We start from the raw sequence: 288,358 nt of genomic DNA on the forward strand, positions 1-288,358 counted from the left end.
AGTTGTGTGTGTGCGTTTATGGGATGGAGGGGTGGGTGGGATGCAGACCAAGCATCATGGCAGGGATGTGCTGTGGGACTGGGCTATGTACAGATGCATCCTGAGGATGCGGGACTGGGCCAGGTACAGGCACGCCTATCAGATACTTGTTTTACCCACTCTTTCTACCACACCCAAGACTTGTCCTACAAGTGACTGCATTTACTCCGCTCTTCTGCCACAACGGATACACCCACCCATCCACCGGCAACACGTGACGGGGGCGAATGGTGACCCCACTGCAGCTTCGCGGGCTCTGGCCAATCACAGCATGCCTTGTTGCTCGGTTTTCGGAAGTGACGGCGCTGTTATGGTGACGCTGCGGCCCAGATAGCGGGAGCGAGTTGTGGTTTCCTTTTCTTCCTGGGCTGGGAGAGCCGACGGCAACATGTCGGCCTCTGCCGTTTACGTGCTGGACCTGAAGGGAAAGGTAAGGGGAGAACCTGGGTAGGCGGGTAACGCATACGCGGGTTTCGTCCTCCTGACCACGGTGGAAGGGCTGGCGCCCTCCCCACTCCCGTCCTCACCCCATCATCACCTCTCATCCCCCTCCACCTCATCGCACCGCTGTCCTCATCCTACACCCACTTTCTCGTCGTCACCCCATCCCACCACCTAACCTATCCCCACCCAGGCACACCACAGTGTCCTCTAACCCCAGCCAGCCCAGCCACCTGTCTGTTTCCAACTCCTCAACCCTATCTCTTTTCACGACAATGTGAAATATGTATCTTTTAAAAGTGAAGATTGTGTTGTTGACAGTGTGAGAATAAAATCAAAGTTCAAAGTACATTTATTGTCGAAGCATATATACCCTGAGATTCGTTTTCTTGCGGTCAGTCACAGTAAATACACGAAACAAGAATTAATGAAAACCGCACCCAACAGGACGGACAGACCAACTAGTGTGCAATTAAAAAAAAAACAAATTGTGTAAATACAAAGATAAAAAAAATAATACTGTATATAAACGAACAATACGTATCAAGAATATGAGATGAAGAGAGTCTTTGAAAGTGAATTGGATTAGGTATCTGAGAGATGGACTGTGGATTAGATAGAATGTAGGGGTTCTGCAGGAGAATGTGAACAGAAGAGTAGGCGAGGTATTAATGCGGACAATCTTGGGAAAACTCCTTTGATTAGACTTGTGTGTAATCCTACTCTAAAAGTTTAACAGTGACCAACAAGTATGGCAGAGGAGCTGATGTTTTAAATACCAGGGTGAGGAGAAGAGAATACACGGGATCCTCCACCATGTACCCTTTCTTCACTGGAAAATCAGGATTTCTGCTCGTATTGTAGAACAGTACAGCCTTTAGCCCAATGACAAATTAAACTAATCCCATTATCCTTGCAGATGGTCTGTATCACTCCCATTCCCAGCCTATTCTTGTGTCTGCTGAAATGCCTTTAAAATCCTCTAATGTATCTCCTTCCACCACGAATCCCTGATGGCATTCCTCACAACTGTCACTCTGTATTTAAAATAAAAACCTGCCCTGCACGTTGTCTTTAAACTTTCCTCATCCCCATCTTAAAGTTGTGCCTTCTAGTATTTGACATTTCTACCTGATGTAACAATTCTACCTATGCCTCTGATAATTTTATTAATTTCTGTCAGATCTCCCCTTAGTCTTTAATGCTCCAGTGATAAGAATGAGTTTATCCAAACTCTCCTTATAGCACGTACCCTCTAAGCCACACAGCATTATGATACACTCTGGAACACCACTGGTCACAGACTTCCAGTCAGAATAACACCCCTCCACTATGCTTCCTCTTCTATGGACAAACCAATGTATGAATTCAAACTGTCATGTCACCGTGGATGTGTTATCTTAATCTTCTGATTCATAAGGAACCTTTTGCAAATGCTTCACTGAAGTCAGTGTATACAATATCCACTGCCCTTCTATTATCAATCATCCTCATTACCTCAGGAAAAAAACAATCACATTTTTAGGTACAACTTGTCCCATACAAATCCATACTGATTACCTCTCATAATTCCATGGGTTCCAAAACCCTAAATCTAACATTAAAAATACTCTCCAATAGATTTTTGGAGTGGGGTAGGATGAGCGGTGACCTGATAAAGTTGTATAAGATGATGCGAGACATGGGTCATGTAGACACCCAGAGGCTTTCCCCAGGCCTGAAATAACTATGAGGGGGTATAGTTTTAAGGTGCTTGGAAGTAGGTACAGAGGGGATGTCAGGGGTAAGTCTTTCAGAGAGTGATGCCTGCATTGCCGGTGACAGTGGTGGAGGCGGATACAATAAGGTCTTGTCTAGGCAGTTGGAGTAGGTTACGTGGTCAGCACAACATTGTGAGCTGAAGAGTCTGTAATGTGGTGTAAATGTCTATGTTCTGTGTATTCAGTTGCACTGATGTGAGACTGGATTATCCCTGTTGATTCTCTTAAATAAAGAAACAATGTTGGTTGATCTTCATTCCCCTGGGACTTCTGCTGTGACAAAAGAGGATAGAGAAGCCCCAGCAATCTCCTCCCTTGCCTCTTAGTAACCTGAGATAGATCTTGCTGAACCCTGGGGGCTTATCCACCTTAGTGTTCTTCAAAAGACCATTTACCACTACAGAAATCCCAGTCAATGTTGGGAAAGTTAAAGTTACCCACTGTGACAATGCTGTTACTTTTACGTCTTTCTGTAATCTCTTTACTTATCTTTTACTCCATCTCTGATGGCAGTTGGGACGCCAGTCAGAATGATTGTACCTTTCTTACTTTATTTTTGCCTTCTCCCCATATTGTCTCGGTGGATGAGCCCTCCAGTGTGTCCTCTCGACGGCAGCTGGCAATTGCTCTGATTAGAAATAGAGCTCCTTCACATCTGAAACTTCACAACCTTGGAGTGACAAACTGCTGGACCTGGTCCCCTCTATGGAAGTCATGGCCATAGGTGGTTGTGGAGGCCAGTCACTGGGTGTATTCAAGGCAGAGCTTGATAGATTCTTGGTTAATCAGGGCATGAAAGGTTATGGGGAGAAGGCAGGAGGTTGAGGCTGAGAGGGAAATGGACCAGCCATGATGAAATGACAGAACAGACTCGATGGGCCAGTTGGCCTAATTCTGCTCCTATATCTTATGTCTCTCAACCATGTCCCTGTATTGGCAACAAGATTATAGTTCCATACATTGATCTAGGCTACAAGTTTATCTGCCTTACCTGCAATATTTGCATTTAAAATAAACACACTACAGCCCAGTGGTCCCACCATGTACATTTTACTTGGCCTGCCTTGTCTTTCCTATGGTGTTTGCTTGGTTCAACCCCTATTTTCCCCTCAATACTTCCATCTGTTGACCTACTGCTCTGGTTCCCACTTCCCTGCCATGCTCTTTTAAACCTCTCTAAGTGGTGTTGGTGAGGTGAATACACTCCCTTCTCTTCTCTCTCCTGTGGCTGTTGGGATGGACTGAAGAAAGGTTTCCATCTTACTCCACCCAGGAAGTTCTCTGATGCATAGATTTAGAGTGTGTAGAGTGTTTTTCCTTTGTGGCTGGTGGGAAGACCTTGGAATTTATTGGTGCTATGCTGCACCATACAGACAGTGGGTATGCTTGAGTATGTTCCAGCCTGTAATCTGGTCTGTGTTAATAAACATTGGTATTTTTCAAGGAAGGACATTTTTGTTCGTTCTGTAATTCCTGTCTTATCCACGTGGTTGACTCTTAACTGCCTTCTTGGTTTGAGGGCAGTGGAAAGTGATGTCCACATCCTGTATGTGAATAAGTGAAGAAAGATCTGGTCACATACCACTAAATGTTCACTTCAGTCTGGTTGTATAAGTATTGTGTATGGAATATTGAACTCCCTGCTATCATCAGGAAGATTTGTTACTCCATGTCCATCTGAATGGGCAGACTGGACTTTGGCTCAACACATAATCGTATATTCAACAGTGCAGCTCAGTTTCTGAAACTATGCCACAAATGAATAGATGAGGGCCATTTAGCAACTGTAGCAGTTGTTTATAACCATACCCGGCACAAAGCTTGTAGTCTGTGAAGCAGTGGTGATTCCTGCCATCCTGTACTCTTTGGAGATGTTAACTACACACAGGAGGTATCTCAACCTACTGGATAGTCAACGGTTTTGTCTTTGCATAATTTTCCAAATCCATAGACAGGATAAGCGAAGCAATGTTAGTGTTCTGTCCCAGACTAACATTTCAAGCATTGATTTCTTAACTGCACTCAGTTAGCTCCAATAAGCCGGATGTTCTTTTGTATGTTGATACCAGACCTCTAAAACAGACAAGCTGTTCCGGGTGTTGTTATTACAGTAGATTACTAGGTGGACAGAAGAAACAATTTGAATATGATTTTCAAGCCAGTTTGATCAAATATAACATGCTGTCATGGCCACTCAAAACAGATATGGAGCATTAGCGATTTCATTGAGAATCTCTAATCTGTGTGTTAGGAGTATACAAAAAAAAACAAGTATTAACAGTGGAATGAGTGTATCATCTCTCAATTTATTGCTATGCCTGCCCTGTCAAGCACTTCCTGTTACGGAATCTGCGGATTCCACATTGGCCTAATCAGTTGACTCAAATAAAGAAGAGTCACTCTGTTTGCTGGCTTCAGTCAAATTCCACATCCTTCTATATCCATGTCTAAAGTTAATCAAATTCTAAGGTTCCAGTTCTCTCTTCAACAAATTTAGGGCGCTGCATATGCCAAATTTCTATTACTTTTTCAGAAAGAATTGCTCCTTGGCCTTGCTACTGAATGGCCTAGTTACAACTAAAAGGTGCTCCACATTTATTCTTGATTCCGTGCCAGAGAAAATGGTGTCTCTTCTTTCATCTTTAACCAATTGTTTAACCAACTTGTCACTCCAATTTGATCACCACTTGGTGTTGAGAACACAAATCGTGTAATTTAATTTAACCCTTCTTCCAGAATATCATTCCAGTGAATTTGTGCTGCACCATCCATTGCTAATATATATATTATGTAAAGCTTCAAGTTAAACTTTGGACTTGTGTTTCACAGTGTAGATCTTCAACCCACAAGCTTGACTGAGTTAGGCAGAATGCTGCTGTGGAGATTATTGGAGCAAGATATGGGAACATCTTTAAAAAAGGAGATATAGTTAATGTAGTTCCCTTTTGGAGTTGCTGAGGCGGAATTTATTAGTAGATTGTATATTACAAGGACTGGCCTTTGTGAATTCAGAAATTAAAAATGGAAATGCTTCACCAGGGTTCACCTCTGGCAAGATATTGCAAAACTCCCGATAAGCTAAGATGTTGTAGTATATGAACCCTGTGAGTTTAAAGGGAGTATGTAAAATGAACTCCGTTATATTTAGCGGAACATGAGAGACACAGGTCCAGGGAGTCCATTGCTGAACCATTGGGCTTTCCAAATAATTGGATTCTGGACAATGGGAATTAATGTTTTGGGTTTATGATTTTTCTTCAGAAGGTCCATTGTAGGTTCAAGTTTTTTAGCCTGTACTCAAATCTACAAATTTGATCATTTCAAATCTACAAATTTGATCATGGCACCCTTCCAGGCTTTAGCTTTAACTTCCAATTTCAAGTTAACTGGTATTAAATGCGATAAGTGTGTCTAATAGCTGATACAGAATTACTATTTGTGAATTACTTCAAGTATGCAGTGCATTTGAAACAAGTTCTGTGAGCTCCTTTCATTTTGCAATTTCAGTTTTGGTAGAAGAATCTTGTAATGTGTGTTGAAGTATTTGGAACAAATGGTTTTTGGAGAAACAGGTTTTAATGCTGTTTGGGAACTAAGTGGGTTCGATAGGCTAATGTGGGTTCAACTATATAGATTGAAAATTGTGGTTGATGCATTGTTAGATAAATGATGAGGGATTGCCAAGGAGTGAAGAGGAAAGCAACAACTCTGAGGCCTAAGGAGATACAGCCATGTGTTTTTTGAACTAGTTCAGGAAATCAACCACTGAGTGAAAAGAATAGACGAGAAGATGTTCAAAGATCTGGCAGGACAAAGAAGAATGATAGGCAACTCTTCAATTGGTTTGAAAGATCTCAGCAGCTACATAAACTATCACAGTACATGGAGTATAAGAACAAGTGTAAGTAGATATTAGTGCTACAAGCATAAATTGTACGGTTTGAGAAGGTTCCCAGGCACATTTGCAAGGTAATTGGTTTTGTACAAGCAGAAAATACCTAAGAGCTATTTCTCATTTCCCATTGGGGAGAAATTCCCTATCGTTTACCTTTATTTATATACCTAAGTTGGTATGTTGATGAGCAATGTTGCAGTATCCTGTTCACTAAGTGGAATTGTTTGAATTAAGAAGTTCTGGTGATGTCTCTTTGTAAAGTGCTCTACTACTGTTGTCAGTGGTATTTTAAGAGATTGGTATTAACAACATCTTTGATCTTATGTTCTTCTATTATTTCTAGTGCAACTTCAAATATTTCAAAATATATTGGTTACTACCATTTTGCTAGATCTTTGTGGGCAGTTGTTTTTGTTTCAAACCCCCGAGTGATGTCTTGCTTCACTGCTAATGGTAAAATTCTGGTCTCTGATTTGCTGTTGACATGGCTGCTTTTGAAGCGGTTATGATGGAAGTACAAGGTGCTACATAATAAAATACTTCAAAACTTTGTCAGAAAAATAATAAAATGAATCAGAACAAGAAGCATTCCATTATAGATTGTTGGTAATTTATTTTCTTGTCTTGATAAAAATAGTTGTCTAAACTTTATGCTGTAATTACTGAAACCATAATTCAAAGTTGTAGTTAGTTTTAATTATGTCATGTGCCTAAGCATCATGGTTTGACTATCAGGCCTGATTTCATCAGTGCAATTTTGAGCCATCATTTAAGTCAACTGTTAGCTCTTCAGGTTGTATATTTGAATAAAACACATGCTTTGGGAGTGGTGAAAATTGCTTTATAAAGACAACTTTTTTCATTAAATAGGAGAATTCGAAAGCAAAATACAGTTGGCCCTCCTTATCCGTGAGTTCCACATGCGCGAATTCAACCAACTGAGAAGCGAGAAAACCTGGAGGTGCTCTTTCAGCACTTGTTGTTCAAGCATGTACAGACTTTTTTTCTTGTCATTATTCCCTAAACAATGCAGTATAACAACTATTTTACATAGCATTTACATTGTATTAGGTATCATAAGTAATCTAGAGATGATTTAAAGTATATGGGAGGATGTGCGTAGGTTATTGTGGATCGGGATCGAAAAAAAATCTGAAATTCTCCAACTAAGTAAGTTGGAACAGGTACATCTGGTATTATTTAGTGTCAGTTAGTCAAACGTTTGTCTTAGTATATATTATATATTTTACTTTCTATACATATAAAACACTTAAGAACGTATGCTTCAGCGCCGGGCTCGGGAACAGAAGTTCCTGAGTTCGATTCAGTGACAGATCGCTCCCGAGCGAGCTCTCCATCCGTGCCTGATTGACGTGAAGGATCAAAAACTGAAAACCTCAAAACCCAATAATTAAACTACTGCGTTGCTTAGTAATAATTGTAGCTTTCATCGGGGCAGAGCCTTTCTCACTTTATCCTTTAAAATTGTTCCAATGGTTGACCGACTGTAGCCTAACGCTTTTTCAATGACCGATGGCGTTTCACCTCTTTCCGATCACTTTATTATTTCCACCTTATTTTCAATCGTGATCGTGATTATTTTCGTGAACAGAAACACTGCGGATTCAGAGCTCTGCCGCTGGGTCCTAATGTCGACTGCATTGAGACAGGTTGAATAAGGGACTTGAGCATCCACGTTTTTTGGTATCCGCGAGGGGTCCCGGAACCAATCCCTCACAAACAAGGAGGGCCAACTGTACTGTGGATGTTGAAAATCTACAATTAAAACTGAAAAATGTTCGTAATACGCACCAGGTCGGATAGCATCTGTGGAAAGACAAATAGAATAAATATTACTTCAGAGTAAAAAAAAGTTGACATCACAGGGTCTTTTTTGAGTTTTGTTTGAGACATTGGCCTGACATAATGGGGTAACATCTTCTGCTGAGACGGATCTGCTTAGCTGTGTGGTGGTCTCACGGCTTCTGCGCCTGCCGTTTGGATTTAGCATGGATCCAGTGAGTTAATGTGAACTTCTGCAGATATCCCAGCTGTTGGGCTGAGAAATTTTTTCTCTGAACTTGTGCCAGGTTCACTTGCTAGGTATAAACTGGTGGTATTATAATTCATTATCAACCAAGTAATGAATGATTTTTAAAAAGTTTGTTTTTCATGTGCATATCTTTTGAAAACTGTTAAAAATGAAAGTAAAGTTACATTTTAAATTTTACACATGGTTCTGAATGATAGAAAATATCTGTGACAAACAGTTATTTTAGAACAGTAGCTTGAAGCTGCACACCCAGAATTGTGGCCTCATCATTGTCTCTGCAGCTGGCCAGGTATTGTGACACTGGCCTTGCCCAGAGTTGGGAGCCAAGTTCTTGGTGGAAGTCAGCACTCTGATAGAAATAGTGTGCTCCAGGGCCTAAGTGGCCAGAGAGCTCTTCTCCTCCTGTCTTCACCAAGTTGCTGACTTTATCCAAGGTTTTTTTTATGTGTGTAAATGTATTCTCAAGATTTATTGTAGTTCCTCTTTTCTAAAAGTTGTGTGTAGATCAGAAGGAGATAGACATAGTATAGAGGGTGATAACTCTTGTTAGTTTCACTGTATGTTCAATCCCAGTTTGTATTGAATAGACAAAGAAAATGCTGTATTAGGTCACCCAGGACATGCTGTCTTCTCACTGCCATCAGAAAGAAGGTGCAGGAGCCTCAGGACTCTCACCACCAGGTTTCAGAACAGTTATTACCTCTCAACCATCAGGCTCTGAACCAAAAGGGATAACTTCACTCAACTTCACTTGCCCCATTGCTGAAGTGTTCCCACACCTATGGACTGACTTGCAAGGACTCTTCATTTCACGCTCTAGATATTTATTGCTTATTTATTTATTATTATTTCTTTCCCTTTTTATTTGCACATTTTGTTGCCTTTTGCGCATTGACTGAACACAAGTTTGTGTGGTCTTTCATTGATTCTGTTATGGATTTATTGAGTATGCCTGCAAGAAAATGAATCTCAGGGTTGTATATGGTGACAAAGATAATTTACTTTGAACTTTGAAGATACCTGTATGAAGTGAATTTGGGTTTGGCATCCAGTGTATTCTGGCTTCACAATACTGTCTTCATAAAATTTACTACATATTGGGAATTGCAGTCAAACCAAACAAATTTTGGCTATTGCAAGTGATATGCCCTGTGCTTCACCTCACATTGATCTTCCTTGGTTATGGGCTGAGTGGCTTCAGTCTCGTGTTACTGCTGGATGTCACTGAAATGAGTGTAAGACTTATTAAATAATCTTCCAAAAATGATGCTACTCAGGGCATTAATTCTGTTCTGTCTCTTTCAGTGTATAGTCCGTATAGCCTTTCTCCCCGTGCACGCACTTTATGCCTGTAATTTTTTTCTCTCCTTGAAATCTTTTTAAGATCTATCAACTATATACATCTTTCTGGTCACGCATTCCAAATCTTAACCATTGATATAAAAAAAACTACATAACATTATTTGTTTTATTTGTAATCAGCTTAAAATTATGCCTTCTTGATATCAACCATTTAACTTCTAAAAATGCTTCCTCATTTTGTCTCCTTGGCATTGCTAGATCTCCTCTTAGCCTCCTAACTCTTAAGTGCTACCATCTAGCTGGTCCAATCCATTCTTGATGACTTATTTGCATTGTAATTTCCAGTCACCATATTTAAAATGTATATGCATCACAGTGTATTTTTCCTCACACAAGGTAGCGCTACATTTAGCTCCTCATCCATTATTAAGCAAATTCTCAAAACCAGCCCTCCCTCCCTGCTAAAGTTTGGCTATGTTTGCTGTTTCCTTATGTAAGACTTCAGTTTGATTTTGAACAAAATGTCATTAATGTGTGGACTGACAGAACTGCTCTATGACTGATGCAACAGCATCTATCATGCACCTGTTCCTGACACACCTAGAAAACAAGACTCTACTGTCTGAATGCTGTTTCTGGCTCTCAGTTCAGCATTCAGTGCTATTGTCCCACAGACCTTGGCGAACAATCTCCTACTCCTTGTTTTAAATACACCACTGTTGGACTTCCTAACGAACAGACCTCAAATAGTCATGCTGCACAACCGTTCTTCTCTCCCCAACATCAGCAACATGGGTGCCTCCAGGGCTCTGTGCTGGACACACTGCTGTACACTGCTTACACATGACCAAATGGCCAAGCACCTGAGTAATCACATTGTCAAATTCACTGATGACATAACAGTGGTGGGCTCATCACCAAGAACGATGCGAAGGCCTACAGAGAGGAGGTGGAAGAGCTCGAGGCTTGTTGCCAGGCAAATAACCTCTTCCTTAACATCAACAAGACAACAGAGATGGCTGTTGACTTCAGGAGAACTTGCACCACTCACACCTCCCTTTACATTGGCAGCACAACAGTGGAAATGGTGGGAATGCACATCTCAAACAACCTCATGGTCTCAGAACACATCCTACACAGACAAGGAAGTTTACCAATGCCTCTGCTTTCTGACGAGGCTGAAGGGAGCTGAACTTTGCTCTTCCATTCTCACCTCATTCCACTGTAGAGAGCATCCTCACAAGCGACATCACTGCTTGGTACAGAAACTGCACTGTGGCAGACAGGAAGGCTCTACCACTGGTGGTTAAAACTGCCACCAGCCTACCTGGCATCAAGGACATATATACAGAAAGTACCAGAAAAGGGCCAATAACATCATGAAGGATCCCACACACCCTGCTCATGGACTATTTGTCCTACTCCCATCAGGGAGGAGGCTACATAGCATCCACACAAGGACTACCAGACTCAAAAACAGTTACTTTCCCCAAGAATTAAAGCTGGTTAACACCTCCACCAATACTTTATTTTTCCCCATCAGTCACCTTGTGTAAATCCTAGTGTCGCTTCGTGGATATGAACTTATGTATTTATGTTTGTGCTTTACTTATTATTATTGTGTTCTTTAGCTTTAGCGTTTTTTTGTGCTGCATTGGATTCAGAGTTACAATTACTTTGTTCTCCTTATACTTGCGTGCATAAAATAATCTTGAATCTTTGGATGGAATCGCATCTTAACATTTTCCTTGATCCACTTTTCTGTTCCAAATACAAGAAGCTTCTATTTAATCTTTGTTGGCAGTCATAAAGGTTTTGAAGCAAAGACTGTGGATGTTGAGACTTGTATCAAGTTGAACAAATGTAGAAGTGGGAAAATAACATCACTATGTAGAATCTTAATGTGACTTTGGGATGATCATAGTTGTAATGCAAAAAGTGTAACATAAACTGAAGATAACTGTGATACCATTGTCAAGAAATGTTACTACATGCTTGATTGGGAATTTTATTTGCTGTAGCCCCTGGTAATTTCAAAAGACTCTGTAAATCATTTGCTATTGAAGAAAACAACTTTTGACAAATGATAGCTTTTCCATCAAATGCACTGGGTATTTGATTCTGCAGTATCATCCTACACCACCTTATTGGTTAACAGAGTATTAGCTTGAGAAAAAAGTTCTGATGGTCCCCAATTGATCAAGTAAAAAGCATTTTGATGGAGTTCATTTTTTACAGACTTATCATTTTGCTGCTACATAAGAGGATTTGCTGCAGAGGGAGTCTGGTAATATGAGGGGTGATTGATAAGTTTGTGGTCTAAGGTAGAAGGAGATGAGTTATACAGCTCTCATTACATGTTAATAACTCATCGGGGTGATTGATAAGTTTGTGGCCTAAGGTAGGAGATAAGTTATTAACTTCAAACTTTCTGCATAATCACTCAAAGAGTTGAACTGCACGTGCATGTAACAAGAGCTGTATAACTCATCTCCTACTTTAGGCCACAGACTTATCAATCACCCATCTGTGGACACTTCCTGGAGGTCCAAGATCCCCGTATGCTCCACGACCGCTGGACTAGGTGTGTGAATGTAGGAGGGGACTATGTTGAAAAATAAATGTGCTAGGTTTTCTAAAATTGACTCCTTCTACCTTGGGCCACGAGCTTATCAATCAGCCCTCATGCATTTGTGGGAGTAGGGGCTAGAGGGATTTGGGAAGATAGTAGAAAGAGGTTATTTGAACTTGGCAGGCTTCTGTGTAGAGTAGGGCTAAATGACTGGCAAATGCAGATAAAATCATTTTATTATACAGTTGAATGTTTCTTTAGTTCTTGATCATAAGATGGTGGTGAGTTATGGACATGAAACTGTCTGGGGATGATACTCGCATGGTGAAGTGTGGTAGAGGGCTCTTGGATTTAGACTTGAAAATATTTAAGCATTCCATTACAACCGAGACAGGATAATGTGCAATTTAGGAATATGTAGGTGGAGGTATCCTCACGCAATATAGTCATACAATTGTTATAATAGAAGGTCATTTATTCCATCCAGAGGTTTGTAGGGCAGTCAAATCAGTCTGACTTCCATCCTTCCATTCCTGAACAGTTGAGTTTTATCAAGGTTCAAAGGTTCATTTGTTATCAGAGCATACAACTCTGAAATTCCTCTCCATGAAACCAAGAAACAAAAGAACAGCAGCACCATCATCAATCTCCAAATCCCCACTCCCCACACAAAAATACTAATAAAAACAGAACAGGCACATCGGCCCAAATCCCCCTACCCCACACAAAAAAGATGAGGAAGATTGGGTGAGAAACACAGAAAATTAAAAACCGCAAGACTGGGGGAGAAAAAGGTCTAGAGTCCAGTCCGTATCCAAAATACTGAAAATCTAGGTAACATTCTTCGGGTATAGCAGTAGCCTTTCCTGTCTCCGGCAGCAGAGCGATCCCACCAGTATCAAAAGGCAGTCTCCCCTCTCCAGCAGCAGAGCGATCCCACTAGCGATCAAAAGGCAGTCTCCCCTCTCCAGCAGCAGAGCGATCCCACTAGCGATCAAAAGGCAGTCTCCCCTCTCCAGCCACAGAGTGATTCCACAAGTGATCAAAAGACAGTCTCCCCTCTCCTGCAGCAGAGTGATCCCACCAGCAATCAAATTGCAGATAGCTGGTGCTCACCTTTATCAGTGGCCTGTGTTTCAATGTTTTATATGCTGTTATCAGCTCCCTTACAGGCAGTGATTTCCAAGTCACAGACATTATTTTCATTTTGCTGTGCTTTTGCCAGTCACACCAGTGGTTTCTATATATCACTTAACAAATTTCCTTTCAACCTGCTTTGCACTGAAGAAAACAACCTCAGCTTTTCCTGAATAATTTTGGTTTTTGTATTGAGAGATTTCACTTGCATTCTAGTAGAATGCTTCTTCACCATCTCTGGGGCCTTCACATTCTTCCTAAATTAGGGTGACATAATCCTGGTTGTGGCCTAATCAGTAATTCATTAAAAAAGTGAGGGGAAAAAACCAATCAGCCATGATTGAATGATGGAGCAGACTCGATGGGTCAAATGGCCTATTTCTTCTCATTTGTCTTCTAGTCTAATATCTTTTGATCTTCTAGGTGGAGAGGCTGTAGTTTGGGCGATACAAATCCTATACTGTTTTATCTCATTGGGCAAGATGATAAATTTGCACTTATGATTCTCTGGTATAGAATTATTTGTATTCTGAAAGTTCAAAGTAAATTTATTATCAAGTCACCATATACTATCTGCAGGCGTTTACAGGAAAATAAATAAATCCAATAGTATTTATAAAAACTATACTTAACAAAGACTAACAAATATATACTGTGCAATAGAGGACAAATCATGCAAGTAATAAGTAAACAAAAAAGTAAATAAATAATATTGAGTTGAATAGATATTTCAGTAATACATCAAACTTCTGTGCTAACAGTGATCCCAACTGGAGCAATTATTAGAGTGGGAGAGAAGGGAGGAGAGTGTATCCAATAAACTACCTGAAGACCCAGCAGGGTTTCCTGCAGCCAACATGGAAATGCCGAGATATGAATGATTAACCTCCCTGCTGAGGAGAGGGCACCCCATTTCCATCCCCACCCCCACCATCTCTCCCAGCTGCTGGTGCTTTGGCTTGTTGTGACTAGGGCCTATCACTGTGGTGAAGTAAGTAGTCATATCACTGTTTTCCAGAATATGTCACAATATTGCTAAATGTGTCTTATTTCTCAGGTCCTAATCTGTCGGAATTATCGAGGAGACGTGGAAATGTCAGAAATAGAACATTTCATGCCTATTCTGATGGAAAAAGAGGAAGAATGCTCTCTGACACCCATCTTGTCACATGGAGCAGTTCGATTCATGTGGATTAAACATAACAACCTATACCGTATCCTTAAAAGCAGTTTTGATCATTTGCCTTTGAAGATTTAAAATTAACTATACATAAAGGATGTTTTAGCATTTGTAGACTTTTCAAAACTGTTTCACCAATTCACTTTGGTGTTTTCAAAATGCTACCTATATCAAAAACTTACCTCAGATTGTGGGAGGCTAGGAGGTAGAATAGTCTTGGATAGGACAGAGCCTCCTGCTCTGAATGCTGCAATATGTAATTGCTGTGTTTGTGTTGTAGTTTGTATTCAGTCACAATCAGTGTAAAAGTGATACATCCAAACTTCTGGTACAGATATATGAACATATAATGCAGCTAAGCTTCAAACCTCAAATATAACAGTAGTTCAGTGGTTAAATCAATAATTAAATCACTGTTCCACAATATGATCCCATAAAAAAGAACGCTAGTTTAGTAAACACAGGGGATTCTGCAGATACTGGAAATCAAGAACAATACACAAAATGTTAGATTATTGCACAGGAAAAGACCATTCGGCCTCTCCCATTGCTTGCTCTGAAGGGTTAGTTTCACTACTTTCTCTTTTTCCAATAAGTCTGCAGTTTCTCCTTCAAGTAATTTATCAATTCCCTTTTCAAAGTTATAAAAATCTATATTCACCACAATTAGAAGTATAAAATAATTTCCCCTGTATCACTCCTGGTTCTGTGCCCTCCTCACTGCCTAACTCTTCAGCACTGGAATCGTTCTGCAGATTTGGATGTTTTTCTTGGTCATCTTTGCTTTAAGTATAAGGAGAACAACTGTAGTTTTAATTTGCCCCAGCAACTACATAATCTGTTTCTAGAACCATTCTAGTGAACTACATATCAACACTAAAGATCATGTAAAAATTGCTTAGGTATGTATAAAATGTAAGCATTATACTTCAGCTGGAGCCACACTGGTGTTTTATATGGGTTTATATGTTTCTCTGGATTTTAATCTCTGTGTCTTAATTTATAATATCCTGTATACATTGCTTGTTCGTCTGGCTTGATGATCAATGCCATTAATCAATAATCCATGACCAAATGCTACCTGGGCGTTTTTTCAATGGGGAATATGAAGTTTTGGATAAAAGAACAAAAAGTATTACTTAAATGGAGATAAATTGCATAAAACACACACAAAATGCTGGAGGAACACAGCAGGCCAGGCAGCATCTATAGGGAGAAGCACAGTTAACGTTTCAGGCCGAGACCCTTCGTCAGGACTAACTGAAAGGAAAGGTACTAAGAGATTTGAAAGTAGTGGGGGAGGGGAAAATGCAAAATGATAGGAGAAGGCCGGAGGGGGTAGGATGAAGCTAAGAGCTGGAAAGGTGATTGGTGAAAGTGATACAGAGCTGGAGAAGGGAAAGGATCATGGGATGGGAGGCCTCGGGAGAAAGGGGGCGGGGGAGCACCAGAGAGAGATGGAGAACAAGCAGAGTGATGGGCAGAGAGAGAGAGAAAAAAAACAAACAAATATTGTCAGGGATGGCGTAAGAAGGGGAGGAGGGGCATTAACGGAAGTTAGAGAAGTCAATGTTCATGCCATCAGGTTGGAGGCTACCCAGCTGGTATATAAGGTGGTGTTCCTCCAACCTGAGTGTGGCTTCATCTTGACAGTAGAAGAGGCCATGGATAGACATATCAGAATGGGAATGGGACATGGAATTAAAATGTGTGGCCACTGGGAGATCCTGCTTTCTCTGGCGGACCAAGTGTGGGTGTTCAGCAAAACGGTCTCCCAATCTGCATCGGGTCTCGCCAATATATAAAAGGCCACACCAGGAGCACCGGACGCAGTATACCACACCAGCCGACTCACAGGTGAAGTGTTGCTTCACCTGGAAGGACTGTCTGGGGCCCTGAATGGTGGTGATGGCGGAAGTGTAAGGGCAGGAGTAGCACTTGTTCCACTTGCAAGGATAAGTGCCAGGAGAGAGATTGGTGGGAAGGGATGGGGGGGGACGAGTGGACAAGGGAGTCACGTAGGGAGCGATCCCTTTGGAAAGCAGAAAGAGGTGGGGAGGGAAAGATGTGCTTGGTAGTGGGATCCCGTTGGAGGTGGTCGAGGTTACGGAGAACTATACATTGGACCTGGAGGCTGGTGGGGTGGTAGCTGAGGACAAGGGGAACCCTATCCCGAGTGGGTGGCAGGTGGATGGGGTGAGGGCAGATGTGCGGGAAATGGGAGAGATGCGTTTGAGAGCAGAGTTGATGGTGGAAGAAGGGAAGCCCCTTTGTTTAAAAAGGAAGACATCTCCTTCATCCTGGAATGAAAAGCCTCATCCTGAGAGCAGATGCGGCAGAGACAGAGGAATTGTGAGAAGGGGACAGCATTTTTGCAAGTGTAATGGATTCAGGCAACAATAAATAAATGAGTTAGGCAAGGGTTTTTACAACAAATAACAAGTTTATTAAACACTGAAAACAATCCCCCCCAAAAGTCAACAAATCACTAACGTAACCGGAAATCAGCTGCTGTGCGGGAGCTGAAACAGTTCTTAAAGCAATGAAGCTTACAGTTCTTAAAGCGATGTTGCAAAAACAGTTCTTTGGTGTAGTATTGCCAAAAGTTCAAAATGCTCACAGTCCATTCAAGGGAGAGACTTTTTAAGGCGATTTAAATTCTCTTTCACGTCGTGTTGCTTCGGTTCTCAAATCGAACTTTTTCCACGAAGAATTTACAAAACGAAACGGCTTAAAGGCACTGACCTTTCCTTTACCACACTGGCCTCAATCCTTTCTGCTATTTGGCAGGAATTAACATGAGAACAGTCAACGAATTCCTTCCGAATAAGAATCAAACAAGGTCGAACCTGTTTCACAGTCAAAATCGATTCTCCTCGATCTTTAACTCCCGAACTCCGATCTTCACTCTCCACTGATTCTCAGCTAGCAGTATTGTAAAGAAACTGCTGGCAATGACCGTTTAAATTTTAGGCATTAGATAAAACTTCATCTTTCAACTAAACTGCGTCATCACATTAAATCACACAGTGGCATGAAGTCAACATGGCAAATCCAGCCACGAACTGCCCCTCCTCAGGGAGAGGTCCTCCTTTTATACCCTGTTTAAAAAAAACCTGTCACATGACCTCTACTGGCGGGAAAATGATGTCACTCCACCATCACAAGACCATTACCTCAAGTCCAGTATAGTTTCAACCCCAGTCATGTGACAAGTACACCACTGTCACGTGTCACGGGTACGTAACACCTCCCTCCAAAAAAACATTTTTGGTCTGACAAGAACAAAAATTATTTACAAGAAAAACAAATATATAAATTTTATAACATACATAATATACAATACAGTATCATCATATAACATCTTACAATACAGTAGGAGTGTTACAATTGTAAAAAAATCCACTCCATAAAAAAATTACATTGTACATTCAACATAGAGATAGACAATCAGCAACCACATTATCTTTACCTTTAATATGAGTTATCATAATATTGTACTCTTGTAACATCAAACTCCAATTTAATAATCTTCTGTATTTGTTTTTCATCTTACTCAGAAAAACTAACGGATTATGATCAGTGTAAACATTTTGAGTTGTACCAAAACCTCAAAATATTCCTCATATATATATATATACCTCAAAATATTCCAAAGCTAAAACAAGAGGTAACAATTCCTTCTCTATTGTCGAATAGTTTCTTTGATGCTTATTAAATTTCTTAGAAAAGTAAGCTACTGGATGATCAACCTCAACACCCTCATTCCTTTGCATCAATACTGCTCCTGCAGCCTCATCACTAGCATCTACAGCTAATGAAAAAGGTTTTTCAAAGTCAGGTGCCTTAAGCATAGGTTGTTGACATATCATTGTTTTCAATTTTTCAAATGCTTCTTGACAAGGCACTGTCCACACGAACTTCACATTCTTCTGCAAAAGGTTAGTTAATGGACGAGCAACATTCGCAAAATTCTTACAAAATTTTCAATAATATCCTACCATTCCCAAGAATCTTCTGAGAGTTTTTTTCCCTGTTGGAGAGGGAATCTCTAAAATTGCCCGAACTTTTGCCTGAACAGGAGCTACCTTACCTTGACCCACAACATAACCAAAGTAAGTCACAGTGGCATGTCCAGATTCACTCATAGCTAAATTAATAGTTAAGTTAGCATTTGAAAGCCTTTCAAACAATTTCTCCACCGCAATAATGTGTGCTTCCCAAGTAACATTTCCTGTCACTAAATCATCAATATAAGCATCAGTATCTTTCAATCCCTGAATCACAGAGTTAATCATCCTCTGGAAAGTACCTGGGGCATTCTTCATCCCAAATGGAAGAACATTATATTCATATAGCCCAGATGGAGTTACAAATGCAGAAATCTCTTTACCTCTGTCCGTTAATGGAACACACCAATACCCTTTCAATAAATCAATCTTTGTAAGGAACTTTGCTTTTCCAACTTTATCTACACAATCATCTACTCTAGGAATTGGATATGCATCTGTTTTCGTTACAGCATTCACCTTCCTATAGTCCGTACAAAACCTAATGCTACCACCTGGTTTTGGCACCATAACACAGGGTGAACTCCAATTCGAGTTAGAATGTCTAATAATATTATCCTCTAACATATATTCAATTTCTTTCTCAGCAAGTTCACATTTTTCTATGTTCATCCTATATGGATGTTGTTTAATAGGTTTGGCATCTCCAACATCTACATCATGTGAAGCTATAGTAGTCCTTCTCGGAACATCTGGAAACAAATCCTTATATTTAAAAATTAATTCCTTCATCTGTTGTTTCTGCTCTAGCTGTAAATGTACTAATTTCTCATCAATATTTTCCAGAATGGTTGAATTTGGTAACCTGACAGAAACAATATTGGATTTAGAATGAAATTCAGATGAATCATCTATCATGTTCCTAGTTAAATCAAACTCATTCTCACTAACCACAACAGTCACAGTATCAGTTGGTTTCTCATAATATGGTTTTATCATATTTATATGGCAAAGTTGTTTTGACCTTCTACGATCTGGAGTTTTTACCACGTAATCCACATCATTGACTTTAGACACAATTTCATAAGGACCATGAATTCTAGCTTGTAAAGGATTTGTTTGCACTGGGAAAAGAACCAACACCTTATCTCCAGGCTTAAACATCCTCATCCTAGCTTCTTTATCATACCAAGTTTTCATTTTCTCCTGAGCCAATTTTAAATTTTCCTTGGCTAAGCTACAAGCTTAATGTAACCTGTCCTTAAATTTCAAAACATAGTCCAACAAATGAGTGTGTATTTCCTTACTAGTCCACTGTTCTTTTAATAAAGCTAAAGGTCCTCTAACTCTATGCCCAAACACAAGTTGAAATGGACTGAAACCTAAAGAGTCGTGTATCGATTCCCTTACTGCAAATAAAAGTAACTTTATACCCTCAGCCCAATCACTTTCATTTTCCACACAATATGTCCTAATCATATTCTTGAGGGTAGAAGGAAACCTCACCAAGGCACCTTGCGACTCTGGATGGTATGCAGACGAAGTGATTTGCTTAGCTCCCAATTTATAAACTATCTGTTGAAACAATCTAGACATAAAATTACTGCCTCGATCAGTTTGTATCTCCATAGGTAATCCAAAATAAGTAAAGAATTTTATAAGGGCCTTCGTCACAGTTTTAGCTTTTATTTTCCTAAGTGGTACTGCCTCTGGAAACCTAGACGAAGTGCACATGACAGTCAACAAGTACTGATAACCAGTTTTTGTCTTCGGTAATGGACCAACACAATCTACAATAACTTTAGAAAACGGTTCACCAAATGCTGGAATAGGTTGTAATGGAGCCACTGGTGTAACTTGATTTGGTTTACCCACAATTTGACAAGTATGGCACGTTTTACAAAACATCGCCGCATCTTTTCTTGGACCAGGCCAGTAAAAATGTTTTAAAATCTTGTCCACAGTTTTCCTTACCCCTTAATGTCCACCTAAAGGCACACTATGAGCTAAAGTCAAAATCTCATTTCGATAAACTTTAGGAACAACTACCTGGTAAACAACATTCCATTCCTCACTTGCAGGAATTGTAGGCGATTTCCACTTCCTCATCAACACTCCTTTTTCCAAGTAATATCCTACTGGCACCTTCTCAATTTCCCTATCTAGTAGAGCTTGTTCTCTTAATTTTATAATCTCAGGGTCTCTATTCTACTCTGCTATCATCTTCCGAGACAGAGATAAATCTTCATAGTCAGACTTACTCCAAGAATCTTGTTCAAACAACGAAGGTAAGAAAGTCTCTGACACATCCTCAAAACTCGAATCCTGAGTTGAACAGTCATGAGTAACAACCTCATTCTGCGCATCAATCTTTTTAGCCTTAGATCTAGTCACAACACAGGAAGAATCTGTGTTAGAATTCATCTCTGGTTCCTCTGACTCCATTGCCAAATGCACTTCAGGAAAAACTTGTCCACCTGCCAAGTCATTACCTAACAATAAAGAAATACCCTTCACAGGTAAGCTAGGTTGTAGTCCTACTTTAACAAATCCTGTAACTAACCCTGACTTTAAATTCACTTCATGTAAATGTACAGGCATAAAATCACTCCCAACACCTCTTATATAATTTACCTCACCAGTATCAGACTCTTCATTAATCTTCAACACACTGTCTAACATCAGTGATTGAGAAGCTCCAGTATCCCTAAGGATTTTTATTGGCACCAGAGTAGATCCTTCTTTCAAGGATACGAACCCTTCAGTTATAAAATGATCATATCCCTTTCTAACTTGGTCAGACTTTAACAAAACCTCATTTGTGTTTATCAAACCCTGTAACTTTACCGGTGCTTCAGTATGTTGCACACAAGCATCTGAAACTGCTTCCTTCTCTTTCTTTTTCAATCTGAAACAGTTAGCTATTACATAGCCAGGCTTCTTACAATAGTTACAAATAAGACCAAACTGTCTTTCCTTCACAGGTTTTCCTTCCTCCTTACCTTTCTCATTAACTTCTGATTTACCTTGAGTCTCCGTGTTATTTCTCCTCTCAAAAATTCTGCCCTGAGGAAATTTATTCATGGATTAAAACATACTCATCAACTAATCTAGCACAGTCCTGAAATTTATCAGTATCCCTCTCATTTAAGTAGGCCCTTACTTCAACAGGAATGCTTCTTTTAAATTCCTCCATTAAAATCAGCTCTTTCAATGTATCATAGTCTTAATTGACATCTTTAGAAGAAACCCATCTCTCAAAACACATAGCTTTATCATAGGCAAATTCCACTTAAGATTTTTCCACAGTCTTCAAACTTCTGAATCTTTCCCTGTACACTTCTGGGACTAATTCGTATGACTTTAAAATATGCATTTTCACAAAATCATAATCAAGTGCTTGCGCAGCAGTTAAAGCTGTGTAAACTTGTGCTTTGCCTTTAATTACACTCTGTAACAACACTGACCATTTATCTTTCGGCCACCCTGACACCTGAGCAATAGTTTCCAAATGTTGGAAATATCTTTCCACTTCTGTTTCACTAAATGGTGGGACTAATTTAATTTCTTGACTAGCAACAAACAGCTTTTTAGAAGCAGAAGACTGATTCCCAAACCTTAATTCCGTCATTGCATATTCAAATTACCTTTGTTTTTGTTCAGCCTCCAACCTACAACACTCCAACTTCATTTGTTCGATTTAAACTGCATCTGCAGATTACTTATAGGAAATGACTCTAAAATCGATTCATCAAAAACACTGGAATCCACATAGTGTGACGCGATTTTTCTCTGTATTACAGCCTTTGATGTTGTCTGCATAATACCTTTAAGTTGCAATCTGCAATCTATCTCAGACACCTCAGTTTTTTTCCCCTTCGCTAACAACTCCGCGCCTGGCGAAACCAGAAACTCATCAATATTCATTGTTGCGGAATACCACTCACAAGCCAATCAAACAAAAGAATCAAGTATTCCCCTTTTCCAAAACACCGATCCAAAAGTTAGCAAGCATTTAAACTCAAACGATCCAATCCCGGATGAACCCTCATATTTATGTTATGGATTCAGGCAACAATAAATATATGAGTGAGGCAGGGGTTTTTACAACAAATAACACGTTTATTAAACACTGAAAACAAACCCCCCAAAAGTAAACAAATCACTAACGTAACCGGAAATCAGCTGCTGTGCGGCAGCTGAAACAGTTCTTAAAGCGATGTTGCAAAAACAGTTCTTTGGTGTAGTATTGCCAAAAGTTCAAAATGCTCACAGTCCATTCAAGGGAGAGACTTTTTAAGGCGATTTAAATTCTCTTTCACGTCGTGTTGCTTCGGTTCTCAAATCGAACTTTTTCCACGAAGAATTTACAAAACGAAACGGCTTAAAGGCACTGACCTTTTTTTTTACCACACTGGCCTCAATCCTTTCTGCTATTTGGCAGGAATTAACATGAGAACAGTCAACGAATTCCTTCCGAATAAGAATCAAACGAGGTCGAACCTGTTTCACAGTCGAAATCGATTCTCCTCGATCTTTAACTCCCGAACTCCGATCTTCACTCTCCACTGATTCTCAGCTAGCAGTATTGTAAAGAAACTGCTGGCAATGACCGTTTAAACTTTAGGCATTAGATAAAACTTCATCTTTCAACTAAACTGCGTCATCACATTAAATCACACAGTGGCATGAAGTCAACATGGCAAATCCAGCCACGAACTGCCCCTCCTCACAGGGAGGGGTCCTCCTTTTATACCCTGTTTAAAAAAAAACACCTGTCACATGACCTCTACTTTCGGGAAAATGACGTCACTCCACCATCACAAGACCATTACCTCAAGTCCAGTATAGCTTCAACCCCAGTCTCGTGACAGGTACACCACTGTCACGTGTCACGGGTATGTAACACAAGAGACGGGAGGGAAGAGGAATAGTCCAGGTAGCTGTGAGAGTCTGTAGGCTTATAGCAGATATCAGTAGATAAGCCGAGTCCAGAGATGGAGACAGAAAGATCAAGAAAGGGGAGGGAGGTGTCAGAAATGGACCGGGTAAATTTGAGGGCAGAGTGAAAGTTGGAGGTAAAGTTAATGAAGTCAGCGAGCTCGGCATGCGTGCAGGAAGCAGCACCAATGCAGTCGTCGATGTAGCGAAAGAAAAGAGGGGAGCGGATACTCGTATAGATTTGCAACATGGACTGTTGCACAAAGCCAACAAAAAGGCAGGCATAACTGGGACCCATGCGGGTGCCCATGGCTACACCCTTGGTTTGGAGGAAGTGGGAGGAGCCAAAGGAGAAATTAGAGTAAGAACTAATTCGGCTAGACGGAGGAGAGTGGTGGTAGAGGGGATTTGGTTAGGTCTGGAATCCTAAAAGAAGCGGAGAGCTTTAAGACCATCCTGGTGGGGGATGGAGGTATATAAGAACTGGATGTCCATGGTGAAAATAAGGTGGTGGGGGTCAGGGAACTTAAAATCATTGAAAAAATTCAAAGGGTGAGAAGTGTCACGAACATAGGTGGGAAGAGATTGAACAAGGGGGGATAAAACATTGTCAAGGTATGCAGAAATGAGTTTGGGGGGCAGGAGCAAGCTGAGACGATAGGTCTACTTGGACATGTGGGTTTGTGGATCTTGGGTAGGAGGTAGAAACGGGAAGTGCGGGGTGTGGGAACTATGAGGTAGGTGGCAGTGGATGGGAGATCCCCAGAGCTGATAAGGTTGGTGATGGTATAGGAGACAATGGCCTGGTGCTCCTTAGTGGGGTCATGATCAAGGGGTAAATAAGAGGAGGTATGAGAGAGTTGTCGCTGTGCCTCAGCCAGGTAGAGGTCAGTATGCCAGACAACAACAGCTCCCCCCTTATCAGCAGGTTTTATAGTGAGGTTGGGATTGGTGCGGAGAGCAGAGCGTTCGGAAGGAGTGAGGTTGGAATTGGAACAGGGTGTGGTGAAGTCGAAACAGTTGATGTCCCATCGGCAATTAGCAATAAAGAGATCCAGAACAGGCAGAAGACCAGAGCGGGGTGTCCATGAAGAGGAGGAGGGTTGAAGACGGGAGAAGGGGTCATCGGTGAGGGTAGGAGAGTCCTTGTCAAAGAAGTAAGCTCGGAGACGGAGCCGGCGGAAGAAGAGTTCAGCGTCATGGCGTACGCGGAACTCGCTGAGGTGTGGGTGAAGGGGAACAAAGCTGAGGCCCTTACTGAGGACAGAGCGCTCTGCCTCAGAGAGTTGAAGGTCGGAGGAGATGATAAAGACCCGGCACGGATGAGAGATGTGATCAGAGGGGGGAGGGAAGCTGGTGGTGTCGGTGGAGAGGGGAAGGTTGGGGTGAGAGGAAGATGGAGCCTCTGAGGGCCCAGGAGCTGACAATGAGATCTGAGGGAGAGGGGATTGCAGAGTGGTGGTGGGGGAAGGGGAGACGGGAGTCACAATCGCAGCATGTGAAGACCCGGCCTGGAGTTCAAGGCTGGAGTCGCAGTCAGTGGTTGCGCAATCGCTTTGAGGTTGTCCATGGTTGTTGGAACACGTGGTGATGGCGCTAGAGTCCGGGTTTTCAATATGCCCTGGGTCGCTGGGGCAGCCGAGACCGACGGCTGGGGTGAATCCATGGTCGTTGGAACACGTGGTGATGGCGCTGGAGTCCGGGTTTTCAATACGCCCTGGGTCGCTGGGGCAGCCGAGATCGACGGCCAGGGCGAATCCATGGTCGTTGGAACCCGTGTTGATCGGCCCTTCAACTTTTCAATCATATTTTGACCCGGACCCGAAAGAGATAAAGAGCTGAAGAAAGGGAAATATAATAGGTGATAGAAGGCCATGAATGAAAGGAAAGGCAAAGGCGCACCAGAGGGAGGTTATGGGCAGGTTTTACCTATCAGCTACCACCTTCTCCAGTCCTTTACCTTTTTCACCAATCAATTTCCCAGCTCTTTGCTTCACCCCTCCTGCTCCCATTTTCACCTATCACCTACTACCTTGTACTTCCTCCTCCTGTCCCCTCACCTTATTGGTCTGACTTCTCATCTTTTTTTTCTAGTCCTAATGAAGAGTCTTGGTCTGAAACGATGACTATTTACTCTTTTCTATAGATGCTGCCTGGGCTGCTGAGTTCCTCCAAATGCTTGGATTTCCAGCATCTGCAGATTTTCAGACTAAATTTTGCAATCTCCTCATTTATCAGAGGTGAAATCAGAGGCAAGGGGTTAAAGAAGTTTCCGATAAATGAACTTGAAGGTTGAGTCAGTAGTAAGGAAGGCAAATGCAATCCACTTCCTAAGAAGATTCAGGCAAGCAAGGCCCCCCGCCACCACCCATCTTAACTGCGTTTTACAGGAGCACCATTGAGAGCATCCTGACATCCATCTGGTATGAGAGCATCAGACCGGAACTCCCTACAAAGGACTGTGAGAACAACTGAGAGGATCATAGAGGTCTCACGGAAATTTATCAGGAACACTGTGTACACAGGTCCTTAGCATTACTAAGGAGACCACGATGCATAAAAACGAGAACATTCAGGATGAGAAACAGTTTCTTTCCACAGGCCATGAGGCTTCTGAACTCCCTGCCACACTGTTTAATCTGTTCCATACCTATTTATTTAATATTAATGCACATTAGTTAGTAATTTATGTGTGATTCATGTGTGGATTTTATCCTTCCTTTAGTAAGTTAGCAAGTATGTGCACTTCTGTGCTTTACGCCCTGATTCAGAGAAATGTCGTCTCATTTTTATATGTCTTATGTGGTTGTATATGTTATATATAGCTAAATGGCAATAAACTTGACTTGATGTTAGCATGATGACAAGGTTCCACACGGTAGGCTTATTCAGTAAGTCAGAAGGCATGGAATCCAGGGAAGGTTGGCCAGGTGGATTCAGAATTGGCTTGGCTGCAGAAAGCAGAGGGTCGTGGTGGAGGGTTGTGACTTGGGTTGTCCCACAAGGATCAGTTCTGGGTCCTCTACTTCTCGTGATTTTTATTAACGATCTGGATGGGGGGGTAGAAGGGTGGGTTGGCAAGTTTGCAGATGACACAAAGGTTGGTGATGTTGTGGATACTGTTGAGGATTGTCGAAGATTGCAGAGAGACATTGATAGGATGCAGAATTGGGCTGAGAAGTGGCAGATGGAGTTCAACCTGGAGAAATGTGAGGTGGTACACTTTGGAAGGACGAACTCCAAGGCAGAGTGCAAAGTAGATGGCAGGATACTTGGGAGTGTGGAAGAGCAGAGGGATCTGGGGGTACATGTGCACAGATCCCTGAAAGTTGCCTCACAGGTAGATAGGGTAGTTAAGAAAGCTTATGGGGTGTTAGCTTTCATAAGTTGGGATAGAGTTTAAGAGTCGCGGGGTAATGATGCAGCTCTATAAAACTCTGGTTAGGCCGCACTTGAAGTACTGTGTCCAGTTCTGGTCGCTTCACTATAGGAAGGATACAGAGGAGATTTACCAGGATGCTGCCTGGTTTAGCATTATGATCAGAGATTAAGGGAGCTCGGGTTTTACTCTCTGGAGAAGAGGATATGATACCCCATGATAGAGGTATATAAGATATTAAGAGGAATAGATAGAGTGGACAGCCAGTGCCTCTTCCCCAGGGCACCACTGCTCAATACAAGAGGGCATGGCTTTAAGGTAAGGGGAGGAAAGTTCAAGGGCTATATTAGATGAAGGTTTTTTACTCAGAGAGTGGTTGTGCGTGGAATGCACTGCCTGAGTCAGTGGTGCAGGCAGATACACTAGTGAAATTTAAGAGACTACTAGACAGGAATATGGAGTAATTTAAGGTGGAGGATTATATGGGAGGCAAGGTTTAAGGGGTGGCACAGTGTTGTGGGCTGAATGGCCTGTATTCTGTATTATTCATTTTGAGAGGACTACAATATAAAAGCATGGATGTAATGTTGAGGCTTTATAAGGTATTGGTCAGACCACTCTTGGAGTATTGTGAGCAGCTTTGGGCCTCTTATCTAAGAAAGGATGTGCTGCCATTGGAAAGTGTCCAGGGAAGATTCATCAGAATGATCACTGGAATTGAAGGGCTAATGTATAAGGAGTGTTTAATGGCTCTGGGTCTACACTAGCTGGAGTTTAGAAGAATGAGGGGAATCTCATTAAAAGCAAGTGGTGCCTTTCAGAACCTGTCTGCAGAATGGGAGATCATGGAGTGAGTTGGAGACTGTCCTTGTGGACTTTGCACACCACCTTTAAAAAGCCAGTGGTGCCCTTTGGAACTTGTCTGCAGAGCAGGTGATTGCTTGGGTTATTAGTAACTTAGCAAGGGCCAATAAAAGGAAGCATTGTTTAAGCAGAGTAGCCATTGTGCAAGTGGGCAAATGTTAGAGTGGTCATGCTTTGGCTCACCGGTCCTTGGTGAGAATAGGCAGAGTTCAGAACATAAGCTTGAGTCAAAGGCAAAGCACTGAGTCTGAGTCTGTGACTCAGAAGGGAAGTGGGGAGAAGAAGTGAGCTGTAGTGATAAGGGATTTGTTAGTTAGAGGAACAGAAAGGAGGTTCTGTGGATGAGTATCAGATTCCCAGATGGTATGTTGCCTCCTGGGTGCCAGAGTCATTCAGAGTATTCAGCATTTTTAAGTGGGAGAGTGAACAGCCAGAGGTCATGGTCCATGTAGGTACCAATGACATAGGTAGGAAGCCTGACGAGGTTCTGCAAAGTGATTTCTGGGAATTAGGTGCTAAGCCAAAAGGCAGGATCTGTAGTATTGCTACTGTGCCACAGGCTGGTGAGTCCAGAAATAGGAACATAATACAGTTGAACACGTGGCTAAGGAGTTGGTGTAGGAAGGAGGGCATTATATTTTTGGATCATTGGGATCAGAGAAGGTGGGACCTGTACAGAAAGAGACCATTTGCACCTGAACTCGAAGGGTAGTAGTATCCTAGCAGGAATGTTTGCTAGTGCTACACAGTGGGGTTTAAACTAGGGTTGTAGGGAGATGGGAAGCAGAGTGCCAGAACAGTTAGTGGAGAGCTTGTGGAGACAGAAGTTGTTGAGACCTCAGATAAACCCAGGAACCAAAAGCTTGAGCATGGTGTGAATTTTTCAATGCAAGAAGTATTGTAGAAAAGGTAGAGGAGCTCAGGGCATGGATTAACACCTAGAACTATGATATTGTAGCCATTAGTGAGACTTGGTTGCAGGAGGGACAGGACAGCCAGCTCAATATTCCGGGATCTCATTGTTTTTGAACAGCGAGAGAGATTAAGGGAGGAAGGATGGTGTTACTAGTCAGGAAAAATATCATGGCATGTGAGGTGCTATGGGTGGAACTGAGAAATAAGAAAGGTATGACCACATTACTGCAGACCACCCAACAGTCCAAAGGATTTAGAGGAACATATTTGCAGAAAGATTGCAGACTGTTGCAGGAAACGTAAGGTTGTTATAGTAAGTGATTTTAACTTTTCACATAGTGGCTGGGATTCCCATACTGTAAAAGTATCTGGGACCTCTGCTATTTGTAATGTATATAAAGACTGGGATGAAAGTATAGATGGGTGGCTTAGTAAGGTTGAAGCTGATACAAAGATTGGTGAGTTGTGGATAGTGTAGATGACTGGCATAGAATACAGTGGGATATAGTTAAGTTACACATATGGATGGAGAAATGACAGGTGGAGACAATATGCTATTTTTGGGCAAGACCATTAACAGTTGTTGAGCAGACGAAACTTGGGATCCATGTTGGTAGTTACATGAAAGTGGGTACACAGGTTGATGGGGTAGTTCAGAAGGCATATGGCATGCTTGCATTTATTAGTTGAGGCAATGAGTTCTAAAGTCAGGACATTATGTTGCAGTTTTACAGAACTCTAGTTAGGCCACATCTGGAGTATTGCATACAGTTCTGGTCACCCCATTATAGGAAGGATGTCGAGGCTTTGGAGAGGGTGCAGAAGAGGTTTATCAGGAAGCTGCCTGGATTAGAAGGCATGTTTTATATCAAGAAGTTGGACAAACTTGTGTTCTGCCAACATTAAGTTAAACAGCATATCAAGCCGTATACACGGGATCAAAATGTTGGAAGCAGTATTGAAAAAATGGGTTAAGGGCCAAAATGTGTCAGATGGAGCTCAGCCTGAGAATGAGGTCATCCATCGTGGACACATAACACAATGCAAAGATTAGAGCATTTTCTAAGAGATGTTGAAATTTGTGGATGTGTACAGAGAGAGATTTTAGGCTAGGAGGAATAGTGTGGTGACAGACATAAGTTCAAGAGCAAGATATTTTAAGAGGATGGGAATTAAGAGTAAGAAATTACATTCTGTTTCATAATTATCCAGTAAGATTCTATGGGACCAACCAGAAGTGTATATTTTATGATCGCAAGACCCTGCTGGATATTGAGAACTTGGAGTGCTGCAGGTCTATGCAGTCGGAGGAATTACCTATTGGCTGAGGAGCCGGGCTTGGTGTGGATCATCAGAGAACAGTTGGTACACAAAAGCATTGTGTAGCTTAACAGCAGATGATTGTTTTAGTCACTAATCTTGTGATCGCAAGACCCTGTTGGATGTTGTTAATGTGGAATATTGCAAGTCTTATTCATTGATTTATTGGAGGATGGTAGGGGAGCTGCATGGCCTCAGTCATGGCAAAGACTGGATCTCAGGCTGCATTGTTGCCTGTTTGCAGCTGCCCAGGAGAGAGATGCCGGAGTCAGTGTGCTCCATCCGAGTGGTGGGGAGGTGGTGTGGTGGGCGTCCAAGCTGGAGTTGGTGTAATCATTTAGTGTTTGCTCAACAGATGACAATCCAGTTTGTGTTCAACTTCAGACTGCTATAATATTCATGGACCCAATGTCTTGAACTAAATATTTTTCATGTGACTGTATTTTAATGATATATGTGCTTGCTGTTTTGTATGTGCTATATATGTTTTGTGCTGTGTTTTGCACCTTGGCTCTGGAGTAACAACTTTTCCTTTGGCTGTACTCTTGGGTATTCACGTATGATTGAATGACAGTTAAACTTGAATTGACTATATTTCCATAAGAAGCATAGCGTTTAATTGTGGGCATCTCACAAAGCAGGCTTTTATGGGTTGTGAATTCAAACTTGCCAGCTTTCAAGGTTAAGAGAGTCAAACAATGACAAAGTTGTATTATCAGGGCTTGTGTTCTCTTTAATGTTCAATGTGGCATGCAGTTCATCTATATTCCAGTTGTGGCCACAGCAATGTTTCATGAATATTCATTATGAATTCCTTTCTTTTGTTATATTTGCCATTATGTATAAACCAGTGATCCCATATGCCACTTTTGATCCTTTTGTTAACCTGCCTTAATGCTTTTAAGAATCTATGCTCATGGAACCCACCCAGATCACACAGACCCTCCCACTCTTCTCACTGTAACAGCAGCAGAATTGAAAAGAACTCTGCAGAGAGTCGATCCCTGTAAGGTGGCTGGGCCAGACAACTTCCCAGGCTGTGTACTTGGGGAATGTGCATATCAACTCACTGATGTCTTTGTGAATATCTTCAACACCTCACTCGTCCAGGCTGCTGTCCCCACGCACTTCTGCTCGCCCACCATTATCCCTGTAACAAAGACTACACCTTCAGAACTAAATGACTGCCACTTGGTGGCACTGACACCAGTAATCTTGAAGTGTTATAAATGGCTGATAATGGCACGCATCAAAAACTCCATTCCTGCCACACTCAGATGGAGCACACTGACTCCAGCATCTCTCTCCTGGGCAGCCGTAAACAGGCAACAATGCAGCCCGAGATCCAGTCTTTGCCATGACTTGAGGCCGTGCAGCAACAGAATTGCTCTACGATAAATGCCATAGCGTCCTGTCATACACCTGGCCCTGGCACAATTACAAAACAAGGACACATATCAAAATGTTGTTTCTGGATTTCAGTTTGGCACTCAGTTCTATTGTACCACAGTCCCTGGTGAGCAAACTCCTACTCCTCGGTCTAAATATACCACTGTGCAACTGAGTGTTGGACTTCCTAATCGACAGATCTCAGAGAGTCAGGATGCATAACCACTCCTCCCTGGTCATCATCATCAAAGGGGTGCCCCCAGGGCTATGCGCTGAGTACACTGCTCACACATGAGTGCATGGCTAAACACCTGTCAGTGGTGGGGCTTATCACTAACAATACGGCAGCCTACAGAGAGGAGGTGGAAGAGCTCTTAGCCCTGGCACCAGGCAAATAACTGCTTCCTCAGTGTGAACAAGACAAATTCGATGGTTATTGATTGCAGGAGAACTTGGGCCCCTCTCATGCCTCTTTGCATCGGTGCAACAGAAGTGGAAACTGCAAGCACTTTCAAACTCCTAGGAGTGCCAATCTTGCACTATCTCTCATCATCCCAAACATATTTTACACAATCAAGAAACCTCACCAACATCTCTACCTTGTGAGAAAGTTGAAAAGAGCTAGACTATGTACATCAATACTCGTGTCCTAAAGATGTGCAGTAGAGCACATCCTGACATGCTGCATCACTGCATGGTATGGAAACTGCACTGCGGCAGACGGGAAGGCTTTACAATGGGTATTCTAAACTACCCAACACATCACTGATACTAGACTACCCACTATTAAGGACATATATACAAAAAGGTGCCAGAAAAAGGCCAGCAACATCACAAGGGTGCACAGACTGTTTGGCTCACTCCTGTCTGGGAGGAGGCTATGCCGCATCTTTGCCAGGACCACCAAACTCAAAAACAGTTACTTTCCCCAGGTAGTAATTCACCCGATCACAACCCGTACCACCACTACTTTATCATTTCCTGTTGGAGTCACTGTGTACAGCGATTTCCTTTGCCTGGCCTCACATTGTGGCCATGCAATCAGACTATGTATATAAGCTATCTTAGGTACTTGTATTTATTGTGGTTTTTTGTTATTATGTTCTTTATCGTGTCTTTTTTGTGCTGTATCCGATCCAGAGTAACAATTATTTTGCTCTCCTTTACATTTGTGTACTGAAAATGACATTAAACAATCTTGAATCTCAGTGCCCTTGAACTTCGTATCCATTGGCTTACATGGCCTCTTATTTTTCCCACAGAAAATTAATAATTTTCATTTTGAATTGATCTTGTCACCTGTTTACCTATTCCACTAGTGTGTCATCTTGAAGTTCATGATTGTCCTCAGTTCACTAAACCTTCATCTGAAAATTTTTATTTAGATAGCACAATGTTAAAATTATTAAAATACACTAAGAAAGCTATGGTCCCAGTAGTAACCCCTGGGGAAATGCATAGGAAACTTCCCTCCATTTATATCTATCATTTCCTGCTAGTTAAACAATTTTCTATTTGTGTCATTGGACTGAGTTCAATGACATTTGATGTTATGTCCTTGATGAAGACTGCGTGAACCATCCTCTGTTAATTGCATTTGAACTAAGTAGTCTGCTAGGTCATCTTGGAGGATAATTAACTAGCTTTTAAACTTGTAGGGGAACAGTAGACTAGATATTTCATTCCCATAAATACATTTGTGGGCCTGAGGAGGTTGTGTAGCAATCTTTCAGTTTCAAAATAGAGTCCTCAACTCCCCCCTCCCCCCCATCCTCATCCCCCAAAATTTATTCAATCAACTGTACATGAAATTGTTAGTTAACATGATGTGACTGAAGCTCTTGATTCTGAAATATTTGTTTAGACTTCTAGGTTAATGTAGCAGGGAACACCTACTGTTTCTTAGGAACAATAATTATATATGTCAACCCTTGTTACTTTCTGTAAGCTCATATTGATAACATCGATCAACACTCTTGTTTACCACATCATTGATGGATAGCTCCTTTAATGCAATGGAATGTCTTTTACCTGCTTTTCAGTTATTTGATTTCTTTATTAATTCTTCAAAGGTTGGGAGATACTTACCAGCAGCTATTGTATGCTCATTGATGCTAGTCAGTCTGTTTCACCATTGAGCAGCATCACAAACATAACGTGGTTCAAGTTTGTCATGGGTATCATATTTCATAATGCCAGTAAGTAGCACTGTCACTGAAGTCCAAACTTTTGGGGACTTAATTATTCACCAGACTTCAATATGACTATTAATTGTATTTCTGTTGTACTTTAGCTAATTTGGGTTCATTGCTAACCTAGCCCACCTACAGTGGCGCACTAATAAAAAATTAGAGCTGTCCGTTTTAACAGGTTGACCTTAATCTCTGTGCAGTTGTTGCAACCTCCAAGAAGAATGCATGTGTGTCGCTGGTGTTTGCTTTCCTCTATAAGGTAGTTCAGGTAAGAACATTGGGTTTCTTCTTTTCTCTTCTAGACTCCATTTCTGGGTTCAGTCATGTATTCTTTCTATCTTCCCCATCCCCCACCATCACCAGTTCAATACATCAACAGAGTTACTTCTGAGATTGACTAGCTCAGTGTAATTCAGTAACTTTCCACTCTCGCATCAGATCTACCTGAATTTGTGGGCCTTTTCTTTGTAGCTAAAGATTCTTGATTGTGAATGCACGTGGCATGTATGCAGATATTTGTCAGCACAATCAAGGATGGAATGCTAGAAAAGAAAATAATATATGCCATTATATATGCCATTTTTGAAGCCATGACATTCCAAAGAAGTGAATGAATCTCTTAAAAGTCTAGTCACTGCTGTTCAACAAGCTTTCACAGACTATAACGATTAGACGCCAGGAACAGCTTTACTCTTTGAAATGGTGCTGTGGGATTTCTTTTTTGTATCCACCTGATGGAGCAGATAATCTGCCTTGATGATCCACTAGACTACCAGTGTTTTAAGGGGTACTTGAACCCAAACCTCTAACACTAGCAGTGGACTGTCAACTGGAGCAGCCTAACTTGCTCCACTGTCAGACTCCACTCTCACCTCTTGGGTCTTCGGAGCCTCCATCTTCCTCCCATCCTACCTTCCATAAACACCCCAACCCTCCTCTCTCCTCTGGCACCACCAATTCTCTTCCCCGCTCTGATCCCAGCTCTCATCCTTGCCGTGTCTTCACCATTCCCTCTGTCTTCCCCTTTCTGTGACAGAACGTTCTCTTTTCAACAAGGGCTTTTCCTTTGTCGTCCTTCACCCCACCTCTGTGAATTTTGCATCTGTCACGTCATTGAGCTCTTCTTCTGTCGCCTCTGTTACCTACTTCTTTGGCAAGAATTTCACAACCCCCACTGATGACCCCCTTCTCCTGTCTTCAACCCTCCTCCTCCTCTTGGACAGCCCGATCTGGTTCTCTGCCTGCTCTGGATCTTTTTCATCTCGAATTGCCAACGAGACATCAACCTGGACTTCAGCACTCCTCCCTCTTCCTTGAACCTTACCCCCTCTGAATGCTCTGGCCTTCACTCTCTCCACACCAATCCCCATCAGACCTGCAGACAAAGGGAGTGCTGACCTTTACCATGCTGTCAGACACTTCCTCATGGCTACCACTTGATGAGGACCCCACTCTGTACCATTTGAAATCTCTCCAATGCAATCACTGACCACACCAACTCTAGAGAACTCCCATTCACTGCCACCAAGCTCCCACCACACACTACTCACTTCTACCTCCTACCCAAGATCCACAAACCTGACTTGAGGTAGGTTTATTGTCTTTGCCTGCTCCTGCCCTACTGAAGGTGTCCTCATACTTTGATTCCATTCTATCTCCTTTGGTTCATTCCCTTTCCATCTACATTTGCGATTCTTCTGTTCCCCTCAGTAACTTTCAGTTCCCTGGTCCTGACTGCCTCATTTTCACTATGGATATTGAGTCCCTATATACTTCTATTTCCCCATCAAGAAGGCCTCAAAGCTCTCTGCTTCTTTCTTATCAAAAGAACGAACCAATTCCCCTCCACCACTACTCTCCTCTGTCTGGCAAAACTGGTCCTCACTCTCTGTAATTTTTCCTTCACCTCGTCCATTTTTCTCCAGACTCAAAGTGTAGCTGTGGGCCCCAGCTCTGCCTGCCTTTTTGTTGGCTACATAGAACAGTCCATGTTCCAAACCTTCCCCAGTAATACTCCCCAACTGTTCCTCTGCTACATTGATGACTGCATTTGTGCTGCTTCATGCAACATGCTAAGCTCGAGAATTTCATCAACTTTGCTTCTAACTTCTACTCTACCCTTAAATTCACTTGGTTCATCTCTGACACCTCCCTTCCTTTTCTTGAACTCTCTGGGGGAAAAACTGTCGTCCAACATCTTTTATAAACTTATTGATTGCCGCATTTATTTTGACTACCTCTTCCCATCCTATCTCCCGTAAGATTGCTATTTCCTTTACTCAATTCTTTTGCCTCCACCGTATCTGTTCCCAGGGTACGACTTTCCTTTCCAGGACATCAGCGATGTCAAGCACCTCCTTCCATCCATCAGAAATTCCTTCTCCTTCATAGAATGGAGTTTTCCTCCCTCTATTATTGATGCTGCCCTTACCCCCATCTTCTTCATTTCCTGAACATCCAAGCTCACCCACTTCTTCACGGCGCCTTGACAGTGATAAGAGTTTCTCTTGATCTTGCCTACCGCCCTGTGAGCCTCCACATCTAACTCATCATCCTCTGCAACTTCCATCCCACAGCTAAATGTATCTTTACCTCCTGATGAGGCCTCCTGTACATTGGTGAGACCCGTTATAAATTAGGGGACTGCTTTGTCGAGATCCTCTCTCCAACTGCCAAAAGCGAAACTTCTCAGTGGCCTAACATTTTAATTCTGAATCCCATTCCTCTTCTGAAAAGTCCATGGCCTCGTGCCAAGATGAGGATACCTCAGGGTGGAGGAGCAACACGTTATATTCTGCTAGGTAGCCTCCAACCGGATTCCATGAATATCGATTTTTTTATTAAAAAAAAATTCCCTTCCACTTCCCTCCCTCTGTTCCCCATTCTGGCCTTTTTACCTCTTCTCACCTGCCTATCATTTTCCCCAAAGTGCCCACCTCCCTTTTCTCCTGTGGTCCACTCTCCTCTCCTATCAGATTCCTCCTTCACCAGCCCTTGAGATTTTCCACCCACCTGGCTTCACCTATCAGTTTCTAGCTAACCTCTTTCTCCTCCAACCACCCCCCCCCCACTTTTTATTCTGATGTCTTCCCCCTTTCTTTTCAGTGCTGATAAAGGGTCTCGCCCAAAACATTGACTGTTCATTAATTTCCATAGATACTGCCTGACCCATTGAGTTCCTCCAGCATTTTGAGTGTGTTGTTTTGGATTTCCAGCATCTGTAGACTGTTTTCAACTTGACTGCATCTACTTCCTTCTTCATTTAGAGTGGCCTGTGAAAAGTTAGAAACTTTAGCTTATGAAAATGCAACACATAAAATTCTTGAGGAACTCAGCACGGCAGGCGACATCTGTGTGTAGCTCTGAATTTCAAGCACCTGCAGAATCTTTTGTGTTTATGAAAATACTTTTAGATCCTCTCATTCTGCATGAAATTTGGTGGAGCTTTATCAATATCTTGGAGCTTGCATTTTGAGGGAAGGGCATTGTTAGTGATAATTCTGTTTTCTTTCCAGGTATTTTCTGAGTATTTTAAGGAGCTAGAAGAAGAAAGTATTCGTGATAACTTTGTTATAATCTATGAGCTGCTTGATGAGTTAATGGACTTTGGTTACCCACAAACGACTGACAGCAAGATCTTACAGGAGTAAGTAGGGGGTCCTGTAAGAAATCATGCTTGTGGGTAAATAATACTGGCCAATTATTTCTAATAATTTCAGTTAAAATATATTTGATTTTACTGTTGGTGATTTCTGTGTGACCAGATCATTAATAAGTTCCTATTTTATTCCTCCTTTTTTATCACAATCCTTTGTTTTCAAACTGAGAAATCCTTCTCAGTTTTTCAGTTTTGCTGAAATACAGAGCAGGAAGATGTCCAGCCTGACAAATTGGGAACATGTTCGCCATTCCCACAGAAAAGAGTCAAAAACAAACTGAGCCACTATCACCAATGGACATCTTTAAAAAAAAAATCAAGTTACTGTGGCGACCCATTTCCTGGCACATCCGAACCGGCTCACAATTAGATAGCCTACGGGGGTTTGCGAGCACAGAGCTTTGGAGCCTCTGCGCCACGGGGGGGGGGGGGGGGCAGGTTGAGGGAGGCTTAAAAGTGAGGCTGAAGATTTCGAATAAAGTTTTTCCCTCGACTGCAGTTACCGACTCCGTGTCGTAATTTTAGCGCTGCATGTAGCACTCAGCTACAATTGGTGACCCCGACGGTCCAAACGATTTTTGGACCAGAAATGACCGACGCCACCTCTGTTCATGCGGTTTCGTTGAAACTGCCGGGCTTCTGGACACAGTGACCGAACCTATGGTTCCAGCAAGCCGAAGCCCAATTCCACGTTCGCCAGATCACCTCAGAAGACACCCGCTACTACTACGTGGTGAGCTCCCTCGACCAGGACACAGCGGCCCAGGTCGCAGAGTTCGTACAGTCGCCCCTGGTAGACGGCAAGTACAGGGAATTCAAAGCCCTGCTCCTCAGGACTTTCGGACTCTCACGGCGCGAGCGGGCTGCCCGTTTACTGCACCTGGATGGCTTGGGAGACAGACCTCCATCGGCTTTAATGAATGAGATGTTGTCTCTGGCCGGAGGACACAAGCCCTCCCTCATGTTTGAGCAGGCATTCCTGGAGCAGCTGCCCGAGGACATACGCCTGCTGCTGTCCGACGCGGATTTCAGTGACCCCCGGAAGGTGGCAGCCCGGGCGGACTTGCTATAGAACGCCAAAAAGGTGAGCGGGGGTCCATCGCACGGATCTCCCAGCCATGCTCCCAGCAGCAAACCAGTCCAGGCCCGGCTGCAGAGCCCGCCAACCCCCGGCCCAATGAACACTGGTGCTTCTACCACCAGCGGTGAGACGCAGAAGCCTGCCATTGTCGCCCGCCCTGCAAGTTCCCGGGGGACGCCAGGGCCAGCCGCCACTGATGGCTATGGCAGCTGGCCATCAGGATAGCCTCCTGTATGTGTGGGATAGAAGGTCGGGACGCCGGTTTTTGGTCGATACTGGTGCCGAGATCAGCGTTTTACCTCCGACGAGTTACGACACCTGCAGCAGGGCACCGGGTCCCCCCCTGAGGGCCGTGAACGGCAGCACAGTAAGGACCTATGGCACCCGTCAGGTGCAGCTACAGTCCGGCTCCAGCCAGTTCACGTGGGACTTTACACTGGCCGCTGTAGCCCAACCGCTTCTGGGTGCGGATTTTTTGCGGGCTCACAGCCTACTGGTCGACCTGCCCAGGAAGAGGCTGGTCCACGCTGAGACCTTTCAGACGTTCTCCCTGGGTGCAGCCCAGTTGCCAGCACCTCACCTCGGCTCCATCACGCTGTCCGACAACGACTTCACCAGGGTCCTGGTGGATTTCCCATCGGTTCTGGCACCACATTTCACAGCAGCCATGCCCCGACACGGCGTACAGCACCGCATCTCGACCCAGGGACCACCCCTCCACGCCCGCGCTCGGCGGCTTCCCCCGGACAGGCTCCGACTGGCGAAGGAGGAGTTCCAGAGGATGGAGGAATTGGGGATCATCCGGCGGTCCGACAGCCCATGGGCCTCCCCCCTGCACATGGTGCCCAAAGCGACGGGAGGCTGGAGACCGTGCGGCGACTACCGCAGGCTGAACGAGGCTACCACACCAGACCGCTACCCTGTGCCGCACATTCAGGACTTTGCAGCAAACCTGCACGGTGCACGGATCTTCTCCAAGGTAGACCTCGTCCGAGGGTACCATCAAATCCCGATGCATCCTGATGACGTCCCCAAAACGGCTCTCATCACCCCGTTTGGCCTTTTTGAGTTCCTCCGCATGCCGTTCGGCCTGAAGAATGCCGCACAGACGTTCCAGCGGCTAATGGACGCGGTGGGATGGGACCTGGACCGCGTTCGTCTATTTGGACGACATCCTCATAGCCAGCAGCAGTCGTCAGGAGCATCTGTCCCACCTCCGTCAACTCTGCGCCCAACTGAGTGAGTACGGTCTTACAATCAACCCTGCCAAATGCCAGTTCGGACTCGATACCATTGACTTCCTGGGCCACAGGATTACTAAAGACGGAGCAACCCCTCTGCCCGCTAAGGTAGATGCGGTCTGCCACTTCCCCCGACCCACCACGATCAAAGGCTTTCAGGAATTCGTAGGTATGGTCAATTTCTACCGCCGCTTCCTCCCTTCAGCTGCCTGGATCATGCGCCCCCTGTTCGCCCTGATGTCGGGTCCGAGCAAGGACATTTCGTTCAAACGAAGGAAGCTTTGGCGAACGCCGCAATGCTAGTACATCCCAGAATGGACGCCCCTACCGCCCTCACAGTGGACGCATCAAACACGGCAGTCGGTGGGGTGCTGGAGCAACTCATCGCAGGTCGCTGGCAACCCCTGGCGTTTTTCAGCAAACACCTGCGGCCACCCGAGCTCAAGTACAGTGCTTTCGACCGGGAACTGTTGGCGCTCTACCTGGCAATCCGGCATTTCAGGTACTTCCTAGAAGGTCGGCACTTCACCGCGTTCACGGACCACAAACCGCTTACCTTTGCGTTTACGAAAGCGTCCGACCCCTGGTTGTCCCGCCAGCAGCGACATCTGTCCTACATCTCTGAATACACGACGGATGTCCGGCACGTCTCGGGTAAGGACAATGTCGTGGCTGATGCGCTCTCTCGCCCTACCGTTCATGCCCTTTCCCAGGGGGTAGACTTTGAGGCACTGGCAGAGGCACAGCAGGCAGATGAGGAGATTCCGAGTTACAGAACCGCAGTCTCCGGTTTGCAGCTCCAGGACCTCCCTGTGGCCCCGGGTGAGAGGACCCTACTCTGTGACGTCGCCACCGGCTAGCCCCGTCCCGTCGTCCCGACAGCCTGGCGGCGCCGTGTTTTCGACTCCATTCATAACTTGGCGCATCCCTCCATCCGGACGACTGTCCGGATGGTTTCCAGCAGGTTTGTTTGGCACGGACACCGCAAACAGGTCAGTGAATGGGCCAAAACGTGCATGCACTGCCAGACGGCCAAGGTGCAGCGGCACACCAAAGCCCCACCGCAGCAGTTCCATCCCAGCCACCAGCATTTCGACCACATTCATGTGGATATCGTGGGCCCCCTGCCAGTGTCGCGCGGTGCGCGGCACCTCCTGACTATTGTGGACCGGTTCACAAGATGGCCAGAGGCGGTCCCGCTTACCGACACCACCTCCAAATCTTGTGCCTGAGCCCTGATCACCACCTGGATATCTCGCTTTGGTGTACCGGCCCACATTACCTCTGACAGAGGCGCCCAGTTCACCTCCAGCCTGTGGTCAGCTATGGCCAGCCTTTTGGGGACTCAGCTGCACCACACAACTGCCTACCACCCACAGTCGAACGGGCTAGTGGAGCGTTTCCACCGTCACCTGAAGTCGGCCCTCATGGCCTGCCTGCGAGGAGCCGACTGGGCGTACGAGCTTCCCTGGGTCCTACTCGGCATCCGCACAGCGCCCAAGGACGACCTGCACGCCTCGTTGGCCGAGTTGGAATACGGCGCGCCCCTGGTCGTCCCCGGGGAGTTCCTACCAGCCCCAAGGGGGCAAGAGGAAGATCCCGCAGCAGTCCTGGGCAGACTACGTGAGAAGCTCGGTAACCTGGCCCCCATACCCACTTCACAGCACGGGCGGAACCCGACCTACAACCTGCAGAACTGTAAGTTTGTGTTTGTATGAAGGGGCGGGCATCGGCCACCGCTGCAGCAGTCATACGAGGGGCCGTTTATGATGCTCCGGAACAACGGGTCCACGTTCGTGCTGGACGTTGGGGGGAAAGAGGAGGTTTTCACGGTGGACCGCCTCAAACCGGCCCATGTGGACCTGGTGCAACCAGCCAAGTTTCCGGCACCTCGGCGCAGAGGCCGACCTCCCAAGCAGGTTCCGGCCCAGACTGTGGACATTGGGGGGTGTATCGCCGGTTCTGGGGGGGGGGTTTATGTGGCGACCCATTTCCTGGCACATCCGAACCGGCTCACAATTAGATAGCCTACGGGGGTTTGCGAGCAAAGAGCTTTGGAGCCTCTGCGCCACGGGGGGGCAGGTTGAGGGAGGCTTAAAAGTGAGGCTGAAGATTTCGAATAAAGTTTTTCCTTCGACTGCAGTTACCGACTCTGTGTCGTAATTTTAGCGCTGCATGTAGCACACCGCTACATTACCTGAATTTGTGGAATTCATTATTTTGTCCAGAAGGCTGCAGTCTGCCCAGATGGAAGATGAGGTGTTATTGCTCGAGCTTGCATTGGATCTCTTTGTAACAGTGTACGAGGTCACAGACTGATGGGTCAGAGGGGGGATGGGATGGGGAATTAAAGTGGCACAGAATGGGAAGCTTACAGTCACCCTGCAGACTGAACAAGTGTTCAGTAAAGGGATCACCTGATTTCTTCTGTGGAGGAGCCCATGCTACAATGACAAATGTGGTTCACTAGACTAGGAGTGCAAGTGAATTGCTGTTTCACTTGGAAAGACTGGGTCCCAGAATGGTGAGAAGGAAAGAGATAATAAATATTAAGTGTTGCATCACCCGTGATTACTAAGAAAGTGCCAAAACAATGGTGGGGGGTGGGGGTCGGTGGAAATGGAAGTGTAGTCCAGGGCATTTCAAAGAGAACAAATCCTCCTAAATGCTGAAAGGGGAGGAAAGAATAAGATACAAAAAGCTGAGAAGGATCAAGGATAGTTGAGATAACTGTGGAAGTCAGTAGGCTTGTAATGGATGTTAATAGCTGGCCTATCTTCTGAGATGAAGACTAATAAATTCAAAAAGAAGAGTTAGATTGACCATGTATGGGAAATTGCAGGGTGAAGATTGGTAACAGCCCAGTTAATGAAATGATTAAGTTTTGCAGGAATAGGAGGCAACCAAATGCAGTTATCAATGTACTGGAACAAAGACTACTCCACCTATCCCGCAGTAAGACAGTTGTAGCTTGGGCAGTGTGAAGGCCCATAGTGACACCTTTGATCTGGTGAAAGGGTATGGAATTGTTGTTCAAACCAAGAACAAGTTGAGGCAGAGTGTGTGATGGAGAGGAACCGGCAGAGCCTCTGTTCCAGGAAGAAGTGGAGGGTTTTCAGATGATCCTGATGTTGAATGAAGATGTTGGACCAGGGAATTGGTAATGGAAACAGTTGCTTGGTTTTTGTTTTCATGCTCTGCATTTTCATTACATTTCCTTCCACCCACTGACTAGATAAACTTGTTGATATATTATCCTCATGATCACCCAGTTTTTTACCCAGAGAGATCACTTCTTCCCACCGCTCCAGGACTCAACACACTTTTTTTCTCCTTCCCAGTTCAGACAAATGCCTTCAACCTGAAACTGTTCTTCTTCCCACGGGTGCAGTGTAACCTGTTGAGTATTTCCAGCATTTTCTGTTTTTATTTTAGGACTTGTCTTCATGACAGCAGAAACTGGAATGTGAGTGGTCCCTTTTTGTGCTGAATGACTGTGAAGTTTATTTGAAATTGTCTTCATCTTTTAACATTGGTTTAAAACGATGTATTTGAAAATAGATTAAAAAAATAGTAGATCAAGGTAATTTCCCAGCCCCAGCACGAAAGGTGTTGAATTCTCTCTTAAAGTGACTGATTTGAATAATGCAACAGCTCTCAGCTGAGGTTCAGCAGTTCAGTATGTTAATATGCCAAAGCCTGGATAAAATGGCTGAAGGCAGGTAAACCTGGTAAAGTTTTCCTTGGAATAAATATTCTTCTTAGAGGCTGAAAATGCAGGCAATAACTAGTGCAACAAGTTGCCTCAGTGTATAGATAAATAATTATAGTTTTAGATTGAAAAGCTTTCATTAGAGTTGGAAACAAAATGAGAGTAGTGTGGAAAGGATAAAGGAATGTGTTGGAAGGCAGGAGTAATTAAATGACAATAGGAATGAAGGGGGTCAGGTGATGGGGTGATAATAAGATAATAAACAAGATGGGTGCAGAGGATCAGAAAGTAGGAACAGACAAATCATCTAAGATTGTTGAACACTGAATTGAAAGTGAATTTGTTCCTCAGGCTTTCATTAGGCCTGGCTGCAACTAGTATAGGAGGTCAATTAGGGTGAAGCGGAAAGGAACACTGAAGTGTAGTTAATTGGAAGTGTAATCAATTGTCCAACATGGAGCTTAGAAAAATAGAGGACTATGCATAAGGGAAATTCTAGGTAGCTTCTAGATTAGGTTACATGGTCAGCATAACATAGTGGGCCAAAAAGGCTTGTAATGTGCTGTAGATTTCTGTGTTCTATGAAAATGTTGGTTTGGAGCCCTGGAGAATAAGACAGAGAATGTACAAAGGAAGATGTATCTAAAGGAGGTATGTTAGGCTGAAGAGCATTTTGCAGAGGAAGTGGTCTATTCAAATTCCAGAAGAGGGAATTTTCAAATGGGATAATTTAGTGGTGCATTCAGAGCTGTCAAAAATGATGAAGATGATTAATCGAATTTGGAAGCTGGTGGGGTATAAATTGGGATCATGGTGTTCTTTTATGGTCTGAGATGTAGGGCAAAGGGTGAGAACAGAAGTGGAGGAACTGATTTCTGCTTATTAGAATGAATAAGAATTTTTGGTTAAAGAAAATTGGAAGCTTTGCTGTGTAGGGTGCATTTCTCAAATGGATTTAATTGAGATGACACATTGGAATAATGGAAGAAATTCTTTAAAGAAATTGGGAGTTTAAGGACATTGTCAAAATAAGTACTTGGTGTCAGGTGGTGAATATTTAGAATACCAAGAACTGTGGATTTTGAGACATTAAATATATTCAAATCTCACATAGATTACAATCTTAGAATCTGATGGAAAATGATACTGAGCTCAAAAGTCAGATCATCTGTGAGATTTGAGGGGTTACATGGCCTCTACCTCATTTCATATGTTATAGATTAATCTTTGTTGTTGTAGTTCCTCAAGACAGCATCCTGAGCTAGGTCACTAACTGCTTCACCAGTGTTCAGTTCCATTTGAAACTCCTAAAATGTCCATATTTTGGTCAAACATGGAGTAGAAAGTAGCAAGGCAATGACCATCTTTAAGAGTTTAAGCACCACCTCTTGACGTTTGATGACATTACCATTATCAGGTATTCTGCAATCAGTATCTTGGAGTTTTCTATTTACCATTGACCAGCTAAAGAGGAAGTTAAGGTAATTAATATTAGTAAGAAGAATGTATCAAGGAAACAAAACTTTGCTAAATCCTCTCAGTTTGACAGCCAGGTTTCCAGAATACAAATAGAGGTGACCATCTATGGTGATTCAGATTCAGTTTATTGTCATTTGAAAACCACAAATGCAATGCAGTTAAAAAATGAGACAATGTTCCTCCAGAATGATATCAACAAAGCACATGACAAAACAGACTACACCAGAAAATCCACATAACGTTTGGCAATCCCCAGTCCAGAGTCCGGAGAGGCTGCTGCATATTAATATTGTGCTACCATCTTAGCACGTTCTCCAGAAAGGAGCTCCAAACCCACCAGACAAACAAGACCAAAAACTAAAGCTACAAGACCAAATAGTTAAAACAGTGCAAACAATATCATAATTTGATTTTTAAAAAAAACAGACCATGGGCACGGTAAAAATAGTCCAAAGATATTAAAAGACTATAAGTTCGAAAGAAGCCACCACACAGTTTCCACAAGTTCTCAGGGTCCCGATAGACTCATCATCCCACGCCGGCGGCAGAAGGGAATACCCCCGCAATGGGCTTCCACGGCGCTGCCCGACTCAGCCTCGCAGACACAGCACACAATGAAAGCTCCGTCGAACCCAGCCTCGCAGACACAGCACACAATGAAAGCTCCGTCGAACCCAGCCTCGCAGACACAGCACACAATGAAAGCGACCTGACTGCAGCGGACTCTTGATTCCGTCGAACCTCAGACCAACCCTCCGGCACAGCTTCTCCGAGCACCATCCTCTGCCAAGCGTATTAAGACACCTTGCCACCAGCCACCGGCAATGCAACCCTGAGGACTGGGGGTCTGTTCTTCTCAGCAGAGACCCGGACCTCACAGCAGCAGCAGCAACGAAGAAGGCCTTCCTGGAGATTTCCAGATGTTCCTCCGTGCAAATGTAACCCTTCTTCAGATAAGAAGAGAAGAAAGTATGTTAACCTGATGTTAGTTAGCCAAAAATGTTACGAGTTTATTAATGACAAGGAAATAAGTTATTAAAAACATATTATGCAAAGGAAGTGACAAATTTTGAAATCGTTACATGTTCAAAAAATATTTTATACAATCAGATTAAATGAGGGGGAATCAGTTTTAAAAATAAAGAGAAATTCCTATGAAAAATGGATTTAAAATCTTGTTGAAATGGGAGTGTTAAAATATTTTTTTCCTCCCTGGAGAGTCAGTAACTCCACCACATGGCCACATGATAAGCTGTTGGTCACTTAACACTGAGATTGAGGAAAAGTTTGCATGGAAGCTTGAGAATCTTTGGAAATTCTATATTGCAGTAAGGAGTGGATGCCCCAGAACTGAACTTGTTCAAGACTAATCAATAGATTTTTGCATGCTTGGGTCACAAACTTGTTTGTGGAGTAGTATTGAGCATAATTTTGAATGATGGGTACAAGCTGGAGGGTCCTGCTGTTTCTCATTTTCCTGGAGCTGATGGATGAGCTGTGCCAGAAAGTGTCATGTTTATTCTATGTCTGTAATAGGAAAATTGTAATTTGAAAACCTCAACATGTAGCCAACCTTTCTCTCTCATTTCCATTAATAACTTGGCAAGGAGGTTAAATGTGGAATGTCTTAAAGGACGAAAGCACCTTCCTGTTTTCACCACCCAGACTGCCAGTGAAACCAGATAACTTGGCTATCATTAACATTTTCAGCTTATTTTGTTCTCTCTGCTCTAATTATCTTTACTTCACCTGACTATTGCTGTTGTGCTTATTGTTAATATTACAATGGTGATTTTATTTGATGATTCGGCATCGTCTAAAACAAATGCTGCTCGCCAATAACAATAATTATGAATATGAATGAAATGCAGGAATTTCTTCTCTGCTATGTGGTGCTGCTATGGAAAAGTTGTTTGGCTGCAGTTCATATCTAACTTACTCAGTGCATTTTGCTGACCACCCACATAGTCAGAGAACTCTGAATTGTTTAAGTGACTCATTAGTAAAGGGGAATTTAACTTTCTACATTGTTACAAGCCTGTGTTACAGCTTGAGAGACAGAATGAATGTCCCACTTTCCTCCATATTGACTATAGTGACTCTGGGTATTGTTGCCAGCCAAACAATTGAGGCATATCTCTGAAGACCTTGGGAGGGTGTGGTGATTCACTATCTTAAATTGCAGTGATCCTTGTGAAGTTAATTCTCTGGTTTTGATAAATTGTGAATTCTGTGTTTTTTTAAATTGTGGATAATGTAATGCGGATGAGTGATAATGTATAACAAGATACATAATTTGAAAGAGACATATATGGTTGTCCATTGTATGTATTCCCCTTGTCCTCTTTTTAGAAGCTGTAAGTTAGATGTATAGGGGCTGTTGCAAGGAAGTAATGGAAAGTTACTGCAGTTCTTCCTGTGGTAATGCACGATGCAGCCATAGGGTGCTGGTTACAGTTGTTCAGTCACCAGGTGCAATTCTGTGCATGCAAACTAATGGACCAGGATGTAACCCATCGCACAAGTTTGAAGTTTGCTGGTGAGTTTTTAAATATCCTTGGATACAGCCCATCTTTGTAGTCTGGTTCCAAAACCCTTGTTGTGTTGCTTTAATGTTGCAGATCCAATTGCCATATCTGATCAGCTCCTAGATTTTCTCTTTTGCTTGTAAGATTTGTATGTGTTTTTTTTTTCAGGATCTGTAGTCTGAAATATAGCTTTTAAATTAAAGTGATTCAGCTACCGTGTGGTTGGTGCTGGTCATATGGGCAACTGCTTGGTCAGTGTTCATCAACAAAAGCTAGAAAGTAAAGAAAGAAATTATCAATATGGGAGGTGGGACAGCGGCAGCATGGATAAGAAATTGGGGGACAGAAGACAAGTTATGTTGTACAGGTTCTTTTCAGAGAAGATAGCCTGTGATGGTGCTCTGAGTGAGGAAAGTGTCCAAAGTGGTAAAGACACTGAAGAATAGAGAAATCTGGCTGTACATATGCATAATTCTTTGAGGATTTTAGGGGAAGTAGTGAAAGTGGTTTAAACCAAAAAATCATGCTTTTTATTATGCATGACATAAAGACTTGCATAGATATTCTGTCATTTCTGGACACACACTTTAGGAAAGATAACTTTGGAGGAAATACAGCTAATGTTTACTGGAATAATTATGATATTGTGGAGTAGGTGGAGAATTTAGAATTGCTCTCCTTGGATGAGAAAATTGAGGGGAGATATGCTGGGAATGTTCAAGGTAATACAGCCCGTAGAAAGATGTTGTGGTTGATGGGAGAGACCAGAACCAGTTTACAAAAATATAAAATTAATATGAGAAGTACAGGAAATGGGCTTCAGAATGCAACATTGCACAAGAGTGGTAAGCCTAATTTGATGATGTCTTTGTCAGGGAGTTGGATCATTAATTGAATCAGAACTGGATTCACTGTTACTGAGATTAGGCATAAAATTTTGTGGCAGCAATGCAGTGCAAGACATAACAAATTGTTAGTACAATGTAAAAATTTATAAATAGTACAAACGAGGAACAGAGAGGTAATGTTTCATGGACTGTTCAGTTGACAAAGGGGAAAAAGTTGTTCTTAAAATTCTGATTGCCCATCTTCAGGCTCCTGTATCTCTTCCTTGGTGGTAGTAACAAGAAGAAGCATGTCCTGAAAGGTGAGGTTCCTTAATGATGGATGCCACCTTCCAACAAACAAAAGTAAGATTGCAGGACAATAAGGAAAGGATAGAGCACAGGGACCAGCTGCATTGTTCTTGTACAGAACTAGCACAATCAATGGACTGAACTGTACTGTTCTGATTCCTTCTCCTTAATTTTCCATCCTCATAATTAATGCATGTTAAGTTTTGATACATGGGTTATTTACAGATTGCGTATTTGAATTTCTCGTGCTTAGTCTACTAGAGTTGGCCAGCTCCAACTTTTCTTTATTCCATTCTTAGGTACATCACTCAAGAAGGTCACAAACTAGACACAGGCGCTCCTCGCCCACCAGCAACGGTTACCAATGCAGTGTCTTGGAGATCAGAGGGGATTAAGTATCGCAAGAATGAAGTGTTTCTTGATGTTATTGAATCTGTCAACCTGTTGGTGAGTTAATTATAAGTAGACACCTGGTGCCTATTGACCATTTACATGTCGCTACTCTCACCTGTCTCACCTTTATTCTACCCAAAGTAATCTCATGAACAACATCAGTGAGTTTGTTGCCTTTAATAAATTACGTAATTTTTGTAGGAACAAAGTTGCAGGAAGCAGTGATGATGGTACAGTGGCTATGCTATTGGCCCATTAGTTAGATACCCACCTTCCAAAACCAGTGAGGCAGCTGGGAAATTAAAATTCAAAGCAATTAAGTGAATCTGGAAAGTAAAAGAAAATCTAGTTTTAGTGGAGATAACCATGAAACTATTGGATTGTGTGAAAACAAAACACCTGGTTTCACTAATGTGTTCCAGGGAAGTAAATCTCTGATTCATATCTGGTCTTGTTGATATGTCATTGCAGCCCCATTTGACTGGTTGACTTCTAAATGCTTCCTCAGTTCAGAGCCATTTCCAGCAGCATTCACATCCTGTAAACATTTTTTAAATAAAGCTTCTTTGCTCATGTTGAATATTTTCACCTGCCAGCCAGATGATTCAAAATTACTTCCTGCTTGATTGGGCCAATTATAGTTCTTTTGAATTGACTTTTTCCATTCATCCTCTCAGTTTACCACAAAGACAAAAGATAATAAAGCAAGAGTAGGCTACCAGCCCCCTCAGTCACATCCCATCATTCAGTATGGTTGTGGTCATTTATGTTGGCATTACTTCCCCATAGTCCTCAACACCTTGACTTTATCTCCACTAAAATGTATTTAATGATCTGATCTCCATACTCTCGTAGAAGGGGGGGGGGGGGGTTGGTGAGGGGTGGGAAGATTTGCTACTCAAAGAAATGTTAATGTACTTTTTAAAATTACCTTTAATTTGTAGCGTGTCTTCGTGTTCCTGCACTAGCGAAAACATCCCATCATTTACCCTGACAAGTCTTAATATTTTGTATGTTTGAATAAAGTCATCCCTCAGTTTTATAAACACCTAGGAATACAGGCTCAAAGAGTCTAGCTTCACTTGAAATGACAGTTCTCTCCCCCTAGCTTGGTGAATCTTCTTTGTACTGCCTCCTAAATCCTTTATTTAGGCAAGGAGACCAAAATTGTACAAGGTGAGGCCTCGCCAACTCACTGTTAAACTAACAAAACCTCTCCGTTCTTAAACTCCAACCCTCTTTGCACTAAAGACCATCATGTCATTTGCCAACTTCTTGTTAGACTTGTAATTCTTGTAATTCTTGTAATTCATGCACTGGAACACCTTGATCCCTCTGTATTCTCTCACTTGTGGTCTCTCTCCATTTAGATAATCACCTTCTGATTCCTCTTGCTGAGTGTGTGACCTCATCCTCATCTACATTACACATCGTTTGTCAGGTTTTTGCCCAGTCGCCCAATCTATCTTTTTGCAGAATCCTAATATCTTTATCATAATGTACCCTTAATGTGGATAGTGAACATCAGGCCAAATATCTATCCCTGGGGTATCCATTGGTTACAATCTTTCAACCTGATAAAGGACTTATTCCCAACTCTGTTTTCTATGTGACAGCCAGTTTCCAATTCATGCTAATTCACTTCTTTCAATACCTTGGACCCTTTCATGTAGTGCCATGTCAAATGCCTTTTTGAAACCTAATTAAATTACATCTACAGACTCCCCATGATTAACTTTCTCAGTCACATCTTCAAAGAATTCAAACCAATTTGTCAAACATGATTTACCTTTCATAAGACTGTTTGACTAGTTTAGTTTTATTCAGCTTTCATAAATGATTTCTTCCTCTTTGATTATTAACTAGTATCTTACAAATAGTTGATGTTAATTTACCTTTACTTCCCCACCCTTTGTCTTCTTCCCTTTTTGAACAAAGAAGTGACATGCAAGCTTCCGGTTTCATGCATGACTTAGTAAGTTTTGAAAAATTCAACCAGAGAGACTCCTCTCACTGCAACACACACAGAATACTAGAGAAGGTCAGCAAGCTAGGCACCTATGGAAAAGGGTAAACAGTGGACTTTTCAGGCCGAGACCCTTCATCAGGGCAGGGACTACTATCACTGTAACTGCTTCCTTTAAAACCCTTAGATCTAGCCTATTGGGTCCCAGTGATATTTCCATCTTCAGTTCCCTGAGTTTCTCTGATACTTCATATCTTGTGACTGAGATTTTCTTCAAGTCAAGTCAAGTTTATTGTCATTTCGACCATAGACTGCTGGTACAGTACACAGTAAAAATCAAACAATGTTCCTCCAGGACCCTGGTGCTACATGAAACAACACTAGACTATGTGAGACAGCACAAGGCTACACTGGACTACGTAAACAACATAAAAGCTGCACTAGACTACAGACCTGCACAGGACTACATAAAGTGCACAAAACAGTGCATGACAGTATAATAATTAAAAAACAAGACAATAGGCACAATATAATACAAAATTACAATATAACAATAAATGATGTAGATGTCAGTCTAGACTCTTGAGTATTGAGGAGTCTGATGACTTGGGGGAAGAAACTGTTGCACAGTCTGGTCGTGAGAGCCCAAATGCTTTGGTACCTTTTGCCAGATGGCAGGAGGGAGAAGAGTTTGTGTGAGGGGTGCGTGGGGTCCCTCATAATGCTGTTAGCTTTGCAGCTGCAGCGTGTGGTGTAAATGTCTGTAATAGCAGGAAGAGAGATGATCTTCTCAGCTGACCTCACAATCCGCTGCAGAGTCTTGCGATCTGAGATGGTGCAATTCCCGAACCAGGCAGTGATTAGCTGCTCAGGATGCTCTCGATACTTCCTCTGTAGAAGTATTTGATGTTAGTTGAAATTAACCCCATCTGTTACTTTGAAGACATTTGCAGTGCTGTCTATGGTGAAGACGGATGCAAAATTAATTTATTTGCCATTTCTTTGTTGCACATTATTGATTCACCAATTTCATTCTCAAGCAGTCCCATATCTACTTTAGCTGCTGCCTTCCTCTTTACATTCCCATTGAAATTCCTTCTGTTTGTTTTGGTATTGCACATAAGTTTTCTCTCAAAATCAATTTTCTCTCTTACGAATTTTTAGTCTTGATGGTTAGTCCTCTAGCCTACCATAAGCTCTTGCCACTTTCAATTTAACATTATCAAAACCTTCTTTGTTAACCACAGATTGTACTCCTTTCTAGTTGGGCAAAAATACCTGCTGAGTGTTTTGAGATGGCTATTTGATTAACTGCCATTGTTCATCTACTGACCTGTCTCTAGTTTTTTTTCCCAGTTCAGCTTGGACAACTCCAGTCTGGAATACTGAGCACCTAGTGTTGGTCACCCTTAAACCACATGTCTGTAATAGCTATTGGATTATATTCATATGTTCCTATCAGTGCTGACAGTTCACCTATCTAATTTCAGAAACCTTGCATCCCACAGATATGAAAGTGGTGGAAATGGGTGGAGGGGATGCATGTTGTTTTCCAAAATTCCGTATTCTCTAGAACAGTTTGTAAAGATTGGAAGGGAACAAATGTGATCTCAAGAGTTTAAGAAGGAAGAGTGGAGAGAAAAAGAAACGGAGAACTATAGACTCAGAGGGCCTGCAGGAGTCGAGAAGGTGCAAGAATCTATTGCAAAGAAATAGTTTGATGGGTTTTGGGTACTAAGGATGAGAAAGATTCAATGTCGGTTTATGAAAGGGAATTACATTTGGCAGAAATATTAGTGTCTTCATCTGCACAATGGATGAGGGGCTGGAGAACCAATGGATGTAGTGTAATTGGACTCAATAAACTATTAAGAAGCCTCAAGAGGTTTTTAAACAAAATGAGAACTGGCATAAGCTACTGTCTGCATTTTTGTTAACGGATAGAAAACAAGAATGGGAATAAATGAATCCTATTCAGTTTGCAATGTTATAACATGTGAAATGCTATTGGGACCAGTGCTGAAACTCCAGTTATTTCACAATCTACAGTATATTAATGGTTTTGATGAGAGGACAGTCTGCAGTATATCTAAATTAACTGAACTATAGGGACAGGTTGAATAAGTGAGGACTTTATTGCCTACAGCATGAGTAAAAATCTTCACATGATGTCTCTATCCAAACGTGCAATCATAATAATTTATAATAAATAGGACAGTCAATATAACATAGAAATACACTCAAATCAGTTTGATGCCTGGTGGAAGAATCTCTCCTGGAGCCCATTGGTCCTGGTTTTTATGCTGTGGTACCGTTTCCTGGATGGTAGCAGCTGGAATAGACAGTGGTTGGGATGACTCAGGGCCCCCAATGATCCTTCAGGTCCTTTTTTCACTCCTGTCTTTGTATATGTCCTGAATCATGGCAAGTTCACAACTACAGATGTGCTGGGCTGTCCACACCACTCTCTGCAGAACCCTGTGATTAAGGGAGCTACAGTTCCCATAGCGGGCAGTGATGCACCCAGTCAGGATGCTATCAATTGTGCCCCTGTAGAAAGTTATTAGGATTTGGGGGCCCATACTGAACTTCCTCAACCGTCTGAGGTGAAAGAGACGCTGTTGTACATTTTTCACCACAGAGCTGGTGTGTACATTTCTCGTGAGGTCCTTAGTGATGTGGATGCCGAGGAGCTTAAAGCTGTTTACTCTTTCAACCCCAGATCCACTGATGTCAATTGGGGTTAGCCCGTCTCCATTCCTCCTGTAATCCACAACCAGCTCCTTTGTTTTTGCAACTTTGAGGGAGAGGTTGTTTTCTTGACATCACTGTGTCAGAGAGATGACTTCTTCCCTGTAGGCCGCTTCGTAATTGTTTGAGATTAGGCCAATGAATGTAGTGTTGTCGGCGCATTTAGTTAGCAGATTAGAGTTATGGGTGGTGACACAGTCATGGGTATACAGGGAGTAAAGGAGGGACTTAGTACACAGCCCTGAGGTCATAAGTTTAGAGTGAAAGGTAAAACATTTAAGGGGAAACTTCTTCACTGAGAGGATGGTTCAAAGTAAATTTATTGTCAAAGTACGTATATGCCATCATATAACCCTGAGATTTATTTTCTTGTGGGCATACTCAATAAGACCAATAACCATAATAGAATCAATGGAAGACTGCACCAACTGGGCATACAACCGATGTGCAAAAGATAACAAACTGCAAATACCAAAAGAAAAAAAAAATAAATAAGAAATATCAAGAACATGAGATGAAGAGTCCTTGAAAGTGAGTCCGTAGGTTGAAGGAACACTTCAGTGATGGGGTAAATGAAGTTGAGTGAAGTTAACCCCTTTGGTTCAAGAGCCTGATGGTTCAGGGGTAGCTACCATTCCTGAACCAGGTGGTGTGAGTCCTGAGGGTCAAGCACAATCTTTATAATGGTAGCAGCTAAAAGAGAGCATGACCCGGGTGGTGAGAGTCCCTGAAGATGGATGCTGCTTTCCTACAACAAAAACAAGTGTGGAACAAGCTGCCAGTGAAAGTGATAGGATGGGTGATCAGTTGCAAAATTTCAGTTAAGTTTGGATAGGTACAGGGATGAAAGGGGGATGGAGAGATGTCATCCGGGTGCAGTTTGATGGGACTAGGCAGAAAAATAGTTCGGCACAGACTACATGTGCTGGGGTGCTCTATGACAGTAAAAGCTCCATGCAGTCAAATAAAGACAGTTAAAGTTTGATTTTTTTTTATTTAGAGATTTTACTAACTCTGGATTTGTTCTGTGATTTTCCTTTATTTTTCTTGATCATTTTGGGTGATTTTAACCAGGTCAGCTGGAAAAAGTCACTAAATAATTGTCATCAACAAATCACTTATAGTACCAGAGGAAACAACACACTGGACCACTTTTATACCATCATCATGAGTGCTTACCGTGTTACTCAACATCTACACTTCAGAAAGTCTGATCACCTGGCTGTACTTCTACTTCCTGGATATAGGAGGGACTGAGACTGCAGCACCAGTAGTGAGGATCAAGAAGGTATGGACAAGGGAAACACAGCAGTGTTTAGAGGACTGCTTTGAATTGGTGGACTGGACTGTATTCAGGGATTCATCTTCAAATGTGGGTCAAGATGCCACAGTTTTTGCTGACTTCATTAAATCCTGCATGGATGAGTTTGTGCCTATGAAAACTTGCAGTACGTTCCTAAACCAAAAGCTGTGAATGAACCAGGAGGTTCATCATCTGATGAGGGTTAGATCTGTGGCATTTAAGTCTAACAACCCAGGTCTGTATAAGAAATCCAGGTACGACTTACTGATGGCTATTTCAAGAGGGAAGAAACAATTCTAAGCAAGGTTGGGGCAACATTGGATACATGTTAACTTTGGTGGGATTTGCAAGCCATTACTTCCTACAAAGCAAAACCCAACCTCATGAATGGCAGTGATGCTTCATTACCAGACAAGCTCAATGTCTTTTATTCCTGCTTTGAAATTGAGATTATAACTACAGCTGTGAAGATCCTGCTTCACCCGATGACCCTGTGATCTCTGTCATGGAGGCTGTCTTTCAGGAGGGTGAATGGTCGCAAGCTGACAGCCCCTGATAAAACTCTGAAAATCTGTGCCAACTAACTGGTGGGTGTATTCAAAGACATTTTCAATCTCTCACTGCTGTGGTCGCAAGTTCCCATCTGCTTCAAAAGGGCAACAATTACACCAGTGCCCAAGAAGAGTAGTGTGAGCTGCCTTAAAGACTACCATCCAGTAGCACTCACATCTGTGGTGATGAAATGCTCACAAATAATGCTTTGTGAGGTTGGTCATGGCTGGAATCAACTCCTGCCTCAATAAGGACCTGGACCCATTACAATTTGAATATTGCCACAATAGGTCTTTGGCAGACACAATCTCAATGGTTCTCCATGTAGCCTTGGATCATTTGGAAATGCAAATACCTATGTCAGGATGCTGTCCTTCGGTCCTGATCAAAAAGCTACAGAACCAGGACCTCTGTACTTCTCTCTGCAATTGGATTCTCAACTTCCTAACTGGACCACAATCTGTGTGGATTGGTAATAATATCTCCTGCTTGCTGATGATCAACACTGGTGCACCTTAGGGATATGTGCTTACCCCACTGCTCTATTTTCTATACCCATGACCACGTGGCTAGCATAGCTTAAATGCCATCGATAAATTTGCTGATGATACAACCATTGTTGGCAAAATCTCAGATGGAGATGAGCGGGTGTACAGGAGCAAGATGTACTAACTAAGTGGTGTCTCAGCAACAACCTTGTACTCGACATCAGTAAGATCAAAGAGCTGATCGTGGACTTCAGAAAGGGTAAGTTGAGAGAACAGAAACCAATCCTCATGGAGGGATCAGAAGTGGAGAGATTGAACAATTTCAAGTTTCTGGGTGTCAATATCTCAGAAGATCTAACCTGGTCCCAACATATTGATACAGTTATAAAGAAAGCAAAGACAGTGGCTGTATTTCATTAGGAGTTTGAGGAGATCTTGTTGGTCACCTAAAATGCTCAAACTTACACAGATGTACTGTGGAGAACATTCTGACAGGCTGCACCACCATCTGGTATGGGGGGGGGGTGGTGATGTTGGGGGCTACTGCATAGGATCGAAAGAAGCTACAGAAATTTGTAAAATTAGCTCCATCATGGGTACTAGCCCCTGAAGTAGCCAAGATATCTTCAAGGAGCAGTGCCTCAGGAAGGTGATGTCCATTGTTAAGGATCTCCATCACCCAGTAATAATACTCTTCTCATTGTTACTGTCAGGAAGGGGGTACAGAAACCTGAAGACACACACTCATCAATTCGGGAACTGCTGCTTCCCTTCTGCCATCTGATTTCTAAATGGGCATTGAACCCATGAACACTACATCACATTTTTTTCCCCTATTTTTGCACTATTAATTTTAATTTTAACTATTTAATATATATATTTACTGTAATTCATATATTTATTACGTATTTCATTGTATTGCTGCTGTTAAGGTTAACAAATTTCTTGACGTGCTGGTGATAATAAACCCAATTCGGATTCTGATTCACATTTTCTGCCCCAGTCTGTCAAACTCTTGTCAATTTCTTCTTTACTTGTTATACATCTCATTCTTTGAGCCGAAGAGCTTTGTATGATGTATAAACTTAGTGAATGGAGCAGTAGAGGAAGACAATGTATTGTTTTTAGTTCATTCCTGTAGACGTTTCTAGTGAGTTAGTACAAAATGTACGTTAAACTCTCTCTCCTTGTTTGATCTTCCCATGTTTACTGTACGAAAATACATTCTGTAACAATCATTTACAAGCCTGGGTTATTTTCTTACTCATAATTTAATCATGTCATTCCAGAGAAGGCTATGCAAGCAATAAAATTATCATCCTGGAGAAATTAGTTGCAGTAATAATTAACCCTTAACTGAAAACATGGTGAATAAAAAAATTGCCATTTTCATTGTTGAAGCTTCTTAATATGATGAACTTTCTGAAGGTAGCCAAACATTTGAATATTTGAAAAAATGTAATCAATAAGTCACCGATGTTCTAAGAATTTTAGAATGTTATTGAATGCACTTTGTTTGAAGTGGAAAGCCACGAGAAACTGTTCTCTAGTCAAGATAATCTTCCTTTCTCCCAATCTAGGTAAGTGCTAATGGAAATGTATTACGTAGTGAAATTGTGGGCTCCATCAAAATGCGAGTGTTCCTGTCAGGAATGCCAGAGCTGAGACTCGGACTAAATGACAAAGTATTGTTTGAGAACACAGGCCGTGAGTATTCTTATTTTTTATGCAAATGTTAACTGTGTCGGAAGTCTGATCCTTTCATCGAATAAATGATAAATAATGCGTATTTGGAGTTTGGTGATTGAGTTTTGAGGTATCTTGTTTTGAATAACATATTTATGTAAAACAGAAACCACCAAACAAATTATAAAATTTAAAGTAATTGAATCTGAGTGGGTGAACTGTAGCTCTGGGGAAATGTAAAGGCATTTACATTTAGAGGCATTAATGAAGAAGAGCAATAACTTATCATTCTAATATTGATTAATATCTCTTAAAAAATATATACTCTTCTGTGCTAATTGGTAACTATATTACAACATTTTTACAAGAGTAACTGCATTGCAAAAATATTTCATCAGTAGTGAAAGGTTTGTGCCTTTCCAAGAGACTGTTCTCTTTGTGAAATAATTAAATGCATATATTTGTAATACAAGTACTTTTGACCTAAAACATTTAATCTTTGATGCTTTCACTGCATAGAAATAATGGAGATACAAAGAAACTTGAAAGTTGGTTCCATCTAACTAGGTTATTAAAGTGTCTTGAACAGAAAATAAACAAAATATGTTATGGTACGGCAACAATGAATATAGAATTGAGACAGGTTTTTTATAAACCAAGAAACATTTATTTAAACTCAGCTCAACAACAAATGAAAGGTAAACAAACAATTAACTTAACCTTAAGTTAACTGCTATATGGCAACTCGAACAGTTCTTAAAGTGATAAATGTGAACACAGTCTTAAAGCGATAAGTGTGAACACAGTTCTTAAAAGTGGTAAGTCCAAATGATTTACGCAGTCAGTTAGGAGAGACTTTCCTGAAGTAATGAATTCCTCGACGCCAAGACGTTGTTGCTAATCCCAGCCGAAATATGCCTTACCTGAAGGATTCATGACAAAGGAAATAAAAAAAGAACTGACCTTTTCCTTGACGAGTAACACTGCCCCAATCCTTTCTGCTCTTTTAGCAGGGATTATCTTGGATGCAGGTTACTAATTCCTTGAACGAAGATTCAATAAGGTCGACCCTGTATTACTGCCGACGACACCAATTTTACTCGGTCCGAGTCTCTCTACTTTGCTAAATTCTTCACTCTCCGATTGGACTAAAACTGGCAGCGTTGTGGCAAGACTGCCGGCAATAGCCTTTGAAACTTAAGATAGAAAAACTTTAAAACAAAACTGCATCATGAGACGAATACGCAGCATAACGGAGTAACTGATGAATTAAACAACAAACTAACCTGCGTCACAGCAAGGCATTTATACCATTTATACCTGTTGAAACATACGACCTCTCACTGGCGGGAAAATTACATAATGTGAGCTCACACTGGTGAGAAATTACATCACCCCACCATCACAAGACCATTACATCATGCTCACCAGATACTCAATTACATCATGGTCATAAAACAGTCATAAGATAACCCACGGTATACCCGAGATATTCACAAATGAAAAATAGAGTGTATGCCATTTTGAGAGATTTGAAATACAAAATGAAGTAAAGTTATGCTACAACTGTATAAAGTCCTATATGAGAACATATGGTGCACTTTACACAGTTTTGAACATCATGGCTTATAATAGATCTTTGGTCTTGGCAATGGTCAGTATGTACTTACCAGAATAATGCCTATACTCTGTTAAATTGCATGGAGAGCTTGTGTAAAACAGGGTTGAACTTCTGGGGACTCAGATTGTCATTATACCTTCATAAAACTTTCAAGACCATATGGAAGCAGAGAGATTTGGGTTTAGGAAATCAAAAATCTGGTCGTGGAGTCTAAGATATAAACAAAAGCAGTAGGAAAAGGTAATATGGTCCTAAAAACCTATTTGACTGTTCAGCAAAATTGTAGCTGATGCTGTGCCTTATAGACTTTACAAAAGATTGTGTAAGAATCACTACTCCAAAGGGCAGTGGATCTCTGGGACTCCTATCACAAACAGATGATTTTGGTCAATTATTAATTGAAGATGCAGAACAAATGTGGGTATATGACACTTGATCAGAGATAAGCCAGCATCTCTCTGGATGGCAAGCAAGGATTTATTTTGGCCAATTTCTTTTCTTAAGGAGGAACAAATTTAAAAAAAAAAGGTTGAGGGAGCCACAGAATGTCTGGGGGAGGAAAAAAAAGAAATGAATGCAGTGAGGTACATGAGCAGAGAAGAGTGAATGAAAGTCAGTGGATTGGAGTGCAGACGGTGAAGCAACAAATAACTGAGACTGTGGTAGAAACAGGCTATGTTTCATCTTAGGTGATAATTAGCTATGTATCTAGGCAAGTAATTTTTTACCCAACTTGAGATTATGTTGAGTTGAGATGCTGCCGTGGAACTGCATTCCATTTGGTGAAATTAATGGAATTTGCATTCAGTGTGCATCTACCATTGCATGACATTCTTTATTGCTGTTGGTAAATAATTAAAGTGAAGTTATATGTTGTAATATAGAAAGCTGATCTACACAGAGCAATGTTCCATATATATTACAGCAGAGAAGGTGACTATTTAACTTGTCGTTCTGAGTGGGCTCTTTGAAAGTATGGTCTAATTTAGTCCCATGCCTCATTTTTTTTTCCTTATAGCTGCACGTCTTCTTTAAATAATTGTCCACTTTTTTGAAAGTTCCAACAGAATCTGGTTTCATCACCCTATTTGGCAACAGGAAATTTTTCTGCCACTTATCATAAATCTTTTGTCTAAATCTAATACTTCTGTTGGGTCTTCCCTTCTCTTTCTGTACTATAGAAAGAACACTCCCAACTTGTTGACTCACCACTGTGGCTTTGTACGTTTTGATAAAGGACACTAATTTTCTGACAGCTGACTAGATTTGTAGAGGTTTAGAATTTATTCAATGCCATATTTACAGAACCACGTTGTACATTTTACGGTCTCTCAGAGTTAGCGAATATCTCTCACAAGTGTCAGTGTGCTCGCATCCATCTCAAATTGTTACTTTTTAGATTTTACTGCCTCTCCATTTGGATTTCTTAAAATGCATCTGTCTCCGATTATGAGTGATGATTTATATTAGTCAACTTCACAATCTGTCTTTCACTTGGAACAGTGTGCTTCTTTCATTATTACATGGCCACATTATGTATTGTTTTTTGAAGAGCTTTGAAATTGTGGTTATTTTACATGTCCGAGTCACTTGTATACAGCAAAAATAGCAGTAGTCCTAATTCCCACTGCTGGCTGTCTCTTGTTCTTCGGCCAATTACACACCCAAGCTATCACTTCCACTTTCTGAAAAATGACCAATAATATGTTTGTAATGCTGTTAAGGGGTAAACATTAGCAAGGGTACCGTAGAAAACTTCTGTTCTTGAGGCACTATATACATAAAAGTGCAGCCAGAGAATTATGCGAAGTTGGGTGGAATCGGCAAACTTTCTAGTTGTCATGGTCTTCAGTGCTGCTAGTGAAATGAGAACACTAACACATTTTAGAAGATTAACCAGAAGGTACTTTAAAAATCCAAATGTTATTTTTATTAAACCAATGAATTTCCAGATGTTATATTATCAGCAATGATTTGCTGCACATAAACCACCAACAATCTTGTTTGTGCCAGCTGTACTTGTGTTGTAATCTTGTAGTTAGGAACTGACTTGGCTGTGACAAACCTTTAGGAAAATATCTGTCATGTAATTTTACTGCATTAAAGCAGTTACGTATATTTCCCAAAGCCAAATCTGTAATCAAAACACAACTCTCTTAACTTGTTTTTTCTCTGCATGAATTTGTTTTTCAAAGAAGTGGCTGGGTTTGATGTTACCTATTATACTTATTTCATGAGAAATATGAAATATATGTCATTGTATTAATGAAAATATTTTTTAATACTGCTTATGCTGGAAATACTCAGCAGATCAGACTGCATGTAGTTTAGGCAGCCTATGTAGTATTAGCTCAGCTTATTTTTTTGCCATTCTCCTTTTTTCTAGGAGATTGGAGAATATACCTGCTGGGTTTGTTCTCTGCATTTCACAACTCCTACATTCTTTTGCCTCGTTTCTTTCATTTATATGCTCACCTGCTAGCTTCTCCCATTAACTTACTGAACAGTTAACCCTGTTTATTGCTAAGACTCCATGGTCACTGGTTTTACCCTATCAGAAATGCATCCTCTTCTGCCCTCCATGTAACTTCAAGCTTCTTCCACCTTTTTCAGTTCTGATGAAACATTAGCCCTGTTTATCTTCCCACAAATGTAAGCTGGCCTGCTGAGTATTTCCACCATTTTTTATTTTTGTGTTGCCTTTGTGTTGATTTTATGTTGCACATTTTGAGTACCTTAGTATAACACAAATAATCTAGTGATATCCAGCGTTCAAGTTAGTAATTCAAGAACAAACTTAGTAGACTTTGAGTTGTGGACTGATAAGTCAGAAACAATGGCAGAGAAAATTCATGTGCAAAGAAGTATAGTTTTCATTTTAACAAATAAAATTTATTTTGTGATATACATTGCTTCTGTTTCTTCAGTCAGGAAAAGGTCAGTGTTAGTTGACTTTTACACCTTCAACGTCTGCAGACCATTCAAAAGTGTTTCAGTCAAAACAATGTCTGTTTGAAGTACAGTCATCATTAGCTCCACTTTGGACATTTCTGCTGTGATGGATCTCTGCCTCATTTTGATAACCCTGTGGATTGATGGAAATTAACCCCTCCCCCATCCCACCTACCAGCCAGTGAAGATGAATCTTTTAGCCTTTGTGCCAGCAACAGTCCTTCAGTGCCCCAGATTGGGAACCCATGCTTAGTTGATTGAAACCCTAAGAAGAGCTAGGGTATCTATTCACTCCTGAAATGTGTGCAGAGTATTTGGAACAAACTTTATGAAGATGGTAGCCCACACAATTGCCATAAAAGATGGCTGGGTGTAACTTTTCAATTTTTTTAAAAAAATCCCTTCCTTCTGGGCAATTGTTACAACAACTCTTGTGATGTTTCTCAGCTGTGTCCTTTGTTGGGTTGTGGGATTGTAGGAGACCACTTCCCAACCTAAGAAATGGCAAAGTGGAGAAGTTTCACAAGGGGCTTGTTATCATTTGATGCATTTCAAATTATAGTCGGGGAATTCAATCAGACTTGTTTGAAGAAATATCTGCCAGATATAGCCTGCAACACCAGGGGGCCCAGCATTGCTATATTGCTATACTAAGCTAAGGACTGCCTACCGTTCCTTGCCCAGACTGCGTTTCGGGAAATCTAATCACTTGGCTGTCCTCTTACCTGCATACAGGCAGAAACTAAAGAGAAGGGCTCCAGAGAAAAGGACAACAAAATGGTGGTCGCAAAAGGTTGAAAAGCGGCTACAGGATGGCTTTCAATCAGCAGACTGGGCCGTGTTCAAGGGCTTATCAGAGGATCTGAATGAATACATAATGGTTGTCATGGACTTTATAAAAATAGTCCCAGTGTTACATACCCCTTGGGTATCTTGTGACTGTCACATGACCGTGATGTAATTGAGTTTCTGCTGAGCATGATGCAATGGTCTTGTGATGTAATTTTCCCACCAGTGAGAGGTCCTTTGATGGCCTGTTTCAACAGGTATAAAAGGAGAAAGCCTTGCTGTGTGGCAGGTCAGTTCGTGCTTCAATTCATCAGTGACTCCCTTATGCTGCGTTTTCGCCTCATGACGCAGTTTTGTTTTAAAGTGGAGTTTTACTTTCTGCCTTAAGTCTCGAAGGTTATTGCCGACAGAGTTCACCACAATGCTGCCAACTTTGATTCCTACCTTTGCAGTCCAGTCGGAGAGTGAAGAATTATTGAAGTGCGGAGACCCGAAGGATCAAGTAAAGTTGTTGTTGTCATCGGTAATACAGGATCGACCTTATTTAATCCTCATTCGGAAGAGATAGTAACCTGCACCGGAGATAGTCCCTGCTATAAGAGCAGAAAGGGCTGGGGCAGGGTAATTTGCCGAGGAAAGGTTAGTGCCTTTAAGCCGTTTTATTTCCTTCATTGTAAATCCTTCGTGCAAGGCATATTTCAGCTGGGATCAGCAGTAACGTCACGTCGTCAAGGAATTTGTTACTTCAGGAAAGTCTCTCCTAATTGACTGTGTACATCATTTGGACTTCTGCATTTACCACTTTTAAGAACTGTTCGAGTTGCTGAATAGCAGTTAACTTCTGGTTAAGTTAGTCATTTGTTTACTTTTGGTTTTTTATTGAGTAGTGTTTAATAAATGTTTTATTTATTTATAAAGAACCTGTCTCAATTCTATATTCATTGATGCCGTATCATAACACCAGATAAACTCAATGCCTTCTATGCTTGCTTTGACTGGAGGAACCTTCACAAGTGCCCACAGCCTGTGATTTGTTGCTGAGGCTGATGTGAGAGTATTCTTTAGGAAGGCAAACTCACAGAAAACATCTGGCCCCAATGGGCTACTTGGCCTGTGCTGCTAACTGTCTGGAGTGTTCACCAATATCTTTAACCTCTCGTTCGACAGTCTGATATAACCACCTGCTTCAAGCAGCTTCAGTTGAACCGATGAGGAAGAAAAACATGGTAATCTGCCTCAATGACTATTGTCAGATACACTGTGCTGAAATGCTTTGAGAGGTTGGTGATGAAGCACATCAACTCCTGCCTGAGAAGTGACTTAGATTTGCTTCAGTTTGTGTACCATCACAGCAGATGCCATTTCATTGGCTCTTCACTTAGCCCGTGAACATCTGCATAGCGAGGACGCTCTTCATTGACTACAACTTGGTATTTAATACTATCATCCCATCAAAATGAATCAGTAAGCTTCAAGACCTACACATTTCCTCACTTTCAGACACCAGTTAGTTCTGATTGACAACCACATCTCCTCCACAATCTCCATTAACACAGGTGCAACACAAGGCTGTGTGCTTAGCCTCTCCCTCTATTTACTTTATTCTTATCACTGTGAGCCTAAGCACAGCAACAATGTCATATTTAAATTTGCTGACGACACCACTGTCGTTGGATGAATCAAAGGTGGTGATGAACCACCATATAGGAGGGAGATTGAAAATCTGACTGAGTAGTCTCATAACTTCTCACTGAATGTCAGCAAGACCAAGGAGCTGATTATTGACTACAAGAGGAGGAAACCAGAGGTCCATGAGGCAGTCTTCATCAGGGGATCAGAGGTGGAGAGGTCAGCAACTTTAAATTCCCCGGTATTTTCATTTCAGAGCATCTGTTCTGGGCCCAGCATGTAAGTGCAATTACGAAGGAAGTACAGCAACTCCTCTACATCCTTAGAAGTTTGCAAGATTTGGAATGACATCTAACGCTTTGACAAACTCCTATAGATGTGAGGTGGAATGGTCGCATTATGGACTAGTATGGGAACACCAATGTCCATGAATGGAAAATCCTACAAGAATTAGTGGATACGGATGGTCCAGTCATTCCCCGCCACTGAGCACATCTACACAGTGCTGTGGCAGGAAAGCAGTGTCTATCATTAAGGGCCCCCACCACTCTCTTTTCACTGCTACAGGAGCCTTAGGGCTCACACAACCAGATTCAGGAATAGTTATTATCCCTCAACCATCACTCTTGTGAACCAAAGGGGATAACTTCACTCAACTTCAATTGCCCCATCACTGAGCTGTTCCCACAACTTATAAATTCATTTTCAAGAACTTTTCAACTTATATTCTGAATATTTATTACTTATTTATTTACTTTCTTTTGTATTTGTGCTGTTAGTTGTCTTTTGCACATTGGTTGTTTGCCCATTCTGTTGGATGTGGTCTTGCATTGATTCTGTTATGTTTCTTGGATTTACTGATTACAACTGCAACAAAACGAATTTCAGGGTGTATATGATGACGTATGTTTTTGGATAATAAATTTGCTTTGAACTTTGAATTTTGAACGAAGGAGTTGCATTATCACGTGCAGTGGCCAATCATAAGACCTCCCTACATACTGAGGGTTAATAACCATCTTGGCCAAAATTGCCGACCCAAAAGAAGGACTGAAAATAATGATTGGAATTCAAAGGCAGGCTCAGATTATTTATCCACTTTAAAAAGATAAAAGCAGAAGACAAATGAAGCAGAAACCTATGGAAAAAGTGATAGAGTTGCTTAATAGTTGCCCAGCAAACTATGAAATTCATTAGAGGAAGCTGTTTTCCCAGGATAACGGAGAAGCAGCGAGACCTTGCAAATAATCCATTATGAAATGATTGCCTGTTTAACAATATTTAAGAACTTGTAAAAATGTTGCATCCTTGTCATAATGAGCACATAAACTGAGAGTGTAATTACTATTTTATTAAGTTCACCTGGGATTCTCAAAGATTGAAAACTGACGGGCATACAGTATCTCTTACATAGGATGTCAAATTGGTAATCCCATAGAAAAGTGGAGATACCTATTGTTAGTTAACTATTGTTAAATAAAATTTGGCACCAAAATGACTCAATTTTGGTGTATTAATATATTACAAACCTGTAACAGAGGAGTTTGTATAACCATTTACTTCTGGCATGTAATACGATATTGTGGCAACCCATTTCCTGGCACATCCGAACCGACTCACAATTAGATAGCCTACGGGGGTTTGCGAGCACAGAGCTTTGGAGCCTCTGCGCCACGGGGGGCAGGTTGAGAGAGGCTTAAAAGTGAGGCTGAAGATTTCGAATAAAGTTTTTTCCTTCGACTGCAGTTACCGACTCCGTGTCGTAATTGTGGCGCTGCGTGTAGCACACCGCTACAATTGGTGACCCTGACAGTCCAAACGATTTTTGGACCAGAAATGACCGACGCCGCCTCTGTTCATGCGGTTTCGTTGAAACTGCCGGGTTTCTGGACACAGCGCCCGAACCTGTGGTTCCAGCAAGCCGAAGCCCAATTCCACATTCGCCAGATCACCTCAGAAGACACCCGCTACAACTACGTGGTGAGCTCCCTCGACCAGGACACAGCGGCCCAGGTCGCGGAGTTCGTATAGTCGCCCCCGGCAGACGGCAAGTACACGGAATTCAAAGCCCTGCTCCTCAGGACTTTCGGACTCTCATGGCGCGAGCGGGCTGCCCGTTTACTGCACCTGGACGGCTTGGGAGACAGACCTCCATCGGCTTTAATGAATGAGATGTTGTCTCTCGCCGACGGACACACACCCTGCCTCATGTTTGAGCAGGCATTCCTGGAGCAGCTGCCCGAGGACATACGCCTGCTGCTGTCCGACGCAGATTTCAGTGACCCCCGGAAGGTGGCAGCCCGGGCGGACTTGCTGTGGAACGCCAAAAAGGTGAGCGGGGCGTCCATCGCACAGATCTCCAAGCCACGCTCCCGGCAGCAAACCAGTCCAGGCCCGGCCGCAGAACCCGCCAACCCCCGGCCCAATAAACACTGGTGCTTCTACCCGCCGTTGTCGCCCGCCCTGCAAGTTCCCGGGAAACGCCAGGGCCAGCCGCCGCTGATGGCTACGGCGGCTGGCCATTGGGATAGCCTCCTGTATGTGTGGGATAGAAGGTCGGGACGCCGGTTTTTGGTCGATACTGGGGCTGAGATCAGCGTTTTACCTCCGACGAGTTACGACACCCGCAGCAGGTCACCGGGTCCCCCCCTGAGGGCCGTGAATGGCAGCACAGTAAGGACCTATGGCACCCGTCAGGTGCAGCTACAGTTCGGCTCCAGCCAGTTCACGTGGGACTTCACACTGGCCGCCGTAGCCCAACCGCTTCTGGGTGCGGATTTTTTGCGGGCTCACAGCCTACTGGTCGACCTGCCCAGGAAGAGACTGGTACACGCCGAGACCTTTCAGACGTTCTCCCTGGGTGCAGCCCAGTTGCCAGCCCCTCAACTCGGCTCCATCACGCTGTCCGACAACAACTTCACCAGGGTCCTGGCGGATTTCCCATCGGTTCTGGCACCGCAGTTCACAGCGGCCATGCCCAGGCGCGGGGTACAGCACCACATCCCGACCCAGGGACCACCCCTCCACGCCCGCACTCGGCGGCTTCCCCCGGACAAGCTGCGACTGGCGAAGGAGGAGTTCCAGAGGATGGAGGAATTGGGGATCATCCGGCGGTCCGACAGCCCATGGGCCTCCCACCTGCACATGGTGCCCAAAGCGACGGGGGGCTGGAGACCGTGCGGCGACTACCGCAGGCTGAACGAGGCTACCACACCGGACCGCTACCCTGTGCCGCACATTCAGGACTTTGCAGCAAACCTGCACGGCGCACGGATCTTCTCCAAGGTAGACCTCGTCCGAGGGTACCATCAAATCCCGATGCATCCTGACGACGTCCCCAAAACGGCTCTCATCACCCCGTTTGGCCTTTTCGAGTTCCTCCGCATGCCGTTCGGCCTGAAGAATGCCGCACAGACGTTCCAGCGGTTAATGGACGCGGTGGGACGGGACCTGGACTTCGCGTTCATCTATTTGGATGACATCCTCATAGCCAACAGCAGTCATCAGGAGCATCTGTCCCACTTCCGTCAACTCTGCGCCCGACTGAGTGAGTACGGTCTTACAATCTACCCCGCCAAATGCCAGTTTGGACTCGATACCATTGACTTCCTGGGCCACAGGATTACTAAAGACGGGGCAACCCCTCTGCCCGCTAAGGTAGATGTGGTCCACCTCTTTCCCCGACCCACCACGATCAAAGGCCTTCAGGAATTCGTAGGTATGGTCAATTTCTACCGCCGCTTCCTCCCTTCAGCTGCCCGGATCATGCGCCCCCTGTTCGCCCTGATGTCGGGTCCGAGCAAGGACATTACCTGGGACGAGGAGTCCGCCGCCGCTTTCATTCAAACAAAGGAAGCTTTGGCGAATGCCGCAATGCTAGTACATCCCAGAATGGACGCCCCTACCGCCCTCACAGTGGACGCATCAAACACGGCAGTCGGTGGGGTGCTGGAGCAACTCATCGCAGGTCGCTGGCAACCCCTGGCGTTTTTCAGCAAACACCTGCGACCACCCGAGCTCAAGTACAGTGCTTTCGACCGGGAACTGTTGGCACTCTACCTGGCAATCCGGCATTTCAGGTACTTCCTAGAAGGTCGGCCCTTCACCGCGTTCACGGACCACAAACCACTTACCTTTGCGTTTACGAAAGAGTCCGACCCCTGGTCATCCCGCCAGCAACGCCACCTGTCCTACATCTCTGAATACACGACGGATGTCCGGCACGTCTCGGGTAAGGACAATGTCGTGGCGGATGCGCTCTCTTGCCCTACCGTTCATGCCCTTTCCCAAGGGGTAGACTTTGAGGCACTGGCAGAAGCGCAGCAGGCGGATGAGGAGATTCCGAGTTACAGAACCGCAGTCTCCGGTTTGCAGCTCCAGGACCTCCCCGTGGGCCCGGGTGAGAGGACCCTACTCTGTGACGTCGCCACCGGCCAGCCCCGTCCAGTCGTCCCGACAGCCTGGCGGCGCCACGTTTTCGACTCCATTCATAACTTGGCGCATCCCTCCATCCGGACAACTGTCCGGATGGTTTCCAGCAGGTTCGTTTGGCACGGACTCCGCAAACAGGTCAGTGAATGGGCCAAAATGTGCATGCACTGCCAGACGGCCAAGGTGCAGCGGCACACCAAAGCCCCGCTGCAGCAGTTCCATCCCGCCCACAGGCGTTTTGACCACATTCATGTGGATATTGTGGGCCCCCTGCCAGTGTCGCGCGGAGCGCGGCACCTCCTGACTATTGTGGACCGGTTCACAAGATGGCCAGAGGCGGTCCCGCTCACCGACACCACCTCCGAATCTTGCGCCTGAGCCCTGATCACCACCTGGATATCTCGCTTTGGTGTACCAGCCCACATTACCTCCGACAGAGGCGCCCAGTTCACCTCCAGCCTGTGGTCAGCTATGGCCAGCCTTTTGGGGACTCAGCTGCACTACACCACTGCCTACCACCCACAGTCGAACGGGCTAGTGGAGCGTTTCCACCGTCACCTGAAGTCGGCCCTCATGGCCCGCCTGCGAGGAGCCAACTGGGCGGACGAGCTTCCCTGGGTCCTACTCGGCATCCGCACAGCGCCCAAGGACGACCTGCACACCTCGTTGGCCGAGTTGGTATACGGCGCGCCCCTGGTCGTCCCCGGGGAGTTCCTACCAGCCCCAAGGGGGCAAGAGGAAGATCCCGCAGCAGTCCTGGGCAGACTACGCGAGAAGCTCGGTAACCTGGCCCCCATACCCACTTCACAGCACGGGCGGCACCCGACCTGTGTACCCAAAGACCTACAGAACTGTAAGTTTGTGTTTGTACGAAGGGGCGGGCATCGGCCACCGCTGCAGCGGCCATACGAGGGGCCGTTTATGGTGCTCCGGAACAACGGGTCCACGTTCGTGCTGGACGTTGGGGGGAAAGAGGAGGTTTTCACGGTGGACCGCCTCAAACCGGCCCATGTGGACCTGGCGCAACCGGCCGAGTTTCCGGCACCTCGGCGCAGAGGCCGACCTCCCAAGCAGGTTCTGGCCCAGACTGTGGACATTGGGGGGTGTATCGCCAGTTCTGGGTGAGGGGGGGGGTTATGTGGCGACCCATTTCCTGGCACATCCGAACCGACTCACAATTAGATAGCCTACGGGGGTTTGCGAGCACAGAGCTTTGGAGCCTCTGCGCCACGGGGGGCAGGTTGAGGGAGGCTTAAAAGTGAGGCTGAAGATTTCAAATAAAGTTTTTTCCTTCGACTGCAGTTACCGACTCCGTGTCGTAATTTTGGCACTGCGTGTAGCACACCGCTACAATATCATAATTTCTTTTGTTTAGAGTTAGAAAATCACTGTTTGGTTCTTAAAGTGTTTGTGTTTAAGGATAGTAGTTGACAAACTGTTAAAAATTCCTTTTGAACAAGATTAGAGGCTGGCATATAAACCTGTTACAGAGGTTCTCTTTCTTTCCTGAGGCAGGAGGAAAAAGCAAATCTGTAGAGTTAGAAGATGTGAAATTTCACCAATGTGTACGGCTATCGCGATTTGAAAATGACAGAACCATATCTTTCATTCCACCTGATGGAGAGTTTGAGCTGATGTCTTATCGTTTAAATACACACGTAAGTACCAAGCCTTGTGCTGAGTTTGGATGAACGGGCCTGACCAGGTGAAGCCTGGTATCCCTTCTAGCAGTTTGCAGGGCTGCCTTGAATTCACAATTAAGGCAGGCTATTAGAGTACTTTTTTAGTCTATTGATCAAATGAAAAATCACATAGTGATACTGCTTCCTTTTGTGGCCAACTGTTGAGATGTATATGACAGTAAGCTGGCAATGTTTAAATTTACTAAAACCAATACTGGGTTTCTCCTAAGAAATTATTTTGCGTTTTTATTACAACTGATCAGAATTTTTTTTTAAAGAAGTCATGTAGAGAATTTAGAAGGGAGAAGGAATCTATTGATTTAGATAGATGATTTTGAATTGTAAGAATAAGAACTTGTTAGGCTGGGTTGATGTTATGAAGAGGAGGATATCTGTGGGGCAAGATGACTAAAGTGGTAGCATGGCAGGAGATGAATGGAAAGCTGTTGAATCGGTCAGCTGTAAGTGTGAGAATCTGGATGTCTTTATTGTGCTGTACTTTCTGTTAATTACCATGCTTTTTTAAAAGTCATAGAACAAAATGTTCAACATGACAAATACAGTGGTCCATTATTGTTACTTGTACCAAGGTACAGTGAAAAGCTTGTTTTTCATACAGTACATGTAGGTGAATTCTTTACAACAGTGCATTGAGTTATTACAAGGTAAAACAATAATCAAGTGCAGAATAGTTGCAGAGAATGTGCAGTGTGGGGAGACAATAAGATGCAAAGTCATAATGAGGTAGATTGTGAGGTCAAGAGTTCATCTTATTGTAATAGAGGACAGTTCAAAAGTCTTATAACCACTAGATAAGAAGCTGTCCTTGGGCCTTAAGGTATATAACTTTAAGCTTTTTATATTTTCCTTCCAGTGGGAGGGGGGAGAACAGAAACTGTTGTGAGGGTGGTCTTTGATTATGTTGGCTGCTTTATAAGGCAGTGTGAAATGTAGACAAGAGTCCATGGAGAGGGAGGCTGGTTTCCATGATGCATCGAGCTATGTCCACAACTCTCTGCAGTTTCTCGTGGTCTTAAACTGCCGTACCTAACTGTGGTGCATCCAGATGGGTTGCTTCCTATGGTTCATTGATAAAATCTGATGAATTTCAAAGCCAAATTTCTTCAGCCTCCTGTGGAAGTGGAGGTGCTGGTGAGCTTAAAGTATTTATCTTGATCTATTTTAACTCATCAGAACACCAAGTGAAATATATTCCATAACCTTGATTGTTGAATGAGTTCTTAAGTGAGTAAATGGGCATCAGTAAGTGGTGGTTTCCAAAATTTTTCCCAGTCATACAGCTGCTTTATAAACACTGGTGTTTATTTAATTCTGAGCTGCATTAGAACTTCTCGCAGGTGGTGGTAAACTTCTGGAATTCTCCACCACAGAGGATTATGCAGACCAGATGATTGGAGGTAATTAAGGAGGAAGCAGATACATTTTTAAATATTGTAGAATTGGGGGTCATGTGGAATTGCCAAGCAGGAGGGATTGAGGACTGGGACAGATCAATATTGAATGAACAAGCTGAAAGTCAGACATGTGACGTCTATTTTCTTTGAGCACATTTGATAATGTAGGTACAATTAACTCCTGTGTTCTACTATTCCAAAGTAGAACATAAGAGACAATACCTGACCTTTGAGAATGTAAGTGTGCTCTGCCATTTACATGATCAAGGTTGATAGTGTATAGAAATGAATCCAGTCTGCCATTTCCTATTAGATCCTAAAAGCTTTTAGATTTTTTTTCTATGGCGTGTAATATGTTAGATCTTGGGCTACTAAAAGGAAATTACTACTTTGTTTATTTTGCATTAATTTCTTGTGTATTTTTCTGTATTTATTGATTTGGATTTGGCTTATTTATTTCTCCAAACCAGTTGTCAGTTAAATTAATATGGAGAAGCTGTGAAATGTAGGGTTCTGAAGAAAGTATGAACACCCTGCACATATACACTCTTGCTTGAATCCACATGGCAAAATTAGCTTATTCCATTGAGCTATCTAATCTCTAACATGTAGCCAAGTTGCATACGCTATCCTTATTGAATTATTGAAAGTCACTTTACCTGTGAAATGGATTTGCTGAAGAGTTGGAACAGTGTATGTCTGCATAGCATACCATTTCACTCTTGTAGTAGTTAATGAATGTTTTATTTGGATTGAACATAGGTTAAACCTGCAAAGAACACATACCTTGTTTAAATTTCATTACTAAACTGAAGTCACAGAGAGTACTAATGATCTTGCATCTTTATGATCAGGTCAAACCTCTAATTTGGATCGAGTCTGTGATTGAGAAGCATTCCCACAGCCGGATTGAATACATGATTAAGGTAACCTGTTCTTTTCTCAATTCTAACTCCTTCGAAAATAAAACCCCAAATAGAATGAACTCATTATCTTCAAAAGCATCCATCACCTGTTAAAGTTTTAGAAGTATGGGCCAAATGAGCTGCTATCCATTTGGAATAGACTCACAATCATATTTCTATTAACTTCCCTTTTGTACTTCATGATGCAATTTTAATTGAGGATTGAAGGTTAAAGGTAGATAAAATCCATTGGATCTCCCAATACAATCAGCAGATCAGGTTAGTTCCCATTTGAAGTAAAACTACATCTGTCATTTAAGATACATTGTTTAACCTGTGGTGTGAATAATTTGGGTCGAAAAAGCACAGGGTAGATGAGTGTACTTGGTAGAATCAGAATGATTCCAGCACCAATGGCCTTTGCGTCCTCACTGTCATCCTCCAGCAATTGTAACTACCTATAACCCACCTGTCTCTGACTCCCAGCTGCACCTCTCAAGCTGCCCATTACCCTTTACCCCTTCTCGGTCTACATATTTCCTACTGATCTCTGTCTCAACCCTCCCCCTCTCCACTTTAAATTGAATTTCTCATCTCCACCCTCAGTCCTGAAACACATTGACAATTCTTTCGCCACACATCTCGACCCACTGAATCTGTTTTAGCTGTGGATGTATCAGCCCCTATTGATCCACCTAGAACCACACAATTATTGAATATGTGATTTTTGCAAAGGCTCAAAATTATGCATGATCATATTCTGTTCTTAGCACTGACCACAACTTGCAAAGTGTTATTTGGGGCTATCAACTTGTAGAAAATGTATGTCTCCTTCTGTGACAGTTGGATTTTGTTCTCTCAATTTCCAGATAACTAGCTGTACTGTGGAAAATGTGTAATAAGAATGCTAATATGAGTAATTAGACCCAATTTTCTGTCAGACTCTGAGCTGTTATCTGCAATAAATTTTTCTTCGCCTGTACTGTGCATGCAAATTGTGTGTATATATAAAATGTGGTGAGCAATGAACATCAGAGGTTTGGGGCATAGTGTATCAGACAATCAATAGTTCACATAGGATTGTGTAGCATGTACTGCACAGTCATTCCAAGCTAGCAGTTCAAGTCATTAAACCCAGACAAGTTGCATCGAGGCTAATGATGCAAGTGCACCATGGGTGAAAGCATTAGCAGTCACCGGGTTCATTTGCTGAAAGCATTCCCAGAAGAAAATAATGAAAGCAAAGTCCACAGCAACTTAAAATAGAAGTGGATATGTACAAAGATAAGAAAGGGCTCTGTGCAATTTCAAAGAGCCATTGCATGCTCAATAGGCTGAATTGCTGCTTCCTTATAGACGCAGAAATCTTTGTTTCATATCACTAGGCTGTCAACCACTTCCAGGTTTATGTTGCCTAATAGAAATCCATTGTGTTACTGTCTTTCACCATAATGCCAACCTGTGTGTGATCACTTGAGCTGTAGAATACTGAAATTTTCCTTCCATATTTTGGAACTATGTACTTTATAAATCAACACTTTCATATGAGCTAAATCAACCTTTCCCGAACCTCTTTTATTACCTTTAAATATCTGGATAGAGGAGCGGAGTTATTGACACATACAAACAAGCTGGATGAACTTAGCAGGTCGGCAGCATCCATTGAAACAAGCAGTCATTGTTTCAGGTCAAGACCCTTCTTCAGGACTGAAGAAGGAGGGGGAAGGGCCCTATAAAGAAGATGGGTTGCTCCTCCAACCTGAGTTATCGGAATGGGAATGTGCAGCCGATGTAGAGGAGGCCGCACCAGGAGCAACACTTCACTTGTGAGTCTTTTGGGGTCATCTATTGCATCCGTTGCTCCTGGTGCGGCCTCCTCTACATCGGCGAGACCTGACGCAGATTGGGGGACCGCTTTGTCAAGCACCTCCGCGCCGTCCGCTACAACAGACAGGATCTCCTGGTTGAAACACCTCACATACCATCTGGGTAGTCTCTAGCCCCTTGGTATGAACATCGAATTCTCCAACTTCTGGTAATTCCCTTCCTGTCCTTCCCCATCCCACCTTCACTCTGCCTCCTCTTCCAGCTGCCTATCACCTCTCTCATGATTCTGCCTTCTTCTACTACCCATAGTGCTTTCCCCTTACATTCCTTCTTCACCTCTCCTGCCTATCCCTTCCCCCACCCCTCGATCTTTCCTCTGATTGGTTTTTCATCTGGCACCTTCCACCCTCCCCCCACCTTCTTTATAGGGCCCCTTCCCTGCCCTTCTTCCGTCCTGACAAAGGGTCTTGGCCTGAAACGTTGACTGCTTGTTTCAACAGATGCTGTCCGACCTGCTGAGTTCATCCAGCTTGTTTGTACGTGTTGATTTGACCACAGCATCTGCAGTGTACTTTGGAGTTATTGACACTACTGTTTATATCTGATATAATATAACAGCCCAGCTTTTTTTTCTCAGTTCAGTTTGCAAGTTTTCAAAAAATTTTTTTTCAGTTTGGGTTTTTTCTTACTGTATAAATACAGGATGAGTTTGGGAGATTTGTTACTTTTGTGTTATCAATAGTTTATACTTGTATATACTGCTGTATTAACTTTGTATTCCCAATCTCTCTGTATTTCTATTGTTACTATGTTTTATTTGAAAATCAATAAAAAGATTTAAAAAGGAATTATGTACTTCAATATCAGTTTTTTGGCATAAAAGACAAATGCTTGAAACTGTATAGGATTTTTATAGGCCTCCATGTAGTCTTTAACATGTTGAGCTGAAAATCAAAATCAACAGCACTACAGATGCTGGAAATTTTCTGAGTTTTTTCAGCATTTTCTGTTTTTGTTTAATATATTTAGAATACATGAATAATCTAGTTTTACAGTATTTTGATATAAATTATGCTAAACTTTATGCCACATTTTAATTTGGGTGTTAGTAATATACAGAAATGAATACATACAAACTATAAATTTTATTTAACATCTATCATTCCACATTATCTCTGACCATTGTGCACCATTCGTGACTCCTCAGATTGTGAAGTAGTTCATACCCAAATGCAGCAGGACCTGGACGATATCCAGGCTTGGGCTGACAAGTGACAAGTAACATTCGAGCCAGTCGTGCCAGGCAATAAACATCTCCAACAAGAGAGGCTCTAGCCATCATCCCTTGACATTCAGTGGCATCACCTACTAAATCTCCTACTATCAACATCTTGAGAGTTACCATTGATGGGAAACTGAACTGGTCTAGCCATATAAACACCTTGGCTACCAGAGCAGGTCAAGACTAGGAATCCTGTGGTGTACAATTCACCTCCTAACTCCCCAAAGCCTGCACACCAGCTACAAGGCTCAGTTCAGGAATGTAAAGGAATACTCGCCTCTTGCCTAGATGAGTGCAGCTCCATCAACACTCAAGAAACTTGACACCATCCAGTACAAGGTAGCCCACTTGAATGGTACCCCTTCCACAAGCATCCAGTCCCTCCACCATCTATGTACAGTTGCAGCAGTGTGCACTATCTACAAGATGCACTGCAGCAACACACCATGCAGCACCTTCCAGACCCACAAACACTACCATCTAGAAGGACAAGAACAGCAGATACCTTGGAAATCCCCCTCTAAGTCACTCAACATCCTGACTTGGAAACATATCGCTGTTCCTTCATTGTCACTCAGTCAAAATCTTGGAATTCCCTCCCTAACAGCACTGTGGGTGTACCTACACCTCAGGGACTGCTGCAGTTCAAGAAGGCAGCTCATCACCACCTTCTCAAGGGCTACTAGGGATGGGCAATAAATGTTAGCTGAGCTGGCAATGCCCACATCCCGTAAATGAATAAATTTAAGTGTCAAAAGTCAAAATGCTTGCTGTTAAAAATAACTGCCTGCAAATCTTGGAAAGTCCTTAACCTGACAATTAACCAATGGTAACATTGATGTGGCATTAACTTGACAATACCTAATGTATTTAATCTCTTTCCTCAGGCCAAGAGTCAGTTCAAACGTAGATCGACTGCCAATAATGTTGAGATTCACATTCCAGTCCCTAATGATGCAGATTCGCCCAAGTTTAAGACCACCGTGGGAAATGTGAAGTGGGTGCCAGAAAGCAGTGAAATTGTGTGGTCTATCAAATCATTTCCAGTAAGACCTTTGTTCATGCTTTCTCTGAATATATTAACACGTTCTACAAACATTGATTCTTGTGTGTCACAGTTGTCTTAAAGCCATGTTCAGTTACTTCATCAATGACTTTCTTTCGCTTGTATGCTCACCCTGAGATGTTTGCTGATGACTGTGCAAAGTTCAGTTTTACTCATAACCCTTAGCAAATAAAACAGCCCTTACTTGCATGTATAAAGACCTAGACAAGATTTTAAACATGGACTAATAAGATAGCAAGTGATAACCATCCCTCACAACAGTAAGTCAGACAATCTACACTTGACATTCTGGTGGTACTATTGTCGTCTAATTTCCCACAATCAATATCCTTGGGGTTGGGGTCAACATAGAAATTTAACTGGGAAGTCACATATATACCATGGCAAAAGGGCAGATGAGAGATTGGGTATATTGTTATGAGCGGCAAATCTGACTCCCCAGGCTTTTCCATCCAAGGCACAAGTTAGGAATGTGCTGGAATACTCCTGATTTGTCAGAATGACTCCAGCTGCAATAATCCTCAAGACAGAATACATCCCATACACCAGGCTAAACATTCTGCCCACTACCACTGGTGCACAGTGTCCATGGTGTGTATCTTCTGCAAAATGCACTGTCATCGCTCACCCTGGCTGCCCTGAAACTCATGATCTCTTTCTACAAAGAAGAATGAGAGCAACAAATGAAAAGGGACAGTGCTACTTGCAGGTTCCCAACCAAGTTGCCCACTATTTTGATCTATTCTGACATTGCCATTCCTTCATCAACACTGGATCTAAGTCCTGGAGCACCCTCCCCAGTAGCCCTGTGAGAGCATCTTACCTAGGGTTGTGGTGCTCTAAAAAAGAACTCACCCCACCACCTTCTCGAGGACAGTTAGAGATGGGCAGTGTGGGCTCTCATTGTCAACAACACTCAATTGCTGAAAATGAATAGAGAAAAAAAAACAAAGCCTGATAGTGATGTAGATGGGGATTTGCAAGATTCAATGCAAATTAGTCACAAAAGTATGATGGTTATAAGAGCAGATTTGAATGTGGATATATTGCACAAAGGGACTGGCCTCATGCTGTGGCGTCTTTCTGCTGTGTACAAGGCCTGAAATCCCACTCACCTGAATGCATATGCTTCAATAGCCCAAAACAGTTCACAGATTTGGACCTGCTACACATTTTGAAAAATATATTCCTCCCACCACCAATGCACTCTTGAGTATGAACTACAGAGTGCTCTGCAGATTTTGCCATGGCTATGCATCAGTGATGGAAGGATTAAATGTTTAGTGGGGTTGATGGGATACAAATCATTTTACACATACACTGGCATTCCTTGTAAGTTCCTTTCTAAGTCGCACGCCATCTTGATTTGGAATAAACACCATTATGTCATCGCCACTGGGTTTCACGCTGAACTCCCTTCCAGTGGTACCATTGAACTGTAGTAGTTTGGGGTAGCAGCTCCCTATCACTACCAATGGGCAATTGTGAATGGATGATAAATGCAGTAAAAGCTCATTCTGTAAATAAATAAAAAATAATGATCACTTGACTTGGCTAATGAGTTCCCTCTGTGCTATAGGGTGGGAAGGAGTATCTGATGAGAGCACATTTTGGGCTTCCTAGTGTGGAAGCTGAAGATAAGGAGGGGAAGCCCCCGATCAGCGTGAAGTTTGAAATTCCCTATTTTACCACTTCAGGAATACAGGTGGGTACATAGTGTCATAATGAATTCTTGATTTCACTGTGTCCTTCTCCTCAGATCCCAGTTAGAGATTTTAAGTACATTTTTCTACTATTTCTCTAATCACTGTAGTCATGCTGTCTCTGATGTATATCCAAGTGGCCCCAACTGAAGTACTGACATAATTTATTGACCTTGAGTTCTCATCTGTGCTCTACATCACCCAGTGCAACTGCAACAGTTGTTAACATAAAGGTGATAGTTTAGCACTGAGGATTTGGCATAGCCCTAGTAAATATCTTCTCTCTAATTATGCACAAACCAGTGGGTGTAGTTTGATGTTGGAAGGTAATAAGATTATCTTAAAGCTGTACTGGCTGTCATTTTTTAGTAAGGCCAGCATTTGGTCCCAATGTGTAGTTACCCATGTTAGAATTACAAGGCCTGCTTTCACATTGCTTGTTAGTAAAAGCTCTTGGCTATCTTGTACATCTAGTAGATTACAGTGTTTCTTCTGAGACTGCCTAGTGCAGGGGTCAGCAACCTTTACCACTGAAAGAGCCACTTGGACCAGTTTCCCACAGAAAAGAAAACACTGGGAGCCGCAAAACCCGTTTGACATTTAAAATGAAATTACACTGCATACAACGTTTTGTTTTGCCTTTATGCTATGTATAAACAAACTATAATGTGTTGTATTTATGAAATTGATGATCTCCTGCAGAGAAAACGAAATTACATTTCTGCATGCAACAAAAACATTTTGAACTCCGAAAAAAAGACGTTGGGTTGAAGGTTACTTTTAAGTAAAATACTCAACGTCTATTTGAGTCCTTCTTGTATTTAGGAAAAACGCCAAACTTAAATTTGCCGCCAGCAGCAAACCAAAAATAACGTCAGCCAGCTGAAAAATAAAAGGACTATTTCACTGAACAATGAAAACATATGAATATACGTAAAATAATAGGCAATTAAAATATTTATCATACTTGTTCAGGTTGACTCACACCTGACAATGCAGTCGTATTCAGTAGGGATGGATCGATGCTTAGGGGAGTGACCGGGAAGGATAATGTGTTTTTTTCCTCTCTGAACTCACAGAAGCGTTTCCCAAACGATGTTTGCATTGCGATGATTGCAGAATGTAAATACTCCGAATTTATCATGTCGTGACCTTGTTTGAACTCTCTCAAATTGGGGAAGTGAGACAATGTGCCTTTCTGTAAATCTCTGGCAAGCAACGTCAACTTGCGCTCGAATGCCAAAACATCCTCCAACATGTGCAGGGCTGTGAGTCCTTACCCCGTTGAAGAGCTGTGTTCAGCGTGTTCCGGTGCGCTGTCATGTCTACCATGAAGTGTAGCTTTTCCAGCCACTCTGGCTGTTCCAGCTCAGGAAAGTTGAGCCCTTTGCTGCCCAGGAAAGTTTTCACTTCTTCCAGACACGCGACAAAGCGTTTCAGCACCTCCCCTCTGGACAGCCAGCGATAAAAACACGTTGTAGCAGTGTGCTACACGCAGTCAGTAAACTGCAGTCAAAGATAGCTTTATTCGAACTAAACAGCCTTGCTTTTAAGCCTCCCTCAACCCGCCCCCCATGGGCGCGGATGCTGCAAAAGACACGTACTCACAAACCCCCGTAGGCTATCTCCCTTAGCCTGAACGCTGGCTAATTGTGAGCCGGTTCGGATGTGTCAGGAAATGGGTCGCCACAACGTCTTATTTAGATTGTACAAGATCACCATAATCTTCAAATTTAGATTTACATTTCAAAAACTAACAAACTAACATAAAATACATTTTAATTAAATACTGACCATGTAGCGGTGTGCTACACGCAGCGCTAAAATTACGACACAGAGTCGGTAACTGCAGTCGAAGGAAAAAACTTTATTCGAAATCTTCAGCCTCACTTTTAAGCCTCCCTCAACCTGCCCCCCATGGCGCAGAGGCTCCAAAGCTCTGTGCTCGCAAACCCCCGTAGGCTATCTAATTGTGAGTCGGTTCGGATGTGCCAGGAAAAGGGTCGCCACAACCAATTATTTCCCAAAGCAACAGGGAGCCGCAGCACAGACGTAAAAGAGCCACATGTGGCTCCGGAGCCGCGGGTTGCCGACCCCCGGCCTAGTGTAATCCACATGAACTGGAGTATTATTTTTTACTCTGGTTTTTCCAGACTACAAGTTCTAAATTTTCCCCATTAGTGATTAGCAACCATCATTTATTTCACGACCCAATCTGTAGATTCCCACAGGGAATCAGATCGAATGCAAGTATTGTTAAAAATTATTGGTTCACTTTGAGGGATTCTATTGAGTTCAGTGATAATTCTCTTGACTTTGTGAATGATGTCCAAGTCATTTGTTTGGGATACACATGCTACTGAAATTTTTTTTAAATGGACACATATGTTAAATGATTAAGTTAGATCATTGTTTATAGTGGAAGAATGAGGTAACATTCAAATATCTCAAAAAAACGAATACTAAATCAGGGATTCACTCCTTCGAAACAATGGCATGAGGGGAACTAAAAATATGACAAATCCCTAGGGTCATTGGTATCCATTCCTAGGATTTTGAGAAGTAGCTGAGAACATTTTGAATGCAAAGTTGCGAAGCTCTTTGAAATATGAGAGGGTGTGTCTGGTGGTAGAATCTTGATGAAGGTGTATCAAATTGGGACAGATGTTCTGTTGGATGTGAAAACTGGTAAGTGAGTGATGATGGCCACTATCTATAGAAGAGAGTGATAGCAGATAATAGGCTGAGGTTGAAGGTTCTGTAGAGGCGAAGCCATGGCTAAGGCAAAAGAAAGACATCCTGGAGGTACCTCTATTGAAAATCTTGTCTCAAAATTTAAAAAATTGAATAAAATAGTGCCAAATGTTATTGGAACGCAGCATTTTGTGTGTGTTGCTTGAATTTCTAGCATCTGCAGATTTCCTCATGTTTGCCAAATGTTGTTATTCATTTTAGACATTCAATTCAATTATAATTGTTATGCAACCGTACATGAATACTCATGAATACAGCCAAACGAGACATTGTTGCCTCGGGGTCAAGGTGCTTAAACACATTACCAACAGTCACACACAAGAACACATTCATGGAATAAGAGTCCTAACACCCCCTCCCCCAAACCCTCGACTGCGGTGTGACGCCTAATCCGCACATATAGAATATTAGTAAAAATATAACAGTGCGAAATATGCATGTATATAGTCCAGACCTCGCAGTCCACCGGGATCATTTCTTGACCAGCCCTGCTGCCCACTAGGTGATTTCACAGCTTAGAGGCCCAGTCCTCAAGTATATAGGCACATATAGAATATTAGTAAAAATACAACCAAATATATATGTACATAGTCCATACCCCTCGGTTGAATTGAGATCTTCAGTCAACCACAACTGCGCTGTGCCACCATCGGTAGAGTGCTATGACTCTGATGCCCCTGCCCCAGAAGTTGCAAAGTGAGCGACCCCACTTGAGGTGCAAGTCCATTGCGTGTCACCAAAAAATCTGCATTTGACCACGACAGAGCTTGTCTTCTGCCAAGCAAAACCCTGGGAGGGCAGCAGCCACTCGTTTCTGGACGTCACTCCACACTGCATCCGGTGAAGCATAACAGCTTCATCTCCTCACTCTGGCAGCTAGAAACAAGCGCCACTGTAGCTTCAGGCCTAGTTTCGCTAAAAGCTTCTCCACCGTCTGCCTCTGTTCTTCCAATAAATCAGAAAATAGAACTTGCAGCGTACCAGATTGCCAATACCCAAAGGTTTCTTGTGATCAGAAGAAAAACAACTATGATGGCCACTTGCTATTTGACTGTAAGCCTCCAGTCACGTGGCCATCTTGCCAGAAGCAAAAAAACTCAAGATGTACAACTAAGACATCCAAGCTATATTGTTATATAAATACTGAAAAGCCAAGAATTAGAGAAATGGTGACTTGGTATACATAAATCTTATCTCTTATGAGCAGATATAGAAAATAATCTTTTGCTGATGGGATAGGAAGCTATTGATCAAGCTTGTCATAGGGAATACCATCCTATGTAACTAAGGGGATAGAAGTTTTGCAATAAGCTGGTTAGACCGCACAATGATATTGGAAGCAGTTCAGGGCCCCAGCATATTCGTTAGTCTTTGAGGAATTGTGGTGCTCAGTTACCAGAATAATACCTAGTTAAAGTAATGAAATTATAAAAAACAAGTATTTCTTGCAATTTAGGTTAAATATTGAATTGATCAAGGTTTTCAAAGTAGTAGAAGGAGCTGATAGAAACTACTAATTCCAATTGAATAAATTTAGCACAAGGTTACATCTTTCGAAAAAGGAAGTAAACCTTTCAAGAAGTTTTATTGCGAATCTCCATTGCGAATTTGGTGGTAAGAAATGTCCTCTTCCTATTTCTAAAATGCAAAGTGCTGAAAATAATTCAGGTAAGATGGGGATGGGGGGTGGGGGAGTTTTGTGTGTGTGTGTGTGTAAAAACACACACCAGTGATGATGTTGGCAGCAATTGGAAGAAGACGCTGGAGGCTAGTGAGTAGCACAAGTGAGGGTTGTTTAAATAGAGAGAACAAGGAGGGGGCATGTGCTGAAATATTTGCAGCTATGTGAGTTGAGAGTGGAAGAGCAGGAAGTGGAACAAATGTAGTTGAGTGTGCCGCGATTTGTGAGTGTAACAATACTGATAGAAAAGAAAGGTGGGAAGGTGGTGTTGGTAGAATAAATGTGATGGAAATGGAGAAAAGCAAAAGCAAGAGAGCTATTAACTTGCACTGACAATTTAATATTCTGTAGATCATATAGCCACTTTTTCAACTGGGGGTATAAATTAACGATTGCGACAGCTTTGCTGAATGCAGAAGCTTAATTTCTCAGTTCGTGATTCAATGTTGTTTCACTTTCACTACTTTCAAACAGAAGTTTTAAAAATTTCAACATGCTCTACATTGCCTTTTCCTTGGAGTACAAGTGGTGGTCATTGGAAATACACATACAGCGACACAATGTTGCAGCTGATAGAATTGCTCACTAACTCACTTGACCTCCAATGTGGTCACACATCTGCTTGTAACTGTGTGACTTTCCTCTGGGTGCTCCAGTTTCCTCCAACATCCCAAAGAGACAGTTGCAGGGTTAATTGGCTGTTGTAGTACCCCTAGTGTGTAGGTAGTGGTAGAATCTGAGTAGAGATGATGGAAATGTGGGAAAGCAAAATAAGATTAATATAATTGAGTGCTTGATGGTCAGGACTTTGGTGAGTTTGTTTCCATGTTGTATGATGTTAAATAATATAATATGTAGAGTCACATTACATAATGGAGATTTAATAATCTCATTGCTAAGTAGTAGAGTCTCGTGTATTTTTACTGTTCCACTGCAAAGTCTCCTCAAGAGATGCCCACTTTGAATTAGTTTTCAATGTCCAAATACATCTCAGTACGCCTGAAATCTGGCATGCTGCTTTGTTTTGATGGTGTTACCATGACCCAATTTAATTTTCTCTCCTGCCAATTTGTTCTGGCAAAATGACTCACATTTCTCTTTACATGTCTTTCAGTCAGCAAGTTGTACTCTGGTTTTTAACTCTCAAATAAAAAGCTTAAACACAAAAGAGATTCTGTAGATGCTAGGAATCCAGAGACACACAAAATGCTGGAGGAAGTCAGCAGGTCTGGCAGCACCCATGCAAATGAATAAACAGTCAAAGTTTTGGGCTGAATCCTGAAGAAGTGCCTTGGCCTGTAACATCAACTGTTTATTCATCTCCATAGATGCTACCTGACCTGCTGAGTTCCTCCAGCGTTATGAGTGTGTTGCTCCAAATAAAAAGCTTGATCTGAATTTGTTAGTGTTGGCCACTAGAGGGTGGTGCTGTCTGTGTACAGGTCAATTTTACTGCCATCTGTGTTTAACAACAGAAAGTGGGTATTCTAGGCAAGCGAGCCAGATCAACAGCAGCAAGTAGGTAAACCACATCAAAACTTTCCAAGGACACAATGAGAATCGTGGGAAAGGTGGAAGCATTGGGACTGCTGTGCTTGAAAATGTAAAGAAGCAAGCAGTGCTGTGCAATTTAAATTAAGATTAAACCAGAGGGGAGGAATGAGCATTTCCGGCACTGAACTCAACAGCTCAGAACCCATTAGTAATAGAAAGTGGTTCTGGTGTAAAGCTCCTGTCAGTGCCAACGATGACACATTTTTAGCCTAGTGTGATTCTTTGAACTTCAGTGTTTAGGGTGGGGGAAAGAAAAGACACTTGTTTTCTAACAGTAGAAGCTGGCTGTTCTGTCACTCAAACTGCGTTCTCTGCTAGGTTGCTCCAGAGCACTTTGCAACCTCCTTGCTTGGATTACAGACAGCGTATACTTGGCAAAACTGTAAATTTGTTAATTATTGTCACATCTACCAAAGTGCAGTGAAAAACTTGGCTGTATTACCAGCTATATTGATCAATTCATTACAACAGTGCATTGAGGTAAAGCAGTAACAATGCAGAATAAAGAGTTGCCATACAGACGAAGTGCAGTCCAGGTATACAGTAAGGTGCAAGGGCATAATAAAACAGAATGGAAGGTGAAGGGTCCATTGTATCATACTAGGGAACCATTCAATTGTCTCATAACAGTAGAATGGAAACTGTTTTGAGCCTGGTAGTACTTTCCTTCAGACTTTTGTATCTTCTGCCCCAGTGTGGGGGTGGGTGGAAGAGATAATGTCTGAGGTGGGTGTGGTCATTGATTATGCTGCTGCTTTACTGGCTGCATGATTTCTGTGATGAGCTGAGCTGTGTCCATAACTCCACAGTTTCTTGCAGTTGTCATACCAAGCTGTGATGCATCCAGATCAGATGATTTGTGACATGGATAACTGTAAGAGCATGTAGACTGCCCCCACCCCTTTCCTTCCTGAAGTCAATGATCATCTTGTTTGTTTTTGTGGAAATTGAGGGAAAGACTACTGTCAATGACACCATGTCACTTGGCTCTCTCAGAATGTGCTCCAACTCTTGGTTATTTAAGGTATAATCCCCATAGTGATAGATGGAGTTAGAGCAGAGTCACAAATGTATAGAACTTAGAGTAGGAATCTGAGGATGCATCCTTATGGAGTGCCATCCAGAATAGATGTGCTATTGTTGCTGCCTATCCTTATTGCAGTCTGTTGATCAGGAAGCAAGTCAAGGATCCAGTTCCAAAGGGTGATGTTGAATCTTAGGTTTTGAAGGCTAAGCTTAATGTTTAGCCTTCTTTGTAGTTTCAACCACATTTCTGGAATCAAAGTTTCCAGTGGGTATTTCCAACATTAAGCACTCCTCTTTCTGAAAGGCATGAAAATGAAAGATAGCAGGATGTAGGTGGTGTAGAAAGAATTGACATTGGACACCTTATCTATCCAGTGTTTCTCAGGCAAGGCCACAGTCACTCTCAGAATCATTCTGGACTGTGCCCCCTGATTTCTGCTTTGCCTGTTTATAAATTGATTATTTGTATTCTTAAAGGCTGACTCCAAAGTTCCCTAATTTGGAAAGTTTAGTAACTGCATATCAATTCATTTTCCTGTTGTGAACCAGGAAAATGGCATTGTTACACACCAAACATGACAGCATTATTTACATACTAATTTATATTACAACGTACTGAGACTTATAGAAATATACCTTGGAGCACCTAAAAGTACAAACATGATTTCCAGATTTTGTTGTCCAAATCTAACTGAGTAACTGTAAAATAAAAAGCAGAGCTAAGCTGACCAAGGTACGATACAAATTTAACCTAACTTCTATCCCTTCAGATGTTTTCCTTGGAATATACATCCAGATTCCTATCTGTCAAGTGGTATGTTTAAACGATCCTTGCCATATTGTAAATGATACAGCTATTGCCCTGAACTCTACATGCAAAAATAGGAACATGTGATTTTTGTTTGCGATTAAAAACTTGTGAAGACATGTTTGGATTCTGATGTTCTGTCTCCATTAATGTGTAGATTTTCTTTGGTGTAAAAGATGATTTTCTGCCTCCATCCCATAGGAAGGGTAGTATCATGCAGCGTGGCCTCCAAGACAGATGTTAGTTTAACCTTCTCCTGGCTACAGTGATAGAGGGGAAACATCATTTGAAAGAAGATTACTATGGCAACAAAATATACACAATGGGCTCTGGAGCGGCAACAGAGCAGGGATTCTGTGAATAACACAACAGATGCTGGAAATGATGTTTTAAAGGTTATGAGCCCCTTTGGGTACAGTCCTACACACCAATTTAATTTGGACTAAGTGCCAAACCTTCACCTAACTGCTGCCTGCATGTATTAACACTAAAAGGTATAAACCCATGGAGCACTGCAGTACTTTTGGACTTCTGAATGAAGAGAGCCATTGGATTTCCCTAACTTGGATCTCATCTATGCATAACTAATCTGATAGGAAAGGCACTGTATCAATCAGCATTCCTACAATCACATTTCTTTGCAATTTTGAAGGAGACCATTCAAAGGTACATTTAATGTCAGAGAAATGTATACAATATACATCTTGAAATGCTTTTTCTTTGCAACCATCCACAAAAACAGAGGAGTGCCTAAAGAATGAACGACAGTCAAATGTTAAGAGCCCCAGAGTCCCCCCCCCCCCCCAGCTCCTCCCTACTGTGCATAAGCAGCAGCAATCAACAATCAATCCCCCTTCCTCCCACCAGCAACTAAAAAGCATCGGCACCCTCCACCGAGCACTCGCGTGAGCAAAGTGTCATGACTCCCGTGACAAGTTGAAAAGGACCAGCAGAAATGGAACACACCTGGAGTCTGGTTTACTATAAATTAAGACTATATGAATTAATATCATTAAAACCAAATAATACGATACAGGTTATAAACTTTTATATATATATCTATCTCCATAAATGTGTTTGTGTGTGCGCATGTGCACACAAAGATAATAGTCCCGGAGGTAGATATCAGTCTTACGGTGTTGGGTAAGTTTAAGCAGTTCAGTTCACTCTGTGTTACATCGTGTTGAATTGATGGAGACAGAGAGAGTTAATTGAGTTGATGTTTCAGTTGGCAGCTTTAGTTGTTCTTGCTTCCAAAGTCTTTAGAGTCACTTCGTGTGAACCCCACACAGACACAGATGGACAGAGCCCCTTCTAGGAACGGTCTACTAACCCATGGCATGGGTTCACCACTAGCAGACCCCCACAGGCAAGCTCTTACCTGCACTGGTAATCAGGGGTCGAAATTAATTGGTCCGTGGCCTCCACCCTCGTGGTGGTCTTAAACTCCAGCAGAGGTTTCTCAGGTAGCTTCCACAATTATCCCGTGTCATGTCTCCTCTGCCGTTATCAGACCAAAAGCCTCAACTTCTTATAATCCATTTGAAATTCCAGCTGTCCATTAACTCAACCGCTCTGAACTGTTACCATGGTGACTTCCCAGTTCGTGTCTCAGATGGCGCCGTACTCTGTCTCTCAAGGTCACAATTAAAAATGTTATCAAAACCAAGTCAGAGTCCTCTCTCTCCTTTAATTGCCTCCTTGTTCATTAGACTGCTGAATTTTCTAGCAGTTTCTCACTTGCGTGACAAAAGCAACAGTAAAGACACAGACTTGCAGTTACCCCAAAGAGTACATTGTTCACCCGGCATTCAACATACCACTGGCTCTCTCTGTCCCTAATAAGGGAGAAGGAGGTGTCTCCGTTTTCACAGCGAGCGGGAAGACATAACAAACAACTTGCTGGTTTACGATGGTAAAAGTCCGCCACATTGCTTTTTTTGAGCTCTGTGCTCAAAGATTATGAGTCTCTGAGCACACAGCTGCAGATATTCTGACTCCCTGAGGACACTGACCCTTGATCTGCCTGTCTCCAGAGGCCCGAGACCCTAGGCTTCCAAAGCAGAGCCTAATACTTAAAGCCGAGCGCTTGGCGTGCCGAACAACGACCAGTCCTGAAACCTGAGAGTGAGTCCCATTCCTGCAAAGAATCATAGTCAGCATGTAACTCCAGGTCAGGGTCTTCAAAAGAACCTTGAAAGGGCAAAATAAAGATATTAAAGATGGAAATAGAGCTGCTTCCAAAGATGCAAGCAAAGGAGTCGCCATTTAGCGCCATCACCAATCTACTCCGCCTTCTTCAGCCCACCCAACTCTCAGAGTAATCTCTTTTCCCTGCTTAGTTCCCTGTAATTCTTTCCCATGAGTCTTTCCCTGCTGTGTGCTTAACAGCTCCACCCTGATTCTCCTTGCATACTCATACAGCAGGGTAAATTCACAGTAGCCAGTTAATTTATTAGCTGGCATGTTCTCTGGGATGAGGGGAAAAAGCTGGAGCATCCAGAGAAAATTCAGCCCATTGAATCTGCTCCACCATGGCTGATTTATAAAAACCTCAACCTCATTCTCCTACCTTCTCCCATGACATTTGATGCTCTTACTAATCAAGTACCTATCAATCTCTTCTTTAAATATACACAATGACTTGGCCTCCACAGCCATCTGTGGCAATGAATTTCACAAATTCACCATCCTCTGGCTGAAGAATTCAACAGATTTTAGTGACATTCCCCCCTTCCCCACTTTTCTTCTAAGCTCCAATGAGCACAGGCCCAGAGCCACCAAACATTCCTCATACATTCATCCCTGGGATTATTCTTGTGAACCTCTTTTGGTCCCTCTCCAATGCTAGCATATCCTTTCTTAGATAAGGAGTCCAGAACTGCTCACAATACTTAGTGTGGTCTGACCATGCCTCATAAAGCTTTAGCATTATATTCTTGCTCCACTCAATGAATGCTCATACTGCATTTGCCTTTGTTACCACTCAGTCAACCTGCAAGTTAACCTCTAGGGAATCCTGCACGCCATTTCCCAAGCCCCTTGGCCCCACTGATTTCTGAATTTTCTCCCTGTTTAGAAATTGCCCTATTGCTTTATTCCTTCCACCAAACTGCATACCCATACACTTTCCTACTCAATATTCCATCTGCCTCTTCTTTGCCCATTCTCCTAATCTTTCTAAGTTCTACTGTAGACCTAGTTTGTAAACACATTTAACTTATATGATTAGATTGTTGATATGTAAATATGGCTATATCTATATTCAATGTCTAATTATGTGACTATAACTCTACGTTTTCTACAATTCTTACCAATTCAATAAGGGTATAGAATGATGGAAGTATCAAGAATGAGAGTGAAAGTGTTAGTAATGTGTTAGTTAACAGTTATATATAGAGAAGAAATAGTTACAAAGCAGAAGCATTTGCAAAAATAGACAAAAAGGAACAAATGTTGATAGAAAAATTAAACTACCAGTACAGCAATGCACGCACCTTTTAACTAAATAGGGAATTGGAGGTCATGATCTTTAACGAAGAACCAGCTGTAGCACGAATAACCAAAACAAAGGTGCATTAAAAACAGGACTTGATCTCAATATAACTTATCAAAGTACACAGGGCAAGTGGAAGTTAAGTGCAGCACTGTCCTATTAGACTTAAAAATCGCAGTCGGTTGTAATTATCAAGGTTTTGGACAGAATTCACATGGATTAAATTAAAGGATATGAAAGGTTTAGGCACTCTATCATAGCCACCTTTTATACTGTTTCTGTACAGCCTCTTGTACCCATTTGACTATTAAGTGGGATCATTGCTGATCTGTGACTCCAAGTATCCCAATTTAACTTGATTTATTGGATATAGATTACAATTTAATAGTTCAGCTGACATTGATTGTTGCTGGTGGAAGAATTTCTTTTCACTTGGTCGCTTACTGCACTGACTTTAAAGCCTGATTCTTGGATGGTGCTACCAGTGCAAATATTTTTCCCAACTCTTTCCCCTGAAAACAACAATCACTTCACCGGTTAATGTTCTGAATCCCAGGTAATGCACCCATCATTTTGAGAAATCAAAGAGGAAAAACTAAATATGAAATAAAAGCTCGAGAAAAACCATGTCAAGCTGACATCTGAGGAGAAAGGAGGAAGTCTTGATTTGGATCACTAATTTGACAACAGAACTGTCTGATAGAGCGTAAAAACCGTAAGTGCTGGAAATACTCAGGCAACATCTGTAGAAAGAAAAAGTTGTAATTACAATTCAAATGGGAGAGAAAACAAGTTAATCTTAAACAGGAGATATGGGAGATAAATGGGTAGGGAAAAAAATTTTTTTGTTAAGTTGAGGCTACGGTTTCTTACTTAGTGTAGGGGCCACCTACACTGTTTGCTTGCCATGCCTCCATTTTTGTCATTGGCAAACATATTTATTCGTTTATTTCTAAATGACTTAGACTGCGTTTTCAGTCTCAACATTGACTCTTGCAGATGCCACAAATCACACCCAAGTAATTGAGTACTTAGTTGTTATCCTTACTTATGACTCTATGGTGATTATTATGCCTTTCACAACTCAGCCAATATTTGGCCAAGTCAATAGTTTGCCTTCTATGATTTCATCTTTAGTTTTATGAAGAATTTTATCCACTTTCTGGTAGTTAATCTGAATAACATTGAAGGGCTTAAAATATGGCTCATCAGGAATAATGTACTCTTTTCAAATTCTCAGTTACTTAGTTGTTTTGAAGGTGTTCAGTTACTCTGTCCATAGTTATATACTCTGGTAACCCCTGATGATAGATGTATAGGCTATAATTTCCTGAGTTCTTACTCTGTACATAGCTGAATAATATACAAAGTTTTCCTTTCTATGGGGGTAATCCCAGCTTGAAAGATTTTGAAAGATTGCAGTTAGGGCTCAGTAATGTTCTCACTTATTCAAACCCTATGATTGAAGCCCTTGAGCTTTGACATCTTAGAACTATTATTTTCTGCGCTTTTAGATTGTTTCAAATTTAGCAGGTTTCTTTTATTAATTTAACAACATCCCTATGATGACAGAGTTTATCCTATACCACATGTTGTTCCTCAGAGCCCATGTAATCCTTATTCTAATATTGATTTTGATACACTTGAAGCTTCCATTGAAACATTTTTGTACCTCTCAACAATTGTTTTAACATCTATAGATGGTTTCTTCATTCTGATGGTTGTCAACCTTTTTCATCTTTGTGGCTTTTAGGGTGATTAAAGCTCTTGATAGTTTCATACCACATTTAATCCCTTTCTTTAAAAACTAACCTCGCTGCATCTCTGGTCATTTTACCCATCGGCAGATTTTTCTGCACACAATTTATCTCAATGTATAGAAGCCTTGGTCAAGTTTGAATCTTCATGGTTGTTTTGAACTGTACATTGACTCAGACACATTATCATTGTGGACACAGTGGGCTGAATGGCCTTCTCCTTGGGAGGAAATTTTGTGTACTTTTTCCTTTAAAATGATTAATTATTTATGAAATATGCAAAATTGCAGCTTTTTGGCAGTGGGGATATTGCCAGAAATGAGTGTTAACATTGGGGGGACGGTACACTAGTGTAACTGTTAGCGAAACACCGTTATAGCAACTGTGACCTGGGTTCGATTCCGCCACTGTCTGTAAGGAGTTTGTACATTCTCCCTGTGGCCGTGTGGACCTGTTACTGTGCTGTATCCCTAAATAAATAAAGCAAATTCATGTGCTGACTTTATAAGGACAGGTTCATTTCACAGGTGTGTTTTTCACATTGTTAGTAAGGCAGGCCAACATTTAATGACCATCCTTTATTGCCTTTGGGAAGTTTCCATTACCAATGTAGCAACAGGAATTAGAAGTAGAAATACTTCAATACATTTAATATTGAGCATTTGGATTTTATGAAAGAAAAAGGGGGAAAATGATATAAATGGCTGTATGAATAAGTGATTGTAAATAATATTAAATATTGAATATGGTCCTTTAAAATGGCTATTAGATTTTCTGCAGGAACTTAAACATTTATTCCTGACCTTGACCTCAGCTGAGTCCTTAACATAGTCTTGATGTACAGCGTGCAGTATTGTAGGGGTTACCTAATAGAATATAGACGTGTACATGTTTGTTTGAGCTCTAATAGTTAAGTGATGGAAGTTCACAAAGCGTGCCTATAAATAACTGGCATGTTCAGTGTTAGCCGAGCGAGAGGAAGTAGTAGAGGTAAGGAAGAAAGCGTTCATTTATAAATACTAGTGTAAGTCAATAACATTTTCATATCAAATTAATCCCTAATTTTGCATATGTAGTTCATTATACCAATAGTGATCCTTTTAATTTATGTTGAAAATAAACTTACTATATTTCCTTTCTGTAATCTGGAAAGAGCAGTCACATTTTGCACAGATCTTTGGATTCCTTTGTCAGTACTGTAATCCACACTATCCATAAATTATTATGCCTTCAGTAACTTCCTGTAGGAGATGGGGTGGGGATTAGAAGTGAGCTAGTTAGAAACAGCTAGATTGTTTGCATTTGCTCTTGTACTGTACCAGAATATTTGAACATAATGTTTACTGACCAGAGAAGGCTTTTCCCTCCTAATCTGCCTATTGTTAGCTCCCTAGTTATTTAAAGGGTTATTTTTGTATTCTGCAGATTGTATCACAAAGGGATACTTCATTTGAATATTCATTACATTTGTGACGTTTTAATGTTTATGGAGATGATTGATTTCAGTAATCTTTTCTGAAGATTACTAGAGGTTTTTGGTCATAGAATTGACTAGGTTCTTTCTCTAACATAACTATGTTGGTGCAGTGCTCAGGTTCTGACTTGTACCTACTCTGTCTGACATGGCACTGAAGTTCATTATCACAGGGATGATTCATGTATTTTGCTGTGGTGTTACTGTTGTACTATTTCTCTATATCCATTGCTTCACTGCACTATTTCCTCCTCTTCCCATGGCTCAGTGTATTCTCATATGACCAGATTGTTATAAAAATGTTTTTCAAGTATATATGTTTTAGTCCTGAAATGACCAAAGTTCATTTTTCACAGCAGTGTTAGGCTAGAAGTTATCCACTATACATGGGTGTTGCAATAAAGATAATTGCCCAGTCACTATACTCATTGTTTGTGGCTCCTTAATCTTGCCTGATCCTTGATTCTATTGTAGGGTTCGCTGTGAAGCATGTTCAGGTCCTGCCACAAACTAGTTAAGTTGTTTAAAAAAAGGGAAACCTGCACTCCTTGTGATTCTATTGCTTGGTATATCGATAGCATGAGCAGGAAGAGCAAAGGAACTGGAAAGGAATGGATTAAAAGGAAAGATCTATTGATACCCTAGTGATGCCATTTGGAACATTAGCTTGTTTACCAGCAATTCAAACTTGAAGCTATAATCTTCAAGTTATGTTAAATTTGATGATTGTTTAATGACTATTTCTAAATTCCTTTCTTTGAAGTTAGTTCCAAAGTCAAACATGATTTTTGCAGTTAAGCATCACTGTTTAATTTTTTTTTAAATATGTGGGAATTGTTCCGGATGTTCCAAAGAAGTTGATTGCAAGCTTCAATAGAGGGCTGCCCATGCTGGTTGTTTTGAGGAAAATGTTGTGTTAACAAGATACCATTACTTGGCACATACTAGAAGAACTGTAGCTATGGTTCCATTTATTTATACTGCAGACCACAAATACTACACCAACAGACTTGATTAGTAAGGGGTTATTTAGGTAGATTATATAGTAGCAGGATCAAAGAACTTCAAACCTCATCATATCATGATTAAGAAATTCTATGGCCCAAGAAATGCTGCCGTAGTACTGCAATTGGTGGTTCCAGAGGCGAGTTCAACCACTGCCATTTCCATTTGTTCAAATGTTTCACAAATAAAAATCAGTATCTCTCATAACACATTCAGGATTTTCAGTGGAATATGGTGTATCCTGTTAATGAAACTTTGAGGATTAAGGAAGATCTGAAATCTTGCAAATGGTTTGAGATTAAGTTGAATTAACTTGCTAATTAACAACAATCTAATTGAATGGAGAAATAGGCTTGTGGAGCATAATATGAATGGACAGATATCCCTTTAGTCATTTGAGGATTGGCAGTACATTGATTTAAGGCCCCATGCAAAGTCAGCTCCTTTACTAATGTGATACTCCCCCGGGCCTGTTCTCAGTTCTCAGTAGTATGAGGGCTTCATTCTACGGCAGGACTCACGAGTGCAATCACTCAGCCCTGCTTAAGAAAGCAACATTATTGTCTGAACTAAGTGAGTAAGATAAGCTGCTTTTATAAAGCTGCATTGCTTTCATCTAGTAGTTTGTGTAGAAAATTTCACAGCACTGGATTTGAAGTCCAAATAGATTTGAGCTTGGACTTCCACAGTTGAACTATATTTCCTTTTGAAGTTTAGGTGGCCATGGAATGCTGAATTTCAGTTTTGCCTCTGGGCATTTAGCACTGTGTGGGCATCTCATGCCACCAGGATACCTAGAGCATTATATTAACAACAGAACAGTTATCCAATGGTTGGATTTAGCTGAAATCAAAACTCTGAAAAGCTGAAGACTTTTATGGAATTGCACATTCTTTTCACAGTCGATTACAGTACGATTTAATATTTTAACAATTCCATTTTGCAACATCTTTAGTAATTAAAACAAAGTTCTCTTTACAAATCCAAAGTTTAAATTTGCTGAGGCACCAATTTAGTTGAAGTGGGTATCAAAGGCTTCTCTGATCTATGCTAAAATTGTACCTATATATTTGCGCTCACTATGTTCACAAAAATAAATGTGGTTAATCTTAAAAAAGGACTGTGGAGACTGAAGTGACCTCTGCCCTGAAATCCTGTGGTATGATTGGTTGAGCAACTTACCAGAATCACCACCTCTGAGATTTCAAGAAACCACCTATATGGTTCACCAACACAACCTGGGACTGAGATTTCTATTGCAGATCAAATCTGCTAGCAGCCCCAGCTGCACACAGAAGCCTACTCATAAACCCAGAGAAATTTATTCTTAGCTCATCTTTTACAATTAGACCCTTCTATTTTTAAGTAAAATGTTTCCATTTTGGCTTTGATTCTTCCTGATGCATAACTGAATTTGTTTTATTCATTGAAGGAGAAATTCTTAACCATACAGCTAGCTGACTGAGCAGTGTAGGTAAATGTGCAAAGTGTTCGATAGCAAAAGGAAATAGTGCTCTTGCCTTGAAAGAAATAATAATAAATAAAACTCATACTCTCAATATTCATTGCGTATTTATTTATTATTACTATTTCCTTTTTTGTATTTGCATAGTTTGTTGCCTTCTGCACACTGATTGAACACTGAAGCTAATGCAGTCTTTCATTGATTCTGTTATGGTTATTATTCTACAGATTTTTTGAATAGGTCTGCAAGAAAATGAATCTTAGAGTTGTGTATAGTGACATATATGTACTTTGATAATAAACTGACTTTGTATTTTGACAGCATAAAGAAATGGTTTACTCACCTTAACAGTAAAGGTCTCAAAATGCATTAATAGGAGATGGATCGAAAACTTTAATTGGAATATTTTTATTAATATCAGACATATTGAATTCAAAAGCATGTGCACAATAGTGCATTTTATGAAAGAGTAACAAAATACAAAAAATAAAGCTTTTTAAGGAAGTAGAAGACATTTAATGTGAAGATGTATGTATGAGACATACAGTTGAAGTTGGAAGTTTACATACACTTAGGTTGAAGTAATTAAAACTCATTGTTTAACCACTCCACAGATTTCATATTAGCAAACTATAGTTTTGGCAAGACGTTGAGGACATCTACTTTGTGCATGACATGAGTAATTTTTCCAACAGTTGTTTACAGACAGATTATTTCACTTTTAATTGACTATATCACAATTCCAGTGGGTCAGAAGTTTACAAACAAAATCAAAAAAAATCAGCCAAGACCTCAGGAAAAAAAAATTGTGGACTTCCACAAGTCTGGTTCATCCTTGGGAGCTATTTCCAAACGCCTGAAGGTACCATGTTCATCTGTACAAACAATAGTACACAAGTATAAACACCATGGGACCATGCAGTCATCGTACCGCTCAGGAAGGAGACGCATTCTGTTTCCTAGAGATGAACGTACTTTGGCGCGAAAAGTGCAAATCAATCCCAGAACAACACAAAGGACTTTGTGAAGATGCTGGAGGAAACAGGTAGTCAAGTATCTCTATCCACAGTAAAACGAGTTATCAACATAACCTGAAAGGCTGCTCAGCAAGGAAGAAGCCACTGCTCCACAACCGCCATAAAAAAGCCAGACTACAGTTTGCAAGTGTACATGGGAACAAAGATCTTACTTTTTGGAGAAATGTCCTCTGATCTGATGAAACAAAAATTGAACTGTTTGGCCATAATGACCATCGTTATGTTTGGAGGAAAAAGGGTGAGGCTTGCAAGCCAAAGAACACCATCCCAACCATGAAGCATGGGGGTGGCAGCATTAGGGTGGGGGGGTGCTTGGCTGTGGGAGGGACTGGTACACTTCACAAAATAGATGGCATCATGAGGAAGGAAAATTATGTGGATACATTGAAGCAACATCTCAAGACATCAGCTAGGAAGTTAAAGCTCGGTCGCAAATAGAACCGTAGAATACTACAGCACAGTACAGGCCCTTCAGCCCTCCATGTTGTGCTGACCCATATAATCCTTTTTTTAAAAAAGTACTAAACCCACACTACCCCATAACTTTTCTCAATTTTTCTTTCATCCATGTGCCTGTCTAAGAGGCTCTTAAATAACCCTAATGTTTTGGCCTCCACCGCCATCCCTGGCAAGTCATTCCAGGCACTCACAACCCTCTGTGTTAAAAAAACTTACCCTGATGTCTCCCCTAAACTTCCCTCCTTTAATTTTGTACGTATGCCCTCTGGTGTTTGCTATTCGTGTCCTGGGAAACAGGTACTGACTATCCACCCTATCTATGCCTCTCATAATCTTGTAGACCTCTATCAAGTCCCCTCTCATTCTTCTACGCTCCAAAGAGAAAAGTCCCAGCTCTGCTAACCTTGCTTCATATGACTTGTTCTCCAAACCAGGCAACATCCTAGTAAATCTCCTCTGCACGCTCTCCATAGGTTCCACATCCTTCCTATAATGAGGTGGCCAGAATTGAACACTTCTTCAAGTGTAGACTCACCAGAGATTTGTAGAGTTGCAACATGACCTCTCCATTCTTGAACTCAATCCCCCTGTTAATGAAGCCTAGCATCCCCATAGTCCTTCTTAACTACCCTATCAACCTGTGCAGCAACCTTGAGGGATGTATGGATTTAAACCCCAAGGTCCCTCTGTTCATCCACACTCTTAAGTAACTGACTATTAATCCTGTACTCATTAATGGGTCTTCCAAATGGACAATGGTCCCAAGCATACCTCCAAAATTGTGGCAAAAGTCAAGGTATTGGAGTGGCCATCACAAAACCCTGACCTCCCTCAATCCGATAGAAAATTTGTGGACAGAACTGAAAAGGTGTGTGCAAGCAAGGAGGCCTACAAACCTGACTCAGTTACACCAGTTCTGTCTGGAGGAATGGAACAAAATTCCAGCAACTTATTGTGAGAAGCTTGTGGAAGGCTACCCAAAACATTTGACCCAAGTTAAACAATTTAAAGGCAATGCTACCAAATACTAACAAAGTATGTAAACCTCTAACCCACTGGGAATGTGATGAAAGAAATAAAAGCTGAAATAAATCATTCTCTCTACTATTATTCTGACATTTCACATTCTTAAAATAAAGTTGTGATCCTAACTGACCTAAGACAGGTAATGTTTTCTAGGATTAAGTGTCAGGAATTGTGAAAAACTTAGTTTAAATGTATTTGGCTAAGGTGTATGTAAACTACTGACTTCAACTGTATGTAAGGTATAATTTATACACAGGTGATTGTAAAGATGAGAATGCAAGTAAAAGTGAAAAGTTGAGTACTGGTATAGTACCAGAACTATTGACCAGTAAGTCTAATATCTGTGGTAGATATTACTAGAGGGGACTCTGAGGTATATGATGTACAAACATTTGGATATACAGGGGCTGATTAGGGATAGTCAGCATGGTCTGTATACACCATGTCTACAGACCTTTGATAAAATTCTGTGTGGTAGGCTGCTTTAGAAAGTTAAATTGAGTGATATACTAGGGAACTGCCAAGTTAGATGCATGATGGCTTAATGGTAGGAATCTGAAGGTGATGAAAAAGGTTGTTTTTGGGACTGTATGCCTGTAACTGGTGGTTCCTCCCCCCCAGGGGCCCATTGTAATTTGTCATTTATGTCAGTGATTTGGATGAAAATATACAAGGCATGATTAATAAACTTCCAAATCACACTAATATTGGTGGTGTCATCAACATTGAAGGTGATTATCAGGATTTACAGAGAGATTATGATCAGCTGTGTTAAGTGAGCCAACAAATGGCAGATGGAATATAATTCACATAAGTGCAAGGTGTTGTATTTTGGGAAGACAACTGAAGGGTAGACTTTCAAAGTGAATGGTAGGTCTCTGGTGAGTGTTGTAGAACAAAGGGACCTAGGAGTACATGGTTCCCTGAAAGTGGCATCACAGGTAAACTGGGTGGTGAAGAAGACTCTTGGCCTTCGTCAGTAAAGGAGTTGAGTACAGAAGATGGGATGTTGTATGCAATTGTACGAGATGTTGGTGAGGCTAAATTTGGAATATGGTGTTCAGTATTAGTCACCCTGTTATGGGAAAGATGTCATTAAGCAGGAAAAGGTGAAAAAGACGTTTGTGAAGATGTTGCTGGGACTCAAGGGAAAGGGTTATGGAGAGGGTTTAAATAGGTTGGGATTTTATTCATTGAAGCATAAGGAGAATAAAGTTAATCTTATGGAGGTGTATAAAATCACGAGGGGCATAGATGGGTTGAATGCATAGTCTTTTTCCCAGGGTTGGGGAATTAAGATCTGAAAGGCAATGGTTTAAGGTGAGATGAGAGAGATTTAATAAGGAACTGAAGGGCAACTTTTTCACCCAGAGGATGGATATTATGTGGAATGAGATGCCAGAGGAAGTTGTTGAGGCAGGCATATTAACATAATTTAAAAGAAACTTGAAAAGGTTTAAAGGGTTATGAGCAAAACATGAGCGAATGGAACTAGCTTAGATAGGAATCTTGGGCAGCTTGGAGCAGTTGGATCAAATGTTGTTTTGCTGTGATGTCTGACTGTGACTCTGTAATTCCCCCTAGCAGGTGATTTGATCATTAAGTATTATTCAGACTATCACATCAAAAAAAGAACTGATAAATCAATGGCAGAAATGTACATATAGGTACAATAAAGAAAAGGGTGATATGGATTAGAGTTGTTGTGGCTGATAGAGAAATGGTTTCTTATAAAGAGTTTGGAGAAAAAATGATAAATCTGTTGCTCTGGCTCCACGCATGTTGCCTGACTTAGTCTTTACAGCATTGTTGGGTTTTGTCTGAGATTTCTTGCATCTACAGGAATTTGCCTTTGTAATACTGACAGGACAGCTCAGTTGACTAATCTGTATTGTAATCACAGAGCTATGATTTCCTTCTTGCACTGCAAGCATTGGAGTAATAGTATGAAATCCTCTCTCTGGTCATTATCATTGTTACGTTGGAAACTCCTTTGATGTCTATCTCTTAGAGTGTTTTGGGCAAGTTCACTCAGCTCCTATCTATTAATTTCATATGCAGTACTAGATAGATCTGAATGTCAAATTCAAGATCAAATAAACTGCAGATGCTGAATTATGAAATTTCCTTTCATTCCTACCACAGAGACCCAAACAGTCCTTTATAATGAAGGATCAATTTACTTTCAATTCCTGCAGTTGGGTGGGTTGTCAGCCTGCAGATGATAATGAAGATTGGAGGTGTTCTGGATAGTGTAGAAGACAGCGCAGTTGATCTTTAAACACACTCCACCCATGCAGAAGTGAACTTTCCAAAAACAGCTGTTCCTAATTATTTTCCCTTGTTCCTGCCTAATGTTTTTGTAATTTGCCCTGTTTCAATTTAATAGTCTCCTCCAAGATCCATATTTATTTTTATATATTGCTATCATAAAGTTTATGAAGTTGTGATCACTAAACAGCACTTGTTCCAGGGAAGAAGTATGGAGGTAAATGGAAATGGTGAGAGGAAGATAGTGTGCAAGAGTTTAATGGTGATGAGAAAAGAGGTGATGGATTAATCAGATATAGTGAGGTTGTATGATTAACCAGAATGGGTAAAGAGGCGTAGATATGGAACAGAATAGGAACCACAAGCATTGTTTGTGAAGAAAAGGTTCCTCTTTTTAAAAAAAAGTGAGCCTGTGTTCCAGATTACTTGTTTCCTTAACCATCAATATCAAACCTTGCTGCAGACCTTGTGTCTTTTATTCATCTGCTTAGTGATCTTTTTAAACTCCTTCATGAATGATATTTGTCCCTTCCCTCCATGTCGATGTGACCTCATCTCATTGTGCCATCCATTATTTTTGTCCCCACTCACCCACAAACTGAAGGAGTTATGTATTCATTGAAATTTGACAGCTACATCTTATTGCAGGTATTTGCTGTCCCCTGAACCCCCCTTAGAACTTCTATCCCACTTCTTTATTAAAACTATTGATTTAACTCATTCTTCCCAAAAGCTGTTGCTCTGTTTAGTGATCAATGAGTATACACACCATACACACTAAGGCTTGTTAACTAGTCTTATCAGAGTATACATTTGAGATGTAGGAGGAAATCAAAACACCTGAGAAAATCCACACCATCACAGGGAGAATGTAGAAATTCCATGTCAATAGAAGGAGGTCAGGCTGGAACCTGTGTCACTGGGGCTGAGAGCCAGCAGCTCTCCTAGTTATGCGACAGTGCTTGGATGAGGACTGAGCATTTGGCATCCTAAGAGTTGTAAGGATGTCAAAAGTGAATCTATTTAAGTTTCAGAGCACTTCAAAATGTTGGTAATGTTCACGTAAGTAATGGTAAAACTTCATCTTTTGGGTAGTAGTAAATTGGTGTTCACCACACATGGTTTTCTTTCCAACTAGTTTCTGAACCTTGTGCTACAACAGGAAAGTGCCTTGAAACTGTTCTCCATTAAATTCAGTACTGTGAAATGATGTAGGTTCTAGATAGCTGAGACAACACAAGCTTGTATATTGACCTTGTCCTAAAGCTACAAACTGTGTTGCAAAAAAACTTAAGATAAGTATCTTAATGTGTCTAGCTATTTCACCGAAGTCTATTTTCTTCTGCTCAGGTTCGCTACTTAAAGATCATCGAGAAAAGTGGCTACCAGGCTTTACCATGGGTTCGTTATATTACTCAGAATGGAGGTAAGGAATATGCAGACTTAATAGATATGGTCTCACCAATGATTAAGTCCTTTAACAAATATTATTTTTAATTGCTAAATACCTTCAGTAAGTTTTGATTAAGTTTTAATCAAAGCATTCTGTTATGTTGTATTTTCACATGGAAAAGCTTCCCAAAATGGTATTTTAATATCCTTGGCATCTTTTAATCTTGCTAGAACAGGGGTCACCAACCTTTTTTGCACCGTGGACCAGTTTAATATTGACAATATTCTTGTGGACCAGCCAACGGGGGGTGGGGGTTTGTTGATCACAACCGGAATATAGGTAATAAGTCAACTGTAAGTCACTTGTAAGTAGCTAATACACTTTCTTTTATTTCTAAAATAGTTTATCTAATGAATTTAATATTAAACACATAGCGTATATTTTCCTCGCATGAATATAGTGATAACTCAATTATAACTTAACATCATAACATTTTAAGAGCAAACATGAGGAAATCTGCAGATGCTGGAAGTTCAAACAACAACACACACAAAATGCTGGTGGAATGCAGCAGGCCAGGCAGCATCTATAGGAGAAGTACTGTCGACGTTTCGGGCCGAGACCCTTCGTCAGGACTAACTGAAAGGAAAGATAGAAAGAGATTTGAAAGTAGTGGGGGGAGGGGGAAATGCGAAATGGTAGGAGAAGACCAGAGAGAGTGGAATGAAGCTAAGAGCTGGAAAGGTGATTGGCGAAAGTGATACAGAGCTGGAGAAGGGAAAGGATCATGGGATGGGAGGCCTTGGGAGAAAGAAGGGGAGGGGGGAAGCACTAGAGGAAGAAGGAGAACAGGCAAACAACTAAATATGTCAGGGATGGGGTAAGAAGGGGAGGAGGGGCAGTAACAGAAGTTAGAGAAGTCAATGTTCATGCCATCAGGTTGGAGGCTACCCAGCTGGTATATAAGGTGTTGTTCCTCCAACCCGAGTTTGGATTCATTTTGACAGTAGAGGAGGCCATGGATAGACATATCAGAATGGGAATGGGACGTGGAATTAAAATGTGTGGCCACTGGGAGATCCTGCTTTTTCTGGCGGACGAAGCGTAGGTGTTCAGCAAAACGGTCTCCCAGTCTGCGTTGGGTCTCACCAATATATAAAAGGCCACACCGGGAGCACCACACCAGCCGACCCACAGGTGAAGTGTCGCCTCACCTGGAAGGACTGTCTGGGGGCCTGAATGGTGTGACGGAGGAAGTGTAAGGGCAGGTGTAGTGCTTGTTCCGTTTACAAGGATAAGTGCCAGGAGGGGGATCGGTGGGAAGGGATGGGGGGGAACGAGTGAACAAGGGAGTTGCGTAGGGAGCGATCCCTGCGAACAGAAAGATGTGCTTGGTAGTGGGATCCAGTTGGAGGTGGCAGGAGTTACGGAGAATTATACATTGGACCTGGAGGCTGGTGGGGTGGTAGGTGAGGACAGGGGAACCCTATCCCGAGTGGGGTGGCGGGTGGATGAGGTGAGGGCAGATGTGCGGGAAATGGGAGAGATGCATTTGAGAGCAGAGTTGATGGTGGAGGAAGGGAAGCCCCTTTGTTTAAAAAAGGAAGACATCTCCTTCATCCTGGAATGAAAAACCTCATCCTGAGAGCAGATGCAGCGGAGACAGAGGAATTGTGAGAAGGGGATAGCATTTTTATCTTCTAACTTCCATTAATGCCCCTCCTCCCCTTCTTACCCTATCCCTAACATATTTAGTTGTTTGCCTGTTTCTCCACCTCCCTATGATGCTTATCCACCCACCCCACCGTCTTTCCCCCGAGGCCTCCTGTCCCATGATTCTTTCCCTTCTCCAGCTCTGTATCACTTTCGCCAATCACCTTTCCAGCTCTTAGCTTCATCCCACCCCCTCCGGTCTTCTCCTATCATTTCGCATTTACCCCCTCCCCCCACTACTTTCAAATCTCTTGCTATCTTTCCTTTCAGTTAGTCCTGACGAGGGTCTCGGCCCAAAATGTTGACAGTACTTCTCCTTATAGATGCTGCCTGGCCTGCTGTGTTCCACCAGCATTTTGTGTGTGTTGTTGATAACATTTTAAGTATTGTTTGGTTATTAAACACACAATGCATATTTTCCTCAAATGAACATATAAAATCATTGCAACACACCAATATTGCTGAATCAGTGGGAGCCCTGGCCTTGTTTCCCTGCAACAAGATGGTCCCATCCAGGGGTGATGAGAGACAGTGATTCTCAACGGGGTTCCTTATGTCCAGTCTGTTCCGCAATTTAGTTTTTGTGGCTCTTAGCACTTGCTTCTGCCCTGCTTGTTCACGTTTTCTTTGCTCAAAACTCAATGGGTTTGTCTTTAAGTGCAGGGTGCTTGGACTCAAGATGCCAAAGCAGTTTTGAGGGCTTCATTGCCTCATTAGATAGCCTGCCGCCAGATGCCTTGGCCAGATGCAGGTGGTCGTGGGTGGGGTAAGGGCCTGAGGTCCCTGTGCCTGGGCCCCGGCGGTTGCAGTCTGGAGAGAACAACTGACCAAGCGAGGAGTGCAACAAGGCATGCGCCCGCTCCCCCCCCGCCCCCCGCCCCGTAGGTAGGTAGGATCTATCGGCCGACAAAAGTTTGGCTCGAGGGATGACTTCCAGTAGATCACAGTGAGGTAGCTGCTCTGCTGCTTACAAAACCCTGAGCCCGAATTAGGTCATCTGCGAATATTTTAGCACTGGGTTCCCCACAAACATTCGGTGTGCTAAACAGATTTAGAGGCGGCGCCCATCTCTCTGCGCTCCAGGCCAGTAGCAACGGCACTTCCCGCCAGCCGCATGAGGTGGCCGGTTACCCGAGGCCAACCAATGATCCCTGGCGCTAAGGTATCGCTGTGTTTAGGCGACTGATGACCTCGCGTGTGTTCAAGTTCAACAGTGGGCGTGACGGAATGAGAAAGCTGCAGCTGACTCATGTCGTTTCATATCACCAAATCATGTCATTTTTTTGTGGCCCAGCGGTTGAGGACCACTGTGCTAGAATACTTCCATTTGGAGATGTTTTGGAAGTAGAGCAAGAGATTGTCAGCTACAAGATATCTAGTTCTTAAAATCCCAGAATGTTATTGTCTTGTTAACACACCCTCAAATCAACATCCACTATTGATTTCCATTTCAGCTATTACAGAACCAATGTTTTGCTACTGTTTTCCACTTTGCATACTTCTAGAAGCTCATAAAATTTCTTTGTATTTCCTACTGGCATACCTTCAATATGCCTTCCTTTTATTAATTTTTTATGTCATCTTTATTCCAGAAGTATTCCCAGTTCTCAGACTGACTATTAATTGTTGCAATTTCAAGCCTTGATTCCAGTCTAATTCCATACCTGAGTATTTTATGTAAAATAATCCAATGTTCAATGATTGATTTTATAGTGTGTTGAAGAATGCCTTGAATAAATTGCATGAATTTATCCTCAAGGATACCTTTGCTCAGTATGCTTTATTCAGTCTATTTGATGATAAAAAATTTCCATGGTAATAGACAACCATTCTTAAAACCTGCATTATTTTACAGGTTAAATATAGAATATTATTTCAGTGGTTTAGGACTAATGAATGCTGCTGTTGAGTTATGGCTATCCTTGTGTAGTAGTCACAAGATTAGCCTTCAGATAAAACAAGTGAAAAGACCTTTATTGCAAGAGGTATGAAGTGCAGTGTACAAGGGTCTTGTTACAAGTGCTGGGGTCTTTAAGCCTACACCTGGGGAATTGTGTAGATATGCTTGCCTTGGAGACAGTGAGTAGAATGTTCATTAAATTAATTTCTTAAATGAAGGAAGATTTTTGTGAGGAAAGATTGAATAGATTGGTCCTTTGCTCCCCGGAACTTAAAGTAATAGAAGTGATAGTTATTTAAACATGACTTTCTGAGGGGCTGTTGTGAGGCTGTATCCCCTGTGTGGAAATCTAAAACTGTGGAGGAAAACGAAGTTGACCATTTAAATCTTTAGTGAAAGGTTGTCATCTGATTTGTGACTTCTTAGAGTTATCTGTCTCAGAATAAGGAGAAGTTCGGTCACTTCATATTTCAGGCTGACCTAGATTTTTTGTACTCAAAATAAAATCAAAAGTACAGGGATCAGGTAATAAAGTGAAAATTGGATGAGCTGTGACTGTGTTTATGGTGGAGAAGGTACCATGAGTTATATAATTGAATTTTATCCTCTATAAATCATTTCCCTTTTTTTAAGTTCTGTAAATTTAAGAAAAAAATTCAGGTGTATATCTGACATGGAAGCATTTGATTAGTAACCTAGCTCATTGAGGCAGAATTTCCTAATTGGTAAATTATTTCTATATATTTGTTTTTGAAATTGGGGGGGGGGCAACAGCAACGATACCATTTTCATTTACTGTTCTCAATCTGAAAGCATTAATGATTACGTAGGAGGACTTTATGGTTGCCAGATTAGGTTGAGCATGGCAGACAGCTTTCCCATGGAATGTAATGGTCCAGCTGGGGTTTATAGCAGCTTACAACTGCATACGACCCAGTTGTTTCAGTAAGGTTGAGATTCAGTGGAAGAAGTTAAACATGACCTGTGGATAGCATGTCCAATACCATAACCACTACCTGCCACACCTGACAAACATTAGTGGACCATAGGACTAGTAATGTCATATTACAAAAAGGTTGCATGTACTGGCCAGCACACAAACAATAGAAAATTTACTATTTTATTAAGTGAATTTATTTTGTGCTTTTGGGAAATGAGAAGAAATGGTTGAAAAGAAGGTTAATTAGGTCACTATGTTAAAGGTATAAGAAGTGACTGAGTTAACAGTCATACTTCAGAAGTCTGTTAAGTTCATTAAGTAAGGATGATACTTTCAGGAATAAATTACCATGATATATTTTCCATTTCCTGGTTCTATCTCCTCACATCAGTTTGCCAACTTATTATAGCCAGTACATATTTGTCTTTGAGTCAGAAGATTTAATGTACACATCTTCAACTAGCAACTCAAGTAGTAATGCTCAGGCTAAGTGTAGTTTACAGATTTGAGAGTACTGCCCTGGTGATGGTGTTGTCTTCAGGGTGTGACGTTAAACAAGACAGTGCATCAATAAATGTGGCTCTAATAAGCTCCTGTAATGAAACTTCATTGGTGCTTCTTACCTGGAAAAAAAGTCGTAACTTTCAGAAAAGGATATGAAAGGATGTAGAGAATCAAAGAAATCACTGCCTATTTCTGCCCAATCTTGCTGTCACTGCACAGTTGTATGTCCTCTTGTCATGTGTCTCTTCTACAATGCTTCTTCTTTTTCCCTCCCCTCTTGTGCTTCCTCAGCCTTCGGTGAAAGAGAGTTGATTTGTGTGCAGAACACACAGAAAGAGGAACGTTTTAAAGCTTTGCCCGTTTCAGTACTCACACTCTTACATCATTCACATGCTTTTCTCTCCATTAGAGATACTCAGCTGTTATAAATATCCAAGTATCTTAAACATGATTTTGTTTTATACAAACCCTAGCATCTATACCAGCCTTTCTCAATCTTTTTGCCCTGGAGGAACCCTTGAAATAATTTTCAGAGCCTCTGTGTAAAAAAAAAAGGGATTGTATCTTCAACTCATGGTACATTAGCATGGTCAGTAAGTTGTAGATAATATTGATCCAAAAATAATTGTCGTGCTCCTTTAGGTACAGAATGAATTTTTAGCTAACCTTTCTGGGGAAAAAAAAACACATAATTAAGCTTAGCTTACCTTTCTTGAAATTAATCTTTCTTTCCCTTCATAAATTTTAAAAACATATAATGCAAACATAATAAATTTCTGTTAAATAACTGGCTTAAGCCAAAATGGGATTTAATTTTTCTAAAAATAGGCTTGGTAGATTTAATTTAAATAAAGTTTGTAAATTGATTTTAATTAATGCTATTTACAACATAAAAGTTTATTGACAATGTTGACTAGTAAAGTTGCTAAAAACCATAAGCCAAAGCAACATGAATAAAAATCACAATTTTATACAAGACTGAAAAAACTTTTTCTTACGAAGTGATCAGACTCAAATATAGACATAGCATGTGAAACTTGTGCTATTTTTTTGCTGCACAAATACTCAGTTCTGGTCAGACTTGAAATAAAGTCACACGGATTTCATCTTCAACTGAAATTAGACCGTTTGTATCCTTGCTCTTGATGTTTGTTAAACAAGAAAAAGCTTGCTCACAAATGTGAACTGTAAAAACTGCAGCAAAATGTTCATTGTTTTCCACTGAACGGTAGGATACTCTTCTTTCACAGAAATCCAGAATTTGTCCAAGGGTAGATCAGTAAGTCTCATCTTGAGTGCAGCTCTCAAAGTTCTTCCTGTTCTCTCAAAGTCAAGTTATCAGGCTGAGCATTCAGATAAAGGGTCCCTCATCCTGTCATACACTTGTGTTGAACGGGAGGGAAAATACTATTCAATTTTTTTCTACAGTTCTGCCAGGTGGTTTTCAATAGGATTCGAGACTTTCTGATCCTTCCTCACTCTCAAGCCCAAGCACCAGTGGAAGCATTTCAAGACGTCCTTTTGCAACATGATTTTTCGAAAGATTCAGTTTCCTTTTAAATCCAAGAATCTTGTCACTCAAAGTCAAAACATTTTCTCCAGGGACTTGTTCAACTGGTTCATATGATGAAAAATGTTTGCTAAGTAAGCTAGTTTCTGCAGCCATTCTTCAACTTCAAAGCACTCAGCAAAATCTGGCCTACTATTTTCTTGAAAGTACTCCTGTAATTCACCTTTCAGCTCAAACACCCTGTTGAGAACTCTTCCTCTGCCAAGCCACTGGATATTGTATGCAGCAGGAGATTGGTATGTTCTTTGTCCAGGCTTACACAGTTTTTTAAACATTCTCAAGAGAACTGGTTTTTGTTTAATAAAGTTAACCATTTTTGTAGCATCATCCAGAACTTTTTTCATTTCATCTCCAAGAGTTTTTGACATCAGCACCTCTCTGTGAAGAAAGCAACATATTATGACGACGTCAGGTTCTTTTAACAAGAGAAACTAAATTTCTCATGGAACCAACCATTGATGGGGCACCATCAGTACAGATACCTCCAAGGCAGACTTCTTGTTTCCAGATATGAAGATGAAACATTGAATATATCTTGGCCTTTGCTTGTTTCAGGCAGCTCTTTGCAACAGAAAAAAGGTTTCTTATTTTTCACCATACTTCACAAATCTTACAAATGTTACAACATGTCATTCATTGGTGAAATCTGTTGACTCATTAACCTGGATAAAGAAACTGTTGTTTTTCAGTTTATCACGCAAAACCTCTTCAGAATCATGTCATCAGTACGTCAACTTATCGTACTGTTGGGAGTGAAACTTTGCAATTTCCCTTACTGCATCTTGTTCATGGTTTTACTCACTATAATTTTATATGCTGGCATTATTAGTTTCTCACCAACTGTGACTTTTCCTTTTCTGGGTATTAAGTTCTGCTACTAAATAACTTGCTTCCTGATGAAGGGCTTCAGCCCGAAGCATCGTCACTACCTCCTCCCATAGATGCTGTCTGGCCTGCTGAGTTCTGCCAGCATTTTGTGTTTTTTCTAACTTGCTTCTTGAATTTTTTTACGACTGACTTTATTAACAAAAACTTTACTCTGTTTTGAGATTCCAATAGCTGGTTAAAATAATCAGCATTTTTACGTGCCATATGGCTGTGATTTGCAGTTAAGTGTTTTTTCAGTTTTACTGGAGCCATTGCTGCTTTGTAAGTTGCTTGCCACGGAAAAGGACAACTTGGATCACCAGTCCATGTAAAACCCATTGATAAGTAGCTTTCATTGTAAAGATGGACTCTTTGTGTCCGTTGTTGCACTACTACAGTGAAATAACTCAGAGGATTATAACTCTTGATTATCCTTTATCAAAAGATACCCTAGACCCAGAATCCTTCTCTTCCATCTCACACCACCTCTTCAAATATCACCACACTGGACTATCCTTAGAATGAAAATTTCCCTCCAATTTTCTACTAAACTGTTCGCTCCTCTAAGTCAGTTGATGATGTGGAAGGGTAAGTTGGGGGAGATAATTCGGGAGTGAAAGGATTCAGCCGAATAAACACAGTTATACTGCGTACTGCCATACTAGGCTGAGAGACCTCTAATGAGGTTGATAGCTGGGCTGCTCAATCACGACCCACCACTGTGAGCACTGGTGTCACGCTGTTCAAAAAATTATGTTTATTTTTTTAAATCACAATCTCTCACGGAACCCCAGTTGAGAAACCCTGATCTATACAGTGCACTTTTTAAAATGCTTCGATTAAGCTCTTTAAAGAGATAGTTGGCGCACATGATGTTTACTTTTGTCACTGTGGTTTACTGTTGTCACTGTAGCGCCCATCACCCAGGGCATGCCCTCTTCTTCTTCTTACCATCAGGAATGAGATACATAAGCCTGAAGGCACACACTCAGCAATTCAGGAACAGCTTCTTCTTCTCTATCAACCAATTCCTAAATGGACATTGAACCCAAGAATGCTATCTCACTTTTTTTTAATATACAGGTTTCCCCTGCCATCCGAAGGTAGAGCATTCCTATGAAATGGTTCGTAAGTCGGAATGTCGTAAAGTGAAGAAGCAATTACTATTTATTTATATGGGAAAAATTTGTGAGCGTTTGCACACCCAAAAAATAACCTACCAAATCATGCCAAATAACACACAAAACCTAAAATAATAGTGACATATTGTAAAAGCAGGAATGATATGATAACTACACAGCCTATATAAAGTAGAAATAATATATGTACGGTGTAGTATCACTTTCCGGAATTGGGAAGTCAGCGAGCACACTGCTGATGGTGTGTCAGGCAGAGTCGTCGGAGGTTGGGGTGGTGGGAGGTAGAGGAGACTGGGGTGTCATCTCATCATCGTCTGTTTCCATCAGTGCAGGCAGGTCACCTTCTCCTATGTCTGCCTGCCTCGATGATGAAGGTTGAGGTTCATCGTCTGTTGTGGCTGATGTGGAAGGCTTGAAAAATGAGTATGCTTGACTGCTTAGCTTTGCACATTTTTCTATTATACAGTTCTTTGTAAGCACTCAAACCATCCTGCAAATATGCCCTAAACCTACGCACCCTTTCAAAATTAAAGTTGTACTTTTCTGCAATCATTGCGTTGTCAACTGCAGCGAAAATCTCACGAAGTTGCTTTACGTTCAGTTCCTGGACGACTTCACTTTCCGTCCGTTTGCTACTGCGTTCGGTTTCGATTGTTATCCTTTCCTCTTCCAATTGCATCAGCTCTTCATCTATCAGTTCTTGGTCATGGGATGCCAAAACCTCTTCAATATCATCTTTGTCAACTTTCACAAGCCTTTGTCCTCACTTCGTTTACCACGATCAAAACGCTTAATTATGTCTACTTTTACGCTGAATGTAACACCCTTATGAGCTCTTTCAGGCTTTTCCGATACCTTAGTACTCATCTTGCTAACAGCTGCACAAAATAAATCGACATAAAGCACAGATGCTCACAGGCACACGTTGAAGCAATGCCGGCTAGAATGCAGTTCCGGGGGAGGAACTTGTCTTTTTCGCGCACTGCCTTTTTTTGTAAAAGTGAAAACACCTTCTGTTAGCGAAAACAGGTAACTAATGTAGGTCTTTCGTAACAGTGAGGTGTCGTAAAGCGAACATTCGAAAAACGGGGAACACCTGTATTATTTCTGTTTTGCACTACTTTTAATCTTAACGATTTAATATACATATACTTATTGTAATTGATTTACTTTTTTCTTTCTACATTATCATGTGCTGATTCTGATTCAAAAGGAAGACAAGTGGTTGCAGTGTTTTGTGTGTTCTTGACCTGCCCTCTTCCTCTGGAGCCCAGCCTTCCCTCCATGTGCCTTGTCCTACCCTGCCCTCTTCAGAACAGATTGCTTTCTGTTTAGCTGGAAGGGTGTTTTGTGCATCTTATCTACCCTTAAGGTCAAGGTAGGAAATGTCCAACTGCAGGATGATGAGTTATTTTTTCTCTCCAGCTTTACCTTCTCCAACCCCTGTATTTATAATAATGAAAGGAGAATGCTGAAAATATTCAGCAGGTAAGGCAACTTGTGTACAGAGAGAAAGACAGTTAAAGATGCAAGTTGTCTTACAGAATGGATATGGTGATGGCATAGATATGTTGTCAGTTTAGTAATCCCAAGGGCTAGATGAATATTCCAGTGAGTTCAAATCTCACCATCGTAGCCAGGCACCTAACTTCAGTTAATAGTATGATTTTTTTCTGAAAGTAAAACCTTGTTTATTTAATCATAAGGTCATGAGACATAGCAGTAGAATTAGGCCATTCAGCCTATCAAGTCTGCTCTGCCATTCCATCATGGTGATTTATTCTTCCCCTCCATCCCATTCTCCTGCCTTCTTCCCATAACTTTTGATGTCCTTACTAATCAAGAACCTGTCAACCTCTGCTTTAAATATACCCAGTGGTTACTATTTTGTTGGGAATTCCCATTTGGTTAACTGATGCTTTTACAGGGAAGAAATCTGGCACCCTTACCCAGTCTGGCCTATAGGTGACAGTAATATGTTTGACTCTGGGATGACCTAACAAATGACTCTGGTGAAATTAGGGATGAGTCATGAATGTTGATGAACTTGCCTAAGGAGAAGGTGAGGTACTGTTCCTTAGTCATATGTGGAGTCTGGTTGGAGTAATTTAGAAGTGTAAACAGAGGTTAGAATGGGAGTGGGACAGTAAATTAATGTGACCGGTGAATGGAGCTCAGCAGCAGTCTGTAATGTGAAGAAAGGTTCTGCAAAGCTGTCCCACAATCAGTACTTGGTTTTCCTCACTGCATCGGAGACCACGTGGTGAGCTCTGAATGCAGAAATCTAAGTTCTAGTGGATCTATTTGAATGGCTATCAACTAGAAAGACTGTTTGCATTGCTGGATACTGGGAAGGGAAGAAGTTACGAAGGAAATTTCCATGAGAAGGGGAGCAGTTGGTAGAAATGGAGGAATGGAAAAGACCATGTAGAGGGAGTGGTCTCTCTGTAATGTTGAAAGGGGAAAAGAAGGGAAGGTGTTTGCGGAAATTAAAGATGGTAATGGTTGAATTGGTGTTGGGGGGGGGGCAGAATGGACTGATGGAAGGATAAGGGTGAAGACCAGAGGATCTTGATCTTTTATCTAGATGGGAGAAGGCCAAGAGCAGTCCAGGGGATGAAGCAGTTGTGTACTCCGGTCTTGTCGAGTTAGGTGGAATCACAGATAAACAGCAGGGGGGATGTCTTAGAAACATCAGTGTGGAAGGTATGGTCATTAAAACAGACTGGTAGAAGGGAATGGAAGCAGCAAAGAAGATTTGTAAATGTGGGTGTTTGTGGGTTCATAATGAATATTGAACTCAAATCTATCACCAGGAATGCAGATAAAATACTTGAGAATGGAATTGAAGAGTTGATAGAAAAGTTAGTTATATAATCGGAAACAGGCACTTCAGCCCAACTGGTCAATGCCAACCACAATTCCAATCTACACTCGTCCCTCTTCCCCCACATTTGGCTCATATCCCTCTAAACTTTTCCAACCCTGTACCTGTCCAAGTTTCTTTTAAATGTGGTTTATGTATCTGCTTCTATCACTTCCTCTGATAGGTCGTTCCATTTACTGACCACTTAGGTGAAAAAGTTGCCCCTAAGGTTCTTATTAAATCCCTTTCCTCTCATCCTAAGCTTTTGTCTTCTAGTTCTTGATTCTCCATTCCTGGGGGGGGGGGGGGGGGCGGGAGGGAAAGGACTGTGTGCATTCACCTTATTTGTACCCCTCAGTAAGATCACCCCTCATTCTCCTATGCTCCAGTGAATAAAGTTCCATCTGCCCAATCTCTCTCCATAACTCAGTGCCTCAAACATCCTTGTAAATCTTCTTTGCGCTCTTTCCAGCTTAATGCATCTTTCCTATAACAGTGTGACCATATCTGAACATAATGTTTCAGATGCAGTCGCACCAGCATTAGAATCAGAATCAGGTTTAACATCACTGGCATATGTCGTGAAATTTGTTGTTTTGCAGCAGCAGTAAATTGAAATACATTATAATAAACTATACATTTCAGTAAGAAATATATTTTAAATAATTAAATAAATTTTTTAAGGACAAAATAGTGGCACATCTTGATGGCAGAAATAGGATTAGGCCGAGCCAGCATGGATTTACCAAGGGCAAATCATGCTTGACTAATCTGTTGGAGTTTTTTGAGGGTGTAACAAGGATGTTAGACGAGGGTAAGCCAGTGGATGTTGTGTACCTAGATTTTCAGAAGGCATTCGATAAGGTGCCACATCGGAGATTGGTGAGTAAAATCAGAGCTCATGGCATTGGGGGCAGGGTTTCAACATGGATAGAAAACTGGTTGGCAGATAGAAAGCAAAGGGTAGCAGTGAATGGGTGTTTCTCGGACTGGCTGGAGGTGACTAGTGGGATACCACAGGGCTCTGTATTGGGACCACAGCTCTTTACTATTTATGTCAACGATTTAGATGAGGGCATTGAAAACTATATCAGCAAGTTTGCTGACGATACTAAACTGGGTGGCAGTGTGACATGCGAAGAGGACGTTAGGAGAATACAGGGAGACTTGGATAGGCTGGGTGAGTGGGCAGATACTTGGCAGATGTCATTCAATCTGAATAAATGTGAAGTTATCCACTTTGGAAGCAGGAACAAGAGGGCAGAGTATTGTCTGAACGGTGTAGAGTTAGGTAAGGGAGAAATGCAAAGAGACCTAGGAGTCCTAGTTCACCAGTCAATGAAGGTGAATGAGCAAGTGCAACAGGCAGTGAAGAGGGCAAATGGAATGTTGGCCCTTGTTACAAGGGGAATTGAGTACAAGAGCAAGGATGTCCTTTTGCATTTGTACAGGGCCCTGGTGAGACCACACCTGGAATATTGTGTACAGTTTTGGTCTCCAGGTTTAAGGAAGGACATTCTGGCAATTGAGGAAGTGCAGCGTAGATTCACTAGGTTGATTCCTGGGATAGCAGGGCTGTCTTACGCAGAGAGATTGGAGAGATTGGGCTTGTACACGCTGGAATTGAGGAGATTGAGAGGGGATCTGATTGAAACGTTTAAGATAATTAAAGGATTTGATAGGATTGAGGCAGGAAATATGTTCCAGATGTTGGGAGAGTCCAGTACCAGAGGGCATGGATTGAGAATAAGAGGTCAGTTATTTAAAACAGAGCTGAGGAAGAGCTTCTTCTCCCAGAGAGTTGTGGAGGTGTGGAATGCACTGCCTCGGAAGACGGTGGAGGCCAATTCTCTGGATGCTTTCAAGAAAGAGCTAGATAGATATCTGATGGATAGGGGAATCAAGGGATATGGGGACATGGCAGGGACTGGGTATTGATAGTGAATGATCAGCCATGATCTCAGAATGGCGGTGCAGACTCGAGGGGCCGAATGGTCTGCTTCTGCACCTATTGTCTATTGTCTAAGTAGTGCACAGAAAGAGCAAAGGAAGTATTGAGATAGTGTCCATTCATTATTCATTCAGAAATCTGATTGCAGAGGAGAAGAATCCATTCCTAAAGTATTGGGTGTGTATCTTCAGGCTCCTGTACCACCACCTTGATGTTGGCAATGAGAAGAGGGCATATGCTGGGTGATGGGGGTCTTTAATCTTGGATGCCAACTTTTTGAGACATTGCCTTTTGAAGATGTCCTCAATGCTGGGGAGGTTAGTGTCCATTATGGAGCCGGCTGAATTCACAACTTCCCGCAGCTTTTCTGATCCTGTACAGTGGCTTCTCTACGCCAGATGGTGTTGAAACCACAGTACATCTGTAGAAATTTGCAAGAGTCTTTGGTGTCATACCAAATTGATTACCCTTTCCATTGCTGATTCCTCGATGAGGACTGGTGTGTGTTTCCTCGACTTACCCTTCCTGATCAATTCCTTGGTCTTACTGATGTTGAGTACAAGATTGTTGTTCTGACACCACTCAACCAGCTGATCTATCTCACTCCTGTACACCTCTGTTGTGATAGAAATGAGAAAGATTCTTTGGGTCTCAAAGGCAAGAGCTCTGGACACACAGTTTTAATAATGAGTTTATTTACAAGGGGAGAAAAAGCTTGGGAACAACACAAGCAGCTACAATATTCGCACAAACGTGCTTAGAGTAGACGAGCATAGGTAAAGTCAGGTCGGCAGTACAATACACGGGAAAACGGTGTGGGGACAGAGTACGGGTACACATACAAGTAAGGGAAAAGTAACTACAATACCTGTCACCCCTTGACTACGAGCAGGCATGGTTCTGTGCTAAAGGAACAACAATAAATGTTCCCACATCCCTATTCAATGCACACCTTACCACGTGTCTCCAGTGCTGTTCTGCAGTCTTCAGCCTGGATTGAAACAGGTTGGTCCCTCGAGGATGGCAAAAAGAAAGTGAGCCAAGCACATGTAGCACCCTTTATAGCTCAGGGGACTGGATGGTCCAGCCCAGGTGATTCACCGCGGGGCCAACAACTTGGTGCTAGATGAGTTAATCCAATTAAGGTGGCCAATGGTTAAGTGTGCATTGATTAGTTTGGAGGTGCGAAAAGTTGAATGGCAGGTGGTGTGACTTCCGACCAGGTGAGGGCAGTGCTGTCATGTGACAGGCATGGCTCTCTGGATACAACTTCTTCAACACCATCTGAAATTCTGCCAGCAATAGTTGTGTCATCAGCAAATTAATAGATGATATTTGAGCTGTGTGTAGCTACATAGTCATAGGCGTAGAGTAGGGGGCTAAGCACACGTTCTTGAGATGCACTAACTCTGTCTGTGAGGAGATGTTATTTGCAATCTGCACTGACTGGTCTCCCAGTGAGGAAGTCAAGGATCCAGTTGCAGAGGGAGGTACAGAGGCTGAGGTTTTGGAGCTTGTTGATTAGTACTGAGGGTTTGATGGTGTTGAATGCTGAGTTGTAATTAACAAAGAGCAGCCTGACGTAGGTAAAACTATTGCCCAGTTGATTCGAGGCTGAGTGCTTAGCCAGTAAGATTACTGGAGACCTGTTGTGGCAATGGACAAATTGCAACAGGTCCAGGTCTGTACTTAGACAGGAGTTGATTATGGTCATGACCAGCCTCTCAAAGCACTTCATCACAGTGAGTGTAATTGGCAGCATCATGTACAACCTGGTTGATGAAATTTTTGAGTTCGGTTCAGAGCAGAAAACAGCGCTGATACAGTTATAAAAGACTTAGACTTGCACTGGAGCAAATGAATGTTAGTAAGTTTTATCCTTACAATTTAAATATGCCATCAACCACCTCTTTCCCTCACTGTTGGGAAGTCCAGATAGTTCATGGCAGTGATTGGTCTATCTCTCCTATATGGGCAATTCTTCATCTAGCTCAGCAGCGGGCTTTGAAAGTTACTGTTACTAGTAAAGGCATGAGGAATCTGCCAAGGTCACCTGCACTCTCATTAGCATTTCTGGAAACTTTAACTACAACCCTTCAATTTGCAAAAATCACAGAACATGATTAACTGCTGAAAACATATACTTTACAGAGAACTGATTAGACAGACTTCATTCTGTAAGAGAAACTTGGCCTCAGTAATGTATGTTCAGAGTTCCGACCTGCAAAGACATGGATAAATTAAGTATATAAATATAGCATCAGGTTGATATCATTATGTCAGTGTGTCATTAAATTCTATTAGCTCACACTGCATTATTTTTAAGAACAGAAATGATTTCAAAAGCAAGAGATTTTTGAATATCACAGAAAAGTAAAGCTGAGGTAAAAGACCAGCTCTAAACACATTGAGTGGCATTACCCTCGTGAAAGCTCAACTGGCCTCTTCCTGCTTTTGTTTCTTGCATTCTTGACATTCTCCACGTAATCGGAAAACAAAATATACAGATGTTGGAAATCTGAAGTAAAAATGGGGAACACTGGAAGTGCTTCTGAAATACAGCCATCTACCTGAAATATGATATCTTTTTCTTTACCTTCTCTAGTAACTTGTTCTACAAGGACTTTGTTTTATATTCCTTTCCTGTATAAGCTTTAGTTAGATAACCTTTTCCAATTAGGTGTCAAAGAGCCAGAGTCAATATTTTTCATCTTTCCATATCAATTAAATTCCTCATTCATCATGGTAGCTAATTGCTACACCCTCCCAAGACCCACAGTGCCCCTCTGGCCATAACTGAACAACAACCAAAAAAGCCTAACCACCATCTTTACACCTGGAATACAGCTGCTTGAGATCTATAATGTTAGGGTATTTTGGAGCCAGTTGCAAGCCCTGCAGTAAATTTGGTAGGAAGCAAGTGGTCTATTGGGACACTGCACTCTAGTCTTGTAGCAATCTGGATGTAGTCTGCTGCTTTTTTTTTCTTAATGTTTTGTTTTGTGTTTTTTGATGAATGAAGATATGCTGAAAATGCCAGCAGAATGCAGCTGTTGTCTGACTTAATGATTTATGCCACTGGGTATGTGGCCATCGAGGCCGGGCTCATTCCTTTTCTGATCTGTGTTGAGTTAACTTATTTCTGCCAAGTGTCAGAAGGCATGCTGCAATTCACGTCAACATACTTGAACTAGAGAAGAAGAATTTTAGCCAGCATTCCCAGAGCATTGTGTTGTGCAACCAGCTGGCTGAAGTACTCGAAGATTGCTAGCACCTGTATGGCACTACCACAGACTGGATTAGGCTACAAAGTAATGAAAGAGGGAAAGCAGGTCTGCCAGACAATGAAAGCTGAACAGTTACAGAAAAGCTATTTTAACTATTATACTGGAGGTGTATTTTAAGGGCCATAATGTTGGCATAATACTACATCTATGTGTTTGAAACTAGGCTGAAAGACATTCTGAAAGACTAGGCTGAAAGTTCATTTAACTTAAGTATAATTTGGATTGATTAAGTTTGATCTCTATTTGTTGTGGGTTTTTTTGAGAATGTAACAAAAAAGATTGATGATGCCAGGGAGGTAGACATCCATGTGGAATTCAGTAAGGCTTCTGACAAGGTCCCACGTGTAGGCTGGTCAAAAGCTTAAGATGCATGGGATCCAAGAAAAAGTGTCTAATTGCATCTAAAATAGGCTTGGTGATAGCAGGTAGTGGAGCAAAGACTTACTCCAATTATCCTGGACATGCCCTCTCCTCAATGCTGCCATCAGAGAGGAGGTACAGGAGCCTGAAGCATTCAGCGTTTTAGGAACAGCTTCTTCCCCTCTCCCATCAGATTTCTACAGACAATGATTTCATGAATACTACCTCACTATTTTCACTCTTTTTACACTAGCTATTTAATTTAAATTTATATCTATATTTCATACTTCTTACAATAATTTATGGTATAATTTATGTCTTGCACTGTACTGCTGCCTCAAAATAACAAATCTCATGACTTATGTCAGTGATAATAAATCTGATTCTTAACAAATCCCTCAGTATGACATTTAAGAAACCCATAGTCATCTCTACTTGTATCTTGGATATGAACTGACTTTATCATTTCATTTGTATTCTTCTCCAAGTTATCTCCAGTACCAAGAGTCGCTATGAGTAAATGTAAACTGTATACATATGGTCATCAAAAATCTGTGAACAGATCTCTGGTAGGGGAAAGGCATTGGCCAGTATATAACTTTTAATGGAAGGAGAAGTCTAACTAGAGAAAAAAAAAGTTGCGGCTTCAAATTCGGTGGACAGATTTCTGCAGGTCAGAACACAGAAATCCTTTTGATCTAGACAGTGACCCAAGTGTCATCAGCATCCCTGTACCTAATCCATGCCAGCTGATCCAATCCCATTATAAGTAGTACCTTGCATCTGAGTTTTTAACTATTTTTATCCAAAATTTCAAGGCATTTCTATAATGTATCATTTTAAAATGAGCAGCTTAAATCCACATAATTTTAATTTATTGTAGCCACTAAAAACATTTTAATCAAAGGGCAGTGAAGGAATGTAGTAATGGCAGCTAACTTTTTTCTATTTATATTTGTCAACTACATGCTTAATTTCAGGGTTTTTATTTGTAGTCTTTGGATGGTGCTGGCCTCTGTTGAGAGAGATGAATATGAATTTTATTTTTTATATTATTTTGAAATTTAGCTTATGTAAACCACACAGACAAGTACTGATTCTTTGAAATCCAAGTGAGATTATAGTTCATTTTCCCCAAGGCAATTATCTGCTACTTGCCAATGAAGTACAAAGAGTTCTTGTGGTTCAGTAAATCCTCCATTTGCTCGATGTTGAAGCTCTATCCAATGAGCATGTGATGTTGTCGGCCATACTGCTACTCCATTTTCTTTTGTGAATGGAGAGTTTTTAAAGGCTGTGCAGTCTCAGAAACTATCTTGCTAGTTCTTTTCATTGATCAGTGTCTGCCTTTTGACAATATGTCTGAATTTAGCAGAGTGCAATATATTGTATGCACATTGTTATGCCTAAGCTTCTCTGGTTACTGTAGACAGAATCTACAGGGATTATTTTTCATGCTAGAGCTGGTGGCAACCTAGGGAAGAAAATCACACTTCCATTTCTTAAATGTAAATTATGTAAAGATTGAAGATAAAATATGATTGTTTGTCAAGAGTCCAAGTGATAGGAAGTGAGCATGGGTGATCTTTTGTAGAAGAGAGGGTGTGGAGCATTGGAAGGCAGGGATGCTATAATGAAACAACCTGGAAATCAATTTAAGGCAAGGATCCTAATCTCCAACTGGCCTCAACAAAGATTTTTTATACTAAACGTGGCAGTTGAATTGCCTTTAGTGTTTAATATCTCTTACCTGTCTTGCGTGGTAGCTGCATTGGAATCCACAACCCATTTGCATGAACTCTGAAGGACTTGTGCTTAAGTAGCCAGCCTACCTGTTGCTTCTGATTTATTTGCACCGCATGTAGATCCTGTTTCTTCATAGCTCTATAGTAGGAAGGAAAAAGTTGGCTACACAAACCAGCAATAATTTTTATTTCTTGTCCTAGGCTTTAGAAACTGTTTTGAATTCTGTTCATCATCTAGTGATTCATAGCAGCTGTGGTAAATTCTGTGGCTTGTCTTCCTTCAATCTGCATGTGGAAGGAGCACTTGGACTTGAAACCCAAAAATGGATTCTTTTCTGTGTTTTGGACTTGCAAAAATGCAGTCTTCTCCCAACATTAAACTGTCTCAGGTAGTGTATTTCCCAATAGTTTCATTGTTTTTTGTTCAGGGGATTCTATTTGCTGGATTACCCCTGGGCTACAAATTAACTATGTAAAGTTTAGCAAGAGAAGTCTGTATCTCTTTTGAAGTGTACCTGATTTGGTAGGATTGCAGCAAGTCCTTCTCCTTGTTTCTTCAACCATCATAGACTTCTGCCCTTAGCCTTTGTGATTTGTATTATAAATGATCACAAAGATCTGATTCCTTCAAGTTAATAGTATACGAAGCCTTCTCAGATTCCTCATGTTTTATTCCAAGCAGCAGTAAAGCCATCTGACCAAAAGTATTTGAAGAATCTAAAAGTTCTAAAATTAAAAGTTGAATATCTTCCTAGTTGGACCCTTTGCTTGATGTTTATTTATCCTTTTTACTCTGATCTCAATTTAGCCATTTGTGGGTTATTTTATTGGAAGCATTTGATCTTTAGCCAGGAGAGTTTCACTGACTACTGTAGAGCTGCTGCATACCCTATGTAATTTTGCACCCTTTTTCCCAGAGAGTAGGTCGTTGTGAGACGTGCTTCCTTTCCTGAAATTTCTTATTTCCATATAGCTGTCTTGGTAACAGATATCGTCCTGATTTAAGAAAGCCCTAGTGAACCTCAAAACCTATGTTTTTTATCCCTACAGCAGAAAATATGTGGCTGCCAGTTTGCACATATTAGGCATGTTAGGGTGGAAAGTAATCAGAAAATTGATTTAGTCCATTTTACTTCTGGGAACTGGGGAAGTTTTCACATTTTGCAGAGTGACACCTATGCCAAAGTGGGTAACCCATATTGTTTCGTAGAAAAAAACTACTGTTGTAAATTGTACAAAGCTCAACTTTTCTCTTTTTAAGTAACTTTGTTAGATGGCCTTGCATCAAAAGCCTGCAAGCCCCATTTCCCCTACTTCTGATGTACACAGAGTAGTTCCATCCCTCTCGGAAACTAGGTGGGCCAGCTTTGTAAACACTTCATTCTACATATACTAAATAAGTAAGGAAATAGGAAATAATACAAAAAATGTAGAAGTGCCTAGCAGACAAGGCTAGAGAGATAAACAAAGTTAGTATTTCACATTCTGAACCCTTCATCAGGATTAGGAAAGAGCAAAGTAGGAGGGAAGGTGAAGGAAAGATGGTTAGAACAAAGGATGACTCCAAGTGGAATAATGGAAACATGTTAAGCTTCTTTGTACATGTAATGTGTTTGGCTGAGCTATAGTTAGAGTTGCTCTGGCCAAACCTTAAGTGTAGTGTAATTAGTGAGGCTGTGCAATATGCCCTTTCTAAATAGCCAAAATGAAAACAAACAGAATTGGCCAGTCAGAAAAAAAAGCAAGATATCCAAGCAGGAGATGTAAACTAGAGTAGGTCTTGAGGTGAGATTTTTTATTATTTATTCATTCAATGGATGTTGGATGGTGGTGGAAAATCTAGCATTTATAGTCTTATCAATAATTCCCTCTAAACCGAGAGTAAGCTAAAGAGTCAACACATTGGGGGTCTGGAGTCAGATGTAGGTCATGATAGCAGATTCCTTTCCCTAGGGTAAATGACATTATTTGAACCAGCTACATCTTTATTATTATCTTTAAGTTCATGGTTGCCATTACAGAAAATAGTTTTAATTCCATATCCATTAGAATTTAAATTTTTCAGCTGCTATGCTGGGATTTGAATTTGTCCCTCTGGATTTGTAAGGAGTAACTGTAGCTGATAATTGAGTGAATCAGCCATCATGTTGCTCTATTCTCTGTTACTATTGCAAATAAAGGTTTATGACTAACGTGCTCTCTACCCCAGCTGTGCGATGTTTCTTTGAAATTAGGAGATTAAAAAATGGATTGAGCTTCATAGCTATAAAGGCAGTAATTTTATCAAACTCAGTAGCATATCACAGATTTTTTCAATGGGTTATAACACCTAACAACCATGAGAAATCATTAAGTTATCAATAAAATATTTATTATATTCCCTTTTGATTCTATGCCTGAATTACCATACTGATCTTTCAGAGGACCAACTTTGTCCCTTACAACCATTTTGCTCCTAACATAACTGTAGAATCCTTTGGGATTCTCCTTCACCTTGTCTGTTAGGGCAACCTCATGCCTTCTTTTAACCCTCCTGATTTCTTAAGTGTTCTCTTGCATTTTTTATACTCCATTTGTATCTTATTTGTTCCTACCTGCTATGTACCTCCTTTTATTTTCTTAGCCAGAGCCTCAATATCTCCTGATCATCAAGATTTCCTAAACCTGTAAGCTTTACTTTTTACTCTGACAGGCACATACTCTTAAAATTTTACTTTTGAAGGCTTCCCACTTACCAAGTACACCTTTGCCAGAAAACAGTCTCCCAATGCACACTTCCCAGATCCTTTCTGATACCATCAAAGTTGGCCTTTCTCCAATTTCGAATCACAACCCACAGACCTATCTTTTTGCATATTTCCTTTGAAACTGATGGGATTGTGATCATTAGATGCAATGTGTGCCCCTACATAAACTTCTGTCTCATTCCCTAATAGCAGATCAAGTATTATACATTCTCCTATTGGAACTTCTATGTACTGATTAGGGAAGCTTCCCGAAACACATTCGACAAACTCTACCCTATCTAGTCCTTTTACAGTATGGAGGTCCCAACCAATATACAGAAAGTTAAAATCACCTACTCGAACAACCCCATGTTTCTTGCAACAGTCTGCAATCTCTACAAATGTGTTCCTCTAAATCCTGCAGGCTGTTGGGTGGTCTGTAATATAGCCCGTAAATGTGGTTATACCTTTCTTATTTCTCAGTTCCACCCCTAAAGCAGTACTAGACGAGTTCTTCAGTCTATCTTGACTGAACTCTGCTGTGACATTTTCCCTGACTAGTAATGCCACCCCTCCTCCTTTAATTCCTCCCTCTTTGTTGTGTCTAAAGCAATGGAACTGGAATATTGAGCTGAGAGTCCTGTCCCTCCTGCAACCGAGTATCACTAATGGCTACAATATCTTGATTCATAAGATCATAAGAAATAGGAGCAGGAGTAGGCCATCTGGCCCATGAGCCTGCTCCACCATTCAATAAGGTCATGGCTGATCAGGCCCTGGACTCAACTCCACCTACCTGCTTTTTCCACATAGCCCTTAATTCCCCTACTATTCAAAAATCTATCAGACCTTGTCTTTAATATGTTAACTGAGGTAGCCTCCAGTGATTTACTGGGCAGAGAGTTCCACAGATTTTACCATTCTCTGGGAGTTCATGCTCAAGCACTCCCAAGTCCCTCTGCACAGCAGCATGCTGCAATATTTTGCCATTTAAATACTAACTTGCTCTTTCATTTTTCCTTCCAAAGTGATGACCTCACATTTGCCAACCTTGTACTCCATCTGCCAGACCCTTGCCCATTCACTTAACCTATCTATTATCTCTCTGCAGACTGTCCATATCTTCTGCACAATTTGCTTTTCCATTCAATTTACTGTCATCAGCGAACTTGGATAAACTACACCCGGTCCCCTCTTCCAGATTGTTAATCTACATGGTGAACAGTTGCAGGCCTAGCACCGACCCATGCGGCACACTGCTCACCACTGATTGCCAACAAGAGTAATTCCCATGTATCCCAACTCTTTGCTTTCTATTAGTTAATGAACTTCTGTCCATACTAATACATCACCAACTCTATGCATCCTTATCTTATGGATAAGCCTTTTATGTGGCACTTTCATGAACGCCTTCTGGAAATCCAAGTAAAGAACATCCATCTGTTCCCCTCTATCCATTACCTTCGTATGTCCTCAAAGAACTCCAGTAAGTTTGTCAAACAGGACCTGGCTTTGCTGAATCTGTGCTGCGTTTGCCTGATAGATCCATTTCTTTCCAGGTGCCTCGCTATTTCTTCTTTAGTAATATCTTCAAGCATTTTCACAACTACAGATATTATATTAACTGGCCTATAGTTACTTGCCTTTTGTTTACATCCTTTTTTGAACAGTAGCGTGACACTCGCCATCTTCCAATCCACTGAGACCTGCCCAGAGTCCAGAGAATTTTGGTAAATCATCACCAAACCTTTTACTATAACTTCTGCCATTTCTTTCTCTACCCTGGGTTGCATCAGAACCAGGAGACTTCTCTATCTTCAGGCCCACAAATTTGCTCAGCACTATCTCTTTAGTAATAGGTATTGTATCAAGGTCCTCACCTCCCATCACATTCATAACATCCTTATTTAGCATGTTAGATGTGCCCTCCACCCTGAAGACCGACACAAAATAATCATTCAAAGCCTCTGCCATTTCCTCATTACCCAATATCAACTCCCTCTTCTCGTCCTCCAAAGGACCTACGTTCACTTTAGCCACCCTTTTCTGCCTTATATAATTGTGAAAACTTTTACTCTCTGTTTTTATATTTTGTGCTAGTTTATTTTCATAAAGTAGCTTCCCTTTCTTTATTGCTTCCCCACACCACCTTCCTACCGGCCTGTCCTTTTGATACAACGTGTTTCAATAGACAATAGACAATAGTTGCAGAAGTAGACCATTTGGCCCCTCGAGTCTGCACCGCCATTCTGAATTTCCTTGGATATTTAGCTGCCAACAATGATATTTTCCATCTACAACTCAGTGATGTCCACAACGTCATTTCTCCCAATCTCTGTGCACAAGATAATCTATCTTTTTCTGTATATTTGTACATTCAAATATAACATCTTTAAAGGTTTCAAAGGTACAGTTAATGTCAGAGAAATGTATACAATATGCATCCTGAAATACTTTTTCTTCGCAACCATCCACGAAAACAGAGGTGTGCCCCAAAGAATGAACAACAGTTCCGTGTTAGAACCCCAAAGTCCCCCTCCACTCTCCTCCCTCCTGCGCATAAGTGGCAGCAAACAACAATCCCACCACCACCAAAATATTGCATTGGCACCCGCCACTGAGCACTCAAGCATGAGCAAAGCAACAGTAAAGACACAGACTTGCAGTTACTCCAAAGACTATGTTGTTCACCTGGTGGCATTCAGTGTACTGCAGTCTCCCTCTCCCTCTCCCCCTCCCCCTCCTAATAAGGGAGAAGGAGGTGTCTCTGTTTCCTGGCAAGAGGGAAAATATAACAAACAACTTGCTGGTTTACCATGTTAAAAGTCCGTTACGTTGCTTTTTTCGAGCTCTGTTCCCAAAGATCTCGGGTCTCTGGGCACACAGCCGTAGATCTTCCATCTCCCCCTACGACACATGGATCTCATGCCGTGACACCGACCTTCGATCCACCCATCTCCAGAGCCCTGAGCTCCTAGGCCTCCAAAGGCGAGCCCTTGCTGTGCTGAACAACGGCCAGTCCTGAAACCCCAAGAGCAGGTCCCATTCCTGCAAAGAACCGCAGTCAGCGTGTAATTCCAGGTCAGGGTCCTCAAAAGAACCCTGAAAGGGAAAAATTAAGATATTAAAGATGGAAATAGAGCTGCTTCCGAAGATGTAAGCAAAGGAGTCACCATTTAGCGGCATCATCATTTCACTCCGCCTCTCAATCCTGTATTTATCACCCTTTTCAATTTTGGTTGCTATATACCTATTTATGTTTACCTGTGCTGCACATTCTCTCCACTGCACTATATTGTGCATTGTTTTTTCCTTCTTTTTACTACTTGGATCTACCTACATACATCATTAGCTGTTCGGGTGGCATGCGAACAATGACAGGGATGGAACTAATACAAGTACCAGTCAGGTTAACTACTTTGACATAGAGTGTCTCGAACTTCCTGAGAATTGTCGGCACTGCACTTCTCCAGCCAATGGGAGAGTATTGCATGGTGTTCCTGACTTTTGTTTGGTATATCGGGAAAGCCTTGGAGTATCAGCAGCTGAGCCACTCAACACAGGATGCCAGTATTGATTTCTGCTTATAGCCACTGCAATCTTGTAGCATTCCTTGTTGAGTGTCTGGTCATCATTTAAGTACAATTGAGGTTCCATTGAATGGCAATGGTAGATGTTGTTGGAAGCAGTCTTTGTTTGGAACTTTTAGAACATAGAATTGTACAGCACAGCAACAGGCCTCTTAGCGCATGATATTATGCCGAGCTAATTAAATGCTGAAGTAAACTAATCCCTTCTATCTACACAATGTCAACATCCCTTCATTCTCTGTATATTGATGTTCCTAAGAGCTTTTAAACACCTGTATCATATTTGCCTGTATTGCCATCCCAACAGTGCATTCCAGGAACAACACACACAAAATGCTGGTGGAACACAGCAGGCCAGGCAGCATCTATAGAGAGAAGCGCTGTCGACGTTGCAGGCCGAGACCCTTTGTCAGGACTAACTGAAAGGAAAGATAGTAAGAGATTTGAAAATAGTGGGGGGCAAGGTAAATGCAAGATGATAGGAGAGGTCCGGAGGGGGTGGAATGAAGCTAAGAGCTGGAAAGGTGATTGATGAAAGTAATACAAAGCTGGAGAAGGGAAAGGATCATGGAACAGGAGGCCTCGGGAGAAAGAAAGTGGGAGGGGGGAGCACCAGAGGGAGATGGAGAACAGGCAGAGTGATGGGCAGAGAGAGAAAAAAAAACAAACAACTAAATATGTCAGGAATGGGGTAAGAAGGGGAGGAGGGGCATTAACAGAAGCTAGAGAAGTCAATGTTCATGCCATCAGGTTGGAGGCTACCCAGCTGGTATATAAGGTGTTGTTCCTCCAACCTGAGTGTGGCTTCATCTTGACAGTAGAGGAGGCCATGGATAGACATATCAGAATCAGGGGTGTGGAATTAAAATGTGTAGCCACTAGGAGATCCTGCTTTCTCTGGCAGACAGAGCGTAGGTGTTCAGCGAAACGGTCTCCCAGTCTGCATCAGGTCTCACCAATATATAAAAGGCCACACCAGGAGCACCGGACGCTGGTGGAGTGGGGTGGAGTGGGGTGAGGGCAGATGTGCGGGAAATGGGAGAGATGCATTTGAGAGCAGAGTTGATAGTGGAGAAAGGGAAGCCCCTTTGTTTAAAAAAGGAAGACATCTCCTTCGTCCTGGAATGAAGAGCCTCATCCTGAGAGCAGATGCGGCGGAGACGGAGGAATTGTGAGATGGGGATAGCATTTTTGCAAGAGACATGGTGGGAAGCGGAATAGTCCAGGTAGCTGTGAGAGTCTGTAGGCTTATAGTAGATATCAGTAGATAAGCCGTCTCCAGAGATGGAGAAAGAAAGATCAAGAAAGGGGTGGGAGGTGTCGGGAATGGACCAGGTAAATTTGAGAGCAGGGTGAAAGTTGGAGGCAAAGTTAATGAAGTCAATGAGCTCAGCATGCGTGCAGGAGGCAGCGCCAATGCAGTCGTTGATGTAGCGAAGGAAAAGAGGGGGACGGATACCCGTATAGACTTTGAACATGGACTGTTCCTCAAAGCAAACAAAAAGGCAGGCATAACTGGGACCTATGCGGATGCCCATGGCTACACCCTTGGTTTGGAGGGAGTGGGAGGAGCCAAAGGAGAAATTATTGAGAGTAAGAGCTAATTCCGCTAGACAGAGGAGAGTGGTGGTAGAGGGGAATTGGTTAGGTCTGGAATCCATTCTTGGCATCCACCACTCTGTTTAAAAAAAAGCTTGCCCACTCATCCCCTTTGAACTTATTCCTCCTTTAATGCATGTGTTATACATGTCAACCATCTGATAAGGATAACAGATGTTTACCCTATCTGTGCCTTTTATAATTTTATAAACTTCTATCGGGTCTCCCCTCAGTCTCCACTGCTCTGGAGAAAGCAACTCAGTCTCTCCTTACAGCACAAGCTCTCTAATCCAAGCAGCATTCTGGTAAAGCTTTTCTGCATCCTCTCCAAAGCTTGGCTAGAATTTAATGCTGTACTCTTGTAACCAGAGTTCTATGGAGCTGCAGCATAACTTACTAATTCTTGAACTTAATGTATTAATTGATTAAGGCATGCGTGCCCCTTATCGGCCACTGTGCAGCCACTTTCAGGAAGCTGTGGACCTGGATCCCAAAATCCTTCTGTACATCAACATTGTTGGGAATACTGCCATTATCTGTGTACTTTGTGGAACCTGTTCTGGGCCCAGCACGTAAGAAGAAAGCACAATAAGGCGTGACATCTAAAACTTTGACAAACTTCTTTCGAAATTTGAGAGTATATTAACTGGCTATATCACAGCCTCGTATGGGAACACCAAAGCCCTTGCACAGAAATTCCTTCAAAAAGTAGAGAATACAGCCCAGTCCATCACAGGTAAAGCCCTGTGTACTAGATTAAGTACATCAACGTGAAGCATTGTCACAGGAAAGCAGCATCCATTATCAGGATCCCCATCATCCAGGGCATGCTCTTTTCTCACTGCTGCCATCAGGAAGAAGGTAAAGGAGTCTCAGTACTCAAACCACCAGGTTCAGGAACCGTTATTACCCCTTAACCAACCGGCTCTTGAACCAAAGGGGATAACATTACTCACCCCATCATTGAAATGTTCCCACATTGAGACTCACTTTCAAGGACTCTTCATCTCATGTTCTTAATATTTATTGCTTGCTTGCTTGCTTGCTTGCTTGCTTGCTTGCTTGCTTGCTTGTTTGTTTGTTTGTTTATTTATTTATTTATTTATTTATTTTCTGATCTCTGAAATTGTAACACATCATACTTAGATGAAATAAACTCCATTTGTGATATCCCCACCTATATCTGCAACTTTTCTATATACCATATCCTCTGGCAATTTTCTACACTGTTCACTACACCACTGATGTTTGTGTTGTCTGTGAATTTACTCACCCACCTATCCACATAAGACAGCAGAATTCAGAGTATAAATCCCTGTAGTCAACAAACATCTAGCCAGAATAAATCTCATTGACCAATACCTTCTGCCCTCAATGGGCAAGTCATTTCTGAATCCAAATGGACAAGTCACCGTCTTCTGGATGAGCCTCCCCTGAGGAACCTTGTCAAATGCCTTATTAAAATCTAGTCACAACTCTACTTTCATCAATTATCAATTGATGAACTCTACTTTCATCAATTATCTTCATCACCCAAGATCCCTAATAATTCTCTCCTGTAACTTCCTCACCACTGGCAAGAGACTCGGTCTGTAGTTTCTGGGATTATTCATATTTCCCTTCTTGAATAAGGAACAACATCAGCTACTCACCAGTCCTAGCCAGAGGCTAGAAAAGACACAAGCATCTTGGTCAAGGTCTTTTGCCTGTCGCTAGGCTATCCCATTGACCTGAGTATAACTCATCAGGCACTAGGGACTTTTCCACCTTTATCTCAAAATGCCCTAGCATATTGGTACACTCCATACTGATCTCACAGCCCTCCACATTAATCTCCTTGGCAAAATACTGATTCAAAGTTTTCTTTAATGACCTCGTCCATATCCACCACCTCCAAGCACATGTTCCCTCTTGATGGTCCAGTTCTCTCCCTGGTTATCCATTTGCTCTTAATGTATATAAAGAATGCCTTGGAATTTTCTTTAATCCTACTTGCCAAAAACTTTTTCATGGCCCCTCCTGGCTTTTCCAATAACCTTCTTGAGTTCTTTTCTAACTTCCTGACAGTTCTCAAGAGCTCTATTTGAGTTTAGCTTCCTAAACCTTACATGTACACATCTTTTTTTTTCCTTTTGAATAAATTCACCACTTCAGTTGTAATCCAAGATTCCCTTACCTTGCCACCCTTGTTCTTCTTTCTTATCGGAACATGAGTGTCCTGTATTTAGTGCAGTGTTCTTTAAACACCCTCCTTATGTCAGATGTGGACGCCCAAATACAGCTGTCCCTAATTAACTCTCCCTACTTCCAGCTTAATACTCTTATAATTTGCCATGTCCCAATTTAATATTCTCCCACAAGTTCCATAACTAAGAATTTGTGATCACTGTTCCTTAAATGTTCCCCACTGAAAGGTCAGGCACCTGGTTAGGATTATTTCCTAAAACTACATTCAACATGCCACCCCCCCCCCCCCCACACTTGTTGGACTATCTACATAGTGATTTTAGAAACCTTTCTGAATGTACCTAACAAAATCTGCCCCATGTAAATATTTTGTACCAAGAAGATTTCAGTCTCTTTTGGAGAAGTTGAAGTCACCCACAATAACAAGCCTGCTGTTTCTATACCTTTCTCTAAACTGCTTGCTTATCTGTTCCTCAGTGTCATGGTGACTACTGGGGGGTGGGGTGGGGGGGGGGGAACTGTCCTATAATTTTCTATCTTTGTGCCTCTCTTCACTCTTTAATAAGTTGGGGGAGGCAAAAGAGGAAATTGGTTTCAGGGTATTTGGATGCACATAATAAAACAGGCTGAAGTCAGCATGGTTTCCTTAATCTTGCCTGACAAATCTATTGGAATTCTTTGAGGAAGTGATAGGTAGGATAGACAAAGGAGAGTCAGTGGATGTTGTTTATTTGGATTTTCAGAAGGCTTTTGATAAGGTGCCACACATGAGGCTGTTAAACATTATAAGAAGGCATGGTATTACAGGAAAGATAATAGCATGGACAGATGAGCTAGAAGGGAGAAAACAAAGACTGAGAATAAAAGAATTTTTTAATTTTTGACTGCCAGTGAATAGTCATGCTCATGGGTTCGCTACTTTTCACAGATAGCTTTATAGCCAAATTTGCAGATAATGCAAATATAGGGGAGAGGCAGGTAGTGTCAAAGAAGCAGTGAGTCTGCAGAACAACTTGGATAGGTTAGGAGAATGGGCAAAAAAGTTTATACAGTGTAGGGAAGTGCATGGTCATTCACTTTGGCCGAAGGCATAAAGGCTTATACCATTTTCTAAACAGGGAGCAAGTTCAAAAATCGGAGGTGGAAAAGGACTTGGGAGTCCTAGTACAGAATTCCCTAAAGGTTAACTTATAGGTTGAGTCAGTAGTAAGGAATGCAAATTTTTAATTTTGAGAGAAGTAGAATTTAAAACCAAAGATGTAATGCTGAACCTTTATAAAGCATTGGTGAGACGACATTCGAAGTGTTGAGTCATTTTGGGTCCCATACCTATGAAAGGGTGAACGTACAAGGAGCTTTTCATTGCCCTGTTCCTGTACTTGCTGGAGGTTAGAAAAATGGGGGAATCTCATTGAAACCTACTAAACACATTGATGAAGGTAGAGCAGTAGATGTAGTGTATATGGATTTCAGCAAGGCATTTGATGAGGTACCCCATGCAAGGCTTACTGAGAAAGTAAGGAGGGCACATGCAAGGGCACATTGCTTTGTGGATCCAGAACTGGCTTGCCCACAGAAGGCTAAGAGTGGTTGTAGATGGGTCATATTCTGCATGGAAGTCAGTCACCAGTGGAGTGCATCAGAGATCTGTTCTGGAACCCATACTCTTTGTGATTTTTATAAATGACCTGGATGAGGAAGTGGAGGGATGGGTTAGTAAGTTTGCTGATGACACAAAGGTTGGAGGTGTTGTGGATAGTTTGGAGGGCTGTCAGAGGTTACAGTGGGACATTGATAGGATGCAAAACTGGGCTGAGAAATGGCAGATGGAGTTCAACCCAGTTAATTGTGAAGTGGTTCATTTTGGTAGGTCAAATATGATGCCAGAATATAGTATTAATAGTAAGACTCTTGGCAGTGTGGAGGATCAGAGGGATCTTGGGGTCTGAGTCCATAGGACGCTGAAAGCAACTGCCCAGTTTGACTCTGTGGTTAAGGCGGCGTACGGTGTATCGGCCTTCATCTATCATGGAATTGAATTTAGGAGCCGAAAGGTAATGTTGCAGCTATATAGGATCCTGGTCAGACCCCACTTGGAGTACCGTGCTCAGTTCTGGTCGCCTCACTACAGGAAGGATGTGGAAGCCATAGAAAGGGTGCAGAGGAGATTTACAAAGATGCTGCCTGGATTGGGGAGCATGCCTTATGAGAATAGGTTGAGTGAACTCGACCTTTTCTCCTTGGAGTGACAGAAGTTGAGAGGTGACCTGATAGAGGTGATGATGAGAGGCATAGATTGTGTGGATAGTCAGGGGCTTTTTCCCAAGGCTGAGATGGCTAACATGAGAGAGCACAGTTTTAAAGTGCTTAGAAGTAGGAACGGAGGAGATGTCAGGGGTAAGTTTTTTACTCAGAGAGTGGTGAGTGCATGGAATGGGCTGCCGGCAGCGGTGTTGGAGGTTTTAAGAGGCTTTTAGATAGGTACATGGAGCTTAGTAAAATAGAGGGCCGTAGGTAAGCCTAGTAATTTCTAAGGTAGGGATGTGTTCGGCACAACTTTGTGGGCTGAAGGGCCTGTATTGTGCTGTAGGTTTTCTATGTTTAATATTGAAAAGCTTGCTTAGAATGCTGTGGAGAGGATATTTTGAATAGAGGGAGCATGTTGGACCAGAGGACAGAACCTCAGAATAGAAGGATGTCCCTTTAGAGCAGAGCTAAGGAGGAAATTCTTTAGTCAGAAGGTGGTAAATCTGTGGAGTTTGTTGCCACTGACAGCTGTGAAGGCCAAGTCACTATGTATATTTAAAGTGGGGAGTGATATGTTCTTGATTAGTAAGGGTTAGATTGCAGGTAAATGCCAGGAGAGTGGGGTTGAGAGGGAAACTAAATCAGCTGAGTGGAGCAGACTCAGTGGGATGAATGTCTTAATTCTGCTCCTATGCATTACTTTGTCACCGAACAATTGATACTAGAGTGTACAATCATCACAGCGATATTTGATTCTGCGCTTCGTGCTCCCTGGAGTACAAATCGAAGTATAATAAAAAATTTAAATTATAAATCATAATTAGAAAATAGAAAAGGGAAAGTAAGGTAGTGCAAGTCAGGGCCGGATATTTGGAGGATACAGCCCAGATCCGGGTCAGGATCTGTTCAGCAGTCTTATCACAGTTGGAAAGAAGCTGTTCCCAAATCTGGCCATATGAATCTTCAAGCTCCTGAACCTTCTCCCGGAGGGAAGAGGGACAAAAAGTGTGTTGGCTGGGTGGGTCGTGTCCTTGATTACCCTGGCAGCACTGCTCCAACAGCATGCGGTGTAAAGTGAGTCCAAGGATGGAACACACACAAAATGATGGTGGAACGCAGCAGGCCAGGCAGCATCCTTAGGGAGAAGCGCTGTCGACGTTTTGGGCTGAGACCCTTTGTCAGGACTAACTGAAAGGAAAGATAGTAAGAGATTTGAAAGTAGGAGGGGGAGGGGAAAATGTGAAATGATAGGAGAAGACCGGAGGGAGTGGGTGAAGCTGAGAGCCAGACAGGTGATTGGCAAAAGGGATACAGAGCTAGAGAAGGGAAAGTATCATGGGACAGGAGGCCTACGGAGAAAGAAAAGGGGAGGGGAGCACCAGAGGGAGATGGAGAACAGGCAGAGTGATGGGCAGAGAGAGAAAAAAAACTATATCAGGGATGGGGTAAGAAGGGGAGGGGCATTAACGGAAGTTAGAGAAGTCAATGTTCCTGCCATCAGGTTGGAGGCTACCCAGCTGGTATATAAGGTGTTGTTCCTCCAACCTGAGTGTGGCTTCATCTTGACAGTAGAGGAGGCCATGGATAGACATATCAGAATCAGGGGTGTGGAATTAAAATGTGTAGCCACTAGGAGATCCTGCTTTCTCTGGCAGACAGAGCGTAGGTGTTCAGCGAAACGGTCTCCCAGTCTGCATCAGGTCTCACCAATATATAAAAGGCCACACCAGGAGCACCGGACGCTGGTGGAGTGGGGTGGAGTGGGGTGAGGGCAGATGTGCGGGAAATGGGAGAGATGCATTTGAGAGCAGAGTTGATAGTGGAGAAAGGGAAGCCCCTTTGTTTAAAAAAGGAAGACATCTCCTTCGTCCTGGAATGAAGAGCCTCATCCTGAGAGCAGATGCGGCGGAGACGGAGGAATTGTGAGATGGGGATAGCATTTTTGCAAGAGACATGGTGGGAAGCGGAATAGTCCAGGTAGCTGTGAGAGTCTGTAGGCTTATAGTAGATATCAGTAGATAAGCCGTCTCCAGAGATGGAGAAAGAAAGATCAAGAAAGGGGTGGGAGGTGTCGGGAATGGACCAGGTAAATTTGAGAGCAGGGTGAAAGTTGGAGGCAAAGTTAATGAAGTCAACGAGCTCAGCATGCGTGCAGGAGGCAGCGCCAATGCAGTCATCGATGTAGCGAAGGAAAAGAGGTGGACAGATACCTGTATAGGCTTGGAACATGGACTGTTCCACAAAGCCAACAAAAAGGCAGGCATAACTGGGACCCATATGGGTGCCCATGGGTACACCTTTGGTTTGGAGGAAGTGGGAGGAGCCAAAGGAGAAATTATTGAGAGTAAGAACTAATTCGGCTAGACGGAAAAGAGTGGTGGTAGAGGGGAATTGGTTAGGTCTGGAATCCAAAAAGAAGCGGAGAGCTTTGAGACCTTCCTGGTGGGGGATGGAGGTATATAGGGACTGGGCATCCATGGTGAAAATAAGGCGGTGGGGGCCAGGGAACTTAAAATCATTGAAAAAATTCAAAGCGTGAGAAGTGTCACGAACATAGGCGGGAAGGGATTGAACAAGGGGGGATAAAACAGTGTCAAGTTATGCAGAAATGAGTTCGGTGGGGCAGGAGCAAGCTGAGACAATAGGTCTACCTGGACAGGCAGGTTTGTGGATCTTGGGTAGGAGGTAGAAACGGGAAGTGCGGGGTGTGGGCATTATGAGGTTGGTGGCAGTGGATGGGAGACCCCCAGAGCTGATAAGGTTGGTGATGGTATAGGAGACAATGGCCTGGTGCTCCTTAGTGGGGTCATGATCAAGGAGTAAATAAGAGGAGGTATGAGAGAGTTGACGCTGTGCCTCAGCCAGGTAGAGGTCAGTATGCCAGACTACAACAGCTCCCCCCTTACCAGCAGGTTTTATAGTGAGGTTGGGATTGGTGCGGAGGGAGCGGAGAGCAGAGCGTTCGGAAGGAGTGAGGTTGGAATTGGAACACGGTGTGGTGAAGTCATCCAAGGATGGAAGACTGGTTTGTGTGATGTGCTGGGCTATGATCAATATCTTCTGCAGCTTCTTCCGGTCTCGGACAGGACAACTTCCATACCAGGTTGTGATGCACTCTAGAAGAATGCTTTCTACGGTGCACCTATAAAAATTAGTGAGGGTTTTAGGGGACAGGCCAAATTTTTTCAGCTTTCTCAGGAAGTAAAGGCACTGGTGGGTCTTCTTGGCAGTGGATTCTGCTTAGTTAGACCAAGTCAGGTAATTTGTGATATTCACCCCGAGGAAATTAAAGCTTTTGACCTGTTCCACCTGCGCACCATCGATGTAAATGGGGTGATGCAGTCCTCTACTCCTTCTGAAGTTAACAACCAATTCCTTCGTCTTGCTGACAATGAGGGATTTATCCAATATTTTCATATGTTAAACTGACATTTCCTAAACCCTGCATCTATTATCCTTAATTATTTGGATGGAGATCGGAGTTATTGACGCTACTGTGTATATTTGACATAATCCAATGGCCCATGTTGGTTAGGTTTTTTTCTTCTTTTTTGGGGATTTTTTTTTCTTCTTATTTACTCCCTTTTTTCATAATTACTATGAGTTTGGGAGGTTATTATATATGGATTATCATCTATATGATTGTATACTTAACCTATTAATTATGTACTTTCAAACTCTCTGTATTCATGTTTCATTTATGTTTGTTTAAAATTAATAAAAAGATTTAAAAAGAAAAAGAGGGATAGGTTATTGTCTTCGCACTATGCCACCAGGTTCTTAATTTCTTCTTTTTACTCTGACTCATCATTACCCAAGATATTGCCTACAATTGTGGTGTCATCAGCAAACTTATATAATGAGTTCGCTGGAAGCTTGGCTACACAATCATGGGTGTACAGTGAGTATAATATAATAATATATAGTATAATTCCATCAGAGTGATTGCATCTTTATTATTTTTGAGTTCTATTTATATAGACTCAGGATATGAGCACTCGATTATGTCTGTTCTTTGTGCAGCTGTGTTAACGTCAGTGATTAATAGTGGAAGTTTCCCCATACAACCTCTATTACCTCCTTTCTACCTTATCCTGGAACATTAAGTACCTAGTCCTGTCCCTCTCTCGACTAAGTTTTCATTCATATTGATAACAGTATCATAGTACCATGTACTGATATATGTTCTAAGTTCATCATCTTGACATTAATATCCCAGCATTAAAGTAAACGTGCTTTAATCCGGTCACCCCATTGTGTTTATTACCTTGCTCCTATCTGTCAGATTACATTTACTATCAAAGTATGTATTCAGTATACAACCTTAAGGTTCTTCATCTTGTAAGCAGCCACAAAGCACCATAGAACCCATTTAAAGAAAAACCCACTCAACAAGACCATTCAAAGCAAGAAAAAAACAAAATCTCACGAATAACAAAAAGCGAATAAAAAGCACACAGAACATTAAACATCCAACCACAGAGTCCCCAAAAGTGAGTTCACATCCATGAGCCACTGAAGTGAGTGAACTAATAACCACAGCCACAGCCACCGCATTAGATCGGCAGACTGCAACTGCACACTTAGTACTGCGCTGAAGCGCCTCAATCAAATCATGCAAATAATAAAGCATGCTCAGTGCTGAGGACAATAAACATCAAACAGCAGCCTGAAGTGAGTCCACAGACACGAATCACCAAGGTAATCAAACCTTATAGAGTGGGACCTAAGACTCTTGCACCTTGGCAACAGCGAGAGGGAGACTGGTCAGTGGCAGGGAGACACACTGACGCCCATTTGTTTTCCACTCTTGTCCTCATCAATTTTAATCTTGCTTGATGCTTTAATCGGCATAGATCACAAGTTTATGGTCCACCTTTGGGAATCAACACAGTGTGTACCCCCAGTGATGGCTGTAGCTACACCCCACACCGACTTCCCCAGGAGATCACAGAAGCACCAGATTATTTGGTCAGCCCAAAAATACATTCATAAAAGGAGAATTACAGTCCAAAAGAAGCTGTTGAAGTGTAGTTAGAAGGGAAAGAGCATTCAGTAGTTTTGTAAGCTATCTGCAAAATATCACCATTGGTACCATCTTGCCCAAAGAAATTTTCCTTTTCTTCAGAAGTATTTTTCTGAATCACCAATATAATGAAGGAACAGAAGCTCATTGAACCTATGTAATGACCCAAAGTTATAAGACAACAACAACCAATACCCTTTCTGTCAGATGTTAGACCAGGCAGTGGTCTGTTTTTGCTTTGCCATTGTCTTCAGTTTCACCAGTATTTCATGATGCAACATTTGATCATATGCTTCTGTGATATCAAGGTAAGTTATTATGACCTCATTCCTGTCATTGAGCCTTCTATGGTTTGCTGGTTATTGAGAATAAACTGGGCACTATTTAGCCAGATTGGATTTGTTCTGCTTTTCGCAAACAGGTCATTTCCACATGGTTCGATAAATGTCAGTGTGACTGTATGGCTGGCAGTGCAGCTGGTCCTGGAGCATGGGCTTCCAGTACCACAGCAACTGCCTCAGTTGTACCAGGCATATTCGATTGGACAGAGAAATAAAATTAGTATTTAAGGTAAAATTAGTGGTCTGTTTTAGAAATGAACGGATTTTAACCAAAGGCAAACCTGAGGAAAACAGGGTAACTGGGCTGGAGAAAAATAGTCTGTGAGTGTGTGTGGGAGGAGAAGGAAGAAGTAGTTAGACGTCTAGAAAGATGACATTCAGTGTAAATAACAGTTAAGGAAGAAAAGTGGTTAAAAGGAGCTGTAAATGATTAAACCACTGTTGTTAATTTATCCATTTAAAATAAAACTTGCTAAATTTTAAAGTTTTCTACTTTAAAATAACACCAAGCTCAAATATTACAGCTGCTTTTACTCTGTGATCTGATGATGTGTGGATTTACACAATTACATTTGGCCTTTTCTGATTTGTTAGTTTGTTGTTCCAATAAGTGGGAATAATAAAAATCCCCAGAGTATCTTATCTGTTGATGATTTCAGTTCACTGTTGGACCCTCCAATGAGTTGAACCTGGCAAGTAACACCAGGATGGGTGGTCATCTTCTCCACTTGCTTATCCTCAAGTGGTTGTGTAAAGGAACTGGATGTGTTTTATCTTTGGGTGCATAAAATAACATCATTGTTAAAGTATTTTCCATGTAAGTTTGAAAATATGTTTATAAACTGAGAAAATATGTTCAAGAATCCATTATATCCAATGTGGGAACACTGCAGGATGATCTGAAATAACCCAAAGGTGGAAAATGATCAACAATCCAAACATCGACATAAAGGAGCAGATTTATAATGAATGTCTTTCTTAAAAGTTGCAAAAACTTTAAGTAGGCAGTGAAGTGAAAATTAGGGTTTGTCTGGCAGTGCAACACAGGTACATTCATAACATTACATATTTTGGAATTTAGTTAAAACTACCAATTTACTATCATTGATTATGTCTAAAAATCCAAACAACCTGCAAGTGACTCTTCTAAATATACTGAATGCATGGCTTGTTTTCTTTAGATATGCACATTCCAGTATCTACTTCAAGCCTATCATCACTCTGTCTAGTGCCAGCAGACCCTCACCATCTCTGCTCTTGCTCATTTTGCCCTCCCACTCCCTCATACGCGTTGAGAGCTTTATCACAGAAAATTGAAAATCTTTAGTGCTGCTCTGGGGATCTAGTACTGTGTTTGTTGTTGTGGAATCACAGAACAGGAATTTGCTGTATTCCTAGTAATTCTTCTGGAACTCCTTCAATGGAATGAGAGGATTTGTAGCCAAACTAAGTAACTAACACAGTACTGCCTGTACTCCCATGGCAGGAACTCTTGTGGGTTACAATGGGGGTGTTTATAAGCTATTTTGCAAATGTAGTGAAAAGCAGTTCAAGCAAAGCAGAAGGGATGAAGAAGGCATGGCTGAGTTACTGAATGTGTACTTTACATCAGTCTTCACCAAGGAAGATGGGAACGTATGAATGTGATTTGCATAGACATGCTAGAAAAGAATATTGCAGGGATTTTAGGGAGGATCGTAGAGTCATAAAGAAATACAACACAGAAATGCCTTTCGGCCCATCTAATCCATGCCAAACATTTAAACTGCCTACTCCAATAAACTTGCACTGGTACCATAGCCCTCCATACTCCTACCTTCCATGTACCTATCCAAACTGCTCTTAAATGTTGAAATCGAGTTCACATTCACCACTTGTGCTGGCAGCTCATGGTCCTCTGAATGAAGAAGTTTTCCCTTATATTTCCCTTAAACTTTTCACCCTTAACCCATGACTTCTGGTTGTAGTCCCACCCAACCTCAGAGAAAAAAAGCCTGCTTGCATTTACCCTCTCTATACCCATCATTGTTTTGAGGTGGTGGAAGTCTGGGAAATAACTGGATTGTTGTGGTGTACAGCCAGTGCAGACTTTACAGGTGAAAATATAAAATATGTTTCTGGTGCTGCAGCATGTAGTGGTTCTGGCAGGGATTGCCTGAAGAGCAAGCTAATGACCCAGGCAATGTTTGAAGGAAGCTTAGGTTTGCTTTGGTATCACAATCTATGCACCAGTTACTTTTAATTTGAAGATCTGCAAGAGGTAAATAAAATCAAGCTATTGAAGAATATGTAGTTATTGAATACAGCTGAGATGTTCTGAATGAGAGATGCTTTATTATTTTATTTGGAGATGCAGTGCAGAACAGGCCCTTTCAGCACTGTCCAGCAACCCACCTATTTAACCGTAGCCTAATCACAAGACAATTCGTAATGACAAATTAACCTTCTAACCGGTACGTCTGGATTGTGGGAGGAAACCAGAACACCCGGAGGAAACCCATGCAGTCACAAGAAGAACATACAGACTTATTAGAGATGGCACCAGAACTGATCTCAGAAGTCTGACATCCCGAACTGTAATTGTGTCACACTAACTGCTACATTACAGTGGCGCCCTTTTGGCCTGAAGTGGCTTGCATGTCCATGTGGCTCCATTAAGTTTGCTTTGTATGTCTATATGATGTATAAAATGCATATAGAAATCACAAAGCTTCTGTGGCAAATGAATGGAAATTGGTGTGCTTTAGGGCAGATTGTCCTGCCAGCAGCTGAAATGATCTCTTGGGAAAATTCCTTTTATCCAGCCACAGAAAGAAACAATTTCAGATGGTGTTCGTGTGAATGCACGAACTAGAAACAGATCTAAGTGTGTAGAAGAAGATCTTATTAAAAGACACACAACTTTACAAATGTAGATATCATATTTTGGAAGAAAAACAGTTGCTTCTTGATTATATCTTTGACTGATTTTGTCTAGGGCTTACCTGCCTACTCCCAACTTCACATAAAGCATTGGCATGTCCGTGTGAGGTTACCTGGTGAGAATGCTTCTATTCAGTTAGTGTGCTGCTAGTTGCTTTTCCCTCTCCCACCTCTAACCCCACAACACCATCTTTAATTAGTTTACTGGTTTCTAAAGCATAACAATCACTCCACCTGTTTCTGTTCGCACCCTGATAAACTTCTACCAAGAGAAGGTGAGCAATTGACATTCAGTCTGTCCATCAAACCCATTGTCCTGGTTGTCGCCCATTCCAGCATGCAGGCCATAAATTATATAGGCAGATTGGATCAACTCAATGAGTTATCTAAGTGTTTGAAGTATTGGGCAGATGTTGACATTGGGAAGGTGTATTCTTGGATGAAGGAAGAAATTAATTAGTGAGGAGAGTGGGAGTCATAAACTTAAAATCAGACTTAAATTTTTTTCTTATGCAGTATTGTGTTAATGCTGAACCCTCTTCCCCAAAATTGTGCATGGCCAGATAATTGGAGATACATTCTTGCTAGATTGGGCAATAAAGGGGCCTGCTGTCAAGATACTGAGTTATGATGTCAATCAATGGCTCTCAGTGTGGCCCATATGGCTCCCCATTGGGCCTTGCCAGATTTCATAGGGGTCATAAGTAAAAACCAAGAAACTGGGGGCCACAGGAGTTTCTGAACGAGCCACGAGAAGTTCACTGTTTTAATGAAATATTACCAAAATGTCTAAGAAAGAAAGGAGTATTTGTAATTTAATTACAAGAATGAAATGAATGAGAAAATATGCTACATGATACAAATGAGGCAGCAAAACTGCTTAGCCTGTGTGGGTGGGGGGGGGGGGGAGGGTTGCAGCACATCAATTTCTGCTCCTGCTTGACCACACACAAATCGCTTTTCACAGCCTGCAGGGTGGCGCACTGAGCCCCACTCCACATCCACCCCCAACCACAAATCATAAACTGCAGATTGGGCAGGGCTGTCTGCAGCAGGAGACTTGTTCTGTGTGTTACGATGCTTATAAAACATGACATGAAGGCTGCAGTTACTGCAGTGGCATTATCTGCCAGAAACGGCTAACCTGCAGAGAGGCAAGAATGCTTGACATCCACCACTGGATCATCATCTACCACTATAGCTTCTATTAAATCCTGGATACTTAACATATTTTGAAAGGAAGTTCAATTCGCTTATCTTCATGAGTACACACTCTTTATCAGAACATATAATTTGCATATATAATTGCATTTTTAAAATATTTGCCTAAAAATTATTTTTAAAAAGTACCATCTAAAAATCTAGTTTTATTTTTACATGTACGGTATTTTCAATACTGATAGTTTTACGTGTGGGATTATACTTATAATTCTTCAACATTTACTAATTTTCTAGAAATATCCTATTCAGAGCTTTAGAATAGCTTATTTTTCATATACACCTGTAATATATTTAACATATATCTGTAACCTGTGAAAATATAAATGACTGAGTATTAGAATAATTGGTACAGTTGATCAAAAAACAATCAACTAACAAATATTATGGTGAGTGGGGGATACAGAGGTAAATGAAAGCCACAAGTGGGTCACGAGCAGAAAAAGGCTGAGAACACTGTTGTAGATAAATCATTTAATTGACTGGATTAAGGGTTGACTTACTCATTTCTGCTTCTATCGTTCCAGAATGCTGCAGTTAATTAATCTTATTTTTTTGGAAGTAATCCATCACAGGCATCTCAAATGTCAATTCCTATGGCTAGCAGCAATTTGATCCAAGTAGATTCCATGATGTTGCATGTATAGGGATGCTTATGATGTAGTGCTAGGCAATAGACTCTTTATTGGAGTGAGATTTTTGATAGATGCATACATATTATTATTTACAGTTGCTTTAAAATCCTCAGGAATTTCCAATCAAAAATATGCTGAATGTAGCTTCAAATTTTGAATTTGTCAGCGATGCTGTTCAGAAGTAAAGAGAGTGGAGTTGCTTCCTAGTCCATATCCCAATCAGTTGCAGCACTGAGGTTTTGAGATTTACAGGACTGCTCTATTCTGTACTGTACTAATGTCATATTTGTACTTCTCATGCTAACAGTGAAATTAGAGACCCAATTTATGCCCAGTGTGACTGTGTTGTAACTTCTCATATCCCAGAAAGAAAAAACAGCTGTGAGGGTTTGACCTCCAGTCTGTGCTGAGTTCTGATTTGGCCTAGGTGCAGTGAGCTGGATCAATGCACACCGCCCTGTGCTGTATCATGATTAACAGTGCAGGAATTTCCAGGGAGTGACACACACAAAATGCTTGAGGAACTCAGCAGACCAGGCAGCATCTATGGAAAAAGTACAGTTTTGAGCCAAAACCCTTCGGCAAGACTGGGAAAAAAAGCTGAGGAGTATATTTAAAAGGTGAGGGGAGAGAGAGAAACGCCAGGTGATAGGTGAAACTAGGAGGGGGAGGGATAAAGCAAAGAGCTAGGAAGTTGATTGGTGCATGTGACAGAAGGCCATTGAGGAAAGAAGAGGGGGCAGGAGGAGCATCAGAGAGAGGCGATAGGCAGGCTAAGATTCCAGGGTGCATTGTTTTAATTCTGTTGTTGCCTTCAGGATAGAAAAAGAGTTGTTAAGAGGACCAAAAGCAAAGTCTATTAATCATGAAATACAACCCAACAAAACAGAAGCTGAGAATTGCAAACTATGCTAAGTTGTCTTGACATTATATATAATGTGCATGGGTGAAATCAATCCTGTTTGCTCTGCTCTTGATTAGAATGATGAACTGGTAGTACTAGGATAAGGTTCAGTATCATGTAGCTGCAGATATTTGAAAGAAGCACCTTTTCTGTTTCTCTTGGTTTCATGTTGAACCTGTAAAGAGTAATAGAGTGTGATCTGATGCAGTACAGACCACACATTTACAAAGGTTATTATAAAGTATCACACACAAAACGCTGGTGGAACTGAGCAGGTCAGGCAGTATCTGTAAAAAAAAGAATAAACAGTCGATATTTAAGGTACTGAAAAAGGGTCTCAGCCAGAAACAACAGTTACTCTTTTCCATGGAGGCTACCTGACCTGCTGAGTTCTTCTAGCATTTTGTGAGTGTGCTTTGGATTTCCAGCATCTATAGACTTTCTCATGTTTATTATAAAGTATGCAATTGGCAGTCGACTTTTTGCAAGGTAATATTTTGTTACACATTCTGAACTATATAATATTATATTGAGATTCTGTACAAATGTTCATGGTGCCTTTTAATACCATCTTTTCCCCTTAATTTGTAGACTACCAGCTGAGGACACAGTGAAGCAAGATAGCAACTGAAAATTGATTGGGAGAAGGGATCTGATTCAATGGATTGTATTGGTGTATTCATCATGTTTCAGGTCACTATGAGAACACTGACTTTATGAAGAAGGTAAAGCATGTTAAATGCACTCATTCAAGGACTGAAAGGAAAACAGGCACAGTTTGTCCCCTTGTCTCTACCCCATCCATCCTGATGCCATCATCAAATCTTCCTCTTACTCCTTGGTCCTTATGAATAAGTAGGCTAAGTTTTTTTTTACTTTGTCAATGAGCAACTGAGCGAATAAAACCATCAGCCTGAATTTCAGTTTGAACTTTAAGCACTCACTTTGAATGTTCTTGATGAGTTCAGATGTTGTTCTCTTTGCTCAACAATTGTGTATTGATGTGAGTAGCATTTTCATTGCCTGAAAGTTATGCGCTATGTGTATTATTTTGTTTCAATTACCAAGTGCTGCATTAAAATCAAACACCCATGGTCAAGATGGGGGAAAGTTACCCTTCCTTTGACCTCCATCTAATTTTAGACAGGTACAAAGGAAATACACCTACAAAGCCAAGAACAGCATACTCACAAGGGTAAAAATATTCTCCAGGTATCCTCCAAATCTGTTTTTTTTTCTGTGGAATATAACAAAATTCATAGTTATAATGTAACAGTTGTCCTCAGAGGTTTAAGAACTAGTATAACTTTCATTGGAGCCCATTCAAATTGGCCAATAGACAGTGGAGTTTGAATTTTGCATTATTGTCCATTACTAACTTCAGCTCTGAGTTGTAGCTACCCAGGGCAGATCCAGTTTGCCACAGAACCAATACTTGCCTGTCTCAATCTCTGCTGCTCCTCTAATCCCTCCGCCAATCACATCACACACCTTTTCTTCCCACTAAGTCTGCCTTTCAATATCAAATATCCAAATTCAGCCCACCTTTGTCTCCAAGAAGGAAATGCATTAATTTGATTTTTGAAGAGAACAGTATTAACTTTATTGTTGTCATACCATTACAACTGCTAAACAGAGCCACTGCTATGTGCACCCCCAGTCAGAACAGAGCTGATTGTGGTCTCTCTGTCAGTACAAAACAATAAGAGATCAAAAATAAAAGTCCTCAAACAACAGGTAACAACCGACTGGCTCAGTAGGTCACTTCAAAGGGGGTGTTGTCAACAGTTGTATATTTTGTATGCTGCTGTGTTTTTAGATGTATACTGTGTGTGTATGTGTGTGAAATCTATATAAATGTTTAAATACAGTGTTAGAAAGAGTGCAATTGTTCAGTAGATCCTATCATTGATCCTTAACATTTTGTATATTTGTATTGTTAGGTTAGACTGCATTATCTAGCACCACCATGACTGTGCCAAGACTGGCCATGAAAGCAGGAACCCATTGAGTTTTTGAATCCTCTGCTGGCTGAATAGCCAGTTTTAGGGCACATTTGGTTGAGACAGTGGGGAGCTGCCACTGGTGTAGCACCATGAGCCAACACTACTCTATGTGTGTTGCCTTTTAGGCCCAATATAGGCATGGGGTTGTCTAGTAATCTCCACAGGTACAGCTTTTCAATAACTCATTCTTTTGTGATACTGTAGAAGGTTCTCTCTCCATAGATGAATTAACCCAGTATGGAACAAAATATTTCAGAGAATTGAAAAGGAAGGAGGTGTATATTTATTTCTTGATGGTGTGTTTGCAAGTCTTTGTCCTTGGATGTTAGTGTAGTCCTCCAGCAAACTGGTAGCACTTGTATTGCACATTCCTAAAGAAACCTGGATGGATAGCTTAAAGTATCCTTGACGTCTCAGGTCACAGAGACACAAATGTGTATTCAGCCTCCGTTTCTAGATTTGGAGCGATTTAGACTGGTCTACGCATACCATTTTATCCCTATTCTTTTTGATAAAAACAATAAAAAGAATTTCTTTGCCTACATTTTGCTTCTCAAGTTTTTTTTTGTCTTGGAGTGATTTTTTTTATCCAAGACCAGGAAAGGCCAAATACTGCAATGTTTAAACATGCCCTGGAATATCATTGCAGGGTGAGGTAGTCAGCTTTCTGCTTCTTGTCACTGCAGGTGGTAGCTGTTCAGTAAAAGATGTGTTTGTATAAACCCCTGTTTTCCTTTACTGCTGCACCCAGAGTGAGTCAAACAGTGCCAATTTTTTGTTGCTGGCTAGTAAATAGATTGGTCATTCTTACAACAATTATGCCACAGGCATTGAATATCAGTGTGACTTCCAGAGGAAATATCATGAATTAGCATTGGTCCTGAAGAGACTAGATGTCTTAGAAAGTGGAATGGCTCTGTGGTTTTGGATGAATAATTTGTTATCTCTGAGTGCCATGCCTGATAAACCCTGCCACTTCGATTAGTTCCAGTTGCATGTTGTGGGAGCCCAGGAAAATGAGGGACTCTTCTAGAGATCCCTTCACCTCATTTGAATTCTGTTAATTCTAAAGAAGCCATCCTGTGTGTGTTAAGTAACCTATAAAAGACTTGTGCCTGTGATGGATAGCTAGAATAGTTGCATTGTGTAAATTTGAGTGGTAGTGGAAAGGTCTTTGAAGATAGTTGTCCATCTTCATGAACATTTAAGCCAGATGCAGCTGTTGATGAGGAATGGCTGTTCTGTGGCTACTCATTCCCATGGAGCCATCTCGCTTTTGAGAGCCCTAATTTTAATTATGTGAGAAAACCAAAGTCCTCTAATGCACCAAAGTTAGTTGACCTTGTGACATAGCTGCTACATGATGAACTTGGAGCATGTACTTAGTTTTTATACTGGTTAAGGACACTCCTTCATGGCTCTGGGTACTGAACTTCTCTGTACCATGCCCCCCCAAGTTGAGGCATTTGAAGCGGAGAGATTTCTTAACAGTATCAATGTCATCATTGTCTCCTTATGCTAACCCCTCCAGCTGCTGACAGTACAAGCCAAAGCTGCACTGCCAGTTAGTGAAATTGATTGCCTTTTCAACTTAGCCTTGTAAACTTTTCCCCTCTCGCCCTCCCCTCTTACCCTCTCTTCTCCCATCTCCCTTATTATGCCAAGTAAACTTGAGCAGAAGCTGCAATTGGTATTAAGTCCACAAAGTTGGTTCCCCTGCGATCTTTGAAAGCTCCAGAGGGTGGAAAGTGCTCAGATTGTGTTCCTGTTGTAAAACTGTTCAAATGCCTGGATAAACTAATTAGATGTTGCTCATTAGCTTTCTTAAAAACTTTCCCTGCCTGTTATAAATAGTGTTAATTTGCCTTTCTTCTGTGTGTGTATTTATCATGTTCTTTACATTACTACTAATAAAAATAAACCACAACATAGAGTTTGGTGTATCTACTTTTACATAGCAGTTGTAAACAAGTGGCAGCCAAGTAACAAGGCAATGAATGCTGACAAATAAATTGTAATTACAACCCCAGCCTTCAGAATATTATGACATGAGAAAGTTTTTATTTGTTGCTGTACACATTCAGTATTCAGTTTCTCATAAAAAGGCATTTCTGTGATTCTGGAAATTTGGAATTGAAATGCTGACAATGTTCCAGGTCAACCAACATCTGTTTAGAGAGAAAATCAGCTGATGTTTCAGATCATCATCAGAACTGAGAGTGTACAGTGTACCCTTGGACAATGTGAATGCACACACTTTGTAACACTTCTTTCTTTTTACATTTATCCATAATTTGTAGTTTACAATTTACATGGATGTCCATTGTTCATCCCATTAGCCAGGGATATGATGGAATATGTGGAAATCAGAACAATTCTCGGCTAAATGCATCTCAGGGCCATTTCACATTTCTTTTTGATTATCACCAGCAGTTTTCTTCCTATAAAATGATTTGTTCTTGCAGCAGTTTAAACCATTTATATTGTTGTGGTTTGCTTAATAAGCAATGATACATATTCTGGAAGCTGGAAGAATTTCCTGAACTCCTTATAATAAGACTCGGCAGCCAAGGCACAAGAATCTGACTTGAATTCCAGCTTTTTTGCGATATAGGCCATTCATTGTTTCATCTGTATACTTTATGTTGCTGTGAATTGAATTTGGGACTCTCACAGTCACTTGCAGCTTCACACATAATTCTTCATAAAGATGAGACAGGATGTTCTTCTCCCTAATCAAATTGAATATAGATGGAAACCAGTATATCAGGATGAAGTGTTTGGCTTTGTTGGCTGGAAAATACCAGAGCTGAACTGTTTTTTAACAACCCAATGAAACTTCACCAATGTACTCCTTAAGGAAATATCCGCCATTCCTTTGTGTTATCACCATAGATGACTCTAGCAGTTCTCCGGTAAAGTACACATTTCAGACACCTATGGATGGATTGGTGGCCCACACCCTTCCTCTCTAATACACATCATGTGAATTAATTCTGCAGACATGGGATGATATTGCATGAAAAAGCAAAATATTGTGGTTAAATAAAATTGAGGGGGGGACGAAATGCAAACTGGAGATACTGAGCAGTTCCTACACCCATGCAGGAGAACAAGTGACCAGTATGCCAGGAATTCCAGTATGTAGTGGACAAAGTGTACCAGTAGGGCTGTGTGGTCATTTCCACTGTGCTCAAGAGGCCGTCACAGGGCTAATTGTGAGGAGGAGGGTGAGTGGGAGTTGGGATAGGGATGTAAAGATGAAATATGAAAGTAAGTTAGCCAATAATATCAAAAATTATACCAAAAGTTTTTAGATATTGAACAACTGGAGAGATAGCAATAGGAAACAAGGAAATAGTGAATGAACTGAATAAGCATTTTGCTTCGGTCTTCACCGTGGAAGACACTGAGAGAATGCTGGAAGTTTGAGAGTGTTAAGTGGCAAAAGTGAGCAGTTCCTATCACTAGGGAGATGCTGTTTGGGAAACTGAAAGGTCTGAAGGTAGTTAAGTCACCTGTACCGATGGACTACATCCTAGGGTTCAAAAAGAAGTAGATGAAGAGATCATCGAGGCATTAGTAATCATCTTTTGAGAATCAATAGTCTGCCATGGTTCTGGCATCAGGGATGTTTCTGGGGTAATTAAGGAGTTATGTGAAGCAAGTGGGGGTGAGTGGGAAGCCAGCGCAGCCATGTGCTGAACACAGGCAGAGTGATGAATTTATAGAATTTATTCCCACAAAGAGTTATGAAGCCAATTTACTGTATGTATTTAAGGCAGAATACATGGGGCAATCAGTGTTTAGGAGATCATTAATGGTACTTCTTGGGATTGGTGAAACAGCTGCTCAAATGTATGACTGGGAGCTGACTGGAGATTGGAATCCACACCTGGAAGATGTGACTGGCTACCTTCCTCCTCACCCCTGATACAAGTCAGGGTGTTGCTCATTTGTTGTCCCACTACTTACATGGGTACCATCCAACCAGGTTTCACCCCTAGACAGTGCCAACTGTTCCATCATTGTGGCTTCCCATCTACCCCTCTGGATGCAGCCAACTAACTTGTCAAAGACCTGGAGTTACACCAGTGACTATTTGCTCTGAGAGCCCTTGCACCACAGAGCCAGTGTCAACCTGGTGACATGTCCATAGAAATTGTAGGTATAATCAATAATACCTTCTCAGTAATATACTGCTATGCCAAGTCAGCATTGATGGCAGCTCACTAATAAACAGTTAACCAAGCATGAAGGCAGATAAATGTAACAGAATTCTGGCCTCAAAAGGGTTAAATTAATTCATATTCCCTTCAGTGAGGATTCTTGTATACTGCTCCAAAGAAGTCCTATTGGACCCAAGCATCTTTCAGATGAGGTATTAACCCAAGGATCTGTTTGTCCTGTCAGATGAATGTAGAAGTAACTACAGCACTACCCAAAGAAAGGGAAATCATTATGGTATCCACATCAATACTCCCTTGCACCTGAGTAGTCTCTATGGCTGTAATTTCATTCTTGTTTGTGAGAGCTTGCTTCTGCAAAATAGCTACTTAATTTCCCATATTACCATAGTGGGATCTCTTCAAGAAAGCCTCAATCAATCTGTCCCATCCCGCAATCCCCCCACCCCAGTTCACTACCCTTGAACTACAGGATCAATTAACACCTCCAACAGATTATGTCTTAAGACCCAATGCTGTACAGAAATGAAGAAAATAGAATCATGAAGACTCTAAGATATAGCGCCATAGTAAGGCTATTCAGTCTGTCAGTTCTGCTCTGCCATTCAATCATGGCTGATTTTTTTCAACCCCATTCTCTTGCCTTCTTGTAATCTTTAACTTGTTTATGTATCGAGAACCAATCATTCTCTACCTTAAATACATACAGTGAATTGGCTTCATACCTCTTTGTGGGAACAAATTCTATAAATTCACCACTCTCTGGCTGCAGAACTATCTCCTTGTCTGTTTTAAATGGAAATCCCTTTATTCTGAGGCTGCGCTTTCAGGTCCTTGACTCACTGACTAATGAAAGCATCCTCTCTACATCTACTCTCCAAGCCTTTCAGTATCTGATAGGTTTCATTGAGATCCCCATCATCCTTCTGAACTCTTGAGTGAAGGCCTAACTACATCAAACACTCCTCAAGATTTAAGCCTTTCATTCCCAAGGTCATTCTTGTGAATGTTCTGAAAGGTAAATGTTAATAATCATTTAGATATTCTCTTCAGTACTTGGAAAGTTTAGTCTTTAATGATAAGAATGAATATTTTGATGGTGAAAGGGTTTAGATTTGACTGCTGTAGGAATTTTCCTTAGCAGTCAACCACAATCACCCCTCCCACCCCATCAGCAGGCTAACCTACAAACACATAGTGGAGGAGCTAGGTGGCACTGTGGTCTAAGCCTTTCATGTATTATTCATTAAACGTTTTGATCTGTTTTCATTGTAATGTCATTACTGCATCAAACAAATTCAGAGGGCTATGAAACAGGCCTTTCGACCCAACATGCATGTAGACAAAAGTGCCTACCTGAGCCTGTCCCATTTGCCTGTGTTTGTCCCATATCCCTCTAAACTTTTCTTATCCATGTACCTATTCAAATGTCTTTTAAGTGTTGTACTCACCTCTGGCAGCTCCATGTTATCATCTTGTGTGGAAAAGTTGCCTCTTAGATCCCCTTTAAATCTTGCCCTTCTCACAAACCTGAGCCCTCTAGTTTTAGGTTGCCCTACCCTGAAAGACTAACCATAAGAAATGTCAGGAACCACAATGTTCCATCTGCCGGGGTGGGTTTGGTCAGTGATGTGTGTCTGCAGAGTGAATGAGGGAGAGCAGTGCAATTCTGAATTTTTCCCACTCAGTGTGGGAGAGCTTGTGGAGAATGAGGAACATTCCCGATGAAAGCGGAGTAAACTGAAGCAGGCTGTGCATTAAATTGTAAAGTTGTACTACAGTTGTTTATTTTTGTGGTGCATGAATAATACTACAAGAGGAACACTAGGGCCTGGTTTGGTGCTCTCACAACACCCTTCTGTCCACAGGCATGTGATGGGTGCCTGTGTGGCTGCACTCCCACGTTCCCAGTGGGCAGGGATGTGTCAGCACACTAGGTCCCTGACACAGCACCTCCTCTGTAAGCCCCATCACTATGAAGGCCGAACACAGCAGGGTGGGAGCATCTCTGCCTCCACACATCTATCCCACTGGGCAAAGCATCACAACAATGAAAATTAGTCCTGACGAAGGGTCTTGGCCAGAAATGTTGACAGTGCTTCTTCCTATAGATGCTGCCTGGCCTGCTGCATTCCACCAGCATTTTGTGTGTGTTGCTTGAATTTCATCATCTGCAGACTTACTCGTGTTTACAACAATGAAAATGTTCCTTCAGGAGCACCAGGACAATTCTTTGGAAGGGCTGTAACCCCATTGCAAGAAGTGTTTCCAAAGGATGGCTCAGCTTCACCTTTCTGAGGAGAGTTCAGCATAGGAGAATCCCCAAGTTGAGAGAGGATTAAATATTTATGATTGAATGCAAAATTAATACGTAAAAGCAACATAAATTGAGTATAGGAGTTTGGATGTAATGTTAAAATCGTACAAGGCATTGGTAAGGCCGAATTTGGAGTATTGTGTACAGTTCTGGTCACCGAATTATAGGAAAGATGTCAACAAAATAGAGCGAGTACAGGGAAGATTTACTAGAATGTTACCTGGGTTTCGGCACCTAAGTTACAGGGAAAGATTGAACAAGTTAGGTCTTTATTCTTTGGAGCATAGAAAGTTGAGGGGGGACTTGATAGTGGTAAAAATTATGAGGGGGATAGATAGAGTTGACGTGGATAGGCTTTTTCCATTGAGAGTAGGGGAGATTCAAACGAGGACATGAGTTGAAAGTCGGGACAAAATTTTAAGGGTAATACAAGGGGCAATTTCTTTACTCAGAGAGTGGTAGCTGTGTGGAATGAGCTTCCGGTAGAAGTGGTAGAGCCAGGTTCGGTATTGTCATTTAAAGCAAAATTGGATAGGTATATGGACAGGAAAGGAATGGAGGGTTATGGGCTGAGTATGGGTCAGTGGGATTAGGTGAGAGTAAGCATTCGACATGGACTAGAAGGGCCGAGATGGCCTGTTTCCGTGCTGTAATTGTTATATGGTTATAAGTTATTTGCCTTATCATCAACTATTATATATAGCATTATTGAACTTCTGAAGTCTTCACTGGAAGACACCATCAGTATGTCAGAAATTCGAGGGTGTCAGGGGACAGGAGTGATTGTGATTGTTATTACTAGGGAGAAGGTGCTTGGGAAGCTGAAAGGTGTGAAGTTAGATAAGTCACATGGACCAGATGCACTAGATTCCAAGGTTCTAAAAGAGACAGTTGAAAAGATTGTGGAGGCAATAGCAGTGATCTTTCAAGAATCATGTGATTCTAATTCTGCAATGTTTCTGGGCAAATGTCACTCCACTGTTTAAGAGGGGAAGGAGGCAAAAGACAGGAACTTAAAAGTCAGCTAGACTGACTTCTAATGGTTGAAAAGATGTTGGAATCCATTATTAAGGATGAGGTTTCAGGATACCTGGAATCACGTGATAAAATAGGCCAAAGTCAGCATGGCTGACTAGCAGGAGGCAAAGAGCGGGGTTTTTTCTGGTTGGCTGCTGGTGATTAATAGTGTTCTGCAGTGGTCAGAGTTGGGACCCCTTCTTTTCAAGATATATAACAATGTTTTGAAATTAGAGGGTTTGTGGCTAAGTTTATGGATGTTACAGAGATAGGCAGGTAGTGTTGAGGAAGTAGGAAGTCTGCAGAAGGACTTAGATTAGGAGAATGACAAAAAAGTGGTAGATATAATACAGTTATTTGGTCATGCATTGAGGTAGAAGGAATAAAGGCTTAGACTTTTCTGAATTCAGAAATCTCAGGTGCAAAGGGACTTTGGAGTCTTTGTGCAGGATTCCCTAAAGGTACACTCTTGGGCAACTGGACCCAAGTGCAGAGAATAGGACTTGCTGACACCAACTTAACCCAGGAGCAACAGATGGCAGGCTTACAGCTTGACCCAGGATTGGAGGAATGGCAGAATCCCCATGGAGACAGAAACAAGAGGAATACCAGCAGAGCCTTTGAGGAGCAACTGAGCAACAACGCAAGACAACTCAACACATACAACACAATGACTCCACTAAGGCAGTAAACAAGAGTCCCCTTTAAATAGTCATAGAATGTGGGAAGCACATGCCAGTCACAATTATCTTGACAAGATTAAAGCAAAAGCTTATGGGCTTAATGTATTAGTAAATACAGGTGCCAAGAAGCTCAACACTGTATGGCAAGCTGCAGCGGCCACAAGGCTCATGACAATATTCAAATAATGCATATTGATACAATTTATGATAATGCCTTTAATATCCTTTAGTATTCCCATTAATAAATTCCCATAAATTCATTCCCCAAACTCCCATTAACTTACTGTCAGAATTTCCCAATTACTACCATAAATTCTCATTTCTGTAATGAATCAATAATGCTCTCTGGTATTTGAGATTTCCACCTTGGGTAAAAGACTCTCCTGATTTACCTTCTGTATGCATCTCAGAATTTTATAAACTATGACCTTGTCTTTCAGCCTCTGATCTTCCAGAGGCATCAATCCAATTTTGTCCAAGCTCCCCTTATAGGTAATACAAGGCAAGAGTATTCAAAGACGTCTTCAATTTCTTACTGCTGCAGTCAGAGGTTTCCACCTGTTTCAAAGGGTGAAAATCATACCAGTGCCCAAGAAGAGCAGGGTGAGCCGTCTCAACAACTATTGCCCAATTGCACTCACATCTACTATGATGCAGTGCTTTTGAGAGGTGGTCATAGCAGAATCAACTCCTGCCTAAGCTAGGACCTGGACCCACTGCAATTTGCCTATCACCATGGTAGGTCTAAAGCAGATGCAATCTGACTGGCTTTGTACTTGGCCTTAGATCACCTGGACAATTACAATACCTATGTCAGGCTGTTGTTTATTTTGTTACAGCTCAGCTTTCAAAGCAATCATACCTTCAGTCCTAATCAACAAGCTCCAAAACCTGGGCCTCTGTACTCTCTCTGCAACTGGATCCTTGACTTCCTCACCAGGAGACGACAGTCAACACAGATCAGAAATCATATCTCCTCCTTGCTGACCATCAACACTGGCAAGTCTCAGGGATGTGTGCTTAGCCCACTGATCTACTCTTTCTACACCCACAACTGTGTGCCTAGGCACAGCTCAAACACTATCCATAAATTTGCTGATGACTCATCTATTGGTGGCAGAATAACAGATGGTGACGAGGAGGCATACAGGAGTGAGATAGATCAGCTGGTTGAGTGCTGTCGCATCAACAGCCTTGCACTCAATGTGAATTAGACCAAGGACGTCAGGAAGGAGAAGTTGAGGGAAAACACACCAGTCCTCATCGAAGGATCAGCAGTGGAAAGGGTAAGCAGTTTCAAGTTTCTGTGTGTCAACATCTCTGAAGATCTATCCTGGGCCCAACATATTAATGCAATTACAAAGAAGGCACAACAACAGCTATAATTCATTAGGAGTTTGAGGAGACTTGGTGTGTCACCAAAGACTCTTGCAAATTTCTTCAAACGTACTGTGAATAGCATAAAAACTGGTGTGGAGGGGCCACTGCACAGGATCGGAAAAAGATGCAGAAAGTTGTAAAATCAGACAGCTCCACCACAGCCACTAGCCTTCCCAGCATCCAGGGCATATTCAAAAGGCGATACCTCAAGAAAGTGGTTTTCATCATTAAGGACACCTGTCACAAATCCCGTGACAAGTTGAAAAGGACCAGCAGAAATGGAACACACCTGGAGTCTGGTTTACTATAAATTAAGACTATATGAATTAATATCATTAAAACCAAATAATACAATACAGGTTATAAACATATATATATATATATCTCAGTAAATGTGTATATGTGTGTGGATAGAAAGATAATAGTCCCGGAGGTAGATATCAGTCTTACGGTGTTAGGTAAGTTTAAGCAGTTCAGGTCACTCAGTGTTGTGGCGAGTTGAATTGATGAAGAGAGAGAGAGTTAATTGAGTTGATGTTTATGTTGGCAGCTTCAGTTGTTCTTGCTTCGGAAGTCTTTAGAGTCGCTTCGTGTGAACCCCACACAGACACAGATGGACAGAGCCCCTTCTAGGGAACGGTCTACTAACCCACAGCACGGGTTCACCACCAGCAGACCCCCAAAGGCAAGTTCCTACCCTCGCTGGTAATCACGGGTCGAAATTAATCAGTCCGTGGCCTCCACCCTCGTGGTGGTCTTAAACTCCACCAGTGGTTTCTCAGGTAGCTTCTGCAATTCTCCAGTGTCGAGTCTCCTCTGCCTTTATCAGACCAACAGCCTCAACTTTTTATAATCCATTTGAAATTCCAACCGTCCGTTAACTCAACCGCTCTGAGCTGTTACCATGGTGACTTCCCAGCTTGCGTCTCAGCTGGCGCCGTACTCTCTCTTTTTATTGCTTCCTTGTTCATTAGACTGCTGAATTTTCTAGCTGTTTCACACCTGCGTGACACACCCATCATCCAAGACATACCCTCTTCTCATTGCTACCATCCAAGGAGGAGGTACAGGAGCCTGAAGGCACACTCAACATTTCAGGAACAACTTCTTCCCCATCCGCCATCAGATTTCTGAATGGACAATAAACCTATGAACACTTACTCAGGTTTTCTTTTGCTCTCTTTTTGCAATATTTCCTCAAAAAACTCTATAAGATTGGTTAGACATGGCTTACCATGCACAAAGCCATGTTGACTATCCCTAATCAGTTCCTGTCTATGCCAATACTCATATATCTGGTCCCTCAGAATACCCACCAATAACTTAACCCACTACTGATGTCAGGTTCACCAGCCTATAATTACATGGATTATTCTTAGAGTCTTTCTTAAACAACAGAACATCAGCTGTCCTCCAATCCTCCAGCACCTCACCTGTGGGTAAGGATATTTTAAATATTTCTGCTAGGACCCCTCTAATTTCTGTACTAGACCACAGGGTCCAGGGGAACATATTGTCAGATCCTGGGGATTTATCCACTCTAATTTGCCTCAAGACAGCAAGCACCTCCTCCTGTGTAATTTGTATACAGTCCATGGCCTTGCTGTGTGTTTGCCTCACATCTATGTCTGTCTCTTGAGCAAAACCAGATGCAAAAAAATCCTTTGAAGACCTTCCTCCATCTCTTTCAGCTCCCCACAAAGATTACCACTCTAATCTTCCAGAGGATTAATTTTATCCCATGCTTTCCTTTTGATCTTAATGTTATCTGTAGAAGCCCTTAGGATTTTCCTTCACCTTGAAAGATGGAGCAACCTCATGTTTTAGCCCTCCTGATTTCCTTCTTAAGTGCTCTCTTGCATTTCTTATACTTAAGTATCTCATTCATTGCTGCCTTCCTATACCTGCCTATCCTTTTCCATAACTACCTTGATCACTAGATGCTAAATGTTCCTGTACACACTTCTGACATCTGCCCTGTCTCATTCCCTAATAGATCTAGTATTGCACTTTCCAGCTGGAACTTCTATAACCTGATTAAGGAAACTTTCCTGAACTGATCTTGGAACCATTCTGGTGAACCTCTTCTGTACCCTCTCCAAAATTTCCACATTATTCTTTAAATTGGCAACTAGAACTGTACACAATACCCCAAGCCTGGCTAAAGCAAAGTTTTGTAAGTTCAACATGAAATTGGAACTTGAACTGCACTGCCTGAGAGGGTGGCGTAAGCTTCAAAACAAAGAGAGGGAAAAGTTAGAGAGCTCACAAGGAGAGTGGGCAGTTGCAAAGAGCTGGTAGGGGCTGATCCTGTCTTCTGTGCATCCATAGAGCAGGTGCAAAAGAAGTTCACCAGGATGTTGTCTGGATTAGAGAGCACTGGTTTTAAGAAGTTGAACAAAATAGGATTGTTTTCTCTAGATCACTGGAGGCTGAGGGGTGAGCTGATATAAATTTCAGGAATAAAAGCACTGAGGAAGTTGCAAATCTGCAAAGCCAAGGAATTGGCTGTGACCACTGCACCTGTGATGTAATGGGGCTTAGCACAACCCTGAGGTGCTCTCAGATCAGAAGATGTGCATGGGAGAGGTGAAAGCACAAATAATTGGTTAGAGCAAACATGAGGAAATCTGCAGATGCTGGAAATTCAAGTGACACACAAAATGCTGGTGGAACGCAGCAGGCCAGGCAGCATCTATAGGGAGACCACAGTCGACATTTTGTCAGGACTAACTGAAATAAAAGATAGTAAGAGATTTGAAAGTAGGAGGGGGAGGGGGAAATCTGAAATGATAGGAGAAGACCGGAGGGGTGGGGTGAAGCTGAGAGCTGGAAAGGTGATTGGCAAAAGGGATACAGAGTGGGAGAAGGGAAAGGATCATGGGATGGGAGGCCTAGGGAGAAAGAACGGAGGAGGGGAGCACCAGAGGGAGATGGAGAACAGGGAAAGAGAGAGAGGAAAAAAAGGGGGAATAAATCAGGGATGGGGTAAGAAGGGGAGGAGGGGCATTAACGGAAGTTAGAGAAGTCAACGTTCATGCCATCAGGTTGGAGGCTACCCAGATGGAATATAAGGTGTTGTTCCTCCAACCTGAGTGTGGCTTCATCTTGACAGTAGAGGAGGCCAAGGATAGACATATCAGAATGGGAATGGGTCATGGAATTAAAATGTGTGGCCACTGGGAGATCCTGCTTTCTCTGACAGGTGTTCAGTGAAACAGTCTCCCAGTCTGCGTCAGGTCTCACCAATATATAAAAGGCCACACCAGGAGCACAGGACACAGTATACCACACCAGCTGACTCACAGGTGAAGTGTCGCCTCACCTGGAAGGACTGACTGGGGCCCTGAATGGTGGTGAGGGAGGAAGTGTAAGGGCAGGTGTAGCACTTGTTCCACTTACAAGGATAAGTGCCAGGAGGGAGATCAGTGGGAAGGGATGGGGGGGGACAAGTGGACAAGGGAGTCACGTAGGGAGCGATCCCTGCAGAAAGCAGAAAGGGGGGGAGGGAAAGATGTGCTTGGTAGTGGGATCCCGTTGGAGGTGGCAGAAGTTAAAGAGAATTATACGTTGGACCCGGAGGCCAGTGGTGTGGTAGGTGAGGACAAGGGGTACCCTATCCAGAGTGGGGTGGTGGGCGGATGGGGTGAGGGCAAATGTGCGGGAAATGGGAGAGATGTGTTTGAGAGCAGAGTTGATGGTGGAGGAAGGGAAGCCCCTTTGTTTAAAAAAGGAAGACATCTCCTTCATCCTGGAATGAAAAGCCTCATCCTGAGAGCAGAAGAAGATGGCAGAAGCAGCCACCTAGAATGAAAAAAATAAAAGCCTTAATTACGGGCTTTGAATTATTATGGTATACAGTAATTCATGTTTATGTTATTGCATTTCTTGTCACTAAACTATTTGAAGCTCTAAAATGATGATGATTATTCCTCCAGCAGCTGGTTTAAAATATAAGAGTGCTAAACATGGGGACCTAACTGTTTCCCTCTGCATTAGCAAACACAACATTTGACTACCCCAGTTTAATGGCTGTTTAATGCTGGAACAGCATATGCCTGGTTGTCAGTACATATGCCTCCTGACTACTGAAGAAGAGAAACAAAAGGCACTTCACACTGTGTGGTATAAAAGTTCTTGTTTCTGACCCGTGCATGTGTTTTTTTTCACTGAAACTTTGAACTGACGTTCCAGCAAGGCCAGCCTTCTCTGTTAGTACAAAGTTCAGTTACATTTCCACACTTGATCTGTTCCACCACACTAGGCTTCAGTGCAGTGCCCTTCATTAAAGTATCTTGGCCATTAAACTGGAAGGCAATCAGAGCCCAACAGATGGCTCATAACTTAATATGACAGCTTGACATCCTGCCAGGGTAGGAGCACATTGAAAGGGATGTTACACTGAAGTCTTACCCTTCTTCTAGAATGGTGAAACGAATCCTGTGATGTTCAAAGAAATCTTCTCTAGCCTTCATGAGTGCCTCAGTAGACAGCATCAGGGTCAGAGTGTCTGATCATTGACAGGTTGTAGTCTGCTGAAAGTGGCTCTGCATAAAATAGCTCTTAGGTTTCATACGATACCTCAATGGTCATGAAAAGGAACTTCACTGATTGCACAACTCTCTGGGACATCCCAGAAGAAGGTATGTAGGTGCAAGTCTTTCCATTCCGATTACCTCAAGATCAACATCCTAGACTCTCTACATACCATCCATACTACTGTGTGAGTTGCATACTCACACACACTGAAATGGTTCAACATGAAGGCAGGCAAGCTAAATGCTTCACTCCCCCATCTATCAGTATCAGCATTTTCAGTCACCTGTGGACCACCCCAAGGCCCCTCTGCAGATGAATGCTTCTGAGATCCCTGCTGTTGACTCTTTACGTCCTCCAAATATTAGAGAAACCAAATCACATCACCTTACACTTGTCTGGATTAAATTCCATCTACAAATGCTCCCACTTCAGCTCCTGAAGGAACCAGTAAGTTATTTGTATAATTCATGATATCAGTAGTGTGGAAATTGATAGTGTAAATAACCCATGAATTAACCCATGATGGACAGTATAAGAAGCAGCATCAAGTGTGTGTGTCCACATCCCATATCCATATGTCCATATCCCTCCCTCTTCCTCATATTCATGAGCCTATCTGAATGGCTCTTAAAAGACGAATGTATTTGCCTTTGCCACCGTACCAAGGAGTGCACTCCAGGCATCCACCACTCTCTGAATAACAAACTTACCTATCACATCGGCTTTAAACGTACAGCCCACTCATCTTCAATGCAGGCTCTCTGGTATCAGGCATTTCTCCCCTTTCTACTCTGTCTAGCCGCTCATAATCTTACAAAGCTCTGTCAGATCTCCCCTCAGCCTCTGCCGCTCCAAAGAAAACAACCCAAGTTTGTCCAGCCTCATGATAGCACATGCCCTCTGAACCAGGTGGCATCCTGGTAAACCTCTTCTGCACCCTCTCCAAAGCCTCAACGTCCTGCCTATAGTGGGGCGAACAGAACTGTACGCAATACTCCAGATGTGGCCTAACTAGAATTCTGTAATGTTGCAACATAATCTCTTGACTTTTGAACTCAGTGCCTCGACTAATAGGCATTCCATAAGCCTTCTTAACCACTTACCGACCTGTGTTGCCACTTGGACCCCAAGATCTCTCTGCTCAGCAACACTAGACACTAGAATACTACAGCATAGTGCAGGCCCTTCAGCCCTCAATGTTGTGCCGACCCATATATTCCTTTAAAAAAAAGTACTAAACCCACACAATCCTGTAACCCTCTATTTTTCTTTCATCCATGTGCCTGTCCAAGAGGCTCTTAAATACCCCCAATGATTTAGCCTCCACCACCATCCCTGGCAAGTCATTCCAGGCACTTACAACCCTCTGTGTAAAAAAACTTACCCCTGATGTCTCCCCTAAACTTCCCTCCCATAATTTTGTACATATGCCCTCTGGTGTTTGCTATTTGTGCCCTGGGAAACAGGTACTGGCTATCCACCCTATCTATGCCTCTCATAATCTTGTAGACCTCTATCAAGTCCCCTCTCAATCTTCTATGCTTCAAAGAGAAAAGTCCCAGGTCTGCTAACCTTGCCTCATAAGACTTGTTTTCCAATTCAGGCAACATCCTGGTAAATCTCCTCTGCACCCTCTCCATAGCTTCCACATCCTTCCTATAATGAGGTGACCTAAGTGTGGTCTCACCAGAGATTTGTAGAGTTGCAACATGACCTCTCAAACTCAAACCCCCTATTAATGAAGCCTAGCATCTCATCGGCCTTTTTAACTATCCTATCAACTTGTCCAGCGACCTTGAGGGATATATGGATTTGAACCCCAAGGTCCCTCTGTTCATCCACTCTCTTAAGTAAGAATTAATCCTGTACTTAGTCTTCTGGTTTGTCCTTACAAAATACATCACCTCACACTTAGCCAGATTGAACTCCATCTGCCACTTTTCTGCCCAACTCTGCACCCTGTCTATATCCTCTTGTAACCTTCGACAACCTACAGCTCCATCCACAACTCCTCCAATCTTCGTGTCATCAGCAAACTTACTCACCCATCCTTCCGCCTCTTCATCTAAGTCATTTATAAAAATCACAAAGAGCAGGGGTCCCAGGACAGATCCTTGTACCCACTAGTCACCAACCTCCAGGCAGAATACTTTCCTTCCACTACTACCCTCTGAAGCCAACTTCCTGTTAGCCAGTTTTTTTATCCAAACAGTCAAGGTTCCACTGATCCCATGCCTCATGACTTTCTGGATGAGTCTTTCCTGGGGGACCTTGTCAAATGCCTTGCTAAAATCCATGTAGACCACATCTACCACCCTACCCTCATCAATTTCTTTTGTTACCTCTTCAAAAAACTCAATTAGGCTCATGAGGCATGACCTTCCCTTCACAAAGCCATGTTGACTATCCTTGAATAGACTGTATTTCTCCAAATGCTCATAGATCCTTGTCTGTAATAATCCTTTTCAATAGTTTGGAGACCACAGATGTAAGACTCACTGGTCTATAGTTCCCAGGATTCTCCCTATTACATTTTTTAAATAAGGGAACTACATTTGCCATTCTCTGGCACCTCCCCTGCAGCCAAAGAGGATTCAAGGATCACAGCTACCTCTCCAGTGCTCTCTTCTCTCACTTCCCACAGCAGCCTGGGGTATATCACATCCAGCCCCAGGGACTTATCAATCTTGATGTTATTAAGAAGATCCAACACTTCTTCTTCCTTAATCTTAACATTGTCCAGCACACAGGCCTGTTCTATTTCGACCTCACCCTGGTCAAGGCCCTTTTCACTTGTGAATACTTAAGCAAAGTATTCATTTAGGACCTCCCCAACCTCCTCAGCCTCCAGGCACGCGTTGCCTTCTTTATCCTTTAGCAGCCCCACCTTCATTCCTGTCATCCTTCTGTTCTTTATATACGCAGAGAATGGGTTCTCCTTAGTCCTACATGCTAAGGCCTTCTCATGCCCCCTTCGAGCTCTCCTAAGTCCTTTCTTTAACTCTTTCCTGGCTACCCTATATTTTGCATGATCCCCTCCTGCTTCCTGCTTCTTATATCTAATATATGCTTCCTTCTTCCTCTTGACGAGTTGCCTCACATGTTTCGTCAGCCACGGTTCCCTTTTCCTACCATTTTTTCCCTTGTTTTAGTGGGACAAACCTATCCTAAACCCAGCTCAAGTGGTTCCTAAACTTCCTCCACATTACTTTTGTGCTTTCACCTTTGAACATCTGTTTCCAATTTACTCTTGCTAGTTCCTGCCTCATCCCTTCATAGTAAGCCCTTACCCAGTTAAGCACTTTCCCATTTTGTCTATTTTTATCCTTTTCCATAGCTATACTGAAGCTAAGGGAGTTGTGGTTATTCTCACCAAACTGCTCCCCCATCAAGATGTCTGCCACCTGACCAGGTTCATTACCCAGAACTAGATCCAGTATGGCCTCTCCTCTCGTCGGTCCACATACTGTGTCAGGAATCCTTCTTGAACACACCTGACAAATTCAGCCCCATCTATCCTCCTTGCAGTCAGGAGGTTCCAGTCTATATGAGGGAAGTTGAAATCACCCAGGACTCTGCCACACCTCTGCCAAGTCGAGAATCATTCTTGGGTATGGTCTCTCAGTTGTCTGAGACCATTTTCAGAGGTGTGAGAGGTGTGGATGGAGGGGCAAAGATGAGCAGGGTTACAGAGGTGGAACCCAGTCTTGGATTAAATTCAATATTACTTTCATTCAGTCTCCGACAGTGAGGGATTCAGTGGGAGGCCGGGGAACAGGACCCTGGTGTGGACTGAGCACAAAGGTCATGACTGGTGTGGGGAAGTGCCTGCCACTCAAGCTCAGGGACAAAGAACAGACAGGGTAATGGTGAAGAAAATGGAGCGATTGCAGGTTGCAGTGCCAGCAGTGTGGATTGGACAGCAATGTGCATTTTGATACAACTACAGGAATGAGTCCCTCTGGGAGATAATTATCAGTGTGAGAACTGGGTGAAGAGAATTGCCACCATTGTGGCTTAGTTAACAATAACGGGATAGGTTCACAGTGAGAGGTTGCCCAGAGAATTTACACAGGGATTAAAATATTCCTGTCTGTGTGTTGCACATTCAAATATCATGGCATAGAATGGCAGCTTTGTTGTACTAATATCTAAACAGTATCTGGTTTCAGGAACTTGGATGAATGGAGCAGGCGGAAATCCGTAAAATGCTATTGTGGTTTTATGAATGCGGTTTGTGAAGGGGCTGAGAGGGAACTGGTAAACAGAGGTACAATACTCAGCTTGAGACATCATTTGTTTTTAAATACACCTTATTACATCTCTTTTGGCAACAGTTGATGAAATTTGCTTTTCTCAGCCTACCTCTGAAGTTAGCTGTTAATACTTTAGAGGGACGTGTAGTGGTGACTCAGATGTTACAATGGTGGATGAGGGCCCTGATACGACAATGGAGAAGCTTCGCTCCACACTTTACACACATACACTGTGTTCATACGCTTCACAGAACACTGCTTCTCATCTCCTGCATGGAACCGTCCACTGAGTTAATTTATGTATAGGCTGGGCTCATTGTCCTTGGAGCAGAGGAAGTTAAAGGGGGCACCTCACAGAGGCATGTGGGCTATGGAAAGGGTAAGAACATTTTGCCATAACTGAGATGTCTAAAACCAAACAACACAGGTTCAGAGCGGGAAGCTGAGGGACGGTGCAGAGCACACCATGCAGGATACTCAACTGAATTTTACTGACTCTGCTTGTACAGTGTGTGAACTCCTCCCTAACTGAGGAATAACTACCACTACAGTGGAGGAGGCTGGGACCCAGAATGGTCGTCCTGAAGGGGTGGTGGGATCAGGAGCACTCACAAGAGTTAGAAATGACCAGCTGAGTTGCCAAGGCAGGGGAGAGCAGGACCAACACGCATAAAATGCTGGTGGAACTCATCAAATCAGGCAGATTCTATGGAGGGAAATAAACAGTCGACATTTCGGGCTGAGACCCTTCATCCTTGACAAAGTGGGTTGAAGGGCCTGTTTGACAGTAGGGACATGGAACAGGCCCTTCAGTCCACAATGTCATACTGACCTAATTACTAGAAATTAAAAGCCTAACTAATCTAATCCCTTATGCCTACACAATTACCATTCTGTTCCTATCTAAGAGCCTCTATCATATTTGACTACAACCACGCCTGACAGTCCAAGCATTTGCTACTCTCTGGGTAAAAAAACAATCCGGAGGATACTGAATATGCCTCTTGTGATCTTATAAACTCCACCAGGTCTCCCCTCAGCCTCTGCTGCTCCAGAGAAAGAAAGCCTAAGTTGTCCAACCTCTCCTCATATACTCGATTTCTAATTCAGCCTGCATCCTGGTGAACCTCTTTGCATAATTCTGTCAATGATCTGCTGTAGCAAGCTACAGACCACAAACCAGAGATGAGATTTGGGCTGTGCAGCTACAGTGGCTGTCGGACTCTCACCAAGCTGTGAATTACCTAGGTTCTGTGATAACTCCATCCATGCCTTAGACTGCTCATTCCCAGTGCAGTCTTGACAACGCCACAGCTTCTGGTCCACAACATGACTATCCCATCCTTTCCTCTCATACACTGTCTAAATCCTTCTGGTCCTGTGTCTAGATCAAAAGTACAGAAATCCCTGCTGCCTGGTTTTACTGCCCTCTATTTCCCAAACCAAACCAGCTAAACAGTGACTAGGGAATTGTGCATCCACAAACAAGATGCTGGAGGAACTTAATGGGTCAGGCAGTACCTATGGGGGCAAATAGACAGTTGACGTTTCAGGTCAAGACCTTTCATCTGGGGACAAGTGATGTGCAACTCACAGTAATGCTGTGTTGTGGCAGTGCCTCATGAAGGTAGCATCCTTCATTGAGTACATGCCCTCCTCAAGTTACTACCATTGAGGAGGAGTACCAGAGCCCGAGGACCCACATTCAATGATTCAGGAACAGCTTCTTCCCTTCCATCATCAGATTTCCAAAGGGTCCATGAAGCTATGAACACAACCTCATCATTCCATTTCCGGCACTATTCATTTATTCTTTGTAAGTTATAGTCATGTTATGCCTTTACACTGTACTGCTGCCCCAAACAACAAATTTTATGTTATATACGTAAGTTAATGATAATAAACCTGATTCTGAATTGTTTATATTTCATTTCCAAAATTCAGTGCCATTGACTGAATAACTTGTCAGGAAACTGGTGAGGTCTGAGCTGAGGGTAAGTGATGGGGGGTGGGGGGCAACCTTAATGCTGGAAGCACATTCTGCCTGACCAGCACATCACTGGGCTTTGTTTTATTTGGAGTCGAAGCTTTGTTTCTACGGGTGTGAAGATCTGCCAGTAGGTACCAAGAACTGGGAATCTGGGAGTTAGCCTGGATTCTCCACTGAACAGTTTTCTTCCAAAGACGGAGAGGTAATCCCTACCAAAAGCAAAAATTGCAGCAACGAACAGGAGGATCCCTACCTTCAGAATCACTGGTCTGTGTTATCCTTGTAGGTGTGGTCATGTGATTGAGAGGTTCATGACCATGAATCCTACCATAATCTTCCCGCATACCCATCAGATCCCACTAGATTTGACTACTCACATGCACACTAAGAGTAATTTGCAGCAGTTAATTATCCTACTGACCCACACATACTTGGAATGTGGGTGGCAAATGGAGCCCCATAGGTAATACTTACACACTCCACACTCCAGAGCTCCAGGACTCCAGCTCCACCTCCGACACCACTGTTCCACCCAAGTATTATTGCCTCTCAAGTCCATCCCCATGTTTCTCGAGGTTCCCTGAGAAGTTCCAACCACTTCCACCAACCTGGAAATGTGTTCACTTTCCATACCACCTTGGTGATGCACCCTGTTCTTTCTCCCTGTCCCTCAGCAGCTGAGCATACCGTCCTCCACCTGTGTGTGGCTCTCTCCTTTCCATCACCTGAAGGTTATACCACTCATCTGCTGTCATTCTTTCTAGGCCCACACCTTTTCTCTGGCCTCACCTGAGATCATTTGATATCCCACCCCCTAAATTCCCTATAAACTGTCCCTGGAATGGGACCCATACTGATCAAACAGCTCAAACACCATCTATAAATGCACAGCTGCTGTTGGCAGAAGCTCACATGGTAACGAGGAAACTTACAGGAGTGAGCTAGATCAGTTGGTTGAGTGGTATTGCACAACGGCCTTGCATTCAAGAAATAGACTGTGGTCTGCAATAACTGGAAGTCGAGGGAACACTCATCAGTATATATTGAGGGGTCAGCAGTGGAAAGGGTAAGCAGCTTCAAGATCCAGGGCATCAACATCTCAAAGAATCTGTCCTGGGCCTAACACATTAATGCAATCATGAAGAAGGCAGGCCAGTGGCTCAATGTCATTAAGATGCGATTTGGTGTGTCACCAAAGACTTGGGCAAAATTTCTACAGACACACGGTGGAGAGCATTCTGACTAGCTGTATCACCATTTAGAATGGAGACTCCAGTGCATAGGATTTAAAGAACTGCAGAGGGTTGTAGACCCAGCCAGCTCCATCATGGGCACTAACATCCCCAGCATCGAGGACATTTTTAAAAGGTGATGTCTCAAAAAGTTGGCATCCATCATTATGGACTCTCTCCACCCAGGACATGCCCTCTTCTCATTACTACCATTAGAGAGAGGGACAGGAGCCTGAAGATGCACAGTCAGCATTTCAGGAACAACTTCTTCCATCAGATTTCTGAACAGACAATGAATCCATCAACACTACTTCTGTATTTTTGCTCTCTTTTAGCACTACTTATTTTTTATATACTGTATATTTCTTATTGTAGTTTGCAAAATATGTATTGCTGCTGAAAGACAGCAAATTTCAGGAGATATATTAGTAATAATCAAACAAATTCTCATTGTGATATTCTGAATCTGATTCTAATTGATTTTTAGGAATTGCACTCTGCTGCTGCAGCAAAACAACAGATTTCACAACATCTGCCAGTGATGATAAACCTGATTCTGATGGATCTCTCCTGGTGCCGTCTCTCTCCACCATCAAACACAAAATGCAGGAGGAGCTCAGCAAGTCAGGCAGCACCACAGGACCCTTCACCAGGTCAATTCTCGCCCGTCACTGGCTTAAGTGCTCACACTCTCTGTCTGACATCTAACTCTGGAACTAATTCTTTTAGCATTTGGATCTCAGCATTTGCTGCCCAGGCTGGGGTCTATCGCCCAAAACCAACTGCCCCTAAGGAGATGGCAGCTTCCTTCTTGAAATGCTGCAGTCTTTTTGGTAAAGTTTTCTTAGGGAGGGAGTTGTGGATCAGATGCAGTGACAATGAAGAACCAGAGATGTGTTCCTAAGTCAGGGTGGTCTGCAACTTGGAGGGAATCTGCTCTTTCCCACACTTGCTGCTCTCTCCTTCCTGGTGGGAATGCTCATGACTAGTGTGGGAGAATTCCTAATGTATATCTGCACAGATAGAACTGTAGAGATGCCAGGCAGGATAGTGGAATGCTCCTATTGTGGGATGTGGGAAGGCAGATGGACCGCCAGTGTCCCTGACGACTACAACAGTGAGAAGTGCATCCAACTGCAGCTTCTAACAAACCGCATTAAGGAGTTGGAGCTGGAACTGGATGAAGTCTGGGTCATTCAGGAGGCTGAGGGGTGATAGAAAGGACATTTAAAGAGGTAGTTACACCCAGGGTGCAGGATACAGGAAACTGGGTGACAGTCAGGAAGGGGAAAGGGGTCAAACAGCCAGTGCATAGAACCCCTGTGGCCATTCCCTCAACAACAGGTATATCACCTAGGATACTGTTAGGGGGCATGACCTACCAGAGGGAAGTCACAGCAGTCGGGTTTCTGGCACTGAGTCTGCCTCTGTGACTCAGAAGGGAAGGAGGAAGAAGAGGTGAGTTGTGGTGATAGGGGATTTATCAGGACAGACTGCAGAACCCGATCAGTGAGGCATTATGGGTGTAACTGAGAAATAAGAAAGGTATGACCACATTAATGAGGCTGTATTACAGACCACCTGACAGTCCCAGCGACTTAGAGGAACAAATTTGAAGAGGAATTGTAGACTGTTGCGAGAAACATGAAGTTGTTATAGTAGGTGATGGTAACTTTCCACATATTGACTGGGAATCCCTTACCGGAAAAAACTAGATGGAATAGTTTGTCAAATGTGTATAGGAAAGACTCCTTAATCAGTATGTAGAAGTCCCAATAAGAGAGCGTACAATACTGGATCTGCTATTAGGGAAAGAGAGAGGGCAGGTGACTGAAGTTTATGTTGGGGAACAGTTTGCATCCAGTGATCACAATGCCATTAGTTTCAAAGTGAATACACAGAAAGATAGGTCTGGTCCATGGGTTGAGAAGGCCAAGGTTGATGATATCAGAAAGTATCTGGCAAGTGTGGATTGGGACAGGCTGTTTTCTGGCAAAGGTGCACTTGGTAAGTGGGAAGCCTTCAAAAGTGAAATTTTGAGAGTTCAAAGCTTGTATACGCCTGTCAGAATAAAATGTAAAGGTAACAAGGGAACCTTGGTTCTCAAGAGATATTGAAGCCCTGGTTAAGTGAAAAAGGAGATGCGAAGCAAGTGTAGGCAGGTGAGAACAAATCAGGTACTTATGGAGTATACAAAATGTAAGAGAATACTTAAACCATTTATATAAACCATATAACAATTACAGCACGGAAACAGGCCATCTCAGCCCTTCTAGTCCGTGCCAAACGCTTATTCTCACCTAGTCCCACTGACCCGCACTCAGCCCATAACCCTCCATTCCTTTCCTGTCCATATACCTCTCCAATTTTACTTTAAATGGCGATATCGAACCTGCCTCTACCACTTCTACTGGAAGCTCGTTCCACACAGCTACCGCTCTCTGAGTAAAGAAATTCCCCCTCATGTTACCCTTAAACTTTTGCCCCCGAACCCTCAACTCATGTCCTCTTGTTTGAATCTCCCCTACTCTCAATGGAAAAAGCCTATCCACTTAAGGAATAAATCAGGAAGACTAAAAGAAGTAATGAGGTTTCCTTAGCAGACATGGTGAAGGAGAATCCTAAGGGATTCTACAGGTACGTTGAGAGCAAAAGGATTGTAAGCGGCAAAATTTGTCCTTTGGAAGATCAAAGTGATAATGCATGTGTGGAGCAAAAAGCAATGGGGGAAATTTTGAATGAATTTTTTGCATCTCTAGTTACTTAGGAGACAGACACAGAGTCTATAGAAGTGAGGCAAAGCAGCATCGACTTGATGGACCCTGTACAGATTACAGAGGAGGAGGTGTTTGCTGGTCCCTGACAAACTGTTCCCTCAGCCCCGTGGGAGGAAAGTGCAGCAATTTCCGGGACCCCAGCAGAGATATTTAAATCATCTTTAGTGACAGGTATTACGAATGTGCCACAACTCTGAGGGGCCGAAGGGTACAAAGTAGCCCCCTCCTTTTTGAGAATCGCACGATCACTATTAAGTCAGTTCAGGAGTCCCAGGAAATGAGAGAAAGACATGCAGAATCCACAAAGAGTTTGGAATGTGTCCTGGCCTCCGAAGGCGGAACCATTGATAACGGCCATTGTCTCTTGGAGACGGAATTGTGTATTGGATACTGTACGATTCATCGAAGCCCCCAGGCAATGAAACCGGGGATGGGGGGGGGTGGTTTGGTGGAGGGATTGCATCATCCCAACCTGATTGACATCTGAGACCCTGTAAGTCAGGATAAAAGAGAGTCTGGGGAACAGCCCTTCAGACGCACCAGAAGAAATGCTAGAACTCCTGTAACAGCGTAATAGTGAAAGCCGGTGGAAACAGCCCACATGCGTCCTTTTCCATTTGCCTCGGAATTCGTGGGTCTTGCCACGGAAGAACGGTTTTAGCTAACAACAAAGGAAAATTCAGCCCCCACCGACTCTCAAAGGATTGACCTCATAAAAGGAATGGGCAAGTTTAAACCCTCTCTCTTGACTCCAACCAAAGGCTGCAGCCTGCAGCTTGAATGAACTAAAGTGACTTTTATACTTCCATCGGACAATACATTATCCCCTAGACAACGATAGAGTTATTTCTTATTGATTATCATTATACCCATGCTTTTAGATTTAGTATTGACGACGTATGTTATCTGTATGTTTGCATTGATATTATTTTTGTGTATTTTATCAATAAATACTGTTAAAATAGTACCATCAGACTTCAACGGACCTCTCTATCTTTGCTGGTAAGTGTGGTGAACTATGTGCCTGTCGGGACACGCCCCTGCTGACTGCTCCTGTGGCTCCTCCCACAGGCCCCTGTATAAAGGAGACCTGCGGCCTGAAGATCGGCCTCAGTCTCCAGGACCTTGTATGATAGACACTCACTCCTGGTTCCTTCTTCCAGTCAATAAAAGCCGATATCTCGCCTACGTCTCAGTGTGAGTTATTGATGGTGCATCAATTTTATTGACTGGAAGTTTTAAAACATGGAACCCGTTTTGCGTCCGGACCGGTTGGATTTGGACCCTCAAGACCCTGACGCGGCTCTCACTTTTGAACACTGGCTTGCATGCTTCCAATCGTACTTGGCGGAGCTTCGTGCGACTGAACCCGCCGTTATGCACAGAATCCTACTCTCGAGGGTCTCCTCCAAAGTTTACTCCTTTATCCGGGACCTGCCGACCTACGAAGGGGCACTGGACGCCCTCAAACGACAGTACCTGCGGCCGGTGAACACCGTCTACGCAAGACATCGCTTAGCTACCCGGCAACAGCGGCCTGGCGAATCGTGCGCTGAGTTTCTCCGAGCACTACAGACACTCGTCCGAGCTTGTGACTGCAAGACGCTCACGGCAGAACAGCATGCGGAGCTGCTGGTGCGAGACGCCTTTGTGACGGGACTGAGGTCAGTGTACATGCGCCAGCGGCTGCTGGAGAACTCGGATCTTACCTTAAGCTCGGCGATAGAGAAGGCCAACGCTCTAGAAGCTGCGCGGCATAACGCTGACGCTGTCCAGTCGCGCGATTCCCCGCCGGTTTCGTGGACGCCTCAGACCCCGCCACCGCCGGCTCCCGGGAGCGAATTCGCCAACGCCGCCGCCAGTCGCCATTCCACGAGCTCCCCGACCCAGACCACGGCTGTGGCCCGTAAGAAACTCGTGCTTTGTTATTTCTGTGGCCAAAAGAAACATCCTCGACAACGCTGTCCAGCGCGAGAAGCGACCTGCTCCAGCTGCAGAAAGCGGGGCCATTTCGCCAAGGTCTGTAAGTCTCAACCTCGAGCGGAGTGCAGCGCTGCGGGTGAAACGTGGGGGCCGCCATCTTGCATGCCGGGATGTGGGCGGCCATCTTTGTCGACGTCAGCACGCCCCGCCCCCGATCCTCGGATGCTGACCGGGTACCCCGGATGTGAGCGGCCATCTTTGTCGGCGTCAGCATGCCCCGCCCCCGACCCTCCGATGCTGACCGGGTACCCCGACGGCGATCCAACTCTGGCCACTGTGACTCTCGACCAAAGCGCCCCACACCAGCTTGCAAGATCCATGATGGACATCCAGGTGGAGGGGCATTGGACTGGATGCCTGTTTGACACGGGCAGCACTGGGAGTTTTATTCACCCGGACACAGTGCGACGCTGCGGACTTGCAACGCGGCCGGTCAGTCGGAGGTTCCATTTGGCCTCTGGGTCGCAGTCCGCAGACATCCGGGCGGGCTGTGTAGCGACTTTGGTGGTGCAAGGCACAGAATATCGGGACTTTGAACTGCTGGTCATGCCTAATCTGTGTGCACCTGTGCTATTAGGGCTGGACTTCCAGAGCCATCTCGAAAGTGTGACTATGGTATACGACGGGCCCCTCCCACCACTCACTGTCAAGAATCCTCAGTTTTGTGGGACTTCTTCACATGCCCCGCTACTGACCACACACACACACGGACACACACATCCCATCCAGAACCAGGCCAACAGCTGCGCTACCGACACTTGCAGCCTCTCCACTCTCAAGATCCCTCCCCCACCGCTGTTCGCCAACCTGACCCCCGACTGTAAACCTGTGGCAACCAAAAGCAGGAGGTACAGCGCGGGGGACCGGGCCTTCATTCAGTCGGAGGTGCAGCGGCTGCTCAGGGAGGGGATCATTGAGCCGAGCACAAGCCCTTGGAGGGCCCAGGTGGTTGTTGTTCGGACTGGGCAGAAAAATAGGATGGTGGTGGACTATAGTCAAACCATCAATAGGTTTACGCAGCTTGACGCATACCCCCTACCCCGCATCGTGGATATGGTCAACCAGATTGCTCAGTATAAGGTGTACTCGACAATAGATCTGAAATCCGCTTATCACCAGCTCCCCATCTGCCCAGAGGACCGCCCCTACACCGCCTTCGAGGCGGGCGGCCGGCTCTATCACTTCCTGCGCGTCCCTTTCGGTGTCACGAATGGTGTCTCTGTCTTCCAGAGGGAAATGGACCGGATGGTGGACCAGTACCAACTGCAGGCCACATTTCCCTATCTGGATAACATCACCATCTGTGGTCATGACAGGCCAGATCACGACGCCAACCTCCAACGGTTTCTCCAAGTGGCCGCAGCTCTGAACCTTACTTATAACAGGGACAAGTGTGTTTTTGGTACCACCCGCCTTGCTATACTTGGGTATGTCATGGAAAACGGGGTTATTGGGCCTGATCCCGAACGTATGCGCCCCCTGTTAGAGCTCCCTCTTCCCACCACTCTCAAGGCCCTCAGACGGTGCCTGGGGTTTTTTTCCTATTACGCCCAATGGGTCCCCCATTACGCAGACAAGGCTCGCCCCCTGGTCAAGTCTACCTCGTTTCCCCTCTCTGCTGAGGCCTGTGCGGCCTTCAACTGCATTAAAGCGGACATTGCCAAAGCTACGATGCATGCAGTGGACGAGACCGCTCCCTTCCAAGTGGAGTGTGATGCCTCCGATTTCGCTCTGGCTGCTACCCTTAATCAGGAAGGCAGACCAGTAGCATTCTTTTCTCGCACCCTCCAAGGCTCTGAAATTCGGCACTCCGCGGTGGAGAAAGAAGCCCAGGCCATAGTGGAGGCTGTTGGGCACTGGAGGCACTATCTTGCTGGCAAAAGATTCACTGTGCTGACCGACCAGCGCTCGGTTGCGTTCCTGTTCAGCAACCAACAGCGGGGCAAGATCAAAAATGATAAGATTTTGCGGTGGAGGATAGAACTCTCCACCTACACCTATGATATCCTGTACCGGCCTGGCAGACTCAATGAGCCCCCTGATGCCCTATCCCGGGGAACATGTGCTAGCACACAGCTCGACCAGCTGTACGCCCTTCATGCACAACTTTGCCATCCGGGGGTCACCCGATTTTACCATTTTGTGAAAGCTCGGAACCTGCCGTACTCCCTGGAGGACATCAGGACGATGACCAGGGACTGCCAAATTTGTGCCGAGTGCAAACCGCACTTCTACTGTCCTGACACGGCACAACTTGTCAAGGCCACCCGCCCTTTTGAACGCCTGAGTGTTGACTTTAAGGGCCCCCTTCCCTCCACTGACCGCAATGTCTATTTTCTCAGTGTTATTGACGAGTTCTCACGGTTCCCCTTTGCCATCCCCTGCCCCGACACCACTGCCACGTCCGTCATAAAAGCCCTGCGCCAGCTCTTCACTCTGTTCGGGTATCCCTGCTATATCCGCAGTGATAGAGGGTCCTCCTTTATGAGTGAGGAGCTGCGCCAGTACTTGCTAGCTAGGGGCATTGCTACCAGTCGGACCACGAGTTATAATCCCCGGGGTAATGGCCAGGTAGAGCGGGAGAATGCCACAGTGTGGAAGGCCACACTTTTAGCCCTTAAGTCCAAAGGGTTGCCGGTCTCTCGATGGCAGGAGGTCCTCCCTGAGGCACTGCACTCTATCCGCTCTCTGTTATGTACGTCCACCAATGCCACCCCTCACGAACGCCTATTCTCTTTTCCCAGGAAGTCTGTCACTGGGACCACCCTACCAGTTTGGCTGACGTCCCCGGGGCCAGTGCTGCTCCGGACACATGTGAGGAGCAATAAATACTCCCCGCTGGTGGAGAGGGTTCACCTTCTCCATGCGAACCCCCAGTATGCTTACGTGGTCTTACCTGATGGGCGGGAGGACACGGTCTCCATCCGCGACCTGGCACCCGCAGGTGCAGCAGACCACTACCCTGAAGGCTCTCCGGTAACTGTGAACCCTGCACCAGAGGTGACACCGTACTCACCAGGCCCTACACAGACTCCTCACGACACTTGTATACCGGGCGTTTCGTACGCATTTATACCAGGCGCCTCGCACATGCATGAGGGATCACCGGCGCCTAGTGGGCAAGAACACGCGCAACCCCCGTCCCCTGTGCAATCGCCAATGTTGCCGGCACCTATGCGGTCACAGCCGGTGCTACGTAGATCGCAGCGACAGATTCGACCGCCTGATCGGCTTGACTTGTAAGAACCTTCGCTACATGAGGACTTTTTCAAACGAAGGGGGGGTGAATGTGGTGAACTATGTGCCTGTCGGGACACGCCCCTGCTGACTGCTCCTGTGGCTCCTCCCACAGGCCCCTGTATAAAGGAGACCTGCGGCCTGAAGATCGGCCTCAGTCTCCAGGACCTTGTATGATAGACACTCACTCCTGGTTCCTTCTTCCAGTCAATAAAAGCCGATATCTCGCCTACACACGTAACACAGGTGAGATACCAGAGGACTGGAGGACAGCCAAGTTGTTCCACTCTTTAAGAAAGCTCTAAAAATAAACCAGGAATTTATAGGCCGGTGAGTCTGACGTCAGTAGTGGGAATGTAATTGGAAGGTATTCTAAAGGACCGGATATGTAAGTATTTGGAAAGACATGGACTGATTAGGGATAGTCAGCATGGCTCATGCATGCATGGTCAGTCATGTCTAAAGAAACTTATAGTGTTTTTCCAGGAAGTTACCAGGAAAGTAGATGAAGGTGAGGCATTTGACAAGGTCCCTCATGGGAGGTTGCTCAAGAAGTTTTAGTTGCTAAGCATTCAAGATGAGGTAGTAAATTGGATTAGACATTGGCTTTATGGGAGAAGCCAGAGAGTGGTAGTAGATGGTTACCTCTCTGACTGAAGGCCTGAGACTAGTGGAGTGCCTCAGGGAATGATGCTGGGTCTGTTGTTATTTGTCATCTATATTGATGATCTGGATGATAATATGATTAATTGGATCAGCAAATTTGTGGATGACAGCAAGACTGGGGATGTAGTGGACAGTGAGGAAGGTTATCATGATTTGCAGTGGTATCTGGATCAGCTGGAAAAATTAGCTAAAAATGGCAGACGGAACTTAATGCAGGCAAGTGCGCGGTATTGCTCTTTGGTAAACCCAACCATGGTGGGTCTTACAGAGTGAACGGTCGGGCACTGAGGAGTGCTGTAGAACAATGGGATCTGGGAATACAGGTCTATAATTCATTGAAAATGATAAGGTCATAAAGAAAGTTTTTGGCACATTGGCCCTTATATATCAAAGTATGAGTACAGGAAATGGGATGTTATGTTGAATTTGTGTAAGACATTGGTGAGGCATAACTTGGAGTATTGTCTGCAATTTTGGTCACCTCCCTGCAGGAAAGATGTAAACAAGGTTGAAAGAGTACTGAGAAAATTTACAAGGATGTTGCTGGGTCTGGAGGACCTGAGTTATAAGGAAAGACTGAACAGGTTAAGACTTTATTATTTGAAACTTTGAAGATTGAGAGGAGACTTGATAGAGAGATACAAAATTATGAGGGATATAGATAGGGTAAATACAAGCAAATCTTTCCACTGAGGTTAAGGGTAAAAGGTGAGAAGTTGAAGTGGAACATGAGGAGAAACTTCTTCACTCAGAGGGTTGTGAGAGTGTGGAACGAGCTACCAGCACAAATGGAGCATGTGATTTGTTTTCAACATTTAAGAGAAGCTTGGAACATGGATAGTAGGGATATGGAGGGTTTCGGGCCAAAATGACAACTGTACTCTTTTCCATAAATGCTGCCTGGCCTGCTGAGTCACAGGGATATGGAGGGCTATGGTTCTGTTGCAGGTCGATGGGAATATACAATTTAAATGATTTGGCATACATGAACTGAAGGGCTTGTTACTCTGCTGTACTTTTCTGTGAATCCTTCATCACACTCCTGATCTCCTGCAGTTTGGTAACTCTATGCAAAGTACAAAAATGGACTTGTACATGTGACGATAGACCTGAATTTAACATTGACTTCTGCTTTGTTGGTAATGGACAGGGTTTGGGGATACCCTACCCTGACCTGCTCTTGTTACTCTGGTGTTTGGTCTAGTTAATGATGAGTAATTCAGTCAAGTGAAGTGTAGGTGATTAGAACCTGTCTTGTCACCTGTGTTGACCCTGTGTGCTGCACGCAGACGTGCACTGCTTCACCGGCTGAGGAGTTGTGCATGGAAATCAACCATCAGTGAACTTGCACCAATCCGCCCTTTCAATGGAAGGAAAGCATCTGAAAATGGCTGGCCTAGCCCACTGTGCTGAGGTTATCCTGCCGTCATGTACTGGGGCTGTGATGACTCAATGATAAACACTGACATTTCCCCTTGTTCAAGAACAGCTACTTCCCTTCAGCCATTGAACTGACCAGCAAAACCCTAATTATACAATTCAGCAACACTATGACCACTTTGATTGCCTTGCACTAAAATGGATTTATTTTATGGTTCTATTTGTGTTCTTCCATATAAAAATTGTGTATAATTTATGTGTTTCTGGTGTACATTGCATACGTAATACTATGCACCTGATGATGCGTCTGCACTTGTACTTGTGTACGTGACAATAAACTCCACCTCAACTTAACCTGTACAAAATGGTTCCTTGGAGTGTTCTCCCATTGACTTCAGGTTACCAGGGCCCTCTGATACCTGATTCACTCGTGTGCTGTCCTGAGGTCAGGACAAGTCACGCTCATCTCCACCACTGGAACTCAGCTCATGGTGAAAGCTAGACTGGCCGTCAGTGGTCAGATTACTGGGAAGGAAGAGCCACTCAATAGCCCTGTCAATGAGACTTTGATTGACTTGACTGATTATTGAGAGAAAACTGATTGGGGGCTGTTAATCAGACTAGATTTGCCCCGCACTTTGTAAAGCGGATGAGAGATGGTAATCAGCAGCAGGTTTGACTTGAGACTTCATGGCGTCTGGATTCAAACTGAAATCTGCAGTTCAACTACATCCAGCAGTGCCACCTCCTACGGGGTGGGGGTGTCTTACTGGTGGGAAGCGTGTGGACGGGGAGTGGGGCCTGGAAAATTGCCTGTGAGGATGGTTGTTTGTCTGAGTGGGGAGAGCTGATGACACACCAGCAACGACACAGTCTGACATAGCGTGCTTACTGGGTCAGAGCTGGCAGCCTCCATTCGTCTTCCTCCCATCCGCAGACTCCTGTGAAGATGGGGCTGCAGGGGTGGTTGGCCCAATGTGAATGTGCTGGTGATCCACCTGGATGGAGCTTCAAATAAACACTGGGAAGGCCCATGTAACCCCTCCCCGATCACCCCTCACCAACTCCTCCCCGGTCACCCCTCACTAACCCCTCCCCGATAACCCCTCACCAACCCCTCCCCGGTCACCCCTCACTAACCCCTCCCCGATGACTCCTCTCAAACCCCTCCCCAGTCACCCCTTACCAGCCCCTCCCCGGTCACCCCTCACTAATCCCTCCCTGATCACCCCTCACCAACCCCTCCGCGGTCACCCCTCACCAACCCCTCCCCGGTCACCCCTCACTAACCCCTCCCCGATGACCCCTCTCTAACCCCTCCCCAGTTACCCCTCACCAGCCCCTCCCCAGTTACCCCTCACCAGCCCCTCCCCGGTCACCCCTCACCAACCCCTCCCCGATGACCCCTCTCTAACCCCTCCCCAGTTACCCCTCACCAGCCCCTCCCCAGTTACCCCTCACCAGCCCCTCCCCGGTCACCCCTCACCAACCCCTCCCCGGTCACCCCTCACTAACCCCTCCCCGGTCACCCCACACCAACCCCTCCCCGGTCACCCCTCACCAACCTCTCCCCGGTCACCCCTCACTAACCCCTCCCCGATCACCCCTCACCAGCCCCTCCCCGGTCACCACTCACCAGCCCCTCCCCGGTCACCCCTCACTAACCCCTCCCCGGTCACCCCTCACCAGCCCCTCCCCTGTCACCCCACACCAGCCCCTCCCCGGTCACCACTGACCAGCCCCTCCCCTATCACCACTCACCAACCCATCCCCGATCATCACTCACCAGCCCCTCCCCGGTCACCCCCTCACCAACCCCTCCCCGGTCACCCCTCATCAACCCCTCCCCGGTCACCCCTCATCAACCCCTCCCCAGTCACCCCTCATCAACCCCTCCCTGATCACCACTCACCTGCCCCTCCCTGATCACCACTCACCTGCCCCTCCCCGATCACCCCTCACCAACCCCTCCCCGATCATCACTCACCAACCCCTCCACGGTCACCCCACACCAACCCCTCCCCGGTCACCCCTCACTAACCCCTCCCTGATCACCACACACCAGCTGTTCCCTGGACACCCCAGTCACATCTCACCAAACCCCTCTCTGGTCACTCATCACCAACCTCTCCACAGTATCCCCTCACTATCCCTTCCCTGGTCTTTCCTCTACAACTCCTCTGCAGTATCTCCTCATCATCTACTCCCCAGTCACCCCTCATCATCCCTGTCCTGTTCCCCCCCCTCACTATCCCTTCCCTGGTCTTTCCTCTACAACTCCTCTGCAGTATGTCTTCCCCATCTCCTCCCCGGTCACCCCTCACTAATCCCTCCCTGATCACCCCTCACCAACCCCTCCGCGGTCACCCCTCACCAACCCCTCCCCAGTCACCCCTCACTAACCCCTCCCCGATGACCCCTCTCTAACCCCTCCCCAGTTACCCCTCACCAGCCCCTCCCCAGTTACCCCTCACCAGCCCCTCCCCGGTCACCACTCACCAACCCCTCCCCGATGACCCCTCTCTAACCCCTTCCCAGTTACCCCTCACCAGCCCCTCCCCAGTTACCCCTCACCAGCCCCTCCCCGGTCACCCCTCACCAGCCCCTCCCCGGTCACCCCTCACCAGCCCCTCCCCAGTTACCCCTCCCCAGCCCCTCCCCGGTCACCCCTCACTAACCCCTCCCCGGTCACCCCTCACTAACCCCTCCCCGGTCACCCCACACCAACCCCTCCCCGGTCACCCCTCACCAACCTCTCCCCGGTCACCCCTCACTAACCCCTCCCCGATCACCCCTCACCAGCCCCTCCCCGGTCACCACTCACCAGCCCCTCCCCGGTCACCCCTCACTAACCCCTCCCCGGTCACCCCTCACCAGCCCCTCCCCTGTCACCCCACACCAGCCCCTCCCCGGTCACCACTGACCAGCCCCTCCCCTATCACCACTCACCAACCCCTCCCCCAATCACCACTCACTAGCCCCTCCCCGGTCACCCCTCACCAACCCCTCCCCTGTCACCCCTCATCAACCCCTCCCCGGTCACCCCTCACTAACCCCTCCCTGGTCACCCCTCACCAACCCCTCCCTGATCACCACTCACCTGCCCCTCCCTGATCACCACTCACCTGCCCCTCCCTGATCACCCAACACCAACCGCTCCCTGATCACCACTCACCTGCCCCTCCCCGATCACCCCTCACCAACCCCTCCCCGATCATCACTCACCAACCCCTCCCCGGTCACCCCACACCAACCCCTCCCCGGTCACCCCTCACTAACCCCTCCCTGATCACCACACACCAGCTGTTCCCTGGACACCCCAGTCACATCTCACCAAACCCCTCTCTGGTCACTCATCACCAACCTCTCCACAGTATCCCCTCACTATCCCTTCCCTGGTCTTTCCTCTACAACTCCTCTGCAGTATCTCCTCATCATCTACACCCCAGTCACCCCTCATCATCCCTGTCCTGTTCCCCCCCCCTCACTATCCCTTCCCTGGTCATTCCTCTACAACTCCTCTGCAGCATCTCTTCCCCATCTCCTCCCCGGTCACCCCTCATCATCCCTGTCCTGTTCCCCCCCCTCAACATCCCTTCCCTGGTCTTTCCTCTACAACTCCTCTGCAGTATCTCCTCATCATCACTTCCCCAGTCACCCCTCATCATCCCTGTCCTGTTCCCCCCCCTCACTATCCCTTCCCTGGTCTTTCCTCTACAACTCCTCTGCAGCATCTCTTCCCCATCTCCTCCCCGGTCACCCCTTCTCTATTTCCTGCTGGCTTCTTACCATGCCCCTCCCTACTTAGTACAGCTCCAGTGCCACGTTGGAACGGTGCAGCTAAGGACCGCTCCACTGCCGCGTTGGAACGGTGCAGCTAAGTACAGCTCCAGTGCCGCGTTGGAACGGTGCAGCTAAGTACAGCTCCAGTGCCACATTGGTAGAGAGCAGCTAAGTACAGCTCCAGTGCCGCGTTGGAATGGTGCAGCTAAGTACAGCTCCAGTGCCACATTGGTAGAGAGCAGCTAAGTACAGCTCCAGTGCCGCGTTGGAACGGTGCAGCTAAGTACAGCTCCCGTGCCGCGTTGGAACGGTGCAGCTAAGTACAGCTCCAGTGCCACGTTGGTACAGAGCAGCTAAGTACAGCTCCAGAGCAGCATTGGAACAGTGCAGCTAAGTACAGCGCCAGTGCCACGTTGGAACGGTGCAGCTAAGTACAGCTCCAGTGCCGCGTTGGAACAGTGCAGATAAGTACAGCTCTAGTGCCACGTTGGAACGGTTCAGCTAAGTACAGCTCCAGAGCTGCGTTGGAACGGTGCAGCAAAGTACAGCTCTAGTGCGGCGTTGGAACGGTGCAGCTAAGTACAGCGCCAGTGCCACGTTGGAACTCTGCAGCTAAGTACAGCTCCAGTGCCGCGTTGGAATGGTGCAGCTAAGTACAGCGCCAGTGCCGCGTTGGAACGGAGCAGCTAAGTACAGCTCCAGGGCCGCGTTGGAACGGTGCAGCTAAGTACAGCTCCAGTGCCACGTTGGAAAGGTGCAGCTAAGTAAAGCGCCAGTGCCGCATTGGAACGGTGCAGCTAAATACAGCTCCAGTGCCGCGTAGGAACGGTGCAGCTAAGGACAGCTCCAATGACGCGTTGGAATAGTGCAGCTAAGTACAGCTCCAGTGCCGTGTTGTAACGGTGCAGATAAGTACAGCTCCAGTGCCGCGTTGGAACAGTTCAGCTAAGTACAGCTCCAGTGCCGCGTTGGAATAGTGCAGCTAAGTACAGCTCCAGTGCCGTGTTGTAACGGTGCAGATAAGTACAGCTCCAGTGCCGCGTTGGAACAGTGCAGCTAAGTACAGCTCCAGAGCTGCGTTGGAACGGTGCAGCTAAGTACAGCTCTAGTGCGGCGTTGGAATGGTGCACCTAAGTACAACGCCAGTGCCGCGTTGGAACGGAGCAGCTAAGAATATTTCCAGTGCCGCGTTGTAACGGTGCAGCTAAATACAGCGTCAATGCCGCGTTGGAACGGTGCAGCTAAGTACAGCTCCAGTGCCGCGTTGGAAAGGTGCATCTAAGTACAGCTCCAGTGCCGCATTGGAACGGTGCAGCTAAGTACAGCTCCAGTGCCGCATTGGAACAGTGCAGATAAGTACAGCGCCAGTGCCGCGTTGGATCAGTGCAGCTAAGTACAGCTCCAGTGCCGCGTTGGAACGGTGCAGCTAAGTACAGCTCCAGTGCCGCATTGGAACAGTGCAGATAAGTACAGCGCCAGTGCTGCGTTGGAATGGTGCAGCTAATTGCAGCTCCAGTGCCGCGTTGGAATAGTGCAGATAAGTACAGCTCCAGTGCAGCTAAATACAGTGCCAGTGCCGCGTTAAAAAGGTGCAGCTAAGTACAGCACCAATGCCGCGTTGGAACGGTGCAGTTAAGTACAGCGCTAGTGCCGCATTGGAACAGTGCAGCTAAGTACAGCTCCAGTGCCGCATTGGAACGGTGCAGCTAAGTACAACGCCAGTGCCGCTTTGGACCGGTGCAGCTTAGTACAGCTCCAGTGCCGCGTTGGAACGGTGCAGCTAAGTACAGCTCCAGCGCCGCGTTGGAACGGTTCAGCTAAGTACAGCTCCAGAGCTGCGTTGGAACGGTGCAGCTAAGTACAGCTCTAGTGCGGCGTTGGAACGGTGCAGCTAAGTACAGCGCCAGTGCCACGTTGGAACGGTGCAGCTAAGTACAGCTCCAGTGCCGCGTAGGAACGGTGCAGCTAAGTACAGCGCCAGTGCCACGTTGGAACGGTGCAGCTAAGTACAGCTCCAGTGCCGCGTAGGAACGGTGCAGCTAAGTACAGCGCCAGTGCCGCGTTGGAACGGAGCAGCTAAGTACAGCTCCAGGGCCGCGTTGGAACAGTGCAGCTAAGTACAGCTCCAGTGCCGCGTTGGAACGGTGCAGCTAAGTACAGCTCCAGTGCCGCGTTGGAATGGTGCAGCTAAGTACAGCGCCAGTGCCGCGTTGGAACGGTGCAGCTAAGTACAGCGCCAGTGCCGCGTTGGAACGGAGCAGCTAAGTACAGCTCCAGGGCCGCGTTGGAACGGTGCAGCTAAGTACAGCTCCAGTGCCGCGTTGGAACGGTGCAGCTAAGTACAGCTCCAGTGCCGCGTTGGAACGGTGCAGCTAAGTACAGCGCCAGTGCCGCGTTGGAACGGTGCAGCTAAGTACAGCGCCAGTGCCGCGTTGGAACGGAGCAGCTAAGTACAGCTCCAGGGCCGCGTTGGAACAGTGCAGCTAAGTACAGCTCCAGTGCCGCGTTGGAACGGTGCAGCTAAGTACAGCTCCAGTGCCACGTTGGAAAGGTGCAGCTAAGTAAAGCGACAGTGCCGCATTGGAACGGTGCAGCTAAGTACAGCTCCCGTGCTGCGTAGCAACAGTGCAGCAAAGTACAGCTCCAGTGCCGCATTGGAACGGTGCAGCTAAGTACAGCTCCAGTGCCACATTGGTAGAGAGCAGCTAAGTACAGCTCCAGTGCCGCGTTGGAACAGTGCAGCTAAGTACAGCTCCAGAGCTGCGTTGGAACGGTGCAGCTAAGTACAGCTCCAGTGCCACATTGGAACGGTGCAGCTAAGTACAGCTCCAGTGCCGCGTTGGAACGGTGCAGCTAAGTACAGCTCCAGTGCCGCGTTGGAAAGGTGCAGCTAAGTAAAGCGCCAGTGCCGCATTGGAACGGTGCAGCTAAGTACAGCTCCCGTGCTGCGTAGCAACGGTGCAGCTAAGTACAGCTCCAGTGCCGCATTGGAACGGTGCAGCTAAGTACAGCTCCAGTGCCGCATTGGAACGGTGCAGATAAGTACAGCGCCAGTGCCGCGTTGGATCAGTGCAGCTAAGTACAGCTCCAGTGCCGCGTTGGAACGGTGCAGCTAAGTACAGCTCCAGTGCCGCATTGGAACAGTGCAGATAAGTACAGCGCCAGTGCCGCGTTAGAACGGTGCAGCTAAGTACAGCTCCAGTGCTGCGTTGGAACGGTGCAGCTAAGTACAGCTCCAGTGCCGCATTGGAACAGTGCAGATAAGTACAGCGCCAGTGCCGCGTTAGAACGGTGCAGCTAAGTACAGCTCCAGTGCTGCGTTGGAATGGTGCAGCTAATTGCAGCTCCAGTGCCGCGTTGAAATAGTGCAGATAAGTACAGCTCCAGTGCCACTTTGGAACAGTACAGCTAAGTACAGCTCCAGTGCAGCTAAATACAGTGCCAGTGCCGCGTTAAAAAGGTGCAGCTAACTACAGCACCAATGCCGCGTTGGAACGGTGCAGTTAAGTACAGCGCTAGTGCCGCATTGGAACAGTGCAGCTAAGTACAGCTCCAGTGCCGCATTGGAACGGTGCAGCTAAGTACAACGCCAGTGCCGCTTTGGACCGGTGCAGCTTAGTACAGCTCCAGTGCCGCGTTGGAACGGTGCAGCTAAGTACAGCTCCAGCGCCGCGTTGGAACGGTTCAGCTAAGTACAGCTCCAGAGCTGCGTTGGAACGGTGCAGCTAAGTACAGCTCTAGTGCGGCGTTGGAACGGTGCAGCTAAGTACAGCGCCAGTGCCACGTTGGAACGGTGCAGCTAAGTACAGCTCCAGTGCCGCGTTGGAACGGTGCAGCTAAGTACAGCGCCAGTGCCGCGTTGGAACGGAGCAGCTAAGTACAGCTCCAGGGCCGCGTTGGAGCGGAACAGCTAAGTACAGCTCCAGTGCCGCGTTGGAGCGGTGCAGCTAAGTACAGCTCCAGTGCCGCGTTGGAATGGTGCAGCTAAGTACAGCTCCAGTGCCGCGTTGGAACGGTGCAGCTAAGTACAGCTCCAGTGCCGCGTTGGAACGGTGCAGCTAAGTACAGCTCCAGTGCTGCGTTGGAATGGTGCAGCTAATTGCAGCTCCAGTGCCGCGTTGAAATAGTGCAGATAAGTACAGCTCCAGTGCCACTTTGGAACAGTACAGCTAAGTACAGCTCCAGTGCAGCTAAATACAGTGCCAGTGCCGCGTTAAAAAGGTGCAGCTAACTACAGCACCAATGCCGCGTTGGAACGGTGCAGTTAAGTACAGCGCTAGTGCCGCATTGGAACAGTGCAGCTAAGTACAGCTCCAGTGCCGCATTGGAACGGTGCAGCTAAGTACAACGCCAGTGCCGCTTTGGACCGGTGCAGCTTAGTACAGCTCCAGTGCCGCGTTGGAACGGTGCAGCTAAGTACAGCTCCAGCGCCGCGTTGGAACGGTTCAGCTAAGTACAGCTCCAGAGCTGCGTTGGAACGGTGCAGCTAAGTACAGCTCTAGTGCGGCGTTGGAACGGTGCAGCTAAGTACAGCGCCAGTGCCACGTTGGAACGGTGCAGCTAAGTACAGCTCCAGTGCCGCGTTGGAACGGTGCAGCTAAGTACAGCGCCAGTGCCGCGTTGGAACGGAGCAGCTAAGTACAGCTCCAGGGCCGCGTTGGAGCGGAACAGCTAAGTACAGCTCCAGTGCCGCGTTGGAGCGGTGCAGCTAAGTACAGCTCCAGTGCCGCGTTGGAATGGTGCAGCTAAGTACAGCTCCAGTGCCGCGTTGGAACGGTGCAGCTAAGTACAGCTCCAGTGCCGCGTTGGAACGGTGCAGCTAAGTACAGCGCCAGTGCCGCGTTGGAACGGAGCAGCTAAGTACAGCTCCAGGGCCGCGTTGGAGCGGAACAGCTAAGTACAGCTCCAGTGCCGCGTTGGAGCGGTGCAGCTAAGTACAGCTCCAGTGCCGCATTGGAACGGTGCAGCTATGTACAGCGCCAGTGCCGCATTGGAACGGTGCAGATAAGTACAGCGCCATTGCCACGTTCCAACGGTGCAGCTAAGTACAGCTCCAGTGCCGCGTTGGAACGGTGCAGCTAAGGACAGCTCCAGTGCCACATTGGAAGGGTGCAGCTAAGTACAGCTCCAGTGCCGCGTTGGAACAGTGCAGATAAGTACAGCTCCAGTGCCACGTTGGAACGGTTCAGCTAAGTACAGCTCCAGTGCCGCGTTGGAACGGTGCAGCTAAGTACAGCTCCAGTGCCGTGTAGTAACGGTGCAGATAAGTACAGCTCCAGTGCCGCGTTGGAACAGTGCAGCTAAGTACAGCTCCAGAGCTGCGTTGGAACGGTGCAGCTAAGTACAGCTCCAGTGCGGCATTGGAACGGTGCAGCTAAGTACAGCTCCAGTGCCGCGTTGGAACGGTGCACCTAAGTACAGCACCAGTGCCGCGTTGGAACGGAGCAGCTAAGTACAGTTCCAGTGCCGCGTTGTAACGGTGCATCTAAATACAGCGTCAATGCCGCGTTGGAACGGTGCAGCTAAGTAAAGCTCCAGGGCCGCGTTGGAAAGATGCATCTAAATACAGCTCCAGTGCCGCATTGGAACGGTGCAGATAAGTACAGCGCCAGTGCCGCGTTGGAACAGTGCAGCTAAATACAGCTCCAGTGCCGCGTTGGAACGGTGCAGCTAAGTACAGCACCAGTGCCGCATTGGAGCGGTGCAGCTAAGTACAGCTCCAGTGCCGCGTTGGAACGGTGCACCTAAGTACAGCACCAGTGCCACGTTGGAACGGTGCAGCTAAGTACAGCTCCAGTGCCGTGTTGGAACGGTGCAGGTAAGTACAGCTCCAGGGCCGCTTTGGAACGGTGCAGCTAAGTACAGCTCCAGTGCCACGTTGACACAGAGCAGCTAAGTACAGCTCCAGTTCCGCGTTGGAACGGTGCAGCTAAGTACAGCTCCAGTGCCGCGTTGGTACAGTACAGCTAAGTACAGCTCCAGTGCCGCGTTGGAACGGTGCAGCTAAGTACAGCTCCAGTGCCACGTTGGAACGGTGCAGCTAAGTACAGCTCCAGTGCCGCGTAGGAACGGTGCAGCTAAGTACAGCGCCAGTGCCGCGTTGGAACTGTGCAGCTAAGTACAGCTCCAGTGCCGCATTGGAACGGTGCAGATAAGTACAGCACCAGTGCCGCGTTGGAACGGAGCAGCTAAGTACAGTTCCAGTGCCGCGTTGTAACGGTGCAGCTAAATACAGCGTCAATGCCGCGTTGGAACGGTGCAGCTAAGTACAGCTCCAGGGCCGCGTTGGAAAGGTGCATCTAAATACAGCTCCAGTGCCGCATTGGAACGGTGCAGATAAGTACAGCGCCAGTGCCGCGTTGGAACAGTGCAGCTAAATACAGCTCCAGTGCCGCGTTGGAGCGGTGCAGCTAAGTACAGCGCCAGTGCCACGTTGGAACGGTGCAGCTAAGTACAGCTCCAGTGCCGTGTTGGAACGGTGCAGGTAAGTACAGCTCCAGGGCCGCTTTGGAACGGTTCAGCTAAGTACAGCACCAGTGCCACGTTGGAACGGTGCAACTAAGTACAGCTCCAGTGCTGCGTTGGAACGGTGCAGCTAAGTACAGCTCCAGTGCCACGTTGACACAGAGCAGCTAAGTACAGCTCCAGTTCCGCGTTGGAACGGTGCAGCTAAGTACAGCTCCAGTGCCGCGTTGGTACAGTACAGCTAAGTACAGCTCCAGTGCCGCGTTGGAACGGTGCAGCTAAGTACAGCTCCAGTGCCACGTTGGAACGGTGCAGCTAAGTACAGCTCCAGTGCCGCGTAGGAACGGTGCAGCTAAGTACAGCGCCAGTGCCGCGTTGGAACTGTGCAGCTAAGTACAGCGCCAGTGCCGCGTTGGAACGGTACAGCTAAGTACAGCTCCAGTGCCGCGTTGGAACAGTGCAGCTAAGTACAGCTCCAGTGCCACGTTGGAATGGTGCAGCTAAGTACAGCTCCAGTGCAGCGTTTGAACGGTGCAGCAAAGTACAGCGCCAGTGCTGCGTTGGAACGGTGCAGCTAAGTACAGCTCCAGTGCTGCGTTGGAATGGTGCAGCTAAGTACAGCTCCAGTGCTGCGTTGGAATGGTGCAGCTAAGTACAGCTCCAGTGCCGCGTTGGAACAGTGCAACTAAGTACAGCACCAGTGCCACGTTGGAACGGTGCAGCTAAGTACAGCTCCAGTGCAGCGTTGGAACGATGCAGCTAAGTACAGCGCCAGTGCCGCGTTGGAACGGTGCAGCTAAGTACAGCGCCAGTGCCACGTTGGAAAGGTGCAACTAAGTACAGCTCCAGTGCCACGTTGGCACAGAGCAGCTAAGTACAGCTCCAGTTCCGCGTTGGAACTGTGCAGCTAAGTACAGCTCCAGTGCCGCGTTGGTACAGTACAGCAAAGTACAGCTCCAGTGCCGCGTTGGAACGGTGCAGCTAAGTACAGCTCCAGTGCCACGTTGGAACGGTGCAGCTAAGTACAGCTCCAGTGCCGCGTAGGAACGGTGCAGCTAAGTACAGCGCCAGTGCCGCGTTGGAACTGTGCAGCTAAGTACAGCGTCAATGCCGCGTTTGAACGGTGCAGCTAAGTACAGCTCCAGTGCCGCGTTGGAACAGTGCAACTAAGTACAGCACCAGTGCCACGTTGGAAAGGTGCAGCTAAGTACAGCTCCAGTGCAGCGTTGGAACGATGCAGCTAAGTACAGCGCCAGTGCCGCGTTGGAACGGTGCAGCTAAGTACAGCGCCAGTGCCACGTTGGAAAGGTGCAACTAAGTACAGCTCCAGTGCCACGTTGACACAGAGCAGCTAAGTACAGCTCCAGTTCCGCGTTGGAACGGTGCAGCTAAGTACAGCTCCAGTGCCGCGTTGGTACAGTACAGCTAAGTACAGCTCCAGTGCCGCGTTGGAACGGTGCAGCTAAGTACAGCTCCAGTGCCACGTTGGAACGGTGCAGCTAAGTACAGCTCCAGTGCCGCGTAGGAACGGTGCAGCTAAGTACAGCGCCAGTGCCGCGTTGGAACTGTGCAGCTAAGTACAGCGTCAATGCCGCGTTTGAACGGTGCAGCTAAGTACAGCTCCAGTGCCGCGTTGGAACGGTGCAGCTATGTACAGCGCCAGTGCCGCATTGGAACGGTGCAGATAAGTACAGCGCCATTGCCACGTTCCAACGGTGCAGCTAAGTACAGCTCCAGTGCCGCGTTGGAACGGTGCAGCTAAGGACAGCTCCAGTGCCACATTGGAAGGGTGCAGCTAAGTACAGCTCCAGTGCCGCGTTGGAACAGTGCAGATAAGTACAGCTCCAGTGCCACGTTGGAACGGTTCAGCTAAGTACAGCTCCAGTGCCGCGTTGGAACAGTGCAGATAAGTACAGCTCCAGTGCCACGTTGGAACGGTTCAGCTAAGTACAGCTCCAGTGCCGCGTTGGAACAGTGCAGCTAAGTACAGCTCCAGTGCCGTGTAGTAACGGTGCAGATAAGTACAGCTCCAGTGCCGCGTTGGAACGGTGCAGATAAGTACAGCTCCAGTGCCGCGTTGGAACAGTGCAGCTAAGTACAGCTCCAGAGCTGCGTTGGAACGGTGCAGCTAAGTACAGCTCCAGTGCGGCATTGGAACGGTGCAGCTAAGTACAGCTCCAGTGCCGCGTTGGAACGGTGCACCTAAGTACAGCACCAGTGCCGCGTTGGAACGGAGCAGCTAAGTACAGTTCCAGTGCCGCGTTGTAACGGTGCATCTAAATACAGCGTCAATGCCGCGTTGGAACGGTGCAGCTAAGTAAAGCTCCAGGGCCGCGTTGGAAAGGTGCATCTAAATACAGCTCCAGTGCCGCATTGGAACGGTGCAGATAAGTACAGCGCCAGTGCCGCGTTGGAACAGTGCAGCTAAATACAGCTCCAGTGCCGCGTTGGAACGGTGCAGCTAAGTACAGCACCAGTGCCGCATTGGAGCGGTGCAGCTAAGTACAGCTCCAGTGCCGCGTTGGAACGGTGCACCTAAGTACAGCACCAGTGCCACGTTGGAACGGTGCAGCTAAGTACAGCTCCAGTGCCGTGTTGGAACGGTGCAGGTAAGTACAGCTCCAGGGCCGCTTTGGAACGGTTCAGCTAAGTACAGCACCAGTGCCACGTTGGAACGGTGCAACTAAGTACAGCTCCAGTGCTGCGTTGGAACGGTGCAGCTAAGTACAGCTCCAGTGCCACGTTGACACAGAGCAGCTAAGTACAGCTCCAGTTCCGCGTTGGAACGGTGCAGCTAAGTACAGCTCCAGTGCCGCGTTGGTACAGTACAGCTAAGTACAGCTCCAGTGCCGCGTTGGAACGGTGCAGCTAAGTACAGCTCCAGTGCCACGTTGGAACGGTGCAGCTAAGTACAGCTCCAGTGCCGCGTAGGAACGGTGCAGCTAAGTACAGCGCCAGTGCCGCGTTGGAACTGTGCAGCTAAGTACAGCTCCAGTGCCGCATTGGAACGGTGCAGATAAGTACAGCACCAGTGCCGCGTTGGAACGGAGCAGCTAAGTACAGTTCCAGTGCCGCGTTGTAACGGTGCAGCTAAATACAGCGTCAATGCCGCGTTGGAACGGTGCAGCTAAGTACAGCTCCAGGGCCGCGTTGGAAAGGTGCATCTAAATACAGCTCCAGTGCCGCATTGGAACGGTGCAGATAAGTACAGCGCCAGTGCCGCGTTGGAACAGTGCAGCTAAATACAGCTCCAGTGCCGCGTTGGAGCGGTGCAGCTAAGTACAGCGCCAGTGCCACGTTGGAACGGTGCAGCTAAGTACAGCTCCAGTGCCGTGTTGGAACGGTGCAGGTAAGTACAGCTCCAGGGCCGCTTTGGAACGGTTCAGCTAAGTACAGCACCAGTGCCACGTTGGAACGGTGCAACTAAGTACAGCTCCAGTGCTGCGTTGGAACGGTGCAGCTAAGTACAGCTCCAGTGCCACGTTGACACAGAGCAGCTAAGTACAGCTCCAGTTCCGCGTTGGAACGGTGCAGCTAAGTACAGCTCCAGTGCCGCGTTGGTACAGTACAGCTAAGTACAGGTCCAGTGCCGCGTTGGAACAGTGCAGCTCAGTACAGCTCCAGAGCTGCATTGGAACGGTGCAGCTAAGTACAGCTCTAGTGCCGCGTTGGAACGGTGCAGCTAAGTACAGCTCCAGTGCCACGTTGGAACGGTGCAGCTAAGTCCAGCTCCAGAGCTGCGTTGGAACGGTGCAGCTAAGTACAGCTCTAGTGCGGCGTTGGAACGGTGCAGATAAGTAGAGCTCCAGTGCCGCGTTGGAACGGTGCAGCTAAGTACAGCTCCAGTGCCGTGTAGTAACGGTGCAGATAAGTACAGCTCCAGTGCCGCGTTGGAACAGTGCAGCTAAGTACAGCTCCAGAGCTGCGTTGGAACGGTGCAGCTAAGTACAGCTCCAGTGCGGCATTGGAACGGTGCAGCTAAGTACAGCTCCAGTGCCGCGTTGGAACGGTGCACCTAAGTACAGCACCAGTGCCGCGTTGGAACGGAGCAGCTAAGTACAGTTCCAGTGCCGCGTTGTAACGGTGCATCTAAATACAGCGTCAATGCCGCGTTGGAACGGTGCAGCTAAGTAAAGCTCCAGGGCCGCGTTGGAAAGGTGCATCTAAATACAGCTCCAGTGCCGCATTGGAACGGTGCAGATAAGTACAGCGCCAGTGCCGCGTTGGAACAGTGCAGCTAAATACAGCTCCAGTGCCGCGTTGGAACGGTGCAGCTAAGTACAGCACCAGTGCCGCATTGGAGCGGTGCAGCTAAGTACAGCTCCAGTGCCGCGTTGGAACGGTGCACCTAAGTACAGCACCAGTGCCACGTTGGAACGGTGCAGCTAAGTACAGCTCCAGTGCCGTGTTGGAACGGTGCAGGTAAGTACAGCTCCAGGGCCGCTTTGGAACGGTTCAGCTAAGTACAGCACCAGTGCCACGTTGGAACGGTGCAACTAAGTACAGCTCCAGTGCTGCGTTGGAACGGTGCAGCTAAGTACAGCTCCAGTGCCACGTTGACACAGAGCAGCTAAGTACAGCTCCAGTTCCGCGTTGGAACGGTGCAGCTAAGTACAGCTCCAGTGCCGCGTTGGTACAGTACAGCTAAGTACAGCTCCAGTGCCGCGTTGGAACGGTGCAGCTAAGTACAGCTCCAGTGCCACGTTGGAACGGTGCAGCTAAGTACAGCTCCAGTGCCGCGTAGGAACGGTGCAGCTAAGTACAGCGCCAGTGCCGCGTTGGAACTGTGCAGCTAAGTACAGCTCCAGTGCCGCATTGGAACGGTGCAGATAAGTACAGCACCAGTGCCGCGTTGGAACGGAGCAGCTAAGTACAGTTCCAGTGCCGCGTTGTAACGGTGCAGCTAAATACAGCGTCAATGCCGCGTTGGAACGGTGCAGCTAAGTACAGCTCCAGGGCCGCGTTGGAAAGGTGCATCTAAATACAGCTCCAGTGCCGCATTGGAACGGTGCAGATAAGTACAGCGCCAGTGCCGCGTTGGAACAGTGCAGCTAAATACAGCTCCAGTGCCGCGTTGGAGCGGTGCAGCTAAGTACAGCGCCAGTGCCACGTTGGAACGGTGCAGCTAAGTACAGCTCCAGTGCCGTGTTGGAACGGTGCAGGTAAGTACAGCTCCAGGGCCGCTTTGGAACGGTTCAGCTAAGTACAGCACCAGTGCCACGTTGGAACGGTGCAACTAAGTACAGCTCCAGTGCTGCGTTGGAACGGTGCAGCTAAGTACAGCTCCAGTGCCACGTTGACACAGAGCAGCTAAGTACAGCTCCAGTTCCGCGTTGGAACGGTGCAGCTAAGTACAGCTCCAGTGCCGCGTTGGTACAGTACAGCTAAGTACAGCTCCAGTGCCGCGTTGGAACGGTGCAGCTAAGTACAGCTCCAGTGCCACGTTGGAACGGTGCAGCTAAGTACAGCTCCAGTGCCGCGTAGGAACGGTGCAGCTAAGTACAGCGCCAGTGCCGCGTTGGAACTGTGCAGCTAAGTACAGCGCCAGTGCCGCGTTGGAACGGTACAGCTAAGTACAGCTCCAGTGCCGCGTTGGAACAGTGCAGCTAAGTACAGCTCCAGTGCTACGTTGGAATGGTGCAGCTAAGTACAGCTCCAGTGCTGCGTTGGAATGGTGCAGCTAAGTACAGCTCCAGTGCTGCGTTGGAATGGTGCAGCTAAGTACAGCTCCAGTGCCGCGTTGGAAAGGTGCAGCTACGTACAGCTCCAGTGCTGCATTGGAACGGTGCAGATAAGTACAGCGCCAGTGCCGCGTTGGAACAGTGCAGCGAAGTACAGCTCCAGTGTCACGTTGGAATGGTGCAGCTAAGTACATCGCCAGTGCCGCGTTGGAACGGTGCAGCGTAGTACAGCTCCAGTGCCGCGTTGGAACGGTGCAGCTAAGGACAGCTCCATTGCCGCATTGGAAGGGTGCAGCTAAGTACAGCTCCAGTGCCGCGTTGGAACAGTGCAGATAAGTAGAGCTCCAGTGCCACGTTGGAACGGTTCAGCTAAGTACAGCTCCAGTGCAGCGTTGGAACGGTGCAGCTAAGTACAGCTCCAGTGCCGTGTAGTAACGGTGCAGATAAGTACAGCTCCAGTGCCGCGTTGGAACGGTGCAGCTAAGTACAGCTCCAGAGCTGCGTTGGAACGGTGCAGCTAAGTACAGCTCTAGTGCGGCGTTGGAACGGTGCAGCTAAGTACAGCGCCAGTGGCACGTTGGAACGGTGCAGCTAAGTACTGCTCCAGTGCCGAGTTGGAACGGTGCACCTAAGTACAGCACCAGTGCCGCGTTGGAACGGAGCAGCTAAGTACAGTTCCAGTGCCGCGTTGTAACGGTGCAGCTAAATACAGCGTCAATGGCGCGTTGGAACGGTGCAGCTAAGTACAGCTCCAGTGCCGCGTTGGAACAGTGCAGATAAGTACAGCGCCAGTGCCGCGTTGGAACAGTTCAGCTAAGTACAGCTCCAGTGCTGCGTTGGAACAGTGCAGATAAGCACAGCGCCAGTGCCGCGTTGGAACAGTTCAGCTAAGTACAGCTCCAGTGCTGCGTTGGAACAGTGCAGATAAGCACAGCTCCAGTACCGCGTTGAAACGGTGTAGCTAAGTACAGCTCCAGTGCCGCGTTGGAACAGTGCAGATAAGTACAGCTCCAGTGCCGCGTTGGAGCAGTGCAGCTAAGTACAGCTCCAGTGCCGCATTGGAACGGTGCAGCTAAGTACAGCTCCAGTGCCGCGTTGGAAAGGTGCAGCTAAGTACAGCTCCAGTGCCGCATTGGAACAGTGCAGATAAGTACAGTGCCAGTGCCGCGTTGGAACAGTGCAGATAAGTACAGCTCCAGTGCCGCGTTGGAACAGTGCAGATAAGTACAGCTCCAGTGCCGCGTTGGAACAGTGCAGATAAGTACAGATCCAGTGCCGTGTTGAAACGGTGCAGATAAGTACAGCTCCAGTGCAGCATTGGAACAGTGCAGCTAAGTACAGCGCCATTGCCACGTTGGAACGGTGCAGCTAAGTACAGCTCCAGTACAGCGTTGGAAAGGTGCAGCTAAGTACAGCGCCAGTGCCACGTTGGAACGGTGCAGATAAGTACAGCTCCAGTGGCACGTTGGAACAGTGCAGATAAGTACAGCTCCAGTGGCACGTTGGGACGGTTCTGCTAAGTACAGCTCCAGTGCCGCGTTGGAACGGTGCAGCTAAGTACAGCTCCAGTGCCGCGTTCGAACGGTGCAGTTAAGTACAGCGCCAGTGCCGCGTTGGAACGGAGCAGTTAAGTACAGTTCCAGTGCCGCGTTGGAATGGTGCAGCTAAGTACAGTGTCAGTGCCGTGTTGGAACGGTGCAGATAAGTACAGCTCCAGTGCCGCGTTGGAACGGTGCAGCTAAGTGCAGCTCCAGTGCCGCGTTGGAACAGTGCAGCTAAGTACAGCTCCAGAGCCGCGTTGGAAAGGTGCAGCTAAGTACAGTTCCAGTGCCGCGTTGGAACGGTGCAGCTAAGTACAGTGTCAGTGCCGCGTTGGAACGGTGCATCTAAGTACAGCCCCAGTGCCGCGTTGGAAAGGTGCAGCTAAGTACAGGTCCAGTGCCGCGTTGGAACGGTGCAGCTAAGTACAGCTCCCGCGCCGCGTTGGAACGGTGCAGCTAAGTACAGCGCCAGTGCCGCGTTGGAACGGTGCAGCTAAGTACAGCTCCAGAGTTGCGTTGGAACGGTGCAGCTAAGTACAGCTCTAGTGCAGCGTTGGAACGGTGCAGATAAGTAGAGCTCCAGTGCCGCATTGGAACGGTGCAGCGAAGTACAGCTCCAGTGCCGCGTTGGAACAGTGCAGCTCAGTACAGCTCCAGAGCTGCATTGGAACGGTGCAGCTAAGTACAGCTCTAGTGCCGCGTTGGAACGGTGCAGCTAAGTACAGCGCCAGTGCCACGTTGGAACGGTGCAGCTAAGTCCAGCTCCAGAGCTGCGTTGGAACGGTGCAGCTAAGTACAGCTCTAGTGCGGCGTTGGAACGGTGCAGATAAGTAGAGCTCCAGTGCCGCATTGGAACGGTGCAGTGAAGTACAGCTCCAGTGCCGCGTTGGAACAGTGCAGCTAAGTACAGCTCCAGAGCTGCATTGGAACGGTGCAGCTAAGTACAGCTCCAGTGCCGCGTTGGAACGGTGCAGCTAAGTACAGCGCCAGTACTGCATTGGAGCGGTGCAGCTAAGTACAGCGCCAGCGCCACGTTGGAACGGTGCAGCTAAGTACTGCTCCAGTGCCGTGTTGGAACGGTGCAGGTAAGTACAGCTCCACTGCCACGTTGGAACAGTGCAGCTAAGTACAGCTCCAGTGCCGCGTTGGAACAATGCAGCTAAGTACAGCTCCAGTGCCGCGTTGGAACAGTGCAGCTAAGTGCAGCGCCAGTGCCGCATTGGAACGGTGCAGCTAAGTACAGCACCAGTGCCACGTTGGAACGGTGCAGCTAAGTACAGCTCCAGTGCCACGTTGGAATGGTGCAGCTAAATACAGTTCCCTTGCCGCTTTGGAATGGTGCAGCTAAATACAGCTCCCTTGCCGCTTTGGAATGGTGCAGCTAAGTACAGCGCCAGTGCTGCGTTGGAACGGTGCAGCTTAGTACAGTTCCAGTGCCACGTTGGAACAGTGCAGCTAAGTACAGCTGCAGCGCCGCGTTGGAACGGTGCAGATAAGTACAACTCCAGTGCCGCGTTGAAACGGTGCAGATAAGTACAGCTCCAGTGCCGCATTGGAACAGTGCAGATAAGTACAGCGCCAGTGCCGCGTTGGAACAGTTCAGCTAAGTACAGCTCCAGTGCTGCGTTGGAACAGTGCAGATAAGCACAGCTCCAGTACCGCGTTGAAACGGTGTAGCTAAGTACAGCTCCAGTGCCGCGTTGGAACAGTGCAGATAAGTACAGCTCCAGTGCCGCGTTGGAACAGTGCAGATAAGTACAGCTCCAGTGCCGCGTTGGAACAGTGCAGATAAGTACAGATCCAGTGCCGTGTTGAAACGGTGCAGATAAGTACAGCTCCAGTGCAGCATTGGAACAGTGCAGCTAAGTACAGCGCCAGTGCCACGTTGGAACGGTGCAGCTAAGTACAGCTCCAGTGCAGCGTTGGAAAGGTGCAGCTAAGTACAGCGCCAGTGCCACGTTGGAAGGGTGCAGCTAAGTACAGCTCCAGTGCCGCGTTGGAACAGTGCAGATAAGTACAGCTCCAGTGGCACGTTGGAACGGTTCTGCTAAGTACAGCTCCAGTGCCGTGTTGGAACGGTGCAGATAAGTACAGCTCCACTGCCGCGTTCGAACGGTGCAGCTAAGTACAGCTCCAGTGCCGCGTTGGAACAGTGCAGCTAAGTACTGCTCCAGAGCTGCGTTGGAACAGTGCAGCTAAGTACAGGTCTAGTGCGGCATTGGAGCGGTGCATCTAATTACAGCGCCAGTGCGACGTTGGAACGGTGCAGCTAAGTACATCTCCAGTGCTGCGTTGGAACGGTGCAGCTAAGTACAGCGCCAGTGCCGCGTTGGAACGGAGCAGTTAAGTACAGTTCCAGTGCCGCGTTGGAATGGTGCAGCTAAGTACAGTGTCAGTGCCGTGTTGGAACGGTGCAGCTAAGTACAGCGCCAGTGCCACGTTGGAACGGTGCAGCTAAGTGCAGCTCCAGTACCGCGTTGGAATGGTGCAGCTAAGTACAGTTCCAGTGCCACGTTGGAACGGTGTAGCTAAGTACAGCTCCCTTGCCGCGTTGGAACGGTGCAGCTACGTACAGCTCCAGTACCGCATTGGAATGGTGCAGCTAAGTACAGTTCCAGTGCCACGTTGGTACAGAGCAGCTAAGTACAGCTCCAGTGCAGTGTTGGAACGGTGCAGTTAAGTACAGCGCCAGTGCCGCGTTGCAACAGTGCAGCTAAGTACAGCGCCTGTGCCGCATTGGAATTGTGCAGCTAAGTACACCTCCAGTGCCGCTTTGGAACGGTGCAGCTAAGTACAGCTGCAGTGCTGCGTTGGAACGGTGCAGCTAAGTACAGCTCCAGTGCCGCGTTGGAACACTGCATCTAAGTACAGCTCCAGTGCCACGTTGGAACAGTGCAGCTAAGTTCAGCGCCAGTGCCGCATTGGAACGGTGCAGCTAAGTACAGCACCAGTGCCACGTTGGAACAGTGCAGCTAAGTACAGCTCCAGTGCCGCTTTGGAATGGTGCAGCTAAGTACAGCGCCAGTGTTGCGTTGGAACGGTGCAGCTTAGTACAGCTGCAGCGCCGCGTTGGAACGGTGCAGATAAGTACAGCTGCAGCGCCGCGTTGAAACGGTGCAGATAAGTACAACTCCAGTGCCGCGTTGAAACGGTGCAGATAAGTACAGCTCCAGTGCCGCGTTGAAACGGTGCAGATAAGGACAGCTCCAGTTCCGTGTTGGAACGGTGCTGCTAAGTACAGCGCCAGTGCCGCATTGGAACGGTGCAGCTAAGTACAGCACCAGTGCCACGTTGCAACGGTGCATCTAAGTGCAGCTCCAGTGCCGCATTGGAACGGTGCAGCTAAGAACAGCTCCAGTGCCACATTGGTAGAGAGCAGCTAAGTACAGCTCCAGTGCCGCGTTGGAACGGTGCAGCTAAGTACAGCACCAGTGCCACGTTGGAACAGTGCAACTAAGTACAGCTCCAGTGCAGCGTTTGAACGGTGCAGCAAAGTACAGCGCCAGTGCCGCGTTGGAATGGTGCAGCTAAGTACAGCTCCAGTGCTGCGTTGGAACGGTGCAGCTAAGTACAGATCCCGTGCCGCGTTGGAACGGTGCAGCTAAGTAGAGCTCCAGTGCTGCGTTGGAATGGTGCCGATAAGTACAGCTCCAGTGCCACGTTGGAACAGTACAGCTAAGTACAGCTCCAGTGCCACATTGGAACAGTACAGCTAAGTACAGCGCCAGTGCCACATTGGAACAGTGCAGCTAAGAACAGCAGCAGTGCCGCGTTGGAACGGTGCAGTTAAGTACAGCTCCAGTGCCGTGTTGGAACAGAGCAGCTAAGTACAGCTCCAGTGCCACGTTGGAACTGTTCAGCTAAGTACAGCACCAGTGCCACGTTGGAACGGTGCAACTAAGTACAGCTCCAGTGCTGCGTTGGAACGGTGCAGCTAAGTACAGCTCCAGTGCCACGTTGGTACAGAGCAGCTAAGTACAGCTCCAGTGCAGCATTGGAACAGTGCAGCTACGTACAGCACCAGTGCCACGTTGGAACGGTGCAGCTAAGTACAGCTCCAGTGCAGCGTTGGAACGATGCCGCTTAGTACAGCGCCAGTGCCACGTTGGAAAGTTGCAGCTAAGTACAGCTCCAGTGCCGCGTTGGAACAGTGCAGATAAGTACAGCTCCAGTGCCACGTTGGAACGGTGCAGCTAAGTACAGCTCCAGTGCAGCGTTGGAACGATGCAGCTAAGTACAGCGCCGGTGCCACGTTGGAAAGGTGCAGCTAAGTACAGCTCCAGTGCCGCGTTGGAACAGTGCAGATAAGTACAGCTCCAGTGCCACGTTGGAACGGTTCAGCTAAGTACAGCTCCAGTGCTGCGTTGGAACGGTGCAGCTAAGTACAGCTCTAGTGCCGCGTTGAAACGGTGCAGATAAGTACAGCTCCAGTTCGGCGTTGGAACGGTTCAGCTAACTACAGCTCCAGTGCCGCGTTGGTACAGTACAGCTAAGTACAGCTCCAGTGCCCCGTTGGAACGGTGCAGCTAAGTACAGCACCAGTGCCACGTTGCAACGGTGCATCTAAGTGCAGCTCCAGTGCCGCATTGGAACGGTGCAGCTAAGAACAGCTCCAGTGCCACATTGGTAGAGAGCAGCTAAGTACAGCTCCAGTGCCGCGTTGGAACGGTGCAGCTAAGTACAGCACCAGTGCCACGTTGGAACAGTGCAACTAAGTACAGCTCCAGTGCAGCGTTTGAACGGTGCAGCAAAGTACAGCGCCAGTGCCGCGTTGGAATGGTGCAGCTAAGTACAGCTCCAGTGCTGCGTTGGAACGGTGCAGCTAAGTACAGATCCCGTGCCGCGTTGGAACGGTGCAGCTAAGTAGAGCTCCAGTGCTGCGTTGGAATGGTGCCGATAAGTACAGCTCCAGTGCCACGTTGGAACAGTACAGCTAAGTACAGCTCCAGTGCCACATTGGAACAGTACAGCTAAGTACAGCGCCAGTGCCACATTGGAACAGTGCAGCTAAGAACAGCAGCAGTGCCGCGTTGGAACGGTGCAGTTAAGTACAGCTCCAGTGCCGTGTTGGAACAGAGCAGCTAAGTACAGCTCCAGTGCCACGTTGGAACTGTTCAGCTAAGTACAGCACCAGTGCCACGTTGGAACGGTGCAACTAAGTACAGCTCCAGTGCTGCGTTGGAACGGTGCAGCTAAGTACAGCTCCAGTGCCACGTTGGTACAGAGCAGCTAAGTACAGCTCCAGTGCAGCATTGGAACAGTGCAGCTACGTACAGCACCAGTGCCACGTTGGAACGGTGCAGCTAAGTACAGCTCCAGTGCAGCGTTGGAACGATGCCGCTTAGTACAGCGCCAGTGCCACGTTGGAAAGTTGCAGCTAAGTACAGCTCCAGTGCCGCGTTGGAACAGTGCAGATAAGTACAGCTCCAGTGCCACGTTGGAACGGTGCAGCTAAGTACAGCTCCAGTGCAGCGTTGGAACGATGCAGCTAAGTACAGCGCCGGTGCCACGTTGGAAAGGTGCAGCTAAGTACAGCTCCAGTGCCGCGTTGGAACAGTGCAGATAAGTACAGCTCCAGTGCCACGTTGGAACGGTTCAGCTAAGTACAGCTCCAGTGCTGCGTTGGAACGGTGCAGCTAAGTACAGCTCTAGTGCCGCGTTGAAACGGTGCAGATAAGTACAGCTCCAGTTCGGCGTTGGAACGGTTCAGCTAACTACAGCTCCAGTGCCGCGTTGGTACAGTACAGCTAAGTACAGCTCCAGTGCCCCGTTGGAACGGTGCAGCTAAGTACAGCTCCAGTGCCACGTTGGAACGGTGCAGCTAAGTACAGCTCCAGTGCCACGTTGGAACATTGCAGCTAAGTACAGCTCCACTGCCACGTTGGAACAGTGCAGCTAAGTACAGCGCCAGTGCCGAGTTGGAACTGTGCAGCTAAGTACAGCTCCAGTGCCACGTTGGAACAGTGCAGCTAAGTGCAGCTCCAGTGCCGCGTTGGAACAATGCAGCTAAGTACAGCTCCAGTGCCGCGTTGGAACGGTTCTGCTAAGTACAGCTCCAGTGCCGTGTTGGAACGGTGCAGATAAGTACAGCTCCACTGCCGCGTTCGAACGGTGCAGCTAAGTACAGCTCCAGTGCCGCGTTGGAACAGTGCAGCTAAGTACTGCTCCAGAGCTGCGTTGGAACAGTGCAGCTAAGTACAGGTCTAGTGCGGCATTGGAGCGGTGCATCTAATTACAGCGCCAGTGCGACGTTGGAACGGTGCAGCTAAGTACATCTCCAGTGCTGCGTTGGAACGGTGCAGCTAAGTACAGCGCCAGTGCCGCGTTGGAACGGAGCAGTTAAGTACAGTTCCAGTGCCGCGTTGGAATGGTGCAGCTAAGTACAGTGTCAGTGCCGTGTTGGAACGGTGCAGCTAAGTACAGCGCCAGTGCCACGTTGGAACGGTGCAGCTAAGTGCAGCTCCAGTACCGCGTTGGAATGGTGCAGCTAAGTACAGTTCCAGTGCCACGTTGGAACGGTGTAGCTAAGTACAGCTCCCTTGCCGCGTTGGAACGGTGCAGCTACGTACAGCTCCAGTACCGCATTGGAATGGTGCAGCTAAGTACAGTTCCAGTGCCACGTTGGTACAGAGCAGCTAAGTACAGCTCCAGTGCAGTGTTGGAACGGTGCAGTTAAGTACAGCGCCAGTGCCGCGTTGCAACAGTGCAGCTAAGTACAGCGCCTGTGCCGCATTGGAATTGTGCAGCTAAGTACACCTCCAGTGCCGCTTTGGAACGGTGCAGCTAAGTACAGCTGCAGTGCTGCGTTGGAACGGTGCAGCTAAGTACAGCTCCAGTGCCGCGTTGGAACACTGCATCTAAGTACAGCTCCAGTGCCACGTTGGAACAGTGCAGCTAAGTTCAGCGCCAGTGCCGCATTGGAACGGTGCAGCTAAGTACAGCACCAGTGCCACGTTGGAACAGTGCAGCTAAGTACAGCTCCAGTGCCGCTTTGGAATGGTGCAGCTAAGTACAGCGCCAGTGTTGCGTTGGAACGGTGCAGCTTAGTACAGCTGCAGCGCCGCGTTGGAACGGTGCAGATAAGTACAGCTGCAGCGCCGCGTTGAAACGGTGCAGATAAGTACAACTCCAGTGCCGCGTTGAAACGGTGCAGATAAGTACAGCTCCAGTGCCGCGTTGAAACGGTGCAGATAAGGACAGCTCCAGTTCCGTGTTGGAACGGTGCTGCTAAGTACAGCGCCAGTGCCGCATTGGAACGGTGCAGCTAAGTACAGCACCAGTGCCACGTTGCAACGGTGCATCTAAGTGCAGCTCCAGTGCCGCATTGGAACGGTGCAGCTAAGAACAGCTCCAGTGCCACATTGGTAGAGAGCAGCTAAGTACAGCTCCAGTGCCGCGTTGGAACGGTGCAGCTAAGTACAGCACCAGTGCCACGTTGGAACAGTGCAACTAAGTACAGCTCCAGTGCAGCGTTTGAACGGTGCAGCAAAGTACAGCGCCAGTGCCGCGTTGGAATGGTGCAGCTAAGTACAGCTCCAGTGCTGCGTTGGAACGGTGCAGCTAAGTACAGATCCCGTGCCGCGTTGGAACGGTGCAGCTAAGTAGAGCTCCAGTGCTGCGTTGGAATGGTGCCGATAAGTACAGCTCCAGTGCCACGTTGGAACAGTACAGCTAAGTACAGCTCCAGTGCCACATTGGAACAGTACAGCTAAGTACAGCGCCAGTGCCACATTGGAACAGTGCAGCTAAGAACAGCAGCAGTGCCGCGTTGGAACGGTGCAGTTAAGTACAGCTCCAGTGCCGTGTTGGAACAGAGCAGCTAAGTACAGCTCCAGTGCCACGTTGGAACTGTTCAGCTAAGTACAGCACCAGTGCCACGTTGGAACGGTGCAACTAAGTACAGCTCCAGTGCTGCGTTGGAACGGTGCAGCTAAGTACAGCTCCAGTGCCACGTTGGTACAGAGCAGCTAAGTACAGCTCCAGTGCAGCATTGGAACAGTGCAGCTACGTACAGCACCAGTGCCACGTTGGAACGGTGCAGCTAAGTACAGCTCCAGTGCAGCGTTGGAACGATGCCGCTTAGTACAGCGCCAGTGCCACGTTGGAAAGTTGCAGCTAAGTACAGCTCCAGTGCCGCGTTGGAACAGTGCAGATAAGTACAGCTCCAGTGCCACGTTGGAACGGTGCAGCTAAGTACAGCTCCAGTGCAGCGTTGGAACGATGCAGCTAAGTACAGCGCCGGTGCCACGTTGGAAAGGTGCAGCTAAGTACAGCTCCAGTGCCGCGTTGGAACAGTGCAGATAAGTACAGCTCCAGTGCCACGTTGGAACGGTTCAGCTAAGTACAGCTCCAGTGCTGCGTTGGAACGGTGCAGCTAAGTACAGCTCTAGTGCCGCGTTGAAACGGTGCAGATAAGTACAGCTCCAGTTCGGCGTTGGAACGGTTCAGCTAACTACAGCTCCAGTGCCGCGTTGGTACAGTACAGCTAAGTACAGCTCCAGTGCCCCGTTGGAACGGTGCAGCTAAGTACAGCTCCAGTGCCACGTTGGAACGGTGCAGCTAAGTACAGCTCCAGTGCCACGTTGGAACATTGCAGCTAAGTACAGCTCCACTGCCACGTTGGAACAGTGCAGCTAAGTACAGCGCCAGTGCCGAGTTGGAACTGTGCAGCTAAGTACAGCTCCAGTGCCACGTTGGAACAGTGCAGCTAAGTGCAGCTCCAGTGCCGCGTTGGAACAATGCAGCTAAGTACAGCTCCAGTGCCGCGTTGGAACAGTGCAGCTAAGTACAGCTCCAGTGCCGCGTTGGAACAGTGCAGCTAAGTGCAGCGCCAGTGCCGCATTGGAACGGTGCAGCTAAGTACAGCACCAGTGCCACGTTGGAACGGTGCAGCTAAGTACAGCTCCAGTGCCGCGTTGGAATGGTGCAGCTTAGTACAGTTCCAGTGCCACGTTGGAATGGTGCAGCTAAGTACAGCTGCAGCGCCGCGTTGGAACGGTGCAGATAAGTACAACTCCAGTGCCGCGTTGAAACGGTGCAGATAAGTACAGCTCCAGTGCCGCGTTGAAACGGTGCAGATAAGTACAGCTCCAGTTCCGCGTTGGAACGGTGCTGCTAAGTAAAGCTCCCGTGCCGCGTTGGAAATGTACAGCTAAGTACAGCTGCAGTGCCGCCTTGGAACGGTGCAGCTAAGTACAACTACAGTGCCACGTTGGAACGGTGCAGCTAATACAGCTCCAGTGCCGCGTTGGAACAATGCAGCTAAGTACAGCTCCAGTGCCGCGTTGGAACAGTGCAGCTCAGTACAGCGCCAGTGCCGCATTGGAACGGTGCAGCTAAGTACAGCTCCAGTGCCGCATTGGAACGGTGCAGCTAAGTACAGCTCCCTTGCCGTGTTGGAACGGTGCAGCTAAGTACAATGCCAGTGCCGCTTTGGACCGGTGCAGCTTAGTACAGCTCCAGTGCCGCTTTGTAATGGTGCAGCTAAGAACAGCTCCAGTGCCGCGTTGGAACAGTGCAGCTAAGTACAGCTCCAGGGCCGCGTTGGAACAGTGCAGCTAAGTACAGCTCCAGGGCCGCGTTGGAGCGGTGCAGCTAAGTACAGCTCCAGTGCAGCGTTGGAACGGTGCAGCTAAGTACAGCTCCAGTGCCGCGTTGGAACGGTGCAGCTAAGTACAGCGCCAGTGCCGCGTTGGAACAGTGCAGCTAAGTACAGCTCCAGTGCCGCGTTGGAACAGTGCAGATAAGTACAGCTCCAGTGCCGCGTTGGAACAGTGCAGCTAAGTACAGCTCCAGTGCCGCGTTGGAACGGTGCAGCTAACTACAGCTCCAGTGCCACATTGGAACGGTGCAGCTAAGTACAGCTCCAGTGCCGCGTTGGAACGGTGCAGCTAAGTACAGCTCCAGTGCCACGTTGGAAAGGTGCAGCTAAGTAAAGCGCCAGTGCCGCATTGGAACGGTGCAGCTAAGTACAGCTCCCGTGCTGCGTAGCAACGGTGAAGCTAAGTACAGCTCCAGTGCCGCATTGGAACGGTGCAGCTAAGTACAGCTCCAGTGCCGCGTTGGAATGGTGCAGCTAAGTACAGCTCCAGTGCCACATTGGTAGAGAGCAGCTAAGTACAGCTCCCGTGCCGCGTTGGAACGGTGCTGCTAAGTACAGCTCCCATGCCGCGTTGGAACGGTGCAGCTAAGTACAGCTCCAGTGACACGTTGGTAAGGTGCAGTTAAGTACAGCTCCAGTGACGTGTTGGAACAGTGCAGCTAACTACCGCGCCAGTGCCGCGTTGGAACGGTGCAGCTAAGTACAGCTCCAGTGCCGCGTTGGAACAGTGCAGATAAGTACAGCTCCAGTGCGGCGTTGGAACGGTGCAGCTAAGTACAGCGCCAGTGCCACGTTGGAACGGTGCAGCTAAGTACAGCTCCAGTGCTGCGTTGGAACGGTGCACCTAAGTACAGCACCAGTGCCGCGTTGGAACGGAGCAGCTAAATACAGTTCCAGTGCCGCGATGTAGCGGTGCAGCTAAATACAGCGTCAATGCGGCGTTTGAACGGTGCAGCTAAGTACAGCTCCAGTGCCGCGTTGGAACGGTGCAGCTATGTACAGCGCCAGTGCCGCATTGGAACGGTGCAGATAAGTACAGTGCCATTGCCACGTTCCAACGGTGCAGCTAAGTACAGCTCCAGTGCCGTGTTGGAACGGTGCAGCTAAGGACAGCTCCAGTGCCACATTGGAAGGGTGCAGCTAAGTACAGCTCCAGTGCCGCGTTGGAACAGTGCAGATAAGTACAGCTCCAGTGCTACGTTGGAACGGTTCAGCTAAGTACAGCTCCAGTGCCGCGTTGGAACGGTGCAGCTAAGTACAGCTCCAGTGCCGTGTAGTAACGGTGCAGATAAGTACAGCTCCAGTGCCGCGTTGGAACAGTGCAGCTAAGTACAGCTCCAGAGCTGCGTTGGAACGGTGCAGCTAAGTACAGCTCCAGTGCGGCGTTGGAACGGTGCAGCTAAGTACAGCTCCAGTGCCGCGTTGGAACGGTGCACCTAAGTACAGCGCCAGTGCCGCGTTGGAACGGAGCAGCTAAGTACAGTTCCAGTGCCGCGTTGTAACGGTGCAGCTAAATACAGCGTCAATGCCGCGTTGGAACGGTGCAGCTAAGTACAGCTCCAGGGCCGCGTTGGAAAGGTGCATCTAAATACAGCTCCAGTGCCGCATTGGAACGGTGTAGATAAGTACAGCGCCAGTGCCACGTTGGAACGGTGCAGCTAAGTACAGCTCCAGTGCCGTGTTGGAACGGTGCAGGTAAGTACAGCTCCAGGGCCGCTTTGGAACGGTTCAGCTAAGTACAGCACCAGTGCCACGTTGGAACGGTGCAACTAAGTACAGCTCCAGTGCTGCGTTGGAACGGTGCAGCTAAGTACAGCTCCAGTGCCACGTTGACACAGAGCAGCTAAGTACAGCTCCAGTTCCGCGTTGGAACGGTGCAGCTAAGTACAGCTCCAGTGCCGCGTTGGTACAGTACAGCTAAGTACAGCTCCAGTGCCGCGTTGGAACGGTGCAGCTAAGTACAGCTCCAGTGCCACGTTGGAACGGTGCAGCTAAGTACAGCTCCAGTGCCGCGTAGGAACGGTGCAGCTAAGTACAGCGCCAGTGCCGCGTTGGAACTGTGCAGCTAAGTACAGCTCCAGTGCCGCATTGGAACGGTGCAGATAAGTACAGCACCAGTGGGGCGTTGGAACGGTACAGCTAAGTACAGCTCCAGTGCCGCGTTGGAACGGTGCAGCTAAGTACAGCGCCAGTGCCGCGTTGGAACAGTGCAGCTAAGTACAGCTCCAGTGCCGCGTTGGAACAGTGCAGATAAGTACAGCTCCAGTGCCGCGTTGGAACAGTGCAGCTAAGTACAGCTCCAGTGCCGCGTTGGAACGGTGCAGCTAACTACAGCTCCAGTGCCACATTGGAACGGTGCAGCTAAGTACAGCTCCAGTGCCGCGTTGGAACGGTGCAGCTAAGTACAGCTCCAGTGCCACGTTGGAAAGGTGCAGCTAAGTAAAGCGCCAGTGCCGCATTGGAACGGTGCAGCTAAGTACAGCTCCCGTGCTGCGTAGCAACGGTGAAGCTAAGTACAGCTCCAGTGCCGCATTGGAACGGTGCAGCTAAGTACAGCTCCAGTGCCGCGTTGGAATGGTGCAGCTAAGTACAGCTCCAGTGCCACATTGGTAGAGAGCAGCTAAGTACAGCTCCCGTGCCGCGTTGGAACGGTGCTGCTAAGTACAGCTCCCATGCCGCGTTGGAACGGTGCAGCTAAGTACAGCTCCAGTGACACGTTGGTAAGGTGCAGTTAAGTACAGCTCCAGTGACGTGTTGGAACAGTGCAGCTAACTACCGCGCCAGTGCCGCGTTGGAACGGTGCAGCTAAGTACAGCTCCAGTGCCGCGTTGGAACAGTGCAGATAAGTACAGCTCCAGTGCGGCGTTGGAACGGTGCAGCTAAGTACAGCGCCAGTGCCACGTTGGAACGGTGCAGCTAAGTACAGCTCCAGTGCCGCGTTGGAACGGTGCACCTAAGTACAGCACCAGTGCCGCGTTGGAACGGAGCAGCTAAATACAGTTCCAGTGCCGCGATGTAGCGGTGCAGCTAAATACAGCGTCAATGCGGCGTTTGAACGGTGCAGCTAAGTACAGCTCCAGTGCCGCGTTGGAACGGTGCAGCTATGTACAGCGCCAGTGCCGCATTGGAACGGTGCAGATAAGTACAGTGCCATTGCCACGTTCCAACGGTGCAGCTAAGTACAGCTCCAGTGCCGTGTTGGAACGGTGCAGCTAAGGACAGCTCCAGTGCCACATTGGAAGGGTGCAGCTAAGTACAGCTCCAGTGCCGCGTTGGAACAGTGCAGATAAGTACAGCTCCAGTGCCACATTGGAAGGGTGCAGCTAAGTACAGCTCCAGTGCCGCGTTGGAACAGTGCAGATAAGTACAGCTCCAGTGCTACGTTGGAACGGTTCAGCTAAGTACAGCTCCAGTGCCGCGTTGGAACGGTGCAGCTAAGTACAGCTCCAGTGCCGTGTAGTAACGGTGCAGATAAGTACAGCTCCAGTGCCGCGTTGGAACAGTGCAGCTAAGTACAGCTCCAGAGCTGCGTTGGAACGGTGCAGCTAAGTACAGCTCCAGTGCGGCGTTGGAACGGTGCAGCTTAGTACAGCTCCAGTGCCGCGTTGGAACGGTGCACCTAAGTACAGCGCCAGTGCCGCGTTGGAACGGAGCAGCTAAGTACAGTTCCAGTGCCGCGTTGTAACGGTGCAGCTAAATACAGCGTCAATGCCGCGTTGGAACGGTGCAGCTAAGTACAGCTCCAGGGCCGCGTTGGAAAGGTGCATCTAAATACAGCTCCAGTGCCGCATTGGAACGGTGTAGATAAGTACAGCGCCAGTGCCACGTTGGAACGGTGCAGCTAAGTACAGCTCCAGTGCCGTGTTGGAACGGTGCAGGTAAGTACAGCTCCAGGGCCGCTTTGGAACGGTTCAGCTAAGTACAGCACCAGTGCCACGTTGGAACGGTGCAACTAAGTACAGCTCCAGTGCTGCGTTGGAACGGTGCAGCTAAGTACAGCTCCAGTGCCACGTTGACACAGAGCAGCTAAGTACAGCTCCAGTTCCGCGTTGGAACGGTGCAGCTAAGTACAGCTCCAGTGCCGCGTTGGTACAGTACAGCTAAGTACAGCTCCAGTGCCGCGTTGGAACGGTGCAGCTAAGTACAGCTCCAGTGCCACGTTGGAACGGTGCAGCTAAGTACAGCTCCAGTGCCGCGTAGGAACGGTGCAGCTAAGTACAGCGCCAGTGCCGCGTTGGAACTGTGCAGCTAAGTACAGCTCCAGTGCCGCATTGGAACGGTGCAGATAAGTACAGCACCAGTGCGGCGTTGGAACGGTACAGCTAAGTACAGTTCCAGTGCCGCGTTGTAACAGTGCAGCTAAATACAGCGTCAATGCCGCGTTGGAACGGTGCAGCTAAGTACAGCTCCAGGGCCGCGTTGGAAAGGTGCATCTAAATACAGCTCCAGTGCCGCATTGGAACGGTGCAGCTAAATACAGCTCCAGTGCCGCGTTGGAACGGTGCAGCTAAGTACAGCTCCAGTGCCGCGTTCGTACAGTACAGCTAAGTACAGCTCCAGTGCCGCGTTGGAACGGTGCAGCTAAGTACAGCTCCAGTGCCACGTTGGAATGGTGCAGCTAAGTACAGCTCCAGTGCCGCGTAGGAACGGTGCAGCTAAGTACAGCGCCAGTGCCGCGTTGGAACGGTACAGCTAAGTACAGCTCCAGTGCCGCGTTGGAACGGTGCAGCTAAGTACAGCTCCAGTGCCGTGTAGTAACGGTGCAGATAAGTACAGCTCCAGTGCCGCGTTGGAACAGTGCAGCTAAGTACAGCTCCAGAGCTGCGTTGGAACGGTGCAGCTAAGTACAGCTCCAGTGCGGCGTTGGAACGGTGCAGCTTAGTACAGCTCCAGTGCCGCGTTGGAACGGTGCACCTAAGTACAGCGCCAGTGCCGCGTTGGAACGGAGCAGCTAAGTACAGTTCCAGTGCCGCGTTGTAACGGTGCAGCTAAATACAGCGTCAATGCCGCGTTGGAACGGTGCAGCTAAGTACAGCTCCAGGGCCGCGTTGGAAAGGTGCATCTAAATACAGCTCCAGTGCCGCATTGGAACGGTGTAGATAAGTACAGCGCCAGTGCCACGTTGGAACGGTGCAGCTAAGTACAGCTCCAGTGCCGTGTTGGAACGGTGCAGGTAAGTACAGCTCCAGGGCCGCTTTGGAACGGTTCAGCTAAGTACAGCACCAGTGCCACGTTGGAACGGTGCAACTAAGTACAGCTCCAGTGCTGCGTTGGAACGGTGCAGCTAAGTACAGCTCCAGTGCCACGTTGACACAGAGCAGCTAAGTACAGCTCCAGTTCCGCGTTGGAACGGTGCAGCTAAGTACAGCTCCAGTGCCGCGTTGGTACAGTACAGCTAAGTACAGCTCCAGTGCCGCGTTGGAACGGTGCAGCTAAGTACAGCTCCAGTGCCACGTTGGAACGGTGCAGCTAAGTACAGCTCCAGTGCCGCGTAGGAACGGTGCAGCTAAGTACAGCGCCAGTGCCGCGTTGGAACTGTGCAGCTAAGTACAGCTCCAGTGCCGCATTGGAACGGTGCAGATAAGTACAGCACCAGTGCGGCGTTGGAACGGTACAGCTAAGTACAGTTCCAGTGCCGCGTTGTAACAGTGCAGCTAAATACAGCGTCAATGCCGCGTTGGAACGGTGCAGCTAAGTACAGCTCCAGGGCCGCGTTGGAAAGGTGCATCTAAATACAGCTCCAGTGCCGCATTGGAACGGTGCAGCTAAATACAGCTCCAGTGCCGCGTTGGAACGGTGCAGCTAAGTACAGCTCCAGTGCCGCGTTCGTACAGTACAGCTAAGTACAGCTCCAGTGCCGCGTTGGAACGGTGCAGCTAAGTACAGCTCCAGTGCCACGTTGGAATGGTGCAGCTAAGTACAGCTCCAGTGCCGCGTAGGAACGGTGCAGCTAAGTACAGCGCCAGTGCCGCGTTGGAACGGTACAGCTAAGTACAGCTCCAGTGCCGCGTTGGAACAGTGCAGCTAAGTACAGCTCCAGTGCCACGTTGGAATGGTGCAGCTAAGTCCAGCTCCAGTGCAGCGTTTGAACGGTGCAGCAAAGTACAGCGCCAGTGCCGCGTTGGAATGGTGCAGCTAAGTACAGCTCCAGTGGTGCGTTGGAACGGTGCAGCTAAGTACAGCTCCAGTGCTGCGTTGGAACGGTGCAGCTAAGTACAGCTCCAGTGCGGCGTTGGAACGGTGCAGCTAAGTACAGCGCCAGTGCCACGTTGGAACGGTGCAGCTAAGTACAGCTCCAGTGCCGCGTTGGAACGGTGCACCTAAGTACAGCACCAGTGCCGCGTTGGAACGGAGCAGCTAAGTACAGTTCCAGTGCCGCGTTGTAACGGTGCAGCTAAATACAGCGTCAATGCCGCGTTGGAACGGTGCAGCTAAGTACAGCTCCAGGGCCGCGTTGGAAAGGTGCAACTAAGTACAGCTCCAGTGCCGCATTGGAACGGTGCAGATAAGTACAGCACCAGTGCCGTGTTGGAACAGTGCAGCTAAGTACAGCTCCAGTGCCGCGTTGGAACGGTGCAGCTAAGTACAGCTCTAGTGCGGCGTTGGAACGGTGCAGCTAAGTACAGCGCCAGTGCCACGTTGGAACGGTGCAGCTAAGTACAGCTCCAGTGCCGCGTTGGAACGGTGCACCTAAGTACAGCACCAGTGCCGCGTTGGAACGGAGCAGCTAAGTACAGTTCCAGTGCCGCGTTGTAACGGTGCAGCTAAATACAGCGTCAATGCCGCGTTGGAACGGTGCAGCTAAGTACAGCTCCAGGGCCGCGTTGGAAAGGTGCATCTAAGTACAGCTCCAGTGCCGCATTGGAACGGTGCAAATAAGTACAGCGCCAGTGCCGCGTTGGAACAGTGCAGCTAAATACAGCTCCAGTGCCGCGTTGGAACGGTGCAGCTAAGTACAGCGCCAGTGCCACGTTGGAACGGTGCAGCTAAGTACAGCTCCAGTGCCGTGCTGGAACGGTGCAGGTAAGTACAGCTCCAGGGCCGCTTTGGAACGGTTCAGCTAAGTACAGCACCAGTGCCACGTTGGAACGGTGCAACTAAGTACAGCTCCAGTGCCACGTTGGCACAGAGCAGCTAAGTACAGCTCCAGTTCCGCGTTGGAACGGTGCAGCTAAGTACAGCTCCAGTGCCGCGTTGGAACGGTGCAGCTAAGTACAGCTCTAGTGCGGCGTTGGAACGGTGCAGCTAAGTACAGTGCCAGTGCCACGTTGGAACGGTGCAGCTAAGTACAGCTCCAGTGCCGCGTTGGAACGGTGCACCTAAGTACAGCACCAGTGCCGCGTTGGAACGGAGCAGCTAAGTACAGTTCCAGTGCCGCGTTGTAACGGTGCAGCTAAATACAGCGTCAATGCCGCGTTGGAACGGTGCAGCTAAGTACAGCTCCAGGGCCGCGTTGGAAAGGTGCATCTAAGTACAGCTCCAGTGCCGCATTGGAACGGTGCAAATAAGTACAGCGCCAGTGCCGCGTTGGAACAGTGCAGCTAAATACAGCTCCAGTGCCGCGTTGGAACGGTGCAGCTAAGTACAGCGCCAGTGCCACGTTGGAACGGTGCAGCTAAGTACAGCTCCAGTGCCGTGCTGGAACGGTGCAGGTAAGTACAGCTCCAGGGCCGCTTTGGAACGGTTCAGCTAAGTACAGCACCAGTGCCACGTTGGAACGGTGCAACTAAGTACAGCTCCAGTGCTGCGTTGGAACGGTGCAGCTAAGTACAGCTCCAGTGCCACGTTGACACAGAGCAGCTAAGTACAGCTCCAGTTCCGCGTTGGAACGGTGCAGCTAAGTACAGCTCCAGTGCCGCGTTGGTACAGTACAGCTAAGTACAGCTCCAGTGCCGCGTTGGAACGGTGCAGCTAAGTACAGCTCCAGTGCCACGTTGGAACGGTGCAGCTAAGTACAGCTCCAGTGCCGCGTAGGAACGGTGCAGCTAAGTACAGCGCCAGTGCCGCGTTGGAACTGTGCAGCTAAGTACAGCTCCAGTGCCGCATTGGAACGGTGCAGATAAGTACAGCACCAGTGCGGCGTTGGAACGGTACAGCTAAGTACAGTTCCAGTGCCGCGTTGTAAAAGTGCAGCTAAATACAGCGTCAATGCCGCGTTGGAACGGTGCAGCTAAGTACAGCTCCAGGGCCGCGTTGGAAAGGTGCATCTAAATACAGCTCCAGTGCCGCATTGGAACGGTGCAGCTAAATACAGCTCCAGTGCCGCGTTGGAACGGTGCAGCTAAGTACAGCTCCAGTGCCGCGTTCGTACAGTACAGCTAAGTACAGCTCCAGTGCCGCGTTGGAACGGTGCAGCTAAGTACAGCTCCAGTGCCACGTTGGAATGGTGCAGCTAAGTACAGCTCCAGTGCCGCGTAGGAACGGTGCAGCTAAGTACAGCGCCAGTGCCGCGTTGGAACGGTACAGCTAAGTACAGCTCCAGTGCCGCGTTGGAACAGTGCAGCTAAGTACAGCTCCAGTGCCACGTTGGAATGGTGCAGCTAAGTCCAGCTCCAGTGCAGCGTTTGAACGGTGCAGCAAAGTACAGCGCCAGTGCCGCGTTGGAATGGTGCAGCTAAGTACAGCTCCAGTGGTGCGTTGGAACGGTGCAGCTAAGTACAGCTCCAGTGCTGCGTTGGAACGGTGCAGCTAAGTACAGCTCCAGTGCGGCGTTGGAACGGTGCAGCTAAGTACAGCTCCAGTGCCGCGTTGGAACGGTGCACCTAAGTACAGCACCAGTGCCGCGTTGGAACGGAGCAGCTAAGTACAGTTCCAGTGCCGCGTTGTAACGGTGCAGCTAAATACAGCGTCAATGCCGCGTTGGAACGGTGCAGCTAAGTACAGCTCCAGGGCCGCGTTGGAAAGGTGCAACTAAGTACAGCTCCAGTGCCGCATTGGAACGGTGCAGATAAGTACAGCACCAGTGCCGTGTTGGAACAGTGCAGCTAAGTACAGCTCCAGTGCCGCGTTGGAACGGTGCAGCTAAGTACAGCTCTAGTGCGGCGTTGGAACGGTGCAGCTAAGTACAGCGCCAGTGCCACGTTGGAACGGTGCAGCTAAGTACAGCTCCAGTGCCGCGTTGGAACGGTGCACCTAAGTACAGCACCAGTGCCGCGTTGGAACGGAGCAGCTAAGTACAGTTCCAGTGCCGCGTTGTAACGGTGCAGCTAAATACAGCGTCAATGCCGCGTTGGAACGGTGCAGCTAAGTACAGCTCCAGGGCCGCGTTGGAAAGGTGCATCTAAGTACAGCTCCAGTGCCGCATTGGAACGGTGCAAATAAGTACAGCGCCAGTGCCGCGTTGGAACAGTGCAGCTAAATACAGCTCCAGTGCCGCGTTGGAACGGTGCAGCTAAGTACAGCGCCAGTGCCACGTTGGAACGGTGCAGCTAAGTACAGCTCCAGTGCCGTGCTGGAACGGTGCAGGTAAGTACAGCTCCAGGGCCGCTTTGGAACGGTTCAGCTAAGTACAGCACCAGTGCCACGTTGGAACGGTGCAACTAAGTACAGCTCCAGTGCCACGTTGGCACAGAGCAGCTAAGTACAGCTCCAGTTCCGCGTTGGAACGGTGCAGCTAAGTACAGCTCCAGTGCCGCGTTGGAACGGTGCAGCTAAGTACAGCTCTAGTGCGGCGTTGGAACGGTGCAGCTAAGTACAGTGCCAGTGCCACGTTGGAACGGTGCAGCTAAGTACAGCTCCAGTGCCGCGTTGGAACGGTGCACCTAAGTACAGCACCAGTGCCGCGTTGGAACGGAGCAGCTAAGTACAGTTCCAGTGCCGCGTTGTAACGGTGCAGCTAAATACAGCGTCAATGCCGCGTTGGAACGGTGCAGCTAAGTACAGCTCCAGGGCCGCGTTGGAAAGGTGCATCTAAGTACAGCTCCAGTGCCGCATTGGAACGGTGCAAATAAGTACAGCGCCAGTGCCGCGTTGGAACAGTGCAGCTAAATACAGCTCCAGTGCCGCGTTGGAACGGTGCAGCTAAGTACAGCGCCAGTGCCACGTTGGAACGGTGCAGCTAAGTACAGCTCCAGTGCCGTGCTGGAACGGTGCAGGTAAGTACAGCTCCAGGGCCGCTTTGGAACGGTTCAGCTAAGTACAGCACCAGTGCCACGTTGGAACGGTGCAACTAAGTACAGCTCCAGTGCCACGTTGGCACAGAGCAGCTAAGTACAGCTCCAGTTCCGCGTTGGAACGGTGCAGCTAAGTACAGCTCCAGTGCCGCGTTGGTACAGTACAGCTAAGTACAGCTCCAGTGCCGCGTTGGAACGGTGCAGCTAAGTACAGCTCCAGTGCCACGTTGGAACGGTGCAGCTAAGTACAGCTCCAGTGCCGCGTAGGAACGGTGCAGCTAAGTACAGCGCCAGTGCCGCGATGGAACAGTGCAGCTAAGTACAGCTCCAGTGCCACGTTGGAATGGTGCAGCTAAGTACAGCTCCAGTGCAGCGTTTGAACGGTGCAGCAAAGTACAGCGCCAGTGCCGCGTTGGAATGGTGCAGCTAAGTACAGCTCCAGTGCTGCGTTGGAACGGTGCAGCTAAGTACAGATCCCGTGCCGCGTTGGAACGGTGCAGCAAAGTACAGCGCCAGTGCCGCGTTGGAATGGTGCAGCTAAGTACAGCTCCAGTGCTGCGTTGGAACGGTGCAGCTAAGTACAGATCCCGTGCCGCGTTGGAACAGTGCAGCTAAGTACAGCTCCAGTGCCGCGTTGGAAAGGTGCAGCTACGTACAGCTCCAGTGCCGCATTGGAACGGTGCAGATAAGTACAGCGCCAGTGCCCGTTGGAACAGTGCAGCGAAGTACAGCACCAGTGCCGCGTTGGAACGGTGCAGCTAAGTACAGCGCCAGTGCTGCTTTGGAGCGGTGCAGCTAAGTACAGCTCCACTGCCACGTTGGAACAGTGCAGCTAAGTACAGCGCCAGTGCCGAGTTGGAACTGTGCAGCTAAGTACAGCTCCAGTGCCACGTTGGAACAGTGCAGCTAAGTGCAGCTCCAGTGCCGCGTTGGAACAATGCAGCTAAGTACAGCTCCAGTGCCGCGTTGGAACAGTGCAGCTAAGTACAGCTCCAGTGCCGCGTTGGAACAGTGCAGCTAAGTGCAGCGCCAGTGCCGCATTGGAACGGTGCAGCTAAGTACAGCACCAGTGCCACGTTGGAACGGTGCAGCTAAGTACAGCTCCAGTGCCGCGTTGGAATGGTGCAGCTAAATACAGCTCCCTTGCCGCTTTGGAATGGTGCAGCTAAGTACAGTGCCAGTGCTGCGTTGGAACGGTGCAGCTTAGTACAGTTCCAGTGCCACGTTGGAATGGTGCAGCTAAGTACAGCTGCAGCGCCGCTTTGGAACGGTGCAGATAAGTACAACTCCAGTGACGCGTTGAAACGGTGCAGATAAGTACAGCTCCAGTGCCGCGTTGAAACGGTGCAGATAAGTACAGCTCCAGTTCCGCGTTGGAACGGTGCTGCTAAGTAAAGCTCCCGTGCCGCGTTGGAACTGTACAGCTAAGTACAGCTGCAGTGCCGCGTTGGAACGGTGCAGCTAAGTACAACTACAGTGCCACGTTGGAACGGTGCAGCTAATACAGCTCCAGTGCCGCGTTGGAACAATGCAGCTAAGTACAGCTCCAGTGCCGCGTTGGAACAGTGCAGCTCAGTACAGCGCCAGTGCCGCATTGGAACGGTGCAGCTAAGTACAGCTCCAGTGCCGCATTGGAACGGTGCAGCTAAGTACAGCTCCCTTGCCGTGTTGGAACGGTGCAGCTAAGTACAACGCCAGTGCCGCTTTGGACCGGTGCAGCTTAGTACAGCTCTAGTGCCGCGTTGTAATGGTGCAGCTAAGAACAGCTCCAGTGCAGCGTTGGAACAGTGCAGCTAAGTACAGCTCCAGGGCCGCGTTGGAACAGTGCAGCTAAGTACAACTCCAGGGCCGCGTTGGAGCGGTGCAGCTAAGTACAGCTCCAGTGCCGGGTTGGAACGGTGCAGCTAAGTACAGCTCCAGTGCCGCGTTGGAACGGTGCAGCTAAGTACAGCGCCAGTGCCGCGTTGGAACAGTGCAGCTAAGTACAGCTCCAGTGCCGCGTTGGAACAGTGCAGATAAGTACAGCTCCAGTGCCGCGTTGGAACAGTGCAGCTAAGTACAGCTCCAGTGCCGCGTTGGAACGGTGCAGCTAACTACAGCTCCAGTGCCACATTGGAACGGTGCAGCTAAGTACAGCTCCAGTGCCGCGTTGGAACGGTGCAGCTAAGTACAGCTCCAGTGCCACGTTGGAAAGGTGCAGCTAAGTAAAGCGCCAGTGCCGCATTGGAACGGTGCAGCTAAGTACAGCTCCCGTGCTGCGTAACAACGGTGCAGCTAAGTACAGCGCCAGTGCCGCATTGGAACGGTGCAGCTAAGTACAGCTCCCGTGCTGCGCAGCAACGGTGCAGCTAAGTACAGCTCCAGTGCCGCATTGGAACGGTGCAGCTAAGTACAGCTCCAGTGCCGCGTTGGAATGGTGCAGCTAAGTACAGCTCCAGTGCCACATTGGTAGAGAGCAGCTAAGTACAGCTCCCGTGCCGCGTTGGAACGGTGCTGCTAAGTACAGCTCCAGTGACACGTTGGTAAGGTGCAGTTAAGTACAGCTCCAGTGACATGTTGGAACAGTGCAGCTAAGTACCGCGCCAGTGCCGCGTTGGAACGGTGCAGCTAAGTACAGCTCCAGTGCCGCGTTGGAATGGTGCAGCTAAGTACAGCTCCAGTGCCACATTGGTAGAGAGCAGCTAAGTACAGCTCCCGTGCCGCGTTGGAACGGTGCACCTAAGTACAGCTCCAGTGACACGTTGGAACGGTGCAGCTAATACAGCTCCAGTGCCGCGTTGGAACAATGCAGCTAAGTACAGCTCCAGTGCCGCGTTGGAACAGTGCAGCTCAGTACAGCGCCAGTGCCGCATTGGAACGGTGCAGCTAAGTACAGCTCCAGTGCCGCATTGGAACGGTGCAGCTAAGTACAGCTCCCTTGCCGTGTTGGAACGGTGCAGCTAAGTACAACGCCAGTGCCGCTTTGGACCGGTGCAGCTTAGTACAGCTCTAGTGCCGCGTTGTAATGGTGCAGCTAAGAACAGCTCCAGTGCAGCGTTGGAACAGTGCAGCTAAGTACAGCTCCAGGGCCGCGTTGGAACAGTGCAGCTAAGTACAACTCCAGGGCCGCGTTGGAGCGGTGCAGCTAAGTACAGCTCCAGTGCCGGGTTGGAACGGTGCAGCTAAGTACAGCTCCAGTGCCGCGTTGGAACGGTGCAGCTAAGTACAGCGCCAGTGCCGCGTTGGAACAGTGCAGCTAAGTACAGCTCCAGTGCCGCGTTGGAACAGTGCAGATAAGTACAGCTCCAGTGCCGCGTTGGAACAGTGCAGCTAAGTACAGCTCCAGTGCCGCGTTGGAACGGTGCAGCTAACTACAGCTCCAGTGCCACATTGGAACGGTGCAGCTAAGTACAGCTCCAGTGCCGCGTTGGAACGGTGCAGCTAAGTACAGCTCCAGTGCCACGTTGGAAAGGTGCAGCTAAGTAAAGCGCCAGTGCCGCATTGGAACGGTGCAGCTAAGTACAGCTCCCGTGCTGCGTAGCAACGGTGCAGCTAAGTACAGCGCCAGTGCCGCATTGGAACGGTGCAGCTAAGTACAGCTCCCGTGCTGCGCAGCAACGGTGCAGCTAAGTACAGCTCCAGTGCCGCATTGGAACGGTGCAGCTAAGTACAGCTCCAGTGCCGCGTTGGAATGGTGCAGCTAAGTACAGCTCCAGTGCCACATTGGTAGAGAGCAGCTAAGTACAGCTCCCGTGCCGCGTTGGAACGGTGCTGCTAAGTACAGCTCCAGTGACACGTTGGTAAGGTGCAGTTAAGTACAGCTCCAGTGACATGTTGGAACAGTGCAGCTAAGTACCGCGCCAGTGCCGCGTTGGAACGGTGCAGCTAAGTACAGCTCCAGTGCCGCGTTGGAATGGTGCAGCTAAGTACAGCTCCAGTGCCACATTGGTAGAGAGCAGCTAAGTACAGCTCCCGTGCCGCGTTGGAACGGTGCACCTAAGTACAGCTCCAGTGACACGTTGGTAAGGTGCAGTTAAGTACAGCTCCAGTGACGTGTTGGAACAGTGCAGCTAAGTACCGCGCCAGTGCCGCGTTGGAACGGTGCAGCTAAGTACAGCTCCAGTGCCGCGTTGGAACGGTGCAGCTAAGTACAGCTCCAGTGCCGCGTTGGAACAGTGCAGCTAAGTACAGCTCCAGGGCCGCGTTGGAGCGGTGCAGCTAAGTACAGCTCCAGTGCCGCGTTGGAACGGTGCAGCTAAGTACAGCTCCAGTGCCGCGTTGGAACGGTGCAGCTAAGTACAGCGCCAGTGCCGCGTTGGAACAGTGCAGCTAAGTACAGCTCCAGTGCCGCGTTGGAACAGTGCAGATAAGTACAGCTCCAGTGCCGCGTTGGAACAGTGCAGCTAAGTACAGCTCCAGTGCCGCGTTGGAACGGTGCAGCTAACTACAGCTCCAGTGCCACATTGGAATGGTGCAGCTAAGTACAGCTCCAGTGCCGCGTTGGACCGGTGCAGCTAAGTACAGCTCCAGTGCCACGTTGGAAAGGTGCAGCTAAGTAAAGCGCCTGTGCCGCATTGGAACGGTGCAGCTAAGTACAGCTCCCGTGCTGCGTAGCAACGGTGCAGCTAAGTACAGCGCCAGTGCCGCATTGGAACGGTGCAGCTAAGTACAGCTACCGTGCTGCGCAGCAACGGTGCAGCTAAGTACAGCTCCAGTGACGCGTTGGAACGGTGTAGCTAAGTACAGTGGCAGTGCCGCATTGGAACGGTGCAGCGTAGTACAGCTCCAGTGCCGCGTTGGAACGGTGCAGCAAAGGACAGCTCCAGTGCCGCATTGGAAGGGTGCAGCTAAGTACAGCTCCAGTGCCGCATTGGAAGGGTGCAGCTAAGTACAGCTCCAGTGCCGCATTGGAACAGTGCAGATAAGTACAGCTCCAGTGCCACGTTGGAACGGTTCAGCTAAGTACAGCTCCAGTGCCGCGTTGGAACGGTGCAGCTAAGTACAGCTCCAGTGCCGTGTAGTAACGGTGCAGATAAGTACAGCTCCAGTGCCGCGTTGGAACAGTGCAGCTAAGTACAGCTCCAGAGCTGCGTTGGAACGGTGCAGCTAAGTACAGCTCTAGTGCGGCGTTGGAACGCTGCAGCTAAGTACAGCGCCAGTGCCACGTTGGAATGGTGCAGCTAAGTACAGCTCCAGTGCCGCGTTGGAACGGAGCAGCTAAATAAAGTTCCAGTGCCGCGATGTAACGGTGCAGCTAAATACAGCGTCAATGCCGCGTTGGAACGGTGCAGCTAAGTACAGCTCCAGGGCCGCGTTGGAGCGGTGCAGCTAAGTACAGCTCCAGTGCCGCGTTGGAACGGTGCAGCTAAGTACAGCTCCAGTGCCGCGTTGGAACGGTGTAGCTAAGTACAGCTCCAGTGCCGCGTTGGAACGGTGCAGCAAAGGACAGCTCCAGTGCCGCATTGGAAGGGTGCAGCTAAGTACAGCTCCAGTGCCGCATTGGAACAGTGCAGATAAGTACAGCTCCAGTGCCACGTTGGAACGGTTCAGCTAAGTACAGCTCCAGTGCCGCGTTGGAACGGTGCAGCTAAGTACAGCTCCAGTGCCGTGTAGTAACGGTGCAGATAAGTACAGCTCCAGTGCCGCGTTGGAACAGTGCAGATAAGTACAGCTCCAGTGCTGCGTTGGAACAGTGCAGCTAAGTACAGCTCCAGAGCTGCGTTGGAACGGTGCAGCTAAGTACAGCTCTAGTGCGGCGTTGGAACGCTGCAGCTAAGTACAGCGCCAGTGCCACGTTGGAACGGTGCAGCTAAGTACAGCTCCAGTGCCGCGTTGGAACGGAGCAGCTAAATAAAGTTCCAGTGCCGCGCTGTAACGGTGCAGCTAAATACAGCGTCAATGCCGCGTTGGAACGGTGCAGCTAAGTACAGCTCCAGGGCCGCGTTGGAGCGGTGCAGCTAAGTACAGCTCCAGTGCCGCGTTGGAACGGTGCAGCTAAGTACAGCTCCAGTGCCGCGTTGGAACGGTGCAGCTAAGTACAGCGCCAGTGCCGCGTTGGAACAGTGCAGCTAAGTACAGCTCCAGTGCCGCGTTGGAACAGTGTAGCTAAGTACAGCTTCAGTGCCGCGTTGGAACGGTGCAGCTAACTACAGCTCCAGTGCCACATTGGAATGGTGCAGCTAAGTACAGCTCCAGTGCCGCGTTGGAACGGTGCAGCTAAGTACAGCTCCAGTGCCACGTTGGAAAGGTGCAGCTAAGTAAAGCGCCAGTGCCGCATTGGAAGGGTGCAGCTAAGTACAGCTCCAGTGCCGCATTGGAACAGTGCAGATAAGTACAGCTCCAGTGCCACATTGGAACGGTTCAGCTAAGTACAGCTCCAGTGCCGCGTTGGAACGGTGCAGCAAAGGACAGCTCCAGTGCCGCATTGGAAGGGTGCAGCTAAGTACAGCTCCAGTGCCGCATTGGAACAGTGCAGATAAGTACAGCTCCAGTGCCACGTTGGAACGGTTCAGCTAAGTACAGCTCTAGTGCGGCGTTGGAACGCTGCAGCTAAGTACAGCGCCAGTGCCACGTTGGAATGGTGCAGCTAAGTACAGCTCCAGTGCCGCGTTGGAACGGAGCAGCTAAATAAAGTTCCAGTGCCGCGATGTAACGGTGCAGCTAAATACAGCGTCAATGCCGCGTTGGAACGGTGCAGCTAAGTACAGCTCCAGGGCCGCGTTGGAGCGGTGCAGCTAAGTAAAGCTCCAGTGCCGTGTAGTAACGGTGCAGATAAGTACAGCTCCAGTGCCGCGTTGGAACAGTGCAGCTAAGTACAGCTCCAGTGCCGTGTAGTAACGGTGCAGATAAGTACAGCTCCAGTGCCGCGTTGGAACAGTGCAGCTAAGTACAGCTCCAGAGCTGCGTTGGAACGGTGCAGATAAGTACAGCTCCAGTGCCGCGTTGGAACAGTGCAGCTAAGTACAGCTGCAGAGCTGCGTTGGAACGGTGCAGCTAAGTACAGCTCTAGTGCGGCGTTGGAACGCTGCAGCTAAGTACAGCGCCAGTGCCACGTTGGAACGGTGCAGCTAAGTACAGCTCCAGTGCCGCGTTGGAACGGAGCAGCGAAATAAAGTTCCAGTGCCGCGATGTAACGGTGCAGCTAAATACAGAGTCAATGCCGCGTTGGAACGGTGCAGCTAAGTACAGCTCCAGGGCCGCATTGGAGCGGTGCAGCTAAGTACAGCTCCAGTGCCGCGTTGGAACGGTGCAGCTAAGTACAGCTCCAGTGCCGCGTTGGAACGGTGTAGCTAAGTACAGCGGCAGTGCCGCATTGGAACGGTGCAGCGTAGTACAGCTCCAGTGCCGCGTTGGAACGGTGCAGCAAAGGACAGCTCCAGTGCCGCATTGGAAGGGTGCAGCTAAGTACAGCTCCAGTGCCGCATTGGAACAGTGCAGATAAGTACAGTTCCAGTGCCACGTTGGAACGGTTCAGCTAAGTACAGCTCCAGTGCCGCGTTGGAACGGAGCAGCTAAGTACAGCTCCAGTGCCGTGTAGTAACGGTGCAGATAAGTACAGCTCCAGTGCCGCGTTGGAACAGTGCAGCTAAGTACAGCTCCAGAGCTGCGTTGGAACGGTGCAGCTAAGTACAGCTCTAGTGCGGCGTTGGAACGCTGCAGCTAAATACAGCGTCAATGCCGCGTTGGAACGGTGCAGCTAAGTACAGCTCCAGTGCCGCGTTGGAACGGTGCAGCTAAGTACAGCTCCAGTGCCGCGTTGGAACGGTGCAGCTAAGTACAGCGCCAGTGCCGCATTGGAACAGTGCAGCTAAGTACAGCTCCAGTGCCGCGTTGGAACAGTGCAGATAAGTACAGCTCCAGTGCCGCGTTGGAACAGTGCAGCTAAGTACAGCTCCAGTGCCGCGTTGGAACGGTGCAGCTAACTACAGCTCCAGTGCCACATTGGAATGGTGCAGCTAAGTACAGCTCCAGTGCCGCGTTGGAACGGTGCAGCTAAGTACAGCTCCAGTGCCACGTTGGAAAGGTGCAGCTAAGTAAAGCGCCAGTGCCGCATTGGAAGGGTGCAGCTAAGTACAGCTCCAGTGCCGCATTGGAACAGTGCAGATAAGTACAGCTCCAGTGCCACATTGGAACGGTTCAGCTAAGTACAGCTCCAGTGCCGCGTTGGAACGGTGCAGCAAAGGACAGCTCCAGTGCCGCATTGGAAGGGTGCAGCTAAGTACAGCTCCAGTGCCGCATTGGAACAGTGCAGATAAGTACAGCTCCAGTGCCACGTTGGAACGGTGCAGCTAAGTCCAGCTCCAGAGCTGCGTTGGAACGGTGCAGCTAAGTACAGCTCTAGTGCGGCGTTGGAACGGTGCAGATAAGTAGAGCTCCAGTGCCGCGTTGGAACGGTGCTGCTAAGTACAGCGTCAGTGCCGCGTTGGAACAGTGCAGCTAAGTACAGCTCCAGAGCTGCATTGGAACGGTGCAGCTAAGTACAGCTCCAGTGCCGCGTTGGAACGGTGCAGCTAAGTACAGCGCCAGTACTGCATTGGAGCGGTGCAGCTAAGTACAGCGCCAGCGCCACGTTGGAACGGTGCAGCTAAGTACTGCTCCAGTGCCGTGTTGGAACGGTGCAGGTAAGTACAGCTCCACTGCCACGTTGGAACAGTGCAGCTAAGTGCTGCGCCAGTGCCGAGTTGGAACGGTGCAGCTAAGTACAGCTCCAGTGCCACGTTGGAACAGTGCAGCTAAGTACAGCTCCAGTGCCGCGTTGGAACAATGCAGCTAAGTACAGCTCCAGTGACGCGTTGGAACTGTGCAGCTAAGTACAGCTCCAGTGCCGCGTTGGAACAGTGCAGCTAAGTGCAGCGCCAGTGCCGCATTGGAACGGTGCAGCTAAGTACAGCACCAGTGCCACGTTGGAACGGTGCAGCTAAGTACAGCTCCAGTGCCGCGTTGGAATGGTGCAGCTAAATACAGCTCCCTTGCCGCTTTGGAATGGTGCAGCTAAGTACAGCGCCAGTGCTGCGTTGGAACGGTGCAGCTTAGTACAGTTCCAGTGCCACGTTGGAACAGTGCAGCTAAGTACAGCTGCAGCGCCGCGTTGGAACGGTGCAGATAAGTACAACTCCAGTGCCGCGTTGAAACGGTGCAGATAAGTACAGCTCCAGTGCCGCATTGGAACAGTGCAGATAAGTACAGCGCCAGTGCCGCGTTGGAACAGTTCAGCTAAGTACAGCTCCAGTGCTGCGTTGGAACAGTGCAGATAAGCACAGCTCCAGTACCGCGTTGAAACGGTGTAGCTAAGTACAGCTCCAGTGCCGCGTTGGAACAGTGCAGATAAGTACAGCTCCAGTGCCGCGTTGGAACAGTGCAGATAAGTACAGCTCCAGTGCCGCGTTGGAACAGTGCAGATAAGTACAGATCCAGTGCCGTGTTGAAACGGTGCAGATAAGTACAGCTCCAGTGCAGCATTGGAACAGTGCAGCTAAGTACAGCGCCAGTGCCACGTTGGAACGGTGCAGCTAAGTACAGCTCCAGTGCCGCGTTGGAACGGTGCAGCTAAGTACAGCTCCAGTGCCGTGTTGGAACGGTGCAGATAAGTACAGCTCCACTGCCGCGTTCGAACGGTGCAGCTAAGTACAGCTCCAGTACCGCGTTGGAACAGTGCAGCTAAGTACAGCTCCAGTGCCGCGTTGGAACGGTGCAGATAAGTACAGCTCCAGTGCCGTGTTGGAACGGTGCAGATAAGTACAGCTCCACTGCCGCGTTCGAACGGTGCAGCTAAGTACAGCTCCAGAGCTGCGTTGGAACAGTGCAGCTAAGTACAGCTCTAGTGCGGCATTGGAGCGGTGCATCTAAGTACAGCGCCAGTGCGACGTTGGAACGCTGCAGCTAAGTACAGCTCCAGTGCTGCGTTGGAACGGTGCAGCTAAGTACAGCGCCAGTGCCGCGTTGGAACGGAGCAGTTAAGTACAGTTCCAGTGCCGCGTTGGAATGGTGCAGCTAAGTACAGTGTCAGTGCCGTGTTGGAACGGTGCAGCTAAGTACAGCACCAGTGCCACGTTGGAACGGTGCAGCTAAGTACAGCTCCAGTGCCGCGTTGGAATGGTGCAGCTAAATACAGCTCCCTTGCCGCTTTGGAATGGTGCAGCTAAGTACAGCGCCAGTGCTGCGTTGGAACGGTGCAGCTTAGTACAGCTGCAGCGCCGCGTTGGAACGGTGCAGATAAGTACAACTCCAGTGCCGCGTTGAAACGGTGCAGATAAGTACAGCACCAGTGCCACGTTGCAACGGTGCATCTAAGTGCAGCTCCAGTGCCACATTGGAACGGTGCAGCTAAGTACAGCTCCCTTGCCGTGTTGGAACGGTGCAGCTAAGTACAACGCCAGTGCCGCTTTGGACCGGTGCAGCTTAGTACAGCTCCAGTGTCGCGTTGGAACAGTGCAGATAAGTATAGCTCCAGTGCCACGTTGGAACGGTGCAGCTAAGTACAGCTCCAGTGCCGCGTTGGAACGATGCAGCTAAGTACAGCGCCAGTGCCACGTTGGAAAGGTGCAGCTAAGTACAGCTGCAGTGCCGCGTTGGAACAGTGCAGATAAGTACAGCTCCGGTGCCACGTTGGAACGGTTCAGCTAAGTACAGCTCCAGTGCTGCGTTGGAACGGTGCAGCTAAGTACAGCTCTAGTGCCGCGTTGAAACGGTGCAGATAAGTACAGCTCCAGTTCCGCGTTGGAACGGTGCAGCTAAGTACAGCTCCAGTGCTGCGTTGGTACAGTACAGCTAAGTACAGCTCCAGTGCCGCGTTGGAACGGTGCAGCTAAGTACAGCTCCAGTGCCACGTTGGAACGGTGCAGCTAAGTACAGCTCCAGTGCCGCGTAGGAACGGTGCAGCTAAGTACAGCTCCAGTGCCGCGTTGGAACAGTGCAGCTAAGTACAGCTCCAGTGCCACGTTGGAACGGTGCAGCTAAGTACAGCTCCAGTGCCACGTTGGAACGGTGCAGCTAAGTACAGCTCCAGTGCCGCGTAGGAACGGTGCAGCTAAGTACAGCTCCAGTGCCGCGTTGGAACTGTGCAGCTAAGTACAGCGCCAGTGCCGCGTTGGAACGGTACAGCTAAGTACAGCTCCAGTGCCGCGTTGGAACAGTGCAGCTAAGTACAGCTCCAGTGCCACGTTGGAATGGTGCAGCTAAGTACAGCTCCAGTGCAGCGTTTGAACGGTGCAGCAAAGTACAGCTCCAGTGCCGTGTAGTAACGGTGCAGATAAGTACAGCTCCAGTGCCGCGTTGGAACAGTGCAGCTAAGTACAGCTCCAGAGCTGCGTTGGAACGGTGCAGCTAAGTACAGCTCTAGTGCGGCGTTGGAACGCTGCAGCTAAATACAGCGTCAATGCCGCGTTGGAACGGTGCAGCTAAGTACAGCTCCAGTGCCGCGTTGGAACGGTGCAGCTAAGTACAGCTCCAGTGCCGCGTTGGAACGGTGCAGCTAAGTACAGCGCCAGTGCCGCATTGGAACAGTGCAGCTAAGTACAGCTCCAGTGCCGCGTTGGAACTGTGCAGCTAAGTACAGCGCCAGTGCCGCGTTGGAACGGTACAGCTAAGTACAGCTCCAGTGCCGCGTTGGAACAGTGCAGCTAAGTACAGCTCCAGTGCCACGTTGGAATGGTGCAGCTAAGTACAGCTCCAGTGCAGCGTTTGAACGGTGCAGCAAAGTACAGCTCCAGTGCCGTGTAGTAACGGTGCAGATAAGTACAGCTCCAGTGCCGCGTTGGAACAGTGCAGCTAAGTACAGCTCCAGAGCTGCGTTGGAACGGTGCAGCTAAGTACAGCTCTAGTGCGGCGTTGGAACGCTGCAGCTAAATACAGCGTCAATGCCGCGTTGGAACGGTGCAGCTAAGTACAGCTCCAGTGCCGCGTTGGAACGGTGCAGCTAAGTACAGCTCCAGTGCCGCGTTGGAACGGTGCAGCTAAGTACAGCGCCAGTGCCGCATTGGAACAGTGCAGCTAAGTACAGCTCCAGTGCCGCGTTGGAACAGTGCAGATAAGTACAGCTCCAGTGCCGCGTTGGAACAGTGCAGCTAAGTACAGCTCCAGTGCCGCGTTGGAACGGTGCAGCTAACTACAGCTCCAGTGCCACATTGGAATGGTGCAGCTAAGTACAGCTCCAGTGCCGCGTTGGAACGGTGCAGCTAAGTACAGCTCCAGTGCCACGTTGGAAAGGTGCAGCTAAGTAAAGCGCCAGTGCCGCATTGGAAGGGTGCAGCTAAGTACAGCTCCAGTGCCGCATTGGAACAGTGCAGATAAGTACAGCTCCAGTGCCACATTGGAACGGTTCAGCTAAGTACAGCTCCAGTGCCGCGTTGGAACGGTGCAGCAAAGGACAGCTCCAGTGCCGCATTGGAAGGGTGCAGCTAAGTACAGCTCCAGTGCCGCATTGGAACAGTGCAGATAAGTACAGCTCCAGTGCCACGTTGGAACGGTGCAGCTAAGTCCAGCTCCAGAGCTGCGTTGGAACGGTGCAGCTAAGTACAGCTCTAGTGCGGCGTTGGAACGGTGCAGATAAGTAGAGCTCCAGTGCCGCGTTGGAACGGTGCTGCTAAGTACAGCGTCAGTGCCGCGTTGGAACAGTGCAGCTAAGTACAGCTCCAGAGCTGCATTGGAACGGTGCAGCTAAGTACAGCTCCAGTGCCGCGTTGGAACGGTGCAGCTAAGTACAGCGCCAGTACTGCATTGGAGCGGTGCAGCTAAGTACAGCGCCAGCGCCACGTTGGAACGGTGCAGCTAAGTACTGCTCCAGTGCCGTGTTGGAACGGTGCAGGTAAGTACAGCTCCACTGCCACGTTGGAACAGTGCAGCTAAGTGCTGCGCCAGTGCCGAGTTGGAACGGTGCAGCTAAGTACAGCTCCAGTGCCACGTTGGAACAGTGCAGCTAAGTACAGCTCCAGTGCCGCGTTGGAACAATGCAGCTAAGTACAGCTCCAGTGACGCGTTGGAACTGTGCAGCTAAGTACAGCTCCAGTGCCGCGTTGGAACAGTGCAGCTAAGTGCAGCGCCAGTGCCGCATTGGAACGGTGCAGCTAAGTACAGCACCAGTGCCACGTTGGAACGGTGCAGCTAAGTACAGCTCCAGTGCCGCGTTGGAATGGTGCAGCTAAATACAGCTCCCTTGCCGCTTTGGAATGGTGCAGCTAAGTACAGCGCCAGTGCTGCGTTGGAACGGTGCAGCTTAGTACAGTTCCAGTGCCACGTTGGAACAGTGCAGCTAAGTACAGCTGCAGCGCCGCGTTGGAACGGTGCAGATAAGTACAACTCCAGTGCCGCGTTGAAACGGTGCAGATAAGTACAGCTCCAGTGCCGCATTGGAACAGTGCAGATAAGTACAGCGCCAGTGCTGCGTTGGAACAGTTCAGCTAAGTACAGCTCCAGTGCTGCGTTGGAACAGTGCAGATAAGCACAGCTCCAGTACCGCGTTGAAACGGTGTAGCTAAGTACAGCTCCAGTGCCGCGTTGGAACAGTGCAGATAAGTACAGCTCCAGTGCCGCGTTGGAACAGTGCAGATAAGTACAGCTCCAGTGCCGCGTTGGAACAGTGCAGATAAGTACAGATCCAGTGCCGTGTTGAAACGGTGCAGATAAGTACAGCTCCAGTGCAGCATTGGAACAGTGCAGCTAAGTACAGCGCCAGTGCCACGTTGGAACGGTGCAGCTAAGTACAGCTCCAGTGCCGCGTTGGAACGGTGCAGCTAAGTACAGCTCCAGTGCCGTGTTGGAACGGTGCAGATAAGTACAGCTCCACTGCCGCGTTCGAACGGTGCAGCTAAGTACAGCTCCAGTACCGCGTTGGAACAGTGCAGCTAAGTACAGCTCCAGTGCCGCGTTGGAACGGTGCAGATAAGTACAGCTCCAGTGCCGTGTTGGAACGGTGCAGATAAGTACAGCTCCACTGCCGCGTTCGAACGGTGCAGCTAAGTACAGCTCCAGAGCTGCGTTGGAACAGTGCAGCTAAGTACAGCTCTAGTGCGGCATTGGAGCGGTGCATCTAAGTACAGCGCCAGTGCGACGTTGGAACGGTGCAGCTAAGTACAGCTCCAGTGCTGCGTTGGAACGGTGCAGCTAAGTACAGCACCAGTGCCGTGTTGGAACGGTGCAGCTAAGTACAGCACCAGTGCCACGTTGGAACGGTGCAGCTAAGTACAGCTCCAGTGCCGCGTTGGAATGGTGCAGCTAAATACAGCTCCCTTGCCGCTTTGGAATGGTGCAGCTAAGTACAGCGCCAGTGCTGCGTTGGAACGGTGCAGCTTAGTACAGCTGCAGCGCCGCGTTGGAACGGTGCAGATAAGTACAACTCCAGTGCCGCGTTGAAACGGTGCAGATAAGTACAGCTCCAGTGCCGCATTGAAATGGTGCAGATAAGTACAGCACCAGTGCCACGTTGCAACGGTGCATCTAAGTGCAGCTCCAGTGCCACATTGGAACGGTGCAGCTAAGTACAGCTCCCTTGCCGTGTTGGAACGGTGCAGCTAAGTACAACGCCAGTGCCGCTTTGGACCGGTGCAGCTTAGTACAGCTCCAGTGTCGCGTTGGAACAGTGCAGATAAGTATAGCTCCAGTGCCACGTTGGAACGGTGCAGCTAAGTACAGCTCCAGTGCCGCGTTGGAACGATGCAGCTAAGTACAGCGCCAGTGCCACGTTGGAAAGGTGCAGCTAAGTACAGCTGCAGTGCCGCGTTGGAACAGTGCAGATAAGTACAGCTCCGGTGCCACGTTGGAACGGTTCAGCTAAGTACAGCTCCAGTGCTGCGTTGGAACGGTGCAGCTAAGTACAGCTCTAGTGCCGCGTTGAAACGGTGCAGATAAGTACAGCTCCAGTTCCGCGTTGGAACGGTGCAGCTAAGTACAGCTCCAGTGCTGCGTTGGTACAGTACAGCTAAGTACAGCTCCAGTGCCGCGTTGGAACGGTGCAGCTAAGTACAGCTCCAGTGCCACGTTGGAACGGTGCAGCTAAGTACAGCTCCAGTGCCGCGTAGGAACGGTGCAGCTAAGTACAGCTCCAGTGCCGCGTTGGAACAGTGCAGCTAAGTACAGCTCCAGTGCCACGTTGGAACGGTGCAGCTAAGTACAGCTCCAGTGCCACGTTGGAACGGTGCAGCTAAGTACAGCTCCAGTGCCGCGTAGGAACGGTGCAGCTAAGTACAGCTCCAGTGCCGCGTTGGAACTGTGCAGCTAAGTACAGCGCCAGTGCCGCGTTGGAACGGTACAGCTAAGTACAGCTCCAGTGCCGCGTTGGAACAGTGCAGCTAAGTACAGCTCCAGTGCCACGTTGGAATGGTGCAGCTAAGTACAGCTCCAGTGCAGCGTTTGAACGGTGCAGCAAAGTACAGCGCCAGTGCCGCGTTAGAATGGTGCAGCTAAGTACAAGCTCCAGTGCTGCGTTGGAACGGTGCAGCTAAGTACAGATCCCGTGCCGCGTTGGAACGGTGCAGCTAAGTACAGCTCCAGTGCTGCGTTGGAATGGTGCAGCTAAGTACAGCTCCAGTGCCACATTGGAACAGTACAGCTAAGTACAGCTCCAGTGCCACGTTGGAACAGTACAGCTAAGTACAGCGCCAGTGCCACATTGGAACAGTGCAGCTAAGAACAGCAGCAGTGCCGCGTTGGAACGGTGCAGCTAAGTACAGCTCCAGTGCCATGTTGGAACAGTACAGCTAAGTACAGCGCCAGTGCCACATTGGAACAGTGCAGCTAAGAACAGCAGCAGTGCCACGTTGGAACGGTGTAGTTAAGTACAGCGCTAGTGACGTGTTGGAACAGAGCAGCTAAGTACAGCACCAGTGCCACGTTGGAACGGTGCAACTAAGTACAGCTCCAGTGTTGCATTGGAACGGTGCAGCTAAGTACAGCTCCAGTGCCACGTTGGCACAGAGCAGCTAAGTACAGCTCCAGTTCCGCGTTGGAACGGTGCAGCTAAGTACAGCTCCAGTGCCGCGTTGGTACAGTACAGCTAAGTACAGCTCCAGTGCCGCGTTGGAACGGTGCAGCTAAGTACAGCTCTAGTGCCACGTTGGAACGGTGCAGCTAAGTACAGCTCCAGTGCCGCGTAGGAACGGTGCAGCTAAGTACAGCGCCAGTGCCGCGTTGGAACTGTGCAGCTAAGTACAGCGCCAGTGCCGCGTTGGAACAGTGCAGCTAAGTACAGCTCCAGTGCCACGTTGGAATGGTGCAGCTAAGTACAGCTCCAGTGCAGCGTTTGAACGGTGCAGCAAAGTACAGCGCCAGTGCCGCGTTGGAATGGTGCAGCTAAGTACAGCTCCAGTGCTGCGTTGGAACGGTGCAGCTAAGTACAGATCCCGTGCCGCATTGGAACGGTGCAGCTAAGTACAGCTCCAGTGCTGCGTTGGAATGCTGCAGCTAAGTACAGCTCCAGTGCCACATTGGAATGGTGCAGCTAAGTACAGCTCCAGTGCCACATTGGAACAGTGCAGCTAAGAACAGCAGCAGTGCCGTGTTGGAACGGTGCAGCTAAGTACAGCAGCAGTGCCGCGTTGGAACGGTGCAGTTAAGTACAGCTCCAGTTCCACGTTGGTACGGAGCAGCTAAGTACAGCTCCAGTGCAGCGTTGGAACAGTGCAGCTAAGTACAGCACCAGTGCCACGTTGGAACGGTGCAGCTAAGTACAGCTCCAGTGCAGCATTGGAACGATGCAGCTAAGTACAGCGCCAGTGCCACGTTGGAAAGGTGCAGCTAAGTACAGCTCCAGTGCCGCGTTGGAACAGTGCAGATAAGTATAGCTCCAGTGCCACGTTGGAACGGTGCAGCTAAGTACAGCTCCAGTGCAGCGTTGGAACGATGCAGCTAAGTACAGCGCCAGTGCCACGTTGGAAAGGTGCAGCTAAGTACAGCTCCAGTGCCGCGTTGGAACAGTGCAGATAAGTACAGCTCCAGTGCCACGTTGGAACGGTTCAGCTAAGTACAGCTGCAGTGCTGCGTTGGAACGGTGCTGCTAAGTACAGCTCCAGTGCCGCGTTGAAACGGTGCAGATAAGTAAAGCTCCAGTGCCACGTTGGAACGGTTCAGCTAAGTACAGCTGCAGTGCTGCGTTGGAACGGTGCTGCTAAGTACAGCTCCAGTGCCGCGTTGAAACGGTGCAGATAAGTAAAGCTCCAGTTCCGCGTTGGAACGGTGCAGCTAAGTACAGCTCCAGTGCCGCGTTGGAACAGTGCAGCTAAGTGCAGCGCAGGTGCCGCATTGGAACGGTGCAGCTAAGTACAGCACAAGTGCCACGTTGGAACGGTGCAGCTAAGTACAGCTCCAGTGTCACGTCAGAACGGTGCAGCTAAGGACAGCTCCAGTGCCGCGTTGGAACGGTGCAGCTAAGTACAGCTCCAGTGCCGCGTTGGAACGGTGCTGCTAAGTACAGCGTCAGTGCCGCGTTGGAACGGTGCAGCTAAGTACAGCTCCAGTGCCGCATTGTAACGGTGCAGCTAAGTACAGCGCCAGTGCCGCGTTGGAATGGAGCAGCTAAGTACAGTTCCAGTGCCGCATTGTAACGGTGCAGCTAAGTACAGCGCCAGTGCCATGTTGGAACGGTGCAGCTAAGTACAGCTCCAGTGTCGCGTTGGAACTGTGCAACTAAGTACAGCTCCAGGGCCGCTTTGGAACGGTGCAGCTAAGTACAGCTCCAGTGCCACGTTGGTACAGAGCAGCTAAGTACAGCTCCAGTGCAGCATTGGAACGATGCAGCTAAGTATAGCTCCAGTGCCACGTTGGAATGGTGCAGCTAAGTACAGCTCCAGTGCAGCGTTGGAACGATGCAGCTAAGTACAGCGCCAGTGCCACGTTGGAAAGGTGCAGCTAAGTACAGCTCCAGTGCCGCGTTGGAACAGTGCAGATAAGTACAGCTCCAGTGCCACGTTGGAACGGTTCAGCTAAGTACAGCTGCAGTGCTGCGTTGGAACGGTGCTGCTAAGTACAGCTCTAGTGCCGCGTTGAAACGGTGCAGATAAGTAAAGCTCCAGTTCCGCGTTGGAACGGTGCAGCTAAGTACAGCTCCAGTGCCGCGTTGGAACAGTGCAGCTAAGTGCAGCGCAGGTGCCGCATTGGAACGGTGCAGCTAAGTACAGCACAAGTGCCACGTTGGAACGGTGCAGCTAAGTACAGCTCCAGTGTCACGTCGGAACGGTGCAGCTAAGGACAGCTCCAGTGCCGCGTTGGAACGGTGCAGCTAAGTACAGCTCCAGTGCCGCGTTGAAACGGTGCTGCTAAGTACAGCGTCAGTGCCGCGTTGGAACGGTGCAGCTAAGTACAGCTCCAGTGCCGCATTGTAACGGTGCAGCTAAGTACAGCGCCAGTGCCGCGTTGGAACAGTGCAGCTAAGTACAGCTCCAGTGTCGCGTTGGAACTGTGCAACTAAGTACAGCGTCAATGCCGCGTTGGAACGGTGCAGCTAAGTGCAGCGCAGGTGCCGCGTTGGAACAGTGCAGATAAGTACAGCTCCAGTGCCACGTTGGAACGGTTCAGCTAAGTACAGCTGCAGTGCTGCGTTGGAACGGTGCTGCTAAGTACAGCTCTAGTGCCGCGTTGAAACGGTGCAGATAAGTAAAGCTCCAGTTCCGCGTTGGAACGGTGCAGCTAAGTACAGCTCTAGTGCCGCGTTGAAACGGTGCAGATAAGTAAAGCTCCAGTTCCGCGTTGGAACGGTGCAGCTAAGTACAGCTCCAGTGCCGCGTTGGAACAGTGCAGCTAAGTGCAGCGCAGGTGCCGCATTGGAACGGTGCAGCTAAGTACAGCACAAGTGCCACGTTGGAACGGTGCAGCTAAGTACAGCTCCAGTGTCACGTCAGAACGGTGCAGCTAAGGACAGCTCCAGTGCCGCGTTGGAACGGTGCAGCTAAGTACAGCTCCAGTGCCGCGTTGGAACGGTGCTGCTAAGTACAGCGTCAGTGCCGCGTTGGAACGGTGCAGCTAAGTACAGCTCCAGTGCCGCATTGTAACGGTGCAGCTAAGTACAGCGCCAGTGCCGCGTTGGAATGGAGCAGCTAAGTACAGCTCCAGTGCCGCGTTGGAACAGTGCAGATAAGTATAGCTCCAGTGCCACGTTGGAACGGTGCAGCTAAGTACAGCTCCAGTGCAGCGTTGGAACGATGCAGCTAAGTACAGCGCCAGTGCCACGTTGGAAAGGTGCAGCTAAGTACAGCTCCAGTGCCGCGTTGGAACAGTGCAGATAAGTACAGCTCCAGTGCCACGTTGGAACGGTTCAGCTAAGTACAGCTGCAGTGCTGCGTTGGAACGGTGCTGCTAAGTACAGCTCTAGTGCCGCGTTGAAACGGTGCAGATAAGTAAAGCTCCAGTTCCGCGTTGGAACGGTGCAGCTAAGTACAGCTCCAGTGCCGCGTTGGAACAGTGCAGCTAAGTGCAGCGCAGGTGCCGCATTGGAACGGTGCAGCTAAGTACAGCACAAGTGCCACGTTGGAACGGTGCAGCTAAGTACAGCTCCAGTGTCACGTCAGAACGGTGCAGCTAAGTACAGCTCCAGTGCCACGTTGGAACAGTGCAGCTAAGTACAGCTCCAGTGTCACGTCAGAACGGTGCAGCTAAGTACAGCTCCAGTGCCACGTTGGAATGGTGCAGCTAGTACAGCTCCAGTGCAGCGTTTGAACGGTGCAGCAAAGTACAGCGGCAGTGCCGCGTTGGAATGGTGCAGCTAAGTACAGCTCCAGTGCTGCGTTGGAACGGTGCAGCTAAGTACAGATCCCGTGCCGCATTGGAACGGTGCAGCTAAGTACAGCTCCAGTGCTGCGTTGGAATGCTGCAGCTAAGTACAGCTCCAGTGCCACATTGGAACAGTGCCGATAAGTACAGCTCCAGTGCCACGTTGGAACAGTACAGCTAAGTACAGCACCAGTGCCACATTGGAACAGTGCAGCTAAGTACAGCAGCAGTGCCGCGTTGGAACGGTGCAGTTAAGTACAGCTCCAGTTCCACGTTGGTAAGGAGCAGCTAAGTACAGCTCCAGTGCAGCGTTGGAACAGTGCAGCTAAGTACAGCACCAGTGCCACGTTGGTACAGAGCAGCTAAGTACAGCTCCAGTGCAGCATTGGAACGATGCAGCTAAGTACAGCGCCAGTGCCACGTTGGAAAGGTGCAGCTAAGTACAGCTCCAGTGCCGCGTTGGAACAGTGCAGATAAGTATAGCTCCAGTGCCACGTTGGAACAGTGCAGATAAGTATAGCTCCAGTGCCACGTTGGAACGGTGCAGCTAAGTACAGCTCCAGTTCCACGTTGGTACAGAGCAGCTAAGTACAGCTCCAGTGCAGCATTGGAACGATGCAGCTAAGTACAGCGCCAGTGCCACGTTGGAAAGGTGCAGCTAAGTACAGCTCCAGTGCCGCGTTGGAACAGTGCAGATAAGTATAGCTCCAGTGCCACGTTGGAACAGTGCAGATAAGTATAGCTCCAGTGCCACGTTGGAACGGTGCAGCTAAGTACAGATCCAGTGCAGCGTTGGAACGATGCAGCTAAGTACAGCGCCAGTGCCACGTTGGAAAGGTGCAGATAAGTACAGCGCCAGTGCCACGTTGGAACGGTGCAGATAAGTACAGCTCCAGTGTCACGTCATAACGGTGCAGCTAAGGACAGCTCCAGTGCCGCGTTGGAATGGTGCAGCTAAGTACAGCTCCAGTGCCGCGTTGGAACGGTGCTGCTAAGTACAGCGTCAGTGCCGCGTTGGAACGGTGCAGCTAAGTACAGCTCCAGTGCCGCATTGTAACGGTGCAGCTAAGTACAGCGCCAGTGCCGCGTTGGAATGGAGCATCTAAGTACAGTTCCAGTGCCGCATTGTAACGGTGCAGCTAAGTACAGCGCCAGTGCCATGTTGGAACGGTGCAACTAAGTACAGCTCCAGGGCCGCTTTGGAACGGTGCAGCTAAGTACAGCTCCAGTGCCACGTTGGTACAGAGCAGCTAAGTACAGCTCCAGTGCAGCGTTGGAACAGTGCAACTAAGTACAGCACCAGTGCCACGTTGGAACGGTGCAGCTAAGTACAGCTCCAGTGCAGCGTTGGAACGATGCAGCTAAGTACAGCGCCAGTGCCGCGTTGGAACGGTGCAGCTAAGTACAGCGCCAGTGCCACGTTGGAAAGGTGCAACTAAGTACAGCTCCAGTGCCACGTTGGCACAGAGCAGCTAAGTACAGCTCCACTTCCGCGTTGGAACTGTGCAGCTAAGTACAGCTCCAGTGCCGCGTTGGTACAGTACAGCTAAGTACAGCTCCAGTGCCGCGTTGGAACGGTGCAGCTAAGTACAGCTCCAGTGCCACGTTGGAACGGTGCAGCTAAGTACAGCTCCAGTGCCGCGTAGGAACGGTGCAGCTAAGTACAGCGCCAGTGCCGCGTTGGAACTGTGCAGCTAAGTACAGCTCCAGTGCCACGTTGGAATGGTGCAGCTAAGTACAGCTCCAGTGCTGCGTTGGAACGGTGCAGCTAAGTACAGATCCCGTGCCTCGTTGGAACGGTGCAGCTAAGTACAGCGCCAGTGCCGCGTTGGAACTGTGCAGCTAAGTACAGCTCCAGTGCCACGTTGGAATGGTGCAGCTAAGTACAGCTCCAGTGCTGCGTTGGAATGGTGCAGCTAAGTACAGCTCCAGTGCCACGTTGGAACAGTACAGCTAAGTACAGCGCCAGTGCCACATTGGAACAGTGCAGCTAAGAACAGCAGCAGTGCCGCGTTGGAACGGTGCAGCTAAGTACAGCTCCAGTGCCACGTTGGAACAGTGCAGCTAAGAACAGCAGCAGTGCCACGTTGGAACTGTGTAGTTAAGTACAGCGCTAGTGACGTGTTGGAACAGAGCAGCTAAGTACAGCTCCAGTGCCGCATTGGAACGGTTCAGCTAAGTACAGCACCAGTGCCACGTTGCAACGGTGCAACTAAGTACAGCTCCAGTGCTGCGTTGGAACGGTGCAGCTAAGTACAGCTCCAGTGCCACGTTGGCACAGAGCAGCTAAGTACAGCTCCAGTTCCGCGTTGGAACGGTGCAGCTAAGTACAGCTCCAGTGCCGCGTTGGTACAGTACAGCTAAGTACAGCTCCAGTGCCACGTTGGAACGGTGCAGCTAAGTACAGCTCCAGTGTCACGTCAGAACGGTGCAGCTAAGTACAGCTCCAGTGCCGCGTAGGAACGGTGCAGCTAATTACAGTGCCAGTGCCGCTTTGGAACTGTGCAGCTAAGTACAGCGCCAGTGCCGCGTTGGAACAGTGCAGCTTAGTACAGCTCCAGTGCCACGTTGGAATGGTGCAGCTAAGTACAGCTCCAGTGCAGCGTTTGAACGGTGCAGCAAAGTACAGCGCCAGTGCCGCGTTGGAATGGTGCAGCTAAGTACAGCTCCAGTGCTGCGTTGGAACGGTGCTGCTAAGTACAGCTCTAGTGCCGCGTTGAAACGGTGCAGATAAGTAAAGCTCCAGTTCCGCGTTGGAACGGTGCAGCTAAGTACAGCTCCAGTGCCGCGTTGGAACAGTGCAGCTAAGTGCAGCGCAGGTGCCGCATTGGAACGGTGCAGCTAAGTACAGCACAAGTGCCACGTTGGAACGGTGCAGCTAAGTACAGCTCCAGTGTCACGTCGGAACGGTGCAGCTAAGGACAGCTCCAGTGCCGCGTTGGAACGGTGCAGCTAAGTACAGCTCCAGTGCCGCGTTGGAACGGTGCTGCTAAGTACAGCGTCAGTGCCGCGTTGGAACGGTGCAGCTAAGTACAGCTCCAGTGCCGCATTGTAACGGTGCAGCTAAGTACAGCGCCAGTGCCGCGTTGGAACAGTACAGCTAAGTACAGCTCCAGTGTCACGTCAGAACGGTGCAGCTAAGTACAGCTCCAGTGTCGCGTTGGAACTGTGCAACTAAGTACAGCTCCAGGGCCGCTTTGGAACGGTGCTGCTAAGTACAGCTCTAGTGCCGCGTTGAAACGGTGCAGATAAGTAAAGCTCCAGTTCCGCGTTGGAACGGTGCAGCTAAGTACAGCTCCAGTGCCGCGTTGGAACAGTGCAGCTAAGTGCAGCGCAGGTGCCGCGTTGGAACAGTGCAGATAAGTACAGCTCCAGTGCCACGTTGGAACGGTTCAGCTAAGTACAGCTGCAGTGCTGCGTTGGAACGGTGCTGCTAAGTACAGCTCTAGTGCCGCGTTGAAACGGTGCAGATAAGTAAAGCTCCAGTTCCGCGTTGGAACGGTGCAGCTAAGTACAGCTCCAGTGCCGCGTTGGAACAGTGCAGCTAAGTGCAGCGCAGGTGCCGCATTGGAACGGTGCAGCTAAGTACAGCACAAGTGCCACGTTGGAACGGTGCAGCTAAGTACAGCTCCAGTGTCACGTCAGAACGGTGCAGCTAAGGACAGCTCCAGTGCCGCGTTGGAGCGGTGCAGCTAAGTACAGCTCCAGTGCCGCGTTGGAACGGTGCTGCTAAGTACAGCGTCAGTGCCGCGTTGGAACGGTGCAGCTAAGTACAGCTCCAGTGCCGCATTGTAACGGTGCAGCTAAGTACAGCTCCAGTGCCGCGTTGGAACGGTGCAGCTAAGTACAGCTCCAGTGCCGCATTGTAACGGTGCAGCTAAGTACAGCTCCAGTGCAGCGTTGGAACGATGCAGCTAAGTACAGCGCCAGTGCCGCGTTGGAACAGTACAGCTAAGTACAGCTCCAGTGTCACGTCAGAACGGTGCAGCTAAGTACAGCTCCAGTGTCGCGTTGGAACTGTGCAACTAAGTACAGCTCCAGGGCCGCTTTGGAACGGTGCTGCTAAGTACAGCTCTAGTGCCGCGTTGAAACGGTGCAGATAAGTAAAGCTCCAGTTCCGCGTTGGAACGGTGCAGCTAAGTACAGCGCCAGTGCCGCGTTGGCACAGAGCAGCTAAGTACAGCTCCAGTTCCGCGTTGGAACGGTGCTGCTAAGTACAGCGTCAGTGCCGCGTTGGAACGGTGCAGCTAAGTACAGCTCCAGTGCCGCATTGTAACGGTGCAGCTAAGTACAGCGCCAGTGCAGCGTTGGAACGATGCAGCTAAGTACAGCGCCAGTGCCACGTTGGAACGGTGCAGATAAGTACAGCTCCAGTGCCACGTTGGAACGGTTCAGCTAAGTACAGCTCTAGTGCCGCGTTGAAACGGTTCAGCTAAGTACAGCTGCAGTGCTGCGTTGGAACGGTGCTGCTAAGTACAGCTCTAGTGCCGCGTTGAAACGGTGCAGATAAGTAAAGCTCCAGTTCCGCGTTGGAACGGTGCAGCTAAGTACAGCTCCAGTGCCGCGTTGGAACAGTGCAGCTAAGTGCAGCGCAGGTGCCGCGTTGGAACAGTGCAGATAAGTACAGCTCCAGTGCCACGTTGGAACGGTTCAGCTAAGTACAGCTGCAGTGCTGCGTTGGAACGGTGCTGCTAAGTACAGCTCTAGTGCCGCGTTGAAACGGTGCAGATAAGTAAAGCTCCAGTTCCGCGTTGGAACGGTGCAGCTAAGTACAGCTCCAGTGCCGCGTTGGAACAGTGCAGCTAAGTGCAGCGCAGGTGCCGCATTGGAACGGTGCAGCTAAGTACAGCTCTAGTGCCACGTTGGAACGGTGCAGCTAAGTACAGCTCCAGTGTCACGTCAGAACGGTGCAGCTAAGGACAGCTCCAGTGCCGCTTTGGAACTGTGCAGCTAAGTACAGCGCCAGTGCCGCGTTGGAACAGTGCAGCTAAGTACAGCTCCAGTGCCACGTTGGAATGGTGCAGCTAAGTACAGCTCCAGTGCAGCGTTTGAACGGTGCAGCAAAGTACAGCGCCAGTGCCGCGTTGGAATGGTGCAGCTAAGTACAGCTCCAGTGCTGCGTTGGAACGGTGCAGCTAAGTACAGATCCCGTGCCGCATTGGAACGGTGCAGCTAAGTACAGCTCCAGTGCTGCGTTGGAATGCTGCAGCTAAGTACAGCTCCAGTGCTGCGTTGGAATGCTGCAGCTAAGTACAGCTCCAGTGCCACATTGGAACAGTGCCGATAAGTACAGCTCCAGTGCCACGTTGGAACAGTACAGCTAAGTACAGCTCCAGTGCCACATTGGAACGGTTCAGCTAAGTACAGCACCAGTGCCACGTTGGAACGGTGCAACTAAGTACAGCTCCAGTGCCGTGTTGGAACGGTGCAGGTAAGTACAGCTCCACTGCCAAGTTGGAACGGTGCAGCTAAGTGCTGCGCCAGTGCTGAGTTGGAACGGTGCAGCTAAGTACAGCTCCAGTGCCACGTTGGAACAGTGCAGCTAAGTACAGCTCCAGTGCCGCGTTGGAACAATGCAGCTAAGTACAGCTCCAGTGCCGCGTTGGAACAGTGCAGCTAAGTACAGCTCCAGTGCCACGTTGGAACAGTACAGCTAAGTACAGCTCCAGTGCCACGTTGGAACAGTACAGCTAAGTACAGCGCCAGTGCCACATTGGAACAGTGCAGCTAAGAACAGCAGCAGTGCCAAGTTGGAACGGTGTAGTTAAGTACAGCGCTAGTGACGTGTTGGAACAGAGCAGCTAAGTACAGCTCCAGTGCCGCATTGGAACGGTTCAGCTAAGTACAGCACCAGTGCCACGTTGCAACGGTGCAACTAAGTACAGCTCCAGTGTTGCGTTGGAACGGTGCAGCTAAGTACAGCTCCAGTGCCACGTTGGCACAGAGCAGCTAAGTACAGCTCCAGTTCCGCGTTGGAACGGTGCAGCTAAGTACAGCTCCAGTGCCGCGTTGGTACGGTACAGCTAAGTACAGCTCCAGTGCCGCGTTGGAACGGTGCAGCTAAGTACAGCTCTAGTGCCACGTTGGAACGGTGCAGCTAAGTACAGCACCAGTGCAGCATTGGAACGATGCAGCTAAGTACAGCGCCAGTGCCACGTTGGAAAGGTGCAGCTAAGTACAGCTCCAGTGCAGCGTTGGAACGATGCAGCTAAGTACAGCGCCAGTGCCACGTTGGAAAGGTGCAGCTAAGTACAGCTCCAGTGCCGCGTTGGAACAGTGCAGCTAAGTACAGCGCCAGTGCCACGTTGGAACGGTTCAGCTAAGTACAGCTCCAGTGCCACGTTGGAACGGTTCAGCTAAGTACAGCTCTAGTGCCGCGTTGAAACGGTTCAGCTAAGTACAGCTGCAGTGCTGCGTTGGAACGGTGCTGCTAAGTACAGCTCTAGTGCCGCGTTGAAACGGTGCAGATAAGTAAAGCTCCAGTTCCGCGTTGGAACGGTGCAGCTAAGTACAGCTCCAGTGCCGCGTTGGAACAGTGCAGCTAAGTGCAGCGCAGGTGCCGCGTTGGAACAGTGCAGATAAGTACAGCTCCAGTGCCACGTTGGAACGGTTCAGCTAAGTACAGCTGCAGTGCTGCGTTGGAACGGTGCTGCTAAGTACAGCTCTAGTGCCGCGTTGAAACGGTGCAGATAAGTAAAGCTCCAGTTCCGCGTTGGAACGGTGCAGCTAAGTACAGCTCCAGTGCCGCGTTGGAACAGTGCAGCTAAGTGCAGCGCAGGTGCCGCATTGGAACGGTGCAGCTAAGTACAGCTCTAGTGCCACGTTGGAACGGTGCAGCTAAGTACAGCTCCAGTGTCACGTCAGAACGGTGCAGCTAAGGACAGCTCCAGTGCCGCTTTGGAACTGTGCAGCTAAGTACAGCGCCAGTGCCGCGTTGGAACAGTGCAGCTAAGTACAGCTCCAGTGCCACGTTGGAATGGTGCAGCTAAGTACAGCTCCAGTGCAGCGTTTGAACGGTGCAGCAAAGTACAGCGCCAGTGCCGCGTTGGAATGGTGCAGCTAAGTACAGCTCCAGTGCTGCGTTGGAACGGTGCAGCTAAGTACAGATCCCGTGCCGCATTGGAACGGTGCAGCTAAGTACAGCTCCAGTGCTGCGTTGGAATGCTGCAGCTAAGTACAGCTCCAGTGCTGCGTTGGAATGCTGCAGCTAAGTACAGCTCCAGTGCCACATTGGAACAGTGCCGATAAGTACAGCTCCAGTGCCACGTTGGAACAGTACAGCTAAGTACAGCTCCAGTGCCACATTGGAACGGTTCAGCTAAGTACAGCACCAGTGCCACGTTGGAACGGTGCAACTAAGTACAGCTCCAGTGCCGTGTTGGAACGGTGCAGGTAAGTACAGCTCCACTGCCAAGTTGGAACGGTGCAGCTAAGTGCTGCGCCAGTGCTGAGTTGGAACGGTGCAGCTAAGTACAGCTCCAGTGCCACGTTGGAACAGTGCAGCTAAGTACAGCTCCAGTGCCGCGTTGGAACAATGCAGCTAAGTACAGCTCCAGTGCCGCGTTGGAACAGTGCAGCTAAGTACAGCTCCAGTGCCACGTTGGAACAGTACAGCTAAGTACAGCTCCAGTGCCACGTTGGAACAGTACAGCTAAGTACAGCGCCAGTGCCACATTGGAACAGTGCAGCTAAGAACAGCAGCAGTGCCAAGTTGGAACGGTGTAGTTAAGTACAGCGCTAGTGACGTGTTGGAACAGAGCAGCTAAGTACAGCTCCAGTGCCGCATTGGAACGGTTCAGCTAAGTACAGCACCAGTGCCACGTTGCAACGGTGCAACTAAGTACAGCTCCAGTGTTGCGTTGGAACGGTGCAGCTAAGTACAGCTCCAGTGCCACGTTGGCACAGAGCAGCTAAGTACAGCTCCAGTTCCGCGTTGGAACGGTGCAGCTAAGTACAGCTCCAGTGCCGCGTTGGTACGGTACAGCTAAGTACAGCTCCAGTGCCGCGTTGGAACGGTGCAGCTAAGTACAGCTCTAGTGCCACGTTGGAACGGTGCAGCTAAGTACAGCACCAGTGCAGCATTGGAACGATGCAGCTAAGTACAGCGCCAGTGCCACGTTGGAAAGGTGCAGCTAAGTACAGCTCCAGTGCAGCGTTGGAACGATGCAGCTAAGTACAGCGCCAGTGCCACGTTGGAAAGGTGCAGCTAAGTACAGCTCCAGTGCCGCGTTGGAACAGTGCAGCTAAGTACAGCGCCAGTGCCACGTTGGAACGGTTCAGCTAAGTACAGCTGCAGTGCTGCGTTGGAACGGTGCTGCTAAGTACAGCTCTAGTGCCGCGTTGAAACGGTGCAGATAAGTAAAGCTCCAGTTCCGCGTTGGAACGGTGCAGCTAAGTACAGCTCCAGTGCCGCGTTGGAACAGTGCAGCTAAGTGCAGCGCAGGTGCCGCATTGGAACGGTGCAGCTAAGTACAGCACAAGTGCCACGTTGGAACGGTGCAGCTAAGTACAGCTCCAGTGTCACGTCGGAACGGTGCAGCTAAGGACAGCTCCAGTGCCGCTTTGGAACGGTGCAGCTAAGTACAGCTCCAGTGCCGCGTTGGAACGGTGCTGCTAAGTACAGCGTCAGTGCCGCGTTGGAACGGTGCAGCTAAGTACAGCTCCAGTGCCGCATTGTAACGGTGCAGCTAAGTACAGCGCCAGTGCCGCGTTGGAATGGAGCAGCTAAGTACAGTTCCAGTGCCGCATTGTAACGGTGCAGCTAAGTACAGCGCCAGTGCCATGTTGGAACGGTGCAGCTAAGTACAGCTCCAGTGCCACGTTGGTACAGAGCAGCTAAGTACAGCTCCAGTGCAGCGTTGGAACAGTGCAACTAAGTACAGCACCAGTGCCACTTTGGAACGGTGCAGCTAAGTACAGCTCCAGTGCAGCGTTGGAACGATGCAGCTAAGTACAGCGCCAGTGCCACGTTGGAAAGGTGCAACTAAGTACAGCTCCAGTGCCACGTTGGCACAGAGCAGCTAAGTACAACTCCAGTTCCGCGTTGGAACGGTGCAGCTAAGTACAGCTCCAGTGCCGCGTTGGTACGGTACAGCTAAGTACAGCTCCAGTGCCGCGTTGGAACGGTGCAGCTAAGTACAGCTCCAGTGCCACGTTGGAACAGTGCAGCTAAGTACAGCTCCAGTGCCGCGTAGGAACGGTGCAGCTAAGTACAGCGCCAGTGCCGCGTTGGAACTGTGCAGCTAAGTACAGCTCCAGTGCCACGTTGGAATGGTGCAGCTAAGTACAGCTCCAGTGCAGCGTTGGAACGGTGCAGCAAAGTACAGCGCCAGTGCCGCGTTGGAATGGTGCAGCTAAGTACAGCTCCAGTGCTGCGTTGGAACGGTGCAGCTAAGTACAGATCCCGTGCCGCGTTGGAACGGTGCAGCTAAGTACAGCTCCAGTGCTGCGTTGGAATGGTGCAGCTAAGTACAGCTCCAGTGCCACGTTGGAACGGTGCAGCTAAGTACAGCAGCAGTGCCACGTTGGAACGGTGCAGCTAAGTACAGCTCCAGTGCCACGTTGGAACAGTGCAGCTAAGTACAGCACCAGTGCCACGTTGGAACAGTGCAGCTAAGTACAGCACCAGTGCCACGTTGGAACGGTGCAGCTAAGTACAGCTCCAGTGCCACGTTGGAACAGTGCAGCTAAGTACAGCACCAGTGCCACGTTGGAACGGTGCAGCTAAGTACAGCTCCAGTGCAGCATTGGAACGATGCAGCTAAGTACAGCGCCAGTGCCACGTTGGAAAGGTGCAGCTAAGTACAGCTCCAGTGCCGCGTTGGAACAGTGCAGATAAGTATAGCTGCAGTGCCACGTTGGAACGGTGCAGCTAAGTACAGCTCCAGTGCAGCGTTGGAACGATGCAGCTAAGTACAGCGCCAGTGCCACGTTGGAAAGGTGCAGCTAAGTACAGCTGCAGTGCCGCGTTGGAACAGTGCAGATAAGAACAGCTCCGGTGCCACGTTGGAACGGTTCAGCTAAGTACAGCTCCAGTGCTGCGTTGGAACGGTGCAGCTAAGTACAGCTCTAGTGCCGCGTTGAAACGGTGCAGATAAGTACAGCTCCAGTTCCGCGTTGGAACGGTGCAGCTAAGTACAGCTCCAGTGCTGCGTTGGTACAGTACAGCTAAGTACAGCTCCAGTGCCGCGTTGGAACGGTGCAGCTAAGTACAGCTCCAGTGCCACGTTGGAACGGTGCATCTAAGTACAGCTCCAGTGCCGCGTAGGAAAGGTGCAGCTAAGTACAGCGCCAGTGCCGCGTTGGAACTGTGCAGCTAAGTACAGCGCCAGTGCCGCGTTGGAACGGTACAGCTAAGTACAGCTCCAGTGCCGCGTTGGAACGGTGCAGCTAAGTACAGCTCCAGTGCCACGTTGGAACAGTGCAGCTAAGTACAGCTCCAGTGCCGCGTTGGAACAGTGCAGCTAAGTACAGCTCCAGTGCCACGTTGGAACAGTGCAGCTAAGTACAGCTCCAGTGCCGCGTTGGAACAGTGCAGCTAAGTACAGCTCCAGTGCAGCGTTTGAACGGTGCAGCAAAGTACAGCGCCAGTGCCGCATTAGAATGGTGCAGCTAAGTACAGCTCCAGTGCTGCGTTGGAACGGTGCAGCTAAGTACAGATCCCGTGCCGCGTTGGAACGGTGCAGCTAAGTACAGCTCCAGTGCTGCGTTGGAATGGTGCAGCTAAGTACAGCTCCAGTGCCACATTGGAACAGTGCCGATAAGTACAGCTCCAGTGCCACGTTGGAACAGTACAGCTAAGTACAGCGCCAGTGCCACATTGGAACAGTGCAGCTAAGAACAGCAGCAGTGCCGCGTTGGAACGGTGCAGCTAAGTACAGCTCCAGTGCCACGTTGGAACAGTACAGCTAAGTACAGCGCCAGTGCCACATTGGAACAGTGCAGCTAAGAACAGCAGCAGTGCCAAGTTGGAACGGTGTAGTTAAGTACAGCGCTAGTGACGTGTTGGAACAGAGCAGCTAAGTACAGCTCCAGTGCAGCATTGGAACAGTGCAGATAAGTACAGCGCCAGTGCCACGTTGGAAAGGTGCAGCTAAGTACAGCTCCAGTGCCACGTTGGAAAGGTGCAGCTAAGTACAGCTCCAGTGCCGCGTTGGAACAGTGCAGATAAGTATAGCTCCAGTGCCACGTTGGAACGGTGCAGCTAAGTACAGCTCCAGTGCAGCGTTGGAACGATGCAGCTAAGTACAGCGCCAGTGCCACGTTGGAAAGGTGCAGCTAAGTACAGCTCCAGTGCCACGTTGGAACGGTTCAGCTAAGTACAGCTGCAGTGCTGCGTTGGAACGGTGCAGCTAAGTACAGCTCTAGTGCCGCGTTGAAACGGTGCAGATAAGTAAAGCTCCAGTTCCGCGTTGGAACGGTGCAGCTAAGTGCAGCACAGGTGCCGCATTGGAACGGTGCAGCTAAGTACAGCACAAGTGCCACGTTGGAACGGTGCAGCTAAGTACAGCTCCAGTGTCACGTTGGAACGGTGCAGCTAAGTACAGCTCCAGTTCCACGTTGGTACAGAGCAGCTAAGTACAGCTCCAGTGCAGCATTGGAACGATGCAGCTAAGTACAGCGCCAGTGCCACGTTGGAAAGGTGCAGCTAAGTACAGCTCCAGTGCCGCGTTGGAACAGTGCAGATAAGTATAGCTCCAGTGCCACGTTGGAACAGTGCAGATAAGTATAGCTCCAGTGCCACGTTGGAACGGTGCAGCTAAGTACAGCTCCAGTGCAGCGTTGGAACGATGCAGCTAAGTACAGCGCCAGTGCCACGTTGGAAAGGTGCAGATAAGTACAGCGCCAGTGCCACGTTGGAACGGTGCAGATAAGTACAGCTCCAGAGTCACGTCATAACGGTGCAGCTAAGGACAGCTCCAGTGCCGCGTTGGAACGGTGCAGCTAAGTACAGCTCCAGTGCCGCGTTGGAACGGTGCTGCTAAGTACAGCGTCAGTGCCGCGTTGGAACGGTGCAGCTAAGTACAGCTCCAGTGCCGCATTGTAACGGTGCAGCTAAGTACAGCGCCAGTGCCGCGTTGGAATGGAGCAGCTAAGTACAGTTCCAGTGCCGCATTGTAACGGTGCAGCTAAGTACAGCGCCAGTGCCATGTTGGAACGGTGCAACTAAGTACAGCTCCAGGGCCGCTTTGGAACGGTGCAGCTAAGTACAGCTCCAGTGCCACGTTGGTACAGAGCAGCTAAGTACAGCACCAGTGCCACGTTGGAACGGTGCAGCTAAGTACAGCTCCAGTGCAGCGTTGGAACGATGCAGCTAAGTACAGCGCCAGTGCCGCGTTGGAACGGTGCAGCTAAGTACAGCGCCACTGCCACGTTGGAAAGGTGCAACTAAGTACAGCTCCAGTGCCACGTTGGCACAGAGCAGCTAAGTACAGCTCCAGTTCCGCGTTGGAACGGTGCAGCTAAGTACAGCTCCAGTGCCGCGTTGGTACAGTACAGCTAAGTACAGCTCCAGTGCCGCGTTGGAACGGTGCAGCTAAGTACAGATCCCGTGCCTCGTTGGAACGGTGCAGCTAAGTACAGCGCCAGTGCCGCGTTGGAACTGTGCAGCTAAGTACAGCTCCAGTGCCACGTTGGAATGGTGCAGCTAAGTACAGCTCCAGTGCTGCGTTGGAATGGTGCAGCTAAGTACAGCTCCAGTGCCACGTTGGAACAGTACAGCTAAGTACAACGCCAGTGCCACATTGGAACAGTGCAGCTAAGAACAGCAGCAGTGCCACGTTGGAACGGTGCAGCTAAGTACAGCTCCAGTGCCACGTTGGAACAGTGCAGCTAAGAACAGCAGCAGTGCCACGTTGGAACGGTGCAGCTAAGTACAGCTCCAGTGCCACGTTGCAACGGTGCAACTAAGTACAGCTCCAGTGCTGCGTTGGAACGGTGCAGCTAAGTACAGCTCCAGTGCCACGTTGGCACAGAGCAGCTAAGTACAGCTCCAGTTCCGCGTTGGAACGGTGCAGCTAAGTACAGCTCCAGTGCCGCGTTGGTACAGTACAGCTAAGTACAGCTCCAGTGCCACGTTGGAACGGTGCAGCTAAGTACAGCTCCAGTGTCACGTCAGAACGGTGCAGCTAAGTACAGCTCCAGTGCCGCGTAGGAACGGTGCAGCTAATTACAGTGCCAGTGCCGCTTTGGAACTGTGCAGCTAAGTACAGCGCCAGTGCCGCGTTGGAACAGTGCAGCTAAGTACAGCTCCAGTGCCGCGTTGGAACAGTGCAGCTAAGTACAGCTCCAGTGCAGCGTTGGAACGATGCAGCTAAGTACAGCGCCAGTGCCACGTTGGAACGGTGCAGATAAGTACAGCTCCAGTGCCGCGTTGAAACGGTTCAGCTAAGTACAGCTGCAGTGCTGCGTTGGAACGGTGCTGCTAAGTACAGCTCCAGTGCCACGTTGGAACGGTTCAGCTAAGTACAGCTGCAGTGCTGCGTTGGAACGGTGCAGCTAAGTACAGCTCTAGTGCCGCGTTGAAACGGTGCAGATAAGTAAAGCTCCAGTTCCGCGTTGGAACGGTGCAGCTAAGTGCAGCACAGGTGCCGCATTGGAACGGTGCAGCTAAGTACAGCACAAGTGCCACGTTGGAACGGTGCAGCTAAGTACAGCTCCAGTGTCACGTTGGAACGGTGCAGCTAAGTACAGCTCCAGTTCCACGTTGGTACAGAGCAGCTAAGTACAGCTCCAGTGCAGCATTGGAACGATGCAGCTAAGTACAGCGCCAGTGCCACGTTGGAAAGGTGCAGCTAAGTACAGCTCCAGTGCCGCGTTGGAACAGTGCAGATAAGTATAGCTCCAGTGCCACGTTGGAACAGTGCAGATAAGTATAGCTCCAGTGCCACGTTGGAACGGTGCAGCTAAGTACAGCTCCAGTGCAGCGTTGGAACGATGCAGCTAAGTACAGCGCCAGTGCCACGTTGGAAAGGTGCAGATAAGTACAGCGCCAGTGCCACGTTGGAACGGTGCAGATAAGTACAGCTCCAGTGTCACGTCATAACGGTGCAGCTAAGGACAGCTCCAGTGCCGCGTTGGAACGGTGCAGCTAAGTACAGCTCCAGTGCCGCGTTGGAACGGTGCTGCTAAGTACAGCGTCAGTGCCGCGTTGGAACGGTGCAGCTAAGTACAGCTCCAGTGCCGCATTGTAACGGTGCAGCTAAGTACAGCGCCAGTGCCGCGTTGGAATGGAGCAGCTAAGTACAGTTCCAGTGCCGCATTGTAACGGTGCAGCTAAGTACAGCGCCAGTGCCATGTTGGAACGGTGCAACTAAGTACAGCTCCAGGGCCGCTTTGGAACGGTGCAGCTAAGTACAGCTCCAGTGCCACGTTGGTACAGAGCAGCTAAGTACAGCACCAGTGCCACGTTGGAACGGTGCAGCTAAGTACAGCTCCAGTGCAGCGTTGGAACGATGCAGCTAAGTACAGCGCCAGTGCCGCGTTGGAACGGTGCAGCTAAGTACAGCGCCAGTGCCACGTTGGAAAGGTGCAACTAAGTACAGCTCCAGTGCCACGTTGGCACAGAGCAGCTAAGTACAGCTCCAGTTCCGCGTTGGAACGGTGCAGCTAAGTACAGCTCCAGTGCCGCGTTGGTACAGTACAGCTAAGTACAGCTCCAGTGCCGCGTTGGAACGGTGCAGCTAAGTACAGATCCCGTGCCTCGTTGGAACGGTGCAGCTAAGTACAGCGCCAGTGCCGCGTTGGAACTGTGCAGCTAAGTACAGCTCCAGTGCCACGTTGGAATGGTGCAGCTAAGTACAGCTCCAGTGCTGCGTTGGAATGGTGCAGCTAAGTACAGCTCCAGTGCCACGTTGGAACAGTACAGCTAAGTACAGCGCCAGTGCCACATTGGAACAGTGCAGCTAAGAACAGCAGCAGTGCCACGTTGGAACGGTGCAGCTAAGTACAGCTCCAGTGCCACGTTGGAACAGTGCAGCTAAGAACAGCAGCAGTGCCACGTTGGAACGGTGCAGCTAAGTACAGCTCCAGTGCCACGTTGCAACGGTGCAACTAAGTACAGCTCCAGTGCTGCGTTGGAACGGTGCAGCTAAGTACAGCTCCAGTGCCACGTTGGCACAGAGCAGCTAAGTACAGCTCCAGTTCCGCGTTGGAACGCTGCAGCTAAGTACAGCTCCAGTGCCGCGTTGGTACAGTACAGCTAAGTACAGCTCCAGTGCCACGTTGGAACGGTGCAGCTAAGTACAGCTCCAGTGTCACGTCAGAACGGTGCAGCTAAGTACAGCTCCAGTGCCGCGTAGGAACGGTGCAGCTAATTACAGTGCCAGTGCCGCTTTGGAACTGTGCAGCTAAGTACAGCGCCAGTGCCGCGTTGGAACAGTGCAGCTAAGTACAGCTCCAGTGCCACGTTGGAATGGTGCAGCTAAGTACAGCTCCAGTGCAGCGTTTGAACGGTGCAGCAAAGTACAGCGCCAGTGCCGCGTTGGAATGGTGCAGCTAAGTACAGCTCCAGTGCTGCGTTGGAACGGTGCTGCTAAGTACAGCTCTAGTGCCGCGTTGAAACGGTGCAGATAAGTAAAGCTCCAGTTCCGCGTTGGAACGGTGCAGCTAAGTACAGCTCCAGTGCCGCGTTGGAACAGTGCAGCTAAGTGCAGCGCAGGTGCCGCATTGGGACGGTGCAGCTAAGTACAGCACAAGTGCCACGTTGGAACGGTGCAGCTAATTACAGCTCCAGTGTCACGTCGGAACGGTGCAGCTAAGGACAGCTCCAGTGCCGCGTTGGAACGGTGCAGCTAAGTACAGCTCCACTGCCGCGTTGGAACGGTGCTGCTAAGTACAGCGTCAGTGCCGCGTTGGAACGGTGCAGCTAAGTACAGCTCCAGTGCCGCATTGTAACGGTGCAGCTAAGTACAGCGCCAGTGCCGCGTTGGAACAGTACAGCTAAGTACAGCTCCAGTGCCACGTTGGAACGGTGCAGCTAAGTACAGCTCCAGTGCCGCATTGGAACGGTGCTGCTAAGTACAGCTCTAGTGCCGTGTTGAAACGGTGCAGATAAGTAAAGCTCCAGTTCCGCGTTGGAACGGTGCAGCTAAGTACAGCTCCAGTGCCGCGTTGGAACAGTGCAGCTAAGTGCAGCGCAGGTGCCGCGTTGGAACAGTGCAGATAAGTACAGCTCCAGTGCCACGTTGGAACGGTTCAGCTAAGTACAGCTGCAGTGCTGCGTTGGAACGGTGCTGCTAAGTACAGCTCTAGTGCCGCGTTGAAACGGTGCAGATAAGTAAAGCTCCAGTTCCGCGTTGGAACGGTGCAGCTAAGTACAGCTCCAGTGCCGCGTTGGAACAGTGCAGCTAAGTGCAGCGCAGGTGCCGCATTGGAACGGTGCAGCTAAGTACAGCACAAGTGCCACGTTGGAACGGTGCAGCTAAGTACAGCTCCAGTGTCACGTCAGAACGGTGCAGCTAAGGACAGCTCCAGTGCCGCGTTGGAACGGTGCAGCTAAGTACAGCTCCAGTGCCGCGTTGGAACGGTGCTGCTAAGTACAGCGTCAGTGCCGCGTTGGAACGGTGCAGCTAAGTACAGCTCCAGTGCCGCATTGTAACGGTGCAGCTAAGTACAGCGCCAGTGCCACGTTGGAACGGTGCAGCTAAGTACAGCTCCAGTGCAGCGTTGGAACGATGCAGCTAAGTACAGCGCCAGTGCCACGTTTTGAAAGGTGCAGCTAAGTACAGCTCCAGTGCCGTGTTGGAACAGTGCAGATAAGTACAGCTCCAGTGCCACGTTGGAACGGTTCAGCTAAGTACAGCTCTAGTGCCGCGTTGAAACGGTTCAGCTAAGTACAGCTGCAGTGCTGCGTTGGAACGGTGCTGCTAAGTACAGCTCTAGTGCCGCGTTGAAACGGTGCAGATAAGTAAAGCTCCAGTCCCGCGTTGGAACGGTGCAGCTAAGTACAGCTCCAGTGCCGCGTTGGAACAGTGCAGCTAAGTGCAGCGCAGGTGCCGCGTTGGAACAGTGCAGATAAGTACAGCTCCAGTGCCACGTTGGAACGGTTCAGCTAAGTACAGTTGCAGTGCTGCGTTGGAACGGTGCTGCTAAGTACAGCTCTAGTGCCGCGTTGAAACGGTGCAGATAAGTAAAGCTCCAGTTCCGCGTTGGAACGGTGCAGCTAAGTACAGCTCCAGTGCCGCGTTGGAACAGTGCAGCTAAGTGCAGCGCAGGTGCCGCATTGGAACGGTGCAGCTAAGTACAGCTCTAGTGCCACGTTGGAACGGTGCAGCTAAGTACAGCTCCAGTGTCACGTCAGAACGGTGCAGCTAAGGACAGCTCCAGTGCCGCGTTGGAACTGTGCAGCTAAGTACAGCGCCAGTGCCGCGTTGGAACAGTGCAGCTAAGTACAGCTCCAGTGCCACGTTGGAATGGTGCAGCTAAGTACAGCTCCAGTGCAGCGTTTGAACGGTGCAGCAAAGTACAGCGCCAGTGCCGCGTTGGAATGGTGCAGCTAAGTACAGCTCCAGTGCTGCGTTGGAACGGTGCAGCTAAGTACAGATCCCGTGCCGCATTGGAACGGTGCAGCTAAGTACAGCTCCAGTGCTGCGTTGGAATGCTGCAGCTAAGTACAGCTCCAGTGCTGCGTTGGAATGCTGCAGCTAAGTACAGCTCCAGTGCCACATTGGAACAGTGCCGATAAGTACAGCTCCAGTGCCACGTTGGAACAGTACAGCTAAGTACAGCTCCAGTGCCACGTTGGAACGGTGCAGCTAAGTACAGCTCCAGTGCCGCGTTGGAACAATGCAGCTAAGTACAGCTCCAGTGCCGCGTTGGAACAGTGCAGCTAAGTACAGCTCCAGTGCCACGTTGGAATAGTACAGCTAAGTACAGCGCCAGTGCCACATTGGAACAGTGCAGCTAAGAACAGCAGCAGTGCCACGTTGGAACGGTGTAGTTAAGTACAGCGCTAGTGACGTGTTGGAACAGAGCAGCTAAGTACAGCTCCAGTGCCGCATTGGAACGGTTCAGCTAAGTACAGCACCAGTGCCACGTTGCAACGCTGCAACTAATACAGCTCCAGTGTTGCGTTGGAACGGTGCAGCTAAGTACAGCTCCAGTGCCACGTTGGCACAGAGCAGCTAAGTACAGCTCCAGTTCCGCGTTGGAACGGTGCAGCTAAGTACAGCTCCAGTGCCGCGTTGGTACGGTACAGCTAAGTACAGCTCCAGTGCCGCGTTGGAACGGTGCAGCTAAGTACAGCTCTAGTGCCACGTTGGAACGGTGCAGCTAAGTACAGCTCCAGTGCCGCGTAGGAACGGTGCAGCTAAGTACAGCGCCAGTGCCGCGTTGGAACTGTGCAGCTAAGTACAGCGCCAGTGCCGCGTTGGAACAGTGCAGCTAAGTACAGCTCCAGTGCCACGTTGGAATGGTGCAGCTAAGTACAGCTCAGTGCCGCGTTGGAACGGTGCAGTTAAGTACAGCTCCAGTTCCACGTTGGTACGGAGCAGCTAAGTACAGCTCCAGTGCAGCGTTGGAACAGTGCAGCTAAGTACAGCACCAGTGCAGCATTGGAACGATGCAGCTAAGTACAGCGCCAGTGCCACGTTGGAAAGGTGCAGCTAAGTACAGCTCCAGTGCCGCGTTGGAACAGTGCAGATAAGTATAGCTCCAGTGCCACGTTGGAACGGTGCAGCTAAGTACAGCTCCAGTGCAGCGTTGGAACGATGCAGCTAAGTACAGCGCCAGTGCCACGTTGGAAAGGTGCAGCTAAGTACAGCTCCAGTGCCGCGTTGGAACAGTGCAGCTAAGTACAGCGCCAGTGCCACGTTGGAACGGTTCAGCTAAGTACAGCTGCAGTGCTGCGTTGGAACGGTGCTGCTAAGTACAGCTCTAGTGCCGCTTTGAAACGGTGCAGATAAGTAAAGCTCCAGTTCCGCGTTGGAACGGTGCAGCTAAGTACAGCTCCAGTGCCGCGTTGGAACAGTGCAGCTAAGTGCAGCGCAGGTGCCGCATTGGAACGGTGCAGCTAAGTACAGCTCCAGTGTCACGTCGGAACGGTGCAGCTAAGTACAGCTCCAGTGTCACGTCGGAACGGTGCAGCTAAGGACAGCTCCAGTGCCGCGTTGGAACGGTGCAGCTAAGTACAGCTCCAGTGTCACGTCGGAACGGTGCAGCTAAGGACAGCTCCAGTGCCGCGTTGGAACGGTGCAGCTAAGTACAGCTCCAGTGCCGCGTTGGAACGGTGCTGCTAAGTACAGCGTCAGTGCCGCGTTGGAACGGTGCAGCTAAGTACAGCTCCAGTGCCGCATTGTAACGGTGCAGCTAAGTACAGCGCCAGTGCCGCGTTGGAACGGAGCAGCTAAGTACAGTTCCAGTGCCGCATTGTAACGGTGCAGCTAAGTACAGCGCCAGTGCCATGTTGGAACGGTGCAGCTAAGTACAGCTCCAGTGCCACGTTGGTACAGAGCAGCTAAGCACAGCTCCAGTGCAGCGTTGGAACAGTGCAACTAAGTACAGCACCAGTGCCACGTTGGAACGGTGCAGCTAAGTACAGCTCCAGTGCAGCGTTGGAACGATGCAGCTAAGTACAGCGCCAGTGCCACGTTGGAAAGGTGCAACTAAGTACAGCTCCAGTGCCACGTTGGCACAGAGCAGCTAAGTACAGCTCCAGTTCCGCGTTGGAACGGTGCAGCTAAGTACAGCTCCAGTGCCGCGTTGGTACAGTACAGCTAAGTACAGCTCCAGTGCCGCGTTGGAACGGTGCAGCTAAGTACAGCTCCAGTGCCACGTTGGAACAGTGCAGCTAAGTACAGCTCCAGTGCCGCGTAGGAACGGTGCAGCTAAGTACAGCGCCAGTGCCGCGTTGGAACTGTGCAGCTAAGTACAGCTCCAGTGCCACGTTGGAATGGTGCAGCTAAGTACAGCTCCAGTGCAGCGTTGGAACGGTGCAGCAAAGTACAGCGCCAGTGCCGCGTTGGAATGGTGCAGCTAAGTACAGCTCCAGTGCTGCGTTGGAACGGTGCAGCTAAGTACAGATCCCGTGCCGCGTTGGAACGGTGCAGCTAAGTACAGCTCCAGTGCTGCATTGGAATGGTGCAGCTAAGTACAGCTCCAGTGCCACGTTGGAACGGTGCAGCTAAGTACAGCAGCAGTGCCACGTTGGAACGGTGCAGCTAAGTACAGCTCCAGTGCCACGTTGGAACAGTGCAGCTAAGTACAGCACCAGTGCCACGTTGGAACAGTGCAGCTAAGTACAGCACCAGTGCCACGTTGGAACGGTGCAGCTAAGTACAGCTCCAGTGCCACGTTGGAACAGTGCAGCTAAGTACAGCACCAGTGCCACGTTGGAACGGTGCAGCTAAGTACAGCTCCAGTGCAGCATTGGAACGATGCAGCTAAGTACAGCGCCAGTGCCACGTTGGAAAGGTGCAGCTAAGTACAGCTCCAGTGCCGCGTTGGAACAGTGCAGATAAGTATAGCTGCAGTGCCACGTTGGAACGGTGCAGCTAAGTACAGCTCCAGTGCAGCGTTGGAACGATGCAGCTAAGTACAGCGCCAGTGCCACGTTGGAAAGGTGCAGCTAAGTACAGCTGCAGTGCCGCGTTGGAACAGTGCAGATAAGTACAGCTCCGGTGCCACGTTGGAACGGTTCAGCTAAGTACAGCTCCAGTGCTGCGTTGGAACGGTGCAGCTAAGTACAGCTCTAGTGCCGCGTTGAAACGGTGCAGATAAGTACAGCTCCAGTTCCGCGTTGGAACGGTGCAGCTAAGTACAGCTCCAGTGCTGCGTTGGTACAGTACAGCTAAGTACAGCTCCAGTGCCGCGTTGGAACGGTGCAGCTAAGTACAGCTCCAGTGCCACGTTGGAACGGTGCATCTAAGTACAGCTCCAGTGCCGCGTAGGAACGGTGCAGCTAAGTACAGCTCCAGTGCCGCGTTGGAACTGTGCAGCTAAGTACAGCGCCAGTGCCGCGTTGGAACGGTACAGCTAAGTACAGCTCCAGTGCCGCGTTGGAACGGTGCAGCTAAGTACAGCTCCAGTGCCACGTTGGAACAGTGCAGCTAAGTACAGCTCCAGTGCCGCGTTTGAACAGTGCAGCTAAGTACAGCTCCAGTGCCACGTTGGAACAGTGCAGCTAAGTACAGCTCCAGTGCCGCGTTGGAACAGTGCAGCTAAGTACAGCTCCAGTGCAGCGTTTGAACGGTGCAGCAAAGTACAGCGCCAGTGCCGCATTAGAATGGTGCAGCTAAGTACAGCTCCAGTGCTGCGTTGGAACGGTGCAGCTAAGTACAGATCCCGTGCCGCGTTGGAACGGTGCAGCTAAGTACAGCTCCAGTGCTGCGTTGGAATGGTGCAGCTAAGTACAGCTCCAGTGCCACATTGGAACAGTGCCGATAAGTACAGCTCCAGTGCCACGTTGGAACAGTACAGCTAAGTACAGCGCCAGTGCCACATTGGAACAGTGCAGCTAAGAACAGCAGCAGTGCCGCGTTGGAACGGTGCAGCTAAGTACAGCTCCAGTGCCACGTTGGAACAGTACAGCTAAGTACAGCGCCAGTGCCACATTGGAACAGTGCAGCTAAGAACAGCAGCAGTGCCAAGTTGGAACGGTGTAGTTAAGTACAGCGCTAGTGACGTGTTGGAACAGAGCAGCTAAGTACAGCTCCAGTGCAGCATTGGAACAGTGCAGATAAGTACAGCGCCAGTGCCACGTTGGAAAGGTGCAGCTAAGTACAGCTCCAGTGCCACGTTGGAAAGGTGCAGCTAAGTACAGCTCCAGTGCCGCGTTGGAACAGTGCAGATAAGTATAGCTCCAGTGCCACGTTGGAACGGTGCAGCTAAGTACAGCTCCAGTGCAGCGTTGGAACGATGCAGCTAAGTACAGCGCCAGTGCCACGTTGGAAAGGTGCAGCTAAGTACAGCTCCAGTGCCGCGTTGGAACAGTGCAGATAAGTACAGCTCCAGTGCCACGTTGGAACGGTTCAGCTAAGTACAGCTGCAGTGCTGCGTTGGAACGGTGCAGCTAAGTACAGCTCTAGTGCCGCGTTGAAACGGTGCAGATAAGTAAAGCTCCAGTTCCGCGTTGGAACGGTGCAGCTAAGTGCAGCACAGGTGCCGCATTGGAACGGTGCAGCTAAGTACAGCACAAGTGCCACGTTGGAACGGTGCAGCTAAGTACAGCTCCAGTGTCACGTCGGAACGGTGCAGCTAAGGACAGCTCCAGTGCCGCGTTGGAACGGTGCAGCTAAGTACAGCTCCAGTGCCGCGTTGGAACGGTGCTGCTAAGTACAGCGTCAGTGCCGCGTTGGAACGGTGCAGCTAAGTACAGCTCCAGTGCCGCATTGTAACGGTGCAGCTAAGTACAGCTCCAGTGCCGCGTTGGAACGGTGCAGATAAGTACAGCGCCAGTGCCGCGTTGGAATGGAGCAGCTAAGTACAGTTCCAGTGCCGCATTGTAACGGTGCAGCTAAGTACAGCGCCAGTGCCGCGTTGGAACGGTGCAGCTAAATACAGCTCCAGTGCCGCATTGTAACGGTGCAGCTAAGTACAGCGCCAGTGCCGCGTTGGAATGGAGCAGCTAAGTACAGTTCCAGTGCCGCATTGTAACGGTGCAGCTAAGTACAGCGCCAGTGCCATGTTGGAACTGTGCAACTAAGTACAGCTCCAGTGCCACGTTGGTACAGAGCAGCTAAGTACAGCTCCAGTTCCACGTTGGAACGGTGCAGCTAAGTACAGCTCCAGTGCAGCGTTGGAACGATGCAGCTAAGTACAGCGCCAGTGCCATGTTGGAAAGGTGCAACTAAGTACAGCTCCAGTGCCACGTTGGCACAGAGCAGCTAAGTACAGCTCCAGTGCTGCGTTGGAACAGTACAGCTAAGTACAGCGCCAGTGCCACATTGGAACAGTGCAGCTAAGAACAGCAGCAGTGCCGCGTTGGAACGGTGCAGCTAAGTACAGCTCCAGTGCCACGTTGGAACAGTACAGCTAAGTACAGCGCCAGTGCCACATTGGAACAGTGCAGCTAAGAACAGCAGCAGTGCCAAGTTGGAACGGTGTAGTTAAGTACAGCGCTAGTGACGTGTTGGAACAGAGCAGCTAAGTACAGCTCCAGTGCAGCATTGGAACAGTGCAGATAAGTACAGCGCCAGTGCCACGTTGGAAAGGTGCAGCTAAGTACAGCTCCAGTGCCACGTTGGAAAGGTGCAGCTAAGTACAGCTCCAGTGCCGCGTTGGAACAGTGCAGATAAGTATAGCTCCAGTGCCACGTTGGAACGGTGCAGCTAAGTACAGCTCCAGTGCAGCGTTGGAACGATGCAGCTAAGTACAGCGCCAGTGCCACGTTGGAAAGGTGCAGCTAAGTACAGCTCCAGTGCCGCGTTGGAACAGTGCAGATAAGTACAGCTCCAGTGCCACGTTGGAACGGTTCAGCTAAGTACAGCTGCAGTGCTGCGTTGGAACGGTGCAGCTAAGTACAGCTCTAGTGCCGCGTTGAAACGGTGCAGATAAGTAAAGCTCCAGTTCCGCGTTGGAACGGTGCAGCTAAGTGCAGCACAGGTGCCGCATTGGAACGGTGCAGCTAAGTACAGCACAAGTGCCACGTTGGAACGGTGCAGCTAAGTACAGCTCCAGTGTCACGTCGGAACGGTGCAGCTAAGGACAGCTCCAGTGCCGCGTTGGAACGGTGCAGCTAAGTACAGCTCCAGTGCCGCGTTGGAACGGTGCTGCTAAGTACAGCGTCAGTGCCGCGTTGGAACGGTGCAGCTAAGTACAGCTCCAGTGCCGCATTGTAACGGTGCAGCTAAGTACAGCTCCAGTGCCGCGTTGGAACGGTGCAGATAAGTACAGCGCCAGTGCCGCGTTGGAATGGAGCAGCTAAGTACAGTTCCAGTGCCGCATTGTAACGGTGCAGCTAAGTACAGCGCCAGTGCCATGTTGGAACTGTGCAACTAAGTACAGCTCCAGTGCCACGTTGGTACAGAGCAGCTAAGTACAGCTCCAGTTCCACGTTGGAACGGTGCAGCTAAGTACAGCTCCAGTGCAGCGTTGGAACGATGCAGCTAAGTACAGCGCCAGTGCCATGTTGGAAAGGTGCAACTAAGTACAGCTCCAGTGCCACGTTGGCACAGAGCAGCTAAGTACAGCTCCAGTGCTGCGTTGGAACAGTACAGCTAAGTACAGCGCCAGTGCCACATTGGAACAGTGCAGCTAAGAACAGCAGCAGTGCCGCGTTGGAACGGTGCAGCTAAGTACAGCTCCAGTGCCACGTTGGAACAGTGCAGCTAAGAACAGCAGCAGTGCCAAGTTGGAACGGTGTAGTTAAGTACAGCGCTAGTGACGTGTTGGAACAGAGCAGCTAAGTACAGCTCCAGTGCCACATTGGAACGGTTCAGCTAAGTACAGCACCAGTGCCACATTGGAACAGTGCAGCTAAGAACAGCAGCAGTGCCAAGTTGGAACGGTGTAGTTAAGTACAGCGCTAGTGACGTGTTGGAACAGAGCAGCTAAGTACAGCTCCAGTGCAGCATTGGAACAGTGCAGATAAGTACAGCGCCAGTGCAACGTTGGAAAGGTGCAGCTAAGTACAGCTCCAGTGCCACGTTGGAAAGGTGCAGCTAAGTACAGCTCCAGTGCCGCGTTGGAACAGTGCAGATAAGTATAGCTCCAGTGCCACGTTGGAACGGTGCAGCTAAGTACAGCTCCAGTGCAGCGTTGGAACGATGCAGCTAAGTACAGCGCCAGTGCCACGTTGGAAAGGTGCAGCTAAGTACAGCTCCAGTGCCGCGTTGGAACAGTGCAGATAAGTACAGCTCCAGTGCCACGTTGGAACGGTGCAGCTAAGTACAGCTCCAGTGCCGCGTTGGAACAGTGCAGATAAGTATAGCTGCAGTGCCACGTTGGAACGGTGCAGCTAAGTACAGCTCCAGTGCAGCGTTGGAACGATGCAGCTAAGTACAGCGCCAGTGCCACGTTGGAAAGGTGCAGCTAAGTACAGCTGCAGTGCCGCGTTGGAACAGTGCAGATAAGTACAGCTCCGGTGCCACGTTGGAACGGTTCAGCTAAGTACAGCTCCAGTGCTGCGTTGGAACGGTGCAGCTAAGTACAGCTCTAGTGCCGCGTTGAAACGGTGCAGATAAGTACAGCTCCAGTTCCGCGTTGGAACGGTGCAGCTAAGTACAGCTCCAGTGCTGCGTTGGTACAGTACAGCTAAGTACAGCTCTAGTGCCGCGTTGGAACGGTGCAGCTAAGTACAGCTCCAGTGCCACGTTGGAACGGTGCATCTAAGTACAGCTCCAGTGCCGCGTAGGAACGGTGCAGCTAAGTACAGCTCCAGTGCCGCGTTGGAACTGTGCAGCTAAGTACAGCGCCAGTGCCGCGTTGGAACGGTACAGCTAAGTACAGCTCCAGTGCCGCGTTGGAACGGTGCAGCTAAGTACAGCTCCAGTGCCACGTTGGAACAGTGCAGCTAAGTACAGCTCCAGTGCCGCGTTGGAACAGTGCAGCTAAGTACAGCTCCAGTGCCAAGTTGGAACAGTGCAGCTAAGTACAGCTCCAGTGCCGCGTTGGAACAGTGCAGCTAAGTACAGCTCCAGTGCAGCGTTTGAACGGTGCAGCAAAGTACAGCGCCAGTGCCGCATTAGAATGGTGCAGCTAAGTACAGCTCCAGTGCTGCGTTGGAACGGTGCAGCTAAGTACAGATCCCGTGCCGCGTTGGAACGGTGCAGCTAAGTACAGCTCCAGTGCTGCGTTGGAATGGTGCAGCTAAGTACAGCTCCAGTGCCACATTGGAACAGTGCCGATAAGTACAGCTCCAGTGCCACGTTTGAACAGTACAGCTAAGTACAGCGCCAGTGCCACATTGGAACAGTGCAGCTAAGAACAGCAGCAGTGCCGCGTTGGAACGGTGCAGCTAAGTACAGCTCCAGTGCCACGTTGGAACAGTACAGCTAAGTACAGCGCCAGTGCCACATTGGAACAGTGCAGCTAAGAACAGCAGCAGTGCCAAGTTGGAACGGTGTAGTTAAGTACAGCGCTAGTGACGTGTTGGAACAGAGCAGCTAAGTACAGCTCCAGTGCAGCATTGGAGCAGTGCAGATAAGTACAGCGCCAGTGCCACGTTGGAAAGGTGCAGCTAAGTACAGCTCCAGTGCCACGTTGGAAAGGTGCAGCTAAGTACAGCTCCAGTGCCGCGTTGGAACAGTGCAGATAAGTATAGCTCCAGTGCCACGTTGGAACGGTGCAGCTAAGTACAGCTCCAGTGCAGCGTTGGAACGATGCAGCTAAGTACAGCGCCAGTGCCACGTTGGAAAGGTGCAGCTAAGTACAGCTCCAGTGCCGCGTTGGAACAGTGCAGATAAGTACAGCTCCAGTGCCACGTTGGAACGGTTCAGCTAAGTACAGCTGCAGTGCTGCGTTGGAACGGTGCAGCTAAGTACAGCTCTAGTGCCGCGTTGAAACGGTGCAGATAAGTAAAGCTCCAGTTCCGCGTTGGAACGGTGAAGCTAAGTGCAGCACAGGTGCCGCATTGGAACGGTGCAGCTAAGTACAGCACAAGTGCCACGTTGGAACGGTGCAGCTAAGTACAGCTCCAGTGTCACGTCGGAACGGTGCAGCTAAGGACAGCTCCAGTGCCGCGTTGGAACGGTGCAGCTAAGTACAGCTCCAGTGCCGCGTTGGAACGGTGCTGCTAAGTACAGCGTCAGTGCCGCGTTGGAACGGTGCAGCTAAGTACAGCTCCAGTGCCGCATTGTAACGGTGCAGCTAAGTACAGCTCCAGTGCCGCGTTGGAACGGTGCAGATAAGTACAGCGCCAGTGCCGCGTTGGAATGGAGCAGCTAAGTACAGTTCCAGTGCCGCATTGTAACGGTGCAGCTAAGTACAGCGCCAGTGCCGCGTTGGAACGGTGCAGCTAAGTACAGCTCCAGTGCCGCATTGTAACGGTGCAGCTAAGTACAGCGCCAGTGCCGCGTTGGAATGGAGCAGCTAAGTACAGTTCCAGTGCCGCATTGTAACGGTGCAGCTAAGTAGAGCGCCAGTGCCATGTTGGAACTGTGCAACTAAGTACAGCTCCAGTGCCACGTTGGTACAGAGCAGCTAAGTACAGCTCCAGTTCCACGTTGGAACGGTGCAGCTAAGTACAGCTCCAGTGCCACGTTGGCACAGAGCAGCTAAGTACAGCTCCAGTGCTGCGTTGGAACAGAGCAGCTAAGTACAGCTCCAGTGCCATGTTGGAAAGGTGCAACTAAGTACAGCTCCAGTGCCACGTTGGCACAGAGCAGCTAAGTACAGCTCCAGTGCTGCGTTGGAACAGTACAGCTAAGTACAGCGCCAGTGCCACATTGGAACAGTGCAGCTAAGAACAGCAGCAGTGCCGCGTTGGAACGGTGCAGCTAAGTACAGCTCCAGTGCCACGTTGGAACAGTACAGCTAAGTACAGCGCCAGTGCCACATTGGAACAGTGCAGCTAAGAACAGCAGCAGTGCCAAGTTGGAACGGTGTAGTTAAGTACAGCGCTAGTGACGTGTTGGAACAGAGCAGCTAAGTACAGCTCCAGTGCAGCATTGGAACAGTGCAGATAAGTACAGCGCCAGTGCCACGTTGGAAAGGTGCAGCTAAGTACAACTCCAGTGCCACGTTGGAAAGGTGCAGCTAAGTACAGCTCCAGTGCCGCATTGTAACGGTGCAGCTAAGTACAGCGCCAGTGCCGCGTTGGAATGGAGCAGCTAAGTACAGTTCCAGTGCCGCATTGTAACGGTGCAGCTAAGTACAGCGCCAGTGCCATGTTGGAACTGTGCAACTAAGTACAGCTCCAGTGCCACGTTGGTACAGAGCAGCTAAGTACAGCTCCAGTTCCACGTTGGAACGGTGCAGCTAAGTACAGCTCCAGTGCAGCGTTGGAACGATGCAGCTAAGTACAGCGCCAGTGACGTGTTGGAACAGAGCAGCTAAGTACAGCTCCAGTGCAGCATTGGAACAGTGCAGATAAGTACAGCGCCAGTGCCACGTTGGAAAGGTGCAACTAAGTACAGCTCCAGTGCCACGTTGGCACAGAGCAGCTAAGTACAGCTCCAGTGCTGCGTTGGAACAGTACAGCTAAGTACAGCGCCAGTGCCACATTGGAACAGTGCAGCTAAGAACAGCAGCAGTGCCGCGTTGGAACGGTGCAGCTAAGTACAGCTCCAGTGCCACGTTGGAACAGTACAGCTAAGTACAGCGCCAGTGCCACATTGGAACAGTGCAGCTAAGAACAGCAGCAGTGCCAAGTTGGAACGGTGTAGTTAAGTACAGCGCTAGTGACGTGTTGGAACAGAGCAGCTAAGTACAGCTCCAGTGCAGCATTGGAACAGTGCAGATAAGTACAGCGCCAGTGCCACGTTGGAAAGGTGCAGCTAAGTACAACTCCAGTGCCACGTTGGAAAGGTGCAGCTAAGTACAGCTCCAGTGCCGCGTTGGAACAGTGCAGATAAGTATAGCTCCAGTGCCACGTTGGAACGGTGCAGCTAAGTACAGCTCCAGTGCAGCGTTGGAACGATGCAGCTAAGTACAGCGCCAGTGCCACGTTGGAAAGGTGCAGCTAAGTACAGCTCCAGTGCCGCGTTGGAACAGTGCAGATAAGTACAGCTCCAGTGCCACGTTGGAACGGTTCAGCTAAGTACAGCTGCAGTGCTGCGTTGGAACGGTGCAGCTAAGTACAGCTCTAGTGCCGCGTTGAAACGGTGCAGATAAGTAAAGCTCCAGTTCCGCGTTGGAACGGTGCAGCTAAGTGCAGCACAGGTGCCGCATTGGAACGGTGCAGCTAAGTACAGCACAAGTGCCACGTTGGAACGGTGCAGCTAAGTACAGCTCCAGTGTCACGTCGGAACGGTGCAGCTAAGGACAGCTCCAGTGCCGCGTTGGAACGGTGCAGCTAAGTACAGCTCCAGTGCCGCGTTGGAACGGTGCTGCTAAGTACAGCGTCAGTGCCGCGTTGGAACGGTGCAGCTAAGTACAGCTCCAGTGCCGCATTGTAACGGTGCAGCTAAGTACAGCTCCAGTGCCGCGTTGGAACGGTGCAGATAAGTACAGCGCCAGTGCCGCGTTGGAATGGAGCAGCTAAGTACAGTTCCAGTGCCGCATTGTAACGGTGCAGCTAAGTACAGCGCCAGTGCCATGTTGGAACTGTGCAACTAAGTACAGCTCCAGTGCCACGTTGGTACAGAGCAGCTAAGTACAGCTCCAGTTCCACGTTGGAACGGTGCAGCTAAGTACAGCTCCAGTGCAGCGTTGGAACGATGCAGCTAAGTACAGCGCCAGTGCCATGTTGGAAAGGTGCAACTAAGTACAGCTCCAGTGCCACGTTGGCACAGAGCAGCTAAGTACAGCTCCAGTGCTGCGTTGGAACAGTACAGCTAAGTACAGCGCCAGTGCCACATTGGAACAGTGCAGCTAAGAACAGCAGCAGTGCCGCGTTGGAACGGTGCAGCTAAGTACAGCTCCAGTGCCACGTTGGAACAGTGCAGCTAAGAACAGCAGCAGTGCCAAGTTGGAACGGTGTAGTTAAGTACAGCGCTAGTGACGTGTTGGAACAGAGCAGCTAAGTACAGCTCCAGTGCCACATTGGAACGGTTCAGCTAAGTACAGCACCAGTGCCACATTGGAACAGTGCAGCTAAGAACAGCAGCAGTGCCAAGTTGGAACGGTGCAGCTAAGTACAGCGCTAGTGACGTGTTGGAACATAGCAGCTAAGTACAGCTCCAGTGCAGCATTGGAACAGTGCAGATAAGTACAGCGCCAGTGCCACGTTGGAAAGGTGCAGCTAAGTACAGCTCCAGTGCCACGTTGGAAAGGTGCAGCTAAGTACAGCTCCAGTGCCGCGTTGGAACAGTGCAGATAAGTATAGCTCCAGTGCCACGTTGGAACGGTGCAGCTAAGTACAGCTCCAGTGCAGCGTTGGAACGATGCAGCTAAGTACAGCGCCAGTGCCACGTTGGAAAGGTGCAGCTAAGTACAGCTCCAGTGCCGCGTTGGAACAGTGCAGATAAGTACAGCTCCAGTGCCACGTTGGAACGGTTCAGCTAAGTACAGCTGCAGTGCTGCGTTGGAACGGTGCAGCTAAGTACAGCTCTAGTGCCGCGTTGAAACGGTGCAGATAAGTAAAGCTCCAGTTCCGCGTTGGAACGGTGCAGCTAAGTGCAGCACAGGTGCCGCATTGGAACGGTGCAGCTAAGTACAGCACAAGTGCCACGTTGGAACGGTGCAGCTAAGTACAGCTCCAGTGTCACGTCGGAACGGTGCAGCTAAGGATAGCTCCAGTGCCGCGTTGGAACGGTGCAGCTAAGTACAGCTCCAGTGCCGCGTTGGAACGGTGCTGCTAAGTACAGCGTCAGTGCCGCGTTGGAACGGTGCAGCTAAGTACAGCTCCAGTGCCGCATTGTAACGGTGCAGCTAAGTACAGCTCCAGTGCCGCGTTGGAACGGTGCAGATAAGTACAGCGCCAGTGCCGCGTTGGAATGGAGCAGCTAAGTGCAGTTCCAGTGCCGCATTGTAACGGTGCAGCTAAGTACAGCGCCAGTGCCGCGTTGGAACGGTGCAGCTAAGTACAGCTCCAGTGCCGCATTGTAACGGTGCAGCTAAGTACAGCGCCAGTGCCGCGTTGGAATGGAGCAGCTAAGTACAGTTCCAGTGCCGCATTGTAACGGTGCAGCTAAGTAGAGCGCCAGTGCCATGTTGGAACTGTGCAACTAAGTACAGCTCCAGTGCCACGTTGGTACAGAGCAGCTAAGTACAGCTCCAGTTCCACGTTGGAACGGTGCAGCTAAGTACAGCTCCAGTGCAGCGTTGGAACGATGCAGCTAAGTACAGCGCCAGTGCCATGTTGGAAAGGTGCAACTAAGTACAGCTCCAGTGCCACGTTGGCACAGAGCAGCTAAGTACAGCTCTAGTGACGCGTTGAAACGGTGCAGATAAGTACAGCTCCAGTTCCGCGTTGGAACGGTGCAGCTAAGTACAGCTCCAGTGCCGCGTTGGTACAGTACAGCTAAGTACAGCTCCTCAGCCGCGTTGGAACGGTGCAGCTAAGTACAGCTCCAGTGCCACGTTGGAACGGTGCAGCTAAGTACAGCGCCAGTGCCGCGTTGGAACGGTACAGCTAAGTACAGCTCCAGTGCCGCGTTGGAACAGTGCAGCTAAGTACAGCTCCAGTGCCGCGTTGGAACAGTGCAGCTAAGTACAGCTCCAGTGCCGCGTTGGAACGGTACAGCTAAGTACAGCTCCAGTGCCGCGTTGGAACAGTGCAGCTAAGTACAGCTCCAGTGCCGCGTTGGAACGGTACAGCTAAGTACAGCTCCAGTGCCGCGTTGGAACAGTGCAGCTAAGTACAGCTCCAGTGCCGCGTTGGAACGGTACAGCTAAGTACAGCTCCAGTGCCACATTGGAACAGTACAGCTAAGTACAGCGCCAGTGCCACATTGGAACAGTGCAGCTAAGAACAGCAGCAGTGCCGCGTTGGAACGGTGCAGTTAAGTACAGCGCTAGTGCCGTGTTGGAACAGAGCAGCTAAGTACAGCTGCAGTGCCACGTTGGAACGGTTCAGCTAAGTACAGCACCAGTGCTGCGTTGGAACGGTGCAGCTAAGTACAGCTGCAGTGCCACGTTGGAACGGTGCAACTAAGTACAGCTCCAGTGCTGCGTTGGAACGGTGCAGCTAAGTACAGCTCCAGTTCCACGTTGGAACGGTGCAGCTAAGTACAGCTCCAGTGCAGCATTGGAACGATGCAGCTAAGTACAGCGCCAGTGCCACGTTGGAAAGGTGCAGCTAAGTACAGCTCCAGTGCCGCGTTGGAACAGTGCAGATAAGTATAGCTCCAGTGCCACGTTGGAACGGTGCAGCTAAGTACAGCTCCAGTGCAGCGTTGGAACGATGCAGCTAAGTACAGCGCCAGTGCCACGTTGGAAAGGTGCAGCTAAGTACAGCTGCAGTGCTGCGTTGGAACGGTGCAGCTAAGTACAGCTCTAGTGCCGCGTTGAAACGGTGCAGATAAGTAAAGCTCCAGTTCCGCGTTGGAACGGTGCAGCTAAGTACAGCTCCAGTGCCGCGTTGGAACAGTGCAGCTAAGTGCAGCGCAGGTGCCGCATTGGAACGGTGCAGCTAAGTACAGCACAAGTGCCACGTTGGAACGGTGCAGCTAAGTACAGCTCCAGTGCCGCGTTGGAACGGTGCAGCTAAGTACAGCTCCAGTGCCGCGTTGGAACGGTGCTGCTAAGTACAGCGTCAGTGCCGCGTTGGAACGGTGCAGCTAAGTACAGCTCCAGTGCCGCATTGTAACGGTGCAGCTAAGTACAGCGCCAGTGCCGCGTTGGAATGGAGCAGCTAAGTACAGTTCCAGTGCCGCATTGTAACGGTGCAGCTAAGTACAGCTCCAGTGTCGCGTTGGAACTGTGCAACTAAGTACAGCTCCAGGGCCGCTTTGGAACGGTGCAGCTAAGTACAGCTCCAGTGCCACGTTGGAATGGAGCAGCTAAGTACAGCTCCAGTGCAGCGTTGGAACGATGCAGCTAAGTACAGCGCCAGTGCCATGTTGGAAAGGTGCAACTAAGTACAGCTCCAGTGCCACGTTGGCACAGAGCAGCTAAGTACAGCTCCAGTGCAGCGTTGGAACGATGCAGCTAAGTACAGCGCCAGTGCCACGTTGGAAAGGTGCAGCTAAGCACAGCTCCAGTGCCGCGTTGGAACAGTGCAGATAAGTACAGCTCCAGTGCCACGTTGGAACAGTGCAGCTAAGTACAGCTCCAGTGCAGCGTTGGAACGATGCAGCTAAGTACAGCTCTAGTGACGCGTTGAAACGGTGCAGATAAGTACAGCTCCAGTTCCGCGTTGGAACGGTGCAGCTAAGTACAGCTCCAGTGCCGCGTTGGTACAGTACAGCTAAGTACAGCTTCAGTGCCGCGTTGGAACGGTGCAGCTAAGTACAGCTCCAGTGCCACGTTGGAACGGTGCAGCTAAGTACAGCTCCAGTGCCGCGTAGGAACGGTGCAGCTAAGTACAGCGCCAGTGCCGCGTTGGAACTGTGCAGCTAAGTACAGCGCCAGTGCCGCGTTGGAACGGTACAGCTAAGTACAGCTCCAGTGCCGCGTTGGAACAGTGCAGCTAAGTACAGCTCCAGTGCCGCGTTGGAACGGTACAGCTAAGTACAGCTCCAGTGCCGCGTTGGAACGGTGCAGCTAAGTACAGCTCCAGTGCTGCGTTGGAATGGTGCAGCTAAGTACAGCTCCAGTGCCACATTGGAACAGTACAGCTAAGTACAGCGCCAGTGCCACATTGTAACAGTGCAGCTAAGAACAGCAGCAGTGCCGAGTTGGAACGGTGCAGTTAAGTACAGCGCTAGTGCCGTGTTGGAACAGAGCAGCTAAGTACAGCTCCAGTGCCACGTTGGAACGGTTCAGCTAAGTACAGCACCAGTGCCACGTTGGAACGGTGCAACTAAGTACAGCTACAGTGCTGCGTTGGAACGGTGCAGCTAAGTACAGCTCCAGTGCCACGTTGGCACAGAGCAGCTAAGTACAGCTCCAGTGCAGCGTTGGAACAGTGCAGCTAAGTACAGCACCAGTGCCACGTTGGAACGGTGCAGCTAAGTACAGCTCCAGTGCAGCGTTGGAACGATGCAGCTAAGTACAGCTCCAGTGCCGCGTTGGAACGGTGCAGATAAGTAAAGCTCCAGTTCCGCGTTGGAACGGTGCAGCTAAGTGCAGCACAGGTGCCGCATTGGAACGGTGCAGCTAAGTACAGCACAAGTGCCACGTTGGAACGGTGCAGCTAAGTACAGCTCCAGTGTCACGTCGGAACGGTGCAGCTAAGGACAGCTCCAGTGCCGCGTTGGAACGGTGCAGCTAAGTACAGCTCCAGTGCCGCGTTGGAACGGTGCTGCTAAGTACAGCGTCAGTGCCGCGTTGGAACGGTGCAGCTAAGTACAGATCCCGTGCCGCGTTGGAACGGTGCAGCTAAGTACAGCTCCAGTGCTGCGTTGGAATGGTGCAGCTAAGTACAGCTCCAGTGCCACATTGGAACAGTGCCGATAAGTACAGCTCCAGTGCCACGTTTGAACAGTACAGCTAAGTACAGCGCCAGTGCCACATTGGAACAGTGCAGCTAAGAACAGCAGCAGTGCCGCGTTGGAACGGTGCAGCTAAGTACAGCTCCAGTGCCACGTTGGAACAGTACAGCTAAGTACAGCGCCAGTGCCACATTGGAACAGTGCAGCTAAGAACAGCAGCAGTGCCAAGTTGGAACGGTGTAGTTAAGTACAGCGCTAGTGACGTGTTGGAACAGAGCAGCTAAGTACAGCTCCAGTGCAGCATTGGAGCAGTGCAGATAAGTACAGCGCCAGTGCCACGTTGGAAAGGTGCAGCTAAGTACAGCTCCAGTGCCACGTTGGAAAGGTGCAGCTAAGTACAGCTCCAGTGCCGCGTTGGAACAGTGCAGATAAGTATAGCTCCAGTGCCACGTTGGAACGGTGCAGCTAAGTACAGCTCCAGTGCAGCGTTGGAACGATGCAGCTAAGTACAGCGCCAGTGCCACGTTGGAAAGGTGCAGCTAAGTACAGCTCCAGTGCCGCGTTGGAACAGTGCAGATAAGTACAGCTCCAGTGCCACGTTGGAACGGTTCAGCTAAGTACAGCTGCAGTGCTGCGTTGGAACGGTGCAGCTAAGTACAGCTCTAGTGCCGCGTTGAAACGGTGCAGATAAGTAAAGCTCCAGTTCCGCGTTGGAACGGTGAAGCTAAGTGCAGCACAGGTGCCGCATTGGAACGGTGCAGCTAAGTACAGCACAAGTGCCACGTTGGAACGGTGCAGCTAAGTACAGCTCCAGTGTCACGTCGGAACGGTGCAGCTAAGGACAGCTCCAGTGCCGCGTTGGAACGGTGCAGCTAAGTACAGCTCCAGTGCCGCGTTGGAACGGTGCTGCTAAGTACAGCGTCAGTGCCGCGTTGGAACGGTGCAGCTAAGTACAGCTCCAGTGCCGCATTGTAACGGTGCAGCTAAGTACAGCTCCAGTGCCGCGTTGGAACGGTGCAGATAAGTACAGCGCCAGTGCCGCGTTGGAATGGAGCAGCTAAGTACAGTTCCAGTGCCGCATTGTAACGGTGCAGCTAAGTACAGCGCCAGTGCCGCGTTGGAACGGTGCAGCTAAGTACAGCTCCAGTGCCGCATTGTAACGGTGCAGCTAAGTACAGCGCCAGTGCCGCGTTGGAATGGAGCAGCTAAGTACAGTTCCAGTGCCGCATTGTAACGGTGCAGCTAAGTAGAGCGCCAGTGCCATGTTGGAACTGTGCAACTAAGTACAGCTCCAGTGCCACGTTGGTACAGAGCAGCTAAGTACAGCTCCAGTTCCACGTTGGAACGGTGCAGCTAAGTACAGCTCCAGTGCAGCGTTGGAACGATGCAGCTAAGTACAGCGCCAGTGCCATGTTGGAAAGGTGCAACTAAGTACAGCTCCAGTGCCACGTTGGCACAGAGCAGCTAAGTACAGCTCCAGTGCTGCGTTGGAACAGTACAGCTAAGTACAGCGCCAGTGCCACATTGGAACAGTGCAGCTAAGAACAGCAGCAGTGCCGCGTTGGAACGGTGCAGCTAAGTACAGCTCCAGTGCCACGTTGGAACAGTGCAGCTAAGAACAGCAGCAGTGCCAAGTTGGAACGGTGTAGTTAAGTACAGCGCTAGTGACGTGTTGGAACAGAGCAGCTAAGTACAGCTCCAGTGCAGCATTGGAACAGTGCAGATAAGTACAGCGCCAGTGCCACGTTGGAAAGGTGCAGCTAAGTACAACTCCAGTGCCACGTTGGAAAGGTGCAGCTAAGTACAGCTCCAGTGCCGCATTGTAACGGTGCAGCTAAGTACAGCGCCAGTGCCGCGTTGGAATGGAGCAGCTAAGTACAGTTCCAGTGCCGCATTGTAACGGTGCAGCTAAGTACAGCGCCAGTGCCATGTTGGAACTGTGCAACTAAGTACAGCTCCAGTGCCACGTTGGTACAGAGCAGCTAAGTACAGCTCCAGTTCCACGTTGGAACGGTGCAGCTAAGTACAGCTCCAGTGCAGCGTTGGAACGATGCAGCTAAGTACAGCGCCAGTGCCATGTTGGAAAGGTGCAACTAAGTACAGCTCCAGTGCCACGTTGGCACAGAGCAGCTAAGTACAGCTCCAGTGCTGCGTTGGAACAGTACAGCTAAGTACAGCGCCAGTGCCACATTGGAACAGTGCAGCTAAGAACAGCAGCAGTGCCGCGTTGGAACGGTGCAGCTAAGTACAGCTCCAGTGCCACGTTGGAACAGTACAGCTAAGTACAGCGCCAGTGCCACATTGGAACAGTGCAGCTAAGAACAGCAGCAGTGCCAAGTTGGAACGGTGTAGTTAAGTACAGCGCTAGTGACGTGTTGGAACAGAGCAGCTAAGTACAGCTCCAGTGCAGCATTGGAACAGTGCAGATAAGTACAGCGCCTGTGCCACGTTGGAAAGGTGCAGCTAAGTACAACTCCAGTGCCACGTTGGAAAGGTGCAGCTAAGTACAGCTCCAGTGCCGCGTTGGAACAGTGCAGATAAGTATAGCTCCAGTGCCACGTTGGAACGGTGCAGCTAAGTACAGCTCCAGTGCAGCGTTGGAACGATGCAGCTAAGTACAGCGCCAGTGCCACGTTGGAAAGGTGCAGCTAAGTACAGCTCCAGTGCCGCGTTGGAACAGTGCAGATAAGTACAGCTCCAGTGCCACGTTGGAACGGTTCAGCTAAGTACAGCTGCAGTGCTGCGTTGGAACGGTGCAGCTAAGTACAGCTCTAGTGCCGCGTTGAAACGGTGCAGATAAGTAAAGCTCCAGTTCCGCGTTGGAACGGTGCAGCTAAGTGCAGCACAGGTGCCGCATTGGAACGGTGCAGCTAAGTACAGCACAAGTGCCACGTTGGAACGGTGCAGCTAAGTACAGCTCCAGTGTCACGTCGGAACGGTGCAGCTAAGGACAGCTCCAGTGCCGCGTTGGAACGGTGCAGCTAAGTACAGCTCCAGTGCCGCGTTGGAACGGTGCTGCTAAGTACAGCGTCAGTGCCGCGTTGGAACGGTGCAGCTAAGTACAGCTCCAGTGCCGCATTGTAACGGTGCAGCTAAGTACAGCTCCAGTGCCGCGTTGGAACGGTGCAGATAAGTACAGCGCCAGTGCCGCGTTGGAATGGAGCAGCTAAGTACAGTTCCAGTGCCGCATTGTAACGGTGCAGCTAAGTACAGCGCCAGTGCCATGTTGGAACTGTGCAACTAAGTACAGCTCCAGTGCCACGTTGGTACAGAGCAGCTAAGTACAGCTCCAGTTCCACGTTGGAACGGTGCAGCTAAGTACAGCTCCAGTGCAGCGTTGGAACGATGCAGCTAAGTACAGCGCCAGTGCCATGTTGGAAAGGTGCAACTAAGTACAGCTCCAGTGCCACGTTGGCACAGAGCAGCTAAGTACAGCTCCAGTGCTGCGTTGGAACAGTACAGCTAAGTACAGCGCCAGTGCCACATTGGAACAGTGCAGCTAAGAACAGCAGCAGTGCCGCGTTGGAACGGTGCAGCTAAGTACAGCTCCAGTGCCACGTTGGAACAGTGCAGCTAAGAACAGCAGCAGTGCCAAGTTGGAACGGTGTAGTTAAGTACAGCGCTAGTGACGTGTTGGAACAGAGCAGCTAAGTACAGCTCCAGTGCCACATTGGAACGGTTCAGCTAAGTACAGCACCAGTGCCACATTGGAACAGTGCAGCTAAGAACAGCAGCAGTGCCAAGTTGGAACGGTGTAGTTAAGTACAGCGCTAGTGACGTGTTGGAACAGAGCAGCTAAGTACAGCTCCAGTGCAGCATTGGAACAGTGCAGATAAGTACAGCTCCAGTGCCACGTTGGAAAGGTGCAGCTAAGTACAGCTCCAGTGCCACGTTGGAAAGGTGCAGCTAAGTACAGCTCCAGTGCCGCGTTGGAACAGTGCAGATAAGTATAGCTCCAGTGCCACGTTGGAACGGTGCAGCTAAGTACAGCTCCAGTGCAGCGTTGGAACGATGCAGCTAAGTACAGCGCCAGTGCCACGTTGGAAAGGTGCAGCTAAGTACAGCTCCAGTGCCGCGTTGGAACAGTGCAGATAAGTACAGCTCCAGTGCCACGTTGGAACGGTTCAGCTAAGTACAGCTGCAGTGCTGCGTTGGAACGGTGCAGCTAAGTACAGCTCTAGTGCCGCGTTGAAACGGTGCAGATAAGTAAAGCTCCAGTTCCGCGTTGGAACGGTGCAGCTAAGTGCAGCACAGGTGCCGCATTGGAACGGTGCAGCTAAGTACAGCACAAGTGCCACGTTGGAACGGTGCAGCTAAGTACAGCTCCAGTGTCACGTCGGAACGGTGCAGCTAAGGACAGCTCCAGTGCCGCGTTGGAACGGTGCAGCTAAGTACAGCTCCAGTGCCGCGTTGGAACGGTGCTGCTAAGTACAGCGTCAGTGCCGCGTTGGAACGGTGCAGCTAAGTACAGCTCCAGTGCCGCATTGTAACGGTGCAGCTAAGTACAGCTCCAGTGCCGCGTTGGAACGGTGCAGATAAGTACAGCGCCAGTGCCGCGTTGGAATGGAGCAGCTAAGTACAGTTCCAGTGCCGCATTGTAACGGTGCAGCTAAGTACAGCGCCAGTGCCGCGTTGGAACGGTGCAGCTAAGTACAGCTCCAGTGCCGCATTGTAACGGTGCAGCTAAGTACAGCGCCAGTGCCGCGTTGGAATGGAGCAGCTAAGTACAGTTCCAGTGCCGCATTGTAACGGTGCAGCTAAGTAGAGCGCCAGTGCCATGTTGGAACTGTGCAACTAAGTACAGCTCCAGTGCCACGTTGGTACAGAGCAGCTAAGTACAGCTCCAGTTCCACGTTGGAACGGTGCAGCTAAGTACAGCTCCAGTGCAGCGTTGGAACGATGCAGCTAAGTACAGCGCCAGTGCCATGTTGGAAAGGTGCAACTAAGTACAGCTCCAGTGCCACGTTGGCACAGAGCAGCTAAGTACAGCTCTAGTGACGCGTTGAAACGGTGCAGATAAGTACAGCTCCAGTTCCGCGTTGGAACGGTGCAGCTAAGTACAGCTCCAGTGCCGCGTTGGTACAGTACAGCTAAGTACAGCTCCACTGCCGCGTTGGAACGGTGCAGCTAAGTACAGCTCCAGTGCCACGTTGGAACGGTGCAGCTAAGTACAGCGCCAGTGCCGCGTTGGAACGGTACAGCTAAGTACAGCTCCAGTGCCGCGTTGGAACAGTGCAGCTAAGTACAGCTCCAGTGCCGCGTTGGAACAGTGCAGCTAAGTACAGCTCCAGTGCCGCGTTGGAACGGTACAGCTAAGTACAGCTCCAGTGCCGCGTTGGAACAGTGCAGCTAAGTACAGCTCCAGTGCCGCGTTGGAACGGTACAGCTAAGTACAGCTCCAGTGCCGCGTTGGAACAGTGCAGCTAAGTACAGCTCCAGTGCCGCGTTGGAACGGTACAGCTAAGTACAGCTCCAGTGCCACATTGGAACAGTACAGCTAAGTACAGCGCCAGTGCCACATTGGAACAGTGCAGCTAAGAACAGCAGCAGTGCCGCGTTGGAACGGTGCAGTTAAGTACAGCGCTAGTGCCGTGTTGGAACAGAGCAGCTAAGTACAGCTGCAGTGCCACGTTGGAACGGTTCAGCTAAGTACAGCACCAGTGCTGCGTTGGAACGGTGCAGCTAAGTACAGCTGCAGTGCCACGTTGGAACGGTGCAACTAAGTACAGCTCCAGTGCTGCGTTGGAACGGTGCAGCTAAGTACAGCTCCAGTTCCACGTTGGAACGGTGCAGCTAAGTACAGCTCCAGTGCAGCATTGGAACGATGCAGCTAAGTACAGCGCCAGTGCCACGTTGGAAAGGTGCAGCTAAGTACAGCTCCAGTGCCGCGTTGGAACAGTGCAGATAAGTATAGCTCCAGTGCCACGTTGGAACGGTGCAGCTAAGTACAGCTCCAGTGCAGCGTTGGAACGATGCAGCTAAGTACAGCGCCAGTGCCACGTTGGAAAGGTGCAGCTAAGTACAGCTGCAGTGCTGCGTTGGAACGGTGCAGCTAAGTACAGCTCTAGTGCCGCGTTGAAACGGTGCAGATAAGTAAAGCTCCAGTTCCGCGTTGGAACGGTGCAGCTAAGTACAGCTCCAGTGCCGCGTTGGAACAGTGCAGCTAAGTGCAGCGCAGGTGCCGCATTGGAACGGTGCAGCTAAGTACAGCACAAGTGCCACGTTGGAACGGTGCAGCTAAGTACAGCTCCAGTGCCGCGTTGGAACGGTGCAGCTAAGTACAGCTCCAGTGCCGCGTTGGAACGGTGCTGCTAAGTACAGCGTCAGTGCCGCGTTGGAACGGTGCAGCTAAGTACAGCTCCAGTGCCGCATTGTAACGGTGCAGCTAAGTACAGCGCCAGTGCCGCGTTGGAATGGAGCAGCTAAGTACAGTTCCAGTGCCGCATTGTAACGGTGCAGCTAAGTACAGCTCCAGTGTCGCGTTGGAACTGTGCAACTAAGTACAGCTCCAGGGCCGCTTTGGAACGGTGCAGCTAAGTACAGCTCCAGTGCCACGTTGGAATGGAGCAGCTAAGTACAGCTCCAGTGCAGCGTTGGAACGATGCAGCTAAGTACAGCGCCAGTGCCATGTTGGAAAGGTGCAACTAAGTACAGCTCCAGTGCCACGTTGGCACAGAGCAGCTAAGTACAGCTCCAGTGCAGCGTTGGAACGATGCAGCTAAGTACAGCGCCAGTGCCACGTTGGAAAGGTGCAGCTAAGCACAGCTCCAGTGCCGCGTTGGAACAGTGCAGATAAGTACAGCTCCAGTGCCACGTTGGAACAGTGCAGCTAAGTACAGCTCCAGTGCAGCGTTGGAACGATGCAGCTAAGTACAGCTCTAGTGACGCGTTGAAACGGTGCAGATAAGTACAGCTCCAGTTCCGCGTTGGAACGGTGCAGCTAAGTACAGCTCCAGTGCCGCGTTGGTACAGTACAGCTAAGTACAGCTTCAGTGCCGCGTTGGAACGGTGCAGCTAAGTACAGCTCCAGTGCCACGTTGGAACGGTGCAGCTAAGTACAGCTCCAGTGCCGCGTAGGAACGGTGCAGCTAAGTACAGCGCCAGTGCCGCGTTGGAACTGTGCAGCTAAGTACAGCGCCAGTGCCGCGTTGGAACGGTACAGCTAAGTACAGCTCCAGTGCCGCGTTGGAACAGTGCAGCTAAGTACAGCTCCAGTGCCGCGTTGGAACGGTACAGCTAAGTACAGCTCCAGTGCCGCGTTGGAACGGTGCAGCTAAGTACAGCTCCAGTGCTGCGTTGGAATGGTGCAGCTAAGTACAGCTCCAGTGCCACATTGGAACAGTACAGCTAAGTACAGCGCCAGTGCCACATTGTAACAGTGCAGCTAAGAACAGCAGCAGTGCCGAGTTGGAACGGTGCAGTTAAGTACAGCGCTAGTGCCGTGTTGGAACAGAGCAGCTAAGTACAGCTCCAGTGCCACGTTGGAACGGTTCAGCTAAGTACAGCACCAGTGCCACGTTGGAACGGTGCAACTAAGTACAGCTACAGTGCTGCGTTGGAACGGTGCAGCTAAGTACAGCTCCAGTGCCACGTTGGCACAGAGCAGCTAAGTACAGCTCCAGTGCAGCGTTGGAACAGTGCAGCTAAGTACAGCACCAGTGCCACGTTGGAACGGTGCAGCTAAGTACAGCTCCAGTGCAGCGTTGGAACGATGCAGCTAAGTACAGCTCCAGTGCCGCGTTGGAACGGTGCAGATAAGTAAAGCTCCAGTTCCGCGTTGGAACGGTGCAGCTAAGTGCAGCACAGGTGCCGCATTGGAACGGTGCAGCTAAGTACAGCACAAGTGCCACGTTGGAACGGTGCAGCTAAGTACAGCTCCAGTGTCACGTCGGAACGGTGCAGCTAAGGACAGCTCCAGTGCCGCGTTGGAACGGTGCAGCTAAGTACAGCTCCAGTGCCGCGTTGGAACGGTGCTGCTAAGTACAGCGTCAGTGCCGCGTTGGAACGGTGCAGCTAAGTACAGCTCCAGTGCCGCATTGTAACGGTGCAGCTAAGTACAGCTCCAGTGCCGCGTTGGAACGGTGCAGATAAGTACAGCGCCAGTGCCGCGTTGGAATGGAGCAGCTAAGTACAGTTCCAGTGCCGCATTGTAACGGTGCAGCTAAGTACAGCGCCAGTGCCGCGTTGGAACGGTGCAGCTAAGTACAGCTCCAGTGCCGCATTGTAACGGTGCAGCTAAGTACAGCGCCAGTGCCGCGTTGGAATGGAGCTGCTAAGTACAGTTCCAGTGCCGCATTGTAACGGTGCAGCTAAGTAGAGCGCCAGTGCCATGTTGGAACTGTGCAACTAAGTACAGCTCCAGTGCCACGTTGGTACAGAGCAGCTAAGTACAGCTCCAGTTCCACGTTGGAACGGTGCAGCTAAGTACAGCTCCAGTGCAGCGTTGGAACGATGCAGCTAAGTACAGCGCCAGTGCCATGTTGGAAAGGTGCAACTAAGTACAGCTCCAGTGCCACGTTGGCACAGAGCAGCTAAGTACAGCTCTAGTGACGCGTTGAAACGGTGCAGATAAGTACAGCTCCAGTTCCGCGTTGGAACGGTGCAGCTAAGTACAGCTCCAGTGCCGCGTTGGTACAGTACAGCTAAGTACAGCTCCACTGCCGCGTTGGAACGGTGCAGCTAAGTACAGCTCCAGTGCCACGTTGGAACGGTGCAGCTAAGTACAGCGCCAGTGCCGCGTTGGAACGGTACAGCTAAGTACAGCTCCAGTGCCGCGTTGGAACAGTGCAGCTAAGTACAGCTCCAGTGCCGCGTTGGAACAGTGCAGCTAAGTACAGCTCCAGTGCCGCGTTGGAACGGTACAGCTAAGTACAGCTCCAGTGCCGCGTTGGAACAGTGCAGCTAAGTACAGCTCCAGTGCCGCGTTGGAACGGTACAGCTAAGTACAGCTCCAGTGCCGCGTTGGAACAGTGCAGCTAAGTACAGCTCCAGTGCCGCGTTGGAACGGTACAGCTAAGTACAGCTCCAGTGCCACATTGGAACAGTACAGCTAAGTACAGCGCCAGTGCCACATTGGAACAGTGCAGCTAAGAACAGCAGCAGTGCCGCGTTGGAACGGTGCAGTTAAGTACAGCGCTAGTGCCGTGTTGGAAAAGAGCAGCTAAGTACAGCTGCAGTGCCACGTTGGAACGGTTCAGCTAAGTACAGCACCAGTGCTGCGTTGGAACGGTGCAGCTAAGTACAGCTGCAGTCCCACGTTGGAACGGTGCAACTAAGTACAGCTCCAGTGCTGCGTTGGAACGGTGCAGCTAAGTACAGCTCCAGTTCCACGTTGGAACGGTGCAGCTAAGTACAGCTCCAGTGCAGCATTGGAACGATGCAGCTAAGTACAGCGCCAGTGCCACGTTGGAAAGGTGCAGCTAAGTACAGCTCCAGTGCCGCGTTGGAACAGTGCAGATAAGTATAGCTCCAGTGCCACATTGGAACGGTGCAGCTAAGTACAGCTCCAGTGCAGCGTTGGAACGATACAGCTAAGTACAGCGCCAGTGCCACGTTGGAAAGGTGCAGCTAAGTACAGCTGCAGTGCTGCGTTGGAACGGTGCAGCTAAGTACAGCTCTAGTGCCGCGTTGAAACGGTGCAGATAAGTAAAGCTCCAGTTCCGCGTTGGAACGGTGCAGCTAAGTACAGCTCCAGTGCCGCGTTGGAACAGTGCAGCTAAGTGCAGCGCAGGTGCCGCATTGGAACGGTGCAGCTAAGTACAGCACAAGTGCCACGTTGGAACGGTGCAGCTAAGTACAGCTCCAGTGTCACGTCGGAACGGTGCAGCTAAGGACAGCTCCAGTGCCGCGTTGGAACGGTGCAGCTAAGTACAGCTCCAGTGCCGCGTTGGAACGGTACAGCTAAGTACAGCTCCAGTGCCACATTGGAACAGTACAGCTAAGTACAGCGCCAGTGCCACATTGGAACAGTGCAGCTAAGAACAGCAGCAGTGCCGCGTTGGAACGGTGCAGTTAAGTACAGCGCTAGTGCCGTGTTGGAAAAGAGCAGCTAAGTACAGCTGCAGTGCCACGTTGGAACGGTTCAGCTAAGTACAGCACCAGTGCTGCGTTGGAACGGTGCAGCTAAGTACAGCTGCAGTCCCACGTTGGAACGGTGCAACTAAGTACAGCTCCAGTGCTGCGTTGGAACGGTGCAGCTAAGTACAGCTCCAGTTCCACGTTGGAACGGTGCAGCTAAGTACAGCTCCAGTGCAGCATTGGAACGATGCAGCTAAGTACAGCGCCAGTGCCACGTTGGAAAGGTGCAGCTAAGTACAGCTCCAGTGCCGCGTTGGAACAGTGCAGATAAGTATAGCTCCAGTGCCACGTTGGAACGGTGCAGCTAAGTACAGCTCCAGTGCAGCGTTGGAACGATACAGCTAAGTACAGCGCCAGTGCCACGTTGGAAAGGTGCAGCTAAGTACAGCTGCAGTGCTGCGTTGGAACGGTGCAGCTAAGTACAGCTCTAGTGCCGCGTTGAAACGGTGCAGATAAGTAAAGCTCCAGTTCCGCGTTGGAACGGTGCAGCTAAGTACAGCTCCAGTGCCGCGTTGGAACAGTGCAGCTAAGTGCAGCGCAGGTGCCGCATTGGAACGGTGCAGCTAAGTACAGCACAAGTGCCACGTTGGAACGGTGCAGCTAAGTACAGCTCCAGTGTCACGTCGGAACGGTGCAGCTAAGGACAGCTCCAGTGCCGCGTTGGAACGGTGCAGCTAAGTACAGCTCCAGTGCCGCGTTGGAACGGTGCTGCTAAGTACAGCGTCAGTGCCGCGTTGGAACGGTGCAGCTAAGTACAGCTCCAGTGCCGCATTGTAACGGTGCAGCTAAGTACAGCGCCAGTGCCGCGTTGGAATGGAGCAGCTAAGTACAGTTCCAGTGCCGCATTGTAACGGTGCAGCTAAGTACAGCTCCAGTGTCGCGTTGGAACTGTGCAACTAAGTACAGCTCCAGGGCCGCTTTGGAACGGTGCAGCTAAGTACAGCTCCAGTGCCACGTTGGAATGGAGCAGCTAAGTACAGCTCCAGTGCAGCGTTGGAACGATGCAGCTAAGTACAGCGCCAGTGCCATGTTGGAAAGGTGCAACTAAGTACAGCTCCAGTGCCACGTTGGCACAGAGCAGCTAAGTACAGCTCCAGTGCAGCGTTGGAACGATGCAGCTAAGTACAGCGCCAGTGCCACGTTGGAAAGGTGCAGCTAAGCACAGCTCCAGTGCCGCGTTGGAACAGTGCAGATAAGTACAGCTCCAGTGCCACGTTGGAACAGTGCAGCTAAGTACAGCTCCAGTGCAGCGTTGGAACGATGCAGCTAAGTACAGCTCTAGTGACGCGTTGAAACGGTGCAGATAAGTACAGCTCCAGTTCCGCGTTGGAACGGTGCAGCTAAGTACAGCTCCAGTGCCGCGTTGGTACAGTACAGCTAAGTACAGCTTCAGTGCCGCGTTGGAACGGTGCAGCTAAGTACAGCTCCAGTGCCACGTTGGAACGGTGCAGCTAAGTACAGCTCCAGTGCCGCGTAGGAACGGTGCAGCTAAGTACAGCGCCAGTGCCGCGTTGGAACTGTGCAGCTAAGTACAGCGCCAGTGCCGCGTTGGAACGGTACAGCTAAGTACAGCTCCAGTGCCGCGTTGGAACAGTGCAGCTAAGTACAGCTCCAGTGCCGCGTTGGAACGGTACAGCTAAGTACAGCTCCAGTGCCGCGTTGGAACGGTGCAGCTAAGTACAGCTCCAGTGCTGCGTTGGAATGGTGCAGCTAAGTACAGCTCCAGTGCCACATTGGAACAGTACAGCTAAGTACAGCGCCAGTCCCACATTGGAACAGTGCAGCTAAGAACAGCAGCAGTGCCGCGTTGGAACGGTGCAGTTAAGTACAGCGCTAGTGCCGTGTTGGAACAGAGCAGCTAAGTACAGCTCCAGTGCCACGTTGGAACGGTTCAGCTAAGTACAGCACCAGTGCCACGTTGGAACGGTGCAACTAAGTACAGCTACAGTGCTGCGTTGGAACGGTGCAGCTAAGTACAGCTCCAGTGCCACGTTGGCACAGAGCAGCTAAGTACAGCTCCAGTGCAGCGTTGGAACAGTGCAGCTAAGTACAGCACCAGTGCCACGTTGGAACGGTGCAGCTAAGTACAGCTCCAGTGCAGCGTTGGAACGATGCAGCTAAGTACAGCTCCAGTGCCGCGTTGGAACAGTGCAGATAAGTACAGCTCCAGTGCCGCTTTGGAACGGTGCAGCTAAGTACAGCTCCAGTGCAGCGTTGGAACGATGCTGCTAAGTTCAGCGCCAGTGCCACGTTGGAAAGGTGCAGCTAAGTACAGCTCCAGTGCCGCGTTGGAACAGTGCAGTTAAGTACAGCTCCAGTGCCACGTTGGAACGGTTCAGCTAAGTACAGCTCCAGTGCTGCGTTGGAACGGTGCAGATAAGTACAGCTCCAGTGCCGTGTTGGAACAGAGCAGCTAAGTTCAGCTCCAGTGCAGCATTGGAACAGTGCAGCTAAGTACAGCGCCAGTGCCACATTGGAACGGTGCAGCCAAGTACAGCTCCAGTGCAGCGTTGGAACGGTGCAGCTAAGTGCAGCTCCTGTGCCGCGTTGGAACAGTGCAGCTAAGTACAGCTCCAGTTCCGTGTTGGAACAGTGCAGCTAAGTACAGCGCCAGTGCCGCATTGGAATGGTGCAGCTAAGTACAGCACCAGTGCCACGTTGGAATGGTGCAGCTAAGTACAACTCCAGTGTCGCATTGGAATGGTGCAGCTAAATACAGCTCCCTTGCCGTGTTGGAACGGTGCAGCTAAGTACAGCACCAGTGCCGCGTTGGAACGGTGTAGCTTAGTACAGCTCCAGTGCCACATTGGTAGAGAGCAGCTAAGTACAGCTCCAGTGCCGCGTTGGAACGGTGCAGCTAAGTACAGCTCCAGTGCCGCGTTGGAAAGGTGCAGCTAAGTACAGCTCCAGTGCCGCATTGGAACGGTGCAGATAAGTACAGCGCCAGTGCCGCGTTGGAACAGTGCAGCAAGTACAGCTCCAGTGCCGCGTTGGAACGGTGCAGCTAAGTACAGCGCCAGTGCCGCATTGGAGCGTTGCAGCTAAGTACCGCGCCAGTGCCACATTGGAACGGTGCAGCTAAGTACAGCTCCAGTGCCGTGTTGGAACGGTGCAGGTAAGTGCAGCTCCAGTGCCGCGTTGGAACATTGCAGCTAAGTACAGCTCCACTGCCACGTTGGAACAGTGCAGCTAAGTACAGCGCCAGTGCCGAGTTGGAACGGTGCAGCTAAGTACAGCTCCAGTGCCACGTTGGAACAGTGCAGCTAAGTACAGCTCCAGTGCCGCGTTGGAACAATGCAGCTAAGTACAGCTCCAGTGCCGCGTTGGAACAGTGCAGCTAAGTACAGCTCCACTGCCACGTTGGAACAGTGCAGCTAAGTACAGCGCCAGTGCCGAGTTGGAATGGTGCAGCTAAATACAGCTCCCTTGCCGCTTTGGAACGGTGCAGCTAAGTACAGCGCCAGTGCTGCGTTGGAATGGTGCAGCTTAGTACAGTTCCAGTGCCACGTTGGAACGGTGCAGCTAAGTACAGCTGCAGCGCCGCGTTGGAACGGTGCAGATAAGTACAACTCCAGTGCCGCGTTGAAACGGTGCAGGTTAGTACAGCACCAGTGCCGCGTTGAAACGGTGCAGATAAGTACAGCTCCAGTTCCGTGTTGGAAAGGTGCTGCTAAGTACAGCTCCAGTGCCGCGTTGGAACAGTACAGCTAAGTACAGCTCCAGTGCCGCGTTGGAACGGTGCAGCTAATACAGCTCCAGTGCCGCGTTGGAACAATGCAGCTAAGTACAGCTGCAGTGCCACGTTGGAACAGTGCATCTAACTACAGCTCCAGTGCCGCGTTGGAACAGTGCAGCTAAGTACAGCGCCAGTGCCGCATTGGAACGGTGCAGCTAAGTACAGCACCAGTGCCACGTTGGAACGGTGCATCTAAGTGCAGCTCCAGTGCCGCATTGGAACGGTGCAGCTAAGTACAGCTCCCTTGCCGTGTTGGAACGGTGCAGATAAGTACAACGCCAGTGCCGCTTTGGACCGGTGCAGCTTAGTACAGCTCCAGTGCCGCGTTGTAATGGTGCAGCTAAGTACAGCTCCAGTGCCACGTTGGTAGAGAGCAGCTAAGTACAGCTCCAGTGCCGCGTTGGAACGGTGCAGCTAAGTACAGCTCCAGTGCCGCATTGGAACAATGCAGCTAAGTAAAGCTCCAGTGCCGCTTTGGAACAGTGCAGCTAAGTACAGCTCCAGTGCCGCGTTGGAACAGTGCAACGAAGTACATCGCCAGTGCCGCATTGGAACAGTGCAGCTAAGTACAGCTCCAGTGCCGCGTTGAAACGGTGCAGATAAGTACAGCTCCAGTTCCGCGTCGGAACGGTGCAGCTAAGTACAGCTCCAGTGCCGCGTTGGAACGGTGCTGCTAAGTACAGCTCCAGTGCCGCGTTGGAACAGTACAGCTAAGTACAGCTCCAGTTCCGTGTTGGAACGGTGCAGCTAAGTACAACTCCAGTGCCACGTTGGAACGGTGCAGCTAATACAGCTCCAGTGCCGCGTTGGAACGGTGCAGCTAAGTACAACTCCAGTGCCACGTTGGAACGGTGCAGCTAATACAGCTCCAGTGCCGTGTTGGAACAATGCAGCTAAGTACAGCTGCAGTGCCACGTTGGAACAGTGCATCTAACTACAGCTCCAGTGCCGCGTTGGAACAGTGCAGCTAAGTACAGCGCCAGTGCCGCATTGGAACGGTGCAGCTAAGTACAGCACCAGTGCCACGTTGGAACGGTGCATCTAAGTGCAGCTCCAGTGCCGCATTGGAACGGTGCAGCTAAGTACAGCTCCCTTGCCGTGTTGGAACGGTGCAGCTAAGTACAACGCCAGTGCCGCTTTGGACCGGTGCAGCTTAGTACAGCTCCAGTGCCGCGTTGTAATGGTGCAGCTAAGTACAGCTCCAGTGCCACGTTGGAACAGTACAGCTAAGAACAGCTCCAGTGCCACATTGGTAGAGAGCAGCTAAGTACAGCTCCAGTGCTGCGTTGGAACGGTGCAGCTAAGTACAGCTCCAGTGCCGCGTTGGAACAATGCAGCTAAGTAAAGCTCCAGTGCCGCTTTGGAACAGTGCAGCTAAGTACAGCTCCAGTGCCGCATTGGAACAGTGCAACGAAGTATAGCGCCAGTGCCGCATTGGAACAGTGCAGCTAAGTACAGCTCCAGTGCCGCGTTGAAACGGTGGAGATAAGTACAGCTCCAGTTCCGCGTCGGAACGGTGCAGCTAAGTACAGCTCCAGTGCCGCGTTGGAACGGTGCAGCTAAGTACAACTCCAGTGCCACGTTGGAACGGTGCAGCTAATACAGCTCCAGTGCCGCGTTGGAACAATGCAGCTAAGTACAGCTCCAGTGCCGCGTTGGAACAGTGCAGATAAGCACAGCTCCAGTACCGCGTTGAAACAGTGCAGCTAAGTACAGCTTCAGTGCCGCGTTGGAACAGAGCAGCTAAGTACAGCACCAGTGCCACATTGGAACTGTGCAGCTAAGTACAGCTCCAGTGCTGCGTTGGAACGGTGCAGCTAAGTACAGTTCCAGTGCCACGTTGGTACAGAGCAGCTGAGTGCAGCTCCAGTGCAACGTTGGAACAGTGCAGCTAAGTACAGCGCCAGTGCCACGTTGGAACGGTGCAGCTAAGTACAGCTCCAGTGCCGCGTTGGAACGGTGCAGCTAAATACAGCGCCAGTGCCGCGTTGGAACAGAGCAGCTAAGTACAGTTCCAGTGCCGCGTTGGAACGGTGCAGCGAAGTACAGCGTCAGTGCCGCGTTGGAATGGTGCAGCTAAGTACAGTTCCAGTGCTGCGTTGGAACGGTGCAGCTAAGTACAGTGCCAGTGCCGCGTTGGAATGGTGCAGCTAAGTACAGCTCCAGTGCCGTGTTGGAACGGTGCAGCTAAGTACAACTCCAGTGCCACGTTGGAACGGTGCAGCTAATACAGCTCCAGTGCCGCGTTGGAACAATGCAGCTAAGTACAGCTGCAGTGCCACGTTGGAACAGTGCATCTAACTACAGCTCCAGTGCCGCGTTGGAACAGTGCAGCTAAGTACAGCACCAGTGCCGCATTGGAACGGTGCAGCTAAGTACAGCACCAGTGCCACATTGGAACGGTGCATCTAAGTGCAGCTCCAGTGCCGCATTGGAACGGTGCAGCTAAGTACAGCTCCCTTGCCGTGTTGGAACGGTGCAGCTAAGTACAACGCCAGTGCCGCTTTGGACCGGTGCAGCTTAGTACAGCTCCAGTGCCGCGTTGTAATGGTGCAGCTAAGTACAGCTCCAGTGCCACGTTGGAACAGTACAGCTAAGAACAGCTCCAGTGCCACATTGGTAGAGAGCAGCTAAGTACAGCTCCAGTGCCGCGTTGGAACGGTGCAGCTAAGTACAGCTCCAGTGCCGCATTGGAACAATGCAGCTAAGTAAAGCTCCAGTGCCGCTTTGGAACAGTGCAGCTAAGTACAGCTCCAGTGCCGCGTTGGAACAGTGCAACGAAGTACAGCGCCAGTGCCACATTGGAACAGTGCAGCTAAGTACAGCTCCAGTGCCGCGTTGAAACGGTGCAGATAAGTACAGCTCCAGTTCCGCGTCGGAACGGTGCAGCTAAATACAGCTCCAGTGCCGCGTTGGAACAGTAGAGCTAAGTACAGCTCCAGTGCCGCGTTGGAACGGTGCAGCTAAGTACAACTCCAGTGCCACGTTGGAACGGTGCAGCTAATACAGCTCCAGTGCCGCGTTGGAACAATGCAGCTAAGTACAGCTCCAGTGCCGCGTTGGAACAGTGCAGATAAGCACAGCTCCAGTACCGAGTTGAAACGGTGCAGCTAAGTACAGCGCCAGTGCCGCTTTGGAACAGAGCAGCTAAGTACAGCACCAGTGCCACATTGGAACTGTGCAGCTAAGTACAGCTCCAGTGCTGCGTTGGAACGGTGCAGCTAAGTACAGTTCCAGTGCCACGTTGGTACAGAGCAGCTGAGTGCAGCTCCAGTGCAACGTTGGAACAGTGCAGCTAAGTACAGCGCCAGTGCCACGTTGGAATGGTGCAGCTAAGTACAGCTCCAGTGCCGCGTTGGAACGGTGCAGCTAAATACAGCGCCAGTGCCGCGTTGGAACAGAGCAGCTAAGTACAGTTCCAGTGCCGCGTTGGAACGGTGCAGCGAAGTACAGCGTCAGTGCCGCGTTGGAATGGTGCAGCTAAGTACAGTTCCAGTGCTGCGTTGGAACGGTGCAGCTAAGTACAGCGCCAGTACCGCGTTGGAATGGTGCAGCTCAGTACATCTCCAGTGCTGCGTTGGAACGGTGCAGCGAAGTACAGCGTCAGTGCCGCGTTGGAATGGTGCAGCTAAGTACAGTTCCAGTGCTGCGTTGGAACGGTGCAGCTAAGTACAGCGCCAGTGCCGCTTTGGAACGGTGTAGCTAAGTACAGCTCCCGTGCCGCGTTGGAACGGTGCAGCTAAGTACAGCTGCAGTGCTGCGTTGGAACGGTGCAGCTAAGTACAGCTCCAGTGCCGCGTTGGAACAGTGCATCTAAGTACAGCTCCAGTGCCGCGTTGGAACAGTGCAGCTAAGTGCAGCGCCAGTGCCACGTTGGAACGGTGCAGCTAAGTACAGCTCCAGTGCCGCGTTGGAATGGTGCAGCTAAATACAGCTCCCTTGCCGCTTTGGAATGGTGCAGCTAAGTACAGCGCCAGTGCTGCGTTGGAACGGTGCAGCTTAGTACAGTTCCAGTGCCACGTTGGAACAGTGCAGCTAAGTACAGCTGCAGCGCCGCGTTGGAACGGTGCAGATAAGTACAACTCCAGTGCCGCGTTGAAACGGTGCAGATAAGTACAGCTCCAGTGCCGCGTTGAAACGGTGCAGATAAGTACAGCTCCAGTTCCGTGTTGGAACGGTGCTGCTAAGTACAGCTCCAGTGCCGTGTTGGAACGGTGCAGGTAAGTACAGCTCCAGTGCCGCGTTGGAACATTGCAGCTAAGTACAGCTCCACTGCCACGTTGGAACAGTGCAGCTAAGTACAGCGCCAGTGCCGAGTTGGAACGGTGCAGCTAAGTACAGCTCCAGTGCCACGTTGGAACAGTGCAGCTAAGTACAGCTCCAGTGCCGCGTTGGAACAATGCAGCTAAGTACAGCTCCAGTGCCGCGTTGGAACAGTGCAGCTAAGTACAGCTCCACTGCCACGTTGGAACAGTGCAGCTAAGTACAGCGCCAGTGCCGAGTTGGAATGGTGCAGCTAAATACAGCTCCCTTGCCGTGTTGGAACGGTGCAGCTAAGTACATCGCCAGTGCCGCTTTGGACCGGTGCAGCTTAGTACAGCTCCAGTGCCGCGTTGTAATGGTGCAGCTAAGTACAGCTCCAGTGCCACGTTGGAACAGTACAGCTAAGAACAGCTCCAGTGCCACATTGGTAGAGAGCAGCTAAGTACAGCTCCAGTGCCGCGTTGGAACGGTGCAGCTAAGTACAGCTCCAGTGCCGCGTTGGAACAATGCAGCTAAGTAAAGCTCCAGTGCCGCTTTGGAACTGTGCAGCTAAGTACAGCTCCAGTGCCGCGTTGGAACAGTGCAACGAAGTACAGCGCCAGTGCCGCATTGGAACAGTGCAGCTAAGTACAGCTCCAGTGCCGCGTTGAAACGGTGCAGCTAAGTACAGCTCCAGTTCCGCGTCGGAACGGTGCAGCTAAGTACAGCTCCAGTGCCGCGTTGGAACAGTAGAGCTAAGTACAGCTCCAGTGCCGCGTTGGAACGGTGCAGCTAAGTACAACTCCAGTGCCACGTTGGAACGGTGCAGCTAATACAGCTCCAGTGCCGCGTTGGAACAATGCAGCTAAGTACAGCTCCAGTGCCGCGTTGGAATGGTGCACCTAAGTACAGCTCCAGTGCTGCGTTGGAACGGTGCAGCTAAGTACAGTTCCAGTGCCACGTTGGTACAGAGCAGCTGAGTACAGCTCCAGTGCCACGTTGGAACGGTGCAGCTAAGTACAGCTCCAGTGCAGCGTTGGAACGATGCAGCTAAGTACAGCGCCAGTGCCACGTTGGAAAGGTGCAGCTAAGTACAGCTCCAGTGCCGCGTTGGAACAGTGCAGATAAGTACAGCTCCAGTGCCACGTTGGAACGGTTCAGCTAAGTACAGCTGCAGTGCTGCGTTGGAACGGTGCAGCTAAGTACAGCTCTAGTGCCGCGTTGAAACGGTGCAGATAAGTAAAGCTCCAGTTCCGCGTTGGAACGGTGCAGCTAAGTACAGCTCCAGTGCCGCGTTGGAACAGTGCAGCTAAGTGCAGCACAGGTGCCGCATTGGAACGGTGCAGCTAAGTACAGCACAAGTGCCACGTTGGAACGGTGCAGCTAAGTACAGCTCCAGTGTCACGTCGGAACGGTGCAGCTAAGGACAGCTCCAGTGCCGCGTTGGAACGGTGCAGCTAAGTACAGCTCCAGTGCCGCGTTGGAACGGTGCTGCTAAGTACAGCGTCAGTGCCGCGTTGGAACGGTGCAGCTAAGTACAGCTCCAGTGCCGCATTGTAACGGTGCAGCTAAGTACAGCTCCAGTGCCGCGTTGGAACGGTGCAGATAAGTACAGCGCCAGTGCCGCGTTGGAATGGAGCAGCTAAGTACAGTTCCAGTGCCGCATTGTAACGGTGCAGCT

At 47.6% G+C, this 288,358-nt stretch overlaps 1 protein-coding gene across 3 annotated transcripts; it reads left to right on the top strand.

Annotated features, from left to right (window-relative positions):
• Nucleotides 1-315: 315 nt before the first annotated feature.
• On the top strand, nt 316-146,465 carry ap1m1 (adaptor related protein complex 1 subunit mu 1). Of its 3 annotated transcripts, XM_059991694.1 has the most exons (13): nt 340-469; nt 7,006-7,126; nt 14,257-14,413; nt 33,590-33,657; nt 36,905-37,035; nt 48,524-48,671; nt 57,258-57,384; nt 70,301-70,443; nt 72,737-72,808; nt 76,784-76,942; nt 78,542-78,667; nt 101,829-101,904; nt 144,700-146,465. In XM_059991694.1, the coding sequence occupies exons 3-13, from the start codon at nt 14,293-14,295 to the stop codon at nt 144,720-144,722; spliced, it is 1,194 nt and encodes a 397-aa protein (XP_059847677.1). In that variant the 5' UTR covers nt 340-469; nt 7,006-7,126; nt 14,257-14,292; the 3' UTR covers nt 144,723-146,465. The 3 variants fall into 3 exon arrangements, with proteins under 3 accessions (XP_059847676.1, XP_059847677.1, XP_059847678.1); XM_059991693.1 differs by lacking the exon at nt 7,006-7,126 and having other exon boundaries at nt 316-469; XM_059991695.1 differs by lacking the exons at nt 340-469; nt 7,006-7,126; nt 14,257-14,413; nt 33,590-33,657; nt 36,905-37,035 and adding an exon at nt 46,939-47,099.
• Nucleotides 146,466-288,358: the final 141,893 nt, after the last annotated feature.

Source organism: Hypanus sabinus, chromosome 16 (assembly GCF_030144855.1).
Source record: "Hypanus sabinus isolate sHypSab1 chromosome 16, sHypSab1.hap1, whole genome shotgun sequence".
Taxonomy (NCBI): Eukaryota; Metazoa; Chordata; class Chondrichthyes; order Myliobatiformes; family Dasyatidae; genus Hypanus; species Hypanus sabinus.

Coding starts and splice junctions, on each gene's coding strand:
- ap1m1 (XM_059991693.1), top strand. CDS start 428: ATGTCGGCCTCTGCCGTTTACGTGCTGGACCTGAAGGGAAAG. Junction 37,036..48,523: donor GACAGCAAGATCTTACAGGA/GTAAGTAGGGGG, acceptor TTCCATTCTTAG/GTACATCACTCAAGAAGGTC. Junction 78,668..101,828: donor TTACCACTTCAGGAATACAG/GTGGGTACATAG, acceptor TCTTCTGCTCAG/GTTCGCTACTTAAAGATCAT.